Raw genomic sequence first — 256639 nt, 5'->3', positions numbered from 1 at the left:
AAAAAAGAATATCCATAAAACTACAATGAAAACAAACATAAGATTCACCTTTCTGATCGTGAAATTAATACCATTCGTACTGTTATCGTAGCTACGTTCCTTGCCATCAAGTGAATCCAATATGTCGTCTTTCTTCACAAGCAGTTTGCATCCGTTATAGTTATGTTCTTCAGTAGTGTTGTTCAATAGATTGCATAGAGTATATGCAGTTTGGTTTCAGATTTCAGATTTTGCTTTTTACAACAAGTGAACGTTTTTCAACTAAGACATTGGCATACTTAGCTTACAAGGTATTCAAGGCTTTCATGGCTTTCAAGCGTTCGCGACTCAATCCGTTCCAAAATTACCGCTCAATAACATCTTTCAGTGTGGATTAGCCGCGATTAATACGACTTGTATATGCGTCTGTAAGTATTTTGAGCGTTTGCGCCAGAATCCTCCAGGAAATCGCAATCTAATTACGTTGAAATACAAAATAACTGACCAAAGAGTTTTATAAGCACTAGACCCTGTGAGCAGGGTAACTGGGATACCTGGATGGTACTGGATCCTTGGAATCAAGTGTAGTGATACTACGGGTGTCGGATTAGTATACTGAAATATTTTTTGTAGGGTGGGTGGATTACTTGTGGTCTACATTCTTACAAAAGGAAAGAAGAGTATTAACGTGGAAAAGAACGAAAATGTCGAATTATCTCACACACAGGTATTTTGTGGTAGATTATGTGTGTTGTGCGAATAAATGTAACCAAAAATAAACTGTATTGGTGCCACAGATACCTATTAGAACAAAATGCAGACAGCAGATCGGATACAAAATATAGACTGCAGAGTGGGTACAAAATGCAGACAGAATCTGAAGAGTTTTTACGTCTGGTAAATAATAACATGTCATCTCACAGCTTACCGAGCGTCACGCAATCGCTTTTCCTCGATCAGTCTTCACGATTATTTGCACTATTGTGGAAAATTCCTGGCCCATTTCTTGATGAAAATCGATCGTAATACAATTTCAAGCCTTCAATATAGTCTTCTTACTTTGTGCGCGAGTTGGTTTGTGTGATGTCTGTACAGTTTTTACCAACGTAATATAAATAGATGATGTGAATAACAGTGATGGTAAAGCAAGCTTAAAACGGCAGAAATCACCAGAAACTACAACGGATACACAGTTCGCGACTCAATCCGGTCCAAAATTACCGCTCAATAACATCTTTTAGTGTGGATTGGCCGCGAACAATACGACTTGTGTATGCGTCTGTAAGTATTTCGAGCGTTTGCGCTATAATGCTTCAGGTGATCATAATCCAAACACGTTGAAATATAAAACGACCGACAAAAGAGTTTTCTAAGCAAAAATCTCGTGCTCGTCATGTGACCCGGACCTGTCCGTGCATGACAACGTCAATCATCATCAAGATAACACGTGATCAGCATGTGAACACCTTCACCCTCATTGGATCACAGTTAGTTGTCATGGTGTTGAGGGCCCAATGACCTCTGGGTACTATTGCGCAGTTTTTCCATTTTGTGGCGGAGGAAAAAACTAGACCCTGTGAGCAGGGTAACTGGGATACCTGGATGGTACTGGATCCTTGGAATCAAGTGTAGTGATACTACGGGTGTCAGATTAATATACTGAAATAGGGAGCTCAAGTCTGGCTAAGGGCATACACCTATTTCAAAACATAGGCATGCTATGCATGCAAGAGTTATTTTTTGTAGGGTGGTTGGATTACTTGTGGTCTACATTCTTACAAAAGGAAAGAAGAGTAATAACGTGGAAAAGAACGAAAATGTCGAATTACCTCTCACACAGGTATTTTGTGGTAGATTATGTGTGCTGTGCGAATAAATGTAACCAAAAATAAACTGTATTGGTGCCACAGATACCTATTAGTATAAAATGCAGACAGCAGACCGGATACAAAATATGGAGACTGCAGAGTGGGTACAAAATGCAGACTGAGAATCTGAAGAGTTTTTACGTCTGGTAAATAATAAAATATCATCTTACAGCTTACCGAGCGTCACGCAATCGCTTTTCCTCGATCAGCCTTCACGATTATTTACACTATTGTGGAAAATTCGTGGCCCATTTCTTGATGAAAATCGATCGTAATATAATTTCAAGCCTTCAATATTGTCTTCTTACTTTGTGCGCGAGTTGGTTTGTGTGATGTCTGTACAGATTTTACCAACGTAATAAAAGTAGATGATGTGAATAACAGTGATAGCAAAGCAAGCTTAAAACGGCAGAAGTCACCAGAAACTACAACGGATACACAGTTCGCGACTCAATCCGGTCCAAAATTACCGCTCAATAACATCTTTTAGTGTGGATTGGCCGCGAACAATACGACTTGTGTATGCGTCTGTAAGTATTTCGAGCGTTTGCGCCATAATGCTTCAGGTGATCGTAATCCAAACACATTGAAATACAAAACGACCGACAAAAGAGTTTTCTAAGCAACAATCTCGTGTTCGTCATGTGACCCGGACCTGTCCGTGCATGACAACGTCAATCATCATCAAGATAACACGTGATCAGCATGTGAACACCTTCACCCTCATTGGATCACAATTAGTTGTCATGGTGTTGAGGGCCCAATGACCACTGGGTACTATTGCGCAATTTTTCCATTTTGTGGCGGAGGAAAAAAAAAAAAAAAAAAAGACAAACTAGACCCTGTGAGCAGGGTAACTGGGATACCTGGATGGTACTGGATCCTTGGAATCAAGTATAGTGATACTACGGGTGTCGGACTAGTATACTGAAATAGTGCGCTCAAGTCTGGCCAAGGGCATAGACGATTTCAAAACATAGGCATGGTATGCATGCAAGAGTTACTTTTTTGTAGGGTGGGTGGATTACTTGAAACATTGTGAGTGATGTCTACATTCTTACAAAAGGAGAGAAGAATATTAATGTGGGAAAGAACGAAAATGTCAAATTACCTCACTCACAGGTATTTTGTGGTAGATTACGTGTGTTCTGCGAATAAATGTAACCAAAAATAAACTGTATTGGTGTCACAGATACCTGTTAGTACAAAATGCAGACAGCAGACTGCAGACCGGATACAAAATATAGACTGCAGACTGCAGAGTGGGTACAAAATGCAGACTAAGAATCTGAAGAGTTTTTACGTCAGGTATATAATAACATGTCATCTTACAGCTTACCGAGCGTCACGCAATCGCTTTTCTGCGATCCGCCTTCACGATTATTTGCAGTATTGAGGAATATTCCTGGCCCATTTCTTGATGAAAATCGATCGCAATATTATTTCAAACCTTCAATATAGTCTTATTACTTTGCGCGCGAGTTGGTTGGTGTGATGTCTGTACAGATTTTATCAACGTAATAAAAGTAGATGATGTGAACAACAGTGATGGTAAAGCAAGCTTAAAACGGCAGAAATCGCCAGAAAATACGACGGATACACAGGGTATGAGTAATTTTTATTGACTTTACGAGAAAAATGTTCATATTTCGAAATATGTATCGTTGTAAATCGACCATACTTCGTTCCCTGTACTATTCCTTATAACGTGCAGTTCCTCTCGTAACTTAACACCGAGTCACACAACGCGTGACGCGTTCATAAATTAATCGTTGGCTTTTTCTCGAGACGTGAGCTTGGGCCGCTTGTGACTAGACAATTGCGTAAACAATATTTAACATAACAATATTATACACAAAAAAACACAGGGTTTTGGATCACGTATTTATTAAAAAAGAATATCCATACAACTACAATGAAAACAAACGTAAGATTCACCTTTCTGATCGTGAAATTAATACCATTCGTACTGTTATCGTAGCTACGTTCCTTGCCATCAAGTGAATCCAACATGTCGTCTTTCTTCACAAGCAGTTTGCATCCCTTATAGCTATGTTCTTCAGTCTCACGGTAGTAGCGTTGTTCAATAGATTGCATAGAGTATATGCAGTTTGGTTTCAGTTTTCAGATTTTGCTTTTTACAACAAGTGAACATTTTTCATCTAAGACATTGGCATACTTAGCATACAAGGCATTCAAGGCTTTCATGGCTTTCAAGCGTTCGCGACTCAATCCGTTCCAAAATTACCGCTCAATAACATCTTTCAGTGTGGATTAGCCGCGATTAATACGACTTGTATATGCGTCTGTAAGTATTTTGCGCGTTTGCGCTATAATGCTCCAGGAGATCGCAATCCAAATACGTTGAAATACAAAACAAATGACCTAAGAGTTTTATAAGCAAAATCTCGTTTTTGTCATGTGACCCGGCCCTGTCTATGCATGACAACGTCAATCATCATCAAGATAACACGCGTGATCAGCATGTGAACACCTCATTGGATCACAGTTAGTTGTCATGGAGTTGAGGGATAACACGCGTGATCAGTATGTGAACACCTCATTGGATCAGAGTTAGTTGTCATGGTATTGAGGGCCCAATGACCTCTGGGTACTATTGCGCAATTTTTCCATTTTGTGGCGGAGGAAAAAAAAAAAAAAAAAAAAAGACAAAAAAACAAAGGCATTTTATGACTGGGCTACCACAGGTATCCCAGTAAAAAACAAAGGCATTTTATGACTGGGCTACCACAGGTATCCCAGTAAAAAACTAGACCCTGTGAGCAGGGTAACTGGGATACCTGGATGGTACTGGATCCTTGGAATCAAGTGTAGAGATACTACGGGTGTCGGATTAGTATACTGAAATAGTGAGCTCAAGTCTGGCTAAGGGCATACACCTATTTCAAAACATAGGCATGCTATGCATGCAAGAGTTATTTTTTGTAGGGTGGGTGGATTACTGGTGGTCAACATTCTTACAAAAGGAAAGAAGAAGATTAACGTGGAAAAGAACGAAAATGTCGAATTACCTCACACACAGGTATTTTGTGGTAGATTATGTGTGTTGTGCGGATAAATGTAACCAAAAATAACTGTAAATAAATTTGGTGCCACAGATACCTGTTAGTACAAAATGCAGTCAGTAGACCGGATACAAAATATAGACTGGAGACTGCAGAGTGGGTACAAAATGCAGACTAAGAATCTGAAGAGTTTTTACGTCTGGTAAATAATAACATGTCATCTTACAGCTTACCAAGCGTCACGCAATCGCTTTTCCTCGATCAGCCTTCACGATTATTTGCACTATTGTGGAAAATTCCTGGCCCATTTCTTGATGAAAATCGATCGTAATATAATTTCAAGCCTTCAATATACTCTTCTTACTTTGTGCGCGAGTTGGTTTGTGTGATGTCTGTACAGATTTTACCAACGTAACAAAAGTAGATGATGTGAATAACAGTAATGGTAAAGCAAGCTTAAAACGGCAGAAATCACTAGAAACTACAACGGATACACAGTTCGCGACTCAATCCGGTCCAAAATTACCGCTCAATAACATCTTTTAGTGTGGATTGTCGGCGAACAATACGACTTGTGTATGCGTCTGTAAGTATTTCGAGCGTTTGCGCTATAATGCTTCAGGTGATCGTAATCAGAACACGTTGAAATACAAAACGAGCGACAAAAGAGTTTTCTAAGGAAAAATCTCGTGTTCGTCATGTGACCCGGACCTGTCCGTGCATGACAACGTCAATCATCATCAAGATAACACGTGATCAGCATTTGAACACCTTCACCCTCATTGGATCACAGTTAGTTGTCATGGTGTTGAGGGCGCAATGACCACTGGGTACTATTGCGCAATTTTTCCATTTTGTGGCAGAGGAAAAAAAACTAGACCCTGTGAGCAGGGTAACTGGGATACCTGGATGGTACTGGATCCTTGGAATCAAGTGTAGTGATACTACGGGTGTCGGACTAGTATACTGAAATAGTGCGCTCAAGTCTAGCCAAGGGCATAGACGTATTTCAAAACATAGGCATGGTATGCATGCAAGAGTTACTTTTTTGTGGGGTGGGTGGATTACTTGAAACATTGTGAGTGATGTCTACATTCTTACAAAAGGAGAGAAGAATATTAATGTGGGAAAGAACGAAAATGTCAAATTACCTCACTCACAGGTATTTTGTGGTAGATTACGTGTGTTCTGCGAATAAATGTAACCAAAAATAAACTGTATTGGTGTCACAGATACCTGTTAGTACAAAATGCAGACAGCAGACTGCAGACCGGATACAAAATATAGACTGCAGACTGCAGAGTGGGTACAAAATGCAGACTAAGAATCTGAAGAGTTTTTACGTCAGGTATATAATAACATGTCATCTTACAGCTTACCGAGCGTCACGCAATCGCTTTTCTGCGATCCGCCTTCACGATTATTTGCAGTATTGAGGAATATTCCTGGCCCATTTCTTGATGAAAATCGATCGCAATATTATTTCAAGCCTTCAATATAGTCTTATTACTTTGCGCGCGAGTTGGTTGGTGTGATGTCTGTACAGATTTTATCAACGTAATAAAAGTAGATGATGTGAACAACAGTGATGGTAAAGCAAGCTTAAACGGCAGAAATCGCCAGAAGATACAACGGATACACAGGGTATAAGTAATTTTTATTGACTTTACGAGAAAAATGTTCAAATTCGAAATATGTATCGTTGTAAATCGACCATACTTCGTTTCCTGTACTATTCCTTATAACGTGCAGTTCCTCTCGTAACTTAACACCGAGTCACACAACGCGTGACGCGTTCATAAATTAATCGTTGGCTTTTTCTCGAGACGTGAGCTTGGGCCGCTTGTGACAAGACAATTGCGTAAACAATATTTAACATAACAACATTATACACAAAAAAACACAGGGTTTTGGATCACGTATTTATTAAAAAAGAATATCCATACAACTACAATGAAAACAAACGTAAGATTCACCTTTCTGATCGTGAAATTAATACCATTCGTACTGTTATCGTAGCTACGTTCCTTGCCATCAAGTGAATCCAACATGTCGTCTTTCTTCACAAGCAGTTTGCATCCCTTATAGCTATGTTCTTCAGTCTCACGGTAGTAGCGTTGTTCAATAGATTGCATAGAGTATATGCAGTTTGGTTTCAGATTTCAGATTTTGCTTTTTACAACAAGTGAACATTTTTCAACTAAGACATTGGCATACTTAGCATACAAGGCATTCAAGGCTTTCATGGCTTTCAAGCGTTCGCGACTCAAGCCGTTCCAAAATTACCGCTCAATAACATCTTTCAGTGTAGATTAGCCGCGATTAATACGACTTGTATATGCGTCTGTAAGTATTTTGCGCGTTTGCGCTATAATGCTCCAGGAGATCGCAATCCAAATACGTTGAAATACAAAACAACTGACCTAAGAGTTTTATAAGCAAAATCTCGTGTTTCTCATGTGACCCGGCCCTGTCTGTGCATGACGACGTCAATCATCATCAAGATAACACGCGTGATCAGCATGTGAACACCTCATTGGATCACAGTTAGTTGTCATGGAGTTGAGGGATAACACGCGTGATCAGTATGTGAACACCTCATTGGATCACAGTTAGTTGTCATGGTATTGAGGGCCCAATGACCTCTGGGTACTATTGCGCAATTTTTCCATTTTGTGGCGGAGGAAAAAAAAAAACTAGACCCTGTGAGCAGGGTAACTGGGATACCTGGATGGTACTGGATCCTTGGAATCAAGTGTAGTGATACTACGGGTGTCGGATTAGTATACTGAAATAGTGAGCTCAAGTCTGGCTAAGGGCATACACCTATTTTAAAACATAGGCATGATATGCATGCAAGAGTTATTTTTTGTAGGGTGGGTGGATTACTGGTGGTCAACATTCTTACAAAAGGAAAGAAGAGTATTAACGTGGAAAAGAACGAAAATGTCGAATTACCTCACACACAGGTATTCTGTGGTAGATTATGTGTGTTGTGCGAATAAATGTAACCAAAAGTAAACTGTATTGGTGCCACAGATACCTGTTAGTACAAAATGCAGACAGCAGACCGGATACAAAATATAGACTGGAGACTGCAGAGTGGGTACAAAATGCAGACTGAGAATCTGAAGAGTTTTTACGTCTGGTAAATAATAACATGTCATCTTACAGCTTACCGAGCGTCACGCAATCGCTTTTCCTCGATCAGCCTTCACGATTATTTGCACTATTGTGGAAAATTCCTGGCCCATTTCTTGATGAAAATCGATCGTAATATAATTTCAAGCCTTCAATATACTCTTCTTATTTTGTGCGCGAGTTGGTTTGTGTGATGTCTGTACAGATTTTACCAACGTAATAAAAGTAGATGATGTGAATAACAGTGATGGTAAAGCAAGCTTAAAACGGCAGAAGTCACCAGAAACTACAACGGATACACAGTTCGCGACTCAATCCGGTCCAAAATTACCGCTCAATAACATCTTTTAGTGTGGACTGACCGCGAACAATACGACTTGTGTATGCGTCTGTAAGTATTTCGAGCGTTTGCGCTATAACGCTTCAGGTGATCGTAATCCAAACACGTTGAAATACGAAACGACCGACAAAAGAAAATCTCGTGCTCGTCATGTGACCCGGATCTGTCCATGCATGACAACGTCAATCATCATAAAGATAACACGTGATCAGCATGTGAACATCTTCACCCTCATTGGATCACAGTTAGTTGTCATGGTGTTGAGGGCCCAATGAACTCTGGGTACTATTGCGCAATTTTTCCATTTTGTGGCGGAGGAAAAAAAAAAAAAAAACTAGACCCTGTGAGCAGGGTAACTGGGATACCTGGATGGTACTGGATCCTTGGAATTAAGTGTAGTGATACTACGGGTGTCGGACTAGCATACTGAAATAGTGCGATCAAGTCTGGCCAAGGGCATACACCTATTTCAAAACATAGACATGCTATGCATGCAAGAGTTACTTTTTTGTAGGGTGGGTGGATAACCGTGGATTACTTGAAACATTGTGAGTGATGTCTACATTCTTACAAAAGGAGAGAAGAATATTAATGTGGGAAAGAACGAAAATGTCGAATTACCTCACTCACAGGTATTTTGTGGTAAATAATGTGTGTTTTGCGAATAAATGTAACCAAAAATAAACTGTATTGGAGCCACGGATACCTGTAAGTACAAAATGCAGAAAGCAGACTGCAGACCGGATACAAAATATAGACTGCAGACTAGGTACAAAATGCAGACTAAGAATCTGAAGAGTTTTTACGTCTGGTATATAATAACATGTCATCTTACAGCTTACCGAGCGTCACGCAATCGCTTTTCTGCGATCCGCCTTCACGATTATTTGCACTATTGTGGAATATTCCTGGCCCATTTCTTGATGAAAATCGATCGCAATATTATTTCAAGCCTTCAATGTAGTCTTCTTACTTTGCGCGCGAGTTGGTTGGTGTGATGTCTGTACAGATTTTACCAACGTAATAAAAGTAGATGACGTGAATATCAGTGATGGTAAAGCAAGCTTAAAACGGCAGAAATCGCCAGAAAATACAACGGATACACAGAGTATGAGTAAGTTTTATTGATTTTACGAGAAAAATTTTTTTTTATATTTCGAAATATGTATCGTTGTAAATCGACTATACTTCGTTCCCTATACTATTCCTTATAACGTGCAGCTCCTCTCGTAACTTAACACCGAGTCACACAGCGCGTGACGCGTTCATGAATTAATCGTTGGCTTTTTCTCGAGACGTGAGCTTGGGCCGCCTGTGACAAGACAATTGCGTAAACAATATTTAACATAATAACATTATACACAAAAAACACAGGGTTTTGGATCACGTATTTATTAAAAAAGAATATCCATACAACTACAATGAAAACAAACATAAGATTCACCTTTCTGATCGTGAAATTAATACCATTCGTACTGTTATCGTAGCTACGTTCCTTGCCATCAAGTGAATCCAATATGTCGTCTTTCTTCGCATTTCGTTGCATCCATTATAGTTATGTTCTTCAGTCTCACGGTAGTAGCGTTGTTCAATAGATTGCATAGAGTATATGCAGTTTGGTTTCAGATTTCAGATTTTGCTTTTTACAACAAGTGAACGTTTTTCAACTAAGACATTGGCATACTTAGCATACAAGGCATTCAAGGCTTTCACGGCTTTCAAGCGTTCGCGCCTCAATCCGTTCCAAAATTACCGCTCAATAACATCTTCAGTGTGGATTAGCCGCGATTAATACGACTTGTATATGCGTCTGTAAGTATTTTGAGCGTTTGCGCCAGAATGCTCCAGGAAATGGCAATCTAATTACGTTGAAAGCAAAAGCTCGTGATTCGTCATGTGACCAGGCCCTGTCTGTGCATGACAACGTCAATCATCATCAAGATAACACGCGTGATCAGCATGTGAACACCTCATTGGATCACAGTCAGTTGTCATGGTGTCGAGGGCCCAATGACCTCTGGGTACTATTGCGCAATTTTTCCATTTTGTGGCGGAGGAAAAAAAAAAAACTAGACCCTGTGAGCAGGGTAACTGGGATACCTGGATGGTACTGGATCCTTGGAATCAAGTGTAGTGATACTACGGGTGTCGGACTAGTATACTGAAATAGTGCGCTCAAGTCTGGCCAAGGGCATACACCTATTTCAAAACATGGGCATGCTATGCGTGCAAGAGTTCCTTTTTTGTAGGGTGGGTGGATTACTTGAAACATTGTGAGTGATGTCTACATTCTTACAAAAGGAGAGAAGAATATTAATGTGGGAAAGAACGAAAATGTCGAATTCCCTCACTCACAGGTATTTTGTGGGAGATTATGTGTGTTTTGCGAATAAATGTAACCAAAAATAAACTGTATTGGTGCCACGGATACCTGTTAGTAAAAAATGCAGACAGCAGACTGCAGACCGGATACAAAATATAGACTGCAGACTGCAGAGTGGGTACAAAATGCAGACTAAGAATCTGAAGAGTTTTTACGTCTGGTATATAATAACATGTCATCTTACAGCTTACCGAGCGTCACGCAATCGCTTTTCTGCAATCCGCCTTCACGATTATTTGCACTATTGTGGAATATTCCTGGCCCATTTCTTGATGAAAATCGATCGCAATATTATTTCAAGCCTTCAATATAGTCTTCTTACTTTGCGCGCGAGTTGGTTGGTGTGATGTCTGTATAGATTTTATCAACGTAATAAAAATAGATGATGTGAACAACAGTGATGGTAAAGCAAGCTTAAAACGGCAGAAATCGCCAGAAAATACAACGGATACACAGGGTATGAGTAAGTTTTATTGATTTTATGAGAAAAATGTTCATATTTCGAAATATGTATCGTTGTAAATCGACCATACTTCGTTCCCTATACTATTCCTTATAACGTGCAGTTCCTCTCGTAACTTAACACCGAGTCACACAGCGCGTGACGCGTTAATGAATTAATCGTCTTTTACTCGAGACGTGAGCTTGGGCCACTTGTGAGAAGACAATTGCGTAAACAATATTTAACATAACAACATTATACACAAAAAAACACTGGGTTTTGGATCACGTATTTATTAAAAAAGAATATCCATACAACTACAATGAAAACAAACGTAAGATTCACCTTTCTGATCGTGAAATTAATACCATTCGTACTGTTATCGTAGCTACTTTCCTTGCCATCAAGTGAATCCAACATGTCGTCTTTCTTCACAAGCAGTTTGCATCCATTATAGTTATGTTCTTCAGTCTCGCGGTAGTAGCGTTGTTCAATAGATTGCATAGAGTATATGCAGTTTGGTTTCAGATTTCAGATTTTGCTTTTTACAACAAGTGAACGTTTTTCAACTAAGACATTGGCATACTTAGCATACAAGGCATTCAAGGCCATCATGGCTTTCAAGCGTTCGCGACTCAATCCGTTCCAAAATTACCGCTCAATAACATCTTTCAGTGTGGATTAGCCGCGATTAATACGACTTGTATATGCGTCTGTAAGTATTTTGCGCGTTTGCGCCATAATGCTCCAGGAGATCGCAATCCAAATACGTTGAAATGCAAAACAACTGACTAAAGAGTTTCATGAGCAAAATCTCGTGTTCGTCATGTGACCCGGCCCTGTCTGTACATGACAACGTCAATCATCATCAAGATAACATGCGTGATCAGCATGTGAACACCTCATTCGATCACAGTTAGTTGTCATGGTGTCGAGGGATAACACGCGTGATCAGTATGTGAACACCTCATTGGATCACAGTTAGTTGTCATGGTGTTGAGGGCCCAATGACCTCTGGGTACTATTGCGCAATTTTTCCATTTTGTGGCGGAGGAAAAAAAAAGAAAAAGACGACAAAAAAACAAAGGCATTTTATGACTGGGCTACCACAGGTATCCCAGTAAAAAAAACTGGACCCTGTGTGCAGGGTAACTGGGATACCTGGATGGTACTGGATCCGTGGAATCAAGTGTAGTGATACTACGCGTGTCGGACTAGTATACTGAAATAGTGAGCTCAAGTCTGGCCAAGGGCATACACCTGTCTCAAAACATAGGCATGCTATGCATGCAAGAGTCATTTTTTCTAGGGTGGGTGGATTACTTGAAACATTGTAAGTGGGTTACAAAAGGAAAGAAGATTATTAACGCGGGGAAGAATGAAAATGTCGAATTACCTCACACACAGGTATTTTGTGGTAGATTATGTGTGTTGTGCGAATAAATGTAACCAAAAATAAACTGTATTTGTGCCACGGATACATTTTAGTACAAAATGCAGACAGCAGACTGCAGACCGGATACAAAATATAGCCTGCAGAGTGGGTATAAAATGCAGACTGAGAATCTGAAGAGTTTTTCCGTCTGGTTTATAATAACATGTCATCTTACAGCTTACCGAGCGTCACGCAATCGCTTTTCCGCGATCAGCCTTCACGATTATTTGCACTATTGTGGAAAATTCCTGGCCCATTTCTTGATGAAAATCGATCGTAATATAATTTCAAGCCTTCAACATAGTCTTCTTACTTTGCGCGCGAGTTGGTTGGTGTGATGTCTGTACAGATCTTACCAATTGTTTCCTTACTCGGAACTGATTAGATCAAGTGACCACCACAAACCGTATAATATTAAGCCAAGCTTTAATAATTATTCGATCTAAAAGAAATACATTTATAATTCGCAATTAGAACAAACGCAAATCAAGTCTTTATCTTGTAACTAAATTCAAAAACTTCAATATAAACTTACTTCTGTGGCGGGTCGTTACAACAGTCTCACTTTACGGGTTAGCAGATTCTCCAGGTAAGCGGATTTAGAGACAGAAAAACGATAACAAAATAACTTCTTTCTCACTTCGATTCTGCTGAAAAACTGACTTAAACATAATAATCTAACGCTTTTAAATCAATCTATTGAATTAATGTCAATCACGATTCTTGTCATCGAATAAATCTGTCAACACGAGGCAACGCCTATTTATTAAACGAAACACCAATGTAATAAAAGTAGATGATATGAATAATAGTGATGGTAAAGCAAGCTTAAAAACGGCAACAATCGCCAGAAACTACAACGGATACACAGGGTATGAGTAAGTTTTATTGACTTTTCGAGAAAAATCTTCATATTTCAAAATATTTGTCGTTGTAAATCGACCATATTTCGTTCCCTATACTTTTCCTTATAACGTGTTCAAATTTTCAACGGTTCCTAAAATAACTTACTCTGAGTTCGTGAATTAATCGTTGGCTCTTTCTCGAAACGTGACCTTGGGTCGCCTGTGACAAGACAATTGCGTAAACAATACTTGACATAATAACATTATACACAAAAAACACGGGATTTTGGATCATGTATTTATTAAAAAAGAATATCCATACAACTACAATGAAAACAAACATAAGATTCACCTTTCTGATCGTGAAATTAATACTATTCGCACTGTTATCGTAGCTACGTTCCCTGGCATCAAGTGAATCTAAAATGACATGTTTCTTCACTAGCAGTTTGCATCCATTTGAATTTTGTTCTTCAGTCTCACGGTAGTAGTGTTGTTCAATAGATTGCATAGAGTATATGCAGTTTGGTTTCAGATTTCAGATTTTGCTTTTTACAACGAGTTTACGTTTTCAACTAAGACATTGGCATACTTGGCATACAAGACATACAAGGCATTCAATGCTTTCATGGCTTTCAAGCGTTCGCGATTCTGTCCGATCCAAAATTACCGCTCAATAACATCTTTTTGTGTGGATTGGCCGCGAACAATACGAATTGTGTATGCGTCTACAAGTATTTTGAGCGTTTGCCCCATAATGCTCCAGATGATCGTAATCCAATTACGTTGAAATACAAAACGACTGACAAAATAGTTTTATGGGCAAAAATCTCGTGTTCGTCATGTGACCCGGCCCTGTCCGTGCATGACAACGTCAATCATCATCAAGATAGCACGCGTGATCAGCATGTGAACACCTCATTGGATCACAGTTAGTTGTCATGGTGTTGAGGGCCCAATGACCTCTGGGTACTATTGCGCAATTTTTCCATTTTGTGGCGGAGGAAAAAAACAACAAAAAAAAACTAGACCCTGTGAGCAGGGTAACTGGGATACCTGGATGGTACTGGATCCTTGGAATCAAGTGTAGTGATACTACGGGTGTCGGACTAGTATACTGAAATAGTGCGCTCAAGTCTGGCCAAGGGCATAGACGTATTTCAAAACATAGGCATGGTATGCATGCAAGAGTTACTTTTTTGTAGGGTGGGTGGATTACTTGAAACATTGTGAGTGATGTCTACATTCTTACGAAAGGAGAGAAGAATATTAATGTGGGAAAGAACGAAAATGTCAAATTACCTCACTCACAGGTATTTTGTGGTAGATTACGTGTGTTTTGCGAATAAATGTAACCAAAAATAAACTGTATTGGTGTCACAGATACCTGTTAGTACAAAATGCAGACAGCAGACTGCAGACCGGATACAAAATATAGACTGCAGACTGCAGAGTGGGTACAAAATGCAGACTAAGAATCTGAAGAGTTTTTACGTCTGTTATATAATAACATGTCATCTTACAGCTTACCGAGCGTCACGTAATCGCTTTTCTGCGATCCGCCTTCATGATTATTTGCAGTATTGAGGAATATTCCTGGCCCATTTCTTGATGAAAATCGATCGCAATATTATTTCAAGCCTTCAATATAGTCTTATTACTTTGCTCGCGAGTTGGTTGGTGTGATGTCTGTACAGATTTTATCAACGTAATAAAAGTAGATGATGTGAACAACAGTGATAATAGAGCAAGATTAAAACGGCAGAAATCGCCAGAAAATACAACGGATACACAGCGTATGAGTAATTTTTATTGACTTTACGAGAAAAATGTTCATATTTCGAAATATGTATCGTTGTAAATCGACCATACTTCGTTCCCTGTACTATTCCTTATAACGTGCAGTTCCTCTCGTAACTTAACACCGAGTCACACAACGCGTGACGCGTTCATAAATTAATCGTTGGCTTTTTCTCGAGACGTGAGCTTGGGCCGCTTGTGACAAGACAATTGCGTAAACAATATTAAACATAACAACATTATACACAAAAAAACACAGGGTTTTGGATCACGTATTTATTAAAAAAGAATATCCATACAACTACAATGAAAACAAACGTAAGATTCACCTTTCTGATCGTGAAATTAATACCATTCGTACTGTTATCGTAGCTACGTTCCTTGCCATCAAGTGAATCCAACATGTCGTCTTTCTTCACAAGCAGTTTGCATCCCTTATAGCTATGTTCTTCAGTCTCACGGTAGTAGCGTTGTTCAATAGATTGCATAGAGTATATGCAGTTTGGTTTCAGATTTCAGATTTTGCTTTTTACAACAAGTGAACATTTTTCAACTAAGACATTGGCATACTTAGCATACAAGGCATTCAAGGCTTTCATGGCTTTCAAGCGTTCGCGACTCAATCCGTTCCAAAATTACCGCTCAATAACATCTTTCAGTGTGGATTAGCCGCGATTAATACGACTTGTATATGCGTCTGTGAGTATTTTGCGCGTTTGCGCTATAATGCTCCAGGAGATCGCAATCCAAATACGTTGAAATACAAAACAACTGACCTAAGAGTTTTATAAGCAAAATCTCGTGTTTGTCATGTGACCCGGCCCTGTCTGTGCATGACAACGTCAATCATCATCAAGATAACACGCGTGATCAGCATGTGAACACCTCATTGGATCACAGTTAGTTGTCATGGAGTTGAGGGATAACACGCGTGATCAGTATGTGAACACCTCATTGGATCACAGTTAGTTGTCATGGTATTGAGGGCCTAATGACCTCTGGGTACTATTGCGCAATTTTTCCATTTTGTGGCGGAGGAAAAAAAAAAAAGACAAAAAACAAAGGCATTTTATCACTGGGCTACCACAGGTATCCCAGTAAAAAAAAAAAGACGACAAAAAAACAAAGGCATTTTATAACTGGGCTACCACAGGTATCCCAGTAAAAAAAGACAAAAAAACAAAGGCATTTTATGACTGGGCTACCACAGGTATCCCAGTAACTAGACCCTGTGAGCAGGGTAACTGGGATACCTGGATGGTACTGGATCCTTGGAATCAAGTGTAGTGATACTACGCGTGTCGGACTAGTATACTGAAATAGTGCGCTCAAGTCTGGCCAAGGGCATACACCTTTTTCAAAACATAGGCATGCTTTGCATGCAAGAGTTACTTTTTAACTCGTGAATTGCGCGCATGCGCAAGAGCGAGTTATAGATACGATGTGGGGAATGGCATTCGCTCGCTCGATTGGTCGATTCCTGTAAACTTTTTTTAGATTTTAGGCTTTTGAGTGCATTTTATAGTTTTTGGCGAGCAATAAACAGACGAAATGGCGACCTTTGTTGCTAAGAATAGTGGTGGGGTGAAAAAGAAGCCAATGATAATCTTAAAAGAGTTTTTTTTTTCGTTTTAGTTTCAACAAGCGGCGCCAGCAACTGGCAGGCATGCAAGGATTCACACTGAAATAACAGAACAACCTTCGTTTTTCATAAAATTGTAATTTACAATCCTTGAACTTGAAAACAATCCGAAGATTCATTGAAAATATCACTTACTGCGAAGCGCTCGGAGTTTACAGATGTTCAAAAGCTTTTTCTGTTATAGCGTGAGATTGAGGACAAAATTGATCATTACGTTTCGTCGCGTGTGTTTTTCCTGTGAGGAGCAACAAAAGATGCTGGCGACTGACGAAATAACAAGTTAACACGAAAATCAGATAACACCTAAACAAACAATTTTAGCTACCGATTTTCAGTGAATTTTTAAAGAACAATTTTCTTTTAAGTTTCAAGACAATTTGAAGATTCAACATACAAACAACGTACTAAAATGCGAAAGTTACACACCACAAAATTGATAAATAGGCCTGAAATGAAATTCTATCTTGTTATTGATCATACGTTGCCTAGCACGTGACCTAAATCTACCCAGGCGGAGATCCAAAATGACGGTGGCAGGCTTGGCTTAGTTATATCACTCAAAACTCGTTCCCGTTTGTCTCATTTGATAAAGAGGGAATCGTTAATGTTTTCATTAAGACAGTATTGCCTTGATTTTCTAATATTTACAACGAAAGACAGTAAATTTCACTTTTCACCCACATTTACTTCCAACCTTTTCTTTTGAACCAGAAACAAAAATGATAGACGTTTAAAACACATGACATCATCCACCTTGTCAAATGTAATAGCATGATCATTTCAATTGTAATGCCTTCTTATCCCAACGTTACTTTGTTTCTTTGCTACATTAGCGAACACTGAACTACTGCTCGTACTCTAGATATGACAATCAACCACAAAATTCCCTAAACCAGATAACATTAAACATAATCTAAAAAATCATGTGTCAATTCACGAGTTTGCTCACAGAGCACTTTGATTTATAGTGTGGGTGGATTACTTGAAACATTGTGAGTGATGTCTACATTCTTACAAAAGGAGAGAAGAATATTAATGTGGGAAAAAACGAAAATGTCGAATTACCTCACTCACAGGTATTATGTGTGTTTTGCGAATAAATGTAACCAAAAATAAACTGTATTGGTGCCACGGATACCTGTTAGTACAAAATGCAGACAGCAGATCGGATACAAAATATAGACTGCAGAGTGGGTACAAAATGCAGACAGAATCTGAAGAGTTTTTACGTCTGGTAACTTAACACCGAGTCACACAACGCGTGACACGTTCATTCTCGAGACGTGAGCTTGGGCCGCCTGTGACAAGACAATGGCGCAAACAATATTTAACATGATAATATTACACACAAAAAAACACAGGGTTTTGGATCACGTATTCATTAAAAAAAGAATATCCATACAACTAAAATGAAAACAAACATAAGATTCACCTTTCTGATCGTGACATTAATACCATTCGTACTGTTATCGTAGCTACGTTCCTTGCCATCAAGTGAATCCAACATGTCGTCTTTCTTCACAAGCAGTTTGCACCATTATAGTTATGTTCTTCAGTCTCACGGTAGTAGTGTTGTTCAATAGATTGCATAGAGTATATGCAGTTTGGTTTCAGATTTCAGATTTTGCTTTTTACAACAAGTGAACGTTTTCCAACTAAGACATTGGCATACTTAGCATACAAGGCATTCAAGGCTTTCATGGCTTTCAAGCGTTTGCGACTCAATCCGTTCCAAAATTACCGCTCAATAATATCTTTCAGTGTGGATTAGCCGCGATTAATACGACTTGTATATGCGTCTGTAAGTATTTTGCGCGTTTGCGCCATAATGCTCCAGGAGATCGCAATCCAAATACTTTGAAATACAAAACGACTGACCAAAGAGTTTTATAAGCAAAATCTCGTGCTTCGTCATGTGACCCGGCCCTGTCTGTGCATGACAACGTCAATCATCATCAAGATAACACACGTGATCAGCATGTGAACACCTCATTGGATCACAGTTAGTTGTCATGGTGTTGAGGGCCCAATGACCTCTGGGTACTATTGCGCAATTTTTCCATTTTGTGGCGGAGGAAAAAAAAAAAAACTAGACCCTGTGAGCAGGGTAACTGGGATACCTGGATGGTACTGGATCCTTGGAATCAAGTGTAGTGATACTATGGGTGTCGGACTAGTATACTGAAATAGTGAGCTCAAGTCTGGCTAAGGCATACACCTATTTCAAAACACAGGCATGCTCTGCATGCAAGAGTTATTTTTTGTAGGGTGGGTGGATTACTTGAAACATTGTTAGTGGTCTACATTCTTACAAAAGTAAAGAAGAGTATTAACGCGGAAAAGAACGAAAATGTCGAATTACCTCACACACAGGTATTTTGTGGTAAATTATGTGTGTTGCACGAATAAATGTCACAAAAAATAAACTGTATTGGTGCCACGGATACCTGTTACTACAAAATGCAGACAGCAGACTGCAGACCGGATACAAAATATAGACTGCAGACTGCAGAGTGAGTACAAAATGCAGACGGAGAATCTGAAGAGTTTTTACGTCTGGCATATAATAACATGTCATCTTACAGCTTACCGAGCGTCACGCAATCGCTTTTCCGCGATCAGCCTTCACCATTATTTGCACTATTGTGGAAAATTCTTGGCCCATTTCTTGATGAAAATCGATCGTAATATAATTTCAAGCCTTTAATATAGTTTTCTTATTTTGCGCGCGAGTTGGTTGGTGTGATGTCTGTACAGGTTTTACCAACGTAATAAAAGTAGATGACGTGAATAACAGTAATGGTAAAGCAAGCTTAAAACGGCAGAAATCGCCAGAAACTACAACGGATACACAGGGTATGAGTAATTTTTATTGATTTTATGAGAAAAATGTTTATATTTCGAAATATTTATCGTTGTAAATCGACCATATTTCGTTCCCTGTACACTGTTATCGTAGCTACGTTCCCTGGCATCAAGTGAATCTAACATGCCGTCTTTCTTCACTATCAGTTTGCATCCGTTAGAGTTTTGTTCTTTAGTCTCACGGTAAGAGTGTTGTTCAAAAGATTGCATAGAGTATATGCAGTTTGGTTTCAGATTTTGCTTTTTACAAAAAGTGTACGTTTTTTTTACTAAGACATTGGCATACAAGGCATTCAAGTATTTTGAGCGTTTGCGCCGTGACACTCTGGGTGATCGTAATCTAAATACGTTGAAATATAAAACGACTGACAAAAGAGTTTTATACGTCAAATACGTATACGTTTTATACGTCCCGTGGCTCGTCATGTGACCCGGCCCTGTCTGTGCATGACAACGTCAATCATCATCAAGATAACACGCGTGATTAGCATGTGAACACTTCATTGGATCACAGTTGGTTGTCATGGTGTTGAGAGCCCAATGACCACTGGGTACTATTGCGCAATTTTTCCATTTTGTGGCGGAGGAAAAAAAAAAAAAAACTAGACCCTGTGAGCAGGGTAACTGGGATACCTGCATAGTACTGGATCCTTGGAATCAAGTGTAGTGATACTACGGGTGTCCGATTAGTATACTGAAATAGTGAACTCAAGTCCGGCTAAGGGCATACACCTATTTCAAAACATAGGCATGCTATGCATGCCAGAGTTATTTTTTGTAGGGTGGGTGGATTCTTTGTGGTCTACATTCTTACAAAAGGAAAGAAGAGTATTAACGTGGAAAAGAACGAAAATGTCGAATTACCTCACACACAGGTATTTTGTGGTAGATTATGTGTTTTGTGCGAATAAATGTAACCAAAAATAAACTGTATTGGTGCCACAGATACCTGTTAGTACAAAATGCAGTCAGCAGACCGGATACAAAATATAGACTGGAGACTGCAGAGTGGGTACAAAATGCAGACTGAGAATCTGAAGAGTTTTTACTTCTGGTAAATAATATGTCATCTTACAGCTTACCGAGCGTCACGCAATCGCTTTTCCTCGATCAGCCTTCACGATTATTTGCACTATTGTGGAAAATTCCTGGCCTATTTCTTGATGAAAATCAATCGTAATATAATTTCAAGCCTTCAATATAGTCTTCTTACTTTGTGCGCGAGTTGGTTTGTGTGATGTCTGTACAGATTTTACCAACGTAACAAAAGTAGATGATGTGAATAACAGTGATGGTAAAGCAAGCTTAAAACGGCAGAAATCACCAGAAACTACAACGGATACACAGTTCGCGACTCAATCCAGTCCAAAATTACCGCTCAATAACATCTTTTAGTGTGGATTGGCCGCGAACAATACGACTTGTGTATGCGTCTGTAAGTATTTCGAGCGTTTGCGCTATAATGCTTCAGGTGATCGTAATCAGAACACGTTGAAATACAAAACGACCGACAAAAGAGTTTTCTAAGCAAAAATCTCGTGTTCGTCATGTGACCCGGACCTGTCCGTGCATGACAACGTCAATCATCATCAAGATAACACGTGATCAGCATGTGAACACCTTCACCCTCATTGGATCACAGTTAGTTGTCATGGTGTTGAGGGCCCAATGACCACTGGGTACTATTGCGCAATTTTTCCATTTTGTGGCGGAGGAAAAAAAAAACTAGACCCTGTGAGCAGGGTAACTGGGATACCTGGATGGTACTGGATCCGTGGAATCAAGTGTAATGATACTACGCGTGTCGGACTAGTATACTGAAATAGTGAGCTCAAGTCTGGCCAAGGGCATACACCTGTCTCAAAACATAGGCATGCTATGCATGCAAGAGTTGTTTTTTGTAGGGTGGGTGGATTACTTGAAACATTGTAAGTGGTCTACATTGTTACAAAAGGAAAGAAGATTATTAACGCAGGAAAGAATGAAAATGTCGAATTACCTCACACACAGGTATTTTGTGGCAGATTATGTGTGTGCGAATAAATGTAACCAAAAATAATCTGTATTGGTGTCACGGATACCTGTTAGTACAAAATGTAGACAGCAGACTGCAGACCAGATACAAAATATAGACTGCAGAGTGGATACAAAATGCAGACTGAAAATCTGAAGAGTTTTTACGTCTGGTATATATATATAATAACATGTCATCTTACAGCTTACCGAGCGTCACGCAATCGCTTTTCCGCGATCAGCCTTCACGATTATTTGCACTATTGTGGAAAATTCCTGGCCCATTTCTTGACGAAAATCGATCGTAATATAATTTCAAGCCTTCAACATAGTTGGTTGGTGTGATGTCTGTACAGATTTTACCAATGTAATAAAAGTAGATGACGTGAATAATAGTGATGGTAAAGCAAGCTTAAAACGGCAACAATCGCCAGAAACTACAACGGATACGCAGAAAATAAAATTAAATTTATCGTTGTAAATCGACCATATTTCGTTCCTTATACTATTCCTTATAACGTGTTCAAATTTTCAACGGTTCCTAGCATAACTATTCCTGAGTCACACAACGCGTGACGCGTTCGTGAATTAATCGTTGGCTCTTTCTGGAGACGTGACCTTGGGTCGCCTGTGACAAGACAATTGCGTAAACAATACTCAACATATTGTAAAATTTAAAAAACGATCTCTGGCTAAAACTTTTAAAAATACGAGCTTTCGGCTGTTTGCGCTACAGCCTTCAACGGGTAAAATGATAAAAAGGTAAGAAATACTAGGTGTAAGTTACCCGTTGAAGGCTGTAGCGCAAACAGCCGAAAGCTCGTATTTTTAAAAGTTTTAGCCAGAGATCGTTTTTTAAATTTTACAAGATGTTTCATCCTGGCTGCGGCCCCTCTATCTTTTCAAATACTCAACATAATAACATTAAACACAAAAAACACGGGATTTTGGATCATGTATTTATTAAAAAAGAATATCCATACAACTACAATGAAAACAAACATAAGATTCACCTTTCTGATCGTGAAATTAATACCATTCGCACTGTTACCGTAGCTACGTTCCCTAGCATCAAGTGAATCCAACATGGCGTCTTTCTTCACAAGCAGTTTGCACCCATTTGAATTTTGTTCTTCAGTCTCACGGTCGTAGTGTTGTTCAATAGATTGCATAGAGTATATGCAGTTTGGTTTCAGATTTCAGATTTTGCTTTTTACGACGAGTTAACGTTTTCAACTAAGACATTGGCATACTTAGCATACAAGACATACAAGGCATTCAATGCTTTCATGGCTTTCAAGCGTTCGCGATTCAGTCCGTTCCAAAATTACTGTTCAATAACTTCTTTTTGTGTGGATTGGCCGCGAACAATACGACTTGTGTATGCGTCTATAAGTATTTTGAGCGTTTGCGCCATATTGCTCCAGATGATCGTAATCCAAACACGTTGAAATACAAAACGACTGACAAAATAGTTTTATGGGCAAAAATCTCGTGCTCGTCATGTGACCCGGCCCTGTCCGTGCATGACAACGTCAATCATCATCAAGATAACATGCGTGATCAGCATGTGAACACCTCATTGGATCACGGTTAGTTGTCATGGTGTTGAGGGCCCAATGACCCCTGGGTACTATTGCGCAATTTTTCCATTTTGTGGCGGAGGAAAAAAAAACTAGACCCTGTGAGCAGGGTAACTGGGATACCTGGATGGTACTGGATCCTTGGAATCAAGTGTAGTGATACTACGGGTATCGGACTAGTATACTGAAATAGTGCGCTCGAGTCTGGCCAAGGGCATACACCTATTTCAAAACATAGGCATGGTATGCATGCAAGAGTTACTTTTTTGTAGGGTGGCTGGATTACTTGAAACATTGTGAGTGATGTCTACATTCTTACAAAAGGAAAGAAGATTATTAATGTGGGAAAGAACGAAAATGTCGAATTACCTCACTCACAGGTATTTTGTGGTAGATAATGTGTGTTTTGCGAATAAATGTAACCAAAAATAAACTGTATTTGTGCCACGGATACCTGTTAGTACAAAATGCAGACCGGATACAAAATTTAGACTGCAGACTGCATACAAAATGCAGACTAAGACTCTGAAGAGTTTTTTACGTCTAATATATAATAACATGTCATCTTGCAGCTTACCGAGCGTCACGCAATCGCTTTTCTGCGATCCGCCTTCACGATTATTTGTACTATTGTGAGATATTCCTGACCTATTTCTTGATGAAAATCGATCGCAATATTACTTCAAGCCTTCAATATAGTCTTCTTACTTTGCGCGCGAGTTGGTTGTTGTGATGTCTGTACAGATTTTACCAACGTAATAAAAGTAGATGACGTGAATAATAGTGATGGTAAAGCAAGCTTAAAACGGCAGAAATCGCCAGAAAATACAACGGATACACAGGGTATGAGTAAGTTTTATTAATTTTACGAGAAAAATGTTCATATTTCGAAATATTTATCGTTGTAAATCGACCATATTTCGTTCCCTGTACAATTCCTTATAACGTGCAGTTCCTCTCGTAACTTAACACCGAGTCACACAACGCGTGACGTGTTCATGAATTAATCGTTGGCTTTTTCTCGAGACGTGACCTTGGGCTGCCTGTGACAAAACAATTGCGTAAACAATATTTAACATAATAACATTATACACAAAAAAACACAGGGTTTTGGATCACGTATTTATTAAAAAAGAATATCCATACAACTACAATGAAAACAAACATAAGATTCACCTTTCTGATCGTGAAATTAATACCATTCGCACTGTTATCGTAGCTACGTTCCCTGGCATCAAGTGAATCCAGCATGACGTCTTTCTTCACTAGCAGTTTGCATCCATTTGAATTTTGTTCTTCAGTCTCACGGTAGTAGTGTTGTTCAATAGATTGCATAGAGTATATGCAGTTTGGTTTCAGATTTCAGATTTTGCTTTTTACGACGAGTTTACGTTTTTAACTAAGACATTGGCATACTTGGCATTCAAGACATACAAGACATTCAATGCTTTCATGGCTTTCAAGCGTTCGCGATTCTGTCCGATCCAAAATTACCGCTCAATAACATCTTTTTGTGTGGATTAGCCGCGAACAATACGACTTGCGTATGCGTCTAAAAGTATTTTGAACGTTTCCCCCATAATACTCCAGATGATCGTAATCCAATTACGTTGAAATACAAAACGACTGACAAAATAGTTTTATGAGCAAAAATCTCGTGTTCGTCATGTGACCCGGCCCTGTCCGTGCATGACAACGTCAATCATCATCTAGATAACACGCGTGATCAGCATGTGAACACCTCATTGGATCACAGTTAGTTGTCATGGTGTTGAGGGCCCAATGACCTCTGGGTACTATTGCGCAATTTTTCCATTTTGTGGCGGAGGAAAAAAACAAAAAAAAAAAAGACAAAAAAACAAAGGCATTTTATGACTGGGCTACCACAGGTATCCCAGTAAAAAAAAACGACAAAAAAACAAAGGCATTTTATGACTGGGCTACCACAGGTATCCCAGTAAAAAAAGACAAAAAAAACAAAGGCATTTTATGACTGGGCTACCACAGGTATCCCAGTAAAAAGACGACAAAAAAACAAAGGCATTTTATGACTGGGCTACCACAGGTATCCCAGTAAAAAAGACGACAAAAAAAACAAAGGCATTTTATAACTGGGCTACCACAGGTATCCCAGTAAAAAAAAAAGACGACAAAAACAAAGGCATTTTATGACTGGGCTACCACAGGTATCCCAGTAAAAAGCTCGTGTTCGTCATGTGACCCGGCCCTGTCTGTGCATGACAACGTCAATCATCATCAAGATAACACGCGTGATCAGCATGTGAACACCTCATTGAATCACAGTTAGTTGTCATGGTGTCGAGGGATAACACGCGTGATCAGTATGTGAACACCTCATTGGATCACAGTTAGTTGTCATGGTGTTGAGGGCCCAATGACCTCTGGGTACTATTGCGCAATTTTTCCATTTTGTGGCGGAGGAAAAAAAAAAAAAAGACGACAAAAAAACAAAGGCATTTTATGACTGGGCTACCACAGGTATCCCAGTAATGATCGATTTTGTCCTCAACCTCACCCCATAACCGGAAAAGCTTGTGAACATCTGTAAACTCCGACCGCTTCGCAGTTAGTGATATTTTCAATAAATCTTCGGATTGTTTTCAAGTTCAAGGATTGTAAATTACAATTTTATGAAAAACTAGACCCTGTGAGCAGGGTAACTGGGATACCTGGATGGTACTGGATCCGTGGAATCAAGTGTAGTGATACTACGCGTGTCAGACTAGTATATTGAAATAGTGAGCTCAAGTCTGGCCAAGGGCATACACCTGTCTCAAAACATAGGCATGCTATGCATGCAAGAGTTATTTTTTCTAGGGGTGGATTACTTGAAACATTGTAAGTGGTCTACATTCTTACAAAAGGAAAGAAGATTATTAACGCGGGGAAGAATGAAAATGTCGAATTACCTCACACACAGGTATTTTGTGGTAGATTATGTGTGTTGTGCGAATAAATGTAACCAAAAATAAACTGTATTTGTGCCACGGATACCTGTAAGGTCAAAATGTAGACAGCAGACTGCAGACCGGATACAAAATATAGACTGCAGAGTGGGTAAAAAATGCAGACTGAGAATCTGAAGAGTTTTTACGTCTGGTATATAATAACATGTCATCTTACAGCTGAGCGTTTCATTAAATGGCCACTTGGTGTTGAAATTTCGTTTCAACTGAAATTGAACCTCCTCTTATACAACAGAAGGGCGTACACCAGACAACTACTGGAAAAAATTAAACAGAGTTTTTCTCTGTTTTTTTTTTTTTCGAGTTACAACAAGAAAATCGTAATTCATCAACAAACACGAGTCGTCTAATCTTCTTTCATTTTAAATACCAGTCCACAATTCCAATTTACGTACTGGGAAAATGAAAAAAGATCCGTGCAAATACAGGGGCCTTTTTTGGAAACTTCCTGTAACTTAACACGTCGAAGTGACCATATTTTATAAAATCACAATTATAAGAACAGAAAAGCAGTTTATTGCACCCTAACCAGTCCATTTTGTTTCTGTAGCTAATAGTTTTGCTGTACAATTTTCAAAACTTTTGTAAAGTCCGTTTTAAATATAACTACAACAACTTTGCCAGCCTGTTAGGTTACTGGGACCTTCAAGAATTAGACCCCGAAACGGGAGAGCTTTTTCCGCACCCAATCGTATTAACCCGTCCAACCTCTTACTATTGCAGAAGACCATGATCTGCTTTTGCTATAATTTTTTTACGTGATTGCGCATGTAGGGTTTAACAGGCTATTGGCTAATTTTTTTATGTCTATCGTTTATTTCTTTTGTTTCCTTTTAAACATTTCTATGGACCATTTAATTTCTTTTCTTACTTTTACGTGACATAGGTCTTATTCGTATCATTTCTTATAAAAATTTGTTCTGAAAATTGGCGCACCGCTGGCCAAAAAGTGACACGCGCAAGCTTGCCTCATTCAACCATTTATTTTTCTTGGAAAACTGTATTCACCCACATGGCCTTCACAACAAGCGTAGCCTTTTTTCGCCTTTGTCAGTTGCACACTGAACAGCAAAGCAAGCTTAAACCGCAAATCACACGCGAGGAAGGTGCATTACACTGTTTTACGCTTCTCTCCTCGCACGTGACTCGCACTGCGCGCTCGCCTCGCATTTGTCTCTGTTCGACTAGAAAACTCTACAAAAAACATTCACCTTTTCTGTAACCTACCAATAACCATGAAAAATATAATTTTTTTTTTCTGACTTATCTAAAATTTCAATCAGTTGTCTTTTATCTCTCACGCCTCAATACAACTCCTGTACAATGCGTGCGTTATAATTGGTCTATTTGACATATCGTATTTTACAGTAACTTTGTTTGACTGGAGACCTTTTTCTTTAATTTGATACCAGACATGTTACAAATTTCTTTTAAAATCTTTTTCTGTCTTTTTCTGTAAGTTATAGAACCTTGTTTCTTTTTTTCAGGTTTATGGCCTAACTATCAGCAATAAGGTTGTTACGCACGGACCAAGAAGACCATCTCAACCCTTTAACCCCTAAGACTGACTATCGTGTAATTGCTCCTTACAATATCACCCTTGAATCACACATAAAGGTTACGAGAATAAAAGAAATCATCACCAACTAACGTACTTCTTGATTGTTAGACAAATTCTACTACTGACAACAGTATGGAGAATATGCATACTGACCTTACAATGTAAAAAGTTAATACGATATGTAGATGTGTGACATCTTCATTCGATTTTTTTCAAATTAAAGATTTGGTCTTTTGCTCTAAACAACTACTAACAATCATGCATTAATTAACTGCGCTCGATCTAGTTTAAAAATGCATTATTTGCCCACCCGCAACACAATTGAATACCGGGCGGGAGGAGTACTTCTTCGTAATAAGGTACTCACGCCATGCCGCTGAATGGAACTTTATTTTCAAAACTTTATCACATAGTGGACATGCATTTTCAATAGACTTTCTCTAACGGCATATAAAGAAATCGACTAACTGGACATTGCGACAATGACAATTGCCCAACACTGCTGGGTTTATAATTGGCCACAAAATATACTATAATGGCGTAAGGGTTCTGAAATGCAAGCAACACACAATTAGCAAAAAGGTTCCAAAGTGCCCTCTCCTTTCTCTCACCTTTGAAAGCATTTTACAACAACTGAATGATGGCGTGGCTCACAATTCTAATCTGTACTAGCTCATTTGGGTCGATCGAATAATTACAAACCAAAGCTAGTGAACTTACGGGACTCCTTGAAATGGATACGACTAGTTACCAAGTCGAACATGAACTTCAAGCTCTGAAATCGGATTCCTTTCACACGAAAGCGTTCCTGGCGTCGAACGAAATAACACAATTCTTTTTGAACATCTTTATGAACAAATTTTTGCAGTATTATTATTTCATCTGTGAAACTTTAAACTCCAGTCAATCTAATAGACAACTTCAACTAAAACGCATTAACACCATTTTTTATAGTTCCATGCATGTTGTACTAAATTATATTGTAATTCAAATAAAATCACTTCATTACCATCAAAAGTTTAATAACGTTTAAAACAATCAAACATACATCTATTCACAGTATCATACTGTTGCCAAGTACTCTTAGTAATCTTTATCAATAGTATATTGAAATTATTAACACTGTTGCAAAAACTAATATTCCCTTAATGTTTGACTTTATCATTATATGCGTCATTAATTAAAACATAGTCATCTTAAAATAATTGGTGACTCTTTTAATTAATTTTTCATATTCATATCAACTCTTAACTAATGCATATCTTGGACAAAAAGTGATTTCTTTTTTTCATATCAGGTCAATGTCATGATCTTTGAATAGTTTTAACTCAATTATCATCCATTTTCATGTCACTAAAAAAGCTGTCTTGATGTGACCATTAATTACTGTCAAGTCACTTCCAATTACTTTTAACGTGTTTTTAATATCCTGTACATGTTTACTTCCAGTACACCTTCACATCATACAAGTTCATAAATATTTAACCCTGAGATATTACAAATCCTCTCATCCATTATTTTCATGTTGTCTAGAAAACATCACGAGGCTTGAACTGATACTTCTAACCTGTGCTCAATCAACATTCTTCACTATCCCTAAAACAAAAAGAAAAAGGAAAAGTGTCTCACTGGATAAACCGTTCACTACAAACAAACTGACTTAACCCTTATACCCATAACACTAATAATCATCTAATTTCTTCTAACACTATCACACTTGAATCAAACGTTTAATCACAAGAATAAAGGAAATGATCACAAATTCAACAAGCTTTTGATTATTAGAGAAATTCTCCTTTTCAACACCTTACCCTTTAACCTGTAACAGTGACTGGTATCTAATTTCTCCCTACAAGACCACCCCTGAATAAAACATTAACACCATGAGAATAAGGGAAATTATCAACAACTAAAGAACCTCAAGATTGTTAAACAAATTCTCCTTTCCAGAACCTTAACAAGTGTATAGAGAATGTATGGAGAATATGCATATTCATGTTAGGGTGTAAAGGGTTAAAAAATGTAAAAATAACTATATGGACAGTATGCATACAGATGTTAAGGTGTAAAGGGTTTAATTAACTTACATAAGAAATTCATTAATCATCAATTAAAACCTTTAAAATCCCTGACCCTCTTGCCTGCTCTATTCAACCACAATTTGAAAATAAATGATTCTTTGTGTGATCAACGCATATTGTAGAATTATGCAACTCACCTATCAGTTTATGGTACTGCTATTTAAGTGACTTAACTTAAAAACTGGACCCCAGTTCAAGGGGGAACACAATTCATCAAAACAATGACCTTAACCAGGTATAATTTTCATTGTCCCACTCCCTCCCCTCTCCTTCTACTGATGTCCTTGGGACTAATTTATTTTTCTCTCCAGCTTTCAGCTGCCATAAAAATTAAGACAGTACCTATAATTTTCGCTGACAATATAATTTGCAATTACATATTGTACTTGCCAAATTACACCAGCTCTGAAAGCTACTAATATCACTTACCATTCAAAAACATCATACTGCTATGCATATATCATCTTCTTAAATGACTTCAATGGCACATTGCTCAACCAGTATCACTCCCAATGACACACTTTATCCTGAAAAAAAATCAAACAATAGTACTTAAAAACCTTTTGTCTTTTTATTGTCACATCCTTGATGATAATCACAGAATAGTACATGCATCATACATCTATTGGTAATTGTGAAAAGCAGCTCTTTGAGAAACCCTATCAATTGGCTGTCGGCCAGAAAATAACCATTAGGTTATCAATTAGCAAAAGACCCATGATTCCTTTCCGTCTTGAAATGACCTGTCACTTATCACCTGATGACAACCTTTTCTGAAATAGCCGGTGTATGCCCTTGGCCAGACTTGAGCTCACTATTTCAGTATACAATTCTGACACCCGTAATATCACTACATTTGATCCCAAGGATCCAATACCATCCAGGTATCCCAGTTACTCTGCTCACAGGGTCTAGTTTACACCTTTTTTACCATCTTTTACTTTAAGGTACAAGAGCTTGGCCTGTGATTCTGTTGTAATCAATGCAGTAACATTTTTGAAAAAGACTCCTTGAATGCTGTATACAAGAAACATTTCACAGGCATAGCAAATTATTCTACACAACTTCTACTAACAGTTTTTGGTAATACACTCCTTTAATACATTGATATATTATATGATTACTGATTGATTAAATCACATCTTGGCCTCCATTTACCATCTATTTTAACAAGATGTGCACAGAAAGTGGGAGCATCACATTTGCTGCATTTTGCAGTACATGTTTTGATGGTATGGCCAGAAGTTGAACAGTTTCCACAGTTGTAACTTTCCTTCACCCTTTCCAAACCAGCAGCTTCCAAAAGCTGTATACTGTGTTTTTTCAAGAAAAGTTGCTTTAGAGCAGAAGCCCCTCTATGATTAGATGATCTAAAGTAGTCCTTTGATACAGTGTCATTGTACTTCTCCATACCTTGCTGAGTGTAATAAGATAAATTTTGGTAGAGCTTTAAAAATTCAGGTACATGAGCATACAAAGAATGCATATATGGTGTTACATCTTTTGCTTGGTAAAGGTCTAAGAATTTTTGAAACCATTTTTTGATTTTGTCTTTGAGGCTAGAGATAGCATCATCTGTAGTGTAATTAAGTTTAAGATCACCCATAATATCTATGAAATTATCCCAAAGGGCTTGCAGCTTGTCCACATTATGAAACTCTGGTAATAGTAGGTGAAAATTGATATGTTGGAAAAGCAAGAGTTTTTCAGGTCCAGTAAGGTCTCTGTACTCCAACTTCTTGCTGTCCCTATTAATTTTCCATTCAAAATTAATTCCAAGTTCTTTTACAAATTTCTCATACCCAGCCATATGTCTATACTTATTTCAACAAAACCCATTTGAAAAAGTAGATACCTTGTCAATGGCATCTTTCCTGCGAAGTTCCCTGATCAGAAGTTCAATTAAATTATCAGATATTCTCAAAAATAAATGTAGAGTATCAATTATTACATGGTCTATAGGAATAAAATCAAATAATGGATTAGTTTTACAATTATATTGCTTATATTTTGCATACTTACCTATTTCTTGTAAATCTCTTGCCCCAAGAGATTTGTCAGTTATAGACCACTTTTTACTGATGTCAAACCTTTCATTTCTTGGGCACTTACACCAAATACAAGAGAAATTTTGATTAGCAGCCCCTAAACCACAAACACAGGCTAGAAACTTCCAGTCTCCTCCCAAAAAATACTCAATGCTATACCTATGACTATTTACAGTTATTTCTTTTAAATTTGACATTTCATTATTTAGATCAGCAAGGCTTTCTTTAAGATTGTCATAGTTCTCTGTTGTCTTAATTATTGCTAGAACATAGTTCCCTTTTTCATTCATTGCTGCATCCTTTTCATTCAAAATTGTGTATGATCAGTCGAAGAATCCGGATTTTCCTTACAACTTGTACGTGTCGTTCGATTTGGGGGAAATGGATCCTGCTGAGTGTTATACCGAGTTTCGAGTCGAGAAATGGCACATTCCCTTGCTGGCAGACAGGCTAGAGATTCCCCCAACATTCCAGTGCCCACAGCGTTCCGTTTGTGATGGCATAGAAGGGCTATGTATGCTACTGAAGCGACTGGCTTACCCCTGTCGATACAGTGATATGCTGCACAGATTTGCAAGGCCAGTTCCGGTCTTAAGCATGATAACAAATACTGTTCTCGATTATGTCTATGACAGGCATGGCCACAGACTAACTCAGTGGAACAATCAAGTTATGCACCCCAACCATTTGCAGCAATATGCAGACGTAATTTCAGCTAAAGGGTCTCCCTTGGACAGCTGTTTTGGTTTTGTCGATGGCACGGTTCGACCAATAAGTCGCCCAGGACAGCCCCAGGTAAAAATATAAGGTGGGATCCTGCCAATCCCACCTGGGATCCCAGGTGTGTCCCAGGTGTGTCCCAGGTGGGATCCCGCCTTTTCAGGTGGGATCCCGGTGGGATTATGGAACATCCTGTATGGGATCCCACCTGGGATTATGGAACATCCCGCATGGGATCCCACCTGGGATTATGGAACATCTCGCATGGGATCCCACATGGGATTATGGAACATCCCGCATGGGATCCCACCTGGGATTATGGAACATCCTGCATGGGATCCCACCTGGGATTATGGAACACCACGCATGGGATCCCACCTGGAATTATGGAACATCCTGCATGGGATCCCACCTGGGATTATGGAACATCCCACATGGGATCCCACCTGGGATTATGGAACATCCTGCATAGGATCCCACATGGGATCCCGCCAATTGAAGTTGGGATCCTGCCTTAAATTCCTAATAGCATCCTACCTGGGAAAGCACATCCCGGGTGGGATTAAACCTAGAATCTTTAAACATTAAACCTGGGATCCTGCCAATCCCAGTTTAGACCCTGCATAAAATTACAGATGGCTCCCCACTTTCAGAAAAATCCTTTGAGGGATCCTGTTTATCACTGGAGACCACAGATTTATGAAATGTACCAGATAGGATATCTTAAAATTAAGAGGATAAAATTTTCTAGGTGAGCTATAGACCCCATCAATCCACTGAGGGTCCAAAACTTTCCAACTAGCTATAGAACATACTGACACCTCCAATGGGATCCCATTGTCTTACCAAACTGTTGATCATAAATGATTCAAACAGTACATGAATACACAGACTATATGTGATAAAGATCTCATAATTTATTTGCAATGAACCAGCATGTGTTTGACTTGTTTCATTAACAAATTTCTTAACCGAACATTCTTAAAGAATAACAGCACAACTCAGCATATTACTTTTTCTTCATCATTTAAGCAGACCATCTACAGTGTAATAAGGCTCAACGTTTAAAAAAATTGGCTGTTGTGTATCAAAGAATAAAAGAAAGACAAAACCTCAATAATTCATGTTATCAAAATTTTGACAAAGGTACTGATTGAAAGTCTGCTCACTCTTCAGTCGAATTTTTCAAAGCAAAGCAAGGTCAGAATGTTCCCAAATGTGACTAAAGTAATCTTGAAACCTTACTCATAGATTTATTTCATTGTAAAGTGTAAGCTTAGGAAACTGCAGCATGCAAGCGACCAATTCGATTCTCAGAATTATTTGAGTTTCAGTTGCGCTGAGCGTTAGGTAAGCTTAATTCAAGCCGTTATTTCTATTCTTTGATAAGATTTTGATCACGTAACGAATATGGCAATTTGTACTCACCACAAACTTCTAAAAATCCTAGCTTTAAATGGCCACTCGATCGTTGTTTGAACCAGTCGATATGTCAACTGTTAATTGTCCCTTCTTTTAAGTTCACGGCGCCAACGACTTTCTTTTCATTTAAAACACTCACGCTGTTCTCGTTTTCCCATTAAACCACAATAAAACCAATCTTTAGAAGTGTTATATTAAGGGAAAAGAAACAACTTGAAGCAAGAGCGGTTAACCGACGAAAAGTACATTCAAAGATGAGCGCCAAATGGAGTTTTCTTTGTTTCCAATCACGGGCATGATCACGTGGACCTTTTAGCAAAGAGAATCCGCTGGCTTGACCCATTGCTGTCTCTAGAGAAGCGCGCAACATTATTCTGTCTCTTCTGACCGGTTCTCCTCTCTTAGATGGTGAATACCTTGGATTCATGATTTGATGATGACATAAATAATGATTTGAATTCACTCTATGTTGAAATAATCGACAAGAATCAAAAAAGAATGCACGATTTGTGGCCGAAAGTTTTCGAGGAAAGAAAGACTCGAAACCCACTTGAGTTATGTTCACGGCGAAGGTGAGAAACAACACAAGCCAATCACATTAGGAAGTATAAGAGATACCTAGATGATCCCAGTGTACCAGTACCCAAATCAACAAGGCTTGACCACAACAAGCGTTCAGCAACACGTTCCAACACAGCTAGCCATCTCGATTCCTTAGTCGGTCTTTCCACTGAACTAGCAGTGGTGCCAACAGAGTCAAGTGCGTCTCGTAACGGAGAAAACATTTGCACGAGAGACAGAAGCAACTACATGCGATTACAGAGGTGCATTGGAATTCTCGTCTGCAAATGGCTTTGCACAGTCCGAAGCGTTCCCGAGCTTGGAAAGGGGTGGAGAGGACGAAGATACAAGGTTGTCATTTTATACTACAAGTAAAATTTTATACCAGACCTACAAGGTATAGAAAAATTTTGTTGATCGCTGACTCAGAGAAGAACAACAAGTAAACTATAGAGCTGTTATTATTGAACTGTGACTTGTACTTTTCATTTGTATGTAAAGAAGGAATTGTATTTTGCACCAAAAATATAAAGAAGTAATATTTTTTAGGAGGTCCAGTGATTGGGACATTAAAGAAATTAAGTAATGAAAAGAAACTCGGTTTGTACTTCTCACTACTAACAAGGCTTGTTTTAAAAATATTTTCAGATCAGAGTTTCAAATAAAGCAAATTGAAGAAGTCATTTAAAAGGTGTATTTTCTCGAAGGGAACAGTGACCACCTCTGTCTTGTCCGCATGCCAAATATTTGCGGAGTGTGTGGATGATCCATAAGTATTGGAACTCTCACAAAAATGTTTTGTAAGAATAAAAACAGCAAAACAATATTTTCGTGGGTGGGATAAAGAATCCCAGGTGGGATATGTAAATCCCGACCAGGATCCCGGGTAGAATGCACGAGTCCCACCTAAGATCCCGGGTGGGATGCAGGAATCCCGCATTAAATGCGGGATCCCAGGTGGGATCAAATTTTCATCCCAGGTGGGATCCCACCACCTAGGGCGGGATTCCGCCATTCCCACCTGGGATCCTGGGTGGGATTGCCGGGATCCCACCTATATCCCGCCTGACATTTTACCTGGGTAGCACCAGAGGACTGTATACAATGGACACAAGAGAGTCCATGCATTAAAATTTCAATCTGTTGCTCTACCGAATGGGTTAATAGGAAACCTATATGGCCCAATAGGTAATAATAATTATAATAATGTATGGAATTATTTATGCATGGTAGTCACTTCAGTTTAAAATTGTTAATTAAAAATAACCCTGAAAAATAAATAGAAAGATGAAGAAAATAAAAAAACTTAAGATGGCAAAAAATTCAAAAGCCGGTTCCTGAAAGGTGGAACAACACTATCCAGGGATAAAACTGTCTTATTCCAGTCATAACTTTGTCCTGGGATAAAGTTATGACTGGAATAAGGCAGACTTATCCCTGGAATAAAGTTATTCCACCTTTCAGGAACCGACCCCTGAAAAAAAGGTCAAAAAGGGTAAAAATCAGGAATCAAGTACTGAAAAAGTCCCATCAAGTGGAGGTGATTGATCTCTTCAGAGATATAATTTTGCAGATTAGAATATTGAATGAATTCTTTTGCAAAGAACTTAAATTTCCATCAGGTTCTCTACTGAGTATGCACCACAAGGTCACAACCATTGTCCACGCATCTAATTGTTTTCTAAACCTTTCATTTTCAGAAGGTAGAAGACATGATGCAGCTATGTTAGCTGAATCAGGCTTGCTGCAAGATCTCCAGCACCATGCAGTTTCCCCCCATGGCCACCTAATGTGCTTATATGGTGATCCAGCTTACCCGCACAGAGTGCAACTCCAACAACCATTCAGAAATGCTGTTTTAACACCCCAGATGCAAGAGTACAATGCCAGAATGAGTTCTGTGAGGGAATCCGTTGAATGGCTATTTGGGGACATAGTGAACTACTTTAAATTCATAGACTTCAAAAAAAATCTTAAAATAGGCTTGAGTAGTATTGGCAAGATGTATATTGTCTGTGCAATTCTGAGAAATGCACTTACATGCCTGAAAAGTCGCAAACTGAAATTTAAATTTAAAACTGTAAATATTAGGAATACTCACAAGATGTTGGTTTAAAGGCTTCTTTTTCTATTTGACCAAACTCATTTTGAAATATCTGTACCATTAATTATTTCTTTTAAATTTATGTATATTTCCAGTGCCTATTTCAGGGTATCATACTACAGGATACTGAACCGGAAGCAAAAACAACATTAACCGTTAAGATGTGACTGAGGATGTCGTTGAAACCAAGAAACGCAACTTATCTGATCTTCCAAAGAAACACGTATTTGGAGGATTCTACAAGCTTTCCCATGCCAAGAAATGACGATAATCGACTAAACTCTACAATGTTACTATGAACCAAATCAGCCAGACAGATCTTTTTCCTTAATTGAGAGACTAATTTTTTCTGTATTCTATACGCATGCACCAAAGTCTTCATGGTGAATGTTGTTTCAAACCTTAAAGGAAATTTAAAAAAAGCTGACTTTATGGCTGGGAAAAAATGTATTTCCAATATTTCGTTAGGTACGCCATCACTTTTTCAGGGAATTATTGACTTCAAGATCAACACGTAACAATATAAAACAATTCCCTGAAGAACTTAGGCCATGCCTAACAAAATATTAGAAAAACATTTTGCCCCAGCCTTGAAGTCAGCTTTGCTTTTTAATAGTTGTTATCATTGTCTAGATTAGACTGCGAATAGTCGCCCATTTTTCTTAAAGATAGTGGGGTTTTTATTGCGGTCGTGCGTATCTAGCGAGTGTGGAGCGGCGAAGCCGCAACACATGAAGGCGTCAGCCCGAGGAAGAAAAATTTATTAAAGATTAAAACCTTTTTTTTTGAATCAAAAATTATTTTCTCTGTCCTGGGCGACCGCCCCTGTGTCTTCGCCGTCCCACACTCGCGCGATACGCGTGACCTCACAAAAAAAATCAACTTCTTTAACCCCATTACTTCCAAGATCTGAAAGCTAATTCTCCTAACTGAGTACTATACATTCCTTTGTTGGCTTTTCCTGAGAATTTAGCATTATATCAAGACCCTATCCCCTAATTGATAATTTTCTTAATTTTCAATACCTGTCTGCTTGAACTTAGGTAACTCTAACCTCCCGGTAGCTTAAACAAGATCCAATTCCCCTTGACCTATTTTTTTAAGTCATTCACTATCAGCTAACTCACCCCCCTGTTGACTCCAACCATTTTTTTGTTTCCCTTGGAAGTTTGAGTTAGTGGAATTCTACATGTACTGTATTTTGCCTCTCAAGAAGATCGAAACTAGAGGAGTGAAGATAAAACTAGAGATTTTATTAAACAGAAATATGCAGCTGCCAATTTTTATAGTAATGGCCTCATAAAAGCAGATTGAAAGAAACAAAAAGGATTCATTCCTCCAATCAGAAACAGGGGCATAACCTTTCAAACCTTCTGACATACTAAATGTGTATATGGTGAGGTATAAATTTCTTTGGGGCGTTATAAAGTTCCCAAACCAACACCAAATGGATATAAAACCAAACTAGTTTAGGATTTTTTAAATCAGTCTGATCTCTCCTGAAAGATACATCTGCCACCAGTTACAGTAAATGGCAGTCAAAAATGCATTTTCGTTGAAACATAAATTCTCAACTCCATGGATTCATGCAAATTGCCTCAACAAGTCAACATCGACTTTTGAATATTATTCTTGAACGACCAGCAATCGAATGGACTTATCTGCTATGTTTTCTACCGAGATTAGGGGACTCATTTTTCCTTGAGGATGAAGAAACAGTAAGTACTGAAGGAAACTATGTAAATCAGCTTCTTCTACAACCAAATGCAAATGAGATGAATAACACACAGTTTCACTCCCAGGAGAATATGGCGATTAACAACTGCGGCCAACAAGAATTTGATCTGCTCTTACAAGAAAGGCAGGAACATTCCAATCGGATACTAATGTTCCATCTGAACTTCAACAGCCTCCAAAATAAATTTGATGAACTGAAACTCCGAAATGATGAGATGAAGTCGCAGATTATTTTTCTCTCAAAGATAAACAGACAGTTCACCTTAACGGGTTACAACATGTATCGAAAAGACAGAAAGAAAGGAGGCGGTGGGATAATAGCCTATTTTGATTCTAGACTATACCCTTGAAGGAGCTGAAAGTAACGAAGAAATACAAAACACTCGAGATTCTTGCAGTAGAGGCTAGACTTGGTAACAACGAAGTCATTTTCCTCGGGATATACTGTCCCCCGAAGCAGTCGGATCACCAACTAGACCCACATTACTTACTGAGAACGTGTAGAGGAGGAACTGAATGACGTCTGCATGTGGACTTCCCTCAAAAAACAGATATTTATTATTACAGGTGATCTGAACCTGGAAAGGCTAAAACCAGAAAGCAGAGAAGAGAAAATACTTGCCGACCTAGAAGAAATGCATGGAATGCAATGTTTAAGCCGTCGAAGATTACGTTGACAACAGAGACACTGCTGGACGTTATTTTAACCAACAAACCCAACCTTTTCAGGACAGGAGGCTCTTTTAACCCAGAGATAAGTGATCACCACCTCAGTTATGGCATTTTGAAGCAATCTGTTTTACAGCATAGACGAAAGACCATCGCATTCAGAAGCCTGAAAAACGTGGATACGGATAAGCGTAATGAGGACTTGGGAAATGCTCCCTGAACTGTTGGAGAAACATTCGATGCTATCGAGGACCAACATGACGCATGGAAACCATTTTTGAAAGTGTAGTGGACAAACATATGCCAAAAATGAAGATCAGAGTTAGACAGGAAGATCGACGTAGCATATGTGACGGAAGAATGGAAAATGGCAATTAGGAACAAAAGGAAATATGCACGATTGTTTGCCCAAATCTAGAAAACTGGGAGTTAAAAAGGAAATAGCGAAATTTTGCCACTAAAGATAAGAGACGTGCTATTAAAGTTCACTGGGCCCAGAAATCGGATGAACTGAGGAAGAGACCAAGGGATTTCTACAAAACCTTTAAACCTTTCTTAAGTGATAAGAGCAAAGAGGAGACAAAAATTGCCATTAAGATTAACAAGTGAATTGTAACAAACCAGAAAGTGGCCGCAGACGAGCTTGGAGACCACTTTTCAACTGTTGCAAATGCCATTGATGGTGCACAGGTAATGAATTTAGTTGAGAAAGACTTTGAAAAACACCCGAGTGTCGAGAGCATTCGGAAAGCTTATCATGGCCTTCAATTTTGATTTAACGATATTGGCTCTGGTGAAGAGGAAAACGAACTAAAAATGCTTACATCAAACAAAGTCACAGGGTAGGACAGAATCTCCGAAAATTCTACAGTTAACTGCTAAAGGTCTAGCAACGTCCTTAACAAGTCTCTACAACACCCTTATTAGAGAGGGAAATTGGCCAAGCATGTGGAAGATGGTGGAAGGGAGCCCTGTTTTCAAGGAGGGAGGTAAAACCGACCTATAACAGTACAGTTGTTATCTTGATCTAACACTAAATTCTTCATAACTAATTTACAAGAAAATCTGTACCGGCTAGAAGTGATAATTAACATTTCATTTAGGTGTGAGAGGCCACAGTTTCCAGTTCAAGTGCTTCAGGAATCGGTGTTGCTGATGTGAATGGAGATGGTTTTATGGAAGCTGTTGGTGCTACGTTTGATGGGTGAGTTGGACTGTAAAAGTTGCTTCAATACGGGAAGCCATTCATATGGTATTTATGGTTGAAAAATACATCCCTATCATATCAAACTTTGCCTATTGTTATGGTTTAAATTTTTTAAGACAATGATCCTTTTGTTGGCTGGCCTTAGGGATTTTTCCGTCCGGTTTCGCGAAATTACACTCGAGTCAAATCGGATTCAGTCGGCAAATTGTCGCTGATGACATTTTTTCCCAACGGTAGCCTACTTTGGAAATCAAAGACAAACCAACAGGGGGTGGGTCAGTAAATTTCAAGAGTACGTCAACTGCTTTGACTAAACTTTTGTCATACCGCGCGCGCATTTTTCGGCCTTACTCAGCCTCTATGTACTTAACTCTTATTTAAGTCGTCAAGTAAAATAATTAATACTTAGAATACAGCTTGTTGTATTATATCCGTATAAGTTTATTTTTTAGCGCATGTTTTAGCAAGCGAAAGCGATGAGAACTGGCGGCTGTATGCATTATCTCAGTTTAATATGCCTTATGCGTTATGCTTCTTTGAAAATGACTTCTGTTTAAATTTGCTTCGTGCATGGTTTAATGATTATTTAACCAATTGCGCCTGGATCTACGTCGATCGGCAAGAAGACTATTTGTCTTTTGCACCTTTTCACGTTTAAATGATTTCGCTTTTCGCTAATTGTTCCACTGTTAACAGAAAAGGAAAGAAAAGAAAAGAAAAAAAAAGAATGAAGACACACCGCTCGATGTCGAGAGTGCGTGAAAAGGCGGGTTTACTTAGACTTTTGTCAGGCCTCGCGTTTTTGTTTTTTGGTCTATTGAAGCAAGTAAACACCGCTGTTGAATGCAAAACAAAAGGTGCGATTTTCGCACCTTTTCCCGTTTTAGTGATTTTATTCTCCGGTTAGCCTCAAACAAAAATCTTCATCGTCGCATTAGGTGAGTGAAAAAAAAAATGTTGTGACTGCTTTGGAATTGCTTGCGCAAACCGTTGTTTGTTATTCCTTTTTTTCCTGACGACCCCCTGCCTAGCGTGCGCTCACGTTTGTCGCAGATTTGTTTTTTATCCCTGCCCACGCGACGCCGCTCAGGGGTTGGGCCATTCACTAATTTGAGGTATAGCTCTGCAGTTGAAAAGCTCATAAATTTTACCAATGATACTTGTATATAAAAGCCTCGTAATCACAAGTCATTATCACTTTAGACAATCCCTGATTGAGAGAAGAGCTAAGAAACATGAGCAAGTTTTATGAAGTATCAAAAGTGCTCGATAAGCGCACGGACGCTCACGGTCGCTTTCAGTACCTCGTCCGCTGGCGTGGCTATGGAAAGAAGTACGATAGCTAGGTGGATGAAACGGATACAAACGAGCGCCTAAAACAAGTGTTTAGGACACGCCACCAAGGAACCGTCGAGTGCACGCGTCTCTATAACCATTTACTCCATTAGCATGACAACAAGAAAACAATGGTGTCAACTGAGCGCGAATTTCAAAGACGCTTAGCTGCGCTCAAAACATGTTATAGGCCGGTAACTTAACCTTTGACGATTAAGAGACAAAGACGAGAAAACAATACACAACTGACCACGAAAGCGTTGCAAGTTATGAATACTCTAGTGGAACTAATGCACTGAAAGTGTTTCGTAACTAAATTTCCCAAGAACCCTGTTACAATTTCTTAGATTAACTAATTCAGTATAATCTTGAATATGTTTGGGAAGAGTTAAAATCGATTAGTTTGAATTGGGGGGGGGGGGGGGTAACTTTTGTAACAGCGCAACAATTGTGTTTTTAAATAACACCAAAGACGCCTTTGTTTTCTTATAGCAGGTAATTTAGTGTTAACAACTGGGTTGAAAACGTAAATTAGCCACCGTAAAGGGTAAAAAAGCTGACGTTTCGAGCGTTAGCCCTTCGTCAGAGCGATTAGAGGAATTGTGGGTTGTGTGTGGATTTATATGTAGAAAGTGGAGCTACGCCATTGGTGGGAATATGGTGACGAGAAAACAGGAATAAATTAGTTGAATGAAAAGCGCTCGTTGATTCCGTGGGGATTAAGGGTGCCGATTTGAAATACAAATTTTTTATCTAGTGTTTTACGGCTTTCCGAACTGCCTAGATGTAAGGAAAGGCCGCAAACTGCCATATGCTGTTTAGAATGATAAGGAAGATTAAAGTGTCTAGCGACTGGCTTGGATGCGTCCTTGTTATTTCTTTCCACATCGCGAAGGTGTTCTCGGAATCGGTCGCCCAGTCGTCTTCCTGTCTCGCCGATGTATAACTTATTGCAATAAGTGCAAGTTATGCAGTAAATAACATTGGCGGAGGTACACGTAAAGTGATCAATGATCTTAATGGATCTTTTGGGACCCGATATTTTCGCTACGTTATGAATGAAAGGACAAGTTTTGCATCGTGAGCGAGCGCATTTAAAAGTTCCAGATTGGTCATTGGTTTGAAATGAACTCCTGACTAAAAAGTTGCCTATGTTTTTGTCACGTTTGAATGAAATAAGTGGGGGTTGCGAAAAGATAGTGCCAGTCTCTGAATCGTTTTGGAGTAATTTAAAATTTTTTTTTTTTAAAAAAACCTAAAAAAAAAACCTTTTAAAACCTCAAAACTGTAGTTACCATTCCAGAAAATTTACTACTTTCCGATTCAGAAAAATCAGTTCTCAGCAAGGGCTTAAATTTTGTTCCCATATCACAAAAAACCGACGAATTTTCAGTTAAGCAAGACGTTGAAAAATTCCTTCGCCGCGTTCAGTTGAAAGCCTTTTTTCATGACAAAGAGGATTATTCTAACACCTCGAACAAAGATACTTTCGAAACACTCCAGATTCGAAAGTCTAAATGGACTCCCTCGGAGGGCCAGTTCTCATCTTTAGATTTTTTCCTCAAAAAATGTCGCCACGATATCAACAAACTTAAATTCAATCGTAACACCAAATTTTCCAATCTTTCTTCGGAAGAGTGGTCGGCACTAAAAAGTCTAAAAAAACGCAAAGACATTGTCATTAAGGCGGCCGACAGAGGCGGTGCAGTTGTTGTTTGGCGGGCTGACCTCTATCAAAAAGAAGCTTTTCACTATGGATATAACATCTCTTTACATTGTCATTCCCAATGACGAAGGTCCCCGGGCCCTCAAAAATTTTTTCGATCAACGCACTGTTAAGGAACCTAGCTCTGAAACACTACTCCGTCTGGCCGAACTAGTTCTCACACTCAATTGCTTTTCATTCGGTGGTAACTACTACAAACAAACAAATGGCGTGGCCATGGGTACTAAAATGGGACCCAGCTACGCCAATCTTTTTGTAGGTTTTATCGAACATCAATTTTTTAGCCAATACCACGGCCCAAAACCTCAACTCAACGGCCGCTACATTGACGATTGCATCGGCGCTACCTCCTCTACCAAAGAAGAGCTCACTCAATTTATAACCGCCGTCAATTCCTTTCATCCGGCTCTTAAATATACCTGGGAAATTTCCGACACTTCTTTGGCTTTTCTAGACATCAAAATTTCAATTGAAGGCAACGGCTTATGTACTAGTGTTTACTACAAACCTACAGATTCACATAGTTACTTGTTGTATTCATCCTCACATCCATCACACGTCAAGAACTCCATACCTTTTTCACAGTTTCTCAGACTTCGTCGTTTATGCAGTGACGACTCTGATTTTTCCTAAAAATCAGAGGCAATGTGCAAGTTTTTCGATAAACGCGGCTATCCTGTTTCTGTCGTTCAAGCGGGCTACCACCGTGCCCAACAAATCGATCGACAGGCAGCACTACAAACGGCCGAGAAGGAGAACACGGACCGCATTCCATTTACTCTTACATTTCACCCTCACAACCACGCAGTTAAATCTATCATTCTTAAAAAATTTTAAATTACTCCTTATAAAAATTATTTAAAATTCTTATAAAATTATTTAGAGTTTTCCGTGCTTTGTTGGAACACATGTTCAGTAAATAAGGCTAAAGACCTTCCAGCCGTGTAGCCTTCGTAGGATGGGCTTTTCAGAGCATGAGCCATGGATCCTACCCAGATTTCCTGCCGAGTTTTGTGGCCTCTGTTCCGACTGTATTCTGTGTAAACTGTCGCTAGGCTCTGTTCTAGTTTCTCCACCAAATGTTTGAATGTAACAGAGGTTGTTGTATAACGTATTGTTATATGTGCGGTGCTCGGCCGAAACAGCCATAATAAACCTAATGGTTTTTCTAATTTTTGTTGCACTGCAAGATCCACATCTCACGTGACTACATCGTGAGACAAACGAAAAACACCACGATGAATAACCACAACCTTTTCTACGAAATTTTGTTTCTGTTTGCTTTTGTATTTATTCAATCAAATATGAAAATTAGATTTTTAAAAATCTTTGGCTAAGTTTAATAGCACATAAGTTAGAATATATCTATACATCTCCAAGATGAACAAGGGGTATTATTGTGACTGCCTAAAATTTGTTAAACAGACAAAAGCAGCCTCCGCACGCTTATTTTTCTCCAGCAAAATTAAAAACCTAATATACTCTCGCGTATGAGAGAATAACGTATTAAAATTTTATAGGTATAATATATTCATGCAAACAGCGATATCCACAGGATCAGTCGAATCTTTCTTGAAAGATTGAAAGTCAAACTTAGCGTTTTGTAAACGACCAAATTCATAAAGTAAAAAAATTGATATCGAAAATATTTCACTTATATTTACACAGTTATATGTACATCGTAACCAATGTTTGCAAAAAAAAAAATGGTTCTCAAACTTTTTAAATGTTTTTTTCATGTAAGCCTATCTAATGCTTTGTTTTCTATGAGGTTGGCGAGTGCGTATGCTAATGCACTAAAGAAAGTCTAAGAAAGCAACGCAGTTTCGGTTTTTCAGTGGAGTCGACTTGAAGGATTGGGTACAAAAAAGTGCGGATTGGCTTTTTTGTATCTTCTCATTGAGTTCCCTGTAATAATCTAGAACATGTTAGTTAATTATTGTAATTCGAACGCTACGGGAATTTAGACTCACTCACACAGAGTTATTTTTGGGGATCCAAATAAAAGATTCTTATTTTGAAGGAAATCCCCTTTTATTGCTAGGGAACGAATTGCTTGGAGAAGATTGTATCGATTGAAAACTGTCTTAATGAACCCCCGCCTTTATCATTGTTGGAATATCCAAAATAACTGTGTCTAGGAAAGCTTATCTATTCATAAATTAATAACCTTTTGCAGTTATCGTGTTTTTAGCTTAGGTAGTTTAGTAAAATAATATTACAATTGAGGGTTCTTGTTCCGGCATATTCACAAATGCACACAATGAGTAAAATACGTATACTACGAGCAGAATCAATAATCAAGCTAACAGTTCCGAAAAAAAAAATTTCTATCGAAAGAATAAATGACGAAAGGCTTGTGGAATCGGTGGATAAGCTTAGGATAACTAAACACTCTGATATGTGCAATCATACTCATCAGCATCCTGTACCAGGCTCTCAGTCAGCAAAGACAATCAAAAGGTGGGTGTACCAAGGTTACATTGGCTTGTCAAGGAAGTCGCAAGCGTCGCTCACCTGCTATTTCACTTGTTTTCCATGACCACTGGTCTGAAACAGGCTACTTCAACCAATTAAAAGAGTTAAAACTCCATGAGGAGGTAAAGAAAGCAATGTATTTAGACAATAATTTCTTTCAAATGGGACAAAAGAAAAAATTAAATTGTCTGTTACCTTTAATCTAAAAAAAATTCGTATTTCTATATTTCTTACCACCCTATAAATGATACTATTTTCATTCCTTAGTAATGACACAACATTCGAACGATTATTTAAGGCAAGAAACATGCCTGCAGCACGGTAAGAAAATCACTCAATTTCCCTTCTCCAATTACTTGATTATTATTTCAAGAATATACGCTTCCGTAGTCATAGCCTGGTTAAAAAATTAATGTGTTTTTTCTTCCCTTCACTGAAATCTCAGCGGGGAAATTCTTCCTGTCAGCGAAAAAATTATAATTAGGATTGTGTATTGAAACGATGCCTTCGTAACATGCTTTTGCTCGGTTTAGAGTAAAGAAGAGACGAGATGAATGCCCAAGGGCCTTTGCTTTTACTAAAGGTAAACAGCCTGACATCTGAATGTTTTCCTTTTTAGACTGGTACACTGAGAGATAAACGTATTTTTTTAACTTATACAACAAAAAATCCCTCTCTCTATAGGTACAAATCTTGATCTTGGTACCTAGCAGAGGTTTAGGGAGTGGAGGTATGTTTTTCTCCTATGATTTTGTACTAAAGGACGCTCATTAGAAAAAGGGTTTTGTTTTTCGAGATTAGGATACTTAATGAACGTTGCGCAGAATGGGTTACTTGTGCTCCTGAAGCCTATGTAAACGTATTTTCTTTCTTGGTATCTATCGTCTTTAGTCAGGGATGTCTTATGTTACTACGAAATTATATCGCAAGCATTTGCAACTACAATTTTTTTTAGTGGAACAATGGTCGAAGAATTGCCTGCAGGGATTCCACGCTATATAAAGCATTACCAACATGCTGCTGACAAAAGTTTATTATTGCAATATGTCAATATGGAAAGAAGAGTTGGTACGCTTAACTTCTCAAAGCATAGTAATCCAAAGACATCCTTGTGGAGCACGATAAACTGTTATTTAAAAGCCCATTTCCAACCTTGATGCAACGCGGTCGTTTGTTTTTGTTTTGAACCACCGCTTTTGTTTAAATAGCGCCTTGGATTGTTCAGCTAATTTTACCTTGTCACGTCTAAAATAAAATAACTTCTGCGTTTTCTCCACTGAATTTGAAGAGCTTATTAAAATAATTCTGTTTAAAACAGTTCAATACGTTTTAATCCGGTATGGAATTAGATGAATCCATCGATTTCGTAAATTCCGAGGCAGTAAAACCTTATGAATCGGTTCTTACTAAAGAGGAACGCGAAAATCCTTGCGAGCATTTCGAAGAAGGTGAAAATGTTGACCCACCACGTTTTCATTCATTCATCAATTGTTTTTTAATTGAAGTTTGCCAACTTGCGCTCGAAAGAGTGGTCGAGGTTGTTGTCCATGCAAAGCAGCAAATAAGAATTGTCATGCAAACTGTCAGTGTCGCTGACTTTCCCGCAGTGAAGTGACTAAACTTAAAGTAATTAAACGTCCGGCAGTCCGATATTTTTCCATGTTTCTCTTCGAAATCCAAAAAATATTTATACGAAAATGTTCTACCTTTATTTACAATCCTCAAGCGCTTCCAGGCAGACTAAAATTTCGAACTTGATGTTTTTCCCTGACCTGATACAGAGTACGAAGCCATCCAAGCGCTTGACACTTAAAAACTTTTTAATGACATGGCTAGACACGGTCCTCAAATAACTCCATATTTCTCTTCATAAAATAATTCAAATAGTACGCGCGCTCTGATTGGCCATAAAATCATTTTACATGAGCGTATGTAAACACGGTTTTCGTTCCTCTTTCATTAGTTATTTTATAAAAGAAATGTAAAATGGTTTCCGTTTTTACATAGCCTTATGTAAACACTTGAGAGGTTGAGAGAACACTCGATAGGCTGGAAACCACTCCGCTTCGCGTCGTGGTTTCCTACGCTTATCTCGTGTTCTCCCAACCTCCCGCGTGTTTACATCAGGCTATGTAAACACGGAAACCATTTTACATTTCTTCATTGAAATATACCAATTTTTCGTTGGAAAATATTCTACCTTCATTTACAATCCTCAAGCGCTTCTAGAAAGTGAAAAAAATTCCAGCGTTGTCCGTTTCGCTAACCCTTGTGCACAGAGTGCGAAGAGATTCAAGGGTGACACTAAGAAAATTTTCACCGGACACGGTCTTCGAATAACTAAATTTCCGGAAGCCTGATATTCTTCCATATTTCTCTTTTAAAAATACCAGTTTCTATTGGAAATATTTTATCTTCATTTAGAATCCTCAAGCGCTTCTAGAATGTGAAAAAATTTGAACGCTGTCCTCTTCGCCGACTCTGTTCACAGAGTACGTACGAGAGATCCAAGCATGACACTTAAAAAAAATTTAAGGTAGGTTAATGCTGTGATGAATTGAATATTCAAATTTGTTGAACGCAGAAACCCATGATAACTGCCACAATAATGCTGTTGGAGTTTCCGATTCAAGTATCATCCTCGACAGCTTCATGAGGGCAAAAAGTCATAACAAAAGCAACGGTTACAACGCCCTACCATCATATGGACGTCTGTACGGTACCAGAGGAGATGGATGGTGCGCCGAAATTAATGATTCAGATCAGTGGCTTCAAGTCGATCTCGGGAAAGTTACTGAAGTGTGCGCTGTTGCAACCCAAGGAGACATCAATGGCAATGAATGGGTGATAGACTTTAAACTAGCGTACTCTAAATCCTATGAGGACGTTTGGCCAACTTATAAAGATTCTAATGGCTCGGAAGTGGTAAGATTTGGGCCAAAATGTCCTTTTAAACCCAGAACATCTAACATTTCATGGTGGTCTATAATTAGATTCAGTAGTAATCGGTTTAAGCCTAGGAATAAAAGTTTTAATGTGCCGTCTGATCGTCCGGGTGAGAATAGTTCTGAAAAGGACTGCTGAAGGTAGTACTGACTGACATTTCTTTTCGTGGTCAGGAAACAGTTTTCTAGAGAAAGTCACTGAAATTTTTTCTTGCTGTAGGTTAACTGCATCGCACAGAGTCCCAGTAAACAGTGTCATTCGCAAGTTGATAATGTTCAGATTTGCAATTGTTGGCGACACCATTTCTAGTAACTTGTCGCCAACGTAATATGATCAAACAGTATCGCATGTCGGCAGATCAAAAAGGCGCGTTCGTCATATCTATCTTCTGCAACTCAGTTTCTGCGACAACATTGGAAATTAGCTACTCCATAATGGTTCCTTTTAGCTGTTTAAAATTTTTTATCACTACTGAATCCTCTTTTTGAGAAAATTTATCTTTAAAAATTACGACTGCGTTATATTTTCTTATTATGTTGTAGATATTTCACAGGGAAGGTGGATCCTACACAATTGACCAACATGCACTGGAGGTTCCGGTTTATGCAAGATACATTCGTTTTCTACCAGTTACTTGGCAACGATCGATCTGCCTTAGAGTCGAAGTTTACGGAACCACCAGTGAGTTTGTTTAACTTGAATTGCGTTTTGGATCTGGGTTTTTACAAAGAGAAATAAATTGTAGCCTTCTGGGGACTTTAACATTTTTGAGGTTGGCGTTGTTCTTGACATGAGCTAAAGTTACCACATGCATTTGGACGCAAATAAATTCTAAACCTCTTCTGAGATCTCAGCTTTTCATAACTATTGTATCTCTTAAATTAAGGCTCTTCTGCCTCCAGTATACCTCATATCTGTATCAAAGATTTTGCGGCATTCACTACTTTTTGTAGTTATTTTTGTAAATTTATATAGTGAATAATACAAACGCAAGCATAGATATCGATTTTCTCTTCGAATATTCAAAGAAAAAATTCCACATCTACGAACAACCACGTTTTGAAAATAATCTTAATTATCATTATTGTCATTATCAATATTATTATTATTGTTGTTATTATTATTATTGTTATTATCATATTGATAATACACATGAAAAAATGACTCAGTTCTGATTGGTTAAGAAAAATGCAGTTTTCAGGTAATTCAATACAGAAGAGGGTTAATTCAGTGTAAAGAAGTAACAAACCAGACATTCTGATAGGTCAATAATCAAAGAAACTCTCAGATAGCCAATCAAATGCGAGCCTTGAATGTCGCAACATTCGGATACGCTAAAAATCTGCGAGCGAAACAATGGCCTGCGTTTTAAGTTGGTTTTCTTTGTTGTCGCCACTGCAACAACTATACTGCAGCTGAAAAGCAGCTCTAACAATGAAGACACTGTAAAAAGCACTGCTTTTTGGTTTTGCGTTTGGAAAAAGTGGTGTTTAGAGAAGGGAATTGCGAAGGAGATCGAAAATTACGAGCCGACCTAGCTTAACACTTAACACTCGAGCGATTCTACGCCGAAATTAAAAACAAACATGGTTAAACTTCGCAAAAGACAATTCCATTTAATCGAAAGTGATTCGGACACAGACTGAAAAATTCTTTGAACTGTTTAGCCGGACTTTGAACTTTTTTGCGCCCTTTTTTGCGTCTTAAAGATGTGAAAATATCATTGTACATCATTGTTTTGATCGTACGCAATTGTTTTGACCGAGTGCACAATGTCACTTGAAGGTTTGAATAAATTATTTTTGCACTTGATGCGCGCGCTTTGCTTCTGCATAATTATGATGAGCTATCTCGTATTTTCTCATGTATATCATTAACACGTAATCACATGATTTTTTTCGCGTAATTTGGAATTAATAAGCACTTGCTAATTTTTTCAAAGACCACAAAATTGCACCCGCTGTACGGGCTACTGCAATTTAGTTATTCATTCCAAATTGCACTCGAAATCACGTGATCAGCTCTAAAAAAAACACAGCTCTTAATTGTGGAGAAATGTTGACCTGAACGCTTTGCAATTCTTTCATCAACCTGACAGAGTGGTGCAAGGCAAGTGACGTGTCAACAGCTGATTGCCGATATAAAACACACGTAAAAAAATACCGCAGTTCTATGCGTGTGTAGTTACAGCTCTCTGTGGTCTGAAATTCCTTATAAAACACAGCAATTTATGTAAGAGAGCAGTTTTTTAATCATCCGGTAACAATCTGAGAGCATGTAATGAACAAAAAACGAAAGAATTGATTACCCAAACCCATTTTATTGCATGTGCTAAATTGGCGTGAATTAGCAATTGAAAAACAACCACGCAAGTTGTGTTCAACACAAAGCATTTATACCATTTAGAGTGTGCAGAGGCTCAAGGGGTAGAAAGTGGTGCCATCTCCGACAACCAAATGAGCGCCTCTTCCCAATGGAGTCACAAAGAAAGTGCTCATTATGGTAGACTTCACGTAAAAGAAACACAGTACAACGCAGGGGGCTGGGTGGCTCTCACAGATGATGAAAACCAGTGACTGCAGATTGATCTGAATAATCGATACATTAAAATAACAAGGGTTGCAACACAAGGACGAAACATCCGTTATTGGCATTGTAGTGTAACCAAGTACCATCTGACTTACAGCAACGACAGAATAAATTTCTACTTTTATAAAGAGCGCGGACATAACGAGGCCAAGGTTTGATAATTATCCGAAATAACTTGTTCTTCGTTTTCCATAGAATTCATACAAACTGGGGATATTGTTAAGAAATACCGTGTGGGAGGAAAACCACTTCGCTAAGCGACCAGTTTCTAGAATGCAGAATTCAACGTAGATCAGGTTAAAACACTACAATTCTCCAAGGAATAAGCCCTTAAAATACCGTTGTTCAATTCCCAAAGCCTGTTGCTGTAGGAGATCAAAAGGTTAAGTGGGTCTCATGAAAATTACATTGGATGAGTTTAACTCACAAATAAAGAAAAAAATCCTAACTAGAGGCATGTAGAAATGAAGAGTTGAAGTGGCCGCCACTTCCATTAAAAATAATTTGGGCGTCATAAACCAGTTGGGGGTGATTTAGTTTGAAGGACATGGTTAGGGGCTTATTTGTGTCATGCAGAAGTTATCTTTAGTCAGTTTAACAAGTAAATGCAAACCGATCAACACGAAGGTTTAAGGGCGGTATGTTGTGATGAAATGTTATCAGTACATACCATTTTCTGGGGATGGTGGAAAGCAGTTTCAGGGCTGACAAGAAAAACGACATGAAAACTTATCGAAGGAATAGGGTAAATACTCTTATTAAAGCTGATGTTCTAAAAAAAAAAAATGCCTGTGGAAATAACCTCTTGTCTCATGAGATTTAATTTCCAACTCTCTCTAGAATTTTTCTGGCAATACAGACCAAGACACCGTTGTGTATCATGACCTTTCCCCACCAATCAGGGCAAGATACATTCGTTTCCAACCCACAAGTTGGATTGGTGGGGTATCTATGAGAGTAGAGTTGTACGGCTGTCTAGGTGAAGTTCAATTTTGAATTGCTGATAAGAGTTCTTAGGTCGTTCAACAAATGATTTGCAGTTCGCTTATCTTTTATCCTTTATGTGAAAGATATCGTGCACTATTATTTCATTTTGCCTTCTTGAATATCTGAACCTCTTAAAAAGGTTGTAGCATTTTCCATTTTATGCTCATGGTCTTGTTGGCGTTAAATAATAAGCTTTCCTTTAGTTCACAAGACTCTAACAAAAAATCTCCATTTTTCTTACAAGAGTCCTTGCCTAGTCCTACAACATATTCAAATTCTTGTTCAAATAGTTATATTTTCTTCCTTGACGTTAACATCCTCATTCGAAACTAATACAATTCCCTCTAATTTTGTTTTCGTCCCCGTTTTAACTTTCTTATAGTAAGGAAGATAGTTGCGGATTTAATCTCAATCATAACTTTTTGTTTATGTTCTTGAAATATAAAGAATGTCAAGACCCCCTTGGTATAGAAAACGGTGCCATTTCTGACGGACAAATTAGTGCCTCTTCAGAACTGAATGCAGATCATGCGTCGACTAAGGGCAGACTAATATTAAGCGAGGGAACTTGGTTGCCTCTGAAAGAAGATGGCGACCAGTGGCTCCAGATCGATTTGCGAAATAACGATATCATCGTGAAACGAGTTGCCACACAAGGAATGAATGCTTCGCCTAAGTGGGTTACCAGCTACAATTTACAGTATGGCTATAAAAGAAATTACCTGCAATATTACATGGAACAAGGGACAACAAGAAAGGTCTATAACAATATTAGCAGGACTGCCTTTCCGTAGAGGAAACTAGCTTTCATAGAGAAATCTTTAGACTGTGCTAGGAAAACCCTGGATTTTCTTTTTTTTACATTTTTCCAAGTCAATTAGTGTTGAGAAATGTGTCGAAATCATGAAAAAAAAATGTTCACCTGGTGGAGGAAAATCAGAGTTGTGCTGTCAATTGCATGAGGAAATATTCGATTCTAATTAAACATCAATCTAATTGTTGCACTTTTATCGCCCTAAGAAAATGAAAAATTTTATTCCTCTTTTCATTGTTCGTTTGCTTTTCTGTTTTGTTTTGTTTGTTTTTGCTCCATTTATCAAGGTCTTTGCTGGGAATTATGACCAGAAGACAATCGTTTATCATGACCTGAACCCACCTATCGTGGGACGTTACATCCGATTTCGTCCAGTTAACTGGCAGGAGGGAATAGCAATGAGGGTGGAGCTGTTCAGTTGTTCAGGTAACCTTAAGTGAGGTTCAGATGGGAGGCTTTAATCTTCCATTGACTGATTGAAGGTCTCCTTGTATTAAGCCACGGAAGCTTGATAGCAAGTTGAAGACATGGATTCATGGGTTTTCCTTTCCATGGGTTGTCAGGAAAACGTAAATGGTGCAACAAATGCCAGAATGTTACAAACAGCTGTCTATCCCTATAGCGAAACACACAGATAAGCCAAAAGATTGCACTGGAAAGTTAGTTCGACAGACAGACAAATAGACAGTTAAATAGGAGAAGGAGTCAAACACGTACGAACTCATATAAAGCAGGACTCATAATTATCATGAAATGGCGCAATGTAACAATACTATGGGCTCATTCAATGGTGCTTGTCTTCAGGGATTCTCAGGAGATGATGTTAATTGATTTGGTGTGATACACAAATTGACCTGACTTCCCAGCTATAACTATTGATGAAAATGAAATACACAATTTTATACATTACGCCCTATTCATAACGTTAAATTTAATCGAGGCTTAGTGCAAGGTATGTCTTTATTATGAATGGAATCACACAATATAATATAGCACTGAACATGGATAATAGAGAGAGATATATCGTATTGATAAAGTGTGGTGTCCCCTTAGACATAAATTAAATCCTTCAGTAGGTAGCAGTCTTCAGTTGCTAATGTTGTATTTAGATAAATTACAATCTGCAATATACCAAGCTAACTCGTTAATTACGTTTCTTGCAGCCGCCAAAATCCCAGAAGCAAAAGCCATTTTCCCTTTGAACAGTTTCTTTGAAACAAGAGAGATCACTAATAAACAACCCCAAGGCATTCGTGGGGATGTATCCTTAGCGATAGGTCCGAATGGCGACATAGGTGGCTCTTATCGATTCTCTGGGCATGCGAACAGCTACATCGAGTTCCCAAACGATGGGGGATTAGACTTGAAACACTCAATCACTTTGCTATGTTGGTTGTATCCTGAAAATACATACGACGGGGCTTTATTCAATTACAAATCAAGGGGTGCCTGGGCCGTTCACTTTTGGATAGGCCCAAATGGAATTATTTACGTTCATTTCAGAAACAGAGATTACTTAAATACATGGGGCTCGTTATCGACCAATCAGCCTTTGGCGACGCACAAATGGCATTATATTGGTGCTTCTTACGACTATATAACTGGAATGGAAAGTGTATGGGTGAATGGAGTGAGAGTGGTAGAGAGGAATATCGGGGCCGGCATAACGCTGGGTACACAGGATAACGTCAGAGTTGGTGTCAAAGCAGACGATCCCCGTCATTTGACAGCCAGAATTGCTGCCATGCAGTTTTATGACTTAGCCTTAACGGCAGAGCAAATAAATAGAGTGAAACATCTCGGCTTAGGTAAAGATGAATATAACGAGTCATACTAAGAACAGCTGTGTGTGGCATGCAATTATGCTTACGTGTGTCCAGTGTATTCGAAATGGTCAGTTAGTTTTCTAAACCTTTTATTTTAGTAATGATTTATTAATGAATTCATTTGAAAGCTCGTTGAATATTTGCATGCATACACAGGCATCTGTACATGTTAAATTTACATGCAATCTTTATTCTCTTTTCTCAAACATTTCAAGTAAATATTTTAAAGTGTATTAAATGTCCATATTGAAATCTGCACGAGCCTATTGATGGTAATTATACTCGAGGATGGGATATGACTTTGTTCCCATAATTACTATTTCTACTCAGATGAAGATGAATGCCAGGATCATAAACACAATTGTGACGTGAACGCTCAGTGTAACAACACGTTTGGCTCATATAACTGCACTTGTCTCAATGGGTACTCAGGAGATGGCGTGAGCTGTCTAGGTACGTACTACTCATTGAAATGTGTATTATCACGTGAAGATAAAACTACATGACCGTGCGTCTCGTGTTGTGGGTCATCTAGTGGATTTTCTGTCCACATGATGCAAAACGAGAGAAATGTTATTAAAAATATACGGTGACTAAGGCTACCTTTGTAAATTTTTACGTTGCCTTTTCTAAATTCCATGGGTCTCTACAACAAGGAGCACCAGGGAAAGTTCGCTATTTTGAAGTTTGATAGCTAAAGAAGTCTATTTTAACTGATCTGTTTTTGCCATAGAGCGGGTATATTTTACCTTAATAGCCACCGGTGCCTTAAACGCTTCATGCTTTTTTTTTTTTACCCCCAGCTATTTTTTTCTTTCGTTTAGATATCGACGAATGTACTACAAATGTGCACAACTGCGACTCATTGGCTGTTTGTAACAACACTGTTGGATCTTTTTATTGTACATGCATTGCAGGGTATGAAGGAAACGGTACAGCTTGTATAGGTGAGATATGTTTCTATGTTCTCTATGGTAATGCACTGCTAGGTTTAAGGACGCGATTTTTTATGAGTTGAAAGCAACTGATAAAGAGTTTCATTGGTGAAACCTGAAACAATGAAACTACTCGAAATTTCTGCTCGTTTCTATGATTCTATAGATATCGACGAATGTGCAATATCAGCTCATAACTGTCATGGAGTTGCTTACTGTTTTAACACTCCGGGATCCTTCAGCTGTGAGTGCCGAAAAAGCTACATTGGTGATGGGATATCATGTGAGCCCTTTGGTGAGAATGATGTCAAATTACAGTGAAAGAATATCTAGCTGATAATTTGTTATTACCATCAGTTTTTTTCTGTGAACCTCTGTACACGAGGCACTACATAAAAAGGCACGATTTTATCTCAACCTTGAAAATTTATCGCTATTTCATACTGTTAACGTTGACGTAAAACATGAGTGAATTCATTAAGAACTAAACCCATCTTACAAACGTTTGTTTTTCTTTGAGGGGGAAAAATGATGCAAAAATTCCGTTCATTATATTATCCGCGGGAGATTTCTCAGTGACCATTAGAAACAGTTCAAAAGACAAATATCAGGCCACACCTGTGCAGCGCTCAGTCAAAAGTGTCCGAGAAGCCCTGATCCATGGTCTTAATAAAGATTTAAGTATATTGAAAAGTACCTTTGAATGGAGCGTGGTTAGCGAAATGGAGTTAGCTGCCTCGGAGTCAGCATTAGGAACTATAGTTAGTCAAGGGACGACGGAATGGACGATAAACAAACGATCCTTACCTGCTGGTATCTATCAAGTCAAATTCAATGCTACGCTCGCAGTCGGAGATCCAGCATCCCCAAAAATTCTCAACGCATTTGATTATGGCTTCATCGAGGTTATTGCGGCTCCCTTGCGAGCCATTCTTGATGGAGGAAGCAGTGTAAGGTGGGGGTCCAAGCAAAACGTCACTGTGAATGGCTCTTTAAGTTACGACGCAGACATTGGCCCTGGAATACATACCGGGCTCAATTTCAGTTGGTCCTGTCGGAGTGACACTTCTGTAAGCAACACTTGCTTCGATTCTTTTCTAAACGAAGGAGACTTAAACCGTACAATCATAACTGTTGATCCAAGTAAACTTGAAATCGACAGGACCTTCTTCCTACAGCTGAATGTGACTAAGGATGTGAGAAGTTCCTCTGCTGAAATGTCCTTTACAATAACCGCTGGAGAGGTTCCTCAGGTGACCCTTAGGTAATTTTTATGTAGTGTAAACTGTAAATTAGAGAAAATGTTGTACTCAAGGAATTGGAAAAGAAAAAGCTCTTGTAAAAAAAAAGAGTCTAAAAAATTGGTGCTAATTTATCTGAACAACGCTTCCTAGAAGTAAACGTGCTTAAACTGGGAGGAGAGACCCTAAGAAAGGTACGCAGCGTTTAAAATAAGAGAAGTAGAGTGCCTTTAACATTCAAGTAAGTATTTTACTTTGCAGTTTCGCTTAATCGGTATCTAGCTGTAGAACTCAAAAAAGACTAGTCTTGCCTTAATAAAACCACCCTGAAGCTAACTTTGACTTGCTCTACTAAACACGAGCAGGTGGTGGTTTGAAAGGGCAATTCGCCAATCGACTAAAGCTGTGTTTTCACTTTTGAAAGTGAAGGAAGCCTGTTAATTAAGCCCTATTTGCTTGTATTTGATTTTGCAGCTTTTCGTATGTTGTTCATTCTTTTCTATTTTTTTTCCATAGATGCTTCATAGATTGTGGCGCAATAGTGTCTGCTTCAAACAAGCTCCGGGTGACATCAGAGTGTCTTAATTCTCCTTGCAATGGATCTGTCTACGAATGGCGTCTGTCCATGCTAAACGGGTCGGACAGTTGGGAAAATATACCTATTTTACCCAACATGACTTCAACAGCTGTAAATTCTACCAATATGATAATGAAGAAAAATTCTTTACAATCTAAATCGAAGTATAATCTAACATTATTGGTAACATCTTTAACAGAAGCATTCGGGCTTTCTATGCTCCTCTTTGAAACTGCTGGAGAGCCGCATGATGGTTACTGCGCGCCGTCGGTCTCTGAAGGCGTCTCACTGGAGACTGAGTTTACTTTTAAGTGCTTCGATTGGCAGGATACGAGCCTACCACTGACATATGAATTCGCACTTGGAGAGGAGCCTATATCTTATGGCACGTCACCCTCGTCTGTGTCGACAGTGTTACCTGCGGGATCGCCGGACGAAGATTTCCAACAACAAGTCACTATTGTCATTAAGAACGCGGTTGGAGTATCCGTTGTAGAGAAATTGCTTATCCGGGTACTGCAATTTTTTATAAACGAGAATATTTTTTTAGCGAATTACTATTTACGCGGCTCAGAATCTTTGCATTTTCCACTTTGATTTATAAACGCCGTTTAGAAAGTGTTTCAAAATGGCATAATCTTTTCTGTATGCCCGCTAACCTTTTACTATTTCCTAGAGCATAATCTCCAATATTATCTAATATTATCTCATCGTCGCTTGGATCCAACAATGGGTTAAAATTTTGACTGAAAACGCCAAAATGATATCTCAGCTAAGAAAATATTACGATATGTCTCACTTATCCCTTGCAGGTAAAGCCATCATCTGGCCTTGATCCATGTTCTTCATCACCAGACGAAGTTGCAATCAAGTTAAAAGGTTTTGTAGTTGGGGAAGGTAACAAGCTGGATGAATTTCTCAACAAGGGTGAACTCAGCCGAGCTGTTCAACTTGGTATATCTGTTTTCAAGTCTGCAATTGAAAAAACCGAATGTGGACAACAATTGGACCCTGAGGACAAAGCGTTGGTACGCTAATAAAATTTCTCAAATAGTCAGTAACAGCACTTAGAATTTTCAGAATTAAATTTGATGTTGTTTCTTGGAACACGTAGCAATTGCGAGTTTCGTTTATTCATGTCGTGAGGCATACTTAAAATATGTACAATAACTCATTTATATAATAACGTTCGGATATAACGCGCGCTACCATTGGTTGAAAGAACGAGCTCTATCAAGGTAAAGAGCATAGAGCTGAGCTAAAGCTGACACGCCGTCACACTATCTGCCAAATTCGACTACGTCCGATCATTTCCTGGGCTTCTCTGTAGCTTTATTTTCTCGTTAATTAAAAGTGAAATTTCCGAACAAGCGAGCCGGCACGTAGCAACAGAAGAGCCAAATAAAGGTTTGTACAAATGCTAAGCGCCATAATTTACATCATTATAACTTAAGAAGAGACGAAAATCCTCAAAGAGAAGAGTCCTTAACGCTCAGTTAGGTCGCAAGCTTACGAACAGTAATAAAAGACAAACACAGCTAACACTCGTATAATAGATAAAAGCTTCGTGTTTAAAAAAAAAACAGAACAAAACAGGAATGGTGAAAAATATGCACAAACTGGCATAGCAGTTAAAATTCGTAGAAATCATGATAGTGTCTGCGATCATGCTGAACTTTATCGTGGGTAGCTCATCGTGGCGATCTCCGGTCATCGCAGTGAAGCAAGCTTCAGAAGTTACATCAGCCACCCTTCGAGAGAAGAATTAATAGCTTCCTCTGATACACTTTGGGATGCGTTGAATGGGTGCGTTGAGTGGAAGGCCACATCAATCACAGCAGCCGAGCTTTACTGCGCTCTCATCCCGAGAAATCTTCATGTTCCGGTGAATTCGGCTGTCGTTCATTCCTAAAACACACACCTTAGGCTTTTTTTTTTCTACTGGACATGTCAAAACCTACGTATTTTTATGAGCCACAATTCAGCCGGATTTCACTGAATATCTAACTCTCAGATTTTTTTTTTCTACTGGACATGTCAAAGCCTACGTATTTTTATGAGCCACAATTCAGCCGGATTTCACTGAATATCTAACTCTCAGATTCTGTACTAGAGACTAAAAAACTTCAGGCAAAAGTATTAAATTCGACCTACCGTGCTATTTAAGTTTGTAAACTATTACATATTGTGAGCTTTGATGGTTTAACACTTTTGACTGCTTTGGTCTTGTTCAACATTATTTGAACCATTCTAACATGAATTCTAATTGGCTTTTTATAGCGTGTTCTATGGAAAAATAGAGCATGCTGATGACTCTGTTTTCGCTCTGCAAATAAACTTTGTTTGGAAAATTGAAAGTAATACGTGGGGAATTTAACGGATTCTTTGTTAGGAAAAAAGAAAGAGAAGCCTTGACTGTGCTCTGTTCTGTTGTAAAGCATTTAGGATGTGGCTAGAGCACTCAAGAAGTAGGGAGAAACACTTAACTGCGACTCGTGTTTCTCCCTACACCTCTTTCGTGCTCTAGCCGCTTTCTGCGTGCTTTACAACAGAACAGAGCACAGTCAAAGCCTTTTCTCTTTGTTTATGAGGCGTGCCATTTCTTCTTGTTGCTAGATTGCCAACACATTGATATCGAAGTTTACAGCTATAACACCAGAGAATCTTGAAATGTCTCGCTTGGTTATATCAGTAGTAAACTTGGCCATGGGACTGGAAGCTGAACAAAAATGCGAGAGCTGCAGTGACGGTGGCGGTAGCACCAGCAATAACAATATGGTAAAAGTTTTTTTTTTCTTTTCAATCCTTTTATTAACATAAATTCAAGTTTAAGAATGATATCAAACTTAAGAGTGGTAACCATTAGTGACAGATTATCTACAGTAAACTATGCATCCGATCGAAAGTGAATGAAATACTTTCATCTGTAACGGATATAAGCAACAAGCTTATCCTTCCAGGTGAATCATAATAAATGAAATCTCTGCTATTTCTCAGTAATTCGCTATTGGTATTTTTAAAACATGCATGCATCTGATTTGCAAATATTCTAAATTATTCAATCCACCAATCTTTCCTTACTATTTTAATCCCAGTGAGGCATATGACGCATTGGTGCTATTCTCCCTAGGAATTAACGATGCAATTGACTGATAGCACAGCAAATATGATGATTTCCACCCTTAATGATCCGGAGGAGCCTTTCACACCGGAGTTAGAACAAACAGCGACAAGTGTTACAGGCTGCCTCACAAATGTTCTCAAGTCTGCTGCAGGCTCGAGTAAGGACAAGACAGACTCGGCAGTAGCCCCACCCTCTCCAGAGGTAAAGATCACAAGTACATTTACAAGTACGACTACCACAGAAATCACTCCTTTCTCCATACATTCCCTTATTGGAGTTTCGTTTCTCGCCATCAATTCAGGATGGGTAAATTCAAAGCAATACAGCTTACATCAAGCGAACAAAACAGCGACACCAATGAGGGCAGCGAAGAAGAATTTATTATAGCAGAGCTTGCAGAGCTTAGCCCCATAATTATATAAAATAGTAATAACCCATCAAGCCGAAAAAATTTGGTCGTACGACTGTACGACGTACGACCGTACAAGGTGCTACTTTTAACATGCGTGGTCAACTGTACCGCGGGCACGCCAACGCCACGGTTTTGTCCAGTAATCCAGTGGTCAGTGCACTGGGCTCCGAGTTGACGACCCGGGTTCTAGTCCTAGCCTGTGCCCTTGTGACGTGAGGGAAAAAAAAATGCGAGTTCCGCTTTTAGGCTTGGCTTAATCTACATATTAGGTCTAACTACCTTATCATGCGACTGAACAACATTCTTTGACTTTCCTTTCAGTTCGTGAAGAAAGCCTCCGAAAAACTGAGCAACATGAGTGATGCATTTTTTGGCCGCTTGGTGCCATCAGAAGATCTGGTTCTAAAAACTCCAAACTTGGCAATTTCACCGAAAAAGGTCACAGCTAATAATGCAAAAGGACTTAGCATGGGAGATGGACCAAGTAAATTCAAGCTCCCGAGCAGCCTTGGAAATATAGGTGGTGGAGAGATAAATGCAAAGGTATGATGCCATTCTCATCCTAACTCACTTGGGAATGATTCGAGTCATCGCTGCCTCAATTTGTAATTACGCTTTCTTGTCTCCATTTCTACTTAATATGATAAAATGACAAAATCTGTTAGCACCGAATATTTTGTGCGCGAGCAAAACTCCTGGAATCACCCTTGTAAGATGAAATTACTAAAAACTATATTGCGTTCACTTTCAGATGCAAGCTGTTGATTTTAACCCTTTCACTTGGGACAACAGCAGCAAGAAAATCAGATCACGCGTCACGAGTCTTGAGCTTAAAAGCAACAACGCGGAAAAGATAAATGTTTCAAATCTTGACAATGACATTGAGATCTTGATTCCCATTTCCAGTCTACCCCAGAACTCTACCAACGGGACGCAGCATAACTTTCTTAAGCCAAATCAAATCTCAGTTCGAAGTTATTACGTAGAACTAGCCAATGTTCCCGTATCTCTTAAGTTGGGTACAGCCGAGGCAGGAATACAAATCAGTCTGTTCATAAAATTTGGAAAAAGACCAACGATAAATGACTTTGAACACAATTTTACGATGACGTTTACATCTACATGTGACAACCGAACAGATGCTAATGCCACTTGCTCTATCAGAGATAGCTCGGTTACAGTGATGCCTTCTAAGCCAGGTTTCCTCTACGCGGGCTTATTGTTTAAAAGCCCTAAGAATGAAAGTCAACATTCCAGGCAAAGAAGGTCCTGTTTTGGAAATCGTCGCGAAAGACGGTCATGCGTGGGCGTTAAAGATCCACCACCAAAAGGATCTCTTAGCACTGTGATTCCGAAATATGATCCAAACACAGACGTTAACTACACTTTGACCATTACTCAGTCGAGTTGTTTGTATTGGTCAGAGAACACAGAGAAGTGGACCGCGGAGGGTTGCCGGGTAAAAATAAATCATTTAGTAATTTTTCTGCTGCTAAGTAAGCTTTACTGAGTAAAAAACCCTCATGCAATCGTTTATGTTGACTCTCCTCAATGACGATAGCAACCGATTAGTCATTCTTAAGACTCAAAGGGAGTTGTTGGTATAAACATTTCAGATTTAACAACTGGATGCAAATTGGCTATAAATATAGGGTTAGAACAACTAATCGACTTATTTGTTTCTATGTATTCTCTTTTGTGTCGAACGTATCTTACGGTTCATTATTAAAGCAATTCACCAATTCAGCTTGGGATTAAACTTTTCTACTTTAATCAAGATCGTGCTTGTGTCGAATTTGAAAACAATCATTGTTAGAAGTCGAGGTGAAAGCTTGTATTAATATATATCACACAGATACAAAAAAGTAGTTTTATTCTTTAAATAAACCAAAAAATGGTAGAAAATTGAACTCTTGACTCGAGCTCGGAAATGTATAATACTTGCTATTCGCATTCCAATTAACTAATCAACGCACAGTAAAAGCAATAATCTCATGTGAGCGATATACCAATGCACAATATAATGTTCATTTCTTTCGCATAATTGATTTTTTTCCTTTTCGTCAAAGGTAAGCCAGGACTCGAACACCACCCATCTTAAATGTCTCTGTAATCATTTAACATCTTTTGGTGGAAACTTCATCCAAGCACCAAACCCAATTGACTTCGACAAAGTTTTTACTGAGTTTTCAAACCTTGCTGAAAGTGGCAATATTTCAGTACTTGTGACAATTGCCTGTTTTTTCCTTCTGTACTTCGTGGTCTTAATCTTTGCAAGGAGGGCCGACAAGAGAGACGTAGACAAGGTAATCATATTTCAACCTGTAGTCGTGTATTTCGAATTATTTTCATCTCCGAATGTTTTCTTTTTTTAGATTTGCCCACCCAAATTGATACCGCTTGTGAAGGAAGGGGCCTATTATTACGATATGGTTATAAGCACCGGCGTTTGGAAACATTCAGCAACAACAGCCAACATAACCATCAGCATCAAGGGCGAAAATTATGAGCAGAGTCAAATTCCATTAAGAGAGAAAGGGGAGTGGAGCGAGCTTTTCGAACGTGGGAGTATCAACGGCTTTGTGTTCGTAATGAAAGAACCTATTGGCCCTTTAAAAGAAATTATTTTGGAACACGATAATTCGGGTGATAATCCGTCTTGGTTTGTAGAAACCGTAGTTATCCAAGACCGTCAGACCGAAGAAAGGTGGGTTTTCCCTATAAATAGGTGGCTTGCGTTGGAAAAAGACGACGGCCAAACAGAAGTTACCGTGGGCAGCAAATCTTACTCTGCCTTCTCAGATCAGGTTCGCTCGCGCTTTGCCAGAAAAGTTGCCGACAGTCACTTGTGGATGTCAGTCTTTGGAAAAGCATGTAGCAGTACCTTCACACGTGTGCAAAGAGCTTCATGTTGCCTTTCAGTTCTGTTTAGTGCAATGATAGCAAATGCCATGTTCTATAACATTGGTGGTCAATCCGATGGTGCTATACAGGTTGGGCCTTTTAAGTTTTCTTGGAGACAGATAGTCATCGGAGTACAAAGTGGCATTATCATTGCACCGATAAACTTAATAATCGCCTTCCTTTTTAAGTCTAGCAGGCCGAGGAAAAAAGGGAGGGACAAATACAAAGTCACAGATGAGGCCCAACGACTTTTGGATGAAATAACGGACACCGGTTGTATGCTTCCTCATTTCTTTGTTTATTTGGGCTGGTTTCTCTGCTTCTGTACGACAATGACAGCAGCAACGTTTACTCTGTTTTACAGTTTAATGTGGGGAAAGGAAACCTCTGAACAGTGGCTTGCTTCTATTCTAATTTCCAATGTACAAGATATTTTAGTTGTACAGCCCACGAAGGTTATGATAGTAGTCATCGTTATTTCCTTTCTCCTGACAAGAAAGAACAGAGGCAAATGCAAAGAAGAAGAAGAGACTGCTATCGATTCACAAGCAATTGAGATTGATTTCTCGGGCGATGATCCCAAACAGTGCTTTAAGAAATATCAGCGGGAAAAGATGAGGGAGAGATCTAAAAAAGAAGCTCAGTTAACAAGCATGACAAGAGACATTATTCTGCATTTAATATTTGTGTTTCTTCTGGCTATCGTATCTTATGGAAACAAGAATGGAAACCGTTTTCTAATGACAACTGAGATGAGAAATCGATTCACTAAGTTTAATTTGGTAAGATTTTGTTTCTTGATGAATAAAAATGCTTTTTGTCCGCAGTTGTGAAATATATCGCAGTATTCAAAAGCTATTTCGCATGGCAATCGATCCTTATATCAATGAAAGATTACAGACTCGTGGATGTTTAACAAAGAAATAGCCAAGTCAGTCGCAGTACCACACCTAACGATGGCAAGTGAGCAGGGTAATTAAAGACACATATATCTGTACTGGAGCAGCTTTATGGAAAATGAAAATAATATAATGAGTTTTACCTTTTGAAAAAAGTAGTGGCGATGTTACTATGGAATTCAGATTGACGTTTGCTTTTAGGTGCCGATGAAGTTTGAATTCCTTAGTTATTCCTTTGTTATTCATTGTTTGCGACTTGCATTTAAGGTTGGCGGTGAGTCTCTTTCCCCTCTCACTTTGTTCCAGTCTTCTGGTTTATTGCTTTATCTCTACCTGTTCGTTTGTTTAATAATCATGCGAGTTGCACATTTTGTCCTCTTATCGGTTCCTTGGATCTTTATTTATTTATTTCATAAGATCTAATTCTTTATTCTAGGTAAAGGATGCGCACAGTTTAGAGGCATGGTTAAAGAACGAATTCATAGTAAACATTTATAACCAGGCGTGGTACAACGGACTCGAAGAGAGAAACGATGTGTACGTCGGGAACAAGATGTCGATATTAGTGGGAATGCCCTGGTTGCGACAGCTTAGAATTAAAAAAAGTAAACTTAGATCAGAATATATAATTTTTTTAAACAGTCAGGTTATCGCAAAAGACTATTTCCACAGTAACGATATACACAATGGAGCCTTTAACTTTGTACCAAAAATCTCTAATCTACAATTGAAACACAGTTGAAATAGGAAAATGTCATAGCGACTTAATGAATTCCAATAACTAGTTAGTGCATGTCTAGTGATCTGGAAACCAAAGGCTGGTAACTAACACACCAAATTGTACTACTAGAGGCGCTATGAAATGGAACATAGGCATAAAAAGACCATACACTTGTTTACTGATATATTTTGACTCACTACTTATGACTTGACTCATAAGAAATTTTAAAACAACAACCTCCAACCCGATATCGAGAAACTTCACTGGCGTGCTTTTTTTCTTTTCTTTTTTATTTCTTTTCTCGGAATTTTTCCTTTTTCTCTGTTTCATTTTATCATCTTTGATCAAAATTGCAAATCTTAAAGTAATCCATTCCACTTTTCTTTATTTTCATTTGAAGATTCCTGCAGATTGCTCTCGAAAATGATAGCAGATTGTTATTACGACTATTCTCCAGAAAATGAGGACACGACTTTGCTAAGCCTTCCAGGTTGGATACCTCTATCCCTCAATACTTCCTGGCTCAATGCTTTCCAAATTTGCCCTGAGCCTTGGCGATATCAATCAGCAGGAGAAATTCGCAACGATCCCATTCTAGCATCCTACAACTCCTATGAAGGGGGTGGTTATGCAGCAGTCATGGGATACGATGAGAGCACTGCACAAGGCGTCCTCGACGAGGCTATTACTAATGGATGGCTTGATCGCCAAACTCGAGCTGTAATTCTAGAGTTTGCTGTTTTCAATGTAAATACAAACTTGATTAGCGTTGCCACATACTTTTACGAGGCCTTAGCTACTGGTGCAGCCTATACTACAAGGAGAATTGAAACACTCGAGTTGTACAGCACTGAGTCAGGAGCTCTGATGTTTTTCTTAATTGGCCAGTTTCTGTTCATGGCAATGGTCCTCTTTTATTTCATAGTTATATTAGCCCACCTTTATCAACAACGTTTAGGTTTCTTCAAGTCTGTTTGGAATATGGTGGATTTCTTTATGATTATTTTCTCTGTAGCCTCTGTAGCATTTTACATGATCAGAGCTAAAAGCGTTTTGAACACTATCAAATCTATTCAAGCCAATCCATATGAAATCGTGCATTTCCACACAGCCTTGAATTGGCTTAACCTGGAAAATGCGTCCATTGCTGTTGCTGTTTTCTTGGTGGCAGTCAAGCTTCTGAATCTGATTCGTTTTAACCCACATGTAATATATTTGTTTTCATCTTTTCGCCAATCTATAGGCTATCAACTCTCGTATGTGCTCTTTTTTCTGATCGTGTTTAATGCATTTGTTATAACAGGTATGCAGTTTTTCGGTGGTGTAGTATTAGAATATTCCAGTTATCTCGATGCAGTCATGTCTCAATTCGAATTCCTGTTAGGAAAAGCAGTCCCAATGGACGCTCTTCGAAGGGACAGACCCTTCATTGGTCCGACGTTTGCATTTTTGTTTTGTATATCCACAAATATATTTCTTATGAATATGCTTGTTTCTGTCCTCAACGAATCATACGGTGACGCAAAATCAAACGCAGAGGAAAATGCAAAAGAGCTTGAAATGGCACGTTTTATTGAGGAGCGTTTAATGAACATTTTCCACGAGGGAAGTAATCGGACTGAGTTTAAGTTGTTTTGTGATGAGACAATATTTGTCAACATGTGCCTTTCTGAAGCAGAGCCATTTTGTTTGAATTCTGAAAGTATTATCCAATGTACAGAGGAACGAATGTTAAAAGCTGAAAAACGACTAATTTTTCTCACTCGACGAACAGAGTACATGGAGGCTGATTATTTGAAAGAGGAGAATGACTTAACTTACCTTTTATTAGTAATGATAAATCCTTCGGTGCGTGATTCGGAAAAGAAATCAAAATATGATCTCTGAGTGCAGAGATGTTTTACTGTATAATTTAGCTAAGTTTTCTTCCACTGAAATTATTTCTGGCTTTTCTACCAAGCGTAGATATTATTGAATGTTTATTTTTAGATAAGTGTATCTTATAAGTAAGGCGTAATGGAATATTTTTAGCACAAAAGATAGAAAATGCAATAAAAGAAGTTTTGTCATGGTCGGAAGTCATTGTAAATTAAATGTTCAGCTAAGTGTTTGCAGGATAAAATATCTACAATAATATTATGCGCATAAAGTGTCAAAATACTTACAGTGACAAAACATGTGACTAAAAGTAAAATGTGTTTTTTAACAGACAGTTTTTCTCTGATTGAGTATTGACTACTGGCCTAAGGTTTCTGATATATGACTTTGATATGTCAGGCAGGTAGTCAAGATTACTCCTGCATTTCGTTAAGATGGTAAAATGGTCTTTGAGGTTCATTGGCTCCATACTGTGTTGAAATAGATGCCGGCGAGGTAGCATATATACTGTCTGATATATGAGATGATACAGTTACCAAGTTTTTGCAATGTAAACTGAGCCTCCCTGCCCCAAAGGCAAGCTGTCGACACTAAAATACCCTCCAGCCATGGAGTGTTAGTCCAGTAACTGAGGTGTGACAGGGTACAAACCTGAATACCAATCCTGCAATGTAGGCTATAAACAACATTGAATGAGACAAGCACTTTCAGAGAAAAATGCCGGTTGGTCAAGGGGTTACAAGAACCTACCATCTCTACCCTGCTTTTATCACAGAGTAATTTAAAACTCACCCACGCGTATCGACGGTTTTTTTTTGTTTGTTTTTTTTTTTTTGCTGGAAATATCGACCAAGACACCGTTGTGTATCATAACCTTTCCTCACCAATCAGGGCAAGATACATCCGTTTCCGACCCACAAGTTGGATTGGTGGAGTATCTATGCGAGTAGAGTTGTATGGCTGTGTAGGTGAAGTTAAATTTTGAATTGCTGAGAAGAATTCTTGGGTTGTTTAACAAATGATTTGCAATTCGCTTATCTTTTATCCTTTATGTGAAAGATATCGTCCACTATTATTTCATTTTGTCTTCTTGAATATCGTCCACTATTATTTCATTTTGTCTTCTTGAATATCTGAGCCTCTCTTCCCTCTAATTTTGTTTTTCGTCCCCTGTTTTAACTTTCCTATAGTAAGGAGGATAGGTGTGGATGTAATCTCAATTATAACTTTTTATTTTTTTTTTTGAAATTTAAAGAATTTCAAGGCCCCCTTGGTATGGAAACGGTGCCATTTCTGACGGACAAATTAGTGCCTCTTCAGAACTGAGTGTAGACCATGCGTCGACTAAGAGCAGACTAATATTAAGCGAGGGAACTTGGTTGCCTCTGAAGGACGATGGCGACGGGTGGCTCCAGATCGATTTGCGAAATAACGATATCGTCGTGAAACGAGTTGCCAGACAAAGAATGAATATTGCCTAAGTGGGTTACCAGCTACAATTTACAGTACGGCTATAAAAAAGTTACCTGCAATATTACATGGAACAAGTGACAATAAGAAAGGTCCATGACAATATTAGCAGGGCTGCCTTTCCGTAAAGGAAACTAGCATTAAAAAAGAAATCTTTTTTTTTTTTTTTTTTTTTTTGTACATTGTTCCAAGTTTATTATTTTTGTGAAATGTGTCGAAAACATGAAAAAAAAATTTCACCTAGTGGAGGAAAATCGGAGTTGTGGTCTATGGTCTTCTACTCTTCCACCCTGGAAGTTAAAGTGTTTCATAACATTAGATTCTCATCACATTTTTTGTTACATTTGAAAGCATAAGAATATGTTAATCATTACAATATGATGAAATCCCCCATTTTAACCCTTTAATTCCCATGAGCGACCAAGACAGAATTATTCCTTACAATATCAAAACAATATCAAACAGACAAGTTATGAGAATAAAGAAAAATATCAGTTAGGGGATTATAAGATGATTCATTTACTAAATCCTCGAAACTAACATCACAAGAACTGTATGTTTTCTATAAGTTTAAAATGTGCTTCACTTGTGCAATATACACGGATTTGTCGTTCTTAATTACTAAATGAAATACCGCGGGTGTGACTCAATTACCTCAAAAGAGAATATCCAAGCAGGTTACAGAAATGGTTGGCGAATTGTAAAATGTTGATGTGTTGACAAAATTTCCCTAAATTAGGGTGCCGAATCTATCATTCATATTCGCTTATGAAATTCCGAGACTGAACCTCAGTGAATTTAATAGAAAATATCCAGGAACGTTACAGAAATAGACTCTCAAAAACTGCTCTTGAATTCCAAAACTGTAAACAACAATTATTTCGCTAACCATGAGCTTACTGTAGTGTAACCTTCAAGAATGTTCTAGAAGTATAGCTGTGTCATGTTGAGTCATCCCCGAATCAACATATAAATAGAATCTGCTGTAATGTTACGGAACTTTCTAGATCCTCAACCGTACCTATAAGAGCCGAGTTTGTAACTAGATGTAGCTAGTAGTTTAGTTGCTGGTATAGCCCGACAGATATCAATAAAGGTGTATGCTGCAGAATACAAGACGTCCACACTTCACTTACCAGCGCGCTTATGAGGTCAAATTGCCAGAACCCCGTTTAATTGCAAAATGTGATGACTACCAATTTCAGAGATTAATTCTTCAGTTTCCAACATAAGGAAAAAAATATCGTATCGCAAGCATGTTCATCATAACGCCTCGAGATGTTGAGCAGAGAGAAAGTAGCTCCATGTTTTGTGAGACAAACCATTTCTTGAAGTTCGGACAAATCGAGTAGAAAGCATGAAAATATAGCGCTGAAAAGTAAGACAACCAAACAATTAAAATCCCATCTTACCCGTGAGTGTTTTTGCACCTCACATTTGCGGTCCGTAATTTGATTCTTAGATGTTTGACGGGTTCTTAAATGACAATATCGTCAGAATCAAGTTACCGCGTCAGACTTAATGTAAACATGAACATCGTTGACTTAATCTCATTTTATTTCAATTTTGGGAAAGGCCATTACTGCGTTCTTAGGGTAAAACAACACATCTTCGGCAAAGCGCGAATTTTTCAAATGAACAGAGTAAATCCTGCTATAATTAACTGAAGAAAAAAAAAAGGAAAAACTTGCGCTCGCCGTTCGCCATCATTTGAAAACTTTCAAGACAAAACAAAATACGTAAGATAACTTCTTTTCCTATGACACCACGACTGCTTTAAACTTTCAAACGAAAGGAAAAGAAACAACTTGAAGAATACGAACACTATGAAATATTATTCGAACGATGAGGGTTTTTAAACGATGAATGCCAGAGTCAATGTTTAACCGAAATGTGATCAGTTGAATTAAAAACTGAAGCTTTTATCAAACGACGATCGGTAAAAAAAAATTTTGAATTTTTTCTGGGTCTTAGCGTAAGAGAAAACCCAGATAAGACGCGACTTACCTCCTCTTCTTTCGCGGATCCTTTGCAGTTTGCTTCTCTTTGTTGATGACCTCTTTTCAGTCTGTTTTCAGGAGCGACTTTGTATTTCCTTATCCCGTTGCTCTTCGCTAGATACTCGCTTTTTTACCTATGCCCTTTATTGCTCTCTTTCTTGTTCCTCTCGCCGTATTCTGCCTATTTTGGCGTCCTTTCTAAAGCGTCTTTTGGCGTCCTTTCTAACTTTCTTACGCGATTTTCTGGACTCGCTTTACGCCGTTTACTCGTTGCTTTTTTTGGTCGCTCTGTCTTTATATATCCAGCCTATTTTCTTTTAAAACCCTTTCTCCATGAACTTAAATTATAGCAGTTTCCTCCGTTGACAAAGCTTAAACTCTGCCGGTATTGTTGCCTTACGAGTTGTTTAGAAATTGCAAAATTCTCAGAATTACTTTTCAACTACATCCTGACCAGTTTGATTTCCCGCTCAAAACGCGGGTGGCAAATTACATCTATTAGCTCACGTGAAGCCCTCGTGCAATGCCTAACTGTGTGCCCGCAGTACGCTACGCTGCAGCTCGACGTTCGAGTATGCGCACTTTATCGTCATCTGACGGTGTCTCTTGGCGCACACTAATGGGGTATCCAAGTTACGCACGCAATCGCGCCTGCGCATTACCTTCTCCCTCGCCCTTCCCTTACGAAATGGCTAAGATAGTGCCCGTGGTACAGTTGGCCGCGCATGCTAAAAGTAGCACCTTATACGGTCGTAAGGTCGTACGGTCGTCCGGTCGTACGGTCGTACAACCAAATTTTTTCGGCTTGATGGGTTACTACTATTTCGTATAATTATGGGGCTACGCTGGAGCTCTGCTATTACTAATGAATGTACTGGTCTCTGTCCTCAACGAATCATATCGCGAGGCCAGAGCAAACGCAGAGTAATGTGCAGAAGAGCTTGAAATGGCACGTCTTATTGAGCAACGTTTAACAAACATTTTCCACGAGGAAAGTAATTGGACTGAGTTTAAGTTGTTTTGCATGAGACAAAATTCGCCAATGTGTCTTTCTGAAGCATGCAGAGCTTTTCTATTTGAATTCTGAAAATATTATCTAGTGTACAGAGGAACGAGTGCTTAATGTGGAGAAACATACGTATAAAAGCACTCTAAGAACAAGGTTTGTACGGACAGGTAGTTAAGATGACCTTAAATCAGCTTGATGGAATAAAAAAAATAAATAAATAGAGGTTATCAACGTTTCTGTAGGTTAAATTGTAAAGATAGTAAGGGTTAGACTCGGTCATAAAATAAACAAAGAAGTCTTTCGATTGGTCTCGTTCCCCACTTCCTCACTCCTGTATCAGTCGGTCTGCACGCTTTGTTGACCTTTGCCGATTCGCACTCTGCTTCTCGTAAATTTACTTTGAGGAACAATAGCAGTTTGACACCTTTTAAGTGTCAAATTGGATCACAGTGCACAAAAACACAGCGTGACATAGTCCCTTCATTTGAGGCTATTCAGGCAGAGGTTCGCCAAAATATTAATTTGTGCACAACAATCGAAATGTGAAGATGTAGAACGGCGAAAACTATAATGACCATTTACGAGGAAAAATTGATTAAGAATAAAAGAACATAAGCAACAACACAACTAGACAGCATTTTATTTCAAGAATTAAAAGCTACATCTTAATAATTCCTTTAAGAAAGGGAGACTCTGTTGATTGAAAAGTGTCAACACAAGCTCCTAATTAACCCCTGCTATCACTATTGTCGGTCTAGATCCAAAGTACCTGCGTCTCTAAGAAGTTTATATTTATTCTGTGTTATGTTTCGCAGAAACCGCAAATGCAATATTTTGTTTACACTGGAAGCTCCTGTTTACACCTAAAATTTCGCAATCTTAATATGTATTTGACCAATATTCCCGAAAAATAGATAATACTCTTTTTATTCTTCAGGATGATTCATTTTTCGAACTTAGGCGAGATTAAGAATTTACGCATTTTTCCTACTTCAATTACTAATATTTCTAGAACATGCCTTTTCGTGGCCATTGCGAAATTGATTTTAACACCGATGGATTGTTTTTTTCTAAAATGCAATCTCAGCGGGGAATGAAACCTGTCGGTAAAAATTGAGATCAGGAGAGTTCTGTTAATAATATCAACATAACAAAAATGCTTTTTCTCGGTTTCGGATGAAATAGCGACGAACTGAAGTTTCAGATTCCTTTAATTTTTCTACAGGTGAACCTGCCGACCTTTACATATGTCTTCTATGTACTTCTGCTGTACTGAGTGATAAAATTGTTTTTTAACCTTCAAAAAACATATATCCATTCGCCTTATAGGTTCAAGTCTTGATCGTGGTAATTATCAGAGGCTTAGCAAGTGGAGGTATGTTTAACTCGTGGGATTTTGTACGCAAGGAAACTTTGATGTCTCAATGAAGAAGGCACCTTTAAGGGTGTTATCGAGGTTAAGGCCATGGAAACGTAATTTTCTTGTCTGGTATCAAACAGCTTTTTAGGAGATATTTTTATGCAATAAGACAGTAGAATCGTAAGCGTTTGCCGTTTCATCTTGATAACGAACAAAAAAATATACTTTTATTTAGCTTTGCCATTCTGTTTTCCTTAAACGCAATATTTCATCTGCCAAGTAATCCATACATCGTCGAGTCTCAGGCACTCGAGTTAGAAATGTTTAGAGTCAGAAATGCCAGGACTTGAAAATCTTCCCCATTTACTTTAAATTGTTCTAGAATTCACATTACGAATCTTGCAATAACTTTGAAATGTTTATGAATTCACGTTATTAATCTTGCAATAACTTTGAAATGGGTTTGAGTTTTGCCGAGAAACGTAGAGCGTGTGACGTAAAGACATGTTTATCGACCAGTGAGAGCACGACAGCGATATCGAATATTTTTCAAACAAATGAATTAAATTTCTCTATCCTTTACTGCTGTTTTTCTCTTATTCAGCAATTTCTTCTCTTTTTCACCTTATTGAACGGTTGAGTGTATCATTAGCAATTCTCGACAAGACAGAATATCCCTCGGTCAAAGGATTCATTTTGAGATGCTCAGCCTAAATCTAAATTGGTATTACCAGCAGACAGTTGCTTTTGTCGCGATTTTTTCCCAATAGGTTTGAGTGAATAATTTCGACGAATAATTTCGCAGGGACTATCGCAGGCACGGCTAGACTCAACGTGCGCATGTTCTTTAGAGACATTTGCAGCATTTTCAAGTCATTTTTGCGGATGAGTGTGGACGGGAAAATGCGATGCGAAAACGCGATGTGTGGACAGCGGAATTTTAACTGACGGAAACTAACTTCTGTGTTTAGACGGTCATAGGTGAATGTAACCTCAGCCCCAAAATTGCAACAAGATGCCATGATATTTGGCGAATGGTCATTTTTTGGTCAGGCTTTTCCGATCGATCATCAGATCCCACAATTTCACAAACTTGGTCATTTGTGAAGTCACACTGAATACTTTGTTTGTCTGTATTGACGCTATGAAAGATCATTTTTAAAGCAAAGCACCATCCAGCATCTCAATGTCTACAGAGCCTTCCCCTCTGGGAACATGGCTGGAGGTGTCTTGCAAGCTATGAGATTCTATCTAGCTAAGCTTTACTAAATTATTCATTTGGGGGGCTATGATGAATAAACGTCAATACGATTTTAACCATGCCAGTGTTTTCTAATGTAGAATGCCAAGCTTTGGATTTGGTAACGTTCCTGCTGGAAGTGATGTGACACACCTTGTTAGAACTCTAGAAGCAGTACACCAATACCCCGCATCTGTGCAAGCCATAGAAGAGGCCGCAACATCCTGCATACAGTGGGGAGGAGTCTTGCAACAGCTAATGTCAGATGTCGAGCCGCTTTTTGTACGCAAACCTAATGTTAAAATACGACCCGAAGATTTCAACAAGATTGCTGAAGAATTATGCAAAGGTAATGCTGTGCTAGTTAGCATGAAGTTCCCAGGGAGCACTAATCATGTTTTTGCAATTGAAGCCCGTGAAAATGAAAAAGCACGTATATTACATGCCTGGCAGGACAAACATCAGTTGAGAGTGGAAAGAGAAATGCCAGTTGATGAGATGGTTGGCTATTTGAGACGTCTTCCCGAGTTAGACTGGGTAACTAACAGAGATGAGTTGAAGGACATCCGTGTTCAGCTATGGGGTGAAGACCATGCTGAGGTTCCAGATATTGGAACAGCTGCAAAAAGAAGAATTAGCTATGAAATGCTATTCAAAGGTAAATCTTTCTTTTTTTGAAAATAGAATGGAATATAGTGTACTCTATGTACTCTATGGAAGGAGAATATTTTTCGTAAATGAAATGCCTCTTCTGGAGACCAGTTTTATTATTTGTTTGTAATGTTAAGAAGAATGGATTTCATCCTATCAGCAGTAGCTAGTTTCAATCGAAAAATACGGTTGGTCGCCATTTTTTAAGTGATACAACATTCTATCCATTTGAGTATATATGGAGTTACTGCCACTTCTGAGGGTAATCGACAGTATACTTTTTCGGTAGGCTGTATTGATCACGTTGACAAAACCTGGGAAGAGAGCATTCCAGAATACCTTGTGAAATTCTATCGGTAGACCATCGGTTCCTGGCGATTTTCCAAGTTGTAGTTGATTCATAGCTCTTAAGAGCTAATGTCAACATGCATCAAACAAACAGCGGCAAGTCGCCCGAATTCGTTTTCTCTCCTACTTTCATATTTTGTAGCCCAATGTGTCCTAATAATTGTGGTGTGGTTTTTTTGTGAAAATGTATTTTAGCTTTCGAGAAATGATATTTTTCGTTCGACCGCTCAAATATGCAAATTTTCATCCTGAATATTACCCGAGTTGTGTGACCTCATGTAACGAATTTACTCGACCTCCGGTATTTCTGTCGGCATAATCCTTTGTTTTATCATCTAAATTTAATCCCTTGTCATTATTTAAGCTGGCAAAGAAATATTTATTTTTTGGTGAATATTTTTGTCGGACATACTTTTTCTATGTCGAAAAGTAGCATCAAAACAAAGACAGTTTTAACAATGACCGATATGACAGAATCTACTGAGCTTCTAGCTTTTAAAAGAAAAAAGGATGGTTATAAAGTTACTATAAAAATTTCCTTGTGTATTTGTGTTGTTCTATCGTGAGACGAACTCAAAGTCCGGCAAAATTTACTTGCTAGCGACTATGAAATATACATGGTGTGCCTACTTGTCGCCACCGTTTACTGGCCTAAATCACTACAGTTTGTAAAAAAATCTAACATAACATTCTTACCTTGTTTATTTATGATTTTATCAGACCAATAAGCAGTTCCGGTTATTATATTATGCTTGGGTATTACTTTTTGCCGGGAGCCCAGGTTTTACGTTGTGTTTTCCCCTATCCCATTTATATCACAAGCTGGTCACGCAATAATTGATACCAGCACAAATGAATATTTATCCTGTAATTGACAATATTACAATATGTTACTTTTGTGGTCACTAATCGTTGTTTCAGTAGCAGCGTAGCAGTTCAAAGCGGGTTGTTGCTTCAACGCTATTGAAATTTAAAGTGTTCTGGCAGGAGAGCAGAGCGTGATGCTCTGGGAATAAAAACTCTTAGGGGCCTTTTACATGATATCGGAACGAGTTTTGTTCAAGAACGAGTTCATCCCGGTTGTCACATGATATCAGAGTAAAATTATTCGAAAAGAGTCATTTCTGAATGAGTTTATTCAGGTTTTCATTCCAGATCGAAACACTTATTCGGGACGACCTTTTATACCTGTATAAAGTAAACGCGATACGACACTGATATCCTCTAGGAGCGAGGGAAGCATAGAAAAAGTACGTAAATAATTATTTTCACAAGCTAAATTATCTTGCATGTAAACGCGATATGAAATTCATTTCGTTCCGGAACGAAACCCATTTTGGAATAATGTAAAAGGTACCTTAGGGACGGACCATTAGATTTTTGATGCAAGGGGGGGGGGGGTCGGGGATCTTTTGCCAATTGCACTATGTGTTTTCTTCCATTAAGCCTCTGCTCGATGATTTTTTTCGGGGGTTATTGCCCAACACCCCAACACCCCCCCCCTCCCTTTCCACCCGCATCAAAAGTCTAATGGTCCATTCCTAATATGCTATCGGTTCCTACAACTTTCTATGTGATGAAAGAATTGGAATATATATGTATTACTCGCGTTGTTTTTTTTTTTGTTTTGTTTTTTTTTATATATATTACCGAGCGAATTTCAAGTGATAATTTCAGGAAGTAAGAAGCAACAACAAAAGGATTCCTATAAGAGCGAGGTGCCATTTTCACTCATACCTGGTCGGACACCTTGAAAACAAAGGATGACACGCAAACAGTTTACTGCAAATTTGTCATGAAAATAATTCTGATGCCTCTTTAAAAAGAAAAAAAGGCTTGAACAGTAGACATCGTAGGATCTTTGGCTTTGTTACAAAAGAAAATTTAATGCACTAGAAGTGCACACATCGAGTTCTGAATTCACATGAATAGTCTGTTTAACAAATGCAGACGTACGGTTATTTTAATCCCTACCAAATTATGTCGAGACGAACAAAACAAAAAAAAGTACAGCCGTCCTGCCTCGCAGCAGGACAGATTTTGTTAGCATAAAAATCTGACAGATCAGTGCCTAAAAGTTTTTATAAGTAAATAGCTAGTTCACGTGAATTTTACGAGGTGAGACTGACAGCTCGTAGTTGGCAAATCACATCTTTTGTTTTTAGATGCTGACAGGGTTGGTGGGGCAAGGGGGAGAGGAAGCGATCGGAAATGGGTGAGGATGCTTGTCGTACCTTTCAGGGGTCAAAATCAGTGATCTGGTACCTTTCACGGTGTCTCAAACTTCAGACCCAGTTGGTACCTTTTAGGGTGTTTTCCGCTCAATAAAATACCTGAAATAAGCATTACTAGGACGATTTTAATGATCTGACCTGAGCCTCTGGAGCACATCGATGAAGGAGTTCTTATTTTTGGGATTTTTCCATTTTTTGTGTGTTTAAATGAATACTTTTTAGGGGTAGATATCAGTTGTTGCCACTCCCACACGGATAAGACTCGGGTACCTTTTATAATTTTATAGGGGTCGTTTGCGAAATTCCCGGTGCGCATCCTCGCCCTCTTATGTATAAGTGTTCCCCGGGGGGTGCTGATACGTGCAGCACACTTGACATTTAGCAAGGACAAATTTTGATGTGATTTTCGGTGAAGAGAAAAAAGTTTTGTCAGCGTCTTGTAAGAGCCCTTCATCACTGTGTGCTTAATTACGCGTCCCGCCAGACGGCGGGAAGCCTACAAAGTCCTCAGACATTAGTATAGAAAACTCCGCCTCTGTCTGGATTTTTGGTAGCCTATTGACCAATTCCCAATCGAGGCCTTAGTCTGACGGGACGCGTAATTTTGCACAAGGTGGTAAGTAGCCAGGTTATATGGATTTTCCAGACGTCTTGCGTACTATTTGTGGTACACGCTTACCAATCCCCCAATAGGCATTTGGAATGGACTTAACCCTACCATTACCATGGCCGTACACTTCTTTTGGCACTCTACATCTACTAAAGGAACCACGAATCCACCCAACACCGGTACTGAGATTTGATCTTGAACTATTGAAAATTGTTACAATAAATTTTTGCTTCTTCTGATGCGAATCAACATTGGTACGAAACGTCATAACAATAGTGGAGACTATTGCGTCCAGTCACAAAAATAACTCAGTCTGATTTTCTAAAATAATAACATTAAACAGTTTTTGAACAAGAACGAAGAAACTATTCATATTAGAAGTCGTTCGTAAAGCCTATGATAAATAAAAATGTTTCTATTCTGAACTATTGGAACTCTCAGCTTATTTTGAGATGCAAATCAACATTAATGTTAACGTCTTAACAAAAGTGGAGACTATTACATCGAAATCAATCTTATTTTCTAATTTCAACGATTATTAACTGTTGAGGGATCCGAAACAACACCTTAACAATTACGAAGACGTCTAGAGTCTGGGAATCTGCAGACATTGCAGAGCCACTCGCCCTCCGGGGCAGTCTTAAATCCCTCGCAGTTCATGTGTAACCTTTGCTCGCCGGTACAGTGCCGCATGGTACAGTGCGAGTTGTGGCACAACTCACACTATACCATGTCGTCCCAACACTCAGGAATTGAACAATGACGAAATAAATTAGCGTCACAAGTTTGTCTCTTATTCAATCTAGCGGTGTTCGACTATCGCAGAAAAGGTTCAAAAACGACCTCTCTCCAGACATTAAACTAAATTCTTGCCCATTTTCCCTTGGTCAAAAGAAACATCCGACGGGATGCCAGTTCGTATGCATTAACGGTACGCGTGTTTTGAATTAAAAAAACATACTTTAGTACACACTGGAACGTAAAGTATCATCCATTTTTACTAGAACGTTAAGGATGATGTGTTCACTCAGTTTTGTTGGGGATTTGGATTGCGGATTTGTTGCGGATTTGGACCGGGGGGGTCCATATCCGCTGGCGGATATGGACCCCCCCGGTGGTCCAACTACGTTTACAACTACGCAAGGGAACGACCTGAGATATGGAACGTCGGTCTTCTTGTTAACTATACCCAAAAGTCCCAACAGTGAACGATTTAAATGAAAAGCAAATCTCCTTATTAGCATCTAAGATGAAAAGCTTATGCAACAGATCAATTAGCTAAATCAGTATGTAGCTTGTTAATCGAATTGACTTCTGTAAACATTATTTGACTTCCGCCGGCAAAGAATCATACATGGATCTGGACATTTTAGTTTTCTGAATACAGTAATTCTTGGAAGGTTTTATAGATATGAAAAGAAGGGAAAAAAACATCTCTTGGTAATTCGGAGATTGACTCATCTTTGAATTTATGTGTCACGCTTGTCATGTAACTAATATAATGGTGTGGAGAAGAGTTACAAACTGCAAATTAAATCTGGCTAAAATGTGGTAGAGCATAACTTGATCATCGAAACAGCTAATAAAATCATAAATAAACAAGGTAACAGTGTCATGTTAGATTTCTTTACAAACTGTAGTGATTTTGGCCAGTAAACGGTGGCGACAAGTAGGCACACATGTATATTTCATAGTCGCTAGCAAGTAAATTTTGCCAAGTAAATTTTTATCGTCTCACGATGGAACAACACAAATACACAAGGAAATTTTTATAGTAACTTTATAACCATCCTTTTGTCTTTTAAAGGCTAGAAGCTCAGTAGAATCTGTCATATCGGTCATTGTTAAAACTGTCTTTGTTTTGATGCTACTTTTCGACATAGAAAAAGTATGTCGGACAAAAATATTCACCAAAAATAATTAAGTTTAGATAATAAAACAAAGGATTATGCCGACAGAAATACCGGAGGTCGAGTAAATTCGTTACACGAGGTCACACAACTCGGGTAATATTCAGGGTGAAAATTTGCATATTTGAGCGGTCGAACGAAATATATCATTTCTCGAAAGCTAAAACATATTTTCACAAAAAAAACCACACCACAATTATTAGGACACCTTGGGCTACAAAGTATGAAAGTAGGAGAGAAAACGAATTTTTGGCGACTTGCCACAATATTTCAAATTTGTTCGATGGATGCTGACATCCTCTCTTAAGCAGTCATCTTCACCTATAAGACCCTCACTGATATAGTTTTCATTCTCAGTTATCTTATTGTCTTTCGTATAAAAAATAAAGGTTCAGTTGTGGACTCGAATTTTCTGTGGTAAAACATTTCTTGTAGAAGTTCTTGCATTCAAAAGAATCTCACGATGGCTTGTAAGTTCTTTCGCGTTATCATTATTATTTTTTTTTTTGGCAAAAAAACTGTATTTTGTATGCAGTGTCTTTTCTCTTTATTTAGACAATAGTTTCTGTTGATCTCACTGTGCTTGTTACAGCATGTTTCTAATTTAATCATGGCTCCCTATCTTGTGTATGCAATTAAAATGTTCAATGCCATCCCTTTTGGATCCTTATTGGACATTTTTACGATGGCGTCATTTGACTACGGCCACCAGGATTCATTTCGTTTTTGCTATCTTATTCAAATTTTGTATTCCCTGTGGGAGTAAATAACAATAGCTTCAGTGAGTATGAGAAAAGCAAAACATGAAGGATTCTGGTAGTTGCAGTCAAATAACGACATCGTGAAAATGCCCTATTGTTTTCTTAGTTGATCTTTAACAATAGACTGGCATTTATCGGAAGGGACTTGTTTGTATGAGGCAAGAATATTAATTCCAACTCTGGTTCTTTTCTTTTTTAATCAAAGGTACACCTAAGCGATCGTTGACTTCCCCTGTAAACAAAGAAAGTCTGACCAGTCTCTGCTTTGAGTTGTCCAAGTGGCAGTCTGCCAGATCCTCAACCAGTGGTGTATCAGAATGGCGTTCAGCATCCAATAGGCCTTCGCAAATTGAAGGCCAGCAAGCTCAAGGTCCTGGAGGTATTAGAATGCGAATGAATGCTGGCGTGGGTGCCGGTCTTGGCTTTGTGTTTGGAGCTGGCGGAGTCCTTCTTGTTGGGCTTATAAAAGGTACACGGGTTGTTTATGTTGAGGTAGGCTTAGCGGTCCTAAAAAGTGGGCTTGCTCGTGGTTTAGGCTGTGCTGCTAGAGCAGCTGTTGCGGATGTTGCTGCTCCAACAGCTGCAAGGATTGGAGTCTCTGTAGTTCGCGCGAATGCCGTTGCCGGGGTTGCTTTATTTGGTGTCTTTGCTATTTGGGATGTGGTTGAATGGAAAATGAAAGGAATTACGAAGGTGCAACTGCGCAAACGTCTTGCTCAAGGTGCTGGAGAAGCTGCTGGGGGCTTTGGAGCTGCTGCTGTCTTAGGAGTGGCTGGGGGTGTTTGCTTTGGCCCAATTGGTGCATTAGCGGGTGCAGTCGTCGGTGGCATGGCTGGTGGCATTGGCGGTTTATTTGGTGGTAGGGCAATTGATAGAAGGATTTGGAATGAGAATGAAGATGCTGTTATGAACAGCTACGAATTTTTCGGGTGGCGTGATGTGAAGAGGAATACGCGGCCCAAAAAATCTGCTAATGAAATCGGGAAAGCCTACAACAGAAAGCTCGGAGAAAAGCCTAAAAGGGTCAAGGAAGAAGACTGGCACAAATTTTGTCTGGGAAGCCTCATGGATCTTCTTCCCGCAATGTACCCAGAGTTCAAGAAAATGATGCAGTTGACAGATGAGCTCAAGAACAAGAAAAGCAGTGGTTTGTCAGCCATTGGAACAGCCTTCTATGAATACCTCTCTCCAGAATAGATGTATTCGTTGTTACCTCGATAAGTGTAGGTTTGCCACAAGAATCGTACTTCTTTGACTTTTCGACTCTAATTACATGTGAAAATGGACAATTCAAGTATATACACAATAGCCATTACGAAAACTGTAACTTTCTTACTGTACACCACGAATATGTTCAGCAGCACAAAAGGTATTCGTTTGTTCCTTTGGTTCACTTCATGTCGACCGCGGCAGGGTTTGACGTCCTCGCCTCTAATTTACTCAACTACTTGAACAAATTCAACAGGTCACTTTTCGTTCCACTTTCCCTTTTACTGGGGCGTTCGTTTCCTTTTTTTCATTCGCCCTTTTGAATGGCACCCCTTTCAGCGTCCAAGCGCAAAATTTGCCTACATCCTCCAAGTTGTTTCCTATAAATGTATATTATATCTTCGTTTTATTTCACAAAGTGTGTCGTTATTAGAGTGTACTTCTGTAATGGTGTATCTACACCAGTTGAACGTTAGAAGTACACACCCAAAAAATGTTTTTCAACTATCTAGCACGTCTATTTCATCATATTTGATTCGTTTTTGAGGGTTATGCTTCCCCTCAGTAACAATTTTGTGAGATTTATATACTACTTTTTATACCATCCAATTTTGGAGTTTTTATTGAGTATTCACTTTCTATTTGCTTCAACTTCATAGTTATTTCTTTGTATCCATTTCGGCTTTGACAATCGTGGTTTTTCCCATGTCAATTACTGTTCCTTCTCTTCCGGCACCTCGAGGTACCTCTTTCAAAAGGAGGGAATAATATATAAGCACGCAATTTCACATATTTTGATATTTTGGCGTTTTTTACAGGTTCGAGTGTTTTTATCTTTAGTATAAGTATAAGGTTTAATACATTAACTCAGTTAAGGTTCTAGAAATGTGATCTGTATAAAGTTGGAAACTATCTCACATGTGCTATAACCAGGCTGTCTGTAAGCAACGCGACTGTCCGAAATATCTCTACAAACATAAGCCCATGTTTGCGCAAGGTTTGGAAAGATCACACAAGAAATTTCGCACGTGCTAAAACCTGTCCTTCTGTCGGCTCTGCGCTGGTCCCAATCAATTGGCCAACCTCATTACTGTGACTCTGAAATCGTAAACAGTCTTTCCTCCAGTTTTCAATTGTTGTTATCGGGTTTGCGCCTTATCTAGAACAACAGCCTGGTTTATCTCTGTCACTTAGCGCGTGTAATGCAACACCTGAGTCCTTTTAAGTAATTATACTGGTATCAAGAGAATATGTTTTCCTGCTGGTATCTAGAGCTGTCCTGACCTATTCGCCAGCGATGCAAGAACTGTTTGAGTACCTGATATCACTTTTGCAGTGAACAAGAGAAACTTTAATTAGTTTGTTTAATTACTTCCTTTCTTTACGCGCTGCACCAATAAGCTTTTAACCTTTTGTGATCTGTTTCAGAAACAAGATCACGCTTTGATAGTTTGGATTATTAGAACCAATCATGTGCGCCACAAGTCAACTGTTAAAGGGCAACGCACGAAGTCCAGCAAAGGCAGTGATTGGTATTAAGACATTTTGGAGTTGGTTTCGATTTTCGCTTAGGTTCAACAAGTCAGTAAATTTGGGGTTTTCCTAAACCTTGGAATACAAACAGTGAGATAACAGTAATCCACCGAAGCGTTCTGAAAAGTCGTCACGCTTTGAATAGAAACTACTTTTAGGCAAACACAGCCTTGCATGTGGCTCTGCGCGTTCTAGGTTAATAACAAGAGCTGTTACTGATCGCCCAGTCGGTACAAAAGAAACAAACCCTACTCAAGACAAGAACACCTTAATGTCGTCGTGCTTGCAGTAGACGAGCTTTCCCCATTAATCTGCACCCTAACACTTAATCTGTAAATGCTCAGAAGCTGAAAATAAAAGGTCAGGCTACAAAGGACTAATTTGTGATCTTACCACATTTATTTTTAAACCTGAAGAGACAAAGTCGACTTCTAGAGCAGGAAACGAATGTGTTTCGATACTGATTGTGCTCAAGTGCTTTGGAAATTAAATCTGTGATTTTCGTTTTGTAGAAGGGGTTGGGGGATATTGTTGACGCTGGACTGCCCAATTAAATTCTCCTCTGACATTGGTGCAATTTTCCACTTGCAAAAGAATCTCTGAAAAGGACAACGAAAGGGAATGCCTAATACTTCACACACAAGATATCGTTCTGTATCCTGTCCAAAATTCGGTATGAAGTAGAGGTGATAAAGTGTCCTCAGGCTGGAAGGATAGATCCACTGATTGAAGAAGCCATTCACCAAGTTGGTGGACAGATATCGCCCTGTGAGACAAAGAAAGTGCTGTACAGTGAGACAAAAAAAAAAAAGAGCTGTGCATTGGGACAAAGAATAGTGCTGTGCAGTGAAACAAAGAATAGTGCTACATAGTGAGACAAAGAATAGTGCTGTGCTGTGAGACAAAGAGTAGTGCTGTGCAGTGAGACCAAAAATAGTGCTGTGCAGTGAGACAAAGAATAGTGCTGTGCAGTGACACAAAAAATGATGCTGTCCAAAGAATAGTGCTCCTTAGTGAGAATAGAAGAGACAGTGAGACAGAGAAGAGTGCTGTACATTGAGACAAAGAATAGTTGCATTGAAACAAAGAGTGCTTTGCGGCGAGACAAGGAATAGTGCTGCGCAGAAAAGTACTGTACAGTGAAAGAAAAAAAGTGCTGTGCATTGAGACAAAGGATAGTGCTGTGCAGTGAGACAAAGGATAGTGCTGTGTAGTGAGACAAAGGATAGTGCTACATAGTGAGACAAAGAATAGTACTGTGCAATTAGACCAAGAATAGTGCTGTGAAGTGAGACAAAAAATAGTGCTGTGCAGTGACACAAAAAATAGTGCTGTGCAGTAACACAAAGAATAGTGCTGTGCTGTGCTCAAAGCAGAGACTGGTCAGACTTTCTTTGTTTACAGGGGAAGTCAACGATCGCTTAGGTGTACCTTTGATTAAAAAAGAAAAGAACCAGAGTTGGAATTAATATTCTTGCCTCATACAAACAAGTCCCTTCCGATAAATGCCAGTCTATTGTTAAAGATCAACTAAGAAAACAATAGGGCATTTTCACGATGTCGTTATTTGACTGCAACTACCAGAATCCTTCATGTTTTGCTTTTCTCATACTCACTGAAGCTATTGTTATTTACTCCCACAGGGAATACAAAATTTGAATAAGATAGCAAAAACGAAATGAATCCTGGTGGCCGTAGTCAAATGACGCCATCGTAAAAATGTCCAATAAGAATCCAAAAGGGATGGCATTGAACATTTTAATTGCATACACAAGATAGGGAGCCATGATTAAATTAGAAACATGCTGTAACAAGCACAGTGAGAACAACAGAAACTATTGTCTAAATAAAGAGAAAAGACACTGCATACAAAATACAGTTTTTTTGCCAAAAAAAAAAAATAATAATGATAACGCGAAAGAACTTACAAGCCATCGTGAGATTCTTTTGAATGCAAGAACTTCTACAAGAAATGTTTTACCACAGAAAATTCGAGTCCACAACTGAACCTTTATTTTTTATACGAAAGACAATAAGATAACTGAGAATGAAAACTATATCAGTGAGGGTCTTATAGGTGAAGATGACTGCTTAAGAGAGGATGTCAGCATCCATCGAACAAATTTGAAATATTGTGGCAAGTCGCCAAAAATTCGTTTTCTCTCCTACTTTCATACTTTGTAGCCCAAGGTGTCCTAATAATTGTGGTGTGGTTTTTTTTGTGAAAATATGTTTTAGCTTTCGAGAAATGATATATTTCGTTCGACCGCTCAAATATGCAAATTTTCACCCTGAATATTACCCGAGTTGGTTGACCTCGTGTAACGAATTTACTCGACCTCCGGTATTTCTGTCGGCATAATCCTTTGTTTTATTATCTAAACTTAATTATTTTTGGTGAATATTTTTGTCCGACATACTTTTTCTATGTCGAAAAGTAGCATCAAAACAAAGACAGTTTTAACAATGACCGATATGACAGATTCTACTGAGCTTCTAGCCTTTAAAAGACAAAAGGATGGTTATAAAGTTACTATAAAAATTTCCTTGTGTATTTGTGTTGTTCCATCGTGAGACGATAAAAATTTACTTGGCAAAATTTACTTGCTAGCGACTATGAAATATACATGTGTGCCTACTTGTCGCCACCGTTTACTGGCCAAAATCACTACAGTTTGTAAAGAAATCTAACATGACACTATTACCTTGTTTATTTATGATTTTATTAGCTGTTTCGATGATCAAGTTATGCTCTACCACATTTTAGCCAAATTTAATTTGCAGTTTATAACTCTTCTCCACACCATTATATTAGTTACATGACAAGTGTGACACATAAATTCAAAGATGAGTCAATCTTCGAATTACCAAGAGATGTTTTTTTCCCTTCTTTTCATATCTATAAAACCTTCCAAGAATTACTGTATTCAGAAAACTAAAATGTCCAGATCCATGTATGATTCTTTGCCGGCGGAAGTCAAATAATGTTTACAGAAGTCAATTCGATTAACAAGCTACATACTGATTTAGCTAATTGATCTGTTGCATAAGCGTTTCATCTTAGATGCTAATAAGGAGATTTGCTTTTCATTTAAATCGTTCACTGTTGGGACTTTTGGGTATAGTTAACAAGAAGACCGACGTTCCATATCTCAGGTCGTTCCCTTGCGTAGTTGTAAACGTAGTTGGACCACCGGGGGGGTCCATATCCGCCAGCGGATATGGACCCCCCCGGTCCAAATCCGCTAGCGGATTTGGACCCCCCAACAAAACTGAGTGAACACATCATCCTTAACGTTCTAGTAAAAATGGATGATACTTTACGTTCCAGTGCGTACTAAAGTATGTTTTTTTAATTCAAAACACGCGTACCGTTAATGCATACGAACTGGCATCCCGTCGGATGTTTCTTTTGACCAAGGGAAAATGGGCAAGAATTTAGTTTAATGTCTGGAGAGAGGTCGTTTTTGAACCTTTTCTGCGATAGTCGAACACCGCTAGATTGAATAAGAGACAAACTTGTGACGCTAATTTATTTCGTCATTGTTCAATTCCTGAGTGTTGGGACGACATGGTACAGTGTGAGTTGTGCCACAACTCGCACTGTACCATGCGGCACTGTACCGGCGAGCAAAGGTTACACATGAACTGCGAGGGATTTAAGACTGCCCCGGAGGGCGAGTGGCTCTGCAATGTCTGCAGATTCCCAGACTCTAGACGTCTTCGTAATTGTTAAGGTGTTGTTTCGGATCCCTCAACAGTTAATAATCGTTGAAATTAGAAAATAAGATTGATTTCGATGTAATAGTCTCCACTTTTGTTAAGACGTTAACATTAATGTTGATTTGCATCTCAAAATAAGCTGAGAGTTCCAATAGTTCAGAATAGAAACATTTTTATTTATCATAGGCTTTACGAACGACTTCTAATATGAATAGTTTCTTCGTTCTTGTTCAAAAACTGTTTAATGTTATTATTTTAGAAAATCAGACTGAGTTATTTTTGTGACTGGACGCAATAGTCTCCACTATTGTTATGACGTTTCGTACCAATGTTGATTCGCATCAGAAGAAGCAAAAATTTATTGTAACAATTTTCAATAGTTCAAGATCAAATCTCAGTACCGGTGTTGGGTGGATTCGTGGTTCCTTTAGTAGATGTAGAGTGCCAAAAGAAGTGTACGGCCATGGTAATGGTAGGGTTAAGTCCATTCCAAATGCCTATTGGGGGATTGGTAAGCGTGTACCACAAATAGTACGCAAGACGTCTGGAAAATCCATATAACCTGGCTACTTACCACCTTGTGCAAAATTACGCGTCCCGTCAGACTAAGGCCTCGATTGGGAATTGGTCAATAGGCTACCAAAAATCCAGACAGAGGCGGAGTTTTCTATACTAATGTCTGAGGACTTTGTAGGCTTCCCGCCGTCTGGCGGGACGCGTAATTAAGCACACAGTGATGAAGGGCTCTTACAAGACGCTGACAAAACTTTTTTCTCTTCACCGAAAATCACATCAAAATTTGTCCTTGCTAAATGTCAAGTGTGCTGCACGTATCAGCACCCCCCGGGGAACACTTATACATAAGAGGGCGAGGATGCGCACCGGGAATTTCGCAAACGACCCCTATAAAATTATAAAAGGTACCCGAGTCTTATCCGTGTGGGAGTGGCAACAACTGATATCTACCCCTAAAAAGTATTCATTTAAACACACAAAAAATGGAAAAATCCCAAAAATAAGAACTCCTTCATCGATGTGCTCCAGAGGCTCAGGTCAGATCATTAAAATCGTCCTAGTAATGCTTATTTCAGGTATTTTATTGAGCGGAAAACACCCTAAAAGGTACCAACTGGGTCTGAAGTTTGAGACACCGTGAAAGGTACCAGATCACTGATTTTGACCCCTGAAAGGTACGACAAGCATCCTCACCCATTTCCGATCGCTTCCTCTCCCCCTTGCCCCACCAACCCTGTCAGCATCTAAAAACAAAAGATGTGATTTGCCAACTACGAGCTGTCAGTCTCACCTCGTAAAATTCACGTGAACTAGCTATTTACTTATAAAAACTTTTAGGCACTGATCTGTCAGATTTTTATGCTAACAAAATCTGTCCTGCTGCGAGGCAGGACGGCTGTACTTTTTTTTGTTTTGTTCGTCTCGACATAATTTGGTAGGGATTAAAATAACCGTACGTCTGCATTTGTTAAACAGACTATTCATGTGAATTCAGAACTCGATGTGTGCACTTCTAGTGCATTAAATTTTCTTTTGTAACAAAGCCAAAGATCCTACGATGTCTACTGTTCAAGCCTTTTTTTCTTTTTAAAGAGGCATCAGAATTATTTTCATGACAAATTTGCAGTAAACTGTTTGCGTGTCATCCTTTGTTTTCAAGGTGTCCGACCAGGTATGAGTGAAAATGGCACCTCGCTCTTATAGGAATCCTTTTGTTGTTGCTTCTTACTTCCTGAAATTATCACTTGAAATTCGCTCGGTAATATATATAAAAAAAAACAAAACAAAAAAAAAAACAACGCGAGTAATACATATATATTCCAATTCTTTCATCACATAGAAAGTTGTAGGAACCGATAGCATATTAGGAATGGACCATTAGACTTTTGATGCGGGTGGAAAGGGAGGGGGGGGGGGGTGTTGGGGTGTTGGGCAATAACCCCCGAAAAAAATCATCGAGCAGAGGCTTAATGGAAGAAAACACATAGTGCAATTGGCAAAAGATCCCCGACCCCCCCCCCCCTTGCATCAAAAATCTAATGGTCCGTCCCTAAGGTACCTTTTACATTATTCCAAAATGGGTTTCGTTCCGGAACGAAATGAATTTCATATCGCGTTTACATGCAAGATAATTTAGCTTGTGAAAATAATTATTTACGTACTTTTTCTATGCTTCCCTCGCTCCTAGAGGATATCAGTGTCGTATCGCGTTTACTTTATACAGGTATAAAAGGTCGTCCCGAATAAGTGTTTCGATCTGGAATGAAAACCTGAATAAACTCATTCAGAAATGACTCTTTTCGAATAATTTTACTCTGATATCATGTGACAACCGGGATGAACTCGTTCTTGAACAAAACTCGTTCCGATATCATGTAAAAGGCCCCTAAGAGTTTTTATTCCCAGAGCATCACGCTCTGCTCTCCTGCCAGAACACTTTAAATTTCAATAGCGTTGAAGCAACAACCCGCTTTGAACTGCTACGCTGCTACTGAAACAACGATTAGTGACCACAAAAGTAACATATTGTAATATTGTCAATTACAGGATAAATATTCATTTGTGCTGGTATCAATTATTGCGTGACCAGCTTGTGATATAAATGGGATAGGGGAAAACACAACGTAAAACCTGGGCTCCCGGCAAAAAGTAATACCCAAGCATAATATAATAACCGAAACTGCTTATTGGTCTGATAAAATCATAAATAAACAAGGTAAGAATGTTATGTTAGATTTTTTTACAAACTGTAGTGATTTAGGCCAGTAAACGGTGGCGACAAGTAGGCACACCATGTATATTTCATAGTCGCTAGCAAGTAAATTTTGCCGGACTTTGAGTTCGTCTCACGATAGAACAACACAAATACACAAGGAAATTTTTATAGTAACTTTATAACCATCCTTTTTTCTTTTAAAAGCTAGAAGCTCAGTAGATTCTGTCATATCGGTCATTGTTAAAACTGTCTTTGTTTTGATGCTACTTTTCGACATAGAAAAAGTATGTCCGACAAAAATATTCACCAAAAAATAAATATTTCTTTGCCAGCTTAAATAATGACAAGGGATTAAATTTAGATGATAAAACAAAGGATTATGCCGACAGAAATACCGGAGGTCGAGTAAATTCGTTACATGAGGTCACACAACTCGGGTAATATTCAGGATGAAAATTTGCATATTTGAGCGGTCGAACGAAAAATATCATTTCTCGAAAGCTAAAATACATTTTCACAAAAAAACCACACCACAATTATTAGGACACATTGGGCTACAAAATATGAAAGTAGGAGAGAAAACGAATTCGGGCGACTTGCCGCTGTTTGTTTGATGCATGTTGACATTAGCTCTTAAGAGCTATGAATCAACTACAACTTGGAAAATCGCCAGGAACCGATGGTCTACCGATAGAATTTCACAAGGTATTCTGGAATGCTCTCTTCCCAGGTTTTGTCAACGTGATCAATACAGCCTACCGAAAAAGTATACTGTCGATTACCCTCAGAAGTGGCAGTAACTCCATATATACTCAAATGGATAGAATGTTGTATCACTTAAAAAATGGCGACCAACCGTATTTTTCGATTGAAACTAGCTACTGCTGATAGGATGAAATCCATTCTTCTTAACATTACAAACAAATAATAAAACTGGTCTCCAGAAGAGGCATTTCATTTACGAAAAATATTCTCCTTCCATAGAGTACATAGAGTACACTATATTCCATTCTATTTTCAAAAAAAGAAAGATTTACCTTTGAATAGCATTTCATAGCTAATTCTTCTTTTTGCAGCTGTTCCAATATCTGGAACCTCAGCATGGTCTTCACCCCATAGCTGAACACGGATGTCCTTCAACTCATCTCTGTTAGTTACCCAGTCTAACTCGGGAAGACGTCTCAAATAGCCAACCATCTCATCAACTGGCATTTCTCTTTCCACTCTCAACTGATGTTTGTCCTGCCAGGCATGTAATATACGTGCTTTTTCATTTTCACGGGCTTCAATTGCAAAAACATGATTAGTGCTCCCTGGGAACTTCATGCTAACTAGCACAGCATTACCTTTGCATAATTCTTCAGCAATCTTGTTGAAATCTTCGGGTCGTATTTTAACATTAGGTTTGCGTACAAAAAGCGGCTCGACATCTGACATTAGCTGTTGCAAGACTCCTCCCCACCGCATGCAGGATGTTGCGGCCTCTTCTATGGCTTGCACAGATGCGGGGTATTGGTGTACTGCTTCTAGAGTTCTAACAAGGTGTGTCACATCACTTCCAGCAGGAACGTTACCAAATCCAAAGCTTGGCATTCTACATTAGAAAACACTGGCATGGTTAAAATCGTATTGACGTTTATTCATCATAGCCCCCCAAATGAATAATTTAGTAAAGCTTAGCTAGATGGAATCTCATAGCTTGCAAGACACCTCCAGCCATGTTCCCAGAGGGGAAGGCTCTGTAGACATTGAGATGCTGGATGGTGCTTTGCTTTAAAAATGATCTTTCATAGCGTCAATACAGTATATTTGGTAAGGTTCTTTATTTTATTCTAATTAAAGCTTTCATCTATCAAAACAGTGGAAAAACTGGCGTAAAGCCATAGCGAACGAAGAAACAAAGTATTCAGTGTGACTTCACAAATGACCAAGTTTGTGAAATTGTGGGATCTGATGATCGATCGGAAAAAGCCTGACCAAAAAATGACCATTCGCCAAATATTATGGCATCTTGTTGCAATTTTGGGGCTGAGGTTACATTCACCTATGACTGTCTAAACACAGAAGTTAGTTTCCGTCGGTTAAAATTCCGCTGTCCACACATCGCGTTTTCACATCGCATTTTCCCGTCCACACTCATCCGCAAAAATGACTTGAAAATGCTGCAAATGTCTCTAAAGAGCATGCACACGTTGAGTCTAGCCGTGCCTGCGATAGTCCCTGCGATATAATATGTATAACGCATGCGTATCGCTTATTTCCGCCGATCCTGTGTTTTAGTTTCGAATTTACTCCAGATTCTTGCAAGGACGTAATCATCGAACTTAATCGAACTTAATCGAACGAAATCGAACGATTGAGTTCGATGTTGTTCGGCTGGCATCGAACGAAATCGAAAACAATTTTTTTTTTGGAATCGAACGATTTGAGTTCGATTTTGTTCAAAAACCGAACGCTCGATGCCGCGGATACACCTGGTAACAAGGGAACAATGAAATTGTGGAAGTAAAGAGAACAGTAGGAATTGGTTAACCAAGCTAATATAATGGACAGACTAACTTTCCTGTTACAATAAATATGACGCTCTTGAATTCATATGAAACTTATTTGTAGATAACGGTTGACATCTACATCTCTCGTCTCCAAGATATGTCGTATTTACTGCTACAATTAGTACAAGCGAATATCCATGTTAATTTGAAATAAGGCGGTGTGCGCACTCAGGTTGCGTTGCATCATGGTCGTAAAACGAAAAGCGAGTCATTTGCATCCTGTCGCGGTCGAGTGAACATCTCTGGTGGCTGCAGGATAGCGTGAATAAACGTGGAATGTAACGGGGATTCACTGTCTGTTGCCGTTCCTTCGAAAGTTAAAAGGTGTTTTCGGGCCAGCGCGACTCCTGTTATTCCTCCGTGACAAATTCGTTTTTAGGAGGCAACTGAACAGATTTAGAAAGAATCGAAACTGCAGCCTTGCCGCTTCCTAAGATCAAACTCGTCACGCTCAAGGTTTAATAAAAAACGTAAAGAGTTTCAAATATACCAAGAATAAGGTTTTGAGAAACGTATCTCTGGAGTTATTTTCTGCGGGAGAGACAGTATACTTGAAAACAAAAAAAATATCGCACACACATGAAAATATTACCTTTTGTAACACAATCTCATCCAGCTTTGCCAAACCTCAAGAACATACAGATGGGAAAATGACACCCACAAACTAACCCTTATTATCACATCGCAAACGAAAGTCATTAGAAGATATCCTAATAACAGCTAAGCTTTCAGGTCGGAAGATTTAAAAGCGCAAGCAAATGGTAGGAGTCGCACAGGCCTATCGACAACGATCGACTGCCTTTTGCTTTCCAGCTCACCCGGCATGTCGCTGTGTGCATTGTAGAATTATTCATTGGTCAAGTGACTCCTTTCATTGCTCTAATTCAACTGTCCTTCATTCAATGATCAAAACAGTGGATTTACCATACAACACTCGCAATTAATTAATTTGCTTTTACTTAGGAAAGTAGATTTACAACACAATAGTAACGCTGTGTAACGCAACAATAGGCCTTTTCTCGGCCATAATCGGTCTCAAACAGTAGCACTCAAAATGCGAGAAACGCATGTACTGTTGGAGAGCGTTTGAGAGCGTTTGGTCAGAGCTGTTAAAGAAGTACCAAAGCGGCCATCCCAATCTTTGAAAGGCTCCAAACTACGACGTACATCAAATTTGACCTTCTCGAAAACGGGTCTCCAATTACATACTAAAAAGCAGTGATTGCGTTTGTCCTTGAGAACCATAGAATACGCGACAATTATATACAAAAAATACTTTTGCTCATTCAGAATAAATCAAATTACATTTATCTATGGTGATAGGAAAAAGGAATGGCCTAACTTTTACGGAATGTTCAGTCGAAATCTGCCGATTTCTGCCGCTTTCACCGCCATATTGAAAATGAAGCTACCACAGCGCGCACTGCCTGATTTGAAATCAAACGACGATGAAAAACAGGAAAGAGTGTATTTTCTTGACTTAAGTTTGAGTCGAGTAAAAGCATAGTATACAAATTCTGATCAGTGTTAAAAAGAAATAAACATGCCAAAACCTGGTAACCTTCCGGCGTAGTCAGCCGGTGAAGAACGATGACTCATAATGAAAGCAACGCCCAGATAAATTCACTTGCTGGCCCTGATACACCAAACTATAAAGAAAGCATGGGCAATGATTTGGTTACCTCTTATGATGTGAATCCAGCAGTCAACTTATCCAAGAAAAACAACGAGGATTCAATCAAGATTCCCCAACGTTTCCGCATTTACATTTAAGGGGGTGGAAACAGTTGTCAACTGGATCAATAAAACTGATGACGTATATTCAATGGACCAAGGAAGGACAGGAAGTCGAATCACGAAGCGTGAAAAGTCGCAAGCTGAAACGATATACTTGCACTAATGCTATCACGACGTCATAATCAGAAGCTCCAGCAATGCACTTATCCCTGGAAAACAACGTGGCTTCAAGCAAGGTGCCAAACCGTTTGCTCTTTTAATTTATATTTTAATTAAGAGCGGAAAACGGTGATCAATTGAGCAACCACGTAGCTAAATGGGCCACACTGGCTAAATAAAGTTACTAACTTACTAATATTTCACCCTAACGTTATTACATTACAAGACAAACCGTGTTATTTGTCCTGACGTGAACCTGAACGACTAAAGCCTTGTGTGGTGATAAATGTTGTCACTCCCGTAATCACCAGTTCATCACAGCAAAAGGGCACACTGAAATAAGAAAACCGAAAAGGTCAAAGTCATCGTGCAATTTTGCACGATCGGCCCAGGCCTTGACCAACGCGTATATCGAAGTTTGACACTCCGGCGAAAGAGAGACTTGATTAAGTCTGTTTCCCGATGGAGTAACCTGGTACAAATTTCAGTTATGATCTATACTTCTATTCCAGCGTCCACGACTCCCGCTTCGGCTATCGGTACAAACTTGTCATCAATCTTAACCAATACAATAGGCCGATCAACATGGCTTCTTCGAGCAGGGCCCCTGTGGCACGGTGTCCATCGATGTACCACAATCCCCTCAACACCTTTCACTGGGTTCCAGTCCTTCCAATAAGATCTTCCTCCGTGTTCCCTCATAAGTTCTGAGGGCCACTGAACATCAATTCTCCGCCACAGGTTTATGCTATCATAAACCTGCCCGCGGTCAATAATCCGTACACGTTGTGTCAGGCCCTCCGCGGATGCAGCCCCGGGACTCTGGAGCTGAGGCATTTGGTTCTGAGCTATGCTCACGGATAATGTACTAGGTCTCTTAGAGCCCGAGCTCGCCGTAGATCTTTGACTTTTTCGGAACCCCTGTTGCCCCCGATTAAACGAGGAACTTGGCGTCGATCCTCGGGTACGAATGTAAACGGGGCCCTCACGGAAGCTCGTAAAACGTTCTGTAAAAGTTGGCCCAATAGAAACTTCCGGCAAATTTGCACCCGTGATGTCTCTACCACTTTGACAAGTGGCGCCACAATGCATGCGTATACGATGCCACAGGCGGCCGAGACAACCAGCAATGCCATTGAAACTCAAAGGACCTCCAACAACTTTAGCTAGTTGTGGGTTTGAGTCCGCATATGATGTTGTTAGTGGTGACACATATATTGGATATCCTATTGGCTGATCACACACTGAATTAATAATGTTCCTTAGCGCTTGTTTAGCGTTCTGAATCGAGCCACGCTCTGGATTCCGATTCCTGAGGAAGATCAGTTCTTGAAGTTGTCCTGCCCACAAACCTCGAACACACTCGCGATTGACCTACAAGGCAAGGGGAAAAAATAGCATTGAACCATTTGACTTCTAGAAGAGAATAATATCTAATTTTCCTTTCAATATCACCCCGAGTCACACATAAGGATCACGAAAATGAAGAAATGATCATCAAGTAAAGAAGCTCGTGATTGCTGATCAAATTCTCCGTGTCAGCACATTAGGAAATATATACAGAACAGTATGGAGAATATGCATAGTGATGTTAGGGTGTAAAGGGTTAAGCACTGCCACAAGTTAAGACTACCAGCTATATCTTCGACCAGTTTCTAAAAGGCACATCTAAATCCATTATTGTTGTACTTCGTTTTCCTAAATACTTTCCCTTTTCATTTTTGTGCATTTGGCACCAAAATATGAACTATTTAATAATTAAGAGATGGGTAGAGTTTCCATTCCCTACACTTATATTCAAGTAGAAGAATTACTCCAATACTCACTTTAATTACTCTAAAACTTAAATATCTCTTGTTGAGCATGATAATCTTGTACTCGTCTGTTCCATCATCAAACACATGCCTGAGGAAAGAAAAGTGTCTCGAGTGTCTTAGATAGATAGATAGATAGACGTTTATTAATAATACCTTAATAGCAGCTGGAAGCTGAATTACAAAGGTGTACAAATTATATAATAGAACTATACAATAAAATCAAACCTAAAAGGGAACTAATTTACATATGGGCCCATATACAATTGTAATAGATGTCAATTAAAATGTCTTGCGCTTGCTGGAATGAAAGTATCTCTGAACCGATTTGTTTTGAAGGAAACTCTAAATGGTCTGCGTCGTCGTAACTCCCTAAGTTGATCTCGGTTGTCGAAAGGCAGTAAGTGGTACAAACAATCCAAGGGATTGGAGACGATGTTGTTAAAGAATTTTAAGCAAAGGTCTTCCCTCCGATCCCTTAGGGTTTTCAGCTCTGCCATCTGAAGCACTTCTCTATAATGATTATCATAACCGTATATAATTTTCAAGGCTCTCTTTTGGACCCGCTCTAAACTTAAGCTCAAATAATCGGGGAGACTATAATGATAGACCTGACATCCATAAAGTAAGACGGATTGAATGCAAGCAACATAAAAATTCACTAATTCTGGTGATGGTACCTTAGCTCGCTTTAACTGAGTTAAAAAGTAAAGGCGTTTAGCGGCCTTTTTAATCATCTCAGTAACGTGAGTGTTCCACTTGAGGTTGTCTTGAAAATACACACCCAGTAATTTCACGACACTAACGGCGCTAACCTTAGAGCCATTAATTTCTATGAGATCGTAGGAAGGAGGGGAGCGCACGAAGGAAACTCTTAGCTCATTACATTTTTTCGGATGAAGTTGAAACGAGTTAAGTGTTGACCAGGTAGCTACTTCGTTTATCATAGACTGAGCATTGCTAGGACCACCCTTGCTTATGATTTCATACACTGTCGTGTCATCTACATATTTTATACAATCACTGGCTGATGGTACTTTCAAATCATTTATCATAACCAAGAATAGCCACGGTCCCAATTTTGTTCCCTGCGGTACTCCTGCTCGGACCGATCCCCACTCTGAGAGACAATCATGTGCAAGTTTGACCCTTTGTTTCCTATCTTTAAGAAAGGCTATTATCCAATTAATGATGTAAGGGTTGATGTTGTAGGTCGAGAGTTTCGATAGCAAGAGGCTGTGATCTATCAGATCGAAGGCTTTTTTATAGTCCAACGCAAAGATCCGCACGGTGTTCCCCGTTCCGTCTGTTGCTTGCGCCCAATTGTGCGTCAGGTTTATCAATGCATGCGCAGTGGAGGATCCTGGAATACACCCAAATTGATCGGGTTCCAGGCGTTTCAGAAGTGCTGGTTTCACATGTTCATGGACGACGTAGTGCTCGGCAATTTTGGACAACGTTGGTGTCAGTGAAATAGGTCTCAAATCTTTCGCCGCATCCTCAACTATCTTTGTTTTGGGAAGAGGGGTGATGTTTGCACATTTCCAAAAGTCCAGTAAAGTCCCTTGACTAATCGAGGAATTGATGATACAACGAAGAGGTTGAGCGAGCTCAGGAGCGAATTCACGCAAGACCCAGTTTGGGATATTATCTGAACCCCCGGCTTTGGAGGAGCTGACCGTACTAAGGCATTTGAAGGTAGCTTCCAGTGAAATAATGGGAGTTTTAAAACCCTCAGTGCTCACAGTTTCGATATTATCTAAAAGTGGGTCAAACGAAGCTTGAGGTTCTAGCAGAGCTGTGTTGATTTCATTAGCCAAGATCTTAAGGTTGATTGAGGTAGCTGGTTTACTTGCTAGGAGCTGATTTGCGACACTTGTAAATGTTTTGTTCATTCCACATAACCGCCTACATTCGGACCACCACATTTTAGGATTGTTTTCGGTCAAAACGCTGACTTTAGTGTTGTAATAAGAGCGTTTGCAGAGCTTCCGTTCCCTGTTTACTTTGTTCCGGTAGTAGTGGAACAATGGTTTGTTGTCTTGGTAATATGCTCTTTGACGGTGTGCTATAAGTGCCTTGAGTTTGGGTGAAATCCATGGTGCGTCGTTTCGGTGGAACTTAACTCGCTTTTTGGGAAGGATAGAATCTAACCCTATGTGAATGAGGTCACTGAAGTGAGCATACTGTTCTTGGACGCTATCTATAGTGTCGATTAATGACCAGTCGACCCCCGTCATATAACGACCAAAAGCCTGTTTGGACTCAGCGTTAACAGCCCGTGTAGTAACCGTTTTGTTTGCAGGAATATTGGCCTTCGATCTAATTTTTGGAAACAAACCAACAGTACAATGATCGGATAGTCCGAAGGGCGGGAATGGAGAAGGTTTCTCGTAGTGTTCTGTAAGATTAGTTAGCACTTTGTCGAGTGTACGATCCCCTCTTGTTGGAAAATGGACGACTTGCGTGAGGCGGAACTGCTTAATAACTGGTGAAACATTCGCCCTGTTCCAGTCGCCAGCGAGAATTATACCTGCGCCAGGGATATCACTCTCTATCCTAGAGAGAGAATCCATCATGTAATCAAGGAGGGGCTCATCTTTGGCAGGCGGTGGAGGATGGTATACTGTACCAATGATAAGGCAGCTATAACCCCGGGGCAATCGGTTGGGCGTGATTTTGGCCCACAAAACCTCAGGGCCCTCGGGGTCAGGAAACTCATAGTCCCGTAGAATTGAGAATTTGATGGAATCTTTTACATATAGAGCCACACCCCCATGTAGCTTGTGGGTCCTATCTTTGCGTATGATGTTGTAGCCACTAATGTCAACTACGCTGTCGTCAATAGAATCTTTGAGCCATGTCTCCGTTATACAACAAAGATCAAACTCGTGGGTGTTCAAAAAAATACGAAGTTCGTCTATTTTTGGTGCCAAACTCATTACATTAGACACAGCTATTGACGGTACGAACTGCAAGGTGTTTTTCTTTGCGTCGATGTTTCTCTTAGGCTTGATAATAGCCAGATTATTGAAATTGACGGCTCTTTCTTCTGTGTAACGGCTCGAGGAAACACGCGTAGTTACTCTCACGGGAATTGTTGAAAGTCTCGGTAAAGCGTGATTATTGAACCGTAAAGATTCATTCAAGATGGAAGAGTTATAGCAATTAACAGTTCTTGGTCTTATGTAACTACTGGAGATGGCGCGTGTGGTTGTTCTCACGGGAATTACTGAAAGCCCCGGTAAGGTGTGATTGTTCGACTGTGAATAATTATTCAAGGTTGAAAATTCATTCGTTTCTGAAGAATATTTGCTTCGGCCTGTATTTAATTTTGTTTTAGTAAGTCTTCCGGACCGTTTCCCTCGGTACTTAAAAATTCCATCCGCTCGAATGTTCTTAAATAAAACTGACCGTCTCTCCTGAAGGCTGTAATTTTTCCGGAGCGACACCAGTTCGCGCCGAGAGTACTGTAGGGTCGTTGTTTGGCGGATTGGAGAATCAAGCTGCCGAATTAAATCTCGAGTGGCTCTCTGCCGGCTACCAATGGCGATAATAGATTGAGCAGGACCGGGGTTGGTCGAAATATCAACGTATACCGTGATGTCCAATGGAGGGTCGTGGCCAGGGATGACTAAGGAGACAAACCCTTGTTTAGTGTGCTTCTGCATTGGAACTCTTGATCGATGAAACCCATGTTTGACGATACAGGTGCATTTCTTCTTGAGTTGAACAGCAGTGTGCAGGGGTTCCCACCTTGATTTAAAAGTAGCCTCGAAGGATAATAAATGGTTTAGAAATGCAGCGCTTAAACAGGATAGAATAGTGATAGAAACTAGAGCTACTCTAAACGTGGCCGCCATGATTGGCGCCTAATTAACATTCCAATTCTTCGCCCTCCTCTTACAAAACATTGACGAAATATTACCGCTAATGGAGCCAACTGTTTCAAAACGTCTTATTTCCTATAAAATTCAGTCGTCATACACTTATTTAATTGAAATTCGAATCACTAATGATTCTGAAGGCGATGCCTTACAGTTAAAATAACTTGAGGGAATTACGATAAGCTGACTGAACAACAGCATCCACTTGCCGCGAAAATTTGCTCGGGAATTTGTCCGCAGATATTATTTGTTCCAGGAAGTACAGATTTCTCGAGATCGACACCGTTCCGATTCAGTTAAGGACGTTAAGACAACGATGGCGACGGCGGCAACAAGAACGTAGCAAAAAATAAGATCTAAATAAACCTCGACAGAAATTTAGTCAAGTTTTCATTTTGAATTCAACACTACAGTCACATGCTGTGCCGCAGTGAAGATGTCGAAGCGTCAGAAACGGTTAACGTATCGAGCTATTAGCGAAAGGCTTACAGGAAAATAAGTAACCACACGTCGCCGTAGAGACACCTTAAACTCCCAAACGAAGTGGACGGCCAGACCGCTCATATCATGAAGAAAATTTCCTTAAAAATCAAAACTGTCCGACACGATCTGTCATTACGTTATTCTGATAGCATTATTAAATGAAAAAGAAATTGAAGTCTCCACTTAATTAGCCGGTCTGTTCGTCCATCTTTTACTAGTCAGCGCCCTATGAACGCGCTTCTATTTAAAAGCTGACCTGAGCGCCAACAAGGACTGAGTATTAGCAAGCACGGCCTGTCTCCATTTTGGATCTCCTTCATGTGAAATGACCATGTTTTGTTCGTGAGCTGTTATGGCATCGTATAAAACTGAAAGTTCGTCCTACTCGTCTGGAGAGGTAAAGTGATCCTGAAAGACGAGAGTAAAAACATAACGGGTTATTTTGTTTTAAAAATGTAAAAATGATTTTGAGTGTGTGGCGTATTTCCCTCAGAGAGCATATTGTAAAATAAGGGCGATGCTTGTAGCAAGAGAGGAATGTAACCTCACTATCAAAGTACTGGTCTTCACATTTCCTTAAAAATATCGTTACAAGGGAAACTACGGAAAAGTAACCAGAGTAGTAAGAATCTCGAAAAGTTGCGGTCAGAGTAAAAGAATTTCTTGTTTACATTTCCCGATTTGAAAAGAAAAAAATGTTCTGTGTTAAAGTTTTTTAAATTCGTCTGCCTTGTCTTTCAATTAACTAAATATTTTAACCATCCAAGCGCACTATCAATTTTTTATGCGCAACAATATTCTAGTTGAGCCTTTAATATCTCAATACTTCTTACCTGGTGCAGTTTTAGTGACATGCGCACTCCAGGTGCAACAATTTTTCGTAACAGATCCATGTCAGCAAACACCCATTCATCCTTGGCGTCAGTGATTCGAAAATCTCCTTTAAACAGGGCGTGTAGACCGTACAAAAATGATTCCAGGCTGGTTGAAAAGTGAGAGGCAGTTAAATAATGATGAAATCCTCTTATCTTCTTAGCTATTATTACACGTTTCTCAGTTAAATGTCTATTATGAGATTTGCTTTATACATCCGCACAATGATAATAATCAGGTTTCTTTTGTCACGTTTCTGTTTGGCAACTTGAAATTAATTTTTTTTTTATCGCCCAGAAGGGAATCACTTATTTCGCATTTTCGAAGTTTATTTTCACGAACGTTAATAATAATTTACCGAATGAACAAAACTCCGTATCTTCGAAAGGACGCAGTGCAGATCGACTCAACCTTTTTCTTCTTCCAAGCTAGTGAAAGAAAAGAATAACACCTTTCTCTCCTCTATGACCGAGCCCAACACTCAGAAGGTCTTTAACCCCAGCAGGTATTTCGTTGCTACAGACATGTCAAATTCATTTTAAAAACTGCCGCGAAAATCGAGTGAGCTGACGAGAGAAATCTGAAAAATGTTCGTCAGTGGAAATGGCGGCCAAAAATGAATGAGGTTCTACCGAGTATCTTAACTCTTAAAAGTCTGAACAATCGTTCACGACAAATTTTTTAGTCAACCTAACTCTAATTTGAAAGTCACGCTATGCATTGACAAACCTGGCAGACTGTGGATGTGAAGCAGTCCCTAATGCTCTTCTTCCCAGGAGACACAGCGCAAAACAAAGAGTTGTTAGAAAAGAATCTCTCTCACACTCAACCGAACCGGCTGAAACCAAAAACAAAAAGACAATATGATGATCAAACTGGATAAACCTGTGCCTAAAACTCGTCACCGGCCCCCTTTTTTGAACAAACAAAGCCTCCGCCGGTTTCAGAATATAGTTATGTTAGCAGTGAAAAGGTGGCTTTCAATACACCCTCAGTCAAACCCTCGAGCTCATATTGCGGACATCACAAATTAGGAGAACTTGTGTGAGAGCGTTCAGTAGAATTGCTGCACGTGTTTTCTCTTGCTTCTTCCAAGTCAGAATTTTCCATCTTAATGTTTTCACCCTACCTTATTCTTTATCTAATAAATATAAGAATCAGACTTATTTTTGTGGCACGTAATTATGGAAAAATTTCACTGGAGGGGGGGGGGGGGGGCAAACAGTTCTCGCTTTTCAAGGAGAGTACTAAATTGCCTAGTTCTTACCTAGTTATGAAATAACGACTTTCTGTGGCAGTCACCTGGAAAGTTGCATTCACACCACCAACAACATAATATTTCTATTTCTTGGATTCATATAATACAACTCCAGTGGAAAAGTCACCCTTATTGGTCAGATGACCAAATGTTTTTTAAGGTTTCGTGTAATGCTTGCAATTATTAATAATCTGAGATTGAACTGTTAACATTTCCTCAACGGATCCTTACGTGAGGCACAGTACTGAATCCAAGAATAGTAACAAGTGAGAAAGCTGAGACAAAGAATAGTGCTGTGCAGTTAGACAAAGAATACTGCTGTGCAGTTAGACAAAGAATACTGCTGTGCAGTGAGACGAAGAATACTGCTGTGCAGCAAGACAAAGAATAGTGCTGTGCAGTTAGACAAAGAATACTGTTGTGCAGTGAGACAAAGAAAAGTGTTGTGCAGTAAGACAAAGAATACTGTTGTGCAGCGAGACAAAGAATAGTGCTCTGCAGTTAGACAAAAAAAAGTGCTGTGTTGCGAGACAAAGGACAGTGCTGTGCAGTGAGACAAAGAATACTGCTGTGCAGTGAAACAAAGAACAGTGTTGTGCAGTGAGATAAAAAAAAATGTTGTGCAGTGAGACAAAGAATAGTGCTGTGCAGTGAGACAAAGAATACTGCTGTGCAGCGAGACAAAATACTGCTGTGCAGCGAGACAAAGAATACTGCTGTGCAGTGAGACAAAGAATACTGCTGTGTAGCGAGACAAAGAATAGTGCTGTGCAGTGGGACAAAGAATAGTGCTGTGCAGTGAGACAAAGAATACTGCTCTGCAGCGAGACAAAGAATACTGCTCTGCAGCGAGACAAAGAATACTGCTGTGCAGTGAGACAAAGAATACTGCTGTGCAGCGAGACAAAGAATACTGCTGTGCTGTGAGACAAAGAATAGTGCTGTGCAGTGAGACAAAGAATACTGCTGTGCAGCGATACAAAGAATAGTGCTGTGCAGTGAGACAAAGAATAGTGCTGTGCAGTGAGACAAAGAATAGTGCTGTGCAGTGAGACAAAGAATAGTGCTGTGCAGTGACACAAAGAATACTGCTGTGCAGTTAGACAAAGAATACTGCTGTGCAGTAAAGAATACTGCTCTGCAGTTAGACAAACAATAGTGCTGTGCGGTTAGACAAAGAAGAGTGCTGTGAAATGATACAAAGAACACTGCTGTGCAGTGAAACAAAGAATACTGCTGTGCAGCGAGACAAAGAAAAGTGCTGTGCAGTGAAACAAAGAATACTGCTGTGCTGTGAGACAAAGAATACTGCTGTCCAGCGAGACAAAGAATAGCGCTGTGCAGTTAGACAAAGAATAGTTCTGTGCAGTTAGACAAAGAATACTACTGTGCAGTGAGACAAAGAATAGTGCTGTGCAGTTAGACAAAGAATAGTGCTGTGCAGCGAGACAAAGAATAGTGCTGTGCAATGAGACAAAGAATAGTGCTGTGCAATGAGACAAAGAATAGTGCTGTGCAGTAAGACAAAGAATAGTGCTGTGCAATCACACAAAAAATACTGCTGTGCACTGAGACAAAGAATACTGCTGTACAGCGAGACAAAGAATACTCCTGTGCAGTGAGACAAAGAATACTGCTGTGCAGTGAGACAAAGAATAGTGTTGTGCAGTGAGACAAAGAATACTGCTGTCCAGCGAGACAAAGAATAGCGCTGTGCAGTTAGACAAAGAATATTGCTGTACAGTTAGACAAAGAATACTGCTGTGCCGTGAGACGAAGAATACTGCTGTCCAGCGAGACAAAGAATAGCGCTGTGCAGTTAGACAAAGAATACTGCAGTGCAGTGAGACAAAGAATACTACTGTGCAGCGAAACAAAGAATAGTTCTGTGCTGTAAGACAAAGAATACTGCTGTGCAGTGAGACAAAGAATAATGCTGTGCAGTGAGACAAAGAATAGTGCTGTGCAGTGAGACAAAGAATGGTGCTGTGCAGTGAGACAAAGAATGGTGTTGTGCAGTGAGACAAAGAATAGTGCTGTGCAGTGAGACAAAGAATAGTGCTGTGCAGTGAGACAAAGAATAGTGCTGTGCAGTGAGACAAAGAATACTGCTGTGTAGTGAGACAAAGAATAGTGCTGTGCAGTGAGACTAAGAATACTGCTGTGCAGTGAGACAAAGAATAGTGCTGTGCAGTGAGACAAAGAATAGTGCTGTGCAATGAGACAAAGAATAGTCCTGTGCAATGAGACAAAGAATAGTGCTGTGTACTGAGACAAAGAATAGTGCTGGGCTGTGAGACAAAGAATAGTGCTGTGCTGTGAGACAAAGAATAGTGCGGTGCAGTGAGACAAAGAATAGTGCTGTGCAATGAGACAAAGAATAGTGCTGTGCAGTGAGACAAAGAATAGTGCTGTGCTGTGAGACAAAGAATAGGGTTTGTGCAGTGAGACAAAGAATAGTGCTGTGCAGTGAGACAAAGAATAGTGCTGTGCAGTGAGACAAAGAATGGTGTTGTGCAGTGAGACAAAGAATAGTGCTGTGCAGTGAGACAAAGAATACTGCTGTGCAGTGAGACAAAGAATAGTGCGGTGCAGTGAGACAAAGAATAGTGCTGTGCAGTGAGACAAAGAATACTGCTGTGTAGTGAGACAAAGAATAGTGCTGTGCAGTGAGACTAAGAATACTGCTGTGCAGTGAGACAAAGAATAGTGCTGTGCAGTGAGACAAAGAATAGTGCTGTGCAATGAGACAAAGAATAGTCCTGTGCAATGAGACAAAGAATAGTGCTGTGCTGTGAGACAAAGAATAGTGCTGGGCTGTGAGACAAAGAATAGTGCTGTGCTGTGAGACAAAGAATAGTGCGGTGCAGTGAGACAAAGAATAGTGCTGTGCAATGAGACAAAGAATAGTCCTGTGCAATGAGACAAAGAATAGTGCTGTGCTGTGAGACAAAGAATAGTGCTGGGCTGTGAGACAAAGAATAGTGCTGTGCTGTGAGACAAAGAATAGTGCTGGGCTGTGAGACAAAGAATAGTGCGGTGCAGTGAGACAAAGAATAGTGCTGTGCAATGAGACAAAGAATAGTCCTGTGCAATGAGACAAAGAATAGTGCTGTGCTGTGAGACAAAGAATAGTGCTGTGCAGTGAGACAAAGAATAGTGCTGTGCAATGAGACAAAGAAAAGTGCTGTGCAGTGAGACAAAGAATAGTGCTGTGCAGTGAGACAAAGAATAGTGCGGTGCAGTGAGACAAAGAATAGTGCTGTGCAGTGAGACAAAGAATACTGCTGTGTAGTGAGACAAAGAATAGTGTTGTGCAGTGAGACTAAGAATACTGCTGTGCAGTGAGACAAAGAATAGTGCTGTGCAGTGAGACAAAGAATAGTGCTGTGCAATGAGACAAAGAATAGTCCTGTGCAATGAGACAAAGAATAGTGCTGTGCTGTGAGACAAAGAATAGTGCTGGGCTGTGAGACAAAGAATAGTGCTGTGCTGTGAGACAAAGAATAGTGCGGTGCAGTGAGACAAAGAATAGTGCTGTGCAATGAGACAAAGAATAGTGCTGTGCAGTGAGACAAAGAATAGTGCTGTGCTGTGAGACAAAGAATAGTGTTGTGCAGTGAGACAAAGAATAGTGCTGTGCAGTGAGAGAAAGAATAGTGCTGTGCTGTAAGACAAAGAATACTGCTGTGCAGTGAGACAAAGAATAATGCTGTGCAGTGAGACAAAGAATAGTGCTGTGCAGTGAGACAAAGAATGGTGCTGTGCAGTGAGACAAAGAATGGTGTTGTGCAGTGAGACAAAGAATAGTGCTGTGCAGTGAGACAAAGAATAGTGCTGTGCAGTGAGACAAAGAATAGTGCGGTGCAGTGAGACAAAGAATAGTGCTGTGCAGTGAGACAAAGAATACTGCTGTGTAGTGAGACAAAGAATAGTGCTGTGCAGTGAGACTAAGAATACTGCTGTGCAGTGAGACAAAGAATAGTGCTGTGCAGTGAGACAAAGAATAGTGCTGTGCAATGAGACAAAGAATAGTCCTGTGCAATGAGACAAAGAATAATGCTGTGCTGTGAGACAAAGAATAGTGCTGGGCTGTGAGACAAAGAATAGTGCTGTGCTGTGAGACAAAGAATAGTGCGGTGCAGTGAGACAAAGGATAGTGCTGTGCAATGAGACAAAGAATAGTCCTGTGCAATGAGACAAAGGATAGTGCTGTGCTGTGAGACAAAGAATAGTGCTGGGCTGTGAGACAAAGAATAGTGCTGGGCTGTGAGACAAAGAATAGTGTTGTGCTGTGAGACAAAGAATAGTGCTGTGCAATGAGACAAAGAATAGTACTGTGTAGTGAGACAAAGAATAGTGTTGCGCTGTGAGACAAAATACTGCTGTGCAATGAGACAAAGAATAGTGCTGTGCAGTGAGACAAAGAATAGTGCTGTGTAGTGAGACAAAGAATAGTGCTGTGCAGTGAGACAAAGAATAGTGCTGTGCGGTGAGACAAAGAATAGTGCTGTGCAATGAGACAAAGAATAGTGCTGTGCAGTGAGACAAAGAATAGTGCTGTGCGGTGAGACAAAGAATAGTGCTGTGCTGTGAGACAAAGCAAAACTCGGCTGCAGTGAGTGAAGTGACTTTCTGCTAAACGTATCGGAAAGGATATCAGAGCGAGCTCTCGTTTTTTCACTCGAAGGCCGGCCGATGTAGTTTCTGAGGCTTGCTTTACTGTAATGACCGGAGATCGCCATACTAAGCGAGCCGTAATGGACTCCAGCATGATCATATTTGCTCAGACACCGTCATGATTAGTATGAATTTTAACAGTTATGTCAGTTTGATTATATTTTTCATAATTTCTGTTTTGTTCTGTTTTGTTTTTGAACTCTGAACTTTATATACTATACGAGTGTTAGTTGTGTTTGATTTTTATTACCGTACGTAAGCTTGCAATCTAACTGAGGGTAAAAATCTTTAAAACTCGGATTGTCTATTTTGTTTTTCCTTTGAGGATTTTCGTATCTGCTCACGTTTTAATAATGAAAATTACGGCGCCTGATATGTTTACAAACCTTTGTTTGGTTCTTCTGTTGCTACTTGCCGGCTCGCTTGTTCCGAAATTTCACTTTCAATTATCGGAAAAAAGCTAAAAAGAAGTCCCGGAAAAGGTCGAACATAGTACAATTTGGCAGATGGCGTAACAGCTGTAGCTCAGTTCTATGCTCTATACTCTCATAGAGCACGCTCTTTCAACCAATGACAGCGCGCGTTATATCCGAACTTTATTATAATAAAGGTTATGTTCGACGAGGACTCGCAAGATGACCCATTGTATGGAAACCAACAAAGAATTAAAGAAATTGGGCCACACATCATAGGTCACGTTATCACGTTTGCGGACGATAACGTCTTTGCAATTGTTACGATTGGTGAACTTCCTGATTCTATTGCTATGCAAGAGGATGAATAAAATTGATGGCGATGATAATGATGACACAGTCTGCAAACATAACAACAGTTACCAGTTCTTCTCGGGCTATCTAGGGTTTATTTTCGCCTTGACTTGTAAGAGGATTTGGCCGATATTCTATCAACAACAACAATAACAATTTATTTGCATTCCCATATTCATAGACGGTATTTCTTAAAAAAAATGGAAAACGGTACTGGAAATACAGCAATGAAACTAAAACCAAATAAATAATCAGTATTAATTGGCTTCAATCCTGACTCATGTTTCTTTTTTTGGAAAGCTTTGAAAACAAAATAACCGTATTTTTTACAAATAAAAGGGTCATTGTTTCTTAAAAGAAATAATATTTTCTCCTGTTCACTTGGAGCTAATTAAAGTTGGGATATTTCAAAGTTATACCATTAAAAAAAACCGTTTTCCTACTACACTTATGTGAATTACAATAAATTAAACGTGAACCTCATTTTCTATCTCATTAAAAGAACAATTTTTGCAAATTCTTAGATTTTTCTGCTTGTTTCGGGAAAGAATGTCTGTCAGTCTCAGTTATTAAATTATGATCATCTGTACGAGCCACAGTTGTGGTTACTAAAATAGTTCCTAGAGAAAGTAGTGCTGCAGATATAGTAACCTTTTAATCGCATTAGAAGATCGCCCGCTACCCAAGTGAAGTGCGAGACATAGTTCTGGTCACTAAACTAGTTCCTAGAGGAAGTCATGGCTTCTCTCCGTGTCTAAAAACGTGGTGTTTTTTATGTGAATTTCTATGAATGAAGGTAGCCATGAAACACGGACTAGAGCCTTGCATCTTAAGGAGAAGCAGGTCAAGTTGCCCCATGTTATCATCATGTGACAAGTTGATCCAAATCAGCGGTTTCAGCTACGAATCGCATCGCTATGAAATCGAATCTCATCGAATAGCTGAGTTAGTGTTCTGATCGTCTCAAATTCAGAATGTTTACGCTGTCGAGAGATTGTATTTTCAAGGCTTCTTTCAAACCGTCGTCTGGTCTCCCTTCGATTTCGGGTGATATCTTTGGCGTCACTTACATGGCATATCGCTGGAAAATCAGCGGTGTCAGCTTTGTGTTCTAATCGTCTCAAATTCAGAACTTTTACGCTGTTGAGAGATTTTATGTTCAAGGCTTTTTTCAAACCGTTGTCTGAAACACATTTCAAGTAGAATTTCATGATGAAGACTAGATTTTTACCCACGTGTTCGTTATACAGCCGGCAATTTTAGAGCTGTTAAGGCGGTTATTTCTGGCAGTTGGCTGCTTTTCCATCGCTAGTACCTAACTTTTGTTTTGTTTACCCCTAAACTTCTTGTGAAGCTCACCAGCAATTCTTTGTAACATCTTTTAACTGGAAAGAAACGACAGCATTGTTTGCTGCCGTTTCATCGTGGAAACTGAACAACTAAACGAAACCACATTTGCACGTGCAGAGAACTGACAAATGTCATGAGATTTAGCAGAAAGCCAGCGAAAATCACTCTTGCTTCGAACTTCGAAAGGTAACAGTCAGTGTTAGCTAAGTAAAGCACACGTAGATCTATAATGGTGCACACTGTTGGCTTTTTATTACACTTTCTTACCAGATTAGCTCATCATAAATGCGTATTTTTTAAGGGTTCTGAGCTTTTGCAGGCGGTAATAAGTGCTCTTACAAGCGGTAAATTTTACCGGTTACCGCCTGATGAGGCGGTACGTAACAGAATATTCCAGTAACTCTTTTAGACTCGGCCTGAAGATCAAGGTAGTTATTACTGGCTAGCATACTGATTTACTTGCTAACTGACTGCGTGACTGACTGGCTGACTGACTGACTAACTAACGGACTGACTGACTGGCTGACTGTCTGGCGATTGATTGACGAACGGACTGACGTTCTGAGTGGCTGACTGACTGACTGACGAACGAACTAACGGTTTTATTGTCTGAGTGACTGACTGACTCACTGACTGAGTGACTGTATGACTGAATCTCAGGTTCATTATTAGTACTGTAACTTACGAGTTTTTTTTGTAGATCATCATCGGCGGGCATCTCATATTCAAGTGAGAAGAGTTACAAGTCTCTAGGAATATACACCGAAGGAGCTACAGTTCCATCAAAACTGTGCAAGGCTGTTGTATCAGTACAACTTTTCACCGAACATGGACAGTGCTTTCAAAGCTCTCTATATGCCAGGTATATCTGTTTGTTATTTAATGAGCGAAAGGGCTATATTGGGAAAACATTGTGATTCTTGGTCTCGAGAAAACCCCGAGGCCACAGTCTGAGGGTCATATGGCGCTTAGTTTTTCCCAGTAAGGATCGATTTTGTATTGGTAAAATGAAATATTTGTCTTCATTTTGAATCTTCTCATTTAATTAAACTTAATGCCGTACATAAACCGTTTGTAACTTCTCAAATATTTACAACAAGCGACTTGGCAATACTCAAAACTGCTATCTGTTTCAAAGGAAATTTTTGTGTCTACTCGTCGAATTCAGTTCCAGTACTAGTTGTATACATGTATGCTTAATTCTCCAAACTTGTAATTTGTGTAAGAAGTTGCTTTTTAAACGAAGTCCGTAAACTTTCTTTGCTACAGCAAAATTTTTTTAACCAACTTGCAACCTGTACCTCTATTATCTGCCAAAACTTTGGACAAAAAGATGTAAAACTCTTCACAACGGCCATTTGCAGAAAATTGAAGCATCAAAAAAATTAATGGTATTGGTTTCGATATATCTGTAAACTGTATAGAAATTATATTAAAATCACCTGAACGTACCTGACCTCCTCACAACATTTTTATCCTTATTACATCCATTTTGAAATCACTGGTGGTCTCTGTGATCTGATTTGCTCTAATTGGTGCGATTTATTCACGAATCGCACCAATTTTTGCTCTAAATCACATCTTTTTTCCAGCCAATGAGGAAGTTAATAATGGTAATTGAACCTCGTGTCGTGCAATTTTGCTGCGCGCTCGTTCGATTTTGAAATCACGCGTATGATTTCAGCCCAAATTGCACTCCACTCAGTTCAATTACCATTATAAATAAATTACTTCGGTCCTTTATCACCTTACCGAATACGAGGCGTTTCAAACTGTTTTATTTTATCCTAATAATTTCGCTGATATTTTTGTAAACTACCCGTTGCCACCATGTTGTTTTAAATCTCTTTCTTTTCCTGGGACAGTTTTAATGGCCACTTTAAAGATGACATAGCATGGCTGCTATTGGTACCGTTTATAACAACTGGATGTCTTTTGTTGATTCTTCGTGCGGTTGGACACAAGTGAATGCAGATGTACTGCCAACGATGATGACGGGGAAAAAGCGTTCGCAGTAAATGAAAATAAAGACGACAGAGTACTTAAACTATGTGTTTAGTTTTGTACCAGCTGCGCCCCACGTTCTCGGTCTCGTTTTGAAACCAGAGTAACATTAAGTGCATAAATAACGATATTGCCTTTGTTACGAGACACTTTTTTTTATCAATCCCACAGTTTTAATTTTCAATCTATTATTTCCCACGCAGATGCTGGGATAGCCGATAAACATACCGAACAAGTGATTTAATCGCTAAGAAATGCGACAATCACTTTAATTCTTACACGAGAGTTCTTTCACTGCAAGTCTCCCTTCAAAGTTTCTCTGATTATTCAGCATTGCTAGTACAGCCAATCTATCAAACTAAAACTAGTAACAAGAGAATATGAACCGTCCCTAAACAATAGAAAAGCAGTGTCTGGCTCCCTAACTGGTCCATTCTGTTTCTTTAGCTGAAAGCTTTATCGCATAATTCTCAAAACTTTTTAAATGATTCTCTTGGATGAAAACAGAACACAGAACAGCTTTCCGGCCCCGTTAAGTTACAGGGTTTTTGAGAAATGGGCCACCGGTGTCACATGTGGGTTGAGTTTGTCGCTGGTTTTCGTCCTTGCTCCAAGGGTTGTTCTCCAGGTCCTCAAGTTTTCCCTTCCTCCACAATATTCTATATTTCAATTCGACCTAGAAACCGAGGACAAGAAGAGCCACCTTACGGAATGTCCACTGCCAATTGACAAATCGTCATTGGTTTAGCGTGGTCTGTATTCTTATCCAACATTTTTTATCACAGTAGTCAAATTGTTGTAGATTCACGAGGCGCTCACTTTTAAGCTATCGAGTTCAGCACCCGAAGCTACCCGCGCCTGTGTGCTATTATTCTGAAGAAGCTTGTTCGGCAAGGATAGCTGGATATTACCCTTGTTCTTTTTTTGTGCTTTTGTGGACTTTGATTTCGCCTCGGTCCTTAAAAACACGAAAAAAAAACTCGGGGAATATTCAGTCATCTTGACCTTACCATTGATCAATAATGCTGTGTAAAAGAGGTTGTGGTTATTCATCGTGGAAAATAACAATAAAAGCTAAGTTTTTCTTTTGTCTCACGATGTAGTCACGTGTGATGTAGATCACGACGTTTCGACTGCATACTGCTAGTCTTCTTCAGGCGATGAGGTCGACTGGTCATGCGTGATCTTATAAAGCATGATGCTCTGCTGTGACTGGTTGTTTTTCAACAGCTCTGGTTGGCGCATTTCGATCCTTGCTGTTTCACTCAGTAATTTACTCTCACGTCTCTCCTGTTGTTGTGTTTTTTGATCGTAGACATCCACGCTTCTGGAATTTCTATTCCACTATCCCTGTTGATGTTTTTAGGGTGAAGTCTTATATGAATTGCCTCTTTGACCCTGCGCGTGTAATAATAAGGGTCATGATCAATAAACTTTACTTCGTTTCTAAGTGGCTTGTGTCCGGTGTTGTTGGCATGCTCTGAAACGGCGGGCTGTCTCGCTTTTCCTATCTTTTCGGATAACCACGTTTTACGACTTGAAGGTATTGGTGTGTATTAGACGTGAACGAGAAGGTTGTCTAATTTGCAGTTTACATTTTCAAAAAACTACTTCATCCCTAGGGAGAACTTTAGTGTAGGTCACCCCACCCACCCCACCCCCCAAAGGTTTCGTGAGCTGACCACTTTAAAAAGTCAGACTTATATCGGGAAGGGTAGAAACTTTGTCCAAAGCCATCCATCAGAATAGACTCGTCTCATGATGGAGTTTATCGGTATTATTATTCCTATTCTAATTTGTAATTTCGGTATTCACTTGTACCTATCTCCCTCAGTCAGATTGCTCGTATTTCCTCGCTTGTTTCGCTCCTTTTAATTTGTACATTTCGAGTTTACTGCCGGGTGAATAGAAACTCTATATCCTGGCGTCATTTTTCCTAACAATAGGAAGTGATTGGATGACAAGGGGTAACGCTCTTCACGGTGACCAATTCACGTTTTCAACTCAGTTGTTAACACTAAATTACCAACCAACAGTGATTTGGTCACTCGTGTTTTCACGTGATTATTTCATTGTTTGGAATTCTTCTGGTATTTCTGTGATATTTTTTTTTGATCTGATCAAGTGACTACTTGGTTTGTGGTTTCAGGACATGTTACCGCCAAAATTATTAGGTGTTTATTTTGACATTATTCATTTTTTCGCCTTTGTCGCTTTTTCAATAAGTTCTTTTGTTTTCATGCACGTTACTTTCATCGATTTTTTGACAGAACAAGTTTCTCTTTGTTTGGGTCATTCGTACAAGTTCTTTTCCGTAAATTTGATTCATTCGACTCTATCGTTTAACTTGCACTGTGCCATCGTTTTCTTCATCGTTTTATGTTATCTTTAACCAGCCAGCATCTCGTACAACGTTTGTAAGTGTCTTTAGATGTCCTTTATGTTGTTTCCTGTTTGTCGATTTCTTTACGGGTTATTATAGGTAACTTGTTACTTGTTATTTTATTTTAGCAACTGCTTCAAATGTTCATTTCGCTCCAATTGTTACCTTCGCTTCAATACTTAAGTTTTTTCGTTTGTTGAAGAATGTTTAAGAGAGTGTGTTGGACAAGTACGAGTGATTTTGGCCTCAATAGGACTCTTACTCGAAAAGTTCTTGTGACTCGACCAAGTCGATCCTCCTTTTCTCGCACTGTTGCTACGGTGGCGTCGTTCATTAACGCGTTCTGGCTGAGCTGAATTGAAAAAGGCCGGCAAATAGAATAAAAAGGAAATCCCCTGCCTCCATTCTCCCCCCTTTACCCCTTCCTACCTCCAGGGTAATTTTTAAAACAAGTTTTGTTGTCGATTACTCGCACAAGCCCGCGATCAGCACGGCAACGGCCTCAAATTTGGTTGTTCGTTCCCGCTCTCTTTTCGTTTGAAAAAGTAGGCGCGTGAGAGGCGTATGTGACCATTGGAAAAAGATATGTCGACCCTCATACTTTTTTGAGTGAAAAGGCTCATTTCGTTGTCGAGAAATTTTGAAATCGAAGGCTTTTGGGGAACTAAAGCCCCTCTGTCGCTTAATCTCTCTATTGAAAGAAATCACAGTATTTAGAGAGAAATAATTCACGTCCTAAGCAGCGGGCCAGGGGGCCTTCAGTTCCAGCAAAACTAAAATATGGAGAGGGCTAACCTCCCTACCCCGCACGTTCCAGTAGGGAATATTTGGGGTAACATATCCAAGTCGAAAATAAAGAAACTACAACTAGTGCAGAACCTTGCGGCAAAAATTTATGCAAATTTCTTTAATATTTCACAGGCCTATTAGGCAATATTAGAAAAGATAATCGGCTAAAACGACGTACAAAAATGGCTTTGAGTGAACGGAAATGGATGGTTAAAAGCCGCCGCTAAGCCCATTCTCAGAGTGTCATACCCAGTTCACTACCGCAACATTCTTACCTCACTATCTATATCGATGAGGGCGCCTTCGCACTTAGCCTCGTCCTCGCGCCGTAATTTCGGCACCAGATCACTGAACCGCATGAACATTGAATGTTTGCAATGAATGTTCGAATTGGATATTCGCATTGAATGTTTGGATTGAATGTTTGAGTTGAATGTTTACACTGGAGGTTGGAATGCTGGAATTGCGTGTTTGCATTGAATGTTCGAATTGAATGTTTACATAACATAACTGTTCGATTTATGCTAGAAAGCTGCAGCAATAAATTGAAGCAGGTCAAAATAGCCTCTTCTTCCAAAGAGCGCAAAAAATTGTTTGAGGATAAATTGAAAACAATGAAGCAAATTTCCAGTACCAACAATTTAGAGTGCTTGCAAGCACAACTTCTTCAACATTTAAGAGCTCTCGTTCGGCGTCCGCATGCAGCCTTGCCTCAGTTGTTTTAATGTCACCATTTAGCCGTTGTTTCATATCTTGTTGATTCGTAGCAAGGGCTTACTGTGGTTTGCGAAACGAAACGAAACGAGATTGAAATCGAAGATTTGAGGGATGAACTAAAAATTTGTAATTTTTGAAATGAAAATATGTAATTTGCGAAATGGAAAATCTGTAGTTTGTAAATGGAAATCTCTGGTTGCAGAAAATTTATGGCTACCAGCCGGAAGGGTGAATCGATCACACTACTAGTGTGGATTACATAGTTACGTAATCTAACAAATGATAACAACCACGGAAAGCGCGTAAGGAAAATCTTCGTGGTGTACTTTGCGAATTATTCACTTCAACGTTTACGATGAAAGATTCGAATGCGTGACATAACACTTTACTTGAAATGCAAGCGTTCATCGCTCAGCAGGAAAACACAACAGTAATCTCATGCCATTGCCTTTTTCTACCACAAAAACCTTCAAAGATGGAATGAAATCAGAAAAAAGGTGAGATTGGGATTCCGATGTTAATAAAAGTTGACATTATGTGCAATGAGTATTCAAACTGAATGTTCGCATTGAATGTTTGAATTGAATGTTTACATTGATGTTCGACATGCATATTTACATTGAATGTCAGAATTGAATTTTTGAATCGAATGGTAAATGTCCGACATGCAAGTGTGATTTATACATTTGAATACTCAAGGGGAAAGTTTTGATAAAGGATGTCAAGTTCGGATGTCACCCGCTTATTCGAGGATAACATTCAAATGTTACATGTAGGGTTTGAGGATTTATATCATTAAATGTTTAACCTAATTGACTGACTATTTGTATGTTTGGAGCGCATAATTAAATGTTTGAAACACAAGTTGAAAGTTAACAGCAAATATTGCACAGCACAAGTTAATGTTTATATGTTTGAATAAACATTGATCAATTGAATTTTGGCGGTGTTGGAACGCCATGTTTGTTTTCGCAACGATCCTTTACAGAACATATCCGGAAATTTGATATGCGCGTGGCTTATTGTTTTGTCTGCTGGGTCACCAATTAACGCAGTCACGGAAAATTTATCATGCAATCCAAGCGTGCCACGTCAACAGTCTAATATGCACATTACAGCACTTTCGGTTTTTGCCATTACAGCACTTTCGGTTTTTGCCATTACAGCATTTTCGGTTTTTGCCGACCAGAAGCAATTGGCAGTTAGTCTTGTAATCGGGAAGGAGTAAGAAGATCTTATCCACCACATATCATGAAAAACTCTACCAAGTTCTGCATTTACCTTATCATAACATGCTTGTCACCAATAAGGGCGGAAGGTAAGTCCAAACAACTGAAATTTGCCAAACTTTCGGTTTTGTATCCACCGTTGAATTGGAACACGCCTGAGATTAAATGAGAACTATTTCCTAAGCCTATTTGACATAAACGCTGTTTTAAAGTAAGATTTCAGCATTCGACTTCCCCACTGCTTTTCCTAAATTTGTTTGTTGCTTCAAAAGGGGAAAATATTTTCAGCGACTTTGTGCACCGTGCAACAGCCTCCAGTGTCGTGTCTGCCGGTAACTCACTTTATATGGATTACATTATTTCGTCGTTAACCGACGCTCCTGCATCTTAGAGAGTTGTTATGTGTAAATCTGCGAGAAAACATTACATATCGCCGACAATCGTGATGTATCGATAGGGTGGTTACCTTAACTCTAAACATTTCCGAATTTCTTAATGATTGCGATCCCGACTGCTGACTATTGCTTTACTATTGGCCTTATAGAAACGTGATTTTTATTTCATTTTACAGTTGTGAATGACTTGCGTCCTTCAATATCAGCTGTTTAACTTTTACAAAGTAAAGAAGGTTATTTCGAATATAATTAAATCAACGGACATGTTTAGGCACGAAGTAATTCAATTAATGGCGACCTTGAGCAGTCAGGACAGCAACGCCAAGGAAGACTTCGATTAAAAAATGAATTTCTGCCTTTAATTAGAATTTTAAAAATGGCTGCATCTGTTTACTGTCTCGTGCGACGCCACACCTCAACTTCAGCATAACGTTTGAAAGAAGCGTTGAGTTCCAAATGGAAATTAAAATAATTTGCCGTCGCGGTTTCGGCTGCGTAGGACTGCTAAGAAATGCACAAAGTTTTAAAACGCACGTGCTGAGCCATTATTCTGCCAATTAGATCTTTTGTTTTTCCATGTCCTCGTTGCCGTCGCCGTCATGGTTTGTTTAAGGTCCCTAATGGTTATGTTTGAACAACCGCTACAAATGCCGTGAAAACGACAAATGTTACACCCACTCCCTTTCACAATAATGAGTTAAAGTAAGTGACATTGCCAGTTAAAAAGTGCACTCTTTGCTTCTTAAGGCTCAGCTTTGAATAGCGGTTAAAGCTAATATGAGTGGAAATTGTGTCAGAATAATGGAAGCCATTCGCCGACGTAATATTTGTTTCATTGTTTAAAATACTGCGAGCGAAAGGCAGCCTGACTGTCTAGAGTGAAGCGTCACAAGAGCGAAATCTGGAGAATCACTTCAACGTTTGCCGCTGGTAAGCGGCAAACACTCATTATGCTTTTGAGGTTCGAGTTTGTTCTTGTGATGAAAAATCTTCTCAAATTTTTCAAAATCCATAACATCATTGCGTATTGGTTGCGTTAAAAATTTTGACGCGAAATCACTCTTGTTTTTCGTAAGTTTTTCTTCGTTTAGTGAGTTTGTTATGGTAAGTGCGAAAAATTGTGAATTGTACATGATAAGCCATAAGTTTTTTTTGTTACTTGTGTCAATTTTCAATTTATAACCGATACAAAGGCCGCTAAAATGAGACGGTAGGACCGTGAAATACTTTCGTCTTTCTCCTTAGAGAGATTGGGAAGATTGCAATTCCGGTGAAACAAAACAAAAAAACAAAACAAAAAAAAGGCAAAGATCTTGAAGCAATACCAAAGAAATAATGTCATTTCAACTTTAGCACTTCAAATGTAAGTATTTCGTTTTTCGTGTGGGATATCCAAAGACCCAGTTTTAGTTGGGCAATTTATTACCGCTGTTGCTTCGCAATAATTCATCTTGGTATGCTGAGACTTTTAATATTACCAGTAAGTACTTTTAACCCATAGAAGAGGTAAATTGTTTTATTTCTTATACCCCTTTAAGGAAACATCATTCTATTTGAATTACAGGACTCTCCCCCACTTACAACCCCTGAGCCTAAATTTAATTTGAAATTGAAGGCCTTCCCTGTTTTTACTACATACAATTTCAACAATCTCAAACTTGACACAGAAATAGATTCTGCAAAATCTTGCACCCTTTTTCCCATAACCAGATGTGCCTATCTGTTTAACAAACACCCTTTTTTTTTTTAGATGATTCAAACAAAGGTGGATGGTGCTGGAAAGAGTTTGCCACTTTCGGCTTAGTAGGAGGTACAGCAGCAGTATTTGGAGCCCCTTTTGTTCTTTCTGCAGCAGGATTTACAGCTGCAGGTGTTGCTGCAGGTTCTGTCGCCGCTGGTGTCCAGTCTGCAGTGTACGGGGGAGCTGTGGCTTCAGGCAGCATGTTTGCAGGACTTCAAAGTGCAGGTGCAGCTGGCATGGGAGCCAAGGCAATTGTGGCTCTCTTTTCCTCAGGTGCAGCAGTGAGCACCTACATCAAGAATAAAGTTGCTCCATGTGCAGAGGGACCAAAATGTTCTTCAGACCCCCCCCCCCCCCCCCATGAGTAGTTTGTACAGTTGAATGACTTTCATGTGTTGGGAACATTTGTAATTGATTGCACATAGCCATAAGTGCATAAAATAACATGTGTTGTTGCAGGAAATTAAATACTGAGCACATAAGAATGTAATAATAACATGTTTCTTTTTTGGGTTGGTTTTTCTGTGGTCAGAAATGTCCTAAAACATCAGCAGGGTCATTCAAAACCAAAATGTAATTTAAGGCATCACAATTTCAAAAAGTATGTAAAAGTAAACACATTCCATGCAGTTTGCTAAAGATGAGTGAAGGAAATTCAAATTCAGTTTTTCACACTAACAGTTCTCCAGTTTCCTACTGTGTTATAGAGATGACTCCTAGAGAATATATGTGGATGAAATACTTCACAGACCAAATGTTTTCATAAAAAGGAAGCCAATTTTCTAGATAAGGAAAAAAAATAAATGCAGGAATGAGATACGTCCACATATACAGGGGACTGGCATGACTCTCTCATTATGAAACCAAGAATTGAAATGTGGCAATTATCCTATCAAGTAAGCTTGACTAGGAAGGGCTTCATTGTGTGGTTAAAATATTACACTATAATGAGTTGCAAATTAAATTCACAAATTGCATTACAGTTTTCTTTCTTTTGACTGTCTCTTTCTGGTCCTGGCTTTGTTTTGAGAAATTAACCCTTTCATTTCCTTGGACTATATCACAAAAGAGTTTGAAAACAGAGTTGAGTTGAATTGGGGCTTGGTTGTTTAACCATGTAAAATACAGTTGCATGCTTGGTTGCCAAGCCTTTTAACAGGAGTGAAGCTAAGGGTGACCTTGTTATGCTACAAACCTTGCTGCTTTTCAAATTGTCTTGTTATTATGCTAACTAGTTACTGGTCTCTATCACAGCAAGGTCCCTTTCAGCCTCACTCCAAATCAAAGGCTTGGCAACTAAGTACACTGTGAAATGGCCTATTGAGCACCATGCCAAAAAGAGGAAGACAAACAAATTATGATTGATATGGCAATCAATTTTAAGCAATCATCAAGTGTTACTATTGACTAAAAAAAATAGACTGCAAGAGTATGTCTGTGAATATAGTGTGAACAAATAGCATAAATATACACCATCAACTGTTCTCATTAGGGTATATTTGCATCTTTATAGGCTTCATTTGCTCACAGACTGTTCAGTTATGATGTAATTTCATGTTGAGTTACGTCATTACGAGAATGGTGTGCTTGCTTACTACATACACATTTTTACATTTTTGTCTTCTGTTATCAAGGCTGCTTAGTGTGAATTTTGTCAGAAAAAGTAATTTATGGAAATTATGTTAGGTTTTTTTTGTTGGGTTTCAAACAGTTACTTTATTGTTAGATTTATTAAAATACAATGAGGTCCATAATTATCCAAAGTTCCCTTTTGAAAACATTAAGTGCAATAAAACACATTGTGTTTTGTAAAGTTTTTAGCTTCTACAGCGCTTTTTTAATACTAAATACAAGTTTGCAAATAAAGTCAGTTCAGTTGATATATATATACCCTGTGAAATCAGAGAACACAAAATTCTTAAACAACTTAAGTACATAGGTATGTGTTTTCACCACTTTTATCATTTTCTTGCAAGGGGTTGCAATGATTCTCCAGGAATGCCATCTGTTGATCAGAAAGTGGAAGACTTGTATCTGGAACCACAACCTGATGGTCTTCTTCCAGAGGGACAGGGGTAGAGGGGTCAACTCTATAATCATGCCTATTACAAGTATCAAACACGCTTTCAACTGCGGCATATCCAGAGTGTTCATTTTCAAGCATTCCAGCTGTGTGTAATTGAATAGGAGAAAGGTTTTTTTTCAGAAGGTAGTGTATGATTTTCCCACTGGCTCTCAAATTCCTGTAAGCACTTATTGATTCGAGGATGAAGGTGTAATGTAATGCAAATAAATGCAACTCATTTAGTGGATCCAGTAGCTCATTGTCCTCCAAGCAAGAAAGTGTTCTTGCAAGAAAGCATAGTACTCCTGAGTAAATATCTCTGTCTGACCTTTCTACATAACAGTTGTACACAGAGCTACCAGTTATAATGCTACCTCTGTCAACGCCAGTCTCTGCTCTAGCATAAACTCTGCTACTTTGAAATTTCCTATAACATAATCACTTCTCACCTTAGAAGGTAATCCATAACTGTTGACATCTCCAGTAAATTGCTCCAGTAATGTATCAGCTCTGTTGTTATTGCAGCAATGGGCATAAATAATAATTCAGGAATATCCATTAACACACACGAGTTATTGACCTCCATCTGTCTATGTGCCAGAGAGCATTTGGTGTAGGAACATTGTATTTCCTTCCATAAATTGTAGACTGCCACTGCAAAACTATTCCAACAGGATCAAGGGTTCGAAGACAATTTCTCACACGCCTTCATGAAATAGCCCTCTACTTCTCAGAGCGCCCACCAGTCGGGCCTATCCGATATTTGGAGTTAGTTCTTGAATTTCTTTCACAATGTTCTCCAAGTTGGAATCAGTTATTTAAGTCCAACTTAACTCTTCTTAGTCAGTCACGCTAAATATTAACCTCCTCCTTCTGAGGGTACTCTCGCTTTCACCAAGAAAATCGAATATCTTTTTCCAGGAAAAATGCATCTCTCTTAAACGTATCTGTTCTTCCTCAATGACATAAGGTGGGCGCCCAGGACTATTCCTACTCGAATCGGGTGGGCTGCTACATGCCCTTTCACCAAAAATATCTAACATCTCATTTCTGTATTGTTGCAGCTGATCAATCAAGTTCCTAACCTTAATCAGAGACAGGTTTAGGATTGATGCCACATCAGTGAAATCTTTATTGTTCCCAATATCTGTGGTGAGTAACTGAATGGTCTCTGCAGCAGTTCTCAAGCAATCAGGTGCGTGATCAACATCCTCAAATGACAAGTTATTGCATCTTTCTGCCTCTTCGAATTAAGATATTGTCGAAAGCATTATCTTGAAATTGTCAGAAAAGAAAAACAGTCCGGACTCGTTGCGTTCTCTGGAGGGAGTATAGGCAGCCATCTTTATTAATGAAGCTAAGGGTGACCTTGTTATGATACAAACTTTGCTGCTTTTTAAATCAATAAATCTAAATTGTCTTGTTATTGGCAGTTTTGTTTTACAGCACGATGTATCATTTTTTTCTCAAAGGTGCATCTTAAACAGTGAGAAGAGTAAAGATTGTTCAGTCAAGCTTCATTTAGAAATGTAGCTTGACTGAGATTTTGACATCTTGAATTGGAACAATAATCACTTTGTTTTTTTTCGAATAGAAAAAGGCAGTTATATAATTTTTCGATTGCAGAAGGCTCCACTCCATGACTGATTCAGTTTTCATTGGTGGGTGGTTGGAATTTATTTTCAACAATTATTTTGTTGATAAATAATTAATCAGAAAAGAAAACTCTGAAAAACTCAGAAAACTCTGTTTTCATGTCCGCCTCTGTCTATCAGTAGGCAAAATTTTCCATTTATTTCTAATCGCATTGAGAAGATCATAGTTTGTAGTAAACAGGACTTTACTTTAACTTGGTTAAAAAATTATTGATTCGTTAGAAATTTTCCACTATAAGGTTTGAGAGGTCTTTAACTTTTGTAATATCCGCCTTACGCCATGACATATAAAATATTGGCTTAGTTGCGATTTTTATTTCATGGTTGCTCCATCTTATGGCGTCTGTTTTGTCTTCACCTATTTAAGTTTTGGGATGCTGTTTAACTTGAGTTCTTTGGTTCTATAACTGTATGATAGTAAGAACTTAAACCGCCTAAGGATGATTTTCCCCGGTGCTTTCCCCACTGTATTAAATCGTCTTTCCCAGGCTTTGTTCATAGAATCGAACTCAATCATTTTTAATTCACCTTCTTTCCTGTCTCTGATTCATGTATTTTTCTAAAATTTTATGTGGTCTGTTGTCCTATGTAAACTTCAATAAGGTGTTATCAACCCTTTTGGTGAAATTTTCAGGTATTGATAAAACTGAAGCATTGTCTGTTAGTTTATACAACCCTTAGCGTCTTGGCAATGTCGATTTTCTCAAGCAGAGTCAATTTCCTCTTTTCCCGGGAGTAATTTATTATTTCCATGTCTTTTAGTTTCTTATCAAAATGAAGACTTTTACATTTGCTTCTATCGTGGGAGAAGTGGTTATCTGAAGCACAAACAGAATTTTCTAGCCAGCGAAAGGATGGAAAAAATATATTTTCCAATGGAATCTATTGCGTGTATTGGGCAACCCCCAACGCTTTATCTTTGTGGGATCTTACCACCACCTTGCCATGCCCACAGAGCCAGCCCATATATTTGCTGGGGAAATTTGATCTTTTGCTAAATGATTTGAAAATGTAACTTTTTCAAAAATAGTTGGAGAGTTCTATTTGGATCTTCTTGGATACATGTGGCTCATGAAAGTGAAATAATGACCAAATTACAGTTTCGACAACCACAGAAAGACTCTGCAAATAACTGTATTTCAAATTTGTTTTAATCAGTGGTCTTATATTGTTGGACTGTTGGGGGAAACTAGCTCGAATACAAAGCGTAAACGGGAGGCACTAGGAGTTTGAGCATTTCACTGAAAGCGAGGTAGCCGACTACAACAGTGTGGTAAAACATCACGTGCACTGATACTCGGAGCTCAGAAAATTATGGAGGACAAAACAACCGACATAACGCGACCAATCTCAGGAAATGTAAGTAATTTAAATAGCTGTAAGACTAGAAAACTTTATTTATGTTTCTCGGCAAGTTAAAGTTATTTTGCAGGGTGATATTGAATATCTCACGGGCATTTATAATTTTGCGAGAATTCTAAAAGCACATAAAATCTAGCTGTTAATGTTGAATGAGTTTTTATTTTCAGTATTTTGTGTACGTTTTTTTCTTCTGTTTGAAAGAAGTGGCTCGAGATGATTGAAATTTTTGATAGGAATGAATTTTGCAATTCTCAACTCAAGCAAAAGAACATTATTAATGTAAACGACACTTTTAAATGTCCTACCTTTGAGACTCTAGGTTATGGAATTCTTGGTTATGCGTAGATCAATCTTTTTAATGGTTTTGGAATACGATGATGCACAGACCACACCTTTGAAATATTTCTGCAAGGAAAAGGTTGGATTCAAATACACGTGTCACGGCAAGAACTGAAGGCCTACTCTTGGGCCCTAAGTCGCCGTAACTTTAGGCGACTTTGGGCGATTTAAGACGACTTAAGGCGACTTGAGCAAAATTGGCACAAAAAATATCGCGACTTTAGGCGATTTAAGGCGACTTAAGGCGACATAAGGCGACTTAAGGCGACTTAAGGCGACTTAAAGCGATTTTATTTAACTGAAGCAGTAAAACCAAAGTTAGCAAAAGTCTTTCCATAAACTTTAAAAATGTCTACAGACTCACTTGCAATAAACACAACAGTCATTTCGGTTACTTTGGTATGCTCATAAGTCACCATAGTCTAAAATGTCCATATTTCAAATCAATTTAGCTAAAAATACTTAGACAGAATTACCACAATAGTTGTTGTAAAATTATACAGTCAAAGCTTGTTAATAAATAGCCAAGAAAACATCATGGGTTATATGCCCAATATCAAGCAAACTGATCATGAAGCGGTTGTTCACAGTTCCTTCAAATCTCTGAACTTTGTCAGGCTTTTTGGTAATGAAATAAAATTCCAGGCCATCGAGGAAGTTGGATGACTTGGACGCCATCATTAGCAGATACCAAAACACTCAATATTGGCGAATGGAACCAACGCGTTATAGTTAGCGCTGCAATTTAACAGATCATTTAAGCGATCTGTTGTCCGAGGTCAATTATAGCTCAAACAGTTAATAAATTGATAGACAGCATTGAAAAACTTTTTCCATTAGCCGCAATCTGCATCGCGTGGGTAAATGACATCCGTTCTGTTATCACAAATTTAGAGATCAACAACGACATGCAAGAGCTTGTAAGTTTATTCCTATGTTTTTATTATTTTTTAAATCATCTCATTTGCAGCCAAGTTATGTTAAACTTGTGGGAAGAAGTGTCGAGAAAAAAAGAGTGAGATACAGAAACATAAATAATTGATAATAATTGTTTCCATCATTTTATTGACTTCAAATTCAATAAGTGAATTTGACATTTACCTGGTACATTAACTTTCATGCAGCAAACAAAGCTCATCTTTTCAGTTACTGTCTTATCATTAAGCTTGATGAGGAGGATTAGAGAAAAATTAAGACATGAATAGCAGATGTTACAGAACTAGTGCATTTGACCACTGCGGAGTGTGTATGCAGACATAATTATAGAGCAGTTGGTAAACTTGGTAACACAATTAATTTGAAGATATTTAATTACAACATAGTAGGTCTTGAAGATTTTGACAACTGCTGTGCCACTATACCATCTAACTGACACAAATATTTATTAAATGTTTTATTTGAATATGCCCAAGTATGAAGACATGATCAGTCAGTCAAATGTACATGTTGGGAGGCAGTGTTATGCTTTTTCAAAGGTTTAATATTTCTTGTTTATGTCTATATTCCTATACTATAATATAAGTTAAGTCACAAATTTACAAATGTATTGCCATAAACATTAATTATTCAGAGTTAGGTAACCAGTAACTGTTAAGTTCACATTTAGAATTAATTCTTCCAAGTTGTGATGGGCATTTAAAGATGACTGAAGTTTCATTAACATTAAACTCCTCAATATTGTGCTGATTCAGAATGACATTCTTTTGGTTATTAAGAATGTCCTGTTTTTTGTGAAGGCTGATAAATTGTAGCTTCATTCAGTCAGTTCAAAGGAAACAAAGGTTTTCTAGATCAGACATTAAGAACAAGTCTCTGTAAGAATCAAACATCTTGGGAAATGAAAATTTTCAACACCCCTTCAAATTTTGCATGCGCTCAGGGAGGATGCACAAAAATACTCTTTTTAAAGGGCGCAGCGCTCTTGTTGCCATGGTAACAACGGCTGCTTGTTCAAGGCCTGGGGCCTCATTTTCATACAAAAACGTCGCAAAAAAAGAGTAAAATGTTTATTTCTCTATCTCAAGCTAAATACAACATTACAAATTGGCACTTCTACCATACATAGTAACATCATTCATCTTCACATTGATACAGTCAATTTTCCCTGGGAGTGAAGTTGAACACACTAACAGATTATTCATTTCGGTACAGTTCCGGTCATCTTTGTTGTCGGGTAGAACAGGGAAAACGTTTATCTGAATTTCTCCAAAAGTACACCGATTCTGGAACTGAAACTAACCACATAGCTGGTTTTAACATTCTAGATTTTAAAAATGTTAAAATCTCTGCGGGCCTGCCTCTACTTTCCATAGGAGCAATTCGCGAACGAAGCTCAAAAATCAGATATTGCATAATTTGGCGATGTTTACATCGAATGTTCTCGACAACAAATGTTTTAGAAAAATGAAACATGTAAAGCTTTGAAAGAATGTCATCTTATGAGCAATATCCCGAAGAGAAATTTCGTCTCTGCTTGTCATCTTTTTAAAAAAATTGATCAACCTTCATGCTCGAACGTTATATTGGCTTTGAACCTTGAGATTTATTTCCCTTGACAATAAAATGCTATAGAAAGTGCTTACAAAATTACAAAGGAACTATTTTTGGTGTCGCTTGGACCGAGAAATACATGTTTGAAATAATTAATGCTGTCACTGATGAACCAAAGGGCACAATCTTCTCAGTTATTAGATTGATAATCTCCACAGACTAACGTTATTAGACCGAACGATCTCCTGTTTCTTCCTGGTGAGCCGGCCACCTCAGGGGAAAATTAGAGAGACCTTTGTCTTCCTCTCGTGTAAATCACTGGGAGATTGCACTATATTCATCTTTCTTTAAGCTTGTAAAAGATATCCGGGAGAAAAGTATGGAAAATAATGGTGATGAAATCGCTGTTCTTTTTCCTGAAGGTCCTGAAGCAATCCAGATTACATATTAACCATGGGGAGTTTCGTTCAAGTTACGAGTTGCAATTTGCGTGTGGATAATAAGTTGTTTGAAAGGTGGAATTATGACATTATGATTTCATTCAATCTTTTATTTCGAACTTTGTTATGATATTTTCTCTAACAAGACTTAGAAGGAAACATTGATTGACTCGATTGCACTGCAGCGGTGATAAGTCTCTCCTCGTCATATCTTATGCAAATTTTCTAACAGTTTTCTGACAGTTTTCAGATGATTCGAATTATCTTACTTCCTGTCACAAGGAAATGATAACTGCCCGAATCTGCTCTTTGTAGGGAGATGCCTATGTGGTTCAAATTGCTATTGTTACAACTGGGTTTTACATGTATTACTGCCGCTGACAGGTTACGATTGATACTCTCAGCTCTGTGTTTACGAGCGTTAATCGGGGTTTTCCTCTTTTTTTTTCGGTTGTTTTTACTTCAGAGTGCGCGGAAATCTGCTGACATATACGAAAAATATCAATTTCTCGTCTTTTTTGGAGCGACCGATAGAAACTTCACGGAGAAATACGGTGTCACGCCATCGTGATAACGTACATGTTTATGACAAATGACCGTTGTGAAGATAGTTTCATGTCGATCAGCCGACTTCAACATGTTTCAAATGACATACAAGTATCACAGTGTATCTTCAGGGGACTTCAGATCGCTCAAATTCCCATGAAAGAAGGTGCAGCACTCGGAATCTGGATGATATGCACACGATTTGTGGTATATGTTTGTAGTTACGTCGAGTAGTCCTCCATGAAGGTTGATCAATTTTTTTTTTAAAAGATGACAAGCATAGGCGAGATTTCTCTTCGGGATATTGCTCATAAGATGACATTATTTCAAAGCTTTACATGTTTCATTTTTCTGAAACATTTGTTGTCGAGAACATTCGATGTAAACATCGCCAAATTATGCAATATCTGATTTTTGAGCTTCGTTCGCGAATTGCTCCTATGGAAAGTAGAGGCAGGCCCGCAGAGATTTTAACATTTTTAAAATCTAGAATGTTATAACCAGCTATGTGGTTAGTTTCAGTTCTAGAATCGGTGTACTTTTGGAGAAATTCAGATAAACGTTTTCCCTGTTCTACCCGACAACAAAGATGACCGGAACTGTACCGAAATGAATAATCTGTTAGTGTGTTCAACTTCACTCCCAGGGAAAATCGACTGTATCAATGTGAAGATGAATGGTGTTACTATGTATGGTAGAAGCGCCAATTTGTAATGTTGTATTTAGCTTGAGATAGAGAAATAAACATTTTACTCTTTTTTTGCGACGTTTTTGTATGAAAATGAGGCCCCAGGCCTCGAACAAGCAGCCGTTGTTACCATGGCAACAAGAACGCTGCGCCCTTTAAAAAGAGCATTTTTGTGCATCCTCCCTGAGCGCCTAACTGCATGCAAAATTTGAAGGGGGGTTGAAAATTTTCATTTCCCAAGATGTTTGATTCTTACAGAGACTTGTTCTTAATGTCTGATCTAGAAAACCTTTGTTTCCTTTGAACTGACTGAATGAAGCTACAATGTATTAGCCTCCACAAAAAACAGGACATTCTTAATAACCAAAAGAATGTCATTCTGAATCAGCACTCAATATTTCAGATCACCCATTTTAAACTTTCAGAGTGAATTATTTTGAAGCTTTTTGATCATTTTTTTTGGGACAGATAAATTAGTTATTTCTCTGTACACTTGTCAGCAGGCTTCCCTGCATGTTGTTCTTGTGTGCACTTTAGTGGACAAAACTAAGTTGAGTGATCAAATATGACTGGTGGCCATATTTGCAGGCTAGCCTGCATGTTGTTCTTGTGTGTACTTTAGTGCATTGTCTGCATGTTGGAATTACCCATGCCAGCGCAGGGGCTAGACAGGTGTATGACTATTTTCACAAGGGGTTTCCATGTATATGGAAGCCATTGCCATCCTCACAATGATTCATATGCAGGGTTACCTCCCCCCAACCAGTACCCATATTTAAATCCGGAATAGGTGAGACACTTTGAAGCTTACAGTATCTTTCCCAAGAACAAGATGCATTGCTCTAACACCAAAGACCACAACTGGACTGCTTAATGTCGAATCCAGCACACAACCATTCAGCCACCATGCCTTCTCCTTTGATCCTTATGATTGGAATGGGGTGGATAGGGTCAACTGAGAAGGCTGGAGCCCTTATAACATTGTGTAACCAATAGCAACCTAAGGGAACTTAAGGCGACTTAAGGTGACTTTAGGTGACTTTAGGCGACTTTAGGCAACTTAAGGCGACTTAAGGCGACTTAAGGTCTCAGAATAGGCCTAACTGAAAACATAATGCGCTAGTGGTTATAACTCAGCAATCACAATAGGAGAGCCCAATGAATATCTAATACAAATGTCGAACTAATAAGATACTTCGAAAAAAAAACAATCAGAAGCACCAGCAAACATCGGGTCAATTGGGTCAAAATCGGAATTCTTCTGTTGCTTACCATCACTCGTCTCGATTATAACATTTCTCCTGTAGGAGAAACAAATGGCTGTGTCATCAAAGTGAAATATGGACCAGAAATTGAAAGGCTTTGATAAAATTTGTAGATTTAGGAAGTTTTATGCCTTTATTACATCAATTTTGAAAACACTGGTAATTCATGCAATCTGATTAACTCTCATTGGAGCAATTTATTCATGAATTGCACCATTTTTTTGCTCTAAATCGCATCTTTTTCCCATCAGCTAAAACGAACCCTTTACTAAAACACAAAAACTAATTAGATTTCAAGTCTTGTTTAATGTAACCGATCAAATTATAATTAGGTGAAAATAAAAGACAGCTTTTACAGCTATTTTACAAACCAGCTAAGTATAAAACATTTGTACAGACTAATAATCCTGTATTTGAGCGACTGAAATTTGCGATTTTAAAATGGATGTAATCAAGTTATGGGCTCCTGATGTAATAAAGTGGTAAGTGAACTGAGTGCAGACCAATTCTGGTCCGTAATTATATCCATATTGAAATCACTGGTAATCTTTGCAATCTGATTGGCTCTCATTGGTGCGATTATTTCACGAATCGCACCATTTTTTTCTCTTAATCTCATTTTTTTCTCAGCCAATATGAAAACTTTATTAAAAGCAAACAATTAGATTTCAAGGCTTTGTTTGAGTATAACTTTTGAAGCTTTCTACAGACCAGCTCTTTACTGGTTCAATGAAATATTTGCACAGACTAAAAATCCTGTATACGAGCGACGGAAATTTCCAATGCAGTGCAATTTTGATCTGAAATCATATTTGTGAATTCAAATCAAACACTCGCTGCGCGCTCTTTCGATTTTGAAATAACTCGTATGATTTCAGACTAAATAGCTCTCCACTCAGTTCAATTACCATTATAATGAGATACATGAAAAAACTACCCAGTTCTGATTGGTTAAGATAAATGCAGTTTTCAGGTGATTCAATGCAGAAGAAGGTTAATTCAGGGCAAAGAAGTAACAAAAACCAGACTGAACAATTCCTTGAACTGTTTAGCCGAACTTTGATCTTTTTTGCGCCTAAAAGATATGAAAATGGCATTGTATATTTTTGTTTTGATAGAACGCGGTTGTTTCAACCGAACGCACAATGTCACTCGCAGGGTTTGAATAAATCATTTTTGCAGCGCGCGCTTTGCTTCTGTATAATTATAATAAGCAATCTCGTAGTTTTCACGTATATTATTAATACGTAATCACATGGTTTTTCTGGTGCAATTTGGAATAAATAAGCACTTGTAAATTTTTTCAAGGATCACAAATTGCACTCACCCTACAGGCTCGTGCAATTTTGTCAGTCTTTGAAAAAATTTACTTATGCTTCTTTATTCCAAATTGCACTCAAAATCATGTGATTACCTATACTAAATCACACTTGTGATTTCAAATCAGAATCGGGCTGCGCGCTCGTTCAATTATGAAATCACTTGTATGATTTTATACCAAATAATATAAATGAAAAAATTACGCGCGTTTGATTGGCTGAAATCTAAAGCAATTTTCATGTAATAAAGTACATGAAAAAATGACGCGCGTCTGATTGGCTGAAAAATTGCACTCACCCTACGGGCTCGTGCAATTGTGTTGTCTTTGAAAAATTTACCCGTGCTTATTAACACCAAAGCTCACTCGAAATCATGTCATTATCTATACAAATGTCACTCCACTCAGTTCAATTATTATTATTTATCACTTAGTGGAAGATTTTATTGTTCTAACAATTTTCAAAAAATTTAAGACACGAGGATAAAAGCTGCTGGATGACTTTTTTTTCAATCCTGAACACATGACTTTTTTTAGTTTTAAAACTTTCAAATTTTCCCATTTTAAAGAACTCAATTACTTTTTTTATTAATGTCAGCATATAGAATGGTATGTTGCTCGCATCAATAAGATCACAGCATTGGGGTAAAACAAATATTTGCAATAAAGTTCTGGTACCAACAAGACCACAGCATCGTCCTGAAAAGATATTTACAGTATGTTGCTCGTACCAATAAGATCACGACATTGTCTTAAGACAGATATTTGCAGTATGTAGCTCGCACCAAAAAGACTCTGCTGTCACGCAAAAACATTTCAAGATCATCGTTTCGACTCGTTACTATGTTAACCCTTATCATACTGACTTTGAGTTCAGGTTACAATCCCTTAAACTGACTTTATTTTTAGAAAAGCACTCATGCACGACAGTTGATCCTTTCAACAGCATTGAAAGCTTTACTTTTCATCAAATCCCAACAACCTATATATCAAATTAAAGCTTAATAAATTTCCTTTCTGATTATTCTATTATAATAAATTTTGAACCTAAGTTGCTTTTAAAATTTAGCTATGAAATCATGTTTTTGACAAAAGTCATACATTAACAAATAACACATCATATTAATTTCTTCCAAAAATTATCTGTACAAGCCTAAAATGGCAACCAGAGTTAAGCCCTAGTCCAACAACTTGATAAAACAATTCCTGTGACTGTGAGAGCATTTTTTTTCTCAAAATAGTAGCAAAATTGCATATTTGTCTAGTCAACACATAATCAAATTAGGAATTTATTTACATTTTTTGGTTTTGAATTAGTTCAAAACAGTCAGCTCAGTTGTATGGGTCTAATTGGTCTAAATTTATCTATTTCTGCGTTTGAATTGACTTCAAAACCAAACAAAACCAAAAAAAGATGAATAATGGCTATGATCAGTTAATCAATTGGTTTCAGCATCCACATTGTCATTATTGGCATCATGTCTTCGAATGTAAGCAGCAACATAGTCCTCAACAGTGTGGTACAACTGGAAGCAGTCTTGCATACAGAGTGCTACTTTACAGACACTGCACTGAAAGCTAGACTCCTTCCCTGGCCTCTTCCTTTTATCTCCTGTCCTTTTCAGAATCTTCTTTTGGGCAGGAAAGCAAACCACACATGCCCGAGTGATGTTGGACTTCTTCCCAGTACCCAGTATTTTCTCTGGGAAGTGACCTCCAACTTGGAGGCGGGTTAAGCCTTCAGCTGACCTCCTTGGGCGGCCTCTTGGAGTGAGAGAATGGGAGATGCCAGAATTCCTAACAAGCTCCTTCACAAGCTCCCTTCGAAAGGTCCTTTGCAGTACAGGTGACTGGGTTCTAAGTTTGTAGAGGATGTAAGCATTCAGGATGCTTAAGGAAAACAGATGGAAGAACACTTTCTTCCACCATTTCATGGTGCGTCGCCTGAAGCAGGAATAGGCCACCATCTGATCACACCTGTCAACTGCTCCCATGAACTTGTTGTAGTCATGTACAATCTCGGGTTTAGTGATTGGGCGCCCAGTTCCAGGGTGATTTCGGCCAACTTCTACATCTGCAATGGAGTGAACAGATGACAGCATCTGGAAAACTCTGCGGTCCTTAAATTTAACAGCCAGCAAAGTTCTATTGTTCATAACAAACTTGTCACCTTTTTTTTTCACTTGTGGCCTTTTAAATTCCTGGGGAATACCTTTCCTGTAGCAGGCTGTTCCACAGGCCCCAGTGTTCTGCCTATAGAGCTCAGCAAATAAAGTAGGTGATGTGTAGTAGTTGTCAACATACAAACACCTACCCACATTCAAATAAGGTTGCATGAGCCTCATGACTAAGTCATATGTTTTGCCTTTAGCACTGGGTGGTTCTTGGTTTACACCAGTGTAAATTTCAAACCTACAACAATAGCCATTACTTGAGTCACACAAATGGTATGACTTTACACCATACTTATCTGGCTTGTCTGGATTGTACACTTTGAAGTGCACTTTTCCTCTGAATGGAATCATTCCCTCATCTATGCAGATATTTTTGCCTGGCTTCCAGACATCTGAAAAATTCCTAGTGACAACACTGTATATAGTGCCAAGCTTGTTTACTGGGTTATACCCTTCCTGTCCTCGAGGAATATAATTATCATTATTGCACAAGTGAAAAAATGTTAAAATGTTCATAAATTTGTCTCTTGACATAATTTGAGGGAAAAAGGGAGTAGATAAAACCTCGTCGGTGGACCAGTAATCCTGGATATTCTCTTGATTCACCAGGCCCATCGCAGTAATCATGGCAAGAAAAGCTTTCATCTCACCAGATGTCACACCATCCCCAGGCCAATTTCTAAACCTCGAGTGCTGAGGTAAACGATCTCTTCGCTGTAAAGATGCGATTGTTTCCCTTGCATATTTATTTGTTTGGGATGCAATCTCATCAAATAGGTTTTCAGGAAAGAGGAGATGAAAGTAGTCAGAGAATGATGGATTGTCAGGAAGCTCCACATTCAACCCTCGATCAGCTGTGAAGTCAAGCCTTCGCGGGATACGATCGCCAAGGACCCAGTTGTCTTCTTCGGTTTCTTCTTCGCTCTCCTCCTCGCCATCACTGTATTCTTCGCTTCTGCCATCTTCTTCTTCGCTGCTTTCAGAATTATCCGTGTTTTCATCAAAATCGCTATCCTCTCCACCAACAACTTCATCGATAGTTCCTTCATCAACAAATATAATATTGGCCGCCATCTTTGTTTATCAGTTTTACCGCGCAACAAAATTAATTTCATGCTAATTAATTCTTTTATTCTACTCGGATCTTCGGAACTCTGTCGGATGCTTAATTTATGTCCCTTTGGTAGGCCCATGACCGTAAACCTACCTAAGCCCGACATATTCCGAACTTCTACGCCAATAAAACAATGATGAATTTAGATATATGAAAATTCACATATTTGCACTGCGGTGGAGAGATGAAATTTCATCTCTCCACCGCAGTGCAAATATGTGAATTTTCATATATCTAAATTCTTCATTCACTTGGATGTTTATTTGTACCCAATTCATTGACCAGCTCCCAGTTGGCTTGTTAGCTCAATTGGTAGAGCGCTGCACCGGTATCGCAGAGGTCATGGGTTCAAATCCCGTACGGGCCTGAATTTTTTTCAGGTCCTATTTACAACTACTAGTTTCAGTAGTGTTCTTAGCTGCGAGGATCTTCTAATTTCAAAACAATGATGTTCGGAAACCCGGAATATTCCGGGACCCGTCCACATGGACGAACACATGCGCCCGGAATATTCCGGGAGCCGCACGATAAGGGTTAAGAGTTTCTTTGGTTCACGTTTGAGACATTAAACATGAATATTTGGAATCTTTACAGAGTATCTGCCCGCAATTATCCATTGAGTGGGCAATATAATAAGTTTTGGATTTTTTTCCTATAACACAGCAATTATCTTTGTAACTTCTTGGCGCCATTGTCTTCATCGATCAAACACATACTCTTGTAAGTTCATTCCGTTTTTAAAAAACAAATAACACAAGCATATAAATCTGTTGATGAAATCAACGTTTTAATGCTTTACCGTTATACTGCCTTACGAAGGCTAAGATAAAGTACCAGCTGAGGTAGCAGAACAAAGATCACAGCAGTTGGTTATGTTTGCACCAATCAGTGTCTGGGTATTGTCCCTCCTAAAATTGTCAATCATGTCAGGGAATTAGGGTGCCAAAAAATGTTGCAATGGAATGAACCCAAAGTCGACACTCACTACGAATGCATTAAACAAAGAACTGTGTTCTCATTCACCCAGTTAAATAGTTCATGCCCTTCGTCGATAGTTGTACCCAATGGTAGATTTCTATTTCTCTTAAAGCAATTGAAGTACATTTTGCATATGGTATCAACTCACAGTTAACTTCATTATTACCCACGCACTTCCCGTAGGGGGTCTGTTTTGAAATTCTAGTCTCGTTCCTTTTTTCCATTTTTACGTTCATTGGCAAATCGCAGTAATGTCCTTAACACGCACGCGAGAACTTGTCTACGTGTAAAAAGCCACATGTACTGGCGCAGAAATTGACGTTTCGGCGACTAAAAGTAAGCACCTATCGATAATATATCAAAGCTATCTAATACTGATCTAAACAATCATCCATGTAAGTCTCGTCCCACATTTGCGCGTGATCGAGAGCCAAGCAGAATACCGATAAGAACTTTGAAGTCCCTAATGAACAAGAGCAGTGAGGTTAAGACAAATGGTGGTCATCTACAGTGTACTGTCAAAGTTAGAAAACAAAATAAGACGACTTTTTTGTTTAATTGTTGTGGAACAATTCGTCAGAGTATAAGAAAGATGAATTATCGGGCTGGTCGATATTTAAAAATGTTTTGTTGTAACAAACTGAAGTGTCTTGAGACCAATGTAGCAAATTACTGCAGATGTAAATTAAATGGAAACATGGAAAAAAATCGTGGTCCTATAATTGTTATTGACCCTAACAAAACAAGAGCAGCTCCTTATAGCCAAGGCGGTGAGTTGGTATTCGGTCAAAATGCAAGACAATAATGTGTTGCAATGAGTTTGTGCTCTTTGGTTTACAATTTCACTCAAGGAATTAGTTCCACAAGTGATGAATTAAATAAGACTGTATTGAACTCAATAGGTAATTAAAGTTAATCCTCTCGAAAATCAATATTATGTTGTCGAAGACAAAAAAATACTTCTCCTCTTAGTATTTATGTGATAAAGAATATGGTTTAAGATAAAACTTTCAGTTGAAGTCATTAAAAGTTCTGTAACCAGCTCAAGATGTCTGCTCTCTAGTATGACAAGTTAAGTTGGCAATACACAAACCAGTGATGCCGGAAATAAAACGAAACTTAATTTCCAAAACTTCATTTTATTGATGAAATTAAATTTCCAATTTCCCCTGATTTCCCTTTAATTTTTTTCCTTTTCTATCAGGAGTGTTATTCCCTCGGTCTATTTCCTACCTTCTTACTTTTATTTACTTCCCCGTCTACATGAATAATACAAGCTTGCTCGAGACCCTATTTGAAGGATGTCTCCCTTTGGCCTCTTTTGTATTGAGCACTGCTCTCAGTCTGCATGAAAAATGACTTACGGCCGATGTTCACCCAGCGCGGCCCTTACCCTTGGATAAGAGGAGATATACTTTGTGTCAGAAAAACTTCTTTTATCAATAGGCTTTTGCAGAGATTATAAATTAAACACTTCCTCCTACTGTGAAGTAATTAATTGTAAACCGTGTGCTTCATAAACTAAGAATACGTAAATGAGTTATTTCCATAAATACGATGAGAATTGATCGTCAATTATTTTTATTTCTGCTAGAGTATCGTTTCAGGTACTGCCAGGCATTTGTAAATATCTGAGTAGTTTGGGGAGCCAATTCGGAAATGAGAAAAAGGGTAGATTGGAAGAAAAATCACCAAACCAAATATTTAATTAGCAACACAACGAAAATATTTCCCAAGTTTTATGATAAAGGTGTATCTATCCGTTCATGATACTTCGCAGGAATGTGCGAAAGATAGACAAGGAAAGTATTATCAAGGGCGTCACTCTAAACTGTATGGGAGCTCTTAGGGACATCAATAATTTATCAGTTTTTTAAAAGCATAAGTTGTTACTTGACAGAAAGACTTGATGTCACCTTGCCTCAGTCTTTACAGGAATCATATTCTTGCAACAGCTGCATCGCCTTGCACGAAAAGAGCCTCAAATCAACTTTTCTTTTGGTTTTCTTAAGAGTGAAACAGCTGTCAATCAAACTTGAAATGTGTTGAGTTTCAGTTTCATTCAATTGATGCTATAATCGAAATAGATCATTACGAAAAATGTTCAGTTTTTTTTTTCCCTAATTTATATCTACTTTAGAACAACGATTGAAAAAATTAAAAATGGAGTTATATGTGACAGTCTTCGAGTGGTTGTCAAAACTATAATTTGGAGGTAAAACGTTTTTGGTGATTCTTTCACGTTCATGAGCTATCTCAGAAGATCCAAATAGAGCTCTCTCGAAAGGTACATTTTTCAATCATTCGGCAAAAAGTGAGGTTTTCACCGGACAACATACGAGCAGGCTCTGGGAATAGGAATCATGACACATATCGTGGCAAGATCCTGCAAAGTTACAATGGTGCTTTTAGCGTGGGCTTCTTGGTAGCAAGCTTCTAAGGCTCGTCACGCACTCGTTCTAGTTCCACAAACGTTCATGGGAGGAAATGATTGCGTGACGAGGCTAGGAAAGCCTCGAGGACAATTCGTTTGCAAGTGAAGCCTTCAATGAAGAAGGATCAAACATAGGCAAAACCACAGAAGAATTGCGTAGGTGTGCAATGAAATGAATTAAGTGGCATTTGTTTTCTTTCCTAAATTGGTTAAATTTCGGCAAGTTTTGGCTCATCGAAATGTCTTGCATTCATTTTTGACCTAGAAGATGAGATGAAGAAATGACAAACGACTGTGTTTATTAAGGGAAATTACTAGTGGTAGAGGTTGAAAAAATTGAAAGCTGAGCAAAAATTTGAGCTGTTCTTTTACGGAGTGTGAAGCGGGTGCTTTATTTTTGTCCCTTATTTCGAAGACTATCAGGTAAGGGTTCATTGTCGAAAAAAAAATCATCGACTCTTTCTGTACTTCATTAACCACTATAAGATTTTAAAATCAAACCATGCTAAAGAATACATTGGATGTTTCTTAAGATCGTGAAGCAACAAAGAATTACAATGGAAGCCGCCTTTGGGCGACCCTGACAGCCGGAATGGCGGAATGACGGAATAGTGGAAAATAACCTTTACTCATAGAAGTCTCATAAGAAAACCAAAGGTTGAGGCTGGATGGTTAAAAGTAGCTCTTATTCGGTCATTTTAAACACATGGTACCTGGTCTCTCCTAAATATAATGCTCCATGAACTTCGCTTAATCGTTGCATGCTTTAGTAGATGACAAAAAGACGCTAACCTATAGAACAGCCTCATCCTTTGGCATTTTTCGATTAGAGGCGCACGGAGAGCGGGCAGACCGAGTTATACGCGGAAGAGGAGGAGAGGTAAAGTTTGTTCCCCGCTCGTCCTCCTGTGTGTGATTTACCCTTCAGAAGCGGTCACCTCGCTCAAGCCTCTGCTCACTTGAAAATATCCAAAAAATAGCGGCAGTTTTCCACGCTAAACGGACACTGCCTGGAATGTCCACGAAGGCACAATTTGTCACTTAGAATTGGTTATTCCCCAATTCCCTACGTCTCGTGTTTCTCCCCACACTTCTTTCGTGTTCTAGCCGCTTCCTACGTGCTTTACAACAGAAGAGAGAACAGTCAAGGCTTCTCTACTTGTTAAATTTCATTCAAACTGAGATTTACTCTGTACTATCGTTCGTGTCTCTGATTGGTCGAACGATTTTAAGTCGTAATGAAGCACTTTAAGTCGTTCGCTTTCAATCTTTGGAATGTATCGGTCAATAAGGAAAAATCGCAGTATGTACCGTACCATGGAAAGTGTTTCAAAGATTTTTATTCACTTGTTTCACTCACTCGTTCGCTGCGCTCACTTCTTGGTTTTTTTCGTTGCATCGCAACTCTTGAACAAAATTCGAAATCTCTTGTGTCTGCACGGTAGGACAGACGCAACTTCCGGACAAATTCCAAGTATTTTACCGGAAGTGAAATAATCGTCAATCAGGTTCATGGAAGTCAAGCGGGAGATTGAGTTGAGAAATCATGGCGGACGAAGGAGAGAACAGAACAACCGACAGAAAGAAACAAATCTCAGGACGTTTATGTGATTCAAATAGCTTTAAGATGAGAAAACTGTCGGTTAATTTCTGGTGAACAGCCCCTTAAGCTATTTTTCGGAAAGATATTGAAGATCTCACGAGCATTTGGGAAATTTTTAAACGCGCCTCAAATGTAACAAGCTTTTGAAGAAGTCATTTCTATTTTCCAGGCTTCGTATTTCTGTTTTTTTGCCCAAAAATTTAAATTTGCCGCTCGAGATGACCAAGATTTACGCTAGGAACCAGTTCTTGCGATTTCTGCACAAGCAACCGAACATTTCGAGATCAAAGGAAATTTCATAATTGAATTATTAATACAAATTTCAGTTCACCTAATTGGGGAAGTTTTCATTTGACGAAGGGCAGCATATTGTCACATCTTTTTATTCTGAGGGGTTCTCTTATTATAATTTGGGTTACAATCCACAAGTAAAACTATCAGCTAGAAGTTGGCTCTATAAGGGACTTACCTAATTTTCAATCATGATAAATGACAAAAATGACGGACAACCAGACTCGCCACTATATCATGACACTGTCTTGATCTTCTTCTTCAGTTTTCACTATGGGACTAGAACAGTGTGTGCACATATACTTAAACAACAAAACTAGAGATAAATCAGGCCAATTTGGATTGACAACCTAAAAGTTGTCAAGGCATTACAGGCAATTATAAGGTCATTGTGATAGGTACCTCAATCATCGCTATCAGATCTCCATGAAAGATGTAAGAAATGAAATGAATTGTGGAAACATCATGTTTATTGATAACTGTAACCAATGAAATTGAAAGATATATATTTTATCTGAGTATATTCTAGCATATAGTGTAATTTCACAGTAAACTTAATTATTAATTCATGATGTTGTGATGAAAGCATTTATATATTCAGTGAGAAATGTTTTAGGCATGATATGACTGTTAATTTGTTAATTTATTCACTGGTTTATTTGTTGCTTGATAATTGGACTTGGCTTAGTATTGAGACTAATGTTGTTTCAGTGATAATGATATGCAGAGTTAAAATAGACATACAAATGCAAACAATATCATAAGGCCTATACAAGTGAATAACATTCAAGAATAAACTTTGAAATAATATTTTTTACACAGTTGAAAGAAAAGGTTATTTTGGGACAAGATTTGGGCAGTTAAACACAGTTTTGTTCACAACTGGTGCTAAATCCCAGTAACAGGAAACAGCTTAATTTATTTGTCGAGATAGAACAAATGAACATGTGGAGTAACTCCTTATTTCTTATTAGGATCAGGAGGATGCTGTTTTTAAATTGAAATGGCATCGTCATTATTAAAAAAGAAAACAAACAAACAAACAAATGGGAATTTGTTTAGCAAATCTTATTTGATTCATGAATTCTGTGTTTGTGTGCAGAAATGCTGTCCAAGTATGCAGCAACACATGTAGAAATCTAACTTTTATAATCTGGCTTTGAATAGCTTTGCTTATACATGATCAAATATGCCCCAGCTAAAACTGGGGAATATCTGAGGATATACCCTAAGTGATATTCTCCAAGTTTTCAACCTTACACCTGCTTTGATAAAATTAGCATTTGTTAAAAATTTAATTCAAGATGAGAGAGTGTTAAGCAGTTGTTACAAAGGAAGGAATGTTTTTCTTTTTTGCTTCAGTCATACCAGTGAACACCAAGAAGTAAACATCCCACAAAGCAAAAACTAAGGTGTTTTTAAGATTTTTAAGGATAAAAAACATAATAGCCTCCATTTGGCACTAAAACATCCTTCTTTATCTCTTCATAGACATTACCTGTTTCTTGAAGGTTTCAGTTTTCCTCAAGCTTTGCTCTCAGAAAACTGTTTGTATCTCGAACAGGTGATGTCCACAGCTTGGTTTATACTTTGCTTGGTTTTAGCAAAAAGTTAAAAGTACTGTCCCCCTTGTTTTGCAAGGACCGAGCTTCCCAGACGACCTCGTCAACCAGTCAAGGGGATCCAGCAGGAAACCCTCCTCCAACCAATGGGGGTAAGTTAAAGCAGTTAATGGTTTTGTTCCTGTACAATATAAATTATCTGCTTTCTACAGCCTAAAGCAACTAAGGATACTGTTACTCCTCGAGACTGGGGATGCTGGTCTACTGTGTTCGTTTCCGTATAATTTCTTCTGTGTTTTTGTGTCTACTGTTTTAGTGCAGAGCGCGTAATTAAGTCGGTTATCACTTGGTAATCAATCAATCTGATGAGTGCACGATCAAATTTATTGATAGCCGATTTCGAGAATTTTCGTTTGCATTCGGTGTTCATCCGACCGATCTTCGTTCCCGTGGTGTTCAATAGATGATGGAGAAATATGGTCCCCGCGGCCGACTCTCAAAATTTTCAAGTTTGATTTTCCGTTCTTTTCCGATCGAATTTGACGTTCTTGAGATCAAAATTTAAGGGAACCATGCTACAGAATACTTTATTAGGAAATGATGGATATCTAAGTCTGAGACGCGACAGAATACGCTCATCAGTCAAGTCAAAGTCACTTCGATTCACCAGAGCGATGCGAACCGTGGCCGTAAAGTGAAAACCGAATTGTTAGATGTCAAGTCAGGCCTAACAACAATTTGAAGACCCCAAGACCCGGTTAATGTTATTTCCGAATAGAAGTGTTTAATATTGCTGAAGATTTTCTGTCAAATGTACACGTTTCCGATTTTTTCCAGTATGACGGTCCTCAAATGACTTTCTTTCAAGTAAACCACGATCTGAGCGTGGTGAATTCAAATGCATGGGTATCGTCCCCACAGAAGTTCGTACGTTTTTCGCTTCTAATAGCAATTCAAGAACTGCTTTGAATACATTTTTTGTATTGAAATATTTCAGGGTCATTTACAATATTTACAGATTCCAGGAACTGAGAACTCTTCATGCACAGGTTCTTTGTATAATCCTATCCGCTAGCATGTTTGCGCAACTGCGACACAAGATTAGCGATTTTCATCTTTCATAAAACTTTTCTCTTCTTTGAAAATGATTTGAATGGTCTACTTTCATGGAAACGCTTTTTTTTAGAAAAGGTAATTTATTGAAATTTACTGCATATTTGGTTTACTTCCTCGGATAAACACCTGGGCTAAAAGGAGGGAAACTTATTGATGGGGAACCTATTATTCTCCTTTCCTGATCCGCTTTTATTGAAGCTTAAAAAGTATAAATGAAGTGGAAACAGAAACGACATTTGCTGGTATCCTTGCTATTTAAGAAAGTGAGGGAGGAATGGGGGCTGGGGGCTCTAATGTTTAATCTTATGGCCTTGGGTGTGGCGGTTGTTCGGGGGAGGGGCGTTTAATGAGCATGGGTAGTTATTTGAGGAAAAACATAGTGGCATGTGAAACACTCAGGTGCAGAAGTGAAACTCAAAGTTTGTCAGGCACTAAAGGAAGTGGAATAATTTAAAACAGATTAAGCCACGAGAAAATTAGCATTTTCAGGTCAAAGGAATTTAAAGGAACTATTGTCGATGTAGCAGCATATCTGGTAAATCCTATTTCACTGATACTTAGGCTACCTACCAATACAGCAACTATTTAAATAAACCAAAAACAAAAACTTCAGTACAAGCGGTGGAAGCAGCACACTCTACAGGAACGAGGGAATTACCTTTGATTTGCTCATTACAACTAGCTGACATATGCAGGGTTTTTCTTTGTGCCCTTATGCGTTTCCACTCTACTGTTTCATATCTAGTCTTGCAGTGTAGTTGGTCTATTTTTTTCAGGTAATGTCAACTGGGGCTATGTAGCTGCAGTCGCAGGTGGTGCGGTAGCAACTGGTGTTGCAGCAGTGGTAGCTGCTCCGGTGGTCCTTAGTGCTGCTGGTTTCACTGCTGGAGGTGTTGCTGCTGGCTCCGTGGCGGCAGCTGTACAGTCAGCAATTTACGGAGGATTTACAGGGGGTGTTTTTTCGGTTCTGCAGAGTGCAGGGGCTGCTGGCATAGGACTGGCAGGAAATGCTGCCATTGGCGCAACCGGTGCGACTGTTGGGGGAGTTTTATCAGGTTTAGGAGCAGGATTTTACGTATGTATTGATAAAATGTTGTTTGGTATTTTAATTAATTGAAGCAATTTTTGTGCCTACAAACCAACATCCAAATTTAATCTTGAGCTTTTGGGGTAATTTTAAACTCTTTCACGCTTTATTTTTTCAAATTTTAATAGCTGTCAAAAAAAGGAACGTAGAAAATCAATGAGCGCTTTTCGACACTTGTAGGTGGTGTCTTTTTTCCTCGAAATTTGATAAATATTTCTGTCTTTTGTTTCTTTTTTATCAATAAGAATTTGTAAGCAACGAATTATCAATAAGTTTACATCATTTGTAATTCTATTATCAGGGCAGTCGTGTGAAGACCATTAAGTTGTTGATCTGTGGCGAAGGGATTGATGCGCACGCATTTGCTGGCATAGCGTCCTCTCGGAAGGGAATTGAAGTTCGTGTGCTGAGTTTAAATCAAGATGAAGCAGAGCGCTGGAGCTCTGCATTGCAGACCACAAGCGTTGAAGTTGAGGTACAGCGCAGGGGACATGAGCCAATGTCTATCAAATCCAAACCAGCATTAATAACAAAGAACCCAGGTGAAGCCATGCGAGATATCGATTTCGTAGTCTTTGTCTTTCCTGCGTCTGCCCATGAAGATTATCTTAATGCCCTCAGACCTCACATTAAACCTGGAATGACCATAGTTGGTCTACCTGGTGGACCTGGGTTCGAGTTCCAAGTTCGTCATGCACTGGACGAGACTGCGCAGCCGTGTACAATCCTAAATTTCCAGTCGTCTCCTTGGAGATGCCGTATGGTAGAGTTTGGTGTGAAATATGAAGTTCTTCTCACAATGGAAACTCTTTTGGGGACCATGAAGGTTAGTTCTGATACTTATCAGTGATTGCCTGTGGGGGACTTGTTCATCAAACATAATTTGGTCAATATTTTCAAAATGATAATCTTGCAAAATTATAGTCCTGGCGAAATTATAAGAGTTTGTATGGAAATGTTTACGACTGCTCTCAGGAATGAAAAAAAATGCAGTCAAATTCTCAATTGAAATACCTTACCTTACTTTTATAGTGCATTGCTTGTTATTTGACTGCTTATTATGTTGAAAAGAAGCCATTTTATACTGGCGAGTTATCCATTCTGGGTTTACTACTAATACGAGAAGGAGGAGTAGTAAATCTATAAATGGATAATTCGCTAAAATGGCCAGGGGTGTTGCCTTTCATCGCTCGGTGCAGCATGAAAACTGTAAATTTCTCAGGAGGCCGAAAACTCGAGGTTTGTTTTTACGTCAGTTACTTCTGCTTTAACGAATAGTACGTAGACACATTTGTTCAATTTTCATGAAAATTGACAGATTGTTCGTCAGGCACCAAAGTGTGTGACGCCTTTAGGAAATTCGAAATATTTATTTCGTGTCGTCCCGAAGTGTGACGACAACCGAAATATTTACTATAGTTCAACTTCAAAATAGATTTTCTCAGGAACCAATAGGAATATCAAATAAGCCTCACATACATCATACATGGTTAGCCTATCATCTGCTAAGTGATACTATCCAGTTTGTGTTGACGTCCGCAGTAATGTGAAGACTAATAACTCAGTATAGGAAACACCTTGTGCGCGGCTACCAAAATAAAAACTTCCAGAACGGTTGTTATTTTCATAATTTATATTTTATAAGCTTTACAGTGATGTATACTCTTCCACGGCTTCATTAAAAGTAATGCGCGTAGGAAATTTTCTTACGTGGGCTCGCTGTTATGTTGACAGTAACCAACTTGAGGACCCAGCTGATTTCGGCGCAAAACGGGAATTGACTTTTAAAAGCTTGGGAAACCTCGTGCTGTTCACTAAATTAGTTGGGTTGATGAATTCAACTTTTTAAAACGATAGTCTTCGAAGTCATTCTCTCTTCCGATTCAATGGTCTTCAATGGTTCCCTTAAAACAACAGTATCTGATATTGGTAGACAATTAAAAAGTTATTTTAAATAACTTTAACACGCTCCAGTTGCCCTCTAGGCCTGGACAGTGTCCAGGGAAAGTAATGTTTTGTTTTCTGTGACAATCAACGTGGTCTTGTCGGGTCATGTTCACCTAAGGCATCTGTCGAACGAGTATTAGTCGATACTATCGGTCAATATGTCCGCCAAGTGTTGGTCAATATATTGGTTAATACTCAACTGACATATCGACCGAGTATGTTGACATGTCGACTGACATCGGTCGCCTCACGATCGACACGCATGTCTGACGATACTCGGTTGGCACTTAGCTGATACTTTATTGACACTTTTCAGTCAACACTACTGTCACTTGGCGGCTCCTTTTACTGAGTTGCATCTTCTCTACTCAAATATTAACTTAAATTCTCTAACCCTTCGAGACTTTTTAGTTCACATTTTATTTTAATTTCAACACAGAAAGGAAATGTGGAGCCAAGGAACGATCCAGTTTGCATTCTACAGAACCTCCTGGGACCTCTCCCTAAATTGAATGTCTCAGTCATTTGACTGAGTTGACTGATGTTGTTTTGAGATTGAATTTCGTTATGTGGCCTTCGACATTCAGTTAAGACTCGTTGCAAATTAATTTAAATTATTTAAGGTTTTGGGTCGATTGATCATAAGAGATTGTATTGAACTCGTCAGGTAATCAGTAAAGTTAATCTCCTCGAAAATCAAAATTATGTTGTCGAAGACGAAAAGTATTTCTCTTCTTGGTATTTATTGCGATAGAATATGGTTAAGGATAAAATGTTCAGTTGATGCCGTTCAGTAATGACAATAAAATTTGTTTTGAAACCATCTCAAGATGTCTGTTCTCTAGTATGACCAGTTGAGTTTGCAATACACAAACCAGAAATGCCAGAAATGAAAGAAAACTTAATTTCATTTTCTATTATGAGTGTAATTCCCCCAGTGTGTTTCCTCACTTATTAAATTTGTTATTTCCGCCATTGGAAACATATCGCCCGTTGACCTCTTTTGTATTGAGCACTGCTCGCAGTCTGCACAAAAGAAACTTTAAGGTCGATATTCACCCAGTACGTCCCACACTCTTGGATAAGGAGAAATAAACTACTTTGTGTTAGAGAACTCCTTTTGCCAATAGGCTGTTGCAGATATCATAACTTTAATGCTTGAACCTAGTGCGTAGTAATTAATCATCAACCGTCAAATGAATTATCTTCCATGAGTAAGATGAGAATTGCTTTTCAATTATATTTATCTCTACAACAGTATCGTTAAAGTTACTGGCAAGCATTTGTAACCGAGTAATTTAGAGAGCCAATTTTTTTAGAACTCATGAGTAGTGGATATAACTCCTCTTCTGTCGATAACGAAAATCCTATAAGTTTAGGCCTCGCGGAAATTGCTCTCAATCTCCCCACATACGTCTCCTTGTCCAATGACAGAATCCCTCTCCGTTCACTTTGCTTAGTTGGGCTTTAGACACAAAGATGCTAAGGTTCCCTTTTAGGCAGTCTCAAAGATCGTCGAATATAAGCAGAGCACATTGGGGCGGATCCGGAAATTTTAATAGAGGGAGGGGTTGGAGGTTCCAAACTTTCAGAAACTGGTTTTTTTTTTCTTTCAATAGACCCTACAAAAGCCAAGGACTATTTCAAGTTGAGTAAATTTTACATCATTCGAGCTGAATGGTAATGTGCAACCCTGTCATTGCAAGAACAAACTTAAGTTTCAGACGTATTAAAACCCTCTGCTTTGTCTTGGATTGCCTCTTCGTACGCTTTTTTAAGCAGATTTCTCGTCCTAGCTCTACTCTTTAATGCTTTTTTCGTTTACACTGGCTACTATTACCTGCATCTAAGGGGCAATGTTTATATTAAAACACCTTTTTCTAGCAGCCATAGAGGGAGGTGAAAATAAAGACGTCTGATCAATTTCCCGGTTAACTCAGCATGGATGGTTGCGATGCTCGTAAAACTATTGTTATTTTTGGTATTTAGTGTTAACAACTGAGTTAAAACGTAAATTGGCCACCGTAGCGAGTTTAAAGGCTAATGTTTCGAGCGTTAGCCCTTCGTCAGAGCGATTGGAGGAATTTTGGGTTGTATGTGGGTTTATATGCAGAAAATGGAGCTAGCTATTGGTGGGAATATGGAGACGACAAAACAAGAATAAATTAGTTGAATGAAAAGTGCTTGCTGATACCTTGGGGATTTAGAGAGCCGATTTAGAAGATAATTTTTGTTCCAGTGTTTTGCGGCTCTTCAAACTGCCTAGATGTAAGGAAAGGCCGCAAACTGCCATGCGCTGGTTAGAATGATTAGGGAGATTAAAGTGTCTAGCGACTGGTTTGGATGCGTCCTTGTCATTTCTTTCTACGTCGCGAAGGTGTTCTCGGAATCAGTCACCTAGTCGTGTCCCTGTTTCACCAATGTTTAACTTTTTGCAACAAGTGCAAGTTATGCAGTGAATGACATTGGCGGAGGTGCTGGATGTCTTGGGTCCCGATATTTCCTGGGAAAGGACAAGTTTTGCATCATGAGCGAGCACATTTGAAAGTTCCAGTTTATTCATTGGTTTGAAATTAAGTTCTGACCAAAAAGTTGCCTCTGTTTTTGCCACGTTTGAATGAAATTCGTGGAGGTTGCGAAAAGATAGTACCAGTCTCTGAATCGTTTTGGAGTAATTTAAAGTATCTTCAACCAAAACTGTCAAAATACGATTAACAATCTTCCGGCCACTGCAAAAAATCTCACTATCGCCACTCCTCGAACTTCGCGTATTTACTTTTTACCTAAAATCCTCAAACCTAGCAACTCAGGTCGACCTATCGTTTTTTCTCTATATGGGACTTTTCGCTCGCTGTCGATGAATGATAACAAAGCTGTTGCGAATAGTAATAGTTTGTAATGAACTTCTAAACCAAATAGTTGCCTATGTTCCTGTTGCATTTGAATCGTTGAATCGCGTTTCTTTCAAACTTGACCAAAACATAGGCAACTTTTTGGTCAGAAGTTTATCACAAACTAATGACCAACCCGGAACTTATCAAATGCACTCGCGGACGATGTAAAACTTGTCCTCATAGCGTTGAGAAAATATCGGGACCCAAGCGATCCACTAAGATTAATGAACACTTCACGTGCTCCTCCGCCAATGTCAACTATTTCATAACTTGCACTGAATATAATAAGATATGCTTAAATGGTGAAACAGGAAGACAACTAGATGACCGACTTCGAGAACACCTTCGCGACGTAGGAAGGAATGACAAGGATGCATCCAAACCAGTTGCTAGACCCTTTTATCTCCCTAATCATTTTGGCTACGCCATTAGTTTGTTTGTGATAGTTATTCCCGAATGAAAAGCAACTGAGTGTTAGCACTAGTTCGGCTAGGCGGAGTAGTGTTTCAGAACTAGGTTCCTTAACTGTACGTTGATCGAAGAAAGTTAGAAGGCCAGGAGACCTTAAAAAATGAGAATAGTGAAAAGGAGTTCGTCTCAGCCAAGGAATCGAAAGTCGCGAAAAATTTCAAGTGTGTGCCTCTCAAATGTATGATGGTAAAGGTTTGACGATAGGAGCCATCATCTCGTCAAAATTGCTGGAAATAAGTTCGGTAGAACAACTGCAGAGACGATGGGTTGACCTAGGTTGTGAGATTTGTGGATAATAGATGAAAAAAATACATAAAGTTCTAGGAGTGGTAATGGTGAGATTTTTTGCAGATAAATTCTTGTTTAGCTAGAAGATCATTAATCGTATGTACAATGTTTTAATTGATGATACATTAAGTTAATCCAAAACGATTCAGAAACTGGTACTATCTCTTGATGAAAGTGAGATCTTTGTCAACTTTCCGTAAAAAATGTGTCAGAAAGTTGCCGCAAAGCTGCTTTTTGGTAGAGGTCGGCCCGCCAACCAACTACTGCGCGACTTTTGTCAACCTTTTTGATAACAATGTGTTTCCGTTTCTTTTAGAATTTTTAGTGCCGACACTCTTCAGGAGAAAGGTTGAAAAATTTGATGTTACAATTGAATTTAAGTTTTTTGTGACGACATTTTTCGATGACTAGATTAAAAGATGCGAACTGGCCCTCTAGGGAAGTCCATAAAGACTTTCGAATCTGAAGTGTTTCGGAAGTATCTTTGTTAGGGGTGTTAAAATCATCCTCTTTGTCCTGGAAAATAGCTTTTAATTCAGCGTCTTGCGATTACATTTTTGAAAAGCATGTCGTGATACGTCATCGTTTTCGTTTTGTGTGGTCTACCGTCTTCGAAGTTTTAAGAAATGTAGATATTCATTAATATTCACCAAGACATTCTCCCTCTAGAAATTAGAAACGAATTGCTACCTCCACCGCTTGTGAGCTACTGTGAACGGTCAATTATTGGCTCGATTACAAAACCAACTGGGAGTGTCCTGAGAATTCGAACTGCAGGAAGGTCTGATGACTGCAGTTGATGGTAACTTTGCAGTTTTGATCTTTACCATTTCTCGCGTTGAAGGTGAAAGATTTTGTGAACGGTATCCAACAGTTGAAGGTATTCTTTTATCCGATCATGTTTCGAATCGTACTGGAAATGTACTGATTTACATGTAGTATGGAGAGATTATTCTTTGGTTTCTTCTGGTCTACTGATCTTGATCAGCTTGTGTGCGAATGCTTCGATCGTCGCGTAAAGCTATTTCTTTCATTTGCTAACATTAACAAGTCGGCCATTTGGTTGCTAAGAATTCTTAGACTCTCTCCCTAGACGACCTGCCAACCGTCAAAGTTTGAAACTGGGGTCAACGAAACTTCAACTCAATGGAAGAGATCTGAGGGTAAAATATTAAAGTCTATTTTAAGACAGAAATGATTACACACAACTGTTTTAATCGACCTAAATGATCTAACTTACAAAATATGTCATACAATAACTTGAAAACCCAGTTCCAGCAGGGAAATCTGAGATCATAACAAGTTTGTTAAAAAATAAAGAAAAAAGTTTTTAAAATGTGGCACTTTTCCAGTTTCTAATTACTGCACGATTCATAAGGGCAAACCTCCTGATGCCTTTCCTGTTCCTTAGGCAGGAATTAATCATAACCCAACAGTCATGCCTTAATCCTTCCTGATCAACAGAAATTATCTCAACACAATTTCCCAAATTCTAAGCATTTTTTCTTTGTGAAGTGGAAGTTTTTTCTCAACTCTTGTGACATTCCACCCTTCCAGTTTGGAAGAGGGAAAAAAATTGTTGTACCAGGTGCACTGAAAAATTCTTCTCTGAAGTGGACTTAGATTGAAGTGTGAAAATTGTGGAATCGTTGTTAATGGTGAATTCCTGGGTGACTGGCTGCTCTCAGGCGGTGTGCGCACTCTGCGTTGCATCATGGTCGTAAAACGAAAAGCGAGTCATTTGCATCCTGTCGCGGTCGAGTGAACATCTCTTGCGGCAGCGAGATATCGTGAATAAACGTGGAATGTAAAGGGGATTCACTGTCTGTTACCGTTCCTTCGAAAGTTAAAAAGTGTTATTCCTCCGTGACAAATTCGTTATTAGGAGGCAACTGAAGAGATTCACAAAGAATCAAAATTGCAGCCTTGCCCAAGAATCTATTCATTTAGTAGCAGTTACACTCACAGCAGATGGCTGTGTGAATAATATCAAATTCGCGAGTTATTTAACGGGAAATCGACCCTTGACATGCAAACGCATTATATTACAAAGTGACAGCGACCCCTTAATACACGAACTACTTTTCATGTCATACACTTAAAGGCGTCCTCCGGAGCAGTCTTAAATCCCTCGCAGCTCATGTGTAACCATTCCTCGCACAACTCGCACTGTACCATGTCGTCCCAACACTCGGGCATTGAATCGCGACAAAATAAATTAGTGTCACAAATTTTTCTCTTATTGAATCCAGCGGTGTTCGGCTGTCGCGGAAAAGGTTCAGAAACGACCTTTCTCCAGACATTAACCTAAATTCTTGCCCATTTTCCCTTGGTCAAAAGAAACATCCGACGAGATGCCAGTTTGTATGCATTAACGATAGGCATGTATTGAATTAAAACATACTTTAGTACGCACTGGAACGTAAAGTATCATCCATTTTTACTAGAACGTTAAGGATGATGTTTTCAATCAGTTTTTTGGGGGGGTCCATATCCGCTAGCGGATTTTGACCGGAGGGTCCAAAACTAGGGGGGCCCAAATCCGCTGGGACACCGGCTTACCCGGCGTGTCGCCGTGTGCATTGTAGAGTTATTTACTAGTCAAGTGACTCCTTTCGTTGCTCTAATTCACCTCTCCTTCATTCAGTGATCAAGATAGTAGATTTACCATACAACACTCGCCATTAGTAAATTTCCTTTTACTGAGGAAAGTAGATTTACAACACAATTGAGTATACGATAGTAACGCTGTGTAACGCAACAGTAGGCCTCTTCTTGGCCATAATCGGTCTCAAACACTATCGCTTTATGTGCTAGGAACACATTTGAGAGCGTTTGGTCAGAGCTGCTGAAGAAGGATCAAAGCGGCCATCCAAATCTTTGAAAAGCTCCAAACTACGACGTACATCAACTTTGACCTTCTCGAAAACCGGTCTCAAATTACCTACTGAAAAACAGTTATTGCATTTGTCCTTGGGAGCCATAGAATGCGCGACAAATACGAACAAAAAAATACTTTTACACATTCAGAATGAATCAAATTATATTTACCTACGGTGAAAGGAAAAAGGAAAAAGGAACGGCCTTATTTTTACTAAATGTTCAGTCAAAATCAGCCGATTTCTGCTGCTTTCATCGCCATATTGAAAATGAAGCTACCACAATGCAACGCAATCGGAGTGCGCACACCGCCTGGGCTGCTCTTGTCAACTCTGTGCATAAAGGCAACACTGTTTCCCCAGAGACAGCAAGGTAGAAATGACTCAGATAGGTTCTTAGGACTCCAATTAGAGTGTCAACATGTTCCAATGTTTCTCTTTACGGCTCAGAAATATTATTTAAATATTCCAGTTCTACGTGTGCTTTGTTGGTGACAGGAATAGGGTTTTAAGGACATTAGCCAGAAGGCTCATTTTTATTAAATTGATTATTGATTAGTTCAATAATTTCAGAATGATCTTAGATACGTACATAGTTACAATGTTTATCTGTTTTTTCTGCATTTCTATTGGTTTTGTAATCGGACCTTTCGGCGTCACCACGCGCATATAAAAGACGAGTTTAGCGTCCCTTTAATCAGTTCTTCTTGAGTTTTGAGTTGTCTTGGCAAACTTTCGCTCTTTCTCGTTTTCTTAACCTTTGGCATAAACGGGACCGATATGTGAGTACTTTTGTAACTTTGTTTTTTCTAGTCTACCTTTGCAGTGTTGGACGATGATATACGAACAGATATTCCGTTGTATTGCAGTATTCGCGATTGATTTAATATTTAAAGGCCAAAATTGTACCAAATACAAGTGAACGCCCACCATCTAGATAAGAACAATGGGCTGTTATCCAGCCACCTAAAATTCTTGTAATTTGTATCGAAACTTTTGTACTTTGTACTCTTCTATTTGCATTGCTCTTTGTCACTTTTAATCTCTTTATCGACGTTTAGGCCCAGTTCTTTACACGCAGTTCTTTGATTATGCATTCCGCGACATTTCATTATATTGATAGAGCTTCGTTGCATTGTTGTTTCAGTTTACGATCGATAGATTGATTGATTGTGCAATTGATCGTGATTTTTCATCGTTGATTGTGGTTCGGGGTTGATTGCTTTTCAAGAATAAAGATTCGTGCAAACAGTCAACTTTGGTTTGTTATCTCGATCTGTAAAATAGTCCCTAACACCTCGTTAACCTGGTGCTCCAGGTGGATTGCTTGAAGAACTTGGCTTCTCATAAAAGCTGGTACGACAATTCTGTCGTCTTTTAGAACTTGGTCATCCTCAATGTGAGGTCGCATCAAAAGTGTCAAAACTCCCATAGCTCTTGTGGGCATTACTTTCTGTAGGGAGGTCAGCCATTGAAGGAAGTATACTTCAGTAGAATCATGGTGTGGTTCTGTGCTCTAGAGGACTTCACTGTTGTTAGGTCAATGGGGGTGGGTAAGAAGTGGATGTTAGGCCGTGATGCTGAGTCCTCTGTCGTGTACTCAGGCTTGTATCCTGCTTGCCTGACACACTCGTGACAGGACATCCGCAACCAGAATGGATCTCCCTTACTTGTACCTCACATGGACATCAAATCGCTTTCATCTCAGGAATAGCTCCTGCAACCGCCTTGGAGCCTTGTTTATGTTTTTCTTGAAAATTCGTTCCATAGTGGAGTGGTCGGTTTGAACTATCACGTATCGACCGAGAAGGTTGTTCTCAAACTTCTCTAAGCCATATGTGACAGCTGAGCACTCATGCTCAATATTTGAATATCTGGATTCGGCTTGGGTGAGTTACCGAGATGCCATGGCGACATTGTGTTCATTTTCTTGAGAGTTATTGTTGCGTTTCTCGCAAAAGGTTCAGTTAGTGTGAAAAGCCTCTCATCACAGAGCCATACACCACAATGTCATCAGCGATACCCATTGCACTGGGGATGTCTGTATACCTCGTCAAGTTTGCATTGGAAGATAATAATAATAAACTAGTAATAGTGACACTAATAGTGCCCCCGGTCTTTTGATCTGATCTGATTTGAATGCAAAGGAAACTTGTTAAGTACAAATTATGGTAACGTGGAATAGGGTATGTCGAATCATAAGAACCTAATACTAAAATTTGGCGTTGTAATACGAGCGCATGTACGTACGTACGCACGAGATGGGTTTGAGAAACGATATAACTAGCTGTTATACAGGATTTGAAAAGGTGGCTGCATAAAAATACTTTGGTATTTAATTAATATAGTAACGGTAATTTAAAAAGAAGTGTAAATCACGCCGTTTTAAAGCGATATACAGTATATTAAAATAGAAATTGAGCTACTGAGCTTCTCCTTTTGAATTTTAAATTTCAGTTTGATGACTGCCTAATTTTATTGTAAAAAAAGTATTTCTTTCAATATAAAAATAGTTAACTGTAACAATTTTTTAAACATATGAAACTATTTATATTATTGTGAGGAAATGTTTCCTACTATATTGAAAAAAATTTTAATTGCAGCATTGCTTCTAAAAAATTGTTATTTAATCAGTCGTTGCAATGTGAAAATGGCAACGAAATGATACAAAACATTTGTAATGTTAACAAAATACTGACAAATGTTACATTTTTTGTGACTAAACTTTAGTTAAATGGCTGGGAAAAGGAGATATCTTATTAACTGAGACATTTTAAGTTTTATAATTTGGTACATGAAACTGTTATAATATTCTTTGTTGTGAAACAATTTCCTACAATATGTAAAAAACACTGAACTGTAACATTCTTACTGACATTATTAATTGATTGTGCATAAAATGCCATCATAATTTTCTTTTGTTGCTATGTGAATGCAACAGAGTCATAAATATTTATTTTGATTCTGGGAAAGGAAACATTTATGTCTGTATTATATAGCTGAAAAGGGTACAAAATGTAATATTAACTTAACTGGAACACTTCAAATTTTAGAAATGAGTTGGTTTATGTTCAACCACAAAAAAAACTGAAGTATTTAAGGAGCAGGGAAGGCTACTTAGTCTACTGTCATAAAATTTCTGTCTTATGAAGTTGGATTTATTGATATGGCATTAGTGCAATCCTCTGTTGTTTCCCGGCTGACTGTCACAATGTGCGAGGATTTGTTTAACAATTTTCCGGTTTGAGTTAGGTGAAAGTCAATCTTCTTTAAGTTTAAAAGTTTCACCTCAAGTGAATCTGTGTCCTCTTTGTACCTGAAAATGTCTTCTTTGAGGAATACTGTCAATACCTTTGGGAAGACCGTTACAGAATAAACATTGCCATCTTTCTCAATGTTCAAGTTAACGCTCATTTCAAAGAAGCAATTTTTCACAAAAATTGCATTTAATAACTTTGATCCTGATGTGCTGTTCCCTTTCTTCTTGCAATCTTTTGTGTTGCCGGCCAAAAAACATTAACGCCAATATTTAGAATTTCAGGGCAGCAAACCCCCTTACAACTTTTTTGTCATTTTAAGTGTCAAAATCTTGGGTCTTGGCTTCTGTCACAGTGGTAGTTTTGGTTGTCGATTGACACTTGCCATTAAAGTATCGCAATCTACATTGCGTAAGACTGTAAATTTTCCATCCTAGGTGGCACTGATTTGGTCCTCCCAGACAGACAGTGGAACGGAGCCGGTGCTGTCTGTCAGTATCGTAACTTGCACTAATTTGGCGGAACCTTCTTTCGGTGCCGTGCTGATCCCTCCCACGTAATGCGTCCACATACATTAAATGTTCCAGATTTGTATTTGATTAGTGTCAATCTTGGTGAGCTCACCACTTGAAATTTGAAACGGTTACCGTATTTTATCGGCTATAAGCCGAGCAATTTTTACATAAGTTTAGCCTAATTTGAATTGAAATCTGACTTGTAGAGGGGGTTTCGGCCGAGAGTTAATCAAACTAAGATGAATACGTTGAAATACGCGTATATTCGCATACAAGCCCCGCAAAACCCAAAGAAAAAAAAGTAAGAGTTATTGGTCATTAACTTTTAATATGTGGTGGCTCCTAAAGAAGCCGTTTATTTTTTGTTGTGAACTACACGATCGAGGGTGTCAGCGTATGGCTCATCTTCGCTTTCCGTATCAAATTCTTCATTCATCTCATCTTCTACCTATCTGGCTCTTCTTCACAGATGGCGTTATCCTCGGTGCCGTCAAGTGCATTGGAGATGCCGCAAGTCAGAAATGATTTCTTCACCATCTCCTCTGCGATCTTCCTCCAAAACTGCTTTATCCAACGTAGAAAGAAGTTTCTTGACGCCACTTTCCTTTTCCCAGCAGGATTAAACTCGAAGGGGCTCGTTATCATCCACGACAGGTACTCTCTTCTCATATTCTCGATGAAGGGCTTGTTTAGGCACTTTTCTAATGGCTGCAGAACTGGGGCTAGGCCACCGGGAATAACAGCTACATCGATATTTTGCCGCTGCAATGCCTCTTTAACTGACTCAGTAAGATGGGCACGAAAGGAGTCCTAAACCAAAAGCGATCGCTCACCAGAAGGATTTCTCGGCATGCAGGTACGAATCCACTCCTTCACGGAGTTGGGGTCGTTTCGTCCAATATGTCTGTTCGCCTACATCTTAAACTCCATACTATGACAATCATTGTGTAAAGCAGTTGATTCAATTGAAACAAAAATTGATGATGTTCAAAAATTATCGCATGAAAATTTGATATTACAACTAATGAATTCGTATGATTAGTATATGAATAGTGTTCATCTCATCGTGCTTTGAAGTGAGAGACAAATTGATTTGACCCTTTTTGGACTATTGGATAAATGTTATGATAGATATCAATGTTGCAATCGTACCCTGATATTGAAATCACTGCAATTATCAAGCTTTCCACGCTTTTGTAATACAGTACTGTTATAGTCATGCAAATAAAGCTCACTGTTGTCGTTGTTGTTGATTCACCTGCTTGATGCTCGAAGTCGGAGTTAGTCGATTTGATTCGTACTTGGCGTGGTGAATTCAAACCACAAATGTTAACCGCCGCATTTGAGTTCAGTCACCTTCATACGCATAAAGTCAAGCCTACGATGACATAAGATTATGAATTACGGTTGTTTACGTGAAAATTGCCGCTTTTGAGTATGACTTCGCACGCGTATAAACAAGTTATGCAAATACAGTAACATGGGTTCTTACTGGCTACAAGCAGGTCCATTCAGGTGGGAGCAGCAGCTGAGTAATCATGAAGCGTTTTTGTTGCTGGTCTGGCACTGCTCCCAGGCATCGAACAGTTTCAGCTGAAGTTGCCTGTACTTTCTTCTCTGGATCCGCTTTAACTTCTTGTCTGATATAAGCTCGATGAGGCGCACCATGTGTATTTTGCTCAACCCATTTTCCCGTATTCACCTGGAACATTAGTTGTTTTTTCATTCTTTGAATCACAGTGTAATGTAAGGTCAGCGTGAAACATACATTCTTCTCTTTCACCAGTTTGTTTCTCATTTAAATCATCTTCATTTGAAATTTATGGTTTGTAATTCTCTGAATTGTCTGGTCCAGTATCTATGCCTGGTTCATCACTTGCATCATCATCAACACATTCCAATGTGTTGACACTAGTAAGCATACCATTTTCAGGTAAAGTCTGAAGTGACTGTGAATCTATTTTAACATTTTGATACAGAAAATTATTAGGTTTTCCTCTTTCATGAAAACCAGTAAGCCAATAGAGAGCATCATCAACTTTTTTTCTCACAATAAAATCTTTAGAATCATTTTTCTTTCCAGAAATAATGAAAACAGTTACTGGAAGGTCCCTGGGGAATCTAGGTAGTATGTCTGCAAACTGTTGTACATCCTGAGGTAGAGTAATGACATGCTCTTTACAAGCTTTCTGGCCACCCCTTGGTTTAGTATAGACATGCATAGCTGGGAATGCTCTTGCAATAAACACTTCTTGAAATTGAGTTAACCCTTGTAATTCTCTGGGAACAGGAGATGGTGTCAATGGATTTTCAATCGAAATTTTTTGGGGGATACTTTTGTCTCTTGAACATCTGGAACAAATATACTAATCTGGTTGCTTGGGTTTGTTTTCAAGGGCCATGCCTCGACCCAGGTAAAAATATAAGGTGGGATCCCGCCAATCCCACCTGGGATCCCATGTGTGTCCCAGGTGGGATCCCGCCTTTTTCAGGTGGGATCCCGGGTGGGATTATGGAACATCCCGCATGGGATCCCACCTGGGATTATGGAACATCCCGCACGGGATCCCACCTGGGATTATGGAACATCCCGGGTGGGATTATGGAACATCCCGGGTGGGATTATGGAACATCCCAGGTGGGATTATGGAACATCCCGGGTGGGATTATGGAATATCCCGGGTGGGATTATGGAACATCCCGGGTGGGATTATGGAACATCCCGGGTGGGATTATGGAACATCCCGCATGGGATCCCACCTGGGATTATGGAACATCCCGCATGGGATCCCACCTGGGATTATGGAACATCCCACATGGGATCCCACCTGGGATTATGGAACATCCCGCATGGGATCCCACATGGGATCCTGCCAATTGAAGTTGGGATCCCGCCTTAAATTCCTAATAGCATCCCACCTGGGAAAGCACATCCCGGGCAGGATTAAACCTAGAATCCCACCAATCCGTCTTAGGATCCTGCCTCAAATTTCAGATAGTTTCCCACCTGGGAAATCATATCCCAGGCGGGATTGCATCTGGGATCCTGCCAATCCCAGTTTAGACCCTGCATAAAATTACAGATGGCTTCCCACTTTCAGAAAAATCCTTTGAGGGATCCTGTTTATCACTGGAGACCACAGATTTATGAAATGTACTAGATAGGATATCTTAAAATCAAGAGGATAAAATTTTCTAGGTGAGCTATAGACCCCATCAATCCACTGAGGGTCCAAAACTTTCCAACTAGCTATAGAACATACTGACACCTCCAATGGGATCCCATTGTCTTACCAAGCTATTGATCATAAATGATTCAAACAGTACATGAATACACAGACTATATGTGATAAAGATCTCATAATTTATTTGCAATGAACCAGCATGTGTTTGACTTGTTTCATTAACAAATTTCTTAACCGAACATTCTTAAAGAATAACAGCAAAACTCAGCATATTACTTTTTCTTCATCATTTAAGCAGACCATCTACAGTGTAATAAGGCTCAACGTTTAAAAAAATTGGCTGTTGTGTATCAAAGAATAAAAGAAAGACAAAACCTCAATAATTCATGTTATCAAAATTTTGACAAAGGTACTGATTGAAAGTCTGCTCTCTCTTCAGTCGAATTTTTCAAAGCAAAGCAAGGTCAGAATGTTCCCAAATGTGACTAAAGTAATCTTGAAACCTTACTCATAGATTTATTTCATTGTAAAGTGTAAGCTTAGGAAACTGCAGTATGCAAGCGACCAATTCGATTCTCAGAATTATTTGAGTTTCAGTTGCGCTGAGTGTTAGGTAAGATTAATTCAAGCCGTTATTTCTATTCTTTGATAAGATTTTGATCACGTAACGAATATGGCAATTTGTACTCACCACAAACTTCTAAAAATCCTAGCTTTAAATGGCCACTCGATCGTTGTTTGAACCAGTCGATATGTCAACTGTTAATTGTCCCTTCTTTTAAGTTCACGGCGCCAACGACTTTCTTTTCATTTAAAACACTCACGCTGTTCTCGTTTTCCCATTAAACCACAATAAAACCAATCTTTAGAAGTGTTATATTAGGCAAAACAGTTGGGAAAAGAAACGACTTGAAGCAAGAGCGGTTAACCGATGAAAAGTACATTCAAAGATGAGCGCCAAATGGAGTTTTCTTTGTTTCCGATTACGGGCATGATCACGTGGACCTTTTACCAAAGAGAATCCGCTGGCTTGACCCATTGCAGTCTCAAGAGAAGCGCGCAACATTATTCTGTCTCTTCTGACCGGTTCTCCTCTCTTAGATGGTGGATACCTTGGATTCATGTTTTGATGATGACATAAATAATGATGTGAATTCACTCTATGTAGAAATAATCGACAAGAATCGAACAAGAATGCACGATTTGTGGCCGAAAGTTTTCGAGGAAAGAAAGACTCGAAACCCACTTGAGTTATGTTCACGGCGAAGGTGAGAAACAACACAAGCCAATAACATTAGGAAGTATAAGAGATACCAAGATGATCACAGTGTACCAGAACCCAAATCAACAAGGCTTGACCACAACAAGCGTTCAGCAACACGTTTCAACACAGTTAGCCATCTCGATTCCTCAGTCGGTCTTTCCAGTGAACTAGCAGTGGTGCCAACAGAGTCAAGTGCGTCTCATAACGGAGAAAACATTTGCACGAGAGACAGAAGCAACTACATGCGATTACAGAGGTGCATTGTAATTCTCGTCTGCAAATGGTTATGCACAGTCCGAAGCGTTACCGAGCTTGGAAAGGGGTGGAGAGAACGAAGATACAAGGTTGTCATTTTATACTACAAGTACAATTTATACCAGACCTACAAGGTATAGAAAAATTTTGTTGATCTCTGACACAGAGAAGAACAACAAGTAAACTTTAGAGCTGTTATTATTGAACTGTGACTTGTACTTTTCATTTGTATGTAAAGAAGGAATTGTATTTTGCACCAAAAATATAAAGAAGTAATATTTTTTAGGAGGTCCAGTGATTGGGACATTTAAGAAATTAAGTTATGAAAAGAAACTCGGTTTGTACTTCTCACTACTAACAAGTCTTGTTTTAAAAATATTTTCAGATCAGAGTTTCAAATAAAGCAAATTGAAGAAGTCATTTAAAAGGTGTATTTTCTCAAAGGGAACAGTGACCACCTCTGTCTTGTCTGCATGCCAAATATTTGCGGAGTGTGTGGATGATCCATAAGTATTGGAACTCTCACAAAAACGTTTTGTAAGAATAAAAACAGCAAAACAATGTTTTCGTAGCTGGGATAAAGAATCCCAGGTGGGATATGTAAATCCCGACCAGGATCCCGGATAGAATGCATAAGTCCCAACTAGGATCCCGGGTGGGATGCAGGAATCCCGCATTAAATGCGGGATCCCAGGTGGGATCAAATTTTCATCCCAGGTGGGAAAGGTGGGATCCCACCACCTAAGGCGGGATCCCGCCATTCCCACCTGGGATCCTGGGTGGGATTGCCGGGATCCCGCCTGACATTTTACCTGGGTCATGACACACAGAACATTGGTAGATAGATAATTTTATACTTCTATGAAATTTTTGCATCATTTCAAGTGCCAGTGTTTGTTCATGAAGAGGCTCTTTACTACTTTGAAATGACAGGTCTTGACTGCAGGCTTAATCTGGTTCTTTATCAAAAACATTAAATGATGCTGAAGAACATTCACATCTGAAGAACTTTCACATCTGCATTTGCGTCTGATGTTTGTTTTTTATCTCTGACATCACATTCACTATTAAGACATTGTTTTCATGGACAGTTTTAAGTTGAGAATGTGTAACTGCATTATCATATTGTATGGTTTGAAGTTCAAAGCATTCAAGTTTCTACTTGCATGTTATGACACACAGGGTAAGGCGTATTTTGTGTGACATTGTTAAAATGACTGTTACAGTCTTCAGAAATCTGTTCTCTTTCAAATGCTGATGACATTTTGCAATTGTCCTCATTGCTGGAATGTTCATTGGTAAGTTAAAATACTGTTAATAACCATCCATTTGGAAAACGTTGCAATGACTTTATATCAGGAAACTCTTAATACAGTTTTACAAAGATCATCAAAATATTGGCACTTGTTGTCCTGATTGTGAAAAGCACAAGTGAAATGTTTATTGGAGCATCGAACCATAGCATTTAAACCATACCAATTACCGTCAACTTCAATATTGTCATAAATTATCAGTCCTCCCATCATTTCAGGAGGAAATGATTTGAAAACGAGATTTGAAAAGAGAAAATCATTTGAGTTAACTGCAGATTTCACTAATGGATCATTTGTTGATGATCCACAGTCAGTACATCTTAACTTTCCAGGTTTCAAATGCATCCATCAAACATACAATGGCCAGGAAATCTTATCTATTCCAAACTTTTGTGATCCAGACTGTGTTACATACGTCAGAAATATTCTACAATAAGATTCAAATGGTGTCTAAGTTGCAAAAAGACTCAATTCCATTGCATTCAATCGGCTTAAAGTGTTTTTCTCAAATAGTTGATTGAAAAATGCATTGCAATCTCTCTGCTGAAATGAAGTGCATTGTTCTATGGGGTACAGCCACACTTGTCACGAATCTCTGCACGAAGTTCCTTATTTCCATTGCATTGACAGTAATGTGACAGAGCACTAAACAGTAACCCTGGAAATTAACTTCTAACAGTTAGTTTCGACAGAAAAGGAAGAAACAAGTGTGTAGAAATCTCCAAGAAACAATCAACTGCACAAGAATAAGTTCCAGGTTTGATAAAGGCAGAATTCATGAAATGCGATACAACCATACGCCTTTGCTTCATAATAAAAAATCTCACCTATTTCACCTCGAGTGACTCGTTATTGATATTATTTACGTTCGCATTTATTTTACTTTCATTGATTTCATCTATTAACCTAACCTTTGCCATGAGAACAGTTTTCAGACCTGCCTGCGCCTGTTATTTAAACCATAGCTGACATGATGAGATTCCAGAATTTCACTGAAGTAAACTAGGGGAAACACAAAATTTCAAACTTCGTTCTCCTATCAGATGAAGAGAATCTGGAATTTCGTAAACTAAAATCTCAGAACATCTCTTTGCTTTAATTATATAATTTATGAAACACAAAATATTTAAAGTTAAAATGACTTGCAACTGCGTTGGGATTAATTACTGTTGCCTCATTGTATACGTAGCTAATGATACTAACTACACTGTGCAACACTGCAACTACTTTCATCATAAACACTTACCTGCAGAACTGACTGAAGATCTCAAGTCAGATTTTGTATCTATTAGAGAAGTATTACTTTTTAACCTCCAACCCCTTATTGCTGCGGATACTAACAGCAATTGTTAAGCATTCAAGTCGTCAAATTTTGACGCTGTTTTTCACTTTAAGAAGGTCGAAATTAAAATTCGACAGGTTAATAAGTCGCTCATGACAAATAGACTCTATCAATATAAGTCCTAAAGTCGTTTTTAGTTCAGCTTCATATCCGATGCTAAAGGTGGGGGCGGGCCGGGGGAGGTGATGGGGCACTTGTACAGATTATTTTATTGCTCCGGTTTGAAGCACAAATGTCTTAAAAGTAATCGGGTCTATTTGATCCCCTGCACATCAACTACTAAATAAAAGTCTAATAATCAAAAAAGCTTTTGGTGAGAAATCAATACCGGCCAGAAATAGAGTGAAAAACGAAAATAAATCAGTCACTTTAGCTGCAGTACCCGTGGAGGGAACGTTTAGTCCTGCAATTTTTGATAAAATAACGTATTAAAAACCCTCAGTTTCATCCCTGGTCATGACCACAATGATTTCTCGACTATAACAATCGCAAGTCACGTACAGAATAGCATAATGAAAACCCTCTTTCGTTCTTTGCGTTATATAGATATCAAAGATTGAATTTGAGACAACAAAACAGTAAACAACCAGTGATTTTGAACCATGTGTCATAACAAAAAAGTACCAACCCAACCGTGCCGAGTGACATAATGCTGCTACATTATACCCTAAACTGAGCTAATGCTGTGTGGTGCTGTAAGTTTCAGGCCATGTCCCACACACGAACCAAGATTGTGCTTCTCCTTTATAATCCCTTATGTATACAAGGTGATAGTAATCGTGTGCTTCGAGGCGAAGTTTCTCCATTCCTTTGAGGTAAACACCTGTCTTGTATTGACCGGCGTTATCTGGAAATTATTGGAAAAAATGAACAAACTTAAGAGCCGTGAGCTTCGTACCGTTCTCTGTTTTTGAAGCGCGTTGCTAAGTTTCAACAGATCAAGCAATTTTGTGCTGCAATAGTGACTGTTAACTTAGGATTTGAAGAAGCCGCGAAGAAAATTTTCAAATGATTGTCACATCATTCTAACTTAGAAGGATAGCAAAACAATGCAAAACGATATCATCTTGATAGTTCACTCTCTCCAAAGCCTGCTCACAGAAGTACTTTGTATCACAGGGAACAGTCCTAGGCCCAGTCTAGTTCTGTTCAGATCAATGCCCATTCACACAGCCGTCTATCACCCTGCCGCCCCCGTATGTACGCTTCTTCGTCGGTCATATGGATGTTAAATTGGTCAAACATATGCAAGTAATAATCGATAGAGCGGGTTAAGTTATAGCCGGCTGTTTTATTTATTGAAAATACAAGCTTTTCCTTGTAACTTGGCTTCCACCGCCTTGTCGTTTAGTGAAGTCAATGCACATGGAATACGTAGAAGCCAGATAGTGCGATCTATAGAATTGTACTGATTTTTTTTTCTTTCGATGGTCTTCGATCTATCTTTGAAAAAAATTATATCAAACAAATATATAGCAAGCTAAAATGATTTCATGCATTGAAGATTTCAAACAAGCGTCCATTTCTCCTTTTTTTCTTTCGCAAGGAAACGGCTACGCTTTGCCGAATCCCTATGATGATCTGTCTTCTTGGATGAATCTCTTTCTGTAAGTCCCCGTGACGTAGTTTCCTGGCGAGTCATGACATTACATACATGTTACAAGACATAGAACTTCTTTTCAGAAGAGCACCGCTATAAGTATAGTGCAGGCTCCATGCCAGAACAGCATGGCGTCCAAAATGGCGGCACAACGAATCAATGACAACAGCAACGAGTCAGTGAGACCACAGTGAGACTGAAAGTTTTTTGCGCCTTAGACGGTAGTCCTTCATGGCCGAAGTGCCAGTTCTTCATCCTCTCTGAAATTTAGTAGTGGAGCGATTTCCTTCGTTGAAATGCTTTCAAAGTATTCATCAAGACGAGTGACACGCTCAGAGATCATAACACATACAGCTTTCTTTCTGAGCTTCATCGTCACCATAACAGCTCACGACTGTCACCACAGGCTGGAAACCGTGTGGCAGTCAGATTTTGGATCATCTCCTGTCGTATCAAGCGCTCTTATGGCGGACTTCAATGGCGATAATGTTAGAGATGTCCTTGCCACTTCCTTGGATGGTCAGGTATCAGTTGTTGATGGACGGTCAGGTCTTAACCTTGCTGGATGGCCAGTAACTCTACCCGGAAAACTCTTATTCGCTGCACCTCTACTGGTATCTAGAACGTTTTATGTGGTTTCTATGAAAGGAAGAGCAACAGTTTTGTCGTAATATATAGAGATTCATGTAATTCCCACTCTGCTAGAACACGAATACAAAGGGTCTGGGGCATTTATTTTGTGTATACCTTCAGTGTTCATTCCTTTGTGTTTCTTACTTATCCCTGATACTGCTGAAGAAATTTGTTGTCATCATGAGTAATGACTGATCTGAATTATATCCAGTGCCAAAATTTTCTGCTTTTACCCATGGTACACTCTTTTAAATTTCTATCCACATAGATTTTAACTGCCAGCTATTTTTGACAATGTAATATTGCTTCTAAAGTACTTCCCAAAATACACTGGCATACATTATGTTGAGCTTTTTAACCTAAATATGTTATCTCCATATCTAAATGAACAAGTTAGTTGTAAACGTAACTCTTTGTTTCTTGTGCCATTTTTTTTCCCTTCTCACAGCCAGGTGGCTGTATCAGAACAAGGATTGTCATCAGAGGATCTTCAAAATTATTTGGGAAGTGCCATAATTGTGTTCAATCTTCACACAAAACAGCTTGTGTTCTCATCAATTTTGCATGTGTCCAGGGTAAGTAACTCTTTGTGTTTGTACAGTTTGTGACTGACTTATTATGAAAAATCACAGACTTTTACTTTACTTCTGAATAAGATTGCTATCAGCTATGGTGTTGAGGACTTGTGTTTCAATGGAAATGCATTAATTAGTTTTTGGCTGCAATGTACAGTATTTGGTGGCAAATCTACAGGAAAGATCAGACTGATTTAAAAAACTTTAAACTAGTTTTGGTTTTATATCCATCCAACTTCTTAACCTCTCAAGGAAATTTGTATCTTACCATATATACATGTAGCATTTCAGAAGGTTTAAAAGATTATGCCCCTGTTTCTGATTGGAGGAATTAATCATTTTGTTTCTTTCAATCTGCTTTTATGAGGCCATTATTATAAACATTGGCAGCTGCATATTTCTGTGAAATAAAATCTCTAGTTTTATTCTTCACTCATCTAGTTTCAATCTTATTGAAAGGTACAATACAGTACATGTAGAACTACACAAACTTAAACTTTAAAATCAAACATTCAAAGATTAACCATCTTTTTTATAATGTCACAATCTCTATATGGAGTGATGTTTCACTGTTGTTCTGGATGTTGATTTTCTGAATCCTTCTCTGATGTGTAAAGGTTTTACAATGTGTTTGTTTTGTGCTGGACGAAAAAGACTCTGATTGTTTTGTCATCATTAAGGCACAGCTTACAGCCATTACGTGTAGGAGAGCAATTTGCAGTTTTAGGCTGTCTTCTTAAAATTTGATGTGAACTCAAATTTTTGGAACTTTGCCAACATGGTGTTCTATGTACATTAAGAATTTACTTGAATAAATTCACTAGGCTGGAATATTCAAAATGAGTCATGTACAACAGAGTGAAGAATGCTAATAATGAACATAATTTAAGATTTTTTTTTTGTTGTGCAGAAGCATAGTCAGTACCCTGCTTATGCTCTGTCCTCTGGTTCTGCCATTCCAGGAGGTGGGATTGTTGTGGGAACATCCTCAGGAACTGTTTACTTTATAAAAAGCTCCTTAAATGAACCTTTGTCCCTTAGTACCATGGACAGTGTACCTGGCCAAGTAAGTAAATATTTGAATCCCCTTAATCTATGATAAGTACATGTTGAGCTCCAGGCTGGAAACTTCTAGTTTAGTACAAAACCTTTTTGTGAAGTGTTTATTTTGTCTCTTGAATTGGAGACCTATCTTTTGCTGATATTTATTACTTCTGTGTAACTTGTACAAATGACTAGAATTTAAAATGAATCTTGAATTAAAATGTAAAGGTCATGAGAATAATTGAAATGATCACCAATTATTAGAAGCCAGTCACTCTAAGGGGTTTTGATACAGATAGCTGCTGATTATATACATCTGGGCAATTGCAATACAGGTATCCTTATTTCAGGGTTCTCAGTTGAACCCGTAACCCGTAACACCTGTCACGGGTGTCACAGGTAAGTGTTACGGTTGTCAAAGTGCTTCAACCAGTAGATCAATTCGTCTATCAAATGCAAATAAAAGAACGGCTTTTTGAGTAAATTGCTGGGTAAACTATTGACTGTTAGCTGCTTTCGCAATGTACCTTTCTTCAGTTTTAGTTGTCAAAGTGAATAGCCTTTTTGCAGACCATAGAATGACCGAACAATCGCTTCACGTCTCCGCAACGTTGAATATGGCCGCCATATTGAATTTGTAAATTTGAACCCAGGCCTCTCGCAGATGTCGTCTTTCCAGGTGACATGGCCGCTGCAAAGCGAAAGGCCGACCAGCCGGGGATACTGAACTTTTTCGCAAGGTAAGTGTCATAGTATGTTCAAAAGAGATTTAAAAGAGACCAGTTTCATCTACTTACTTTCGAGACCTCGCTTTAATAGTGAAATTATTTGAGGAGGGTATCGTCGGTGTCCTGTCACGCTGTAAACCGGTGTAAAGGTCGTTCCGGTTTACCGGTTTGAAGTAAGCATTGTTAACTCATGTTTGGTGACCTTTCTCAAGAAGCAGCAAGTTAAATTTTGCAAGTAAAACGTCGGGGATTAGAAAAAATAAACACTGCCTGTAACGACAAATTTAGTTGGTCTGTTCAACAAAATTAACACTGTACACAGGAAGAGTAAATTCTGTAAATTTAATTAGTATTCCAGAATTTGTGGCACTAACTGTTCGCACAATGGCAATTTTATTTTTATACAACAAAAAGTTAATTGAGGATATAGTGAAAGTTCAAAACAAGACAGAGACTAACACTAATATAGTTTAAAAAGTATTTTCTTACAGCTTTTTAAAACTATTTGTAAAATAATTTTTACAGGACCTCTAGGCAAACTGAAGCATTAGCTGTTGGCACAAATGATGTTTCTAAAAATATAGAGGTCAATGACAAATCATCAGCTTCAAACCCCTTGTCAAAACGTCCCCCAAGCAACAACTGTCCATCGGAAATCCCTCAAGAAGAAATCCTATCATCACTGTCCAGGTTGGATAAGCAGAAGGGGCAAATACACACTTATTATACATGCAAAGAGAAGGACTGCCATTCTCTTTCAGATCCTTCAGGTGGTGCGTTTAAGTTTAACAAAGCTTCTACGGCCTCGGGAAGTCGAATTCACAAATTTCAGCATGGATGGTTGTTCCAAAGATCTGAAAACCATGATGTCTATGAGCCTTCTACTGGAGTTTGGTGGCTGGCCTTCCAAGAAAATGTTGGGATGTTTTGTTTGCTGTGCAGACTCCATGATACATGTACGAAAAGAAACAAGGACTACACGTGGAACACCAAACCATGTGTTAGAATGATAACTCAAGCCATTCAGCTGCACTTCAATAGTGACATGCACCGTTCTGCAATTGAAAAGGAGCATCTCAAGCAAATTTCCCCTTTCCAGAAAGAGCATGAATCAAGGAAGCAATGTGAAAATGAAGTATTGAACAAAGTCTTTATGTCCATCTACTGGTTGGCAAAAGAAGAGATTTCTAACACAAAACTTTTGTCCCTTTTAAACTTGATGGAACGGGCAGGTTTACAAAACCTCAAACATTTTACATATACTGGGGAAGGTACACTGCAAGAAATGTTTCTCATTCTAGGGCAAGTTGTGAAGGACAGAGTAACTGAAAGAGTGAATAAGTCCAAATTTTTTGGCTGTCTTGTTGATGAAGTGACAGACGTTTCTGTTCTTCAACAATTTGTCACTTTTGTTAAGTACGTCCATGGGGGGAAAAGCAGGACTGAGTTTTTGCACACAGAACATCTGTCTGAAGCTACAGGTAAAGCACTTGCAGAATCCCTTGAAGGTATCCTGGAAAAATGTTCTCTTGACATTTCGAAGATGAAGTCTTGTGTTTCTGATGGGGCCAATGTAATGCTTGGGGCACATAATGGAATGGTCGCCCACATCCGAAAGAAAGTCCCTGACCTTGTTAACATTCACTGTGTGTGTCACCGGCTGGCATTGGCGTGTGTCGACACGTGCAAAGAACTGACGTACTTGCTGACCGTGGAAAGATTGCTGAATCAAGTGTGGAAATTTTATGACTACTCTCCTAAGAAAACGGCCAAGTTAGTGATGGTACAAATGGAACTTCTTAAGCTCCTTCCTACTGAGCAAATGGCGCAGGCCAAGAAGAGAGTAAAGAAAGCCAAGAAAGCAGCAGCAACCAGATGGCTTTCACACAAGGCTTCAGTGGAATCTATGAAGCAAGAGTTTGTGGCGCATATTACTGTGTTTGATTTCTTTAAAGAATCAGATGCAACAGCATGTGGTTTGTTAACCCAGACTCGGAATCACAAGTTTATTGGTGCAATTTACATCATGGATGCTGTTTTGCCTCCCCTGGCGATCCTCAGCAAAGCTTTTCAATTTGGGGAACTTAGTTTTGATGCAATTCCTTCAGCAATTTCTGCCTGTATAGCAAAGTTGGATAAAGTTGTGAGTGAGAAAGATGAAATCCTTGCCCAGTTAAGCCAGGATATGGAGGAGAATGGCAAGTTTGGAATGATCGAGCTATCACCTAATGATGCAACTACGCAGTTCCTGAGTCATCTCTGCGTTTCCTATGTAGAGAACCTAAAGAAGAACATCTCTAGTCGTTTCCCCAACATCCCACTCATAGCTGCTTTCTCGATATTTAATCCAGAGGCCATCCCTGAAAGGAATTCACCAGAGTTCAAAAGATATGGTGAGGAAAAGCTGGCCAAACTGGCAGACCACTTCAGCTCTACATTGGATACTGAAAGGTTAAAATCAGAATGGGATCACTTCAAGTTCATGGCTCTAGAGATAAAGCAGGAGTATTCAACTGTCAGCACAATGCTCAAAACCACGCCAACTGAATGGCTTCTTTCAAAGCTGACAAGTTCAAAGTCCTACAGCTTCATGTTTCCAAACCTTGTCTCGCTAGCAGAATTGGCACAGAGCATACCTGTCACCAATGCCTGGCCCGAGAGAGGAGGCAGTGCAATCAAACGTATTAAAACAAGGCTAAGAAACAGGCTCGCAGACAAGATGCTCGACAGCTTGTTACACTTATCGATCAATGCACCACTTCCTGGCTCAGATGAAGCTTCTGCCATCATACAGGAAGCTTCAACAAGGTTTGTAGCAGCGAAAGAGAGAAGGAAGCTACCTAGCAGACAAGACGTGCAAGAAAGTGAAACAGAAGCTGGTGCTTCAAGTGTAGATCAGAATCGATCTAGTAGAACTGAACTAGAAGTAAGGATACAGCAACTTGAAGATAAACTGGAGGTCGAAATGATTCATGCTGATCGCAGCACGCTACTGTTGAAGAATATGCTTCTGCAGTTCTGTCATACTGGATGCGAGAGTGAGCAAGAGGATGGGACAGATGAGAGTGACGATGACAGTTAAAACAGTAAACAAATCACAGTAAATAGTAACAAAGAAAGTGAAGAACACAGTAAATCACTGCCGTTGTGGAGAAGAGTTAGATCAAAGTTGTTGTTCAGATTCATTCATTAACAAATATTTGCGCTATCTTATACTCTTTCTCATTTAGATATATAGCAGTTACTGGGTCAGTGTGGCCTTGAGAATTAGTTTTTGTAAGTGGGTGCCCCCATTTGGAGAGGACTGGTTACCTAATAATTATTTTTGTATAAAATGAATGCCATTAACTCAGAAAGCAAAGCATTGTTATTGCAGGTTAATATTTCATTGAATATTGCAGTGTAGTTTTCAGTTTGATAAGAGATAATTTCAACTTTCCGTAGTTCGAAGCCACTGAACAGATTATAAAATGTACTTAAACTTGTTTGGAGAAAATGAGAAAATATGCCCCCAAAATGAAGGAAAAAGCATTTCTGAGCATCTTAAATAAAAAATTTTCCGGGGGAGCATGCCCCCGGACCCCCCTAGCAGCTTGGGCCCAATGGGCCCAAGTTACACGCCCAAAGGGCGTGTATATTAGGGTTACGCCTGTAACTGCCAAAGCAACGGCTGTACAAAATTCTACTGAGAACCCTGCTTATTTAAATATATTATTTTCAGTTCATTATATCAGGTGTGAATCAAGATGGCATATTGGAAATTCTAGCAATAGACAACAGTGGCAATATTGCTTGCAAGGATCTTAATGGGAAAATGGTTTGTGCTGTTATCTTAATTTCCTCTCTGATAAAATGAAATGTCATTGATACGTTACATTCTGCAACAAACATTTATGTTCCCCCATAGAATTCTATTTTAGACCTTCATTTTGAAGCCTTTTGGAGATGCAGTAGACTATTTGAATCTCTTATGGGCCCTTTATTTTAGAGATTTGTTCCAACAAACAAATTGCCATAGATGGCTTTAGATATTTGAGTCTTGGAGTTGGTCCACTTACCTAGATCAAACCTTTTCCTTCTCAAGATCTGACATCAGCATGTTTGAAATTCTCTTGACTGATGATCCAACAGTCCCTTTTCAACACATGTTGATAGGTCATTGTTGTACAGTGTGTATCATGAAAATGTGCTTTGACTGATTAGTTTTTACTTCTCTGCCTACCTGACCATTTGCAAGTGCAAAGAATTTAGCAAAAACTTAAGTTTGGCTATAATTCTTACATGATGATGTTCCTAACAGTTTAACTCCCAAGATCTGATTAGTAATTTCCCCCTCTAGCTGCTACACATTTCCTTTAAAATTAGTAAAGAGAATATGGTGTTAGAATACAAAAAAAAACAACTTCTATGTGATAAGTTTAAGTACTCGCATTAACTTTTTGCTAGATAGTCTATGGATATTATAGGGAGAAGTTACCTCTCAATCACTTCTGGGAGTTAAAGGGTTAATTCTCATTACATGTTTACAGCATAGTGTTTAGGAATTATAATAAGAATTCACATACTGGTTATTTCTGAGCATGGAATGGTTAGAGCAGTGCAGCCAACTCCCCCTAAGAAAAGAGCAATCAGGAAGGATTCTAATTGTCCATCTTAGACAGGTGCCTTTGTTCCAGAGACTCCTAAGTCTCAGTAACACAGAAGGACATTGAGAGTCATTCATAAAGGAAAAAGTTGTCAAAGAATGAGAAGGGAACTCATTATCTTCTAGGGCTGATTCCTAATGACCATAAAAGGAGGTTTGACCTCCCTACAGAGGTTACCTTAAAGAGAGAGTTGTCTGTATTTTTTTATTACATTTAAATTTCAGTGTTTAACCCTTTCTGCTCCCAGAAGTAATTGACATTTTACTTCTCCCAATAATATTAATACATCATCTAGCAAATAGCTACTGAGAATACCCAAACTTATGAAGTAGAAGTTGTTATCTTTGTTAACACCCAATTCTTCATAACTAATTTACAAGAAAATGTTACCAGCGAGAAGGGATAATTAACAATCAGATTTTTGGAGTTCAAGTGTTAACATTTCGTTTAGGTGTGGGAGGCCACAGTTTCCAGTTCAAGTGCTTCAGGAATCCGTGTTGCTGATGTGGATGGAGATGGTTTTATGGAAGCTGTTGTTGCTACGTTTGATCATAGTTAATCGATTAACTATGGTTTGATGGGTGAGTTGGACTGTAAAATTCACCCTCAATACAACAAGCCATTCATATGGTATTTATGACTGAGAAAAATACATCGCTATCAAATCTGTTCTATTACATGTAAATTTTGTTTTTTCCTCGGTGAGTCTTTGTGAAACGTGAAGATTACGATGCACTGGTACATGTAGGAAGAACTCACTTGATAGGAAAGTGCGACATATTAGAACCTCCGTCCCTTCACTAGGTCTGGATGAAAAATAGGTCTAAGAAATTGCACAATGAACAAATCAGAAGGGAAAAAAGATAAACAAAAACCTTTTTCGTGAAATTGTGATGTACCTCTGACGAACACCAGCTGGAAAAATAAACGGCTTTATTTCTTAAATTGGCTTGTGTCAATCGCATGCGAAATCATTATTTAGCATGTTTACAATAGGGACACGTAATTCAATTTATCAAGCTATAACTATAACACGTGATGTACTTAAAACAGGTATCTATGGGTTCTAGAAGGAGACAGTGGTAAGGTACTGGACGGATGGCCTGTCAAATTACCAAGTGAAGTACGAGCCACAGTTCTGGTTACTAAAATAGTTCCTGGAGAAAGTAGTGCCGCAGATATGGTAAGTAACCTTTTAATCGCGAAGATTTTGCCACATTACGAAGATCGTCTGCTACCCAAGTGAAGTGCGAGACACAGTTCTGGTCACTAAACTAGTTCCTGGAGAAAGTCATAGCTTCTCTCCGTATCTAAAAACGTGTTTTTTATGTGAATTTCTATGAATAAAGGTAACCATGAAACATGGATTAGAGCCATGCATCTTAAGGAGAAGCAGGTCAAGTTGCCCCGTGTTATCACTATGTGACAAGTTGATCCACATCCTTCCTTAGCTAGTTCCCCTGGTTAATGGCCAGATGGCGATCATACGGGGTATTGATCGCTGCACAGAACTGATCAATGTTGGTAAGACTGAGCTGGGGAGTGCAGTTAGCGCTGTGGGAGGACAGGTTGGAGCTGGTGCTAGGGGCTGATGATGGGACCCTGTCGTGTTTAGGAAATGCGCCCAATGCACCGACAGATAATGGAATTTCCGGCGTTTGAGTGGATACGAATTAACCGGAAATGCAATATTTCTGGACTGGGGCAATTGAGGTGCAGCATGGGTAGAATGGGGTGCTATAAAAGGGATGTTTATCACGTGGAGAAGCATTCTAGGCCGACACCTCGTCTTGCTCACTTTATTTTTTAGTACATGTTTGATTTACTAGTGACAGTTCGAGTTTCGCAGGGGTTTCTTAGCTTGTTTGCGTTTCCTAAAATTATTTAGAGTTTTCCGTGCTTTGTTGGAACACATGTTCAGTAAATAAGGGTAAAGACCTTCCAGCCGTGTAGCCTTCGTAGGATGGGCTTTTCAGAGCATGAGCCATGGATCCTACCCAGATTTCCTGCCGAGTTTTCTGGCCTCTGTTCTGACTGTATTCCGTGTATTCCGGTATGTACTTACTAACAATTTTGTTTCTCGTTTGTCTCACGATGTAGTCACATGTGATGTAGAGCGATCCACATCACACGTGACTACATCGTGAGACAAACGAAAAACTGAGCTTTTATTGTTATTCACCACGATGAATAACCACAACTTTTTCTACAAAATTTTGTTTCTGTTTGCTTTTGTATTTATTCAATCAAATATGAAAATTGGATTTTTAAAAATCTTTGGCTAAATTTAATAGCTAAATCGATCAAAGTCTGACGACATCAGTGAAGTTTTTACCCACAATATTGCCTTTAACAACACTCGTGCAACACTCCATGTAAACTTGCACATGAATTGAATCGCTTCATGTATTTAAATTACCAGGGAAGTAAATTGTATTCTTATGGGTGTTACATATCAAGGATCCATAGGAATCATATTAAATTGCTGAAAGAACAGCTTTTTACGACTAATAACTATTATAATAAAGTTCGGATATAACGCGCGCTGTCATTGGTTGAAAGAGCGTGCTCTATGAGAGTATAGAGCATAGAACTGAACTAAAGCTGTCACGCCATCTGTCAAATTGTACTATGTTCGACCTTTTCCGGGACTTCTTTTTAGCTTTTTTCTGATAATTGAAAGTGAAATTTCGGAACAAGCGAGCCGGCAAGTAGTAACAGAAGAACCAAAGAAAGGTTTGTAAACATACCAGGCGCCGTTATTTACGTTATTAAAACGTGGGCAGATACGAAAATCCTCAAAGGAAAAACAAAATAGACATTCCAAGTTTTAAAGATTTTCACGCTCAGTTAGATTGCAAGCTTACGTACGGTAATGAAAATCAAACACAGCTAACACTCGTATAGTATATAAAGTTCAGTGTTTAAATACAAAACTGAAAAAAAAAGGAATGATGAAAAATATAACCAAACTGGCATAACTGTTAAAATTCATTCTAATCATGACGGTGTCTGCGCGAATATGATCATGCTGAAGTCCATCGCGGCTCGCTTATCATGGCGATCTCCGGTCATCACAGTAAAGCAAGCCTCAGAAACTACATCGGCCGCCCTTCGAGTAAAAAAATAAGAGCTTGCTCTGATATCCTTTCCGATGCATTGAAAGTCACATCAGTCACTGCAGCCGAGTTTTGCCGTGCTGTCTCCCGAGCGATCTTCATGTTCCGGTGAATTCGGCTGTCGTTCAGGTTGCATGCAAATTGGTAACAAAAATTTTGCTCTGGCAAAGAAAGTTTACGGACTTCATTTAAAAAACAACTTATCACACAAAACACAAGTTTGGAGAATTAAGCATACACGTGTACGACTGGAACTTAATTCGACGACTTGATACAAAAATTTCCTTTAAAACACATAGCAGTTTTGAGTATTGCAAAGTCGCTTGTAGTGAATATTTGAGGAGTTACAAACAGGTTACGGACGGCATTTAGTCTAAATTAATGAGAAGATTCAAAATGAAGACAAACATTTCATTTTACCAACACAAAATCGATCCTCACTGGGAAAAACTAAGCGCTATGTGACCCTCAGCCTTTGGCCTCGGGCTGTTCTCGAGACCAAGAATCACAATGTTTTCCCAATATAGCCCTTTCGCCCACTTAATAACAAACAGATGTACCTTGCATGTAGAGAGCTTTGAAAGCACTGTCTATGTTCGGTGAAAAGTTGTACTGATACAATAGCCCTACACCTCTATTATCTGCTAAAACTTTGGACAAAAAGATGTAAAACTCTTCACAACGGCCATTTGCAGACAATTGAAGCATCAAAATATTAATGATATTGGTTTCAATACATTTGTAAACTATATACTGGGAATTATATTAAAATCACCTGAACGTACCTCACCTCTTCACAACATTTCTACCCAAATGAATTACTTCGGTCCTTTATCACATCGAATACGAGGCGTTTCAAACTTGTTTTATTTTGTCCTAATAATTTAGCTGTTATTTTTGTAAACTAACCCGTTGCCACCATGTTATGTTTTAAATCTCTTTCTTTTTCTGGGACAGTTTTAATGGCCACTTCAAAGATGACATAGCACAACTGAATGTCTTCTGTTGATTCTTCGTGCGGTTGGACACAAGTGAATGCAGATGTACTGCCAACGATGATGACGGGGAAAAAGCGTTCGCAGTAAATGAAAATAAAGACGACAGAGTACTTAAACTATGTGTTTAGTTTTGTACCAGCTGCGCCCCACGTTCTCGGTCTCGTTTTGAAACCAGAGTAACATTAAGTGCATAAATAACGATATTGCCTTTGTTACGAGACACTTTTTTTTATCAATCCCACAGTTTTAATTTTCAATCTATTATTTCCCACGCAGATGCTGGGATAGCCGATAAACATACCGAACAAATTATTTAACCCCTGAAAAATGCGACAATCACTTTAATTCTTTCACGAGAGTTCCTTCACCGCAAGTCTCCCTTCAAATTCTCTCTGATTATTCAGCATTGCTAGTACAGCCAATCTATCAAACAAAAACTAGTAACGAGAGAATATAAACCATCCCTAAACAATAGAAAAGCAGTTTCTGGCTCCCTAACCATTCCATTTTGTTTCTTTAGCTGAAAGCTTTATCGCATGATTCTCAAAACTTTTTAAATCCTTCTCTTGGATGAAAACAGAACACAGAACAGCTTTCCGGGCCCGTTAAGTTACAGGGTTTTTTGAGAAATGGTCCACCGGTGTCAAATGTGGGTTGAGTTTGTCGCTGGTTTTCGTCCTTGCTCCAAGGGTTGTTCTCCAGGTCCTCAAGTTTTCCCTTCCTCCGCAATATTCTATATTTCAATTCGACCTAGAAACCGAGGACAAGAAGAGCCACCTTACGGAATGTCCACTGCCAATTGACAAATCGTCATTGGTTTAGCGTGGTCTGTATTCTTATCCAACATTTTTTATCACAGTAGTCAAAATGTTGTGGATTCACGAGGCGCTCACTCTTAAGCTATCGAGTTCAGCACCCGAAGCTACCCGCGCCTGTGTGCTATTATTCTGAAGAAGCTTGTTCGGCAAGGATGGCTGGATATTACCCTTGTTCTTTTTTTGTGCTTTTGTGGACCTTGATTTCGCCTCGGTCCTTAAAAACACGAAAAAAAAAAAAACTCGGCGAATATTCAACCATCTTGACCTTACCATTGATCAGTAATGCTGTGTAAAAGAGGTTGTGGTTATTCATCGTGGAAAATAACAATAAAAGCTAGGTTTTTCGTTTGTCTCACGATGTAGTCACGTGTGATGTAGATCGCGACGTTTCGACTGCATACGGCTAGTCTTCTTCAGGCGATGAGGTCGACTGGTCATGCGTGATCTTATAAAGCATGATGCTCTGCTGTGATCAGTTGTTTTTTCAACAGCTCTGGTTGGCGCATTTCGATCCTTGCTGTTTCACTCAGTGATTTGCTCTCACGGCTCTCCTGTTGTTGCGTTTTTTGATCTTGGACATCCACGCTTCTGGAATTTCTATTCCACTATCCCTGTTGATGTTTTCAGGGTGAAGTCTTATATGAATTGTCTCTTTGACCCTGCGCGTGTAGTAATGAGGGTCATGATCAATAAACTTTACTTCGTTTCTGAGTGGCTTATGTCCGGTGTTGTTGGCATGCTCTGAAACGGCGGGCTGTCTCGCTTTTCCTATCTTTTCGGATAACCACGTTTTACGACTTGAAGGTATTGGTGTGTATTAGACGTGAACGAGAAGGTTGTCTAATTTTCAGTTTACATTTTCAAAAAACTACTTCATCCTTAGGGAGAACTTAAGTGTAGGTCACCTCACCCACCCCACCCCCCAAAGGTTTCGTGAGCTGACCACTTTAAAAAGTCAGACTTATATCGGGAAGGGTAGAAACTTTGTCCAAAGTCATCCATCAGAATAGATTCGTCTCATGAAATCCGATGGAGTTTATCGATATTATTATTCCTATTCTAATTTGTAATTTGGGTATTCATTTGCACCTATCTCCCTCAGTCAGATCTCCTCGCTTGTTTCGCTCCTTTTAATTTGTACATTTCGAGTTTACTGCCGGGTGAATAGAAACTCTATCCTGGCGTCATTTTTTCTAACAATAGGAAGCGATTGGATGGCAAAGGGCTAACGCTCTTCACGGTGGCCAATTCACGTTTTCAACTCAGTTGTTAACACTAAATTACCAGCCAACAGTGATTTGGTCACTCGTGTTTCACGTGATTATTTCATTGTTTGGAATTCTTCTGGTATTTCCGTGATATTTTTTTTTTATCTGATCAAGTGACTACTTGGTTTGTGGTTTCAGGACATGTTATCGCCAAAATTATTGGGTGTTTATTTTGACATTATTCATTTTTTCGCCTTTGTCGCTTTTTCAATAAGTTCTTTTGTTTTCACGCACGTTACTTTCATCGATTTTTTGACAGAGCAAGTTTCTCTTTGTTTGGGTCATTCGTACAAGTTCTTTACCGTAAATTTTATTCATTTGGCTCTATCGTTTAACTTGCACTGTGCCATCGTTTTCTTCATCGTTTTATGTTATCTTTAACCAGCCAGCATCTCTTACAACGTTTGTAAGAGTCTTTAGATGTCTTTTATGTTGTTTCCTGTTTGTCGATTTCTTTACGGGTTATTATAGGTAACTTGTTACTTGTTATTTTATTTTAGCAACTGCTTCAAATGTTCATTTCGCTCCAATTGTTACCTTCGCTTCAATACTTCAGTTTTTTTCGTTTGTTGAAGAATGTTTAAGAGAGTGTGTTGGACAAGTACAAGTGATTTTGGCCTCAATAGGACTCTTACTCGAAAAGTTCTTGTGACTCGACCAAGTCGATCCTCCTTTTCTCGCACTGTTGCTACCGTGGCGTCGTTCATTAACGCGTTCTGGCTGAGCTGAATGGAAAAAGGCTGGCAAATAGAATAAAAAGGAAATCCCCTGCCTCCATTCTCCCCCCTTTACCCCTTCCTACCTCCAGGGTAATTTTTAAAAAAAGTTTTGTCGTCGATTACTCGCACAAGCCCGCGATCAGCACTGCAACGGCCTCGAATTTGGTTGTTCGTTCCCGCTCTCTTTTCGTTTGAAAAAGTAGGCGCGTGAGAGGCGTATGTGACCATTGGAAAAAGATATGTCGACCCTCACACGTTTCTGAGTGAAAAGGCTCATTTCGTTGTCGAGAAATTTTGAAATCGAAGGCTTTTGGGGAACTAAAGCCCCTCTGTCGCTCAATCTCTCTATTGAAAGAAATTACAGTATTTAGAGAGAAATAATTCACGTCCTAAGCAGCGGGTCAGGGGGCCTTCAGTTCCAGCAAAACTAAAATGTGGAGAGGGCTCACCTCCCTACTCCGCATGTTCCAGTAGGGAATATTTGGGGTAACATATCCAAGTCGAAAATAAAGAAACTACAACTGGTGCAGAACCTTGTAGCAAAAATTTATGCAAATTTCCTTAATGTTTCACAGGCCTATTAGGCAATATAAGAACAGATTATCGGCTAAAACGACGTACAAAAATGGCTTTGATTGAACGGAAATGGATAGTTAAAAGCCGCCGCTAAGCCCATTCTCAGAGTCCCATACCCAGTTCACTACCGCAACATTCTTACTTCACTATCCATATCGATGAGGGCGCGTTCGCACTTAGCCTCGTCCTCGCGCCGTAATTTCGGCACCAGATTGAATGTTTGGATTGAATGTTTGAGTTGAATGTTTACACTGGAGGTTGGAATGCAGGAGTTGCGTGTTTGCATTGAATGTTCGAATTGAATGTTTACATAACGTAACTGTTCGATTTATGCTAGAAAGCTGTAGCAATAAATTGAAGCAGATCAAAATAGCCTCTTCTGCCAAAGTGCGCAAAAAATTGTTTGAAATAAATTACAAACAATGAAGCAAATTTCCAGTACCAAAAATTTAGCGTGCTTGCAAGCACAACGTCTTCAACATTTAAGAGCTCTCGTTCGGCGTCCGCATGCAATTATTCACTTGAACGTTTACGATGAAAGATTCGAATGCGTGACATAACACTTTACTTGAAATGCAAGCGTTCATCGCTCAGCAGGAAAACACAACAGTAATCTCATGCCATTGCCTTTTTCTACCACAAAAACCTTCAAAGATGGAATGAAATCAGAAAAAGGTGAGATTGGGATTCCGATGTTAATAAAAGTTGACATTATGTGCAATGAGTATTCAAATTGAATGTTCGCATTGAATGTTTGAATTGAATGTTTACATCGAATGTTCGACATGCATATTTACATTGAATGTCGGAATTGAATGTTTGAATCGAATGATGAATGTCCGACATGCAAGTGTGATTTATTCATTTGAATACTCAAGGAGAAAGTTTCGATAAAGGATGTCAAGTTTAAATCAAACACCCGCTTATTCGAAGATAACATTCAAATGTTACATGAAGGGTTTGAGGATTATCATTAAATGTTTAACCTAATTGACTGACTATTTGTATTTTTGGAGCGCATAATTAAATATTTGAATCACAAGTTGAAAGTTAATAGCAAATATTGCACAGCACAAGTTAACGTTTATATGTTTGAATAAACATTGATCAATTGAATTTTGGCGGTGTTGGAACGTCATGTTTGTTTTTGCAACGATCCTTTCCAGGACATATCCGGAAATTTGATATGCGCGTGGCTTATTGTTTTGTCTGCCGGGTCACCAATTAACGCACTCACGGAAAAATTTATTATTCAATCCAAGCGTGCACGTCAACAGTTTAATATGCACATTACAGCATTTTCGGTTTTTGCCGACCAGAAGCAATAGGCAGTTATTCTTGTAATCGGGAAGGAGTAAGAGGATCTTATCCACCACATATCATGAAAAACTCTACCAAGTTTTGTATTTATCTTATCATAACATGCTTGTCACCAATAAGGGCCGAAGGTAAGTCCAAGCAACTGAAATTTGCCAAACTTTCGGTTTTGTATCCACCGTTGAATTGGAACACGCCTTAAATTAAATGAGAACTATTTCCTAAGCCTATTTGACATAAACGCTCTTTTAAAGTAAGATTTTAGCATTCGACTTCCCCACTGCTTTTCCTAAATTTGTTTGTTGCTTCAAAAGGGGAAAATATATTCAGCGACTTTGTGCACCGTGCAACAGCTTCCAGTGTTGTGTCTGCCGGTAACTCATTACGGTAGTTCGTCGTTAATCGACGCTCCTGCATCTTAGAGAGTTGTTATATGTAAATCTGCGAGAAAACATTACATGTCGCCAACAATCGTGATGTATCGAAAGGGTGGTTACCTTAACTCTAAACATTTCCGAATTTCTTAATGATTGCGATCCCGACTACTGACTATTGCTGGACTACTGGCCTTATAGAAACATGATTTTTATTTCATTTTACAGTTGTGAATGACTTGCGTCCTTCAATATCAGCTGTTTAACTTTTACGTAGTAAAGAAGGTTATTTCGAATATAATTGAGTCAATGTTTAGGCACGAAGTAATTCAATTAATAGCGACCTTGAGCAGTCAGGACGGCAACGCCAAGGAAGACTTCGATTAAAAAATTAATTTCTGCCTTTAATTAGAATTTTAAAAATGGCTGCATCTGTTTACTGTCTCGTGCGGCGTCACACCTCAACTTCAGCATAACGTTTGAAAGAAGCGTTGAGTTCCAAATGGAAATTAAAATAATTTGCAGTCGCGGTTTCGGCTGCGTAGGACTGTTAAGAAATGCACAAAGTTTTAAAACGCATGTGCTGAGCCATTATTCTGCCAATTTGATCTTTTGTTTTTCCATGTCCTAGTTGCCGTCGCCGTCGTGGTTTGTTTAAAGTCCCTAATGATTATGTTTGAACAACCGCTACAAATGCCGTGAAAACGACAAATGTTGCACCCAGTCCCTTTCGCAATAATGAGTTAAAGTATAAGTAACATTGCCAGTTAAAAAGTGCGCTCTTTGCTTCTTGAAGCTCAGCTTTGAATAGCAGTTAAAGCTAATTTGAGTGGAAATTGTGTCAGAATAATGGAAGCCATTGGCCGACGTAATATTTGTTTCATTGTTTAAAATACTGCGAGCGAAAGGCAGCCTGACTGTCTAGAGTGAAGCGTCACGAGAGCGAAATCTGGAGAATCACTTCAACGTTTGCCGCTTAGTAAGCAGCAAACACTCATTATGCCTTTGAGGTTCGAGTTTGCTTTTGGCACTAATAATTACTCCCTATTTTCCATCACATGGGGTTGGAATCTCTGCGGTAGGACCGTGAAATACTTTCGTCTTTCTCCTCAGAGAGATTGGGAAGATTGCAATTCCAGTGAAACAAAACAAAAAAACAAAACAAAAAAAGGCAAAGATCTTGAAGCAATACCAAAGAAATAATGTCATTTCAACTTTAGCACTTCAAATGTAAGCATTTCGTTTTTCATGTGGGATATCCAAAGACCCAGTTTTAGTTGGGCAATTTATTACAGCTGTTGCTTCGCAATAATTCATCTTGGTATGCTGAGACTTTTAATATTACCAGTAAATACTTTTAACCCATAGAAGAGGTAAATTGTTTTATTTCTTATACCCCTTTAAGGAAACATCATTCTATTTAAATCACAGGACTCTCCCCCACTTAAAACCCCTGAGCCTAAATTTAATTTGAAATTGAAGGCCTTCCCAGTGTTTTTACTACATACAATTTCAACAATCTCGAACTTGACGCAGAAATAGATTCTGCAAAATCTTGCACCGTTTTCCCCATAACAAGATGTGCCTTTCTGTTTAACAAACACCCTTTTTTTTTGTAGATGATTCAAACAAAGGTGGATGGTGCTGGAAAGAGTATACTACTGTCGGCTTAGTAGGAGGTGCAGCAGCAGTAGTTGGAGCCCCTTTTGTTCTTTCTGCAGCAGGATTTACAGCTGCAGGTGTTGCTGCAGGTTCTGTCGCTGCTGGTATCCAGTCTGCAGTGTACGGGGGAGCTGTGGCTTCAGGCAGCATATTTGCAGGACTTCAAAGTGCAGGTGCAGCTGGCATGGGAGCCAAGGCAATTGTGGCTCTCTTTTCCTCGGGTGCAGCAGTGAGCACTTATATCAAGAATAAGGTTGCTCCATGTGTGGAGGGACCAAAATGTTCTTCAGACCCCCCCCCCCCCCCCATGAGTAATTTGTACAGTTGAATGACTTTCATGTGTTGGGAACATTTGTAATTGATTGCACATAGCTATAGGTGCATAAAATAACGTGTTGTTGCAGGAAATTAAATACTGAGCACATAAGAATGTAATAATAACATGTTTCTTTTTTGGGCTGGTTTTTCTGTGGTCAGAAATGTCCTAAAACATCAGCAGGGTCATTCAAAACCAAAATGTAATTTAAGGCATCACAATTTCAAAAAGTATGTAAAAGTAAACACATTCCATGCAGTTTGCTAAAGATGAGTGAAGGAAATTCAAATTCAGTTTTTCACACTAACAGTTCTCCAGTTTCCTACCGTGTTATAGAGATGACTCCTAGAGAATATATGTGGATGAAATACTTCACAGACCAGATGTTTTCATAAAAAGGAAACCAATTTTCTAGATAAGGAAAAAAAATAAATGCAGGAATGAGATGCGTCCACATGTACAGGGGACTGGCATGACTCTCTCATTATGAAACCAAGAATTGAAATGTGGCAATTATCCTATCTAGTAAGCTTGACTAGGAAGGGCTCCATTGTGTGGTTAAAATATTACACTAATGAGTTGCAAATTAAATTCACAAATTGCATTACAGTTTTCTTTCTTTTGACTGTCTCTCTCTGGTCCTGGCTTTGTCTTGAGAAATTAACCCTTTCATTTCCTTAGACTATATCACAAAAGAGTTTGAAAACAGAGTTGAGTTGAATTGGGGCTTGGTTGTTTAACCATGTAAAATACAGTTGCATGCTTGGTTGCCAAGCCTTTTAACAGGAGTGAAGCTAAGGGTGACCTTGTTATGCTACAAACCTTGCTGCTTTTCAAATTGTCTTGTTATTATGCTAACTAGTTACTGGTCTCTATCACAGCAAGGTCCCTTTCAGCCTCACTCCAAATCAAAGGCTTGGCAACTAAGTACACTGTGAAATGGCCTATTGAGTACCATGCCAAAAAGAGGAAGACAAACAAATTATGATTGATATGGCAATCAATTTTAAGCAATCATCAAGTGTTACTATTGACTAAAAAAAATAGACTGCAAGAGTATGTCTGTGAATATAGTGTGAACAAATAGCATAAATATACACCATAAACTGTTCTCATTAGGGTATATTTGCATCTTTCTAGGCTTCATTTGCTCACAGACTGTTCAGTTATGATGTAATTTCATGTTGAGTTACGTCATTACGAGAATGGTGTGCTTGCTTACAACATACATATTTTTACATTTTTGTCTTCTGTTATCAAGGCTGCTTAGTGTGAATTTTGTCAGAAAAAGTAATTTATGGAAATTATGTTAGGTTTTTTTTGTTGAGTTTCAAACAGTTACTTTATTGTTAGATTTATTAAAATACAATGAGGTCCATAATTATCCAAAGTTCCCTTTTGAAAACATTAAGTGCAATAAAACACATTGTGTTTTGTAAAGTTTTTAGCTTCTACAGTGCTTTTTTAATACTAAATACAAGTTTGCAAATAAAGTCAGTTCAGTTGATACATATACCCTGTGAAATCAGAGAACACAAAATTCTTAAACAACTTAAGTACATAGGTATGTATTTTCACCACTTTTGTCATTTTCTTGCAAGGGGTTGCAATGATTCTCCAGGAATGCCATCTGTTGATCAGAAAGTGGAAGACTTGTATCTGGAACCACAACCTGATGGTCTTCTTCCAGAGGGACAGGGGTAGAGGGGTCAACTCTATAATCATGCCTATTACAAGTATCAAACACGCTTTCAACTGCGGCATATCCAGAGTGTTCATTTTCAAGCATTCCAGCTGTGTGTAATTGAATAGGAGAAAGGTTTTTTTTCAGAAGGTAGTGGATGATTTTCCCACTAGCTCTCAAATTCCTGTAAGCACTTATTGATTTGAGGATGAAGGTGTAATGTAATGCAAATAAATGCAACTCATTTAGTGGATCTAGTAGCTCATTGTCCTCCAAGCAAGAAAGTGTTCTTGCAAGAAAGCATAGTACTCCTGAGTAAATATCTCTGTCTGACCTTTCTACATGACAGTTGTACACAGAGCTACCAGTTATAATGCTACCTCTGTCAACGCCAGTCTCTGCTCTAGCATAAACTCTGCTACTTTGAAATTTCCTATACCATAATCACTTCTCACCTTAGAAGGTAATCCATAACTGTTGACATCTCCAGTAAATTGCTCCAGTAATGTATCAGCTCTGTTGTTATTGCAGCAATGGGCATAAATAATAATTCAGGAATATCCATTAACACACACGAGTTATTGACCTCCATCTGTCTATGTGCCCAGAGAGCATTTGGTGTAGGAACATTGTATTTCCTTCCATAAATTGTAGACTGCCACTGCAAAACTATTTCAACAGGATCAAGGGTTCGAAGACAATTTCTCACACGCCTTCATGAAATAGCCCTCTACTTCTCAGAGCGCCCACCAGTCGGGCCTATCCGATATTTGGAGTTAGTTCTTGAATTTCTTTCACAATGTTCTCCAAGTTGGAATCAGTTATTTAAGTCCAACTTAACTCTTCTTAGTCAGTCACGCTAAATATTAATCTCCTCCTTCTGAGGGTACTCTCGCTTTCACCAAGAAAATCGGATATCTTTTTCCAGGAAAAATGTATCTCTCTTAAACGTATCTGTTCTTCCTCAATGACATAAGGTGGGCGCCCAGGACTATTCCTACTCGAATCGGGTGGGCTGCTACATGCCCTTTCACCAAAAATATCTAACATCTCATTTCTGTATTGTTGCAGCTGATCAATCAAGTTTCTAACCTTAATCAGAGACAGGTTTAGGATTGATGCCACATCAGTGAGATCTTTATTGTTCCCAATATCTGTGGTGAGTAACTGAATGGTCTCTGCAGCAGTTCTCAAGCAATCAGGTGCGTGATCAACATCCTCAAATGACAAGTTATTGCATCTTTCTGCCTCTTCGAATTAAGATATTGTCGAAAGCATTATCTTGAAATTGTCAGAAAAGAAAAACAGTCCGGACTCGTTGCGTTCTCTGGAGGGAGTATAGGCAGCCATCTTTATTAATGAAGCTAAGGGTGACCTTGTTATGATACAAACTTTGCTGCTTTTTAAATCAATAAATCTAAATTGTCTTGTTATTGGCAGTTTTGTTTTACAGCACGATGTATCATTTTTTTCTCAAAGGTGCATCTTAAACAGTGAGAAGAGTAAAGATTGTTCAGTCAAGCTTCATTTAGAAATGTAGCTTGACTGAGATTTTGACATCTTGAATTGGAACAATAATCACTTTGTTTTTTTTCGAATAGAAAAAGGCAGTTATATAATTTTTCGATTGCAGAAGGCTCCACTCCATGACTGATTCAGTTTTCATTGGTGGGTGGTTGGAATTTATTTTCAACAATTATTTTGTTGATAAATAATTAATCAGAAAAGAAAACTCTGAAAAACTCAGAAAACTCTGTTTTCATGTCCGCCTCTGTCTATCAGTAGGCAAAATTTTCCATTTATTTCTAATCGCATTGAGAAGATCATAGTTTGTAGTAAACAGGACTTTACTTTAACTTGGTTAAAAAATTATTGATTCGTTAGAAATTTTCCACTATAAGGTTTGAGAGGTCTTTAACTTTTGTAATATCCGCCTTACGCCATCACATATAAAATATTGGCTTAGTTGCGATTTTTATTTCATGGTTGCTCCATCTTATGGCGTCTGTTTTGTCTTCACCTATTTAAGTTTTGGGATGCTGTTTAGCTTGAGTTCTTTGGTTCTATAACTGTATAATAGTAAGAACTTAAACCGCCTAAGGATGATTTTCCCCGGTGCTTTCCCCACTGTATTAAATCGTCTTTCCCAGGCTTTGTTCATAGAATCGAACTCAATCATTTTTAATTCACCTTCTTTCCTGTCTCTGATTCATGTATTTTTCTAAAATTTTATGTGGTTTGTTGTTCTATGTAAACTTCAATAAGGTGTTATCAACCCTTTTGGTGAAATTTTCAGGTAATGATAATGCGGGTATCAGCGACCATCCCGAGGGGTCGACCCCCGGGCACCCAGGGGCATTTGTCACAGCTGCCGTGCCAAATACATGCTAAAGCCCCTCGGGTAGGGCAAAAAATTGGGACAAATACCCCCACCCCTGGAGAAACCTGGGCAACATATAGTCGGTGTTGCCTGTTCCTCGATGCAAAAGTACGAGTGATCATGGTTTACTGAAGCCACATCAGCACTAAAATCCACACAAGTCTCTATGGAGTCCTCAAATTCGAGCTTTCTGGGGCAAACTTTCTTGGCTTGCGGTTGTTCATCACACTGTCTCTTCCTATCGGCAAGACGCTTCGAATGCGAACTAACCGTATGAAATTGAAATCTCGATGTCGCTTTCCTTAAAATGCAATGAACAGATTCTTGGATCGCCGAGTGTCTTGAATTTTTTATCCGCTCGCTTACAGAAAACCTCCCACTTCTAACGCTCATTGGGCCTTGTAGGAAAGCAAAAATAACTGAGATCAGGTCGTTTCTTACTCTCATTACGTGCAAATCCCGTGGGTATGGCCCCGGGGTATTTTGCCAAAAAAAAATAGGCGACTTAAGGCGACTTAAAGCGACTTAAAGCGACTTAAAGCGATTTTATTTGACTGAAGCAGTAAAACCAAAGTTAGCAAAAGTTTTTCCATAAACTTTAAAAATGTCTACAGACTCACTTGCAATAAACACAACAGTCATTTCGGTTACTTTGGTATGCTCATAAGTCACCATAGTCTAAAATGTCCATATTTCAAATCAATTTAGCTAAAAATACTTAGACAGAATTACCACAATAGTTGTTGTAAAATTATACAGTCAAAGCTTGTTAATAAATAGCCAAGAAAACATCATGGGTTATATGCCCAATATCAAGCAAACTGATCATGAAGCGGTTGTTCACAGTTCCTTCAAATCTCTGAACTTTGTCAGGCTTTTTGGTAATGAAATAAAATTCCAGGCCATCGAGGAAGTTGGATGACTTGGACGCCATCATTAGCAGATACCAAAACACTCAATATTGGCGAATGGAACCAACGCGTTATAGTTAGCGCTGCAATTTAACAGATCATTTAAGCGATCTGTTGTCCGAGGTGAATTATAGCTCAAACAGTTAATAAATTGATAGACAGCATTGAAATGCGAGAACCATCTAACTTTTCCCATTAGCCGCAATCTGCATCGCGTGGGTAAATGACATCCGTTCTGCTATCACAAATTTAGAGATCAACAACGACATGCAAGAGCTTGTAAGTTTATTCCTATGTTTTTATTATTTTTTTAAATCATCTCATTTGCAGCCAAGTTATGTTAAACTTGTGGGAAGAAGTGTCGAGAAAAACAGAGTGAGATACAGAAACATAAATAATTGATAATAATTGTTTCCATCATTTTATTGACTTCAAATTCAATAAGTGAATTTGACATTTACATGGTACATTAACTTACATGCAGCAAACAAAGCTCATCTTTTCAGTTACTGTCTTATCATTAAGCTTGATGAAGAGGATTAGAGAAAAATTAAGACATGAATAGCAGATGTTACAGAACTAGTGCATTTGACCACTGCGGAGTGTGGATGCAGACATAATTATAGAGCAGTTGGTAAACTTGGTAACACAATTGATTTGAAGATATTTAATTACAACATAGTAGGTCTTGAAGATTTTGACAACTGCTGTGCCACTATACCATCTAACTGAAATGAAAATTTTCAACACCCCTTCAAATTTTGCATGCAGTTAGGCGCTCAGGGAGGATGCACAAAAATACTCTTTTTAAAGGGCGCAGCGCTCTTGTTGCCATGGTAACAACGGCTGCTTGTTCGAGGGCTGGGGCCTCATTTTCGTACAAAAACGTCGCAAAAAAAGAGTAAAATGTTTACTTCTCTATCTCAAGCTAAATACAACATTACAAATTGGCGCTTCTACCATACATAGTAACATCATTCATCTTCACATTGATACAGTCAATTTTCCCTGGGAGTGAAGTTGAACACACCAACAGATTATTCATTTCGGTACAGTTCCGGTCATCTTTGTTGTCGGGTAGAACAGGCAAAACGTTTATCTGAATTTCTCCAAAAGTACACCGATTCTGGAACTGAAACTAACCACATAGCTGGTTTTAACATTCTAGATTTTAAAAATGTTAAAATCTCTGCGGGCCTGCCTCTACTTTCCATAGGAGCAATTCGCGAACGAAGCTCAAAAATCAGATATTGCATAATTTGGCGATGTTTACATCGAATGTTCTCGACAACAAATGTTTTAGAAAAATGAAACATGTAAAGCTTTGAAAAAATGTCATCTTATGAGCAATATCCCGAAGAGAAATCTCGCCTATGCTTGTCATCTTTTAAAAAAAAAATTGATCAACCTTCATGGAGGACTACTCGACGTAACTACAAACATATACCACAAATCGTGTGCATATCATCCAGATTCCGAGTGCTGCACCTTCTTTCATGGGAATTTGAGCGATCTGAAGTCCTCTGAAGATACACTGTGATACTTGTATGTCATTTGAAACATGTTGAAGTCGGCTGATCTACATGAAACTATCTTCACAACGGTCATTTGTCATAAACATGTACGTTATCACGATGGCGTGACACCGTATTTCTCCGTGAAGTTTCTATCGGTCGCTCCAAAAAAGACGAGAAATTGATATTTTTCGTATATGTCAGCAGATTTCCGCGCACTCTGAAGTAAAAACAACCGAAAAAAAAGAGAGGAAAACCCCGATTAACGCTCGTAAACACAGAGCTGAGAGTATCAATCGTAACCTGTCAGCGGCAGTAATACATGTAAAACCCAGTTGTAACAATAGCAATTTGAACCACATAGGCATCTCCCTACAAAGCATATATGTAAAAAGCTTTACATGTTTAATTTTTCTGAAACATTTGTTGTCGAGAACATTCGATGTAAACATCGCCAAATTATGCAATATCTGATTTTTGAGCTTCGTTCGCGAATTGCTCCTATGGAAAGTAGAGGCAGGCCCGCAGAGATTTTAACATTTTTAAAATCTAGAATGTTATAACCAGCTATGTGGCTAGTTTCAGTTCTAGAATCGGTGTACTTTTGGAGAAATTCAGATAAACGTTTTCCCTGTTCTACCCGACAACAAAGATGACCGGAACTGTACCGAAATGAATAATCTGTTAGTGTGTTCAACTTCACTCCCAGGGAAAATTGACTGTATCAATGTGAAGATGAATGGTGTTACTATGTATGGTAGAAGCGCCAATTTGTAATGTTGTATTTAGCTTGAGATAGAGAAATAAACATTTTACTCTTTTTTTGCGACGTTTTTGTATGAAAATGAGGCCCCAGGCCTCGAACAAGCAGCTGTTGTTACCATGGCAACAAGAACGCTGCGCCCTTTAAAAAGAGCATTTTTGTGCATCCTCCCTGAGCGCCTAACTGCATGCAAAATTTGAAGGGGGTTTGAAAATTTTCATTTCCCAAGATGTTTGATTCTTACAGAGACTTGTTCTTAATGTCTGATCTAGAAAACCTTTGTTTCCTTTGAACTGACTGAATGAAGCTACAATGTATTAGCCTCCATAAAAAACAGGACATTCTTAATAACCAAAAGAATGTCATTCTGAATCAGCACTCAATATTTCAGATCACCCATTTTAAACTTTCAGAGTGAATTATTTTGAAGCTTTTTGATCATTTTTTTTGGGACAGATAAATTAGTTATTTCTCTGTACACTTGTCAGCAGGCTTCCCTGCATGTTGTTCTTGTGTGCACTTTAGTGGACAAAACTAAGTTGAGTGATCAAATATGACTGGTGGCCATATTTGCAGGCTAGCCTGCATGTTGTTCTTGTGTGTACTTTAGTGCATTGTCTGCATGTTGGAATTACCCATGCCAGCGCAGGGGCTAGACAGGTGTATGACTATTTTCACAAGGGGTTTCCATGTATATGGAAGCCATTGCCATCCTCACAATGATTCATATGCAGGGTTACCTCCCCCCAACCAGTACCCATATTTACATCCGGAATAGGTGAGACACTTTGAAGCTTACAGTATCTTTCCCAAGAACAAGATGCATTGCTCTAACACCAAAGACCACAACTGGACTCCTTAATGTCGAATCCAGCACACAACCATTCAGCCACCATGCCTTCTCCTTTGATCCTTATGATTGGAATGGGGTGGATAGGGTCAATTGAGAAGGCTGGAGCCCTTATAACATTGTGTAACCAATAGCAACCTAAGGGAACTTAAGGCGACTTAAGGTGACTTTAGGTGACTTTAGGCAACTTAAGGCGACTTAAGGCGACCTAAGGTCTCAGAATAGGCCTAACTGAAAACATAATGCGCTAGTGGTTATAACTCAGCAATCACAATAGGAGAGCCCAATGAATATCTAATACAAATGTCGAACTAATAAGATACTTCGAAAAAAAAAACAATCAGAAGCACCAGGAAACATCGGGTCAATTGGGTCAAAATCGGAATTCTTCTGTTGCTTACCATCACTCGTCTCGATTATAACATTTTCCTGTAGGAGAAACAAATGGCTGTGTCATCAAAGTGAAATATGGACCAGAAATTGAAAGGCTTTGATAAAATTTGTAGATTTAGGAAGTTTTATGCCTTTATTACATCAATTTTGAAAACACTGGTAATTCATGCAATCTGATTAACTCTCATTGGAGCAATTTATTCATGAATTGCACCATTTTTTTGCTCTAAATCGCATCTTTTTCCCATCAGCTAATACGAACCCTTTACTAAAACACAAAAACTAATTAGATTTCAAGTCTTGTTTAATGTAACCGATCAAATTAGGTGAAAATAAAAAACAGCTTTTACAGCTATTTTACAAACCAGCTAAGTATAAAATATTTGTACAGACTAATAATCCCGTATTTGAGCGACTGAAATTTGCGATTTTAAAATGGATGTAATCAAGTTATGGGCTCCTGATGTAATAAAGTGGTAAGTGAACTGAGTGCAGACCAATTCTGGTCCGTAATTATATCCATATTGAAATCACTGGTAATCTTTGCAATCTGATTGGCTCTCATTGGTGCGATTATCTCACGAATCGCACCATTTTTTTCTCTTAATCACATTTTTTTCTCAGCCAATATGAAAACTTTATTAAAACACAGCAAACAATTAGATTTCAAGGCTTTGTTTGAGTATAACTTTTGAAGCTTTCTACAGACCAGCTCTTTACTGGTTCAATGAAATATTTGCACAGACTAAAAATCCTGTATACGAGCGACGGAAATTTCCAATGCAGTGCAATTTTGATCTGAAATCATATTTGTGAATTCAAATCAAACTCTCGCTGCGCGCTCTTTCGATTTTGAAATAACTCGTATGATTTCAGACTAAATAGCACTCCACTCAGTTCAATTACCATTATAATAAGATACATGAAAAAACTACCCAGTTCTGATTGGTTAAGATAAATGCAGTTTTCAGGTGATTCAATGCAGAAGAAGGTTAATTCAGGGCAAAGAAGTAACAAAAACCAGACTGAACAATTCCTTGAACTGTTTAGCCGGACTTTGATCTTTTTTGCGCCTAAAAGATATAAAAATGGCATTGTATATTTTTGTTTTGATAGAACGCGGTTGTTTCAACCGAACGCACAATGTCACTCGCAGGGTTTGAATAAATCATTTTTGCAGCGCGCGCTTTGCTTCTGTATAATTATAATAAGCAATCTCGTAGTTTTCATGTTTATCAATAAAGGGCAAAATTACTGAGCGCTGATTGGTTGAGAGAGAGGGCATTTTTTTCTTAATCGAGGGCATTTTTAGTAATCAAGAGAGGGCATGATTACCTGTTAATGATTGGCTAATCCGTTGCATTGCTAATCCGTTGCTTCCCAGATAAAAATAGACTGCGCGCGTGATTTTCCTTCGTATAAATTTTGCCCTTTATTGATAAACAAGTAATCCCATGAGACCTCGTACTATTAAGGATTAATTGCACTTGAGTTTTCAAAATTTTCCAAATTGCCCTCGTCTCTTCGCGACTCGGGCAATTTTAGAAAATTTTGAAAACTCTCGTGCAATTATAATTAATCCTTAATAGTACTTGGCCTCATGTGATTACCTATACATATTATTAATACGTAGTCAGATGATTTTTCTGGTGCAATTTGGAATAAATAAGCACTTGTAAATTTTTTCAAGGACCACAAATTGCACTCACCCTACAGGCTCGTGCAATTTTGTCAGTCTTTGAAAAAATTTACTTATGCTTCTTTATTCCAAATTGCACTCGAAATCATGTGATTACCTATACTAAATCACAATTGTGATTTCAAATCAGACTCGGGCTGCGCGCTCGTTCAATTATGAAATCACTTGTATGATTTTATACCAAATAATATAAATGAAAAAATTACGCGCGTTTGATTGGCTGAAATCTAAAGCAATTTTCATGTAATAAAGTACATGAAAAAATGACGCGCGTCTGTTTTGCTGAAAAATTGCACTCACCCTACGGGCTCGTGCAATTGTGTTGTCTTTGAAAAATCTACCCGTGTTTATTAACACCAAAGCTCACTCGAAATCATGTCATTATCTATACAAATTTCACTCCACTCAGTTCAATTATTATTATTTATCACTTAGTGGAAGATTTTATTGTTCTACCAATTTTCAAAAAATTTAAGACACGAGGATAAAAGCTGCTGGATGACTTTTTTTTTCAATCCTGAACACATGACTTTTTTTTAGTTTTAAAACTTTCAAATTTTCTCATTTTAAAGAACTCAATTACTTTTTTTTATTAATGTCAGCATATAGAATGGTATGTTGCTCGCATCAATAAGATCACAGCATTGGGATAAAACAAATATTTGCAATAAAGTTCTGGTACCAACAAGACCACAGCATCGTCCTGAAAAGATATTTACAGTATGTGTTGCTCGTACCAATAAGATCACGACATTGTCTTAAGACAGATATTTGCAGTATGTAGCTCGCACCAAAAAGACTCTGCTGTCACGCAAAAACATTTCAAGATCATCGTTTCGACTCGTTACTATGTTAAGAGTTTCTTTGGTTCACGTTTGAGACATTAAACATGAATATTTGGAATCTTTACAGAGTATCTGCCCGCAATTATCCATCGAGTGGACAATATAATAAGTACAGAATTTTTTTCCTATAACACAGCAATTATCTTTGTAACTTCTTGGCGCCATTATCTTCATCGATCAAACACATACTCTTGTAAGTTCATTCCGTTTTTAAAAAACAAATAACACAAGCATATAAATCTGTTGATGAAATCAACGTTTTAATGCTTTACCGTTATACTGCCTTACGAAGGCTAAGATAAAGTACCAGCTGAGATAGCAGAACAAAGATCACAGCAATTGGTTATGCTTGCACCAATCAGTGTCAGGGTATTGTCCCTCTTAAAATTGTCAATCATGTCAGGGAATTAGGGTGCCAAAAAATGTTGCAATGGAATGAACCCAAAATCGACACTCACTACGAATGCATTAAACAAAGAACTGTGTTCTCATTCACCCAGTTAAATAGTTCATGCCTTTCGTCGATAGCTGTACCCAATGGTAGATTTCTATTTGTCTTAAAGCAATTGAAGTACATTTTGCATATGGTATCAACTCACAGTTAACTTCATTATTACCCACGCACTTCCCGTAGGGGGTCTGTTTTGAAATTCTAGTCTCGTTCCTTTTTTCCATTTTTACGTTCATTGGCAAATCGCAGTAATGTCCTTAACACGCACGCGAGAACTTGTCTACGTGTAAAAAGCCACATGTACTGGCGCAGAAATTGACGTTTCGGCGACTAAAAGTAAGCACCTATCGATAATATATCAAAGCTATCTAATACTGATCTAAACAATCATCTATGTAAGTCTCGTCCCACATTTGCGCGTGATCGAGAGCCAAGCAGAATACCGATAAGAACTTTGAAGTCCCTAAAGAACAAGAGCAGTGAGGTTAAGACAAATGGTGGAACAATTCGTCAGAGTATAAGAAAGATGAATTATCGGGCTGGTCGATATTTAAAAATGTTTTATTGTAACAAACTGAAGTGTCTTGAGACCAATGTAGCAAATTACTGCAGATGTAAATTAAATGGAAACATGGAAAAAAATCGTCGTCCTATAATTGTTATTGACCCTAACAAAACAAGAGCAGCTCCTTATAGCCAAGGTGGTGAGTTGGTATTCGGTCAAAATGCAAGACAATAATGTGTTGCAATGAGTTTGTGCTCTTTGATTTACAATTTCACTCAAGGAATTAGTTCCACAAGTAATGAATTAAATAAAACTGTATTGAACTCAATAGGTAATTAAAGTTAATCCTCTCGAAAATCAATATTATGTTGTCGAAGACAAAAAAATACTTCTCCTCTTAGTATTTATGCGATAAAGAATATGGTTTAAGATAAAACTTTCAGTTGAAGTCATTAAAAGTTCTGTAACCAGCTCAAGATGTCTGCTCTCTAGTATGACAAGTTAAGTTGGCAATACACAAACCAGTGATGCCGGAAATAAAACGAAACTTAATTTCCAAAACTTCATTTTATTGATGAAATTAAATTTCCAATTTCCCCTGATTTCCATTTAATTTTTCTCCTTTTCTATCAGGAGTGTTATTCCCTCGGTCTATTTCCTACCTTCTTACTTTTATTTACTTCCCTGTCTACATGAATAATACAAGCTTGCTCGAGACCCTATTTGAAGGATGTCTCCCTTTGGCCTCTTTTGTATTGAGCACTGCTCCCAGTCTGCATGAAAAATGACTTACGGCCGATGTTCACCCAGCGCGGCCCTTACCCTTGGATAAGAGGAGATATACTTTGTGTCAGAAAAACTTCTTTTATCAATAGGCTTTTGCAGAGATTATAAATTTAACACTTCCTCCTACTGTGAAGTAATTAATTGTAAACCGTGTGCTTCATAAACTAAGAATACGTAAATGAGTTATTTCCATAAATGCGATGAGAATTGATCGTCAATTATTTTTATTTCTGCTAGAGTATCGTTTCAGGTACTGCCAGGCATTTGATAATATCTGAGTAGTTTGGGGAGCCAATTTGGAAATGAGAGAAAGAGTAGATTGGAAGAAAAATCACCAAACCAAATATTTAATTAGCAACACAACGAAAATATTTCCCAAGTTTTATGATAAAGGTGTATCTATCCGTTCATGATACTTCGCAGGAATATGCGAAAGATAGACAAAGAAAGTATTATCAAGGGCCTCACTCTAAACTGTATGGGAGCTCTTAGGAACATCAATAATTTATCAGTTTTTTAAAAGCATAAGTTGTTACTTGACAGAAAGAGTTGATGTCACCTTGCCTCAGTCTTTACAGGAATCATATTCTTGCAACAGCTGCATCGTCTCGCACGAAAAGAGGCTCAAATCAACTTTTCTATTGGTTTTCTTAAGAGTGAAACAGCTGTCAATCAAACTTGAAATGTGTTTAGTTTCAGTTTCATTCAATTGATGCTATAATCGAAATAGATCATTACGAAAAATGTTCAGTTTTTTTTCCCTGATTTATCCCTACTTTAGAACAACGATTGAAAAAATTAAAAATGGAGTTATATGTGACAGTCGTCGAGTGGTTGTCAAAACTATAATTTGGAGATAAAACGTTTTTGGTGATTCTTTCACGTTCATGAGCTATCTCAGAAGATCCAAATAGAGCTTTCTCGAAAGGTACATTTTTAAACCATTCGGCAAAAAGTGAGGTTTTCACCGGACAACATACGAGCAGGCTCTGTGAATAGGAATCATGACACATATCGTGGCAAGATCCTGCAAAGTTACAATGGTGCTTTTAGCGTGGGCTTCTTGGTAGCAAGCTTCTAAGGCTCGTCACGCACTCGTTCTAGTTCCACAAACGTTCATGGGAGGAAATGATTGCGTGACGAGGCTAAGAAAGCCTCGAGGACAATTCGTTTGCAAGTGAAGCCTTCAATGAAGAAGGATCAAACAAAGGCAAAACCACAGAAGAATTGCGTAGGTGTGCAATGAAACGAATTAAGTGGCATTTGTTTTCTTTCCTAAATTGGTTAAATTTCGGCAAGTTTTGGCTCATCGAAATGTCTTGCATTCATTTTTGACCTAGAAGATGAGATGAAGAAATGACAAACGACTGTGTTTATTAAGGGAAATTACTAGTGGTAGAGGTTGAAAAAATTGAAAGCTGAGCAAAAATTTGAGCTGTTCTTTTACGGAGTGTGAAGCGGGTGCTTTATTTTTGTCCCTTATTTCGAAGACTATCAGGTAAGGGTTCATCGTCGAAAAAAAATCATCGACTCTTTCTGTACTTCATTAACCACTATAAGATTTTAAAATCAAACCATGCTAAAGAATACATTGGATGTTTCTTAAGATCGTGAAGCAACAAAGAATTACAATGGAAGCCGCCTTTGGGCGACCCTGACAGCCGGAATGGCGGAATGACGGAATAGTGGAAAATAACCTTTACTCATAGAAGTCTCATAAGAAAACCAAAGGTTGAGGCTGGATGGTTAAAAGTAGCTCTTTTTCGGTCATTTTAAACACATGGTACCTGGTCTCTCCTAAATATAATGCTCCATGAACTTCGCTTAATCGTTGCATGTTTTAATAGATGACAAAAAGACGCTAACCTATAGAACAGCCTCATCCTTTGGCGTTTTTCGATTAAGCAGACGCAGGCGCACGGAGAGCGGGCACACCGAGTTATACGCGGAAGAGGAGGAGAGGTAAAGTTTGTTCCCCGCTCGTCCTCCTGTGTGTGATTTACCCTTCAGAAGCGGTCACCTCGCTCAAGCCTCTGCTCACTTGAAAATATCCAAAAAATAGCGGCAGTTTTCCACGCTAAACGGACACTGCCTGGAATGTCCACGAAGGCACAATTTGTCACTTAGAATTGGTTATTCCCCAATTCCCTACGTTTCGTGTTTCTCCCCACACTTCTTTCGTGTTCTAGCCGCTTCCTACGTGCTTTACAACAGAAGAGAGAACAGTCAAGGCTTCTCTACTTGTTAAATTTCATTCAAACTGAGATTTACTCTGTACTATCGTTCGTGTCTCTGATTGGTCGAACGATTTTAAGTCGTAATGAAGCACTTTAAGTCGTTCGCTTTCAATCTTTGGATGTCTCGGTCAATAAGGAAAAATCTCAGTATGTACCGTACCATGGAAAGTGTTTCAAAGATTTTTATTCACTTGTTTCACTCACTCGTTCGCTGCGCTCACTTCTTGGTTTTCTTCGTTGCATCGCAACTCTTGAACAAAATTCGAAATCTCTCGTGTCTGCACGGTAGGACAGACGCAACTTCCGGAGAAATTCCAAGTATTTTACCGGAAGTGAAATAATCGTCAATCAGGTTCAGGGAGGTCAAGCGGGAGATTGGTTGAGAAATCATGGCGGACGAAGGAGAGAACAGAACAACCGACAGAAAGAAGCAAATCTCAGGACGTGTAAGTGATTCAAATAGCTTTAAGATGAGAAAACTGTCGGTTAATTTCTGGTGAACAGCCCCTTAAGCTATTTTTCGGAAAGATATTGAAGATCTCACGAGCATTTGGGAAATTTTTAAACGCGCTTCAAACGTAACAAGCTTTTGAAGAAGTCATTTCTATTTTCCAGACTTCGTATTTCTGTTTTTTGCCCAAAAAATTTAAATTTGTAGCTCGAGATGACCAAGATTTACGCTAGGAACCAGTTCTTGCGATTTCTGCACAAGCAACCGAACATTTCGAGATCAAAGGAAATTTCATAATTGAATTATTAATACAAATTTCAGTTCACCTAATTGGGGAAGTTTTCATTTGACGAAGGGCAGCATATTGTTACATCTTTTTATTCTGAGGGATTCTCTTATTATAATTTGGGTTACAATCCACAAGTAAAGCTATCAGCTAGAAGTTGGCTCTATAAGGGACTTACCTAATTTTCAATCATGATAACTGACAAAAAATGACAGACAACCAGACTTGCCACTATATCATGACACTGTCTTGATCTTCCTCTTCAGTTTTCACTATGGGACTAGAACAGTGTGTGCACATATACTTAGACAACAAAACTAGAGATAAATCAGGCCAATTTGGATTGACGACCTAAAAGTTGTCAAGGCATTACAGGCAATTATAAGGTCATTGTGATAGGTACCTCAATCATCGCTATCAGATCTCCATGAAAGATGTAAGAAATGAAATGAATTGTGGAAACATCATGTTTATTGATAACTGTAACCAATGAAATTGAAAGATATATATTTTATCTGAGTATATTTTAGCATATAGTGTAATTTCACAGTAAACTTAATTATTAATTCATGATGTTTGTGATGAAAGCATTTATATATTCAGTGAGAAATGTTTTAGGCATGATATGACTGTTAATTTGTTAATTTATTCACTGGTTTATCTGTTGCTTGATAATTGGACTTGGCTTAGTATTGAGACTAATGTTGTTTCAGTGAGAATGATAGGCAGAGTTAAAATAGACATACAAATGCAAACAATATCAAAAGGCCTATACAAGTGAATAACATTGTGTAGTTCCATACCCCCACCACGTAGGGAATTGGAAATTCCAGAGGGGTGGGGGGGGGTCAAAGTCCCAGGAAATTCCAGAGGGGATGGGGGGTAAGAGGCGAAATTTTCGTCCAGAGGGTAGGAAGTCGATCGACTTTCTTCGTATGTCAATTGGCGCCTTTTACCTACTTTAGTGGGACGTTCTGAAGTTTAAGTTGTTAAATTACGATGCTTCTAACAGTTCTGCAGCAAAAGAAAGTTTTCTTTTATCCTTGTAGCGCTTTGGAACATAAATAACATCAAATAAAGAAGAGAATCACTTTGTTTTTCGAACGGAGCCGCCATTGCTCGTTACCAGTCTCCAAAGATTACAACCAACAGGAGTGGTTACCTAGGGATTTTCCTCGGTCATAACACGTTTCGCGTTCGTAAAATTTACAAATAACTGTCTCGGTCTCGCAAAAAAAAAACAAAAAAAAAAAACGCTGGTCTCGCCGTCTCGCAAAGTTTCGCATAAATTTACCATTCACTACCCCTTATTGACTCCAGCCATCTATTAATTTTGATCTGCACTGAGCTTAATTCCGTTGCATCATAATGTGTAGGAGACTTGACGATTTCTTTATGGCTTACTTGCTTGCGATGTTACAATGAATGATAAGTACAGTCGTACCGTAGTAGAAAACAGTTGATAGTAACATTGAGAAACATTAGGATCCAGGGCTTTGTATATATGCGCGTGGGACTGGTAACTAGCCAAGGTTTGTTTATGCACAATCGGACGAAATTATCGACCCGCTGTTAACAAGAATCAATGCTTGTGTGAAGAAATTTTACATTAGAGGCTGGAATTTGGAAAGATGAGTTCAAAATAACTTACTGCTTACTCGGTTTTCTCTTTTGTTCTCTTATTTATGACACAATTTTGTACAAATTTACGTTGCTCAATGTGATTTCGAACGTTTCCATTTCAAGTGCACGCAATTTTCTCAGTACATTGTACAAACTTAATAGTTCAAAAGTGTTTTGTTGCGACTTGTACAGTTTTTTTCTCCTTTCGTGTGCTGAGAATACTGTGTTAAATGTTTAAGGATAAGTATTGTATTTAAAAATAAAGTAAACGTTAAGTTTAAGCTAGTTAGCGACGTTTACCTTGCGCGTGTACGCCATCTCTCGAATATACACGCGACAAAATCACACGTCCCTCTTGATTGTTGTTTGCTACGAGAAAAAAATATATTTCCAGGGGGTATAGGGGGTGGTAGAAAATTCTTTGGAAATTCCAGAGGGGTGGGGGGGCTACCACTGCTACCCCAAAATGGAAAATCCGAAGGGGTGGGGGGTCCTATATGAAATTCCCTCCGTGGTGGGGGTATGGATATTTTCTGGAACTACACATTCAAGAATAAACTTTGAAATAATATTTTTTACACAGTTGAAAGAAAAGGTTATTTTGGGACAAGATTTGGGCAGTTAAACACAGTTTTGTTCACAACTGGTGCTAAATCCCAGTAACAGGAAACAGCTTAATTTATTTGTCGAGATAGAACAAATGAACATGTGGCGTAACTCCCTATTTCTTATTATGATCAGGAGGATGCTGTTTTTAAATTAAAATGGCATCGTCATTATTAAAAAAGAAAACAAACAAACAAATGGGAATTTGTTTAGCAAATCTTATTTGATTCATGAATTCTGTGTTTGTGTGCAGAAATGCTGTCCAAGTATGCAGCAACACATGTAGAAATCTAACTTTTATAATCTGGCTTTGAATAGCTTTGCTTATACATGATCAAATATGCCCCAGCTAAAACTGGGGAATATCTGAGGATATACCCTAAGTGATATTCTCCAAGTTTTCAACCCTACACCTGCTTTGATAAAATTAGCATTTGTTAAAAATTTAATTCAATATGAGAGAGTGTTAAGCAGTTGTTACAAAGGAAGGAATGTTTTACTTTTTTGCTTCAGTCATACCAGTGAACACCAAGAAGTAAACATCCCACAAAGCAAAAACTAAGGTGTTTTTAAGATTTTGAAGGATAAAAAACATAATAGCCTCCATTTGGCACTAAAACATCCTTCTTTATCTCTTCATGGACATTACCTGTTTCTTGAAGGTTTCAGTTTTCCTCAAGCTTTGCTCTCAGAAAATTGTTTGCATCTCGAACAGGTGATGTCCACAGCTTGGTTTATACTTTGCTTGGTTTTAGCAAAAAGTTAAAAATACTGTCCCCCTTGTTTTGCAAGGACCGAGCTTCCCAGACGACCTCGTCAACCAGTCAAGGGGATCCAGCAGGAAACCCTCCTCCAACCAATGGGGGTAAGTTAAAGCAGTTAATGATTTTGTTCCTGTACAATATAAATTATCTGCTTTCTACAGCCTAAAGCAACTAAGGATACTGTTACTCCTCGAAACTGGGGATGCTGGTCTACTGTGTTCGTTTCCGTATAATTTCTTCTGTGTTTTTGTGTCTACTGTTTTAGTGCAGAGCGCGTAATTAAGTCGGTTATCACTTGGTAATCAATCAATCTGATGAGTGCACGATCAAATTTATTGATAGCCGATTTCGAGAATTTTCGTTTGCATTCGGTGTTCATCCGACCGATCTTCGTTCCCGTGGTGTTCAATAGATGATGGAGAAATATGATTTTCCGTTCTTTTCCGATCGAATTTGACCTTCTTGAGATCAAAATTTAAGGGAACCATGCTACAGAATACTTTATTAGGAAATGATGGATATCTAAGTCTTAGACGCGACAGCATACGCTCATCAGTCAAGTCAAAGTCACTTCGATTCACCAGAGCGATGCGAACCGTGGCCGTAAAGTGAAAACCGAATTGTTAGATGTCAAGTCAGGCCTAGCAACAATTTGAATACCCCAAGACCCGGTTAATGTTATTTCCGAATAGAAGTGTTTAATATTGCTGAAGATTTTCTGTCAAATGTACACGTTTCCGATTTTTTCCAGTATGACGGTCTTCAAATGACTTTCTGGCCTTGAATTCAAGTAAACCACGATCTGAGCGTGGTGAATTCAAATGCATGGGTATCGTCCTCACAGAAGTTCGTACGTTTTTCGCTTCTAATAGCAATTCAAGAACTGCTTTGAATACATTTTTTGTATTGAAATATTTCAGGGTCATTTATAATATTTACAGATTCCAGGAACTGAGAACTCTTCATGCACAGGTTCTTTGTATAATCCTATCCGCTAGCATGTTTGCGCAACTGCGACACAAGATTAGCGATTTTCATCTTTCATAAAACTTTTCTCTTCTTTGAAAATGATTTGAATGGTCTACTTTCATGGAAATGCTTTTTTTTAGAAAAGGTAATTTATTGAAATTTACTGCATATTTGGTTTACTTCCTCGGATAAACGCCTGGGCTAAAAGGAGGGAAACTTATTGATGGGGAACCTATTATTCTCCTTTCCTGATCCGCTTTTATTGAAGCTTAAAAAGTATAAATGAAGTGGAAACAGAAACGACATTTGCTGGTATCCTTGCTATTTGAGAAAGTGAGGGAGGAATGGGGGCTGGGGGCTCTAATGTTTAATCTTATGGCCTTGGGTGTGGCGGTTGTTCGGGGGAGGGGCGTTTAATGAGTATGGGTAGTTATTTGAGGAAAAACATAGTATGCATAGGCATGTGAAACACTCAGGTGCAGAAGTGAAACTCAATGTTTGTCAGGCACTAAAGGAAGTGGAATAATTTAAAACAGATTAAGCCACGAGAAAATTAGCATTTTCAGGTAAAAGGAATTAAAATCATGAGGAACTATTGTCAATGTAGCAGCATATCTGGTAAATCCTATTTCACTGATACTTAGGCTACCTACCAATACAGCAACTATTTAAATAAACCAAAAACGGAAACTTCAGTACAAGTGGTGGAAGCAGCACATTCTACAGGAACGAGGGAATTACCTTTGATTTGCTCATTACAACTGGCTGACATATGCAGGGTTTTTCTTTGTGCCCTTATGCGTTTCCACTCTACTGTTTCATATCTAGTCTTGCAGTGTAGTTGGTCTATTTTTTTCAGGTGATGTCAACTGGGGCTATGTAGCTGCAGTCGGAGGTGGTGCGGTGGCAACTGGTGTTGCAGCAGTGATAGCTGCTCCGGTGGTCCTTAGTGCTGCTGGTTTTACTGCTGGAGGTGTTGCTGCTGGCTCCATGGCAGCAGCTGCACAGTCAGCAATTTACGGAGGATTTACAGGGGGTGTTTTTTCGGTTCTGCAGAGTGCAGGGGCTGCTGGCATAGGACTGGCAGGAAATGCTGCCATTGGCGCAACCGGTGCGACTGTTGGGGGAGTTTTATCAGGTTTAGGAGCAAGATTTTACGTATGTATTGATAAAATGTTGTTTGATGTTTTAATTAATTGAAGCAATTTTTGTGCCTACAAACCAAACATCCAAATTTAATCTTGAGCTTTTGGGGTAATTTTAAACTCTTTCACGCTTTATTTTTTCAAATTTTAATAGCTGTCAAAAAAAGGAACGTAGAAAATCAATGAGCGCTTTTCGACACTTTTTGTGGTGTCTTTTTTCCTCGAAATTTGATAAATATTTCTGTCTTTTGTTTCTTTTTTATCAATAAGAATTTTGTAAGCAACGAATTATCAATAAGTTTACATCATTTGTAATTCTATTATCAGGGCAGTCGTGTGAAGACCATGAAGTTGTTGATCTGTGGCGAAGGAATTGATGCGCACGCATTTGCTGGCATAGCGTCCTCTCGGAAGGAAATTGAAGTTCGTGTGCTGAGTTTAAATCAAGATGAAGCAGAGCGCTGGAGCTCTGCATTGCAGACCACAAGCGTTGAAGTTGAGGTACAGCGCAGGGGACATGAGCCAATGTCTATCAAATCCAAACCAGCATTAATAACAAAGAACCCAGGTGAAGCCATGCGAGATATCGATTTCGTAGTCTTTGTCTTTCCTGCGTCTGCCCATGAAGATTATCTTAATGCCCTTAGACCTCACATTAAACCTGGAATGACCATAGTTGGTCTACCTGGTGGACCTGGGTTCGAGTTCCAAGTTCGTCATGCACTGGACGAGACTGCGCAGCCTTGTACAATCCTAAATTTTCAGTCGTCTCCTTGGAGATGCCGTATGGTAGAGTTTGGTGTGAAATATGAAGTTCTTCTCACAATGGAAACTCTTTTGGGGACCATGAAGGTTAGTTCTGATACTTATCAGTGATTGCCTGCGGGGGACTCGTTCATCAAACATAATTTGGTCAATATTTTCAAAATGATAATCTTGCAAAATTAGAGTCCTGGCGAAATTATAAGAGTTTGTATGGAAATGTTTACGACTGCTCTCAGGAATAAAAAAAAATGCAGTCAAATTCTCAATCGAAATACCTTACCTTACTTTCATAGTGCATTGCTTGTTATTTGACCGCTTATTATGTTGAAATGAAGCCGTTTTATACTGGCGAGTTATCCATTCTGGGTTTACTACTCATACGAGAAGGAGGAGTAGTAAATCTATAAATGGATAATTCGCTAAAATGGCCAAGGGTGTTGCCTTTCATCGCTCGGTGCAGCATGAAAACTGTAAATTTCTCAGGAGGCCGAGAAATGCTTTAACGAATTAAAAGGGTACGTAGACACATTTGTTCAATTTTCATGAAAATTGACAGATTGTTCGTCAGGCACCAAAGTGTGTGACGCCTTTAGGAAATTCGAAATATTTATATCGTGTCGTCCCGAAGTGTGACGACAACCGAAATATTTACTATAGTTCAACTTCAAAATAGATTTTCTCAGGAACCAATAGGAATATCAAATAAGCCTCACATACATCATACATGGTTAGCCTATCATCTGCTAAGTGATACTATCCAGTTTGTGTTGACGTCCGCAGTAATGCGAAGATTAATAACTCAGTATAGGAAACACCTTGTGCGCGGCCACCAAAATAAAAACTTCCAGAACGGTTGTTATTTTCATAATTTATACTTTATAAGCTTTACAGTGCTGTATACTCTTCCACGGCTTCATTAAAAGTAATGCGCGTAGGAAATTTTCTTACGTGGGCTCGCTGTTATGTTGATAGTAACCAACTTGAGGACCCAGCTGATTTCGGCGCAAAACAGGAATTGACTTTTAAAAGCTTGGGAAACCTCGTGCTGTTCACTAAATTAGTTGGGTTGATGAATTCAACATTTTAAAACGATAGTCTTCGAAGTCATTCTCTCTCTTTCGATTCAATGGTCTTCAATGGTTCCCTTAAAACAACAGTATCTGATATTGGTAGACAGTTAAAAAGTTATTTTAAATAACTTTAACACGCTCCAGTTGCCCTCTAGGCATGGACAGTGTCCAGGGAAAGTAATGTTTTGTTTTCTGTGACAATCAACGTGGTCTTGTCGGGTCATGTTCACCTAAGGCATCTGTCGGACGAGTATTAGTCGATACTATCGGTCGATTTGTCCGCCAAGTGTTGGTCAATATATTGGTTAATACTCAACTGACATATCGACCTAATATGTTGACATGTCGACTGACATCGGTCGCCTCACGATCGACACGCATGTCTGACGATACTCGGTTGGCACTTAGCTGATACTTTATTGACACTTTTCAGTCAACACTACTGTCACTTGGCGGCTCCTTTTACTGAGTTGCATCTTCTCTACTCAAATATTAACTTAAATTCTCTAACCCTTAGAAACTTTTTAGTTCACATTTTATTTTAATTTCAACACAGAAAGGAAATGTGGAGCCAAGGAACGATCCAGTTTGCATTCTACAGAACCTCCTGGGACCTCTCCCTAAATTGAATGTCTCAGTCATTTGACTGAGTTGACTGATGTTGTTTTGAGATTGAATTTCGTTATGTGGCCTTCGACATTCAGTTAAGACTCGTTGCAAATTGATTTGAATTATTTAAGATTTTGGGTCGATTGATCATAAGAGATTGTATTGAACTCGTCAGGTAATCAGTAAAGTTAATATCCTCGAAAATCAAAATTATGTTGTCGAAGACGAAAAGTATTTCTCTTCTTGGTATTTATTGCGATAGAATATGGTTAAGGATAAAATGTTCAGTTGATGCCGTTCAGTAATGACAATAAAATTTGTTTTGAAACCATCTCAAGATGTCTGCTCTCTAGTATGACCAGTTGAGTTTGCAATACGCAAACCAGAAATGCCAGAAATGAAAGAAAACTTAATTTCATTTTCTATTATGAGTGTAAGTCCCCCAGTGTGTTTCCTCACTTATTAAATTTGTTATTTCCGCCATTGGAAACATATCGCCCGTTGACCTCTTTTGTATTGAGCACTGCTCGCAGTCTGCACAAAAGAAACTTTAAGGTCGATATTCACCCAGTACGTCCCACACTCTTGGATAAGGAGAAATAAACTACTTTGTGTTAGAGAACTCCTTTTGCCAATAGGCTGTTGCAGATATCATAACTTTAATGCTTGATCCTAGTGCGTAGTAATTAATCATCAACCGTCAAATGAATTATCTTCCATGAGTAAGATGAGAATTGCTTTTCAATTATATTTATCTCTTTAACAGTATCGTTGAAGGTACTAGCAAGCATTTGTAACCGAGTAATTTAGAGAGCCAATTTTTCTAGAACTCATGAGTAGTGGATATAACTCCTCTTCTGTCGATAACGAAAATCCTATAAGTTTAGGCCTCGCGGAAATTGCTCTCAATCTCCCCACATACGTCTCCTTGTCCAGTGACAGAATTCCTCTCCGTTCACTTTGCTTAGTTGGGCTTTAGACACAAAGATGCTAAGGTTCCCTTTTAGGCAGTCTCAAAGATCGTAGAATATAAGCAGAGCACATTGGGGTGGATCCGGAAATTTTAATGGAGGAAGGGGTTGGAGGTTCCAAACTTTCAGAAACTGGTTTTTTTTTTTTCTTTCAATAGACCCTACATAAGCCAAGGACTATTTCAAGTTGAGTAAATTTTACATCATTCGAGCTGAATGGTAATGTGCAACCCTGTCATTGCAAGAACAAACTTAAGTTTCAGACGTATTAAAACCCTCTGCTTTGTCTTGGATTGCCTCTTCGTACGCTTTTTTAAGCAGATTTCTCGTCCTAGCTCTACTCTTTAGTGCTTTTTTCGTTTACACTGGCTACTATTACCTGCATCTAAGGGGCAATGTTTGTATTAAAACACCTTTTTCTAGCAGCCATAGAGGGAGGTGAAAATAAAGACGTCTGATCAATTTCCCGGTTAACTCAGCATGGATGGTTGCGATGCTTGTAAAACTATTGTTATTTTTGGTATTTAGTGTTAACAACTGAGTTAAAAACGTAAATTGGCCACCGTAGCGAGTTAAAAGGCTAATGTTTCGAGCGTTAGCCCTTCGTCAGAGCGATTGGAGGAATTTTGGGTTGTATGTGGGTTTATATGCAGAAAATGGAGCTAGCTATTGGTGGGAATATGGAGACGACAAAACAAGAATAAATTAGTTGAATGAAAAGTGCTTGTTGATACCTTGGGGATTTAGAGCGCCGATTTAGAAGATAATTTTTGTTCCAGTGTTTTGCGGCTCTCCAAACTGCCTAGATGTAAGGAAAGGCCGCAAACTGCCATGCGCTGGTTAGAATGATTAGGGAGATTAAAGTGTCTAGCGACTGGTTTGGATGCGTCCTTGTCATTTCTTTCTACGTCGCGAAGGTGTTCTCGGAATCAGTCACCTAGTCGTGTCCCTGTTTCACCAATGTTTAACTTTTTGCAACAAGTGCAAGTTATGCAGTGAATGACATTGGCGGAGGTGCTCGTAAAATGATTCGTGATCTCAATGGATGTCTTGGGTCCCGATATTTCCTGGGAAAGGACAAGTTTTGCATCATGAGCGAGCACATTTGAAAGTTCCAGTTTATTCATTGGTTTGAAATTAAGTTCTGACCAAAAAGTTACCTCTGTTTTTGCCACGTTTGAAAAATAGTACCAGTCTCTGAATCGTTTTGGAGTAATTTAAAGTATCTTCAACCAAAACTGTCAAAATACGATTAACAATCTTCCGGCCACTGCAAAAAATCTCACTATCGCCACTCCTCGAACTTCGCGTATTTACTTTTTACCTAAAATCCTCAAACCTAGCAACTCAGGTCGACCTATCGTTTTTTCTCTATATGGGACTTTTCGCTCGCTGTCGATGAATGATAACAAAGCTGTTGCGAATAGTAATAGTTTGTAATGAACTTCTAAACCAAATAGTTGCCTATGTTCCTGTTGCATTTGAATCGTTGAATCGCGTTTCTTTCAAACTTGACCAAAACATAGGCAACTTTTTGGTCAGAAGTTTATCACAAACTAATGACCAACCCAGAACTTATCAAATGCACTCGCGGACGATGTAAAACTTGTCCTCATAGCGTTGAGAAAATATCGGGACCCAAGCGATCCATTAAGATTATTGAACACTTCACGTGCTTCTCCGCCAATGTCAACTATTTCATAACTTGCACTGAATATAATAAGATATGCTTAAATGGTGAAACAGGAAGACAACTAGATGACCGACTTCGAGAACACCTTCGCGACGTAGGAAGGAATGACAAGGATGCATCCAAACCAGTTGCTAGACCCTTTTATCTCCCTAATCATTTTGGCTACGCCATTAGTTTGTTTGTGTGTGCCTCTCAAATGTATGATGGTAAAGGTTTGAAGATAGGAGCCATAATCTCGTCAAAATTGCTGGAAATAAGTTCGGTAGAACAACTGCAGAGACGATGGGTTGACCTAGGTTGTGAGATTTGTGGATAATAGATGAAAAAAATACATAAAGTTCTAGGAGTGGTAATGGTGAGATTTTTTGCAGATAAATTCTTGTTTAGCTAGAAGATAATTAATCGTATGTACAATGTTTTGGTTGATGATACATTAAGTTACTCCAAAACGATTCAGAAACTGGTACTATCTCTTGATGAAAGTGAGAGCTTTTTGGTAGAGGTCGGCCCGCCAACAAACTACTGCGCGACCTTTGTCAACCTTTTCGATAACAATGTGTTTCCGTTTCTTTTAGAATTTTTAGTGCCGACACTCTTCAGGAGAAAGGTTGAAAAATTTGATGTTACAATTGAATTTAAGTTTTTTGTGACGACATTTTTCGATGAATAGATTAAAAGATGCGAACTGGCCCTCTAGGGAAGTCCATAAAGACTTTCGAATCTGAAGTGTTTCGGAAGTATCTTTGTTAGGGGTGTTAAAATCATCCTCTTTGTCCTGGAAAAAGGCTTTTAATTCAGCGTCTTGCGATTACATTTTTGAAAAGCATGTCGTGATACGTCATCGTTTTCGTTTTGTGTGGTCTACCGTCTTCGAAGTTTTAAGAAATGTAGATATTCATTAATATTCACTAAGACATTCTCCCTCTAAAAATTAGAAACGAATTGCTACCTCCACCGCTTGTGAGCTACTGTGAACGGTTAATTATTGGCTCGATTACAAAACCAACTGGGAGTGTCCTGCGAATTCGAACTGCAGGAAGGTCTGATGACTGCAGTTGATGGTAACTTTGCAGTTTTGATCTTTACCATTTCTCGCGTTGAAGGTGAAAGATTTTGTGAAATCGAACGGTATCCAACAGTTGAAGGTATTCTTTTATCCGATCATGTTTCGAATCGTACTGGAAATGTACTGATTTACATGTAGTATGGAGAGATTATTCTTTGGTTTCTTCTGGTCTACTGATCTTGATCAGCTTGTGTGCGAATGCTTCGATCGTCGCGTAAAGCTATTTCTTTCATTTGCTAACATTAACAAGTCGGCCATTTGGTTGCTAAGAATTCTTAGACTCTCTCCCTAGACGACCTGCCAACCGTCAAAGTTTGAAACTGGGGTCAACGAAACTTCAACTCAATGGAAGAGATCTGAGGGTAAAATAATAAAGTCTATTTTAAGACAGAAATGATTACACACAACTGTTTTAATCGACCTAAATGATCTAACTTACAAAATATGTCATACAATAACTTGAAAACCCAGTTCCAGCGGGGAAATCTGAGATCATAACAAGTTTGTTAAAAAATAAAGAAAAAAGTTTTTAAAATGTGGCACTTTTCCAGTTTCTAATTACTGCACGATTCATAAGGGCAAACCTCCTGATGCCTTTCCTGTTCCTTAGGCAGGAATTAATCATAACCCAACAGTCATGCCTTAATCCTTCCTGATTAACAGAAATTATCTCAACACAATTTCCCAAATTCTAAGCATTTTTTCTTTGTGAAGTGGAAGTTTGTTCTCAACTCTTGTGACATTCTACCCTTCCAGTTTGGAAGAGGGAAAAAAATTGTTGTACCAGGTGCACTGAAAAATTCTTCTCTGAAGTGGACTTAGATTGAAGTGTGAAAATTGTGGAATCGTTGTTAATGGTGAATTCCTGGGTGACTGGCTGCTCTCAGGCGGTGTGCGCACTCTGATTGCGTTGCATCATGGTCATAAAACGAAAAGCGAGTCATTTGCATCCTGTCGCGGTCGAGTGAACATCTCTTGCGGCAGCGAGATAGCGTGAATAAACGTGGAATGTAAAGGGGATTCACTGTCTGTTACCGTTTCTTCGAAAGTTAAAAAGTGTTATTCCTCCGTGACAAATTCGTTATTAGGAGGCAACTGAAGAGATTCACAAAGAATCAAAATTGCAGCCTTGCCCAAGAATCTATTCATTTAGTAGCAGTTACACTCACAGCAGATGGCTATGTGAATAATATCAAATTCACGAGTTATTTAACGGGAAATCGACCCTTGATATGCAAACGCATTATATTACAAAGTGACAGCGACCCCTTAATACACGAACTACTTTTCATGTCATACATTTAAAGGCGTCCTCCGGAGCAGTCTTAAATCCCTCGCAGCTCATGTGTAACCATTCCTCGCACAACTCGCACTGTACCATGTCGTCCCAACACTCGGGCATTGAATCACGACAAAATAAATTAGTGTCACAAATTTTTCTCTTATTGAATCCAGCGGTGTTCGGCTGTCGCGGAAAAGGTTCAGAAACGACCTTTCTCCCGACATTAAACTAAATTCTTGCCCATTTTCCCTTGGTCAAAAGAAACATCCGACGAGATGCCAGTTTGTATGCATTGACGATACGCATGTATTGAATTAAAACATACTTTAGTAGGCACTGGAACGTAAAGTATCATCCATTTTTACTAGAACGTCAAGGATGATGTTTTCAATCAGTTTTGTTGGGGGGATCCATATCTGCTGACGGATTTTGACCGGGGGGTCCAAAACTATGGGGGCCCAAATCCGCTGGGACACCGGCTTACCCGGCGTGTCGCCGTGTGCATTGTAGAGTTATTTACTAGTCAAGTGACTCCTTTCGTTGCTCTAATTCACCTCTCCTTAATTCAGTGATCAAGATAGTAGATTTACCATACAACACTCGCCATTAGTAAATTTCCTTTTACTGAGGAAAGTAGATTTACAACACAATTGAGTATACGATAGTAACGCTGTGTAACGCAACAGTAGGCTTCTTCTTGGCCATAATCGGTCTCAAACACTCGCTTTAAGTGCGAGGAACACATTTGAGAGCGTTTGGTCAGAGCTATTGAAGAAGGATCAAAGCGGCCATCCAAATCTTTGAAAAGCTCCAAACTATGACGTACATCAACTTTGACCTTCTCGAAAACCGGTCTCAAATTACTTACTGAAAAACAGTTATTGCATTTGTCCTTGGGAGCCATAGAATACGCGACAAATACGAACAAAAAAATACTTTTACACATTCAGAATAAATCAAATTATATTTACCTTTGGTGAAAGGAAAAAGGAATGGCCTTATTTTTACTAAATGTTCAGTCAAAATCTGCCGATTTCTGCTGCTTTCACCGCCATATTGAAAATGAAGCTACCACAATGCAACGCAATCGGAGTGCGCACACCGCCTGGGCTGCTCTTGTCAACTCTGTGCATAAAGGCAACACTGTTTCCCCAGAGACAGCAAGGTAGAAATGACTCAGATAGGTTCTTAGGACTCCAATTAGAGTGTCAACATGTTCCAATGTTTCTCTTTACGGCTCAGAAATATTATTTAAATATTCCAGTTCTACGTGTGCCTTGTTGGTGACAGGAATAGGGTTTTAAGGACATTAGCCAGAAGGCTCATTTTTATTGAATTGATTATTGATTAGTTCAATAATTTCAGAATGATCTTAGATACGTACATAGTTACAATGTTTACCTGTTTTTTCTGCATTTCTATTGGTTTTGTAATCGGACCTTTCGGCGTCACCACGCGCATATAAAAGACGAGTTTAGCGTTCCTTTAATCAGTTCTTCTTGAGTTTTGAGTTGTCTCGGCAAACTTTCGCTCTTTCTCGTTTTCTTAACCTTTGGCACAAACGGGACCGATGTGAGTACTTTTGTAACTTTGTTTTTTCTAGTCTACCTTTTCAGTGTTGGACGATGATATACGAACAGATATTCCGTTGTATTGTATTAAAGGCCAAAATTGTACCAAATACAAGTGAACGCCCACCATCTAGATAAGAACAATGGGCTGTTATCCAGCCACCTAAAATTCTTGTAATTTGTATCGAAACTTTTGTACTTTGTATTCTTTTATTTGCATTGCTCTTTGTCACTTTTAATCTCTTTATCGACGTTTAGGCCCAGTTTTTTACACGCAGTTCTTTGATTATGCATTCCGCGACATTTCATTATATTGATAGAGCTTCGTTGCATTGTTGTTTCAGTTTACGATCGATAGATTGATTGATTGTACAATTGATCGTGATTTTTCATCGTTGATTGTGGTTCGTGGTTGATTGCTTTTCAAGAATAAAGATTCGTGCAAACAGTCAACTTTGGTTTGTTATCTCGATCTGTAAAATAGTCCCTAACACCTCGTTAACCTGGTGCTCCAGGTGGATTGCTTAAAGAACTTGGCTTCTCATAAAAGCTGGTACGACAATTCTGTCGTCTTTTAGTACTTGGTCATCCTCTAATGTGAGGTCGCATCAAAAGTGTCAAAACTCCCATAGTTCTTGTGGTCATTACTTTCTGTAGGGAGGCCAGCCATTGAAGGAAGTATACTTCAGTAGAATCATGGTGTGGTTCTGTGCTCTAGAGGACTTCACTGTTGTTAAGTCAATGGGGGTGGATAAGAAGTGGATGTTAGGCCGTGATGCTGAGTCCTCTGTCGTGTACTCAGGCTTGTATCCTGCTTTCCTGACACACTCGCGACAGGGCATCCGCAACCAGAATGGATCTCCCTTACTTGTACCTCACAAGGACATCAAATCGCATTCATCTCAGGAATAACTCCTGCAGCCGCCTTGGAGCCTTGTCTATGTTTTTCTTGAAAATTCGTTCCATAGTGGAGTGGTCGGTTTGAACTATCACGTATCGACCGAGAAGGTTGTTCTCAAACTTCTCTAAGCCATATGTGACAGCTGAGCACTCATGCTCAATATTTGAATATCTGGATTCGGCTTGGGTGAGTTACCGAGATGCCATGGCGACATTGTGCTCATTTTCTTGAGAGTTATTGTTGCGTTTCCCGCAAAAGGTTCAGTTAGTATGAAAAGCCTCTCATCACAGAGCCATATACCACAATGTCATCAGCGATACCCATTGCACCGGGGATGTCTGTATACCTCGTCAAGTTTGCATTGGAAGATAATAATAATAAACTAGTAATAGTGACACTAATAGTGTCTGCATGAAAAATACGATGTGACTGCATAGTTATTTGTCAGTATGCTGTATTGTTGATTAGAATGTAGCAGTCTTCATGCCTATATAAAAATGATTTTTACGATTACCGCACTTGTAACACGAGAGATATCAATGGGAATACAAGATCATAAGTTGAGTTGTAAAAACTGTAACAGATAAAACAGTCTTTTTTTTCTTTGCTATTAATTAAATATAGTAACGGTAATTTAAAATGAAGTGTAAATCACGCTCACCGTTTTAAAGCGATATACAGTATATTAAAATACAAATTGAGCTACTGAGCTTCTCCTTTTGAATTTTAAATTTCAGTTTGATGACAGCTCAATTTTCTTGGAAAAAAATATTTCTTTCAATATAAAAATAGTTAACTGTAACAATTTTTTAAACATGAAACTATTTATATTCTTGTGAGGAAATTTCTCCTACTCTATTGAAAAAAATTTTAATTACAGCATTGCTTCTAAAAAATTATTATTTAATCAGTCGTTGCAATGTGAAAATGGCAACGAAATGATACAAAACATTTGTAATGTTAACAAAATACTGACAAATATTACATTTTTTGTGACTAAACTTTAGTTAAATGGCTGGGAAAAGGAGATATCTTATTAACTGAGACATTTTAAGTTTTATAATTTGGTACATGAAACTGTTATAATATTCTTTGTTGTGAAACAATTTCGTACAATATGTAAAAAACACTGAACTGTAACATTCTTACTGACATTATTAATTGATTGTGCATAAAATGCCATCATAATTTTCTTTTGTTGCTATGTGAATGCAACAGAGTCATAAATATTTATTTTGATTCTGGGAAAGGAAACATTTATGTCTGTATTATATAGCTGAAAAGGGTACAAAATGTAATATTAACTTAACTGGAACACTTCAAATTTTAGAAATGAGTTGGTTTATGTTCAACCACAAAAAAAACTGAAGTATTTAAGGAGCAGGGAAGGCTACTTAGTCTACTGTCATAAAATTTCTGTCTTATGAAGTTGGATTTATTGATATGGCATTAGTGCAATCCTCTGTTGTTTCCCGGCTGACTGTCACAATGTGCGAGGATTTGTTTAACAATTTTCCGGTTTGAGTTAGGTGAAAGTCAATCTTCTTTAAGTTTAAAAGTTTCACCTCAAGTGAATCTGTGTCCTCTTTGGACCTGAAAATGTCTTCTTTGAGGAATAATGTCAATACCTTTGGGAAGACCGTTACAGAATAAACATTGCCATCTTTCTCAATGTTCAAGTTAACGCTCATTTCAAAGAAGCAATTTTTCACAAAAATTGCATTTAATAACTTTGATCCTGATGTGCTGTTCCCTTTCTTCTTGCAATCTTTTGTGTTGCCGGCCAAAAAACATTAACGCCAATATTTAGAATTTCAGGACAGCAAACCTCCTTACAACTTTTTTGTCATTTTAAGTGTCAAAATCTTGGGTCTTGGCTTCTGTCACAGTGGTAGTTTTGGTTGTCGATTGACACTTGCCATTAAAGTATCGCAATCTACATTGCGTAAGACTGTAAATTTTCCATCCTAGGTGGCACTGATTTGGTCCTCCCAGACGACAGACAGTGGAACGGAGCCGGTGCTGTCTGTCAGTATCGTAACTTGCACTAATTTGGCGGAACCTTCTTTCGGTGCCGTGCTGATCCCTCCCACGTAATGCGTCCACATACATTAAATGTTCCAGATTTGTATTTGATTAGTGTCAATCTTGGTGAGCTCACCACTTGAAATTTGAAACGATTACCGTATTTTATCGGCTATAAGCCGAGCAATTTTTACATAAGTTTAGCCTAATTTGAATTGAAATCTGACTTGTAGAGGGGGTTTCGGCTTATAGCCGAGAGTTAATCAAACTAAGATGAATACGTTGAAATACGCGTATATTCGCATACAAGCCCCGCAAAACCCAAAGAAAAAAAAGTAAGAGTTATTGGTCATTAACTTTTAATATGTGGTGGCCCCTAAAGAAGCCGTTTATTTTTTGTTGTGAACTACACGATCGAGGGTGTCAGCTTATGGCTCATCTTCGCTTTCCGTATCAAATTCTTCATCCATCTCATCTTCTACCTATCTGGCTCTTCTTCACAGATGGCGTTATCCTCGGTGCCGTCAAGTGCATTGGAGATGCCGCAAGTCAGAAATGATTTCTTCACCTCTGCGATCTTCCTCCAAAACTGCTTTATCCAACGTAGAAAGAGGTTTCTTGACGCCACTTTCCTTTTCCCAGCAGGATTAAACTCGAAGGGGCTCGTTATCATCCACGACAGGTACTCTCTTCTCATATTCTCGATGAAGGGCTTGTTTAGGCACTTTTCTAATGGCTGCAGAACTGGGGCTAGGCCACCGGGAATAACAGCTACATCGATATTTTGCCGCTGCAATGCCTCTTTAACTGACTCAGTAAGATGGGCACGAAAGGAGTCCTAAACCAAAAGCGATCGCTCACCAGAAGGATTTCTCGGCATGCAGGTACGAATCCACTCCTTCACGGAGTTGGGGTCGTTTCGTCCAATATGTCTGTTCGCCTACATCCTAAACTCCATACTATGACAATCATTGTGTAAAACAGTTGATTCAATTGAAACAAAAATTGATGATGTTCAAAAATTATCGCATTAAAATTTGATATTACAACTAATGAATTCGTATGATTAGTATATGAATAGTGTTCATCTCATCGTGCTTTGAAGTGAGAGACAAATTGATTTGACCCTTTTTGGACTATTGGATAAATGTTATGATAGATATCAATGTTGCAATCGTACCCTGATATTGAAATCACTGCAATTATCATGCTTTCCACGCTTTTGTAATACAGTATTGTTATAGTCATGCAAATAAAGCTCACTGTTGTCGTTGTTGTTGATTCACCTGCTTGATGCTCGAAGTCGGAGTTAGTCGATTTGATTCGTACTTGGCGTGGTGAATTCAAACCACAAATGTTAACCGCCGCATTTGAGTTCAGTCGCCTTCATACGCATAAAGTCAAGCCTACGATGACATAAGATTATGAATTACGGTTGTTTACGTGAAAATTGCCGCTTTTGAGTATGACTTCGCACGCGTATAAACAAGTTATGCAAATACAGTAACATGGGTTCTTACTGGCTACAAGCAGGTCCATTCAGGTGGGAGCAGCAGCTGAGTAATCATGAAGCGTTTTTGTTGCTGGTCGGGCACTGCTCCCAGGCATCGAACAGTTTCAGCTGAAGTTGCCTGTACTTTCTTCTCTGGATCCGCTTTAACTTCTTGTCTGATATAAGCTCGATGAGGCGCACGATGTGTATTTTGCTCAACCCATTTTCCCGTATTCACCTGGAACATTAGTTGTTTTTTCATTCTTTGAATCACAGTGTAGTGTAAGGTCAGCGTGAAACATACATTCTTCTCTTTCACCAGTTTGTTTCTCATTTAAATCATCTTCATTTGAAATTTATGGTTTGTAATTCTCTGAATTGTCTGGTCCAGTATCTATGCCTGGTTCATCACTTGCATCATCATCAACACATTCCAATGTGTTGACACTAGTAAGCATACCATTTTCAGGTAAAGTCTGAAGTGACTGTGAATCTATTTTAACATTTTGATACAGAAAATTATTAGGTTTTCCTCTTTCATGAAAACCAGTAAGCCAATAGAGAGCAACATCAACTTTTTTCTCACAATAAAATCTTTAGAATCATTTTTCTTTCCAGAAATAATGAAAACAGTTACTGGAAGGTCCTTGGGGAATCTAGGTAGTATGTCTGCAAACTGTTGTACATCCTGAGGTAGAGTAATGACATGCTCTTTACAAGCTTTCTGGCCACCCCTTGGTTTAGTATAGACATGCATAGCTGGGAATGCTCTTGCAATAAACACTTCTTGAAATTGAGTTAACCCTTGTAATTCTCTGGGAACAGGAGATAGTGTCAATGGATTTTCAATCGAAATTTTTTGGGGGATACTTTTGTCTCTTGAACATCTGGAACAAATATACTAATCTGGTTGCTTGGGTTTGTTTTCAAGGGCCATGCCTCATGACACACAGAACATTGGTAGATAGATAATTTTATACTTCTATGAAATTTTTGCATCATTTCAAGTGCCAGTGTTTGTTCATGAAGAGGCTCTTTACTACTTTGAAATGAAAGGTCTTGACTGCAGGCTTAATCTGGTTCTTTATCAAAAACATTAAATGATGCTGAAGAACATTCACATCTGAAGAACTTTCACATCTGCATTTGCGTCTGATGTTTGTTTTTTATCTCTGACATCACATTCACTATTAAGACACTGTTTTCATGGACAGTTTTAAGTTGAGAATGTGTAACTGCATTATCATATTGTATGGTTTGAAGTTCAATGTTGTTTTCTACTTGCATGTCATGACACACAGGGTAAGGCGTATTTTGTGTGACATTGTTAAAATGACTGTTACAGTCTTCAGAAATCTGTTCTCTTTCAAATGCTGATGACATTTTGCAATTGTCCTCATTGCAGGAATGTTCACTGGTAAGTTAAAATACTGTTAATAACCATCCATTTGGAAAACGTTGCAATGACTTTATATCAGGAAACTCTTAATACAGTTTTACAAAGATCATCAAAATATTGGCACTTGTTGTCCTGATTGTGAAAAGCACAAGTGAAATGTTTATTGGAGCATCGAACCATAGCATTTAAACCATACCAACTACCGTCAACTTCAATATTGTCATAAATTATCGGTCCTCCCATCATTTCAGGAGGAAATGATTTGAAAAAGAGATTTTAAAAGAGAAAATCATTTGAGTTAACTGCAGATTTCACTAATGGATCATTTGTTGATGATCCACAGTCAGTACATCTTAACTTTCCAGGTTTCAAATGCATCCTTGAAACATACAATGGCCAGGAAATCTTATCTATTCCAAACTTTTGTGATCCAGACTGTGTTACATACGTCAGAAATATTCTACAATAAGATTCAAATGGTGTCTAAGTCGCAAAAAGACTCAATTCTATTGCATTCAATCGGCTTAAAGTGTTTTTCTCAAATAGTTGATTGAAAAATGCATTGCAATCTCTCTGCTGAAATGAAGTGCATTGTTCTGTGGGGTACAGCCACACTTGTCACGAATCTCTGCACGAAGTTCCTTATTTCCATTGCATTGACAGTAATGTGACAGAGCACTAAACAGTAACCCTGGAAATTCACTTCTAACAGTTAGTTTCGACAGAAAAGGAAGAAACAAGTGTGTAAAAATCTCCAAGAAACAATCAACTGCACAAGAATAAGTTCCAGGTTTGATAAAGGCAGAATTCATGAAATGCGATACAACCATACGCCTTTGCTTCATAATAAAAAATCTCACCTATTTCACCTCTAAAATCGAGTGACTCGTTATTTATGTTGTTTACGTTACCATTTATTTTACTTTCATTGATTTCATCTAGTAACGTAACCTTTGCCATGAGAACAGTTTTCAGACTTGCGTCTCAGTGTTATTTAAACAATAGCTGATACCTTAAGCGGGTACTACCACTCTGGGTCAGAGGGGCAACTCCACATTCCCCACTACCTCAGTCATCCCTGACTGTGGTCTTGCCACTGAATGAAGTTTAACGTCTTACCAAGGACAGTAACCCTTAATGTTCTCGCCTTGCACAGTTCTCCCGAGTTCTTTACTGGGTCCTGAGGCTTCAATATGTCTTCGTTCATTTTTTTCTATTAACAGAACAACAAATGCTGAGAAGGACACACATGTAAATAAATGTCAAAACCACTTATCACCCGTACCGCACAGTTTCTGACTTTTTACTTAATTTCACCTTTCTCAGTGTTTTCTTCACTCGGTTTTCGACCGAGTCTTTCTGTCGCTCTTGTGTGTGATTTGTGTCTGACAAATCACAGAGGTTGGACTGACTCTTTCATTCCAGCAATCCAGCAATCGAACTTACGAACTTCCTATAACTACTTCGGACGCTCTATCACTGGGCTCTTTCAGACTCGTGGGCAAGTTTGGTGACAAAGTTCCGGCATGTTGCGAGAATAGGAATGTCGATATGCGATTCCTATGCCCGATGATCATGTAAATGAAAATGGTTAATATTAAGCCTGGTGATTTGTTCATTTATCTTTGCCTGAATGTAGCGAAGCGTAATGAAACAAAAGATAAATGGTTTCTTGAATTCCCGAGCACGAGTGCATTTGTCGGCAGTGTGTTTTAAGTGCCGGCGTGAGATTATGGGAAAGAAGTGTGATATGTAAACTAGCAAGTATATATTCGCTGAACAGTAAACAAGTTTCATTGTGGATTTTTACAAGCGGACAGTTAAATTCTTAGCTCGTTCTTCCTATCTCGTCCATATGGCGCGGGGCCGTCGTGGTCGCCCTGCTTCAGTTCGTTCTCATGCTTCGAGAGTCAACCCGGACATTGAAGTCCCTGTTGTCCGGCCGTCCAGGTCAAGAGAACTTCGAAGTTCAGGCCGTCGTAGTTCTCGCTCACATGTTGCAGCTTCAAGCGGTTCTGGTCGTAGTGCTTCGCCTTCGCGAAGGAGTGTCCGCGAGCGTTCGCACCGTAGAAGTCGCTCGGCTTCTCGCAGCCCTGAGCCCCCAACGTGGGCGAAGGAAATCTTAAAGGCCTTGGAGACGAAAACGCAAGAGGTCAAGGTTGTCAGAGAACAGCTCGACTCATTAAAACGCAAGTCTGTGGAGGAGGAGCCCGAGTTCAAATATAAGAGTAACAAGAAACAGTTCAAGTTCAACTCTGACGTCAAGGATAAGTTCAACCAGATTTTAGAGAGGGCTGGGGCGGATGACGCCATCACTAAGATTGCCAACGAAGGTATGTCACTCCTTGATAACAGAAATAAGCTTATTTCTATTGCTGACCGGGATGGCTGGGACGTGGTAGAATATTTTGAGGCGGACCCCCTCACTAAAAATGACGAAGAGGAAAAGAAACTTCGTGTCGCGCGCAAGGAAGCAGAGAGGTCTCGGGAGAAACGAAATCGGAAAAATAGTCTGAGAAGCAAAATGGGAACTCGTTTTAAGTCTCAGTCTACGTCTTCCAAAAGCGGCACCGGTGCTAACTTTGGCCCATCACATAGAATCGTGGATTTCCGCCCAGATGTCGGTCAGCTTTTGGTTAATCCTCTACCGGAGAAAAAAGCTTCTGTTTATCGCTGCTTTGGTTGTGGCAAAGCGGGCCATTTTATCAAGGATTGTAAAGTGTCCTCTTCCGTTAAGTGACTAGCTGACTCTGATTTTGACGAATTTTCGGATCGCGGCGAGGCTGAACTTGACACGGGCGTTTCCTCAGTATTTTGGATTCGAGGCTGCTTGCGCAAGTTTTTGCATGTTTCGCGTTCTATTGGGGCCTCTTCTTTTGTTCTTGGTGTTATTGAAAGCGGTTATAAGTTACCATTTGTTTCAATTCCATTGAGGTATTTCTTTAGTAATCATAAAAGCGCTGTTGATAATAGAGCTTTTGTTTGTGAAGCTATCGAGCTATTGTTGTTTAGTCAAGCGTGACCAAGTTCATGTTTGCAGTCCCTTAGGTGTAGTTCCTAAAAAGAATGGCAAACGTCGATTGATTCTCGACCTTCGCTTTCTTAACAAGCACCTAGCCAAGCGTAAGTTTAAGTTCGAAGACCTTCGAGTCGTGGCGGAAATTCTTCAGCCAGGTGATTGGTTTTTTACTTTCGATCTTCGTAATGGCTACCATCATGTTGACATTTTTCAAGAGCATTGGAAGTATTTGGCTTTTCCGTTTACTTTCGATGGTAAGCCACGCTATTTTTTGTTTTGTTCGCTTCCTTTTGGTTTAAGTACGTCTCCTTACGTTTTCACCAAATTGTTAAGACCAGTTGTTTCACACTGGCGGTCACAAGGCATTAGGATTTCTGTCTATTTGGACGACGGTATCGGCACCGATTCAAGTAAAGATTCGTGTTCTCAGGAAGCGCAACTTGTGCGAGGCGATCTTTATCGCCTTGGCCTGCTAGTTAATGAGGAGAAGAGCAATTTTGAACCGCGCCAAAAAGGGGAGCTCTTAGGCTTTATTTTGGACCTTACCAAAGGAGAATTTAGTATCCCACCAGGCAAGATTGATGACCTGTTTAATCTGATTTCACTGCTTCTTGACGATGTTTCACCCACGGCTAGGGATGTGTCTCGTATTACGGGTACCCTTATTTCCATGGAGCTCACTTTAGGTCCAATTGTGCGTTTGCGCACCCGAGCCTTGTACGTAGTCCTTAATAGCGTTCATTGCCTTAGCTGCAAGGTGGCTTTAACGCGTGAAGCTGTAGAGGAACTTTATTTTTGGAGAGTTAATTTCTTTCGTTTGTGCGGCAAACCAATCTGGAGGCCCTCCCCGAAGATAGAGCTTTTGTCTTATTCGGATGTCAGCAATGTGGGTTGGGCGGGATTTATTGTTCAATTCGGTACGCACATCGCTAGAGGGAACTGCTTGGGTTCCGAGGCCCTATGCAGCTCTTCTTTCCGCGAGATTCGTGCAATTAGATTTGTTCTTCAGTCGTTTTCCGGTCTTTTGGCGGGTAAGGAGTGCAAGCATAGATCTGACAATCAGAGCGTCTGCAGTATTTTGTCCGTCGGCAGTAGTAAGCCTCATTTGCAAAATGAAGCCGTTGCCATTTACAGTTTGTGCCATGAAGCCGGTATTCGCTTTTCTGCGGAGTGGATACCTCGCTACTTTAATTTCAAAGCTGATTATTGGTCGAAAGTTGTCGACACCGATGATTGGATGCTCAACCCTGTCCATTTTCGCCAGTTGGATATTCTGTGGGGACCCCACACTGTAGATCGTTTTGCGAGTCATAATTCTTTCCAGTTGCCCAGGTTTTGTTCTCGGTGGTGGTGTCCTGGGACCGAAACTGTTGATGCTTTTACCGTCAGCTGGGGAGGGGAAAACAATTGGTTGGTCCCCCCAGTGTTCCTTATTCCCAGGGTTATCAATCACATGAAGCTGGGTAGAGTGCAGGGCACTCTCATTATCCCCTTTTGGCAGTCTGCTCATTGGTGGCCGTTGGTGTCTCCAAGCCCCGGGGTTTTCCACCCTTTTGTTCTTGACTGGCAGGAGATTCCTTTACATGAATCTACTTTTCTCCCTGGTTCCGCAGCCGCGGATCTTTTCGGGCATGGTATTCCCTCGTGTAGAGTATTTGCTTTGAGAATTGTGTTTCCTTAGCTTTGCTGTAGAACGTTTTTTCGGGTATTAGATGAGTACCTTGAACGAGTTGTTCATCCTAATTATTTGTTTTTGTTCTATCTGAGCCTCTTTGGCCTAGGTGTGGGCCTTTGCTCTTTGCAAGTTAGTGGACTTGGAACTGTACTAATACGCACGAGTTGTGCAGCTGAAGCAAGCCGAGAGGGCACTGCCGACACAGTAGTGTGTTCGTTTTTAGAGTCAAGTGGACTCCTCTATCCTTTGTGTGGATTTGCTTACCAGTTGACGCCGAGTGGGCCAAGCCTCCTTGTGCTGGAGTGTGTGCTGGTGCTGTGTTTACTTGCCATGTGGGCAGTTTCTCGTTGCAGACGATGTGTTTCTTGCGCGTTTAGTGTTCTGTAGCGATTGGATGTTGTTCCTGTCTTTAAAATGCCATGTTTTGGACATTGTTGATTTTCACTTTAGGCTTGTCGCCTTACCAACGGAGCAACGCGGAGATTCAGAGGCTTGTAGAACTGTTAAAGACTGTCATACTTAATGACTGTGCCGTTTCAACCGTGTCTTCGTATGCAGGGGCAGCCAATCGATGGATTGACTGGTGCAAGTGTTACTCGTTTCCTCCTTTACAGTCTAACCCAACCGCAGTTGCTCTCTACTTAACAAGTCTTTCAGACCGAGGCTTATCTCGCTCGTCAATCCTTGGAGCAGCTTATGGCATTGCATGGCTACATAAGAAACTTGGATGTCCTAATCCTGTTGACGATCCGCTCGTTTCTCAGACCTTGGCTGGCTTTAAACGCCTCCTGGCTGGTCCATCTAGGAAAAAGCAGCCTATTGAATCTCATCACGTCAGGGCGCTGATTCGTTCCTATGGTCACCCTCGTGCTTCTTTACCGAGCCTACAAATGGTGTCGCTGGTTGCGCTTGGTTTTTGAGCTTTTCTACGTTGGTCAGAGCTGCGTGACTTACGTGCCTGTGACTTAAGGTTTTGCGCCACCCACATGTCTATTTTCCTGGGCAGGCGTAAGAACGATCAATTCCGTCAGGGATCTGTGGTTAAAGTTGCTCGTTTACCTTCCAGTTCTTGTCCAGCGAAGCTGTTAGAGTTATTCCTTGAGCGCGGAGAGCATCAACCATCTCAGTCTCTATTTTGTCTCTGCCAGAAATTGGGTGTCGGGTACAAGCTGCGACAAGCTGCTCTGTCATATTCTCGGGCACGGGAACAGTTTCGTCAAATGATTTCCGAACTTGGTTTGGACTCGAACGAATTTGGTTTACATAGCCTTCGTTCAGGTGGTGCTTCCCAAGCAGCACGCAGCGGAGTTTCTGGGAGAGTATGGCGTAGACATGGTGGTTGGCGCAGTATCCAAGCCGCAGATGGTTATGTCGATGAATCTTTGGAAAATACCCTTGTGGTGTCTAGAAATTTGGCTCTTTAATTTTCAGTATGTGATTTGCTTGATAAACATTGCGCGAGTTGTGTTGTTTGTTGCAGTATGGAGGGTTTTACATTTGCCCAATTAATTCTGATGGCCTAACGTTGCTCGATGACACAGAATCCTTGCCGCAGGTGGATATGCTTAACAATTTTTGGACAGTACCCTTATGATATCCAAGCGATTAGCTGTCTAGTATACTGTAAATATGTTTGCTTAATGAACATTGCCTTATATTGTATCCTTATATGCTTTTGCCACTGATTGTGAATTGTCTGCTTATCCCGCACCGCATTTCTGGTTGTCAGTTTTTTGGGTGCGGGGAATTCAAGAATTGTTCATTTATCTTTGCCTGAATGTAGCGAAGCGTAATGAAACAAAAGATAAATGGTTTCTTGAATTCCCGAGCACGAGTGTATTTGTCGGCAGTGTGTTTTAAGTGCCGGCGTGAGATTATGGGAAAGAAGTGTGATATGTAAACTAGCAAGTATATATTCGCTGAACAGTAAACAAGTTTCATTGTGGATTTTTACAAGCGGACAGTTCAATTTTGTTCTTTTTTATTTTTTGGTTGGAATCCTGTAATCCATTTCCTCGTAACGATTTTTAGTTGTGCTTTCCTGATGATTGACAGTCATTATAAGTGGTTTTGTTTATTCAATTTACTTTGGCCGCGTCGAACGTATAGAGTTTGTTTAATTTTTTGGGTGTCTAAACAGTGTAAACAGTTGTTTTTGTCTTGTGATTAGTTGGTTAGTTCAATAAATGGGCTAAGAATTGTCTGCTTATCCCGCACCGCATTTCTGGTTGTCAGTTTTTTGGGTGCGGGGAATTCAAGAATTAAAGTTAAGGAAGATGTTATTCACTGAATTACACAAGCATTAAAAGAGAAAAAAAACTCCAAGTGTTCGCAATAGGACTCGCTCATGCGACCTTTCAATTAGTACTTCAGACTTTCCACCACCTAAAGGAAACCCATGACAAGCTAAAGCCGTGGTGACAAACTACGGGGATAAGAATGACTATATGTGATGCCTATGCGCAGTGATGATTTAAAATGAACATGGTAAATAGTGATATAAACCAAACATTTATGATCAGCCTACTTTAGGGTCTAGTAGGACGGTGTGTGCGTTTAGTATTGTGCAGTATATATCTTGTTGGACGTTTTGATGTGTAGTATCACTGAGTAATTTTAAGAGTTGTGCTGTATTTGGGCGAGCCCTTCGCAGTCGAGTCAAAACACATACATATGTGAATTTTCATATATCTAAAAATCTACATACAACGAGTTAAAATACTAGCAGTATAAAACATGAAATGTCTTGTTATTTATTTCATTTTTTCGCATTTCTTTAAGGGCAGGAAAAGCAATGCAAATAGCGAGCGTAGCCCGCGCAATCGACCGATTAAACAGGTTTTTACAGTTTTGTGACGAACTTTTAAGGTTACTGTCAACAAAGTATGGTACCTCCCGGAAAAAAACGTCCTACGTGCGCACCTTAAAAGAAACCATGGAAAGCTATATATCAATGTAAAGCTTATAAAGTATAGACTCTGATAATGAAAAAATTTTGAACATAAAACTACTGAATTACAAGCCTCCGCGTTACTGCCGACCTCAAAACAAACTGGACATGCGGTCATGCCGCCAAGCAGTAAAACGCGACATCGAACCCCCTGGAAAGTCTCGTGATAAAGAACTCCTTTGAAATTCCCAGGAGAGGTCATTTCGCGAAAGAGGGAAAACGAATCTACCTTGAATTAAACGAAATCCAAAAACTCATCGGGAACAATAGAAGGAAAAGTGGGCAGAGCAAGCTAAGGGAAAAAAATTTTACTTTGATTTCTAATTTTTGGACTCTTCTTTCTTGACGTTTTCCGAGAGGTGCCAGCCATCCCCTTTAGTTGTGCAGTGCAAGGAAGCAAACTATGCAAATCGAGATCCTGGACGAAAGCCCGCGGAAAACGTCAATTCTCTGCTAGAGGCCTTTCCGATTATGACACCATCCGCTTTTTACTACAGGTTACTTTCAGCCATATCTAGTTTTTTACGATATTACATTTTTCTCCGACAAATTTAACTCAACTGCTTTCTCTCACTAAAGAACAAAGATAAACGAAATTTTGAAAATCTTGACCCGATTTGTTGACAGTAACCTTAAACTGTCAGCCAGCTAATTTGAAGTCTCACAGGTTCTTTAATGATGGGGTACCAGGAAACCTTTTCTAATGACGTTTCAAAAGGGGCCTAGCAAATTGATCCACCTGGAAAGATGATAGGCCCTTTTTACCTCAATTTTGTTTACGTAGGGAATCGAGTTTTTTCAACCCAGCAATATCTTGACTACAGCTGTCTCTGTGTAATTCCTCTTCTGATAAATTTAATGAGCGCCTCCCTCGTACAAGATGCTTTATACAATTTCTTTCTTCAAATGAATGTTTTTCTATGGATATCCCTAATTGGCTCATATTCACAATGTACCCTCATCATCAATTGTTGACATGATGAAATTCCAGAATTTCACTGAAGTAAACTAGGGGAAACACAAAATTTCAAACTTCGTTCTCCTATCAGATGAAGAGAATCCGGAATTTCGCAAATCAAAATCTCAGAACATCTCTTTGCTTCAATTATATGATTTATTAAACACAAACTATTTAAAGTTAAAATGACTTGCAACTGCGTTGGGATTAACTACCATTGCCTCATTGTATACGTTGCTAATGATACTAACTACACTGTGCAACGCTGCAACTACTTTCATCATAAACACTTACCTGCAGAACTGACTGAAGATCTCAAGTCAGATTTTGTATCTATTAGAGAAGTATTACTTTTTAACCTCCAACCCCTTATTGCTGTGGATACTAACAGCAATTGTTAAGCATTCAAGTCGTCAAATTTTGACGCTGTTTTTCACTTTAAGAAGGTTGAAATTAAAATTCGACAGGTTAATAAGTCGCTCATGACAAATAGACTCTATCAATATAAGTCCTAAAGTCGTTTTTAGTTCAGCTTCATATCCGATGCTAAAGGTGGGGGTGAGCGGGGGGGGGGGGAGGTGATGGGGCACTTGTACAGATTATTGCTACGGTTTGAAGCACAAATGTCGTAAAAGTAATCGGGTCTATTTGATCCCCTGCACATCAACTATTAAATAAAAGTCTAATTATCAAAAAAGCTTTTGGTGAGAAATCAATTCCGGCCAGAAATAGAGTGAAAAACGAAAATAAATCAGTCACTTTACGCTCATGACAAATAGACTCTATCAATATAAGTCCTAAAGTCGTTTTTAGTTCAGCTTCATATCCGATGCTAAAGGTGGGGGTGAGCGAGGGGGGGGGGGAGGTGATGGGGCACTTGTGCAGATTATTGCTACGGTTTGAAGCACAAATGTCTTAAAAGTAATCGGGTCTATTTGATCCCCTGCACATCAACTATTAAATAAAAGTCTAATTATCAAAAAATCTTTTGGTGAGAAATCAATTCCGGCCAGAAATAGAGTGAAAAACGAAAATAAATCTGTCACTTTAGCTGCAGTACCCGTGGAGGGAACGTTTAGTCCTGCAAATTTTGATAAAATAACGTATTAGAAAATCCCTCAGTTTCATCCTTGGTCATGACCACAATGATTTCTCGACTATAACAATCGCAAGTCACGTACAGAATAGCATAATGAAAACACTCTTTCGTTCTTTGCGTTATATACGTATGTACGCTTCTTCGTCGGTCATATGGGTGTTAAATTGGTCAAACATATGCAAGATAATAATCGATAGAGCGGTTAAGTTATAGCCGGCTGTTTTATTTATTGAAGATACAAGCTTTTCCTTGTAACTTGGCTTCCACCGCCTTGTCGTTTAGTGAGGTCAGTGCAAATGGAGTACGTAGAAGCCAGATAGTGCGATCTATAGAATTGTACTGATTTTTTTTTTTTTCTTTCAATGGTCTTCGACCTATCTTTGAAAAAAATTGTACCAAACAAATATATAGCAAGCTAAAACGATTTCATGCATTGAAGATTTCAAACAAGCGTTCATTTCTCCTTTTTTTTTTTTCGCAAGGAAACGGCTACGCTTTGCCGAATCCCTATGATGATCTTTTTCCTTGGATGAATCTCTTTCTGTAAGTCCCCGTGATGTAGTTTCCAGGCGAGTCATGACATTACATACATGTTACAAGACAAAAGACTCCTTTTTAGAAGAGCACCGCTATAGGTATAGTGCAGGCTCCATGCAAGAACAACATGGCGTCCAAAATGGCGGCACAACAGATCAATGACAACAGCAACGAGTCGGTGAGACTGAAAGTTTTTCTGCGCCTTAGACGGTAGTCCTTCATGGCCGAAGTGTCAGTTCTTCATCCTCTCTGAAATTTAGTGGTGGAGCGATTTCCTTTGTTGAAATGCTTTCAAAGTATTCATCAAAACGAGTGACACGCACAGAGATCATAGCACATACAGCTTTCTTTCTGAGCTTTATCGTCACCATAACAGCTCACGACTGTCACCGCAGGCTGGAAACCGTGTGGCAGTCAGATGTTGGATCATCTCCTGTCGTATCAAGCGCTCTTGTGGCGGACTTCAATGGCGATAATGTTAGAGATGTCCTTGCCACTTCCTTGGATGGTCAGGTATCAGTTGTTGATGGACGGTCAGGTCTTAACCTTGCTGGATGGCCAGTAACTCTACCCGGAAAACTCTTATTCGCTGCGCCTCTACTGGTATCTAGAACGTTTTATGTGGTTTCTATGAAAGGAAGAGCAACAGTTTTGTCGTAATATATAGAGATTCATGTAATTCCCACTCTGCTAGAACACGAATACAAAGGGTCTGTTTCTTACTTATCCCTGATGCTGCTGAAGAAATTTGTTGTCATCTTGAGTAATGACTGATCATGTTGTTCTTGTTTCAGTTTGATTATGACAGTGATGGGATGAATGAGTTAGTTTTGGTTACAGCAGATGGTGTTGTATCCTTTGTAAAGAATGATGGTTCCTTTCTAGAGGGAGAGACATTTAAGGTATTAAAAGTTGCTTTCTTTGGATAATTCTATTCCCAAAATTTAAAGTTTTGCCTTTTTAAAGAATCACAACATGCCTTATTAGGTTATCAGTTAAACATCCTGGTAATTGTCATGTGTGACATCTTCTTGGTGTCATAAATGGGTATTGAACTACATTTGTAGGGAAGGTTATTAACCTTTTAACTCCCAGAGGTGATTAACATGTAACTTCTCCGAATAAAATCATTATCCAGAAAGCAGGTAATGAGAATACTCAAATTTATCAGGTAAAGTTGTTCAAGTTGTTCTATTAAAGCAACTGAAGGCAAAGTAACATATCTGCTATTGGTTTGTGGAAATGCAAACTGGAGATAAATTAATCAGAAGAGTTATGCTTGCACATGCAGATGAATTCTTTGCCTCTAACTTCCACCCAATTTTTAAAGTTAACATATCAATTACCTACAAAGAAATAAGACAACTTTACAGCCAGTGGGTTCAGGTGTGACTTAAATAAACAATAGTCTCTATTTGGCACAAAAATATGGGCAGATATATTTGTCCACGGAAATTATCCGTTCTAAGACGTGAACAGGTTTCTGAGAGTGAAGCTTGAGGAAAACTGTTAGTTTCAAGAAACAGATCGTGTCCAAGGACAAATATTCCAGTATTTTGCCAAATAGAGGCTATTGTACTTCTTGTATCCTTCAATTTTTTTTTTGCAACAAGTAGAAAAATGTTTACAAACAACTTACTTTTCAGTGTTCTCTGGTATGACTTTATGAACAAATGAATGTTTCTCTTCTTCTGTAAGAATGGCTGAATTAAATTCATCTTGAATTAAATAGAAAACAAATGCTTTTATTGTAGTAGATGTAAGGTTTGAAAATATGGCAATATTACTTAGGATATATCTTAACATATTCCTTAGTTTTAACTGGAACATACGGAACTGTACTGAAATAATGAACTGTACTGCATCACATGACATGTTGAGACCAAATGTGCACAAGCACAAGATGTATTTGATGGATTATAATCACTCTTATCTTGATATTCTTTATTTCTTTTTAGGTTCCACCATTGGTGATGAAGAGAGATTGGTTTCTGGTGGATCCTAAACAGATTTCCAACAGAGACTACATCAGTTCTGTTTCAAATCCTGCAAAGTCAGCCAGACTTGCTTTCATATCAGAATTTATCCATGATAATCTGAAGGTACCCAGTAGTTAGGAATAAAAAAATTTTTTGCATAGCCAAGACTTCTATGAACTCACAAGTAACATGAACATGTAGCTTGTTTAGTTTAGTTAGCCTATGGTTGCAAATGAATGTACATTACTTATAGCAAATACACTTGTCTTTTTAATATTTAACAGTTACTTGACAAAGTAGAATTGAATATTGCAGAATTTCCTCCAGTATCCACTGATTGTGAAACTAATAATTATTCTTTTGTATGAGTGGTTATTATCAGAGGAAAATCATCAATTTTTTCTGTTATTGAAGCCATTCAGGGGTAAAAATGGAAAGCATAGGGAACACAAATGTGTTCAAACCAAATTCAAACCAGTTACCAAGAGCAGATTCCAGATTCTTGTGCTTTGTGGAATGGAATTTTCTTATATCACTTTTTATCTCTTCTTTGGTAACATTGACAAAATGCAAGACAGCCATTTTGAAATTTGACACCCCTACTGTATTCACTTTGTGTGATTGTGGCAAGATAACAGTCAATCCTTGACCAATCATAGTGTGAGAATCTCTATAATCATGTGAGCAATTATACTAAGTTGAATTAAACTGAGAAAGAGGTCCTGTAATCTGAGTGCTTAACACTGCCTGTGTTTATTCTGATCTCTGTAGTCTAGAGTAACTAGGAGTACTGCCACACCTCTTGTGCTCGGATACTGTTTTCTTTTTGAGAATGAGATAAGACATTGTAACCCAGTGCAATTCCTCCTTCAGGGGTTGAACATAGATCTCCTATTATGTAGTTCACTGCTCTGACTACCAGTCAATGTTGACTATTAAATGATGCTTTTGATCAGCAAACAATATCTGAGGCAGGAAATAGTCATACAGGTGGGTTGCAATTAACAAAAAGAAGCCTGAAAAATTCAGGCATTGTAGCCCACCTGTGAGAATCATTTCTTTCAAAGAATTTTAAGAAAAGAGTAGTTTGCTTGCATTCCCCTTACTGAGAGAGTACAGTGTACTTCCAAATAAAATCCCAATTCCCAGAATTAGTTTTCTTTTTTACCAAGGGTAAACAGCAGTATTCAAACTCAAGCATTGACCATGGTCCAGGAGACAGTTTTTGGTCCAAATATCATCCAGGCAGACGCCCATCTGGTTTATCATCGGATGGCATCAGTGTCTTTGTAGACCCTCATATTCTGTCCACTCCACTCATCACAGACTTCAATGGTGATGGAACTGAAGAAGAACTTGTCATAGTGACCAACTTCTATTTCGAAGAGGAAAGGTATGAAGTGAAACTTTTTGTCACCAGACCTCTGCTCCTTTTTTAAATTTAAAGGAGCTATGCTGTTGATCTGCATCTGAATTATATCCAATGCCAAAATTTTCTGCTTTTACCAATGGTACACTCTTTTAAATTTCTATCCACATAGATTTTAACTGCCAGCTATTTTTGACATTGTTATATTGCTTCTAAAGTACTTCCCAAAATACATTGGCATACATTATGTTGAGTTTTTTAACTTAAATATGTTATCTCCATATCTAAATGAACAAGTTAGTTGTAAACGTAACTTTGTTTCTTGTGACATTTTTTCCCTTCTCACAGCCAGTTGGCTGTATCAAAACAAGGATTGTCATCAGAGGATCTTCAAAATTATTTGGGAAGTGCCATAATTGTGTTCAATCTTCACACAAAACAGCTTGTGTTCTCATCAATTTTGCATGTGTCCAGGGTAAGTAAGTCTTTGTGTTTGTACAGTTTGTGACTGACTTATTATGAAAAATCACAGACTTTACTTTACTTCTGAATAAGATTGCTATCAGCTATGGTGTTGAGGACTTGTGTTTCAATGGAAATGCATTAATTAGTTTTTGGCTACAATGTACAGTATTTGGTGGCAAATCTACAGGAGAGATCAGACTGATTTAAAAAACTTTAAACTAGTTTTGGTTTTATATCCATCCAACTTCTTAACCTCTCAAGGAAATTTGTACCTTACCATATATACATGTAGCATTTCAGAAGGTTTAAAAGGTTATGCCCCTGTTTCTGATTGGAGGAATTAATCATTTTGTTTCTTTCAATCTGCTTTTATAGGCCATTATTATAAAAATTGGTGGCTGCATATTTCTGTGAAATAAGATCTCTAGTTTTATTCTTCACTCCTCTAGTTTCAATCTTATTGAAAGGCACAATACAGTACATTTAGAACTCCACTAACTCAAACTTTAAAATCAAACATTCAAAGATTAACCATCTGGATGTTGATTTTCTGAATACTTCTCTAATGTGTAGAGGTTTTACAATGTGTTTGTTTTTTGCTGGATGAAAAAGACTCTAATTTTTTTGTCATCATTAAGGCCCAGCTTACAGCCATTATGTGTAGGAGAGCAATTTGCAGTATTAGGCTGTCTTCTTAAAATTTGATGTGAACTCAAATTTTTGGAACTTTGCCAACATGGTGTTCTATGTACATTAAGAATTTACTTGAATAAATTCACTAGGCTGGAATATTCAAAATGAGTCATGTACAACAGAGTGAAGAATGCTAATAATGAACATAATTTAAGATTTTTTTTTGTTCTGCAGAAGCCTAGTCAGTACCCTGCTTATGCTCTGTCCTCTGGTTCTGCCATTCCAGGAGGTGGGATTGTTGTGGGAACATCCTCAGGAACTGTTTACTTTATAAAAAGCTCCTTAAATGAACCTTTGTCCCTTAGTACCATGGACAGTGTACCTGGCCAAGTAAGTAAATATTTGAATCCCTTTAATCTATGATAAGTACATGTTAAGCTCCGGGCTGGAAACTTCTAGTTTAGTACAAAACCTTTTTGTGAAGTGTTTATTTTGTCTCCTGAATTGGAGACCTATCTTTTGCTGATATTTATTACTTCTGTGTAACTTGTACAAATGACTAGAATTTAAAATGAATCTTGAATCAAAATGTAAATGTCATGAGAATAATTGAAATGATCACCAATTTAAGAAGCTCCTGATTGTCAAACATTTTCTCCTCGTTAATACCTTTGGAAATGTAAGGGGAAATTAGAAGTCAGTCACTCTTAGGGGTTTTGATACTGATAGCTGCTGATTATATACATCTGGGCAATTGCAATACAGGTATCCTTATCTAAATATATCATTTTCAGGTCATTATATCAGATGTGAATCAAGATGGCTTATTGGAAATTCTAGCTATAGACAACAGTGGCAATATTGCTTGCAAGGATCTTAATGGGAAAATGGTTTGTGCTGTTATCTTAATTTCCTCTCTGATAAAATGAAATGTCATTGATACGTTACATTCTACAACAAACATTTTTGTTCCCCCATAGAATTCTATTTTAGACCTTCACTTTGAAGCCTTTTGGAGATGCAGTAGACTATTTGAATCTCTGATGGGCCATTTATTTTAGAGATTTGTTCCAACAAACAAATTGCTGTAGATGGCATTAGATATTTGAGTCTTGGAGCTGGTCCACTTGCCTACATCAAACCTTTTCCTTCTCAAGATCTGACATCAACATGTTTGAAATTCTCTTAGCTGATGATCCAACAGTCCCTTTTCAACACATGTTGATAGGTCATTGTTGTACAGTGTGTATCATGAAAATGTGCTTCGACTGATTAGTTTTTACTTCTCTGCCTACCTGACCATTTGCAAGTGCAAAGAATTTAGCAAAAACTTTAGTTTGGCTATAATTCTTACATGATGATGTTCCTAACAGTTTAACTCCCAAGATCTGATTGGTAATTTCCCCCTCTAGCAACTACACATTTCCTCTAAAATTAGTAAAGAGAATATGGTGTTAGAATATGAAAAACAACTTCTATGTGATAAGTTTAAGTACTTGTATTAACTTTTTGCTAGATAGAGTATGGATATTATAGGGAGAAGTTACCTCTCAATCACTTCTGGGAGTTAAAGGGTTAATTCTCATTACATGTTTACAGCGTAGTGTTTAGGAATTATAATAAGAATTCACATACTGGTTATTCCTGAGCATGGAATGGTTAGAGCAGTGCAGCCAACTCCCCCTAAGAAAAGAGCAATCAGGAAGGATTCTAATTGTCCATCTTAGCCGGACAGGTGCCTTTGTTCCAGAGACTCCTAAGTCTCAGTAACACAGAAGGACATTGGGAGTCATTCATAAAGGAAAAAGTTGTCAAAGAATGAGAAGGGAACTCATTATCTCCTAGGGCTGATTCCTAATGACCATAAAAGGAGGTTTGGCCTCCCTACAGAGGTTACCATAAAGAAAGAGTTGTCTGTATTTTTTGATTACATTTAAATTTCAGTTTTTATCCCTTTCTGCTCCCAGAAGTAATTGACATGTTACTTCTCCCCCTAATATTAATACATCATCTAGCAAATAGCTACTGTGAATACTCAAACTTATCAAGTAGAAGTTGTTATCTTGACCTAGCACCCAATTCTTCATAGCTAATTTACTGACAAGAAAATGTGTACCAGCGAGAGGGGATAATTAACAATCAGATTTTTGGAGTTCAAGTGTTAACATTTCGTTTAGGTGTGGGAGGCCACAGTTTCCAGTTCAAGTGCTTCAGGAATCCGTGTTGCTGATGTGGATGGAGATGGTTTTATGGAAGCTGTTGTTGCTACGTTTGATGGGTGAGTAAGACTGTAAAAGTTACTTCAATACAGCAAGTCATTCATTTGGTAATTATGGTTGAGAAAAATACATCGCTATCAAATCTGTTCTATTGCATGTAAATTTTATTTTTTCCTCGGTGAGTCTTTGTGAAACGTGAAGATTACGATGCACTGGTACGTGTAGGAAGAACTCACTTGATAGGAAAGTGCGAACTATTAGAACCTCCGTCCCTTTACTAGGTCTGGATGAAAAACAGGTCTAAGAAATTGCACAATGAACAAATCAGAAGGGAAAAAAGATAAACAAAAACCTTTTTCGTGAAATTGTGATGTACCTCTGACGAACACCAGCTGGAAAAATAAACGGCTTTATTTCTTAAATTGGCTTGTGTTAATTGCGTGTGAAATCATTATTTAGCATGTTTACAGTAAGGACACGTAATTCAATTTATCGAGCTATAACCGTAACACGTGGTGTACTTAAAACAGGTATCTATGGGTTCTAGAAGGAGACAGTGGTAAGGTACTGGACGGATGGCCTGTCAAATTACCAAGTGAAGTACGAGCCACAGTTCTGGTTACTAAAATAGTTCCTGGAGAAAGTAGTGCCGCAGATGTGGTAAGTAACCTTTGAATCACGAAGATTTTGCCACATTAGAAGATCGCCCGCTACCCAAGTGAAGTGCGAAACACAGTTCTGGTTACTAAACTAGTTTCTGGAGAAAGTCATAGCTTCTGTCTATGTCTAAAAACGTGAGGTTTTTTTGTTTGTTTGTTTTTTTAATGTGAATTTCTATGAATGAAGGTAACAGTCTGGGAGCAAATGTCATAAAATAAGGTCCCGTGTGAAGTTCGTGATGAAAGCAAGCACCTAGTGTAAAAGTGTTCATTAGGTCCTACTAAACATGAAAAGTTTTGGTGCCAGCTTTGCCACTTGCTCAGACGGCTTTTAAGGGGGGGGGGGGGGGGGGGTTAAATTCTGACCCAAATGAAATCCAGCGTGAAAACGAGGCTAAAACACATAATTCCTCATAACTTTGTTAATAACAGACAAAAATACACCAGACTTGCTCACATGATTGGGCATGATCCTCCCTGTTGGTTTATGCTAATTTACATACGTCACGTGACCTTACGCATGAAAGCGAGGCTGAAACACATAATTTACTATAAATTTGTCAAAAAAAATCCTTATCATGCCAAACTTGCTCACCTTAGTCAGTTAGACATCTTGCATCGATTGGTGCCACTTTGTAGTGTCACGTGACCCCATATATAGAAATGAGGCTGGATTGCAAAACACGCCAAAGGTGAACACATCATCCAGGACAATAACGTTGACTCATTGTAATTCATATTAATGCTGTATGTATAGCATTTGAATGAAAAAAATAAAAGCTAAAAAGGTGCAATGATTATGTATTTCGTGTGGCTTATATGACTTTATTATGAGCGATTTCTACAATCCTATTTCGCAATGGGAGACAAGTCGTTGTGGCATGGGGAACGGAATGTGAGGCAACGCACAGAGACGTCAGGCATTTACGAAGTACACAAGAAGAAGCCGACACGAAGATTATTTTACATGCTCTGGATGCCTCTGCTCAAGGTGCTACCCAACTATCTATATATTCTCCTGACACTGATGTTCTTGTTATGGCTCTCCGACGGTATCCAGATTTGTGCTCCAACAATTGCTTTGTTACTGGAACCGGCAGTAGTCGTAGAGTTATCAACTTGAAGTCAATCGCAGACGCCCTTGGGCCCACTAAGACGGCTGCGCTGCCAGCGTTTCATGCGTTGACCGGAGCAGATGTTACTGGGAGTTTCTCTGGAAAGGGAAAAGCCATTTGTTGGGATGAGTTTGATAACACCAGCACTCCTATCTTGCAAGCTCTTGCTAACCTCGGTTGTGGGGAACAGCCAGATGACGGCACAAGACGTGGAGTGGAACAGCTGGTTTGTCGGATGTACCAACCAAAGACAGACATCAAAACTGTCAAAGCCCTCAGATGGTCCCTCTTTAAGAAAAATCAAGCTGAGTCTGAGAGGTTGCCGCCCACACAAGCTGCTCTCCATCAAGCCATACTGAAAGCGCACTACCAGCTTCTTGTTTGGAACAACGATCATGTAGCAAACCCGGTGTTGCCCTCACCAGAAGGCTATGGATGGCAAGATGAAGATGGAAAGTGGGTACCAGTCATGAAAAATTTATAGTAAATTATGTGTTTCAGCCTCGCTTTCATGCGTAAGGTCACGTGACGTATGTAAATTAGCATAAACCAACAGGGAGGATCATGCCCAATCATGTGAGCAAGTCTGGTGTATTTTCGTCTGTTATTAACAAAGTTATGAGGAATTATGTGTTTTAGCCTCGTTTCCATGCTAGATTTCATGGATCAGAATTTAACCCCCCTTAAAAGCCGTCTGAGCAAGTTGCAAAGCTGGCACCAAAACTTTTCATGTTTAGTAGGTCCTAATGGACACTTTTACACTAGGTGCTTGCTTTCAGCACGAACTTCACACGGGACCACATTTGCTCCCAGACTATAACCATAAAACATGGACTAGAGCCATGCATCTTAAGGAGAAGCAGGTCAAGTTGCCCCGTGTTATCACTATGTGACAAGTTGATCCACATCCTTCCTTAGGTAGTTCCCCTGGTTAATGGCCAGATAGCGATCATACGGGGTATTGATCGCTGCACAGAACTGATCAATGTTGGTAAGACTGTGCTGGGGAGTATAGTTAGTGCTGACATAGTTCCAGGGAGGCCAGGTTTGGAGCTGGTGCTAGGGGCTGATGATGGGACCCTGTTGTGTTTAGGAAATGCGCCGAATGCACCGACAGATAGGTATGAACTTACTGATAATTTTGTTTTTGTTTGTTTTTGTATTTATTCAATCAAATGCGATTTTTAAAATGTTGGGCTAAATGTAATAGCGAACTTGATCAAAGTCTGATTATATCAGTGAAGTATTTACTCCACAACATCACGTTCAACAACACTCGTGCAACACTTCATGTAACCTTGCACATGAATTGAGTCGCTTCATCTATTTAAATTACCAGGAAGTAAGTTGTATTCTTACAGGTGTTTCATATCAAGGATCCATAGAAATTATATTAAATTGCTGAAAGATCAGTTTTCTATGACTTATAACTAACACAGTGCATTCTATTCTATGCTGAAGAAAGGGAGATAAATAATAAATGTGTGGCACTGTATCGTACCATGCTGGTTACCCAGCACACAAAAGTTTTTCACTGTATCGCAGATATCAAGGATGCAAATGTAAGAAAATTCTTTCGTAGATTCATTCATCTAATTTGGACGTACGTAACAGAATATTCCAGTTACTTCTTTGGACTCGGCCTGAAGATCAAGATCATACTTATTACTGATTAAGAAATCAAGGTTCTATTACCTTTTACTTTCATTCTATAATTATGGAATATATGTTTGTCAGTCTTGCCCTCCCTGTAGACAGGAACGAACTGTTTTCATGGCCGGCAGAAACTTTGCCATGCAGTGGAACAACGTTTTACTCTGGGAAGGTAAACTCCCTTATCTTGACTTCAAATAATAATCTGAATCAGGACAGATTCCTAATTCAGTTCGATGACTCACCTTTGTAGCCGTAAGAAGTTGTTTCTACATGGATTTTACTAGAATTTGAAATGGAAAGAAGGCATAGTGTAGCTATGGCTCTCTTTTGTAATTTAATGTAACTTGGGCTATGTTCTGTAACAATACAAACAAAAAATCCCTGTTTTGATTTGTGGATAACGCATAGAGTGAATCATACATCCTTAATCACGCAGGAGAACTTCAATTAACGCCATTGCGGTAGACGTCTAGAAAATCTCGCACGCTATAACTGAAGCAAATTTTAGCGGTTTTTGTTCTCCCTTAAGGTATCTGATCACAATATTTAAGTAGGAGATAAATCTGATTTTCACATGTGGATAAGACATAAATTGATTCTGTGATTTTCACCGGTCAACTGTAATTAAAGTCATTGCAGAGAAAAAAGCTTGAAAAGAAATCAAAAAAAAAAAGAAATAAATAAAGATTCATGCCTTTAGGGGATTGTGCAGCGTCTCCATCCCCTTTGAGTGCCCAGTGATTATAAATACCCGTCGAAGCCTGAATCTTTTTTCCAAACTTTCCACTACAGTAACTGAAATTAACCTGTGAAGATCAATTGCTCACCGGTTAGAGTGATATTCACGCAGACTGTTCACTGAAGTTTTCCTTGACCCTCGTGTATTTCTTTGTGTCTTGTTTCTTTTACAATCCAGGTTGGAGTACGGTTCACAACTAAATCTCTGGAAAATACACAGATTACGGGGAAATATTTTCCCATTGAGTTTGAAATCAGAGATGATCAGCCAATGGACGTGAAAGGAAAATTATACAAGTTAAAGGTTTGTTCATGAAGGGAACATTACTACCATTGACTGACTGACTAAATGACTGGCTGGCATACTGAATTACATGCTAACCGACTGCGTGACTGACTGGCAGACTGACCGGCTGGCTGGCTGGCTGGCTGACTGACTAACAAACAGACTGACTGAATGGCTGGCTGACTGACTGAGTGGCTGATTGATTGATTGACGAACGGACTGACGTTCTGAGTGACTGACTGATCGACTGAAGAACGAACCAACGGTCTTACTGTCTGTGTGACTGACTGGCAAACTGACTGGATGGCTGACTGACTGAATAACTAATCGAATGACTGACCGACGAACGAACTAACGGTCTTTCTGTCTGTGTGACTGACTGGTAGACAGACTGGATGAACGAACTATCGGTCTTACAGTCTGAGTGACTGACTGGTAGACTGACTGAATAACTAATAGACTGACTGACGAACGAACTGACGGTCTAACTGTCTGAGTGACTGATTGGTGGACTGACTGGATGGCTGATTGTCTGAATAACTAATAGACTGACTGACTGACTGACCGTATGACTGAATCTCAGGTTCATTGTTATTACTGTAACTTAAGAATGTTTTCTTGTAGATTATCATTGGTAGGCGACTCATAATCAAGAAGAGTTACAAGTCTCCAGGATTATACACCGAACAAGTTGAAGTTCCATCAAAACCGTGCAGGGCTGTTGTATCAGTACAACTTTTCACCGAACACGGACAGTGCTTTCAAAGCTCTCTACATGCAAGGTACATCTGTTTGTTATTAAGTGGGCGAAAGGGCTATATTGGGAAAACATTATGATTCTTGGTCTCGAGAACAGCCCGAGGCCACAGGCTGAGGGTCACATAGCGCTTAGTTTTTCCCAGTGAGGATCGATTTTGTGTTGGTAATATGAAATGTTTGTCTTCATTTTTCATCTTCTCATTTAATGAGACTAAGTGCCGTCCATAAACCGTTTGTAACTCCTCATATATTCACAACAAGCGACTTGGCAATACTCAAAACTGCTATGTGTTTTAAAGGAAATTTTTGTGTCAAGTCGTCGAATTCAGTTCCAGTCGTATACATGTATGCTAAATTCTTGTGTTTTGTGTGAGAAGTTGGTTTCTTAATGAAGTCTGTAAACTTTCTTCCTTCGAGCAAAAATTGTTTTAACCAATTTTGCAACCTGTACCTGTACCTGTACCGTTTTTATCCAAATGAATTACTTCGCTCCTTTATCACATCGAATACGAGGCGTTTCAAACTTATTTTATTTTGTCCTAATAATTTCGCTGGTATTTGTGTATACTAACCCGTTGCCACCATGTTATGTTTTAAATCTCTTTTTCTTTTTTTTTTGACAGTTTTAATGGCCACTTTAAAGGTGACATGGCGTGGCTGCTACTGGTACCGTTCATAACAACTGGATGTCTTCTGTTGATTCTTCATGGTTGGACACAAGTGAATGCAGATGTTCTGCCAACGATAATGACGGGGAAAAAGCGATAGCAGTAAATGCTGAAGAAACAAAGAAGGACACTCAAAAACTACAGATATGCTCAGTTTCCATGGTGTAACAGGAAAACCAGAGTGTAAACAGGGATATGTGTAATGGACAAAGAAACGGCGTTCTCCATGAAGTCGAACAGAAAATTCTCCTACCATGTGGCTTTATAGCTCAGTAGATGGTAGCACCCTCTGGCTTCCGGCAGGTACAGGTTCAAGTTCCATCAAGTTTTGGTCATTGATTTCTTCAGTTGCTTCGAGTGCAGTATTACTGAGGGCATCAAGCCATCTCTTCCTCAGTCACTCATCGTACTTAGTGCCAACAAGAACGTTTGGAGAAAATAGGAAGACTTTACGAAAAGACTATCGAGAATGGAATCGATTGAATGTAACTGATTTATCTGTGTCATCGCTTTGGGGAAAAATAGTAGCCAACAGAAAGAGTGGTAAAGAACAGAAACCTACTCTGAAGTCCTCCTTGGCTCCGTTCATCCCGTAAATATCATTTTAAAACCAAGCGACATAGTAGGGATGAAGTAGTTTTTTTTAAAATGTAAACAGCGAATTAGACAACCTTCTCGTTCATGTCTAATATACACCAATACCTTCAAGTCGTAAAACGTGGTTAGATAGGAAAAGCGATAGAGCCCGCAGCGTAGATCACAAGTATACGTACTACATATGAATTATTGATCAATGATGAAGTCAAGGTGGCTCAATATTCGCTGAGTTCTTTTTTCGTATTTTTATGGACCGTGGCGAAATCAAGGTCCACAAAAGTACAAAAAAAGAACAAGGGTAATATCCAGTATCTTAACCGAACAAGCTTCAGAATATTAGCACATAAGCGCGAGTGGATATGGAGTTTCTCTTTGATCGAGTGCCGAACTCGATACTCACGAGTGAGCGCCTCGTGAGTCCCCAACATTTTGACCACTGTGATAAAAAATGTTGGATAAGAATACAGACCACGCTAAACCACTGACGATATTGTCAATTGGCAATGGACATTCCGTGAGGTGGTTCTTCTTGTCCTCGGTTTCCAGGTCGAACAGAAATATAGGATATTGTGGAGGAAGGGAAACCGGAAGACCCGGAGAACAACCCTTCGAGCAAGGACGGGAACCAACGACAAACTCTACATTTGACACTAGCGGCACATTTCTCGAAAGGCCCTGTAACTTAACGGGCCCGTAAAGCTGTTCTGTTTCCATTCAAGAGAAGGTTTAAAACATTTCGAAAATTATGCGATAAAACTTGCAGCTAAAGAAACAAAATTGGACTGGTGAGGGAGCCAGAAACTGATTTTTTATTGTTTAGAGGCTTTAATCTAGCTGTACTAGCAATACAGATTAATCAGAGACTTTAAAGGGAAACTTGCGGTGAAAGAACTCTCGTGTAAGAATTACAGTGATTGTCGCATTTTTTAGCGATTAAATCACTTGCTCGGTATGTTTAACGGCTATCCCAACATCTGTGTGGGAAATAATGGATTGAAAATAAAAACTGTAGAGTTGATTAAAAATAGTGGCCCGTAACGAGGACAATATCGTTATTTAAGCACTGAATGTTACTCTGGTTTCTAAACGAGGCCGAGAACGTGGAGCGCAGCCGGTACAAAACTAAACACATAGTTTAAGTACTCTGGCGTCTTTATTTTCATTTAGCGCGTGAAAAACCGTCTGCCTCTCATCAGGCTAAGCCAACTGTGATTTAGTCACTCGTGTTTTCACGTGCTTTTTGTATCGTTTGAAATTCTTATGGGATTTCTGTCATATTTTCTTTTGATGTAATCAAGTAACTACTTGGTTTGTGGTTTCAGGATATGTTGCCGCCAAAATTGTTGGGTGTTCATTTGGACGTTATTCATTTTTTCGCCTTTGTCGCTTTTTCAATAAGTTCTTTTGTTTTCATGCACGTTACTTTCATCGATATTGTTACTTTTTTTTGCAAAATTTCTCTTTGTTTGGGTCATTCGTACAAGTTCTTTACCTAAATTTTAACTTGCACTGTTCCATCGTTTTCTTCATCGTTTTATATTATCTTTAACCAGCCAGGATCTCGTACAACGTTTGTAAGTGTCTTTAGATGTCCTTTATTTTGTTTCCCGTTTGTCGATTTCTTTACGTAATATTATAGGTAACTTGTTACTTGTTATTTTTATTTAGCAACCGCTTCAAATGTTCATTACACTCCAATTGTTACCTTCGCTTCAATACTTGAGTTTGTTGAAGAATGTTTGCCTTCAGGTCGCACGTCTCCAAAGTTGTCGTTTTCACTATAGACACCTAGGGCCTGTTTACGTGGAGGTGGGGGACCCCAGGAAGGTGAGGTAACCCGCCTAGGTGGGGTAACTGACCTGTCCATATTATTTCTTATTTTATTTTGATCACGTTTACATGGTAGGTGGGGTGACCCGCCTAGGCAGGTTGCCCGGTCTGCCACGTAGGGTAACCCTCTCAGCCGGGGTGACAATTTGCCATGTAAACGTGTCAAGGTGGGGTAACCCGCCTGGTCGCGTTCATGGCAAAAAGCTCAAAAGCGAAACATGTATGTTTTAAAACTTTGTGCATTTCCTAGCCGTCTCATGGCAGAAATCACCAGAAACCGCAATGGTCACACAAGGATTGTAAAATGTTCACATTTCGGAATATCTAGCGTTGTAAATCGACTATATTTGGTTTCCCAAACTATTCCGTATAACGTATTAAGTCAACGGTTCCTCGCGTAACCAAACAACGCGTGACGCTTTCATGAATAAATACATATGTGTCCGAGAATTAATCTTTCGTCTTTTTCGAGATGTGAGCTTGGGACACCTCTGCGCAAACTCCTTAGTTGCAAGGGCAACAACAACCTCGAAGAACCTCACCCCAGCTCCCTGGGGTTGTAAGATTGCATGTAAACGCGTTTTCTTTTTCGACCACGGCAAGGCGGGTTACCTCACCTACCTGGGGTCCCCCACCTTCATGGAAACAGGCCCTAGAAACGAGGTTATCACATGATAAATCTTTTGCGAATCGACTTCAGGTGAGACGGGTTAACTTTGCTTATGACGAGTCGAGTCGACCCCTGCGAATCGTGTCGATTCGTCAACATTGAATACCCGAATTTAACGCTTACTTATGCGAATCGACTTCCGGTGACAGATCGACTTTACTAATGACGAGTCGAGTCGATCCGTGCGAATCGTGTCACATATGCTGGATAGTATGCTGTTCACTTTTGCATAGATGGCAAAAACCATCAGATATTACGTTGGCCGTTTTGAGTTTGTCTTTGGTGTAAATGGCGAAAGTGATTAAGAATACAGTTTTCGCGTCATTAATCATTAAAACGATTCGCAATGAACCAGTAGCGAACGTCAGCAATGTACTCCTCACTCGCACAGACAGCGTTAATATCCGAATGGATAGAGGAAGGTCGGAAAGAGAGGTCAATCTGAGTGTCGTCAGCATACCCATGGATGGAAGGGAGGTGTTGAGAAAGAATGTTAAAGAGGTGGGAGACGTAGAGAGTAAATAAAGTAGGCCCCATACAACTACCCTGGGGGACTCCACAGTTCAGATTAAAGTCTTCCGAAGTCACATCAACAACAAGTATATGTTGTTTAGCTTTGTTTGCAACCAGACAGAAATGAGTCGATCCAATTTAAAGCAGATCCAACGACTCCAAAATCCTGTTGCAAGGTCTTCAGGAGAATGGAATGTTCAGTGGTGTCAAAAGCAGCACCAAGGTCCAAAAGCACGAGAAATGTCACTTCCTTGTAATCTATACTCATTAAGATGCATGTCATTTTGAACCCCTAATGGGACAGTCTCCGTCGAGTGAAACTTACTTTTTTCACAGTGGTTGAGAAGTTGTCGAAGTGCAGATTACTGTATACACTCGACGCTACATCAAATAAGGCTTTTCTGACCACAGTGTTATCGAATTGACTTCTTTTTCATCGGTTCAGAAACAATTTTCGATGCCTTTCGCCATTTTGAAAAGGCATTTGATAAAATCGCCCAACTCGATCGATTAATTTCACTGGCGACTCGCTGTGGAAAGGGGAGAAAATCGCGGGACTTGGCGAATGCCGGTATATTTAATAGCCGATATATGACATGCCAGATATCGGCGATTTTGTACCCCGATCGCGGCGGAAAATCGTAATTGCCGCACCTGGCACACCAGGCGATTTTCGTCGAGCGCCACGATCAACGTATAAAATCGCTTGGTGTGTCACCGGCTTTCAGGTGAAGTTAGGAAATTATGGCGGACCTAGGAGAGAACGAAACAACCGACAGAACGCGGCAAAACTCAGGACGTGTATGTAATTCAAATAGTCAGTACTTAACAGTCACTTAAAGCTGTTTTTCGGAAAGATATTGAAAATCTCTCGGGCATTTGGGAAATTTCTAATTTTGAAAATTAAATTATTAAGAGTTCAGTTCACCGGAATGGGGAAGTTTTCATTTGACGAAGGGCGGCATATTGTCATATCTTTTTATTCTGAGGGCTTCTCTTATTATAATTTGAGTTACAATCCACATGTAAAGTTACCAGCTAAAAGTTGGCTCTATAAGGGACTTACCAATCAATTTTTTTTCAATCATGACAAAAATGGTCGTGTCATCAAAATTAAATATGGACCAGAAATTGAAAAGCTACAATAAAATATGTAGAATTTGCATCTTTTGTGTCTTAAGTTCTGAATCATTTAATTTGAATACTAGAAAGCACTGAAAATGGAAATCTGAACTTTTCAGTTTGTTCCTTTCATTTGTATCATCTCGATGATAATATTCCAACCATTTTCACAAGTTAAAGGTTCATGTGATTAAGTCATGGAAAAATTAATTCCCTCAGCAAGATTCATTAATTAAAAGTACACCAGGTTTTAGATGAAATGGTCTTGATTCACTCATTCTCTTTGCATGTACCTCTTTCATAAATGGTGGGCTAATAGCTTTTCTGGCCTCTATAATACACTTTAAAACAGTAGAAGATAGACCAAGAGGGCTAATTTGAATGCGCAAATAAGGATGATGATCATGCCTGCTATATTGTGAAAGTGGACTTTATTCACTAGGGTTACTGTGCAATTGCATTATAAGAACTGAACAATATGATTCCAAATAAAGTCCACTGTGCCAATCAGTGCACGGGACCAAAGCAGGTAAAGATGAAGAAGATCAATTTAGCTGGATTTCATTATTCCTTCCAACAATCAGATTTTTCAGTCCTTCATAAGTAATCTTGTAGGTAACACTGTTTAGCAACTGTGAGCAGTACATGAAAACATTTATAAAATTTGTTTCTTCAAATAAAGAAATGTTTAGATTTGTCATTAATTATGGATACACGTCCTAATCCAGAGGATTGATATCCTGCTTAAGTATTGTTTGGATGTCATGGAATTCCAGGGTTTGGTTGCCATCTTGTTGTTGCTGGCTGGTGTTAATCTTAGCTATTGCAAGTGTTGTGATGAAAGATGAATGAACCACATAAAACTATGCCAAGCATATCATCAAGTTGTAATTTTATTTTGCCTTGATTACAAAATCTCACAAGCTCTTTCGTGTATTCATGAGAAATTATACCTCCAGTTGCAAATTTTTTAGTGTGTGCCTTCTGCCTTTTGGAAAACTCATGTGATAATATTGCCCCACTTGATTGGTTAATTTTATTGGTGACTCGCAGTGGAGAGGGGAGAAAATCGCGAGAACAGGCAGACTTGCATATTTTAGTGTGTTAGCTAGCCAAAATGTTCTGTTTGGTGATATGTGTTGGATAGTTTCAAAGTTGAGCGAAGCAACCAACCAGATTTGTCACATTATCATGACGCTGTCTTGATCTTCTTTTTTGGTTTTTAGTATGGGATCAGAACAGTGTGTGTGGTCATTAACTCAAACAAAAAAACTGGAGATGAGTCAAACCAATTTAAATTAACAACTTAGAAGTTGTCAAGGCATGGTATGACAAAATTTGTGCATGTGCATTATGATATTATGCAGAGTGAAAATAGACCTATAAATGCAAACTTCCAGTCTGTAGTCTTTATATGTAAGATGTTACGCCAGTAACTAACGGCGTAATTTCTTCCAGTCGGTAGTCTTTATATACTGTTAGATTTACGCCGTTAGTTAACGGCTTAAAATCTTACATATATATACACCGACGCAGATAGTAGCATAAAATCGTACAGTCTGTACTACAGTCGGTAGTAGTAATAGTAGTAGTAATAGTAGATCTTTATTTAAACTCGGTTAAGAATCTTCAGTTATAGTAATAGTATTTTAATTACAATCATTTGTAAAAATTAAAATAACTATAAAAACTGATTTACAAGATTGCCGAGTGAGAATCGAATGTTTCAAGCGCGCGGTTGATTTCCTTCTTAAACTGCCCAATTGATCTAATCGCCCTAATATTCTCAGGAAGAGAATTCCACAGTAACGCACCGCTATAGCCAAAGCTACGTTTCAAATAGTCAGTACGCGGCTTGGGTAAGTTTAACTTACGGAAAGAATCACGCAAGTCATAGTCTGTGTGTTTCTCACTGAATAAATCATGCAAGTACACTGGGGCTAACCCGTTGAGGGATTTAAACATCGTTATAGCTTTCTGCTTTCTTCTTCTTAATAATAGCTGGTCCCACTTCAAAGTTTCAAGAAGCAGGCTTGAGTTTACCTCACAGTTGGCTTGCAGAATAACCCTAGCAGCTCGGTTTTGCAATTTTTGTAGTTTCTCACGTAGATAAGAACTCAATCCGTCCCAAACGGGGGCACAGTAATCAAAATGAGGTTGGATTAAAGCGTTATATATTTGTACTGCAGTGGACTGAGAAATGAGGGACCTAATGCGCCTCAGAGCACCTATTGCCGAGGATATCTTTCTACATAGTTCTTTGATGTGATTAGACCATGAAAGTCGGTCATCAATAATTAAACCTAATGATTTGGCATGCTTAACCCTGCAAATTGGATGGCCATCTTATTGGATATTAATCTCACTACAATTTTCTGCAAGAAACTTTTGACGGGTACTTATCACCGTAAACTCAGTTTTCGCGATGTTTAGACTAAGCTTATTGGCTTTTACCCAGCTGTAAAGATTGTTAAGTTCAGAATTTGTTGCTTGTTCGAGTTCGGCAAAAGTGCAACCAGGGACGGTGATGTTAGTATCGTCGGCAAACATTTTTGCGCAGGAAATATCGAGGCAATTTGGAAGATCATTTATATATATTAAAAAGAGCAGAGGTCCCAGTATACTTCCCTGGGGAACCCCGCAGGTTAATCTACTTGCACTGGATAACGCTCCATTGACACTGCATTTTTGGGATCTATTACATAAGTAGGACGCAAAAAATCGTAGAGCACTTTGATCAACCCCATAGTTCGCAAGTTTCCGCAAAATTATTTCGTGATCGATTGTATCAAAGGCCTTTTTGAGATCAATAAATAGCACGCCATTTAACAGACCGTTGTCAATATCAATTGGCCAGTTGTTCGTGGTCTCAAGTAGCGCTGTTAGCGTGCTGCGCATTGATCGAAAGCCAGATTGGTACGTATTCAAGAGGCTATTATCCTGAAGGTAATCATAAAGTTGACGATAAATAATTTTTTCGAAAATTTTTGAGACGAGTGGCAATACCGATATTGGTCGATAGTTCCCTAGTTCACGCTTGGATCCTTTCTTAAACAGCGGTGTAACTTTGGCAATTTTCCACTCGTTTGGAAAGATTTCAGTATCTATACAGCTCTTAAAGATATATGCTAAGGACAACCCGACAATACTGCTAGAAGGTTTTAAGAGTTTACAGGGAATTCTATCTAACCCAGTGGCTTTTTTTGTGTCTAGCTGGTTCAAAAGCCTGCATACAGTGCTAGCGCTTGGGGGTTTAAGAGAAAATATTGTGTCCGTGGGTTGTAGATAGAATTCTGGCTCAATGGTTGACGGTTGACGGTTGTATTTCACTTGCCAAATTTGATCCAATAATTGCAAAAAAAATCGTTAAAGACTTCTGCCATTTCAGCCGCAAAAGAATTAGGTTCGTCGTTTACCTTAAAGGGCATGTAAACCCAAAAAACGTTCATTTTCTTTTCACATAGATGTTTAGTAAATATATCAAGTACACCAAAGGTACCATTCGTTTTTTCTCAAAAGTCCATTTTCACTTTGTAAAAGCTCTTCCAAATTCGAAACATTCGCCATCTTGAATGGCGCCATCTTTCCTGTGACGTCACGGGTGGACCCTACAAAGTCTTGTTTTATAATCGCGTGAGGCACGAAGGAGTCTTTTCTACAGCCGTAGTCGCCGGTCTTGTCATGATTTTTTTACTTACAGTATGCTTCAATATATTCAATTTTTTTCGTAATGGTAAAGCGTTGTGTCGTCCAGTTTTGTACTGATTTAAACAAAACTGGGCATACAATGCAAATATTTTCAAATGACGCAAATTTGAAGCGACAATTTGTGAAATTTGTATAAGTGAAAATAGCCGATTTCGTCGGCTCGACGAAATCGGCTATTTTCACTTGGACAAATTTCACAAATTGTTTGTAGCAGTAATTTTTCTTCCTGGTGCTGTACCGAAGATTCAGGCCTTACTAGAAGCAAATTATTCGGAAGTGTAAAAACGACCCATACAGTCGGTAGACGACGAGGATTCGGAAGTGGCCGATCGAACTGAGAAAGAAGTTGAGCTCTTCAAAAGTTAGAGGTCAACGGAGACAGTACAAAATCGATTTACATGAAAACGTTTCGTTAATTAAACAACGATAGCTTTATTGGTTCTCTAAAAACATCTTTTTTCTCATCTAATGAAAGATTATGGGGAAGCCAGTTGTTCGGGAGCCAGCGCTGAGCCCATAAAAGACACTGACTCCTCTGATCCTTTGCCTGAATTCGAAACACGTATCAAAGAAAGAGAATTCGTTGATGTCAGTGTGTAATAACGTGATCTGGAATTTTGTTGGTTCGATGCAAAGAATTCTATACAGGATCCCATAATCAACCCTTATGTTGTATAAGAAAATCCATGCCAGCCCCACTTGGTGCTTCCTTTGAGAAACCCTGCAGAGAAACAGCAGAAGAATTTGTGTCACGATTTTCACAGCAGTGAAAATACATTCAAAGGTCAGTAGGACAATATTCATCATTTTGAGTACAACTTAAAAGATCCTGATTTCAGCTAGCAAAACTATCTTTTCAGTATTTCAAATCGAAGCAAACACAAACAGGGTTGGATAATTATGAAGGCCTCACAAGGAAATGTATATGGTACAACTTGTTTATCGATAGAAATGCTTCGGAGATGAAGGAAAGCAATACATAGATATCTCATAAAGAACGGGCATAACCTCCAGTGCTGTAAGACATAAATAACTAAGATCTGCATTAACATATACCTTTATTTCTCTAAAAGGTTTGGCGGTTTTAATCCAGTGTAAGGCGATCCAAAATCCGCTGGAAAAATGTTTCGGATATTGTTTAACGCACAAGATGGCACAGCGACCCTGAAGTGTTTGCCGAGATATTCCCAACACCAACGAATAAGCTATCTGTAGGCAATTTAGCGAAATTTCCTGCCAAGAAAGAAGCGAAAAACAACTAGCTCTAGTATTGTATTATTAAGTCAAATCGATCTCAAAATGTAACAAAACAGATGAAACAGAAAACATTTAGCTTACTCGTTTCCGGTGTGATTATCTGTGCCTTGCTGCTGCCTGTACGCGCACTTGGCCGTCTCCAGCACCCAGAAATCAATGCAAATTGACTGAAAACCTGGATGCTCAGCGATACAACTTATCTAGGTTTCAGGCCCTTGCTACTCTACTTTTTGCCACAATTGCCCGATTTCTGTACAACAAACACTTTCATGAGTTGTCGGCATTGGTTGACAAGTTCCACACTCGCACCTTTGATAATTTTATATAAAACACTCTCAGAAGCTCAAGTTTAAAAAATTTCTGTTGCATTCTTTTAGATTGTACCCTCGCTTTATTAGATTTTCATGTCAAATACAAATAAATCACACAGTAAATTAAATACCAGTCTGAGTTTCCGAGACGGTCGCATCGCTGTCGACATGTTCTGTACCGTCTTCGTGCGGATCGCTTCGGTGAACCCTACGTGGCTCATATTGTTAAGAACGTGGCCCAGACTCTCCTGAAGATTCTGGATTATCCCCATTGCTGTCATGTACTAAGCTTAAGGCATTCGAGTCGCTATCTTCTGAAAAAATATCTTCCAAACTACCGCTACTTACACGAACTCCCACACCAGTTCTATTGGGGAATATGTGTTGCGCAATATTTTAGTTCCACCGCTTACGTCACGACTTCTCGCTATTGTTTTTACCGGAAATGGAATTTCAGTTGAAAATGCCGATTTTCTCCAAAAATAAGTCGAATTGGACAAAACTAATTTCAAATTCGTTTTCTACGCCACTTTTTACACAGTATAAGAAAAACATGTATTTTTGGGTTTACATGCCCTTTAATTTCGGAAATATTTCGTACTCTGCCATATTTGCGTGAACTTAGGTCGTCAATCAGCTTCCATGTTTTTCGAGGATTCATTTTATTCACTTCCAAGTTATGCGTAAAATACTGTTTCTTTGCCGATTTAATGGCATTGTTTACTTCGTTTCGAGCTTGCTTATATCGCTCCCAAGCCGTCGCGCTATTTTCTTGAATAGCAATTTTCTTCATATAATTCCGTTTATAAATTGTGCGAGTCAGTTCATATGTAATCCACGGGGAGTGTTTATTGGAGACCCGTTTATTTTGAAGTGGGGCGACGATTCCAAGTTAGTGCTTCTTACACTAACTATCTTCCTAAGATCCGGCAAATATCCTGTAAGTAACGCTCAAATTACACACGAGGCGTGGGAAACTGCGCCCTAGGTATATTGTCAGCGGCGCTACAAAATGTATGTAAACGCGACGAATCATACATGACCGCTATGTTGAAAAGAATCCATTTTAGCGAGTTATCGATTTCTAGATTTACTACTCATAAGAGAAAGAGGAGTAGTAAACCTTGAAATTGATAACTCGCTAAAATGGCCAAGGATGTTGCCTTTCATCGGTCGGCGCGGCATGGCTGCATTGACTTGCTTAAATGAGCTGCCAAAACCGGCAAATCTCTTTAGAGGCTGAAAAATCGAGGTTTGTTTTTACGCGAGTTATCTCTACTTTAACGAATTAAAAGAGTATGTAGATTTGTTCAATTTTCTTAAAAATTGATAGAGTGTTCGTCAGATACTAACGCACCAAAGTATGTGACACCTTTAGGAAATTCGAAATATTTTACTCGTAACGTCCCGGAGCGTGACAACAACCGAAATATTTACTATGGTCCAACTTCAAACCAGATTTTCTGAGGAACCAATAGGAATATCAAAAAAGCCCCACACACTTGGTTAGGCTATCATCTGCTAATTGATACTGTCCAGTTTGTCTAGAGGTCCGCGATAACGCAGTAAAGGAAACACCTTATGCGCGCCTACCAAAACAATAACCTATACTTATAAGCTTTACAGTGATATATACTTTTCCATGGTTTCTTTAAAAGTACCACGCGTAGGAAATCTTCTACGTGCGCTACTTTGCGCTACTTTGTGCGCGTTCATTACTGTTATGTTGACAATAACCAACTTGAGGACCCAGCTGATTTCTGTGCAAAACGGGAAATGACTTTATAAAACAAAACTAAATTAGTTGGGTTCATGACTTCAACGTTTTAAAACGGAAGTCTTCGAAGTCATTCTCTCTTCCGATTCAGTGGTCTTCAATGGTTCCCTTAAAACAACATTATCTATAATGATGGACAGTTAAAAAAGTTATTTTAGATAACTTTAACACGCTCTAGTTGCCCTCTAGACATGGACAGTGTCCAGGGAAAGTAATGTTTTGTTTCCCGTCAGAATCAACGTAATCTTGTCGGATCATGTACACCTAAGGCATCTGTCGGACGAGTATCAGTCAATACTATCGGTCGATGTGTCGACCAAGTGTGGGTCGATATATCGGTTGACACTTGATTGACATATCGACCAAGTATGTCGACATGTCGACTGACATCGGTCGCCTCTCGATTGACACGCATGTCTGACGATACTTTGTCGGCACTTGGCTGACACTTTACTGACACTTTTAATTAGACACTACTGTCACTTGGTGGCTCCTGTTATTGGGTTGCAGCTTCTCTATTCAAATATTAACTTATTTTCTCTAGCCCTTCGAAACTTTTCCTTCGCGTCCCCAATAGGCAAAGAGACAACTGCCATTCTAGCAAAACAGTGGTGAACAATGCACGTATACCACCGACAATCCATCGATACACCACCGACACTCGACCGATACGCTGCCGACTATTCAACGTAACGGGCGAGGTGTCGGCCGAGTGTCGATCGACAAACCTACCAAATATTGATCGATAGTGGTCGTCGGTTGTCTACCAACTTGAATAACATGGCGACTGACAGTCGATTGACATGTCGACGGGATAACAATCGACTATAGGTCGACATGTCGACCGATTGTATCGGTCAATACTCGGCCGACGAATGCCTTAAGTACGCATAATCCGTCTACTCTACATTCAATTAGTCACGTCAGAGGGCATCGTAGAGCTTCAGGGATGTCCATGTATCAAAAAAATATAAAATATTTAATATAGAATATTAATCCAAATTAGTTGGCTTGTCTTTGCAGCGAACGACATTTTTAATTCTTGTACTTCGTAACAGTTTAAAACAACTTTTGGTTCACATTTTATGTCTTTCAAAACAGAAAGGAAGTGTGGAGCCAAGGAAAGATCCAGTTTGCATTCTACAGAACCTCCTGGGACCTCTCACTGAATTGATTGTCTCAGTCATTTGACTGAGTTGACCAATGTTGTTTCGAGATTGAATTTCGTTATGTGGCCTTCGAAATTAAGTTAAGATTCGTTGGCAATTTATTTAAATTATTTAAGACTTTGGGTCGGTTAATCGTAAGAGATTGTATTGAACTCGTCAGGTTATAAAGTTAATCTCCTCGAAAATCAAACTTATGTTGTCGAGGACGAAAAAAAAACATTTCTCTTCTTGGTATTTACTGCGATAGACTATGGTTAAAGATAAAATTTTCAGTTGATGCCGTTAATGACAATAAAATTTGTTTTGAAACCAGCTCAAGATGTCTGCTCTCTGGTATGACAAGTTTAGTTTACAATACACAAACAACATGCGACCCTGTCATAGCAAGAACTTAAACTTAAGCAGAGGATTTCACTCTCTGCTTAGTCTTGGATAGGCTTTTCGTCCGCGTTTTTAAACAGATTTCTCGTCTGAGCTCAACTCTTAAGTTCTTTTTTCGTTTACACTGGCTACTATTACCTGCATCTAACGGGCAGTGTTTGCACTACAACACCTTTTACTAGCAGCCATAGCAGAAGGTGAAAACAAAGACGTCTGTCCAATTCTCGGTTAAGTCAGCATGGATGGTTGCGATGCTTGGAAAAACACAAGGCGCGCAACAAGGCGTGCAACTTCCAGGACCGTCTGGGCCGAAAGACTCAAGAACTTTGCCGAATTTCTTCCGCTTCCAAAGGTCGCTCACCTCCCATCTTCGGGCACGTTAAAATTCGATAAACGTGTAAGAGCTAAGCCAAAACTCAGTGCAATTGCCCGCCTCTAACTACCTCGAACCGCCCGAAAGACTGAGCTCAGATTTCACCAGACCCTCCCCACACCAGTTCATAGTGTTTCGGTCGAAAGACGGTACAAACCAGCCCTGGCGTGGAGAGGGTCGGGTGAAATCTGAGCTCAGTTAGTGATTAATTTGAATCATAAAACGGTTAATCGAAGGCCTATAATCGACCAATTCGGTCCACACCATGTGTCGACGGCAGATGAAGAGCGAATGTCGGAAATGGAGCAGGCTTTTGAGGTGGTCAGAGGCGGGCAACTGCACAGATTTTTGGTTTAGCTCTTACACGTTTATCGAATTATAACATGCCCGAAGCTGGGAGGTGAGAGACATTTGGAAGCGGTAGCGAAGTTCTAAAGGCTTTCGGCCCAGACT

The 256639-nt window shown here is 38.9% G+C and overlaps 11 protein-coding genes and 4 long non-coding RNA genes across 29 annotated transcripts; 10 read left to right on the top strand and 5 right to left on the bottom strand.

Annotated features, from left to right (window-relative positions):
- Positions 1 to 24197: 24197 nt before the first annotated feature.
- LOC149042747 (uncharacterized) lies at positions 24198 to 24916 on the bottom strand. The gene is made up of 2 exons (XR_016188765.1): positions 24539 to 24916; positions 24198 to 24405 (listed from the first exon to the last, which is right to left on the bottom strand). It is a non-coding gene; the product is annotated as an uncharacterized LOC149042747 (long non-coding RNA).
- Positions 24917 to 28911: 3995 nt separating this feature from the next.
- LOC149042746 (uncharacterized) lies at positions 28912 to 34441 on the bottom strand. 2 transcript variants are annotated; one of them, XR_016188764.1, is made up of 3 exons: positions 34188 to 34441; positions 30421 to 30518; positions 28912 to 29506 (listed from the first exon to the last, which is right to left on the bottom strand). It is a non-coding gene; the product is annotated as an uncharacterized LOC149042746 (long non-coding RNA). The 2 variants fall into 2 exon arrangements; XR_016188763.1 differs by lacking the exon at positions 34188 to 34441 and having other exon boundaries at positions 30421 to 32007.
- Positions 34442 to 48582: 14141 nt separating this feature from the next.
- Positions 48583 to 68043, top strand: LOC113669757 (polycystin-1-like protein 2). The gene is made up of 21 exons (XM_089211572.1): positions 48583 to 48923; positions 49487 to 49625; positions 51351 to 51685; positions 52374 to 52512; positions 52968 to 53278; positions 53622 to 53760; positions 54498 to 55142; positions 55491 to 55613; positions 55985 to 56107; positions 56262 to 56388; positions 56658 to 57359; positions 57853 to 58426; positions 58726 to 58941; positions 60530 to 60691; positions 61044 to 61238; positions 61771 to 61992; positions 62201 to 62908; positions 63519 to 63755; positions 63825 to 65135; positions 65689 to 65857; positions 66374 to 68043. Exons 4-21 carry the CDS (start codon positions 52485 to 52487, stop codon positions 67858 to 67860), a joined length of 7479 nt encoding a protein of 2492 aa, XP_089067698.1. The 5' UTR covers positions 48583 to 48923; positions 49487 to 49625; positions 51351 to 51685; positions 52374 to 52484; the 3' UTR covers positions 67861 to 68043.
- A 5389-nt stretch (positions 68044 to 73432) lies between these two features.
- Positions 73433 to 112620, top strand: LOC149042742 (uncharacterized). The gene is made up of 4 exons (XR_016188762.1): positions 73433 to 73555; positions 73660 to 73705; positions 110901 to 111062; positions 112066 to 112620. It is a non-coding gene; the product is annotated as an uncharacterized LOC149042742 (long non-coding RNA).
- Positions 74865 to 84559, top strand: LOC149042745 (uncharacterized). The gene is made up of 2 exons (XM_089213476.1): positions 74865 to 75588; positions 81650 to 84559. Exons 1-2 carry the CDS (start codon positions 75033 to 75035, stop codon positions 82639 to 82641), a joined length of 1548 nt encoding a protein of 515 aa, XP_089069602.1. The 5' UTR covers positions 74865 to 75032; the 3' UTR covers positions 82642 to 84559.
- On the bottom strand, positions 82297 to 95008 carry LOC149042744 (uncharacterized). 3 transcript variants are annotated; one of them, XM_089213478.1, is made up of 3 exons: positions 94875 to 95008; positions 91678 to 92234; positions 82297 to 84952 (listed from the first exon to the last, which is right to left on the bottom strand). In XM_089213478.1, the coding sequence occupies exons 2-3, from the start codon at positions 92231 to 92233 to the stop codon at positions 84657 to 84659; spliced, it is 852 nt and encodes a 283-aa protein (XP_089069604.1). In that variant the 5' UTR covers position 92234; positions 94875 to 95008; the 3' UTR covers positions 82297 to 84656. The 3 variants fall into 3 exon arrangements, with proteins under 3 accessions (XP_089069604.1, XP_089069606.1, XP_089069605.1); XM_089213480.1 differs by lacking the exon at positions 94875 to 95008 and having other exon boundaries at positions 91678 to 91882; positions 91987 to 92112; XM_089213479.1 differs by having other exon boundaries at positions 84816 to 85617.
- LOC149042743 (pecanex-like protein 1) lies at positions 94478 to 102983 on the bottom strand. The gene is made up of 5 exons (XM_089213477.1): positions 102875 to 102983; positions 102106 to 102253; positions 101529 to 101680; positions 96915 to 96993; positions 94478 to 96462 (listed from the first exon to the last, which is right to left on the bottom strand). The coding sequence occupies exons 3-5, from the start codon at positions 101603 to 101605 to the stop codon at positions 95584 to 95586; spliced, it is 1035 nt and encodes a 344-aa protein (XP_089069603.1). The 5' UTR covers positions 101606 to 101680; positions 102106 to 102253; positions 102875 to 102983; the 3' UTR covers positions 94478 to 95583.
- A 4553-nt stretch (positions 112621 to 117173) lies between the features above and the next one.
- Positions 117174 to 120440, top strand: LOC149042741 (uncharacterized). Its single transcript, XM_089213475.1, has 2 exons — positions 117174 to 117411; positions 119468 to 120440. Exons 1-2 carry the CDS (start codon positions 117345 to 117347, stop codon positions 119824 to 119826), a joined length of 426 nt encoding a protein of 141 aa, XP_089069601.1. The 5' UTR covers positions 117174 to 117344; the 3' UTR covers positions 119827 to 120440.
- Positions 120441 to 124296: 3856 nt separating this feature from the next.
- On the top strand, positions 124297 to 146755 carry LOC149042740 (tauropine dehydrogenase-like). Of its 2 annotated transcripts, XM_089213474.1 has the most exons (6): positions 139858 to 139927; positions 140322 to 140323; positions 141862 to 141934; positions 143675 to 143973; positions 144287 to 144811; positions 146372 to 146755. In XM_089213474.1, exons 1-6 carry the CDS (start codon positions 139873 to 139875, stop codon positions 146459 to 146461), a joined length of 1044 nt encoding a protein of 347 aa, XP_089069600.1. In that variant the 5' UTR covers positions 139858 to 139872; the 3' UTR covers positions 146462 to 146755. The 2 variants fall into 2 exon arrangements, with proteins under 2 accessions (XP_089069599.1, XP_089069600.1); XM_089213473.1 differs by lacking the exons at positions 139858 to 139927; positions 140322 to 140323 and adding an exon at positions 124297 to 124537.
- An 18549-nt stretch (positions 146756 to 165304) lies between these two features.
- Positions 165305 to 171992, top strand: LOC113672094 (zinc finger protein 862). Of its 2 annotated transcripts, none has more exons than XM_089213451.1 (5): positions 165305 to 165809; positions 166277 to 166403; positions 167314 to 167469; positions 168101 to 168187; positions 168701 to 171864. In XM_089213451.1, exons 3-5 carry the CDS (start codon positions 167426 to 167428, stop codon positions 171255 to 171257), a joined length of 2688 nt encoding a protein of 895 aa, XP_089069577.1. In that variant the 5' UTR covers positions 165305 to 165809; positions 166277 to 166403; positions 167314 to 167425; the 3' UTR covers positions 171258 to 171864. The 2 variants fall into 2 exon arrangements, with proteins under 2 accessions (XP_089069577.1, XP_089069578.1); XM_089213452.1 differs by having other exon boundaries at positions 165316 to 165809; positions 167366 to 167469; positions 168701 to 171992.
- Positions 171993 to 173394: 1402 nt separating this feature from the next.
- On the top strand, positions 173395 to 177054 carry LOC149042739 (uncharacterized; the record flags this gene model as incomplete). The annotated part of the gene is made up of 4 exons (XR_016188837.1): positions 173395 to 173402; positions 173875 to 174004; positions 174710 to 174874; positions 176898 to 177054. It is a non-coding gene; the product is annotated as an uncharacterized LOC149042739 (long non-coding RNA).
- A 3806-nt stretch (positions 177055 to 180860) lies between these two features.
- On the top strand, positions 180861 to 185497 carry LOC149042738 (uncharacterized). Of its 2 annotated transcripts, none has more exons than XM_089213468.1 (2): positions 180861 to 180994; positions 183630 to 185497. In XM_089213468.1, the coding sequence occupies exons 1-2, from the start codon at positions 180937 to 180939 to the stop codon at positions 183998 to 184000; spliced, it is 429 nt and encodes a 142-aa protein (XP_089069594.1). In that variant the 5' UTR covers positions 180861 to 180936; the 3' UTR covers positions 184001 to 185497. The 2 variants fall into 2 exon arrangements, with proteins under 2 accessions (XP_089069594.1, XP_089069593.1); XM_089213467.1 differs by lacking the exon at positions 180861 to 180994 and adding an exon at positions 181429 to 181767.
- Positions 185498 to 199334: 13837 nt separating this feature from the next.
- Positions 199335 to 255745, top strand: LOC113672083 (tauropine dehydrogenase). 7 transcript variants are annotated; one of them, XR_016188759.1, is made up of 6 exons: positions 199350 to 199452; positions 202765 to 202837; positions 204565 to 204863; positions 205178 to 205702; positions 216750 to 216929; positions 217307 to 218076. XR_016188759.1 is itself a non-coding variant. In XM_089213458.1 (6 exons), the coding sequence occupies exons 1-6, from the start codon at positions 199396 to 199398 to the stop codon at positions 217452 to 217454; spliced, it is 1224 nt and encodes a 407-aa protein (XP_089069584.1). In that variant the 5' UTR covers positions 199350 to 199395; the 3' UTR covers positions 217455 to 218076. The 7 variants fall into 7 exon arrangements, 6 of the variants coding, with proteins under 6 accessions (XP_089069585.1, XP_089069584.1, XP_089069586.1 ...); XM_089213458.1 differs by having other exon boundaries at positions 216750 to 216871; XM_089213459.1 differs by lacking the exons at positions 216750 to 216929; positions 217307 to 218076 and adding an exon at positions 207242 to 207625 and having other exon boundaries at positions 199335 to 199452.
- LOC113672084 (uncharacterized) lies at positions 229323 to 244100 on the top strand. 3 transcript variants are annotated; one of them, XM_089213456.1, is made up of 14 exons: positions 229323 to 230445; positions 230727 to 230834; positions 231891 to 232034; positions 233084 to 233304; positions 233629 to 233755; positions 234613 to 234768; positions 235173 to 235268; positions 236556 to 236656; positions 237128 to 237257; positions 239290 to 239492; positions 240109 to 240196; positions 240944 to 241069; positions 241676 to 241833; positions 242434 to 244100. In XM_089213456.1, exons 1-14 carry the CDS (start codon positions 230218 to 230220, stop codon positions 242576 to 242578), a joined length of 2031 nt encoding a protein of 676 aa, XP_089069582.1. In that variant the 5' UTR covers positions 229323 to 230217; the 3' UTR covers positions 242579 to 244100. The 3 variants fall into 3 exon arrangements, 2 of the variants coding, with proteins under 2 accessions (XP_089069582.1, XP_089069581.1); XM_089213455.1 differs by having other exon boundaries at positions 229323 to 230535; XR_016188758.1 differs by lacking the exon at positions 240109 to 240196 and having other exon boundaries at positions 229323 to 230535.
- LOC149042737 (uncharacterized) lies at positions 251331 to 252912 on the bottom strand. The gene is made up of 3 exons (XM_089213469.1): positions 252618 to 252912; positions 251975 to 252151; positions 251331 to 251639 (listed from the first exon to the last, which is right to left on the bottom strand). Exons 1-3 carry the CDS (start codon positions 252765 to 252767, stop codon positions 251577 to 251579), a joined length of 390 nt encoding a protein of 129 aa, XP_089069595.1. The 5' UTR covers positions 252768 to 252912; the 3' UTR covers positions 251331 to 251576.
- Positions 255746 to 256639: the final 894 nt, after the last annotated feature.

The sequence above is a fragment of the Pocillopora damicornis genome, chromosome 7 (assembly GCF_964200805.1).
Source record: "Pocillopora damicornis chromosome 7, jaPocDami1.2, whole genome shotgun sequence".
Taxonomy (NCBI): domain Eukaryota; kingdom Metazoa; phylum Cnidaria; class Anthozoa; order Scleractinia; family Pocilloporidae; genus Pocillopora; species Pocillopora damicornis.
This window is presented reverse-complemented; position numbering and strand designations above follow the sequence as displayed.

What these genes read in the sequence shown, in the direction of transcription:
- LOC113669757 (XM_089211572.1), top strand. Translation starts at nt 52,485, where the DNA reads ATGAGAGTAGAGTTGTACGGCTGTCTAG. An exon ending in GTTCCTCAGGTGACCCTTAG is followed by an intron (nt 57,360 to 57,852) that starts GTAATTTTTATG and finishes TTTTTTCCATAG; the next exon opens with ATGCTTCATAGATTGTGGCG. An exon ending in GCACCAGCAATAACAATATG is followed by an intron (nt 60,692 to 61,043) that starts GTAAAAGTTTTT and finishes TATTCTCCCTAG; the next exon opens with GAATTAACGATGCAATTGAC.
- LOC149042745 (XM_089213476.1), top strand. Translation starts at nt 75,033, where the DNA reads ATGCCAAGCTTTGGATTTGGTAACGTTCCTGCTGGAAGTGATGTGACA. An exon ending in CTATGAAATGCTATTCAAAG is followed by an intron (nt 75,589 to 81,649) that starts GTAAATCTTTCT and finishes TTTTAATCAAAG; the next exon opens with GTACACCTAAGCGATCGTTG.
- LOC149042744 (XM_089213478.1), bottom strand. Translation starts at nt 92,233, where the DNA reads ATGCCAAGCTTTGGATTTGGTAACGTTCCTGCTGGAAGTGATGTGACA. An exon ending in CTATGAAATGCTATTCAAAG is followed by an intron (nt 84,953 to 91,677) that starts GTAAATCTTTCT and finishes TTTGTCTCACAG; the next exon opens with GGCGATATCTGTCCACCAAC.
- LOC149042743 (XM_089213477.1), bottom strand. Translation starts at nt 101,605, where the DNA reads ATGGTCATTTCACATGAAGGAGATCCAAAATGGAGACAGGCCGTGCTT. An exon ending in CAGTCCTTGTTGGCGCTCAG is followed by an intron (nt 96,994 to 101,528) that starts GTCAGCTTTTAA and finishes TTCTTTCCTCAG; the next exon opens with GCATGTGTTTGATGATGGAA. An exon ending in TAAGTTTTAGAGTAATTAAA is followed by an intron (nt 96,463 to 96,914) that starts GTGAGTATTGGA and finishes CTTGCCTTGTAG; the next exon opens with GTCAATCGCGAGTGTGTTCG.
- LOC149042741 (XM_089213475.1), top strand. Translation starts at nt 117,345, where the DNA reads ATGAAAAACTCTACCAAGTTCTGCATTTACCTTATCATAACATGCTTG. An exon ending in GTCACCAATAAGGGCGGAAG is followed by an intron (nt 117,412 to 119,467) that starts GTAAGTCCAAAC and finishes TTTTTTTTTTAG; the next exon opens with ATGATTCAAACAAAGGTGGA.
- LOC149042740 (XM_089213474.1), top strand. Translation starts at nt 139,873, where the DNA reads ATGGCGGACGAAGGAGAGAACAGAACAACCGACAGAAAGAAACAAATC. An exon ending in CCCTCCTCCAACCAATGGGG is followed by an intron (nt 141,935 to 143,674) that starts GTAAGTTAAAGC and finishes TATTTTTTTCAG; the next exon opens with GTAATGTCAACTGGGGCTAT. An exon ending in CTCTTTTGGGGACCATGAAG is followed by an intron (nt 144,812 to 146,371) that starts GTTAGTTCTGAT and finishes ATTTCAACACAG; the next exon opens with AAAGGAAATGTGGAGCCAAG.
- LOC113672094 (XM_089213452.1), top strand. Translation starts at nt 167,426, where the DNA reads ATGAACCTTTGTCCCTTAGTACCATGGACAGTGTACCTGGCCAA. An exon ending in TGGACAGTGTACCTGGCCAA is followed by an intron (nt 167,470 to 168,100) that starts GTAAGTAAATAT and finishes ATTTGAACCCAG; the next exon opens with GCCTCTCGCAGATGTCGTCT. An exon ending in ATACTGAACTTTTTCGCAAG is followed by an intron (nt 168,188 to 168,700) that starts GTAAGTGTCATA and finishes TAATTTTTACAG; the next exon opens with GACCTCTAGGCAAACTGAAG.
- LOC149042738 (XM_089213467.1), top strand. Translation starts at nt 181,701, where the DNA reads ATGAAAAACTCTACCAAGTTTTGTATTTATCTTATCATAACATGCTTG. An exon ending in GTCACCAATAAGGGCCGAAG is followed by an intron (nt 181,768 to 183,629) that starts GTAAGTCCAAGC and finishes TTTTTTTTGTAG; the next exon opens with ATGATTCAAACAAAGGTGGA.
- LOC113672083 (XM_089213457.1), top strand. Translation starts at nt 199,396, where the DNA reads ATGGCGGACGAAGGAGAGAACAGAACAACCGACAGAAAGAAGCAAATC. An exon ending in GTTTAGGAGCAAGATTTTAC is followed by an intron (nt 204,864 to 205,177) that starts GTATGTATTGAT and finishes TTCTATTATCAG; the next exon opens with GGCAGTCGTGTGAAGACCAT. An exon ending in CTCTTTTGGGGACCATGAAG is followed by an intron (nt 205,703 to 217,306) that starts GTTAGTTCTGAT and finishes TCTTCTTCACAG; the next exon opens with ATGGCGTTATCCTCGGTGCC.
- LOC113672084 (XM_089213455.1), top strand. Translation starts at nt 230,218, where the DNA reads ATGCTTTCAAAGTATTCATCAAAACGAGTGACACGCACAGAGATCATA. An exon ending in AGGATCTTAATGGGAAAATG is followed by an intron (nt 235,269 to 236,555) that starts GTTTGTGCTGTT and finishes CATTTCGTTTAG; the next exon opens with GTGTGGGAGGCCACAGTTTC. An exon ending in CAAAGCTCTCTACATGCAAG is followed by an intron (nt 241,834 to 242,433) that starts GTACATCTGTTT and finishes TTTTTTTGACAG; the next exon opens with TTTTAATGGCCACTTTAAAG.
- LOC149042737 (XM_089213469.1), bottom strand. Translation starts at nt 252,767, where the DNA reads ATGACAGCAATGGGGATAATCCAGAATCTTCAGGAGAGTCTGGGCCAC. An exon ending in CGTCTCGGAAACTCAGACTG is followed by an intron (nt 252,152 to 252,617) that starts GTATTTAATTTA and finishes CTTTCTTGGCAG; the next exon opens with GAAATTTCGCTAAATTGCCT. An exon ending in AACCTTTTAGAGAAATAAAG is followed by an intron (nt 251,640 to 251,974) that starts GTATATGTTAAT and finishes GTTTCTCTGCAG; the next exon opens with GGTTTCTCAAAGGAAGCACC.